Here is a 248,431-nt window from a genome sequence, read left to right on the forward strand (position 1 = left end):
CCACGGGTCACTTCACAGAATCATCTCGGTTGGAAATTACCTTGAAGATCATCTGGTCCAACCGTGAACCTCACACTGACAGTTCCCAACTCCACCAGAGTTGGGATGGGGACTCCCCCACTGCCCTGGGCAGACCATTCCAACACCCAACAACCCCTTCTGGAAAGAAATGCTTCCTAAGAGCCAGTCTGACCCTGCCCTGGCACAGCTTGAGGCCATTCCCTCTTGTCCTGTTGCTTGTTCCTTGGTTCAAGAGACTCATCCCCATCTCTCTGCATCCTCCTTTCAGGCAGCTGTAGAGGGCCATGAGGTCTCCCCTCAGCCTCCTCCTCTCCAGACTAAACACCCCCAGTTCCCTCAGCCACTCCCCATACGACCTGTGCTCCAGACCCTGCACCAGCTTCGTTGCCCTTCTCTGGACACGCTCGAGTCATTCAATGTCCTTTTTGTAGTGAGGGGCCCAACACTGAACACAGGAATCGAGGTGCGGCCTCACCAGTGCCCAGTACAGGGGTAAGATCCCTTCCCTGTCCCTGCTGGCCATGCTATTGCTGACACAAGCCAGGATGCCGTTGGCCTTCTTGGCCACCTGGGCACACTGCTGGCTCCTGTTCAGCCGGCTGTCACTCACCCCCCCAGATCCTTCTCTGACTGGCAGCTCTCCAGCCACTCCTCCCCAAGCCTGTAGCGCTGCTGGGGGTTGTTGTGGCCCAAGGGCAGCCCCCGGCATTTGGCCTTAGTGAAACTCCCCCAGTTGGCCTCAGCCCATGGCTCCAGCCTGTCCAGGTCTCTCTGCAGAGCCTCCTTACCCTCGAGCAGATCAACACTCCCATCCAACTTGGTGTCATCTGCAAACTTGTTGCCCCATCTCAAAATCCACATCCCCTTGGAGACACACTTGGACTCTTTGAAGTTTCCCTGGAGGCTACTTTAAAGACCGCTGACTGCACACGGAATAGGTATCATGGGACTGAAGTCCACTAGAAATATTCTCCAACACTCTCCAAGAAGAAGGAAGAACCACCTGAAATGTCCTTCCAGCAGGACGCCACCTTCCACAAGGCATGTTGAGACACGATGGGATTCATGTGGCTCAGCCTTCAGAGCCATGTCTTCCCACTCCACTCAGCCTCTTACAGAGAAACTTGGTGGCCTATATAGGATATGCTGATGATATGATTCCAGAATGAACAATAGACCTACACAGGCAGGAACTAAAATGCGTGTCAGTTCAGTAAAAATTGTCCAGTGATCAAATGATCTTCCTAAAACATGCAAGAGCACCAGTTCGCAGACCCTCTGCACAGTAGAGATAGTAAGATAATATGAGACAGCTATCTTAATTTCCTTGCCTCTGAATAATAATTTCAGTGTGGCTTTATACCATATGTGTCTTTCTAAAGTATTTTATTCTGTTTTGCTCTTTTTATAATGCTCATTCAGCTGACCAGGAATGGGCAGCATGCCATACGTTATTGTGCCTCATATGTTTAGTATGGAGTTGATGAGTTGCAATGAATATGGATTGTGCTGACACATTGGAGATTCACAGTGACTGGAAGTTATGCATTTTAGACTTAAACACTCTTCACTGAACTTGAACACATCTGTCACTTGATGTGAAATTGGTTTAATATAGTTAGGTTTTGCTTACATGAATTGTGCAGTCGGTACGTTTAATACTTTGCCACTTGGATGATCACAGGATGGTTAAAAATTTTGGGGTTGAATCTTAAAACTTTTTGAACCAACACTAAACTTGATCAGATTTGTAATATTGAAGGTGATATGAAAGATGAAGTTCAGTACTCTGCTAAACAGCCTCTTCCTTCAAGAAAGCTGACCGAAGGCAACTTCAATACCAATTCACGCTCTCTGAGCACATGCTGGTTGTACCAAAGTGTAAGAGAGCAATTGTTTTACTACCCTGAGGTGACCAGGTTCATCCAGAGCATCATTAAAACAGTGTTTCTCAAGTCTATAGATACCTCAGCTGAGAATATAATACTAAATCAACAGCACTTCTAGAGGTCAAATGTGAATCAGACTCTCTTATCAATGCAGTTGGTTGTTAAGCTCTGCTTGAGTTGTGCACTTGCTTGCAGAAAGAGGGATGCTGTGGTTTGCTCGCTGCATATCTCCGAGCTGTGTGAGCAGACAGCGATGAGGAAATACGGTTTGATGTCGTGCATTTTAAAGGCGTTAACTCAGAGAAGACTTTGGCCTCCACTGTAGCGCAGTTTTATCAAGTGTCTTTGAGAAGCCTTTCGTAATGTACAGTTACATGTAATATGCAAGTCAGCTCCAGGAGTCTGGAGAGATAAACTATGGAAAATTCATGAGCCATAAACTGGATTGCTATTCTGTCTCGTCATTTAGCAGATGAAAATACGCCAAATCCCAGAAGCTTTATACCAAGAACAGATGTCAGTGTGCATACTGAATGGGAAACCTCCCTGTCTTGGGGTAAAAACAAAATGAGAACTAAATAGTGTAGCAAGAGGCCTAATTTTTGCAGGACGAGAATGAGAGGCATGACACACACCCATATGGTTAACAGTCAAGCTTTAACATTTATTAGAAAAACAAGTCCTTATATATTCTTGTGACAGCAAATCCGTGTGTTGCTCTGGCGCATGCTCATTTCAAAAACTTGTTCCTCTCAGCACTTTCAACAAGCGCTACTAAGTGTACACAACTGGTAGATAAAATTCTGCTTTGTTATTCTAAAGATTCCTTTCTTATCTGTTTCTTCCCTAATGAGCAAAAATACTTTTGCTTTTAGCTGTCGTTAATCTAGACGCCATTAGTCTTCTAACACAAGTGCGTCATTAATTTAGACATCATTAATCTTCTAACTTGAATGCTGATGACACTTTTACATTGTCAGTGACGCAGATGGTTCGCGACCCGGCATACTCACCCACAGAATAGTTTTTTAATTATAACATTTTATACATCAGTAATACCTGGTCCCCAAGATCCCCAAGCATTTCACAAATGCTAGATAATTAAAGACCATAATTTTCCTTTTAAGATAGGGAGATACTATGCTCTAATGGCAAAGTTTGTACCTTAACTATCTTAAAAAGATACCATGAGAAATGTGAGCAAAGTCAGGAACAGATACAAATTATTTTATTTCTATACTGCTTAATAACAAAATCACCCTTCTCTAGGATAAGAAATCAGCCATGTTAGATTTTATCTGCACTGCAGCTATCAATGATAAAGTAATACTATCAGAACAAAAATACCAGTGGAGGCAAAACAAGTATTTCCTCACTTTTTCTCCTTTGAAATCCTAATCTTTGAGGGTTTTTTTCCTTTATTCTCCCAAAGAGTTCCTTCTCTAAACACCTGCTTTGTGTTGCATCCTAACATATTGCAACATGCCATAGAGAAAGTGAACTCATGTGTGAACAGGACCAGGAGAGGCACCTTCTCCCCAACAAAGGAATGAAGATCTGTCTCTGCTTCCTCTGTGACTTCACCTGTGTCAGCCTGACGTCAGGAGAGAGGTGGTTTCTTACATCACCAGAGTCCACTCTTGGTCTGTATCCATGAGGCAGCCAGTGAATGTACTGGGAGCTCTCGTACCCCAAAAGTGTAGCACACAGTCACTATGCTGCCTTATTTTGTATCAGCCTCCAACTCTGTTTTGGGAGGGAGGGAGGGAGGGAGGGAAAAGGAGGTTGTCTCCTCAGTCGCTTCTTTATTTATCCCTGCGGAGGGAACTGTAATGTAACTCTGATGTGCCACAGACATAGACGTGACAACGAGATCCATTCTCAACGCAAATGGGCATACCGTTGTAATAAACTTCCAGTGGTTGTTAGTCAAACACACAGTCCTTAACGTGACCACAGGGCTGACAAACTACAGATGTGTCATTAGAGGGACTGACAAAATCTTTGCCACGTTGTTGGCTACTTCTCCTGTGTACCAACACTTGACTAATTCTAAATAAGATGTGCCAAGGAACCAGCTGCTTTGACATGCTGCCTAATAGCACTTGACTGCGCCCTTCGCTCTGGAGGGAACTGCAGGGTTCATTGTCTGTGTACTTTCCCACAACTTTCTTGGTTGCCTCAGAAACAGTTTGTTATCAACCAGAAGCTTTTAAGTGAAATGTGTATGAAATTCATCGGAGAGAAAAGTTATTATCCAAAACTACCTTATAAGATTTCTCCAAGGGAAAGCAGCCATTTTAAGACTGCTAACTTCTGTAAGCAGGATAACAAGGTGCTGTTGACAAAGATAGCGGCAAATATAATAAAATCCTTGTGGATAAATAATAATTATCTATTGCTAGAGGAAACTGTTAATCATTATTGTCTGAAAGCCAAAACCAGGTTGCAGAAAGTAGTACGGAGAAGATATGTCAGAAGATAAAAGCAGCTCTTTTCTCAGAACAGGCTGGTGGTTGAAAAATATTCTGAATCCCCTCAATCTAAATAACACAGAAAAATGTTTTTCTTATGAGTTATTTTCAAAAGGTTAGAAAGAGGTCTTCAAATCTAGCTGCAGAAGATACTTTAAGAGAATGACAACTGTTCTGGCTGGAAAACCAAAAGTAATATTTTTGACAAAAGAGCCTTAAAAAAAGTTAGAGCTGGTTGTGCTTTAGTTATTACCCTAATTCTGAGAGACCATCAAGAAGCACTGAAAACCTACAAGCAGGAGAGTGGATTTTAATAGATTCTTAATCACAGAATCATGGAACAGCCCAGGTTTGAAGGGACCTCAAAAGATCATCTGGTCCAATCTTTCATGGGAAAGGGAGTCTAGATGAAATTATCTATCACCCTGTGCAATTGCATCTTTGAGACCCTCCAGCAATGGAGACTCTACCACATCCCTGGGGAGGTTGTTTCAGTGAAGGATTTTTCTTACAATAAAAAATTTCTTTATTTTTACCATAAAAAATATCAAGACAAAGTGAAAAAGCATAATGTGGAGACAGTATATAAAGTGCTACTATCTTCTGGGGAAGAGATAAAAATGGTGTTTATGGTCATTATTCAAAGAAAGAAATAAACCCCTTTGTTTTTGTAACTTCAGAAAGCACAGATGACAGTCTGAACCACTCATGAAGGAGGAAAATCAAGGCAAAAGTATATTTCAATAGCAGATGGTATCTTGGTGGTAAAATTATATAATTTGCATCTTTATCTTTCACTAGCTCTGTCAAAGAACAGGGTTTAAAAGGTGATGCAGGTCAAAACGTAATCAGGCCACTGAGTGCACAACCTAATGCAGGAGGAGGCTTTGCTGGCTGCCTCCCTCAATCCTTATTTTCTTCCCAATTATGTTTTCTTGTCATTCAGCATGTAAACAACATTCATTTGAATACTCATTGAATACTAGTGCTCATAGAATGCCAAATTTTAATGTTCATCACTTTACCTTGCTTGGTTGCAAATCATTCATAAATGTCAATCTCATCCACAGAACTCAATCTGATGCATCTTCTTAGAGACTGGTGAAGCTTTTCAGCAATGAAATGTTTTCATAATACATTAATGGTGACACATCAGAGTTCAGCAGTTCTCCACTCACATTTAGTAAATACATATATACACTGAGCTCATGATAAGGCTCAGCAAGACATTACCATTGCTACAAATCTAGAATTTCCATCCTCCGTATCCAAACAGCACACATCTTATTCTTCAAAAACAAATACTTTTTAGTGGAAAGGTAGAAAATGCAGGGTAAAAACTCTTTTTTCTTAGTTGTCAGAGTGAGGTGGGGTCATGAAAGCTATTCTGTAAATGAGGGGTAGAAGCTTTTCTCTCTTTTGACACTTCAGATTCATGAGTGGGAGGCTTTAAGTAGCTGGGCCTTAGACACACTAAATGTGCAAAACGTAAGATTGCTGCTTACATAGAATTGCTTCTCAAAAATTAGGAGAATAGCACACTGCTAATGGTATACACTTAAGAGAAGGTATGTTCTTTTCCTCCCTACCCATAAGGGCCCTTCAGTGTGTCTTAGGTTCCCAGTTCACGTGGAGTACAAACAAAAACTTGTAAATATGTTCTGAGCAAGTTATACTATTTATAACAAAATACGCAAGCTCTTAGTTCTTTGGGCATATTACCAATTTGCAGGTCAAAGCTGCTTTTCAAAAACAGATTCTGAAATTGATTTATTATAAATAAACAGATTATCTCAAATCCAGCTCTAGACAGTGGCTGTGGAGAAGAAAAAGTACTCTGCACACCACAAGAACTTGAGTAGAAAAGTCCCCTGAAACCAGTAACCTCACAAGGTTACAAGAGACACCAAGGACAAGAGACTTTGCCTTACTTTGAAAGAATTAATCTTCAATCCCCATGGTGAAAAGTTCCTCTGGTCTCTCTCCTTTCCTCTCTGTTTTTAGTTCAGGAGTGTTGTTGGCCCTGTCACCTGCCATGTCAGGAACCTAACAAGAACACTCTTAAGCTTGTTCTTTTGATGTCAGCCTTGTGACTCTTTGAAGCTGGAGTCTGCTTTTGGAAGGTTGGAGGGGCAATGCTAGATCTAGAAGAACAGGAAAGTAAAGAGGTGCAGCAAACCCAATACAAATGGGAACCCGTGAGGAGGAAACTCTGATTGTTAGGACAGGACTCGGGACTAAGGACATTTGGGAAAGGAATGAATAGGGCTATGAAATTCAGAATCTTTAAGATGTGATTCTTGATTTTATTTCCTATAATTAAGGAATCCTAGAGCTGAGAATTGCCTCCAGCTGTTGCATACCCAATTTGCCTGTCCCAGTGGCCAAGTAATTACAGGGTTTGTATATATGTAAATGAAATAAATTATATGTGTTGACCTTTTCTTGTTTTCTAAATACATAAATAATATTTTGTAAATTCAAACAACATTTCCTTCTCTGCTTAGTCACTAGGTTATGAAATCTGTGAAACGACACAGCTAGAGGTGATCATTCCTGCTCAGCTGCCATTAGAGGCTATATTTTAATTAGTTAGAACATTCACGTCAAAGCAGCTAACATACAGGCCTTTGCAGATTAATTGTTGAAGCAAGCTTCCTCATTGTCAAACAAGACGCATTGATTTGTTCCCTCACCTTGAAATAGAGATGGCATATAGAAACCAGTAAATAAAACCACAGTTGACTGCACTTTCCACTGCCTAGTGCTCACAGAGCTACAGAAGAGCAAACAAGAAGGCATGGCTCAATCTGTTGATCTCAGCAGAAAATCCAGGATAAAAATCCATCTGTCAGAGATCCGGTGGACTCTATACTACCTCAAATGGGCAGCCACACCTGCCTGGGAAGATAAAAATAAAAACCTTCGTAAGTGGTGGAAATCAGTTTATAGGGTGGGATTTGAAGGAGGCAGCATTAAAGGCTTTCAGCTCAGGTAACAGAAGAAGGCTCAAGGCACACCACTGTATTTGAACAGACTTTAGTGAGGGAAGACATCAAAAGCTAGAAATGAGACGTCATTTTTTCTCCTTAATTAAGTAACTTGTAGTGTGACTTTACTTAGAGGAGTAAGAAATTCCATTTCCATTTGATTAACAAACATGTGACCAAAACTTTCATCCCAGGTGAGCTGGTGTTCACGTATTATTAACTACCCTTCAAAAGCACAGCAGGCATATGCTGCAGAAGCTGAATGATTCTGCAGACGTGATTAATGAAGGAGAGGACTAAATCCCCACGACATCTGGATTTGCTCCTTTGGGGCACAGATGGTTTTGGTTGCTTTTTATTCCAAGTATATTCATTAAGACTAAGCACAGGGTTTAAACACAGCCTTCCTGTTCCAAGTCTCCATTTTCCATAGAGAAGCTTCTGATCGGGAGCCTATCCAAGAAGGCATATGTAGTGATTGAAATGGGATTTGCTAAACCATCTTGCACACTGAATGGGCTGCAAGAGTTCAAAAGCAGATACACAAAGGAAAGCTGAATAGTTTGGATTTTTTTGTATTTTTTTCCCTTCTCTCTCAGAAGTGATTGCCTCGTCTGCTTCATTTTTTTCCAGATCATTTTAGAAAAACCTTAGCAGTCCTAGGTTTTTAACTTATAGTAAATGAATCCCAAAATGTTTACCAGTTTTCCTGTTCATTAAGTTTAGATTCCCAGAGCATAAATCCGTCCATCCAACCCTATCTTCTGACATGGGAAACCACTGAGTGGTAAACCTTCACACCAAAGGACACAATGTACTAATCATGTCAGCGGGTGAGGAACGCACTGATCCTTGTAATCCTGTTAGCCTCATGCTCCTCCCCAGCTCATCTGCAGTCACACAAGAATTTGCCCAGACCAGAGAAGGACATCACCTACTTGACAGCATCAGCACATCCAGGGGGCCAGTTCCCCCATTCCAGTACATGCTGTGTCGTGATGTGTTTGTTAATGGTGCAGGGTCTGCCACTGTCATGCTGACTTCTGGATAAATTGCAACAAGCATCTTACAGTGAAGCAGGAAGCAAGAATCTTAGAGACTAATCATTACCAATAACTATTTGGGTAGTAATACCTGGACACAGAGTTTTTCATTGTCCTTTAGGAGAGCAAATGTAATTAACTCTGTATTAATTACCTCTGCACTGATTTTCTTATGCTTACTGTGTTGCTCTTATAGGTGTAATGTGGGTAACAAGTAATCTGCTTTTTTAGCTAGTTAACCTGGCTTGGGTTCTCTCTAGTTAGCATCTTTACAGAGGTTGCTGTATCTTGTGAAACATATATATATCCATCTGTAGCAACATGGGTTGCACTAGCTTTGATTTATTATACATTCTTCTACCTTAACTAATGCTAAAAAAAAAAAAAAAAAAATTAGAAAAAGAGAAAAGTAAACTGCATTATTGTTGTGCAACTCATATAGACACGTCAAGTGCCTGGCCAAGATATCAGTGTCAGTAACATCTCTTAAAATGGTTAACACTAATTTGTATAACACCAAACACCCTGGTTTCCTGTAGAAGCAGTACAAAATACAGTGTCAATCTGTAGAAATTACAAAGTATCCAATATCTCCTTTTGCTCTAAATAGAGCATTTTTATATAGTCTACTTAGAATCAATTAACTCTATCAAATCACTAGTAAGTCTGGTTTTTTTTTTTTTCAAAGCAACTTAAATGTCAGTGTTTAATTGGCTTTTATAGGAAAACATAATACTCATTAAAAGAATAATTTGCTTTCATATACACGTCCATCGTTTCAAGCCCAGCTGTTCTGCTGTACTGTATCGAACATACTGGCATATTTACTGCATTAAAGCAGCCCTCTGCAGAAAAAAAAAAAAAAGATAAAAGATCGTTTTATTAGTTTTTTTGATGATGTTTAGCAGAAACCTATATTCTCCTGGTTATCTATGCAGTTCAGCTTTACCAGACTGGTTTTGACCACAGTCAGTTGCAATAAACTTCATAAGTGGAATGCAATTATTCCTTTTCTTTCCTTTTCTATTTCATAATAAAGTTAGTATTTCCGTAGGCACTGGAATCCTCATTTGCCTGACATGAGAGAAAACAACAACATTCTTCTGTTATCCCAACTTTGAAACATGATGATTATAAGTATTATCATAGATCACAGAAAAATCTAGTTTGGAAGAGACTTCTGGAGACCATCTGGTCCAAACTTCTGCTGGAAGCAAGGCCATCGAGTTTGGTTGTCCAAGGCTCTACCAAGCCAAGTCTTGAATATTCCAATGAGGGAAATTCTACCACTTCGCTGGCAACCTATTTCAATGTTTAATTGTTCTCACAGAGATTTTTTCTACTTACACCCAGACAGAATTTCTCCTGAAGCAACTTGTTTGTATTAGCCTTAATGGGTTTTCCCTTGATGTGTTCAGATATGGAAATTAGTGCTTGCCTGTCTAAATAACCAACAGAACGAAGAGCAGTGGCCTTATTTTATTTCTGATGTTATGCTGGGTATTTAGCAATTGAACTACCTGAAGGCTAGTTTTTGTCCCAAGTCTTTCATGCCCCTTTGCACAGTGTGCATTAGTACCGGACAGAACTGGGTGGCCTTTAAGTACTCTGTTAAATACCAGAGAACCGAGGAACACAGAAGTGAGCAGGAGATTGAAATCAAGGGCATTAATGTTCTGCAACAGCCACACACCCCCATTTTAAAATTGTTTTTCAAGGACTTTACCTGTATAGTACCATTGAACTGTAAATGTCCCAGCCACTGCCTGAAGGCCTGTATTTGACCCTTATTTTGTGCATATACATCATAGATAGATACTGAAAGCAGTATGCAAAACTAACCTTGTAGTCTTGCCAACAATTACCTGTTACTTGGAGCACTGCCCAGAATAAGATTTTGCAAAATTTTAGACTCTAGTTTCCATTTCTCTGGCATATTTCTATAACTATTTAAACAACTACCAAAAAAAAAAAAAAAAAAAAAGATAATGATGTTAAAGATATTTGGATTATGGAATAAGCATGCATAATGGTTTGGCTACAGTTCCCTTCTCTTTCCCCAAATACTTAATAACAAGAGGAAATACTAAAAAGAAACAGCAATCTAAAAAAAGGTTGTGAGGTCAAACTCTCACTTGCTCCTCTTCCCTTCTCTTTATCACTGCTAGCCACTTGGCTGCTGGCTCTCAGCTGCAGGGATTAGTTGCATTGTTAGTCCATGGACAAAAACAATAAATGACAAAAAACGATTCTGTGGGTGCTTGGTGATATCTTGATCTGTTTCAGAGTCTTGCCTTGTGCAAAATGAAAATCCTCTGAAAACAAGGAAAAATAAACTGAAGTTCATGTATATGAAGTACATGAATACCAGCCTTAATTCTGGTTACCATCAGTGGTAGTTATCACTAGAATGAATTGCACAAGTGACAGCCATGTCTGCTGTGTTTAGATGTATCTGCAAGGGATGATGACGAAAAGTGCCGTGTCAGCTTGGCAGGACTGTAATTGCAGCTATGAGGGAGGCAGTGGTGGAGGAAAGACACAAAGACAAGAATCAAGATTTTCACTAGTGGGGCACAAAGGTCTTCCTGTCAATAGATTGTCATAGCAGTGAAACAGAAGTTTGATATGTGAATATAAAGATAGCCCAGTCAAAGTTTTGCATTAAGTGGCAATCTGTACAAATAGGTGAAGGACTACAGAAGTCTGCCAGGCATGAAGATGTTTCTAGGAATCACACTACATTTGAGGATAGAACGGGTATAAGTAGCTGCCTCTCAGTGCAGTTCATGTAAATGCTGGATTTATCATTGCAAAAGCAGACAGTAGACCTTTGTCTGACAGTGCTCCAGTGTCCTGTTTCCTGAATGTTTCTGCTCTCTGCAAAGAGCAGGCACCTTGTACAGCCCTGAAAATAAACGGAGCCGAAGTTGTAAGCGAGTTGCATGTTGCCTAATCCAATATTCTGGGAGCACAGACAGCCAATGCTAACTGCATCGATTTAGAGTCTTTGTAAGTGAATTTTCTAGTTTAACAAGGAACTAGTTCACTGCAGAGACTGGTATCCCATGGCTGTAATTGAAGTACTAGTGTGACACAATAAAAATAAAGGAAGCTATACAGTTCCCACAGCGTTTGCTCTCACACATCTAATTATAGAGGAGTGATAAAGTTTACACTTGTAACTGATTAAAGGCTGGAGTTGCAGACATCCTGCAGGAATCTGATTTTCAGTCGATATTCATACATCCTGACTGCTTCAGTGAATGTTGAATGCACTAGCTACCAAACTCATGGATGCTCAGTTGTCCTCTTTAACTCTCTGAGGTTATGCAAAATACAGCCTCAACCAAAACTTTAGCTGTTCTCTTCCTATTTCATTAAGATGTTATCACACCAAAAGTTACTACTCCTTGCTATCTGGCGCCCTCTCCCGCAAGTTTATTTGTGTAGGCTGGCTGGTTACAGACAGCATGTCCTGCAACATCCTCCTCCTCTGGTGAGGCCTTTCAGTACAAAAGTCCCTCCTGACCCAGCAAACCTTACCTCCCTATTTTTCAGCTGCCTAGGTTGTGGCCATTCATTGCACTCTGAAAGGCTCACACACAACCTTAGCTTTGTTAACAGTTATCAGGCAATGTTTTCTTTACAAAGCAAAATTATCCCCAGCACCCTCAACCATGGTCTAGCTCTCTGCTGGTTGTCTCCAGTTTATTGATAGCAATTATGCTTGCCACAAAATACACTGAGCTGTGTCTTCAGCTCCTCAGGGTAATCTCTCATCCTCTTCTACCTTTCCTTTCACAGAGTTCAGCTGAAGTTGAAGCAAATTGATTTGAGTCTCACTGTCTCCTCACCACCATCATACCACCTTCAGCCTTCTTGCTACTCGCTATAGTGAGGTAGCAAGAACTATGTAGCAGTCATTGGCCCCGCACTCAATAGAGGCAAGAAAAAGCGGGCAGATTTTGTGTCTCTGATCCAAATCTAAGTGTTTTGCACATTGTATCTCAACAGAGGAAGTTCAGAGAGGTGTGACTTGACCTCTGCCTCCTGATGGCAGGTTCTCAGGTCATCCCGCTGAGATTACAGCAATCTGAAACAGCAGCCCTGAGATAGAAAGTCTGCTCCACGTATGGGTTCTCTTCCTCTGGTGTGAGACAGAATGAACCCACTTCTTTATCTGGAGATGAAAATCTATGGTCCCAACTCCCACAAAAGGCCAGGAATGGGGCACAAACCCTGAGGATTTTAAGAAGCCATACAAAAGGAAACAATATGGGGCTTAGCACTTAATCACCACATTTCTACATTCTCCTCTCACAGGTGGACTGCCAAACCACTTTCTCTTCTGTTTCCTTCCTCTGTGTTGTCTTTTTTTACACTCTGTCAAGTCATTCACACTGCTTCCTCATCCCTGCTTAGTGTTCCAAGACTTCTCTATCATATTTCCCTAGTTTATTATCAAAAATCTGACAGAAACAAAGAAATTATGCCTTAGAGATCAACACAGAGAATGCTTTGACTTTTGGCTAACGTTCTGCTGCAATGTTTGTGGTATGTGATCTATACGTTATAGAAGGCTTTTTACTTGTAAGTTGGGATGAGAAGTAAATACCTGTTTTCAGTAAAAGTTCATAGATACTGGCCATTCATTTTCTGTAGCTGCCTTTGAAAAATCTTTCTGCAGGGTGGCCTACTTGTTTATTCGCTGGTCAATGGCTATGTAATACTGCTGTAAATTATTTTTGCATTAAAAATGTTTTCAGCTGCTTTGTGGAAACTTAAATCCAGCTGCTTTGTGGAAGCAGGTGTATACTCTATAGCTTCATTGCCCAAGAATTCTGTATCACTGACTTATTTAGACACAGATCTTTTTTTTTTTTTTTTTCTATAGACTTCCTGGACTGATGCTGAGTGACAGGATGAAGCCTCCTAAAAATGCATTTGCAATTTTTGTTTGTCTGACTAGCGTACATGTGATGCTATGTTTTATCTCATAGGTGAATAAGATAGGGTGTCTCCAGCTGTTCCTGCTGGAGGTGTTTAGGACCAGGATATGTGCTAAGCCTGGAAGTTTGTGAAAGCTTTTTCTATACTTGTGTTGTGGATTTAAGTTGTCCCTTCCCCCAAAACCTCCTGGTGCGCACCAACTCACTAGACTTCTTTAAAATTAACCACTGAAAGTACCAGGAAAAGGAACCCACAAAGTTTCATGAATTGAAACTGCCTACTGTATGATTTACGTCAGTATAGCTGTTCCTGAATCACAGTAGGCAATTCTGTAAAGAATGCAAAAGAATATAACAAAGCTATTAAAAATGCCTACTCTTTTATGGTAGCAAAAGTTTTGCTATCTGTTGACAGTTTTCTCCCACTATGATTTAGCTTATTACTAGTAATGTCTGGACCTCCTTTGTTTCCAGGGTTTGAAGTAGGCTTGTTTTAACTTTTATTAACAAAGTGTTCTCTGTTGTTGCTAAATCACTATCAAAAAACCTTATTTTTGTGGCTCATGCCTAAAAAAATGTTAACTTTCTCCCACCTGTTCCATTAAGTTTAAGATGTTTCAAAATCTTTAGCTGTGGACCTTTGAGAAAACGTCATTTTCAAAGCAACTCGTGTTCTTTTTGAAAGTAGGTATGACTTATGCTTCTTAATCATGTAGATAGTATGGAATCACTACCTGAAAAGAACCACTACATTCTATTCCCTTCCTTCCTTCCTTCCTTCCTTCCTTCCTTCCTTCCTTCCTTCCTTCCTTCCTTCCTTCCTTCCTTCCTTCCTTCCTTCCTTCCTTCCTTCCTTCCTTCCTTCCTTCCTTCCTTCCTTCCTTCCTTCCTTCCTTCCTTCCTTCCTTCCTTCCTTCCTTCCTTCCTTCCTTCCTTCCCAGAATCACAGAGTCATTCAGCTTGGAGAAGACCCTTGGGATCATCGAGTCCAACCACCAGCCCTACTCTACAAGTTCTCCCCTACACCATATCCCTCAACATCTCATCTAAACCACCCTTAAACACATCCAGGGCCGGTGACTCCACCCCCTCCCTGGGCAGCCTATTCCACTCTCTGATCACTCTTTCTGTGAAAAATTTTTTCCTCCTGTCCACTCTGAACCTCCCCTGTTGCAGTTTAAGGCCATTCCCTCTTGTTCTGTCACCTGTGAGAAGAGACCAGCACCAATCTCTACAATGTCCTTTCAGGTAGCTGTATAGAGTGATGAGGTCTCCCCTCAGCCTTCTCTTCCTCAAACTAAACCTTCCTTCCTTCTTTCCCCCTCAATTTTTTTATTCCAAAGTTGTAATTGGAACAAACCAAATAATCAGACAAACTCAAAACTAATGAAGATCTGTTTTTAAAAACTTAAAATCAGGTTTTTGTCTTTCTGATTAAATCTGTCAAATCATACCTTCTACAATTTCTTTTCCTTGGCTTTCTAAGCTTAGCTTTAAATTGTATTGTAGCTTACTTTTACAAGTTTGGACCAGGCAGAAATCTAGAACTTCAGCTTCAGCTTATGCTATACATCTAACTTCAGTATGATCCAGAGGACCAAAGCTAGCTTAGTCAATTTAGAGCCATGTAAGCCCAGACAGGACAATTCAGAACATCTAAAGTAGGTGCTTAGAGCATACTGTGTAGAAAAAAGTCCCAGCTTCATGTTATGAGTACAAAAAAAAAGCTTCTTTAATCTATTAGCCACCTTTGAGCACTCTCCTGTTCTGCATTCATTGCAATGCCTCTTTTCCAGCCAGCCACACTGGCTACATAATAGAAGAGTTCTTTACTGCTTCTAATTTTTATTGTCATTGTGTTCCTACTGTTATGTTAATTAGATTAAACCAGACTCCCACGGAGACTGTAACAATGATAAACATTGTAGTAATCTGTCAGCTCTCTCTGAAACCACTTCCAATAGCTTTGTAAATGTGCTTCCCCAACAGGCCACACTGCTGTATAATGTAAATATTCTGTTTTGATCACACTTGTTCACATACGTTGCAATAATCAATACAGAAAAATAGATTCATAATGACTGGGAACCCGAGGCAAGCTATTAATCTTTCCAATCAACTAACCATGAAGAGGGTAATGGAAACAGAATTATTTAAAATATATATTAATACTGCCATTTTTTAACTATACAGTGTAAATGTTGTGGGGAATTATCTCCTGTCATAAGTTTTAAATGACTGTACATTAATACTTATCATTTTCTTTGTCTGGAAAGATTGGCTTGTTCCATTTTTTCCTCTTTGCCTTAAATAGGTTTTAGCCTTTCCACTGCTTGTGCTAAAGATAATAAATTCTGACAACTTCTAACATAGACCCTCAGTTCTATGGGATTTTACTTCCAGGCAGTTAACTTCTAAATCCATATTCTGAGAGATTTCATCGAAGGAAAAATGAACAATGCAAGAGTAAGTGCTGAACTGCCTTTTTTGTCTTCTTACTGTACTGTATAAAGACATTCAGCAACAAGGCACTCCTCATTATCAGACCATATTGAGAAGCAGGGTGGGCTTCAAAAACATAAGTTCTTTACAAGTGATGTGGAAAACATAACATATAGTTACGTGCTTCTCAGTAGCCCTAATTATGCCTCATTTAATGAAATCCAAAAGGTCTGTCTTCTGTATCCAGCATGTGTGCGTGTGTGTGTGTGTATGTATGGACATACACATATCTGCTAGTTCATAAACCTACACATCTCATTTCTCCTCTTGCTGCAACTTTGAACCAGATGTGTGAGGCCGTAGAGAATAGGTGTAAGCTATTTTTCTCTGAAGTGTGTTCTTGCTGGTCATTTGGAAGGCAAAAATTTTTCAAATAGCAGAAGCACAGACTTTAAAAACAAGTAACAACATCCAGCTAAGATCACACTTTTTCATCCCTTAGCCTGAAAATAATGAAAGAAGAGTGGAGGTGGAACACAAAAAGAGAAATTATTTCTTCTTTAGACCTCTACCATAACATAATACCTGCTGCCAGCACCTATCAGAGTCCACCAAAGATCCCTAATTCATGAGGTTGTTTAGAAGATGATCTGACAATTGTCTCTGCCTCCAGGTGTGGGAGCTGATTCACAAAGAATGAAGAAGTGGGCATTGCTTTGGTGAGTGGTATACTGACTTGGAACAAGAACACATCTATTTTCACAAATTCTTGATGTCACTGCTTAAGTTTCATTAATGGAAAAACCAGATGAGTTAAAAGAAAACCTCTCTGAATTACATTTGAAACACATAGCTCAGGGATAGCCTTGCAAAATTTAACCAGCCTCTGAAAAGTATGGCAAATCATCTCCAGTTATGGAAACTAGCCCACACTTGATAATATAGTTGCATGGGGATCATATGCTTTGACAGCTACAAAACAATGTAAGTCTGTGCTATGTGAAATCCTTTAAAATAAGGTATAAAAAGAGGGAAAGAGTAGTCACTCATTTGCTATAACTGATACTTAAGCCAGGGATGACTGATTTTTTTTTTTTTTTTTTCAGGATTTTTTCTCCCTCTCCTCTTCTTTGCCTACCTCTGCCCTTAACCTTGACTGTTTATTTAAAAATACACTTTTGTTCATATTTTTTAAAGGGCTTTGTAGAGATAAACACAACAGGCCAAGATGTCCTCCTACTTATTTATATCTTGCATGCTTTTCAGTGCAAGCATAAACCTTCAACAACTTCAGCAAAAGTGCTCTTGGTTAGGCCATTCACTAGCAGAAAAAACCTCTATATTTGCAGAACTAATAATTGCAGGAAAAAGATCTATATTTGAATGCATCTGTTTCAGTACCTACGGTTACAAATGTGACTAAACTTATTTGTGCCCTCCTTTAGGGAGATCTTTGGAGATGCAATGAAGACAGAGTAAGAGGCTTCTTTCTGCTATTGCCTGATAAGAAAAACTCCGCAAGAGGGCACCAGATAGTTATCTTAAATACCATCCAGCAGCTACTGATAAAAAACTGTTACTTGCACCTGAGAACAATAGCTGTATTAACCAACTACAAGTTACATCTTCAAATACAGACACATTCAGTGGCATGTTCAGTGTTTCCATCTACACTCAGCTTGAAGTTTGCTGCTTCTGTTTGGGATCCCAAGAAGAGCTTTTATGCAGGTATTGCTTCTACCTACAAACATTGTCCCACTTCTAATCTTACTGCCATGCTGTCTTGTGTCACATACCTAGAATAGTTCACATACCTAAAATATTGCCTAGAGCTCCAGGATGAGAACAGCAGTTGTTACATTTGTTTCCCAGGGCACCATGCAATTCTTTCACCACAAATGAAAAGTTCACCAGTGCAAGAGATGGCTTTCCTATGGGTTAGTCTCAGTCTGTAGAGCTATTCCCCCAAATGCTGATACCTTCCATGCTTCAACTGCCTTTGACCTTGTCTTTGCAACGCATATGTATAGTTACTTAAAAAAAACCAAAACCCCAACATATTTCAAAACATTGTATACAGAATTTTCCCTATGGAAAACCACATTTGATAGGTGTTAATCACACTCGTTTTCCTTACTGCAGAGCATAGGATGTTGCAAACATGTTTGCTGAATCCCAAATGAAAAAGCTGTGAAAATGGTTTTATCACATCCATATTTCTGTTCAGATTACCTCTCCATGGCACTGGAGCTGAAGCATTCTGCATTCTTCCTTGCCCCAAGACTACTTAGATCCTTCTGAAAGTATGTGCAAAATCCTCAACCATGTTGAGGAAACAGGAAGGTAAAAAACAAACTAGAAAAAAATTATCTCTTTCCCCTCTATCCACTTATTATAATGCAAAAGGTAAATAAAGAAATAAAAAAGGAGTTATGGGAAAAACAGAGGCAGCGGGACACCTAGCCTAAGTTCTGTCTTGTTTACTGCCCCTTTTGCAGAGAAAGGTGACCACAGGAATAGCTTCTGTTTCGCCAAGGCATTTCAAAAAGTTATCCTTTAGCAAACCTAACAGAGAAACGTTAAATCTTTAAAGCAGTTTTACAATGATTCACGTGTAATTATTTTGAAACAACTGCTTAATTGCAGAAGCCCCTGCATAGCATATGTAACTAGCCTTGGCCCCTAGCCATGCCACCAGTGGGAAATGTGGGATGGCAGAACTTTGACCCTGGAGAAGAAAGGATTAAGAATCTTTACTGCACATGGCTAGGAGAGAACTGAAGAAGGGCAGTGACAGTTTGCCAGTCACACACATACTCTAATCTTCTTCAAAAGGGAACAAAAATGCTCAGTGGGAAAGCAAAGAGTACTCCCAGGCTAGGAGTATTAAGTCTTAGAGTAGTTACGACAGAGAGTGGAGTTCCTTTTCTGGTTTTTGTTTCTAGACATATTCTTAATTAGAAGACTCATTTGACTTCATATTCAAAAGAAGTAACATTTTATTGCTTTCCTAGTTGCTAATGAGTTACCACTCTTTTGTCTTTCTCTCCCAGCCCCGAATTTCTGGGAGTGGAAGGGTATCCATTAGCTGACCTTTTGTAGCCTGAATTTTGAATATCCATTAACTACGTAAAACAGGTCGTAACACACAACATCACACAAGTAGAAGGAAACCATGTGTTTACTGTGTTACACTCATTCCTTGAAATAAACTAGACAAGAATAACATTCTGTTATCACAGATTAAATCACCAGTGAATTCAAGACAAAAAAGTTCAGTGTACTCTGAAAGTATGGCTTAGAGTACAAGGAAGTCGGACAAAACAGCTGGTTTCCTGTGCAGGAATCTACATCAGAATGTAAACTAGCAACAGTAAAGTCACACCTGTGTTAGGGGACCTGAATAGTTGGAAACACTGTCAGAAAGCCGCTACTTTGGGCAGATAAACAGCTGTGATCTATTCAGTTCCGATTTCTTTGGCAGCACATGCAAGAAGAAACAATTATTACCTTTGGTTTTGTTGTGGCTAAACAATACCTTTTAGATAAATGAAATTAATTCTCTTCTCTTACCATATTAAAGGGATAAAGGAAATGCCTAAAATAAAGTTCCCACCAAATTAAAATATTTTTAATAAGCTGTCTAATTACCTCATTAAATAATTATGTTCATCTCCCTGCATTTCTACACCTGTTAATATACTGTCTTAAATATCAAATTCAGAATTAATACCAGCCATTAAGTGCATGCTACCTCACTCCAGAAGTCCAAATTAATCATGTCTTTACAAATGATGTCTCTAAATTATCCAGCTTTGTTATTTCAGTCAAATGTCTTAATATGCCTTGAAGACATTTCACAAACTAAGGAGACATAAAATATCTATTCAAGGTATGAATATTCTGAAAAATTGTGTATTTTCGAGCACAAGCCCTAAGACTACAGATGTTTTTTTTAGTCTAAAGGAGTTTGGGGTTTTGTCTTTTGAAATGTTTAAGAATCAGAATTTCATATACCTTTTCATTTGTATGATCATTTATGTAATTCAGGGGTGTGCTATTTTGAAACTTCATTTTACAAAGTAGATAACATTACCTTGCAGCTACTCCTGAAGTTCTTGGCTAGTTTTGACCTCTGTTTTTACTTTGCCAATATGATTACTTTCAGAATCATGCAGTTTAATGGTGTTATGAAAACAGTGTCTGGAAAATACCAAATATTTCTGAATTACCACCAGTTACTGCTACCACTGTACTAGTCTTGTTCACCAGCCATGGTTGTATGGTTGTTTGGCTTGTACCATGCCCATACCACTACCAAAACTATTAGACTACATTGCCAGTTCAGAGTTGAGATAACTTTTTTTCCTACACTGTCTCTCATCTTTGCCTTCTTAGAAGCAATCTGCAGTACAGAACTTGGTCTGATACTGTTTCCATCAAAGCTGGTGACTTTATGCCCCTGCCTGCTCAAAATCTGTTGCCATTCTGCACACTGCTTAAGAAGCGCATTGCCGTCATGAGTTTATTAAGGCTGTATTTATTAGGCTCAGATACAGCAACATTTTTAGGATACACTGGAGGAGAAAACAAGTCTTTGACCCTTCCTAAGCAAGATCCGCTATGTTACTATCTGCTCCCATCTCTGCTACTCCTAGCTCATTCGGGACTTAAAACCTGCAAATTTTTGGCAGTATCTTTCCCTCTTGGATCAGCATTGATTGTCCAAATGCTGGCTACACACTGCTTTCCAGTGACTTTTTTGAAAGCAATAAGTTAATAAGGGTGGGGCCTAAATACTGAAGATCCTGTAGTGTCTCATGCAAAACTTCTTTTCCAAAGGAATAAAGGTGATAGATTCCCTAATTTGTGCATTTTGCGTAACATGGATTCTGCTCCAATTTTCCCATTTATTCACATTACCTCTGTGAGTAGTTAATATGCTATCTCTTTGTCCTTCCCTCTTATTTTTGTTCACAAGTCTCAAAATAAAGCCATAGTCCTTTCAAAGTATTTTTCAAATATATTACCAGGATATTATCTTACCTACTAGTCCAGGACATTAGTACAGATTATAGCAGAGCTGACTGTTTCTGACACACATTGAATTATTTTCATCACATACACAAACAAGCATCCAGAATGCATGACCCACTACCAAAAGAGATGTTTCCAGATGTGTATTACTGCTGAGCATAACCTCATACACTGTTAGTAAGTATATCCAAAGTAACTCCTTACACTTATCTTCAAGATGCCCATTTGAATGTTGCACAAAGTGACCTAACTTCTGCCTTGGCACAAGAGGTACCTTCCATCACGGGCTGCTTTGGGTCTAGTAAAAGCAGTTACAGCCAGAGAACTCTAACTCAAACACAATGCTTTCATGAAAGTGAACTATCTCTTGATAGAAGGGCTTAACTCCTGCCTTTACCATACCTTTCTGCAGCTCTCATGATCCGGAAAAGGGTTTTTCCTCTGGATTGCCACAGGACATTTCCACCAGATTATTATAGCTCTAGCAAGAGGAAGAGGTACATTGCCGTTAAAGCCACGCTGCGGCAGTGTCACAGCAGTCCGCCTAACTGTGCCAATGGTGCCTCTCAGTTCAAGATACCGTTGTCAAGAAAACGTTTCTGGTCAAGGTACTTTAGTTCAGTTTTGAAGCTGGAATAAACATTAGTATCACATGCAAGTATACAGAGGGTTTTCTTGTATTCTGAACTTCCTCTAGAATGTGACCTGCCACAATACAATCTGTGCTGAGCAATCTTGTTTAATTCTCCTCCTTTCCCATTCATAATATTGAACATTTTCATTAAAGGTCACATGGCTTGCTTGCCTCTGCTTTATTTTTAAAAAATCTAAATCTTAAATGGTCACAAACCCATCCGTTCTGAGCCAGTTTTAGTTCAGAAGAACCACCTCAGTGCCCTTTTTTCCTGCTTTGCTTGTATATGATTTGATCCTAAGGAAGGTTTCTTTGTACACACTTGGAACCTGCACAAGGGATAAATGCCTCAGAAATCTCTCTTGCTCTGTTTAACAGGGGCAGCCAGCATGGGAAAAAGGATTGAGTATTTTACTAATGTTAGGGCAGACAAGTCTACCTGGGACACCACCAATAACCTTACCACATCTTACCAATCCACTGCCCATTTATTTTGCCCTTGCTATCATTTATTTATACACTCACCTTTCTTTACGGTAATGTACCACAGCAGAGTAACACATCAACATGGTAATTTCCTCCCATCTTCTTCCACCTTTTGTGTATTATTTACAGTTCCCTGCCTCCAGTCTTTTCAAATGGGAGCACTTTATTTTCCTTTTTCTTCTCTCTATATACTGGTTTCTAAAGGGCAGTGAATGGGTAACCTTCAATCACTTTAACAGGTAATAAATATTTTACCTGGAAGGAGGACAGGGAAACAGCATGTCTCAGTTGACTGGAGTAATTTTCTTTACTATTATTTCATGCTGCAAGGAGCAGAAGAAATGTTTCCAATACACCAGGAACAGTGGAAACCACAAGCTGATGAAAGCTTTTTCAGCTATCATACTGCATGGGTTTTCTACCTGCCGCAGAGAAAGCTGCAAAGAACAAACATGCTCACAAGCGCAAAGGTTTGAAATACAGTATTATGCATATTCCAGGCTTTCTTGTCTGCACTGTGAGTGCAGAATCACAGAATGATGGGGTAACTGAAGCTGGAGGTGGCCTCAGGAGGTCCCTGTCCAACTTCCTGCTCAAAGCAGGTCAGCTCTGGGGTCAGACCAGGTTGCCCAGGGCATGAACCAGTTGGGGCTTGAAAACCTTCAAGACTGGAGACGGCACAACCTTGCTGGGCGAACTGCGCTGCTGCTTGAGTGTCCTCACGGGGAATAGGTTTTCCCTGCATTCAGCCCAAACCCTTCTTGTTTCAGTTTATTGTCACCTCTCACCTTGTTCCCTTGCAACACTGAGAAAAGCCTGGCTCCGTATTCCCAGTAACCTCATGGGAAGGTGCTGGATGGTGTAGGGTCCCCAAAGTCTTCCCTGCCACAGGCTGACCGAGCCCCACTCCCGTGGCCTCTCCTCTCAGGGTGAGTGCTCCAGCCCCAACTACCCTGGGGGCCTCCCTGACCTTGCTCCAGTTTGTCAGTGCCTTTCCTGTACTAGGAGCCCAAAACTGGACCCAGTATCTGGATGCAACCTAAGGAGTGCTGAGTAGAAGTGACTAACCCCCACCTCAATCTCCTGGCCATGCGGTCTGTGCCGCCCAGGATGCTGGCACCTGGGCCTTCACTGCAGAGGCAGTAGTGTCCTGGCTCCTACACCGAGCAGGGTACCTGCTATGGACCACAACTGTACATCTGCATCCCATTTTCCTCCTGAACAGCAAAACTTCTTCATGTTGATCTCTTGGTAGACTGACAGCCTGCACTTGAAAAGCATTCAGTGGCTTTTTTTTTAATGTCCTTAAAAGTAGCAAAAATACTACATTGCTGAGAAGATCCATGGTGCTAATATTAAACGGTAAATTCAGAAAATACAAAACAAAATCACACAAATATTCTTATAAATATGGCGAGCTGGACGCTATTACACAACTCAACTGTGTTGAATGACTTTTTGCTTTCCTTACAGCAAAATTTCTTAAAAATGTTTATAGCTTGTTAATTTACATGCCCCCATATAGTTTTGCGTTTTACCAGATGCTTCCAACTCACTTTGCACTCCATCTGCCTCTGGAGATCTGCCTACCTTGCATGCTTTCATTTTGCAAATCTTATTTTTGCAACATTCAATGACCTAATATTCATTTTTTCATCTCAAAAATTTTTACCGACAGGGGTACATTAATGTAGGAACTTTTTCACTCACAGCAGTACTGCAGACAATTAACAAGTCAAGCAATTTTCACCAAAGGACACTTTCTGGTACAACAATAGCTTGACAGATGATGTCTTCCCTTCCTCAGCACTGAAAAACAGCTGAAACATCAGGAAAATTTCAGTCATGAATTCTGACTAGTGTCATTCTAAAGAGAGGAACTTATCAGTCTCTTTTTCTGTTCTGTACCATCTTTGAAGTTTAACATTTAAAGAGCTTAACACAACCCACTTAAGAAAAATAATTCTTAAAAAAAACCCCAAAACTAATCAAGAACAAAAAAGGACTGTTAAATCCTGTCCCTAGTTGACTCCCTCCAATATTTAGCTAAGACATTCGATCACACTTAGGAAACAGAAATGTTATTGCTACCTTATCAAGTTCTTGTGAGGGTTTAATTATATAGGCTGCAGTGCAGGTCACAAGGAGCATGGGGGAGTGAAAGCTACTACATAAAAATAGTTACTTAGAATGACCAGGAATAACCTAGGCTGGAATTTCTTAAAAATACATGAAGTTTTGTAAAGAGGGAAAAAGTCCAAACAGGACTATTAATATTCTGTTTATGAGAACATTAACTATAAAACTCTAGGAAAACTTAATCTACTCCGTATTGAATAATCTTAAATAATGTTGCTGCATCATTAAGGACTTAAGTATTAATTCCCATTTACGTCTCACAAGGTGATCTCTGTTCACTTTCTACTCGTACCAGATTTAATTACACTAAGCATACTGCTTTGCTTTTGCTACAAAACAGTTAATGACGGGACCAATAAAGGCACCTCTGAAGACCCAAAGCTCATAAAAACTATCTTAATTTAATGAACTTTAAAGCGCAGACACTGGAAGACAAATGGTTATTTCACGTTAACGACTGCAAAGCGGACTTGAGACGCTTGGAAATATCAAATGTGTATTTTTGTATCTCAGATATAAGCACAGTGAGTCTTGCTTCAGCTTCAGACCCGTTTTTGAGAAGTGCGTGGATGGCAGTGTGGCTTTTTGGCAGGGTTGGTGCCATGCTGCCCCAGACTCACGGCCCAGTCCTGACCGGGGTCCAAGCCTCATCTCTCGGCCTACGGCCGGCTGGCACACTCCTCTCTTGGGAGAGGCGCCTGAGAGTGGTCAAGCTGCGCCAGGGCAGGGTCAGTCTGGCTATTAGCAATTATTTCTCTCCAGAAGGGGCTGTTGGGCTGGAATGGGCTGCCCAGAGCAGGGGGGGAGTCCCCATCCCTGGTTGGGTTGAAGAGTTGGGCTGACCCAGCGCTGAGGGATCTGGTGGAGTTGAGAACGGTCAGTGTGAGGTCAATGGTTGGACTGGAGGATCTTCAAGGTCTTTTCCAACCGAGATGATTTTTTGATTCTGTGAAAAGCTGTGGAGTTTAGAGGGCACATTCAGAGAGAAAAGGCCAGCAAAGGCCAGCCCGAGGCCAGGTGTTTGGCCCAGGAGGCTGCTGGACCCACTCTTGCCAAAAGGCGATTTCCCAAACTCGCTCCACCGGGCGATGAGGCACGGGCGGCTGCCCGGGGTCACCCAGGCTTCAGCCAGGCCTCCGCCATCCCGCCCGCCCCGCTCGACACGGAGCGACGCGCGCCGCTGGCTCCCGGGCGGGCACCGCGGCTGCCCGAGGCTCTACCCCGCGGCCCCCGCCCCTCCTCGGCGGCGCTGAGCGGGAAATACGCGATCGCCCACCGCGGCTTCATCTCAGGGAGAGGTGGCGCACCTCACCCCCTCCGTCAGGCGACACCGCCGGCGGCTGCCTTGAGGGTTCAGCCCCGGACCGGGGCCGCGGGCCGAGGTGAGGGAGGGCGGCGCGGGGAGTCCCGCCGGGCTCGGTGCCGCACCGCCCGGACCGGCGGCGGGGGAAGGCGGGTGCGGGCGCGGCGCTGACGGGGAGCCGGGGGCGGGCGGGCGGCCGCGGCGGGAGTGCGGGGAAGGCGGGGAAAGGCGCGAGCAGCCCCCAGCCCCAGCCGCGCCCCGGCGGGCAGGGTGGGGGAGGAGGGCGCTGGGCGGCCCGGGCTCGACAGCCCCATCCGCGCTCCCCTTGCCCAGCCCCGGCCATGAATATGTAACTCCCCTCTTTCCCGAGCTCCATTGCGGAGGCTGCCGCTCGCCATATTGTGCTGCTGGGGCAGCGGCTGCACCGGCGGCGGCAGCGAGCGGCGCAGGGAGGCGCGGCGGCCCCAGGCGGGAGCCCGGCGGGCGGTGAGCGCAGGGCGGCGGGCGGGGAGCGGGGCTGCCACCGCCACCGCCGGGTCTGTCCCCACAGCGGGGCCGGGGAGGGGGCGGCACCGCCGGCTGCGGCGGGTGCCCCGGCGGGGCTGCTGGTGCCGGGAGCGGTCCCGACACTGGTGCGGGGGAGGCGGAGGAGGGGCCGCGCCTACCCGAGGGGGTCGTTATAGCGTGAGGGGCGGTGTCCCGCAGTGGGCTCCCCTCCGGTCTGGGGAGGGGGTGCCCGGCCTTGGCCGGGCAGTCGCCGCGCAAGTGGGAGCGCTGCTCGCCCTGCCCGCCCCGGTGTCAGGCGGCTCCGCTCGCCCCGAGCCCCCGACAGGCAGGGGCCGGCGCTGCTCGGCCCCGCACGCGGGGGGGGGGGGGGGGCCGGGCCCTGCTGCCCCCTCGCCCTCAGCCTGGCAACTTCGGCGGGGCCGCAGGGAGCTCCGCAAACCCTCAACCACCTCGGGGACCCGGCCTGGAAGCCTAGAGGTGCGGGGAAAAAAAAAAAATAAATAAAAATAATAAAAAAAAAAATATACATATACGTATGTGCACCCACAGACTCTGGAAGCTGCGGGGAGATGGACCATACACACCTCCGTACCACAGCCGCATACAACTGACACCAACCCAGCGAGTGAGGCATTGCCAAATGGGAAGGGAGAGCTGATGAACAGAGCCACGAGCCGTTATTGTTCTTTTTATAAATTGCCCCTGCTTAAAATACAATATTCAATATGATTTATTGCTCTGCATTCCCAGTCTTTTGTTTCTCTTAAAGCCCGTGCACGTCACCATGCTGATCAGGGTTTGCGAGGCGTGATGCTGATAACCTGCTACCGGCAGCGACCTGACTGCTCTTGTGAAATTGTCATCCTTTCCAACAGGGCATCAGGGGTAGAAAGACACTGTGTGGGGAGCTGTAGATGTGTCTCTTCCCTTCACACTCGCTCTCACTGCTTCCAGCACGGATTTAGCACCTGTTTCTTGCCAACTTCTATGCTCAGTGGTAGCTGGCTCTTCAAAATCGTTTCCCTTCATTGGACCCACCCCAAGCCATAGTGTGTATGTGAAATGAACACTGAACAGTATTCGTCTTTTGGGGATTTTTGTTAAGCTGTTTGTTTTTCAGACCCTCTTCTGTGGAAAATAATTGGATCAAGTGCCTAATTCCATAGAAATCCAGAGGACAGCTAGTGGAGAAAGATGATTTCCAGTATGATAAATCATAATCCACTCCTGCTTGGAAGTGGTTACAGCTCTGTGTAATAACTATGCATTGCACGCAGGCTTTTAAGGATTAAAGAGAATTGCTTGCATTTGGAAAAATGTGACTGGTGTGCAGGTGAAATTATTTTTGCTTGGGGAAAATTCTGTAATCAAATATGTCATTCAGTGACAAAGACTCGATTTGTCATAGGAGTTCCCTGCAGAGCTACTCTCATTTGTATTCATCTATGTTTTCATTAAAAACTTTTGTAATGAGATAATTTGACTTTTTTATACATCATGTCAAGCTCAGAGCTGGCATTCAGCTTGTCAGCTGAGACAGAGGCACTCACTTTGAAAGCAGCGGATACTGATAAGCAGTACATTTTGTATTAAGATACACTTGTTTGAAGCTTTGCTGGTTGTTTGGAGATGGGAGGAATTTTTGCTGGACAGGTGTCAGCGTGAGCTGCAGTGTTGGGTAGCAAGCTTTGTGGCTGGATCTGACTCTTGTTATGGTGAGCTTCAGTGATGACACTTCAATAAGTTGAGAAAATCTTTAGACCTTGTTGACCCTGTGAATTGTTACTTACAGTGTTCAATAATTGCCTTACTATTTTCTGCATTCAGCTTTGTAATAATAGCGGGACACAGATTTTGCACTGGAGGAGTTTTTTAACTTCTCTGGTGGCTAAAATTTTGACCTTTGGCTTCAAAGCTTTGAAACACCAGTCCTACTGCAGCTGCCAAGAAAAGCACTGCCTGTCATGTCTTAGAGTTGAAATAATACGCGAGTGTCAGTGAAATAAATTTCATGGAGCCCCTTTTATCAGTGACATTTTGTGTTTTAAGACTGATGCATGCTAATACGTTGAGCATAAAGACTTGGTTGGGCATTGTGGGTGATTAGAGCCGAATTCTGGCATTTTCAGGGATGTGTTACCATGAAAGAGAAATATGGTCGGCACCTATAGGAAAGCCATCAGTCTTATATGTGAAATAGATGTTGGAATATGTGAATTTCTTCGGCTTTCTTTAAAAGTTTCACTTAACAAAAAGGATGAGATTGGGAAAGGAGGGCATGGAGAAGAGGAATCTTGAAAAATGAGACCTAAGTCTGCAACTGCTCACTTGTATTTTTCTGAAAAGGACCTACTGTTACAGAAGCATCAGTTCAGAGAACATGTGTGAAAAAAGTATCAGAGTAGGGGGATTCCTTCCACTATTTTTGTGCTTAAATATGCTTTATCTATTTTTACTGAGTAATCAGCAGTTTAATAATGATGCAGACAAAGAGGAAAAAGATTGGAGAAGGGTTGTTGGTGAGCCTAAACTTGATTCTGCTTGTTGGTAGAAGTAACTGGCCTTTGAAGCTGACCTTAAATTCTTAATTTTCTGAGGAATGAGCAGCATTCGGTATTATAAAGCTGTTTAGACTTGTTGCAGTGGAGAAATATTTTAGGAATTATCCCTGTCTGCCTTCCCCCCACTTCTGGATCATGGAGCTCTCTTGCGAACAGCTGTGAACTAGCAGTAGTATTCTGCTAACTAATTAAAAACCTAATCCATTCTTTACTCTTCACCACTCAGGGGTAAAATTAAACTATTTTGAATGATTGCTGAGCTTAAACTGTGTATGTACTGCTCCTGCAGTACTGTTTACAAAATGTACGGTTTTATTTGAGAGAGAGTCCTCAAAACACAAAGTGTTGTTAGCTGTCACCCAGCTTTAGATGAAAGCTGTCTGGTTGCCAAATGAACAGTTTTGTTTCTGTATATTTATTGTAGCTATTAAGTCAATCATACATAAGATGACTCGGGTCTTTCTTTTTGTCTTTCAAGTGTTGTGGGGGAGTTCATTTTCTGTTTATTAATAACCAAGCTGTGTCTTTTTCTCATTAAGAAAATTACCACTATTGGTCATGGCTGCCTTCACTATGATAACTGGTAAGTGGGTGAGAAATTTTTGTGGCTCTCTAACATAGCTCTGGAAAAACTGAAAATCAAGCATATTTCTTGATCAAATATTTTCAGAATTTCTCCCACAATATAAACTCCTTTCAATAGTACTGCTTACTGCCATTTATATTAATAACTGTTACGGATAGTAGGTATGTTGTATGCTGATGGGAAGGATAACAAAGTGGCTCACTTGATGTGATCCCAGTAGCCCGGGGAGAGCCGCATACATGATTTACAGTATGGCTTGAGCGTCTTACAGTCTTTCTTAAGATTTGCTTAGGAGCATCTTGGATCCTGTAGCACTGTAGCAAAGCAACCAAAGCAGTAGTCCAAGAAGCTGATGAGCACTCTTTCCTGTTTTCTGCTGGTGAAATGAAAAATAACAAACCCATGTTGGTTTGTTGACCACAACTGTCAGGAAAGAACGGGAAAGTTTTGACTACGCATACCCTGGCAGGAGTTTTTTATCAGGGGGAGCACAGTGTTGTGTTAAAACTGCAGTGGTGAAGGTGGAATTGAATCAGTGCATTTCATTTTCACCACCAAAAGTGGGTTGAGCTGTTGGGTGAAAAGCAGCTGCGTTTGTTTGTTGTTTTTTTTTGGTTGTTTTTTTCTTTTTTTTCCCCCTGGTGTAACTGTAGCTGTAGAACTGATTCCTACCAGCACAATCCTCAGTGAAGAACTGCATTTCTCCACGTTCCCAAACTGTAAGTAGAAGGCTAGAAGGCTCAATTGTAAGTAGAAGGCTCAACTGTTAACAGCACTTGTGGAAATGGGAAAGATCTTCTGAATTCTAGTGCAAGTATTTTCATGGGATTTCTATTAAAATGTACAGCAAACTAAAAGGCTAACAACAGGAGGAGCGCAATGATCAAACTTAACCTTTATTGATTGAAGCAGTCAGTTGTTGCTTTCAGCAGCTGTTATTTCAGAGAGACAGTAAGAAATTGGTTAGCCTCAAAAATGTGCCAGCAGTGCTGTGAGGGCGAGGAAGTACTGTAAAAACAAAAGCACTGGTTCTGAAGCATAATTCTGCGGCAAGAGGGTACACTCCACAATAGCAGGGTATGTGGTGTTTTGTTACAGTCAAATCCATATAAATGTGGTCTTCTACTGTAGACTGAGGTCCAGTGCACTATAAACATGCTACTAGACAATGAATTAAAAAAAAAAAAAAACAACACAATGCAAAACCAGAAAAGCAATGAAAAAGTCTGATTAAAAACATCCTAAGGCAACATGTATCCTTCCTGGTCTGTTTGTGTGTATTTAGTTGCTGTGAAAGAATCAACTCTGGAGTTTGAAGGTTTTTGTTTGCTCCCAGGTTTTCAGTCCTTTGTCCCTCCTACTCTGATCTAGTACAGTACTGAAATGAATTTTAGGTAGGATTTTAGAATGGCATTTTTGCGTTTCTCCTTCACAGTTGGTCATTAATTCTGAAGTCTAAGATTGATTTAACTCTAAGAGCTTAAGAACTTCATTAACAACTACAGTAGCATGCTTCATATGAGAAACTGCATAAAATTTAACAAATAACAGAGAATATGGCAATTCTACTCACTCCCCCACTGAGTTCTGCTTAATATTGTTACTTCACAGGGCTAAATTATGGTGTGGTAATGACTGTTTTCCTCTTTATATGAATTGTAGGGGAAGGTCTTTAGCATGATTTAGGTCAAGTGCTTGTCCAGTTTATTAGCCTACATGAGGAGTGAAAAGGTGCTGTTTTCTGTAACAGTTTTGTTTTCGCTCCTGGCGGAAGGTGTTGCTGTATAATATCCTAGTACTGGCTTTGGACAAGGTATAGATCATGTGAAAGGGTTTGTAGCTTTAATGATTAAAATAATCTTACTACCTCTTGCATTAGAATGGTGGGCAATGTTTTCTTTCTTTTGTACCAAAACCTGAAGTTTTCAACTTAATCTCTCTGACAAAAAAATCTAAGATTTTTAGTACAGGAATAGCTTAGTTGTGGAATGTGAGTTTGAGCATTTATAGATAGGACAGCTAGAGGAAGATGGGTGAATTCTGGACTACGTACAGGCAACTATCATGACAGAGAGCGAGGTCTCTAATATTATGGTAATTTTGTGTATTCCAGTTTTTGTAGCTCAGGAGATGTCCAGGAGGGTATGATACAGAACTGTAAAGTCAGTTGAGCGGTAAGGACTGAGGTTATCAGGAGTAATGGAGTGATCCAGGCAGTGCGAGAAGGCCACCGGTGCCCCTAGAAGAGAATGTAGAACTCATTAGAATAACTCGGATTTGAGCGTCAGCTACATAAGAGCAGTGTACATGTACACAGAGTGCTTATATGCTATTATACTTCACTGCTATAAGAATACAGAGAAGCACCAACTAAAATCACATACTTCTGCATGTCCAAAAGTATGTGACTGTTATTAATGCTATGATAAAACAGCTGTCCTGGTTCAGCTAGGATAGGGTTAGGTTTCCCCAGCAGAGAGAGAGGGGGAAGAGATCTCCAGCCGGGTTATTCATACCATGCTGACGTCAGGTCCAGGGGCGGAACCTTTTTACTTTGCTCTTTGGCAGGCTCAGTGGCGGGAACCGGTTTCCGTGACCATTTAGTGCTATTTCTCTGTATATCGTTTGTCTTGTTCACTATTATTGTTGTTTATTGTTGTTATCATTGCTACTGTTGTTGTTCAGATTGTTTTATCACTCTGTTGTATTAAATTTCTTCTTATTTTAGCCCGGGTTTGTGCCTAACTTCCAGCCCGACCGGCTGCGGGTGGGGGAGGGCCAACGGCAACATGCTCTCCGGTCCCGGCAGAGCTTAAACCACAACAGCCTTAATTGGCGCACCAACATGGGGCACGAAATAAGAATAAAAAGGGACAGACCCTGACCAGAGTGTGATAGAGCAATCTGTTGGATGTAATTTTTCTGTTTGTATTTGTTTGATAAGAAAATGTTTGCAATGCTGGCCCACTTGTTTACGTGGTGGGGCTGGATTAATCCTTATATCCAGTGTATGATCCCTGTGATGGCGTTTGTTATCGGTGGAAAATGTATAAAGGGTCTTATGTTGTTATACGGGCTATTGAAAGCTTATGCTGCCTTTGTATCGTTGTGGGGGGGGGTGGGCCGGTACCAGTTTGCCGTTTGGGCTTTTGTTAGGGGTCTCACCCCCTCTATGGGTGAGCCAGGGGAAGAGATCCTCTCAGCTTTGGGGAGTTTCAGTTATCGTTGGAACCTGCAGGCCAGTGTGATTGTGGCACAATGCCTTCTGAATGCCTGCCTGATTTCGGTTTTGGTCATGCGGCATTTCTCTAACAGTAGCAGTGCCTGGAAACCTGCCCCGAGGTCAGATAATAGTGAGTGGCAAGGGGTGTGGGAAAAGATGGGCAAAGGCCTGAGTCGGTGGGCACCCCCAATGCTTTGGAATTTCACTCCTGAGCAAATGCAGAGCCCTGAAAAGCTGATGGAGTGCTTAGAAAGGGTGTGTTAGCAAGCGGGCAAAACCCAGGAGACAGAAATTGTCCGATCTCTGTCCCCGACTGAGCTGCGAGATATGTGGAGAGATTTTGGCCGCCTGGGAGGCGAGCAGATTTGCACCTGGCTGCTCCGATGCTGGGACAATGGAGCCAGTGGTTTTGAGATGGAGGGGAGAGAGGCCAAGCAGCTGGGATCTTTGGCCAAGGATGCTGGCATTGACAGGGCAATAGGGAAACAGACTCAAACCCTCAGCCTTTGGAGGCGACTCCTGCTCAGTGTAAGGGAGAGGCACCCCTACAAGGATGATATCCTATGTCAGCTAGGCAAATGGACCAGCATTGAGAAAGGCATCCAGAACCTCAGGGAACGGGCTGTGTTTGAGATGATCTGTGGTGATCTGAATAATGAGCAGTCACCCATGGACCCAGATCAGGCCCCTTGCACACACCTGATGTGGCGAAAGTTCCTGAAGAGTGCACCAGAAGCACACTCGAAAGCATTGGCAATAGTGTCCTGGTGGACAGACACCCACACTCTAACAGTGGATGGAGTGGTTGGCAAGCTCCGGCAATATGAGGGAAATCTTCCATCATCTCAGCATTCCTGGGTCTCAGGTGTGGAGGAACTGTCTCAGAGGATCCAAAAAATGGAAGAAGACATGTCCTGCGTTCCACCTGCACGGGCTGATGTCTCAGCCATTAGAAGTAAACGTTTCCCCACCCAAGAGAAGGGCAGCAGAAGGTACACACCACGAGGCAACCTGTGGTTTTTCCTCCGCGACCATGGAGAAGACATGAGGAGGTGGGATGGACAGCCCACTGCTACCCTAGCTGCACGAGTAGAGCAGCTGAAAGGGAAGACCATCACAAAAGGGGAGTCCTCCAAGAAAAGCGCAGCTCCAGCGTCCAGTTGGAAATCCCCCAGACAGAATAGAATGGCGAACGTTATGTCTGACCCTCTTGAGGGGACCAGTGAATCATTCTTGCAATAAGTGAGTGATGATGAGCAGGATTAGAGGGGCCCTGCCTCCAGCCAGGTGGAGGAAAGGGATAATCTGATTTACTGGACAGTATGGATCCGATGGCCTGGCACGTCAGACCCACAAGAGTATAAGGCTTTGGTGGACACTGGCGCACAGTGCACCCTGATGCCGTCGAGCTACAGTGGGGCTGAATCCATCTGCATCTCTGGAGTGACAGGGGGATCCTGACAGCTGACCCTACTGGAAGCTGAAGTGAGCCTGACTGGGAAGGACTGGCATAAGCACCCCATTGTGACTGGCCCAGATGCCCCGTGCATCCTGGGCATAGACTACCTCAGGAGAGGGTACTTCAAAGACCCAAAAGGGTACCGGAGGGCTTTTGGTTTAGCTGCCCTGGAGGAGGTTGGACAGTTGTCCACCTTACCCGGCCTCTCAGAGGATCCCTCAGTGGTGGGGCGGCTTAAGGTTGAGGAGCAGTGAGTGCCGATTGCTACCAGGACGGTGCAGTGGCAGCAGTACCGCACCAACTGAGATTCCCTGGTCCCCATCCATCAGCTGATCCATCAACTAGAAAGCCAGAAGGTGATCAGCAAAACTCACTCACCCTTCAACAGTCCTATAAGGCCAGTGAGAAAGTCTAATGGCAAATGGAGGCTAACTGTGGACTACCGTGGCCTGAGTGAAATTATGCCAGCAATGAGTGCTGCAGTGCCAGACGTGCTAGAGCTCCAGTATAAGGTGGAGTCGAAGGCAGCCAAGTGGTACGCCACGATTGACATTGCTAACGCGTTCTTCTCCATTCCGATAGCGCCAGAGTGCAGGCCACAGTTTGCGTTCACTTGGAGAGGCATCCAGTACACCTGGAATCGATTGCCCCAGGGGTGGAACCAGAGCTCCACCATTTGCCATGGACTGGTCCATACTGCACTGGAGAAAGGTGGGGCTCCAGTACACCTGCAGTACATTGATGACATCACTGTATGGGGGGACACAGCTGAGGAGGTCTTTGAGAAAGGGAAGAAGATAATTGAAATCCTCCTGAAGGCCGGCTTTGCCATTAAGCAAAAGGATGTTAAGGGGCCTGCAAGGGAAATTCAATTCCTAGGGATAAGATGGCAAGATGGGCGTCGCCACATCCCAATGGAGGTGATAAACAAGATAACAGCCATGGCCCCACCAACCTCTAAAAAGGAGATTCAGTCTTTCCTGGGTGCTGTGGGGTTCTGGAGGATGCACATCTCGAACGACAGCCTGACTGTAAGTCCTCTCTACCATGTAACCCATAAGAAGAACGATTTTGAATGGGGCCCTGAGCAACAACAATCCTTTGAGCAGATTAAGTGGGAGATTGCCCAAGCAGTAGCCCTCGGGCCAGTCCAGGAATGGCTGGAGGTTAAGAACATGCTCTACACAGCAGCTGGGGAGAATGGCCCTACCTGGAGTCTCTGGCAGAGAGCACCTGGGGAAAGCCAGGGCCGACCTCTAGGCTTTTGGAGCTGGGGATACAAAGGCTCTGAAGCTAATTATACACCAACTGAGAAGGAGATACTGGCAGCGTATGAAGGAGTTTGGGCTGCCTCAGAAGTGGTCGGCACTGAAACACAGCTCCTCCTGGCACCCCGACTGCCGGTGCTGGAGTGCATGTTCAAAGGAAAGGCCTCCTCCACGCATCATGCAGCCGATGCCACGTGGAGGGAATGGGTTGCGTTGATAACACAACGGGTTCAAATAGGGAACCCCAGCCGCCAGGGATACTAGAGGTGATCACAAACTGGCCAGAGAGCAAAGATTCCGGGATGTCACCAGAACAGGAGGTGACACGTGCTAAGGAGGCCCCACCATATAACGAGCTGCTGGTGAGGAGAAGCGATATGCCCTGTTCACTGATGGGTCTTGTCGCATTGTGGGAAAACATCGGCGATGGAAGTCTGCTGTGTGGAGTCCCACATGACGGGTCACTGAAGCTGCTGAGGGACAGGGTGAATCGAGCCAGTTCGCAGAGGTGAAAGCCGTTCAGCTTGCTTTGAATATTGCTGAGTGGGAAAAGTGGCCGAGGCTCTACCTCTACACCGACTCGTGGGCAGTGGTGAATACCCTGTGGAAATGGCTGCAGCAATGGCAGCAGAACAACTGGCAACGTAAGGGTAAAACCGTCTGGGCTGCTGAAGTGTGGCAGGACATTGCAGCCCGTGTGGAAAACCTCGTTGTGAAGGTGCGCCATGTGGATGCCCATGTACCCAAGAGTCGGGCCACTGATGAACATGGACACAACCAGCAGGCAGACCAAGCTGCTAAGATTAGAGTGGCTCTGGTGGACTTGGACTGGCAGCGCAAAGGTGAACTATTCATAGCCCGGTGGGCCCACGAGACCTTGGGCCACCAAGGTAGAGATGCAACATACAGGTGGGCTCGAGATCGAGGGGTGGACCTTACTATTGACATCATTGCAGAGATCATCCACGGATGTGAGACACGTGCTACAATCAAACATGCCAAGCGGGTGAAGCCCCAGCGAAATGGAGAGCGATGGCTGAAATATAGATATGGAGAGGCCTGGCAGATCGACTACATCACATTGCCACAGACCCGCCACAGGAAGCGCCACGTGCTCACAATGGTGGAAGTAACTACTGAATGGTAGAAATAACTACTGAAGCTTACCCAGCACCCCACGCCACTGCCCGAAACACCATCCTGGGCCTTGAAACCCAAGTCCTGTGGCGACACGGCACCCCAGAGAGAATTGAGTCAGACAACAGGACCCACTTCCAGAACAACCTCATAAATGCCTGGGCAGAAGAAGACAGCATCAAGTGGGTCTACCATATCCCCTACCACGCACCAGCCTCTGGGAAGATCGAGCGCTACAATGGACTGTTAAAAACCACATTGAAAGCACCAGGAGGTGGGACCTTCAGAGACTGGGACATGCATCTAGCAAAGGCCACCTGGTTAGTCAACACAGGAGGATCTGCCAGTCGAGCTGGCCCAGCTCAGTCGAAACCTCCACGTGCTGTAGATGGAGATAAAGTCCCTGTGGTGCGCATGAGGAATATATTGGGAAAAATGGTCTGGTTTAGTCCTGCGCCAGGCAAAGGTAAAGGCAAACCCATCCACGGGACTGCTTTTGCCCAAGGACCTGTGTCCAGATTGTTTTATCACTCTGTTGTATTAAATTTCTTCTTATTTTAGCCCAGGTTTGTGTCTAACTTCCAGCCTGACCGGCTGCGGGTGGGGGAGGACCAATGGCAGCGTGCTCTCCGGTCCCGGCAGAGCTTAAACCATTACAACAGCCTTGAGTATGATCAAAAGTTTAATTTGGTACTTCTTTTTTCTTAATGCTCTCAACATCTGAAATGGGAGGATTATCTCTGTTTGGTCACTTCTGTTAGCATTAGCTTCACTGAATTCTTCCGTAGGTGTACATATGTATAGCATCGTTTGTATGAAGTCATACCACAAATTTTTCTAAAGGCCAGGATGAGCAACTTGACGGCCAGATGGAAATGCTGCCATACTCCATGTATCAATTCATTTCAGGTCTAGTAAGTTGTGAATGGCAATTAACTGGAAGATTCCACATCTTAAGGCACCAAGCAAAATGCTTTCTTATTTAGGAGAATAAATACAGTGAAGCAAATGTAAAATACCATGTGCTAGCAAGCTAGTGTGTTTCAGAAATAACAGTGTTATTTTTTTCCCCCTCTGTCAGATGTCATCTGTCTGTTGGACGTCTCATAATCCCAGCATTGCGTGTTGTTACTTGATTTTCAAGGAAGGATTTTTTTTAAGTTGAAGAGACTTGCCTGTTAATTGTACAGGGCAGGTTGTGGGAAAATGGGTGTTTGGTAGTAGTTGTCAGGAAAACTGAAAATTCAGAACTAGTGTGATTGAAAGGGACAGTCATGTTGGGAAGGTATCTGTACTGATACTGACTGTCGAGGCTGTTAAACTGCACCAGTGCCTCGGATTTCTCTGCATTCCTGTTTTATTGGCTGCTTTGGGACATTTTTGAGTCTGTGTTCTTGAATTAATTATACAGGTTTTTTCTTTTTTCTTTTTTTTCCTCCTGGCTGGTAGGCTCTAGGGCATAAATGAGGTTGTGTCTCTTTGCTAACTGCTCTTTATAGACCAACAGACTTCAGGTTTCTCAGTTTGACCATCTGAAAATGCAGAGCTTTATAATACTTGGTTTGGGTACTTCCAGTACTTGGTACTTCCAGTGTTGAGTGCCATAAAGTAACTTTATTGGTATAATACTTGGTACTTCCAGTGTTGAGTGCCATAAAGTAACTTCTCATGTAGTCCGGTTTCTTCTAGATGAAAAGCTTTGTTATTGAAAGTAATGGGATAAAAGGAAAAAGTATTTGTCTTTCTAGGGTGACCTTTACAATGGATTTCATTGAGCTTCATGTTTTGAGAAATCTAGACTCAATTTTAAGTGGCAAGTGAGAGAATCTGACAAACTGTCTTAAAGATTATGTGCTTTCAAGCAGCCTGTAGAAATGCATGCTTAGAACTTCTAATATGCATTCTGGTGACATAATACTATTTTAAAAAAAGGAGGATATGCATTTTTTTCGTAGAGAACAGGCTGGATTTGTATTTTAGATGTGGAACTTGGCACAACCTTGAGTGTAGGGAACATCTGGCACTCACATATGTACAAATAATTTTATTGTATTAGTAACATGTTCCTTGTGCCTGTTGATCAGTTATCTGACGTTCAGTGGGAGTTAGATGTACCCATTTGAAAGTAAAATTTGCGTTTCATTTTAATATTAGTTTTCTGGGTTTATTATAGTTAAATTGTTTTCTCAACCATAGTGGAGCTACATTGATATAGTTGATCAAAACGTTTGAATGTTAATCTCTTCATTTACTTCTGTAAATAAAGTAGAATAGGATGGCAAGGAACCAGATGCAAACATTGTTGAAATGGGTTTGTCAGGATCGTTATCACATTGTGTCTGTTTCTTGCTGTGCATCACAATATCCTTCAAGCGTAACTGAAATTGCAATGACTTGAAGTAGTGACAGGGTAGACCTGCTTTAAGTTGTTTCATCCCATTCATCATGGACCATAACATTCACAGCAGTCAGATTGCTTGCCTTAATATACATTATTATTTCTGGTAATGTGGGGCCTCAGGATAGTCCCAGCCATTCTTTATTTTCATACATTTTTATTCAGACTTACTTTGTTTAGCTCAAAAACAGGTTTCCAGGTTTGCTTTTTAAGAATGAAATACAGAAGAACCCCTTAAAAATGGACCTGGGAAAAGAAGAGAGAGGATACTGAACTATGCAAGTGCCTTGTGGCTAATAGCTTTCCTGAGGTCCGGGTTATAATGTCAGCCTTGGAGCAATCATAAATGTGTTTTTTTACCATTATTCAGTTGTCTTGGGAAGAGTGTAAGGGCAGCAGTGGGATCTGCAGTGGAGGTCGCCGGGGGTTTCTCTCTGGACTGACACAATCTTTGCTCTAGCAGTAGGTTGGAGAGAGGTGGAAGAGCAGAGGCTTCCTGCAGTGCTGCGGAGGCTTGCAGAGGGGCATAGGGGTAACAGCGCCTTGTCTTGGGGTGTTTGGGAAGGAATGGGGAGGACTGGGGTGACGTATGGAGTTTTTGGGGGAGTGAAGTGGTGGTTTGTGTTTTAATGATGCAGATGGCTTTAAACATGCACTATTGAAGCCCAGTTCAGGACCCAAGGATGATGCCCTGACAAGAATCTGATTATTTTCTTATTTCCCAGCAACACTGTTGCCCCTGGAGTTGCTGATGTGCTGGTTTCGTCTCTTTCATGGATCATGATCTTCTCCTTTTTTTTTTTTTTTCCTAATTCAGTGTTTCTATCCTACGGAGGTGTTTGTTTGTAAGCTGTTAAATTGTCAGGGTGGAAAGCACAGTGTAAACACTCATTACTTCTTATCAGATTTGACTTCTGGAGCATGTAATTGCTACTTGAAGTTTCAGTTTCATTGTTTGTATTAATTTGGCATTTTTAATAGTCTTTTAATTGGCTTTGTTGTGCTTTGCAGATGTAGACTTCTAGTTAATGTGTACAAAAGTATCTTAAACACTGGCTTTGTGTAAGCATTGCTAACTACTTGTTTTAAATGTAGGCATTTACAAAGGAGCTTACTTACATTACTATAGAATATTAACTGATAAAGTGGTAATAATTTTGAAATTAGCTCATGAATGTACTTTTAGGCTTCCTGTGATAGTAGCTGAAACTATTCACTTGATTACATTCCTTTTGTAATCTATATGTGATCCTCATGAATTTTCATTTAAGGAAAGTGTTCTTTTTCTTAAATATGTGGTTACAGCATGTGTTTATGGAGGAGACTTCCATCTTAAGCAGACTTGCTGGGTCTTTTTTTATAACACTAGGTATCTGAAAGCCCAGTTCCCATGTTGCTGTTTTCACACAGTTCAGACAAATGGATTCTAGTTTGTATAAAGCTAGTGGTCACTCTAGTCCCAGAAAAGCCTTCTGATGTTTCTTCGGTGGTTAAGGAGAATGTTCATATAATCATATTCAGACCTGTAGATTGTAAAAGGTGTGTGGAGTAGGAGAAGATCCTGTTTGGGTTTCTTCAGCCTTTTATTATGGCAGTGCTTTTTTGGCTGATGAGTGTTAGTTGCCATTGGCTTTTCTTGGTTGTGTCACTTTCTGTACAGCAAAACAAAGTATAAATGTCTCCAACAGTGAGTTAACCCCATAATTAGAATAACTTGGGTTGGAAGAGACCTCTAGAGATTGTCTAATACAACCTCCTGGTAAAAGCAGGGCTGATCAGATCAGGTTGTTCATGACCACATCTAGTTTCAGATCAGGCTGTTCATGACCAATCGAGTGTGATTGTCTCCAGGATTGGACATCCCACAACCTCTCAGAAGTGGCCTTTTATTAGTGATCCTTTTGGTGCAATTTATGCTTTCTGTATAGAATTTGTTTCCCCTGTGAATTTTACTGCTCAGCACTTAGCAGTTTATTCTGTCTGTCCGTATGCCTTTTGTTGTGGCAAATACTTTCTCATTTTTTGTTTTTTTTTGGTAGTTTATGTAATTGTTGCTTTATGTCTGACTCATGGTATGAGTCCACAGCACAAGCTCCTAAAGATTTAAAATGTGGTTTACTGCCTATAAGATTAGGGTGGATATCAAACTGTATCTTAGATGTCTGCAAGACTGACAACTTGCACCTCGTGTGTTGGAGGTGAACTGCACTGCGGAGGCGCTCTGTTTTGATTGCAACTCTGAACATGAATCTATGAGCTTGAATTTGGTTTTAGCATAGATCATGACTGATTGTGTCAAAAGAACTGTGCACATGGCTAATAAAATACTGAATTTTCAAATACAAATCTTCCCAGTAAGGGACGTTGTGACATTGAACTTGATATTGGGAGGACAAGGATGGATAGCTGAATGGACTAAAACCACTTTGGTGTCTTTCAAGTTTATCCCCTTTTGAGATTGGTATATAATTACAGTGAGTGCAATATAAACTTACCGAGAGATAATTTGAAGAGTGGTGACAATATGAGTAAACAGGAGAGAAATGGGAGGCACAGACAAATGCATGGACATACTTGTTCAGGATCAGTGAGCAGTTAATTTCAGATCTGGGAACAAAATGATCTCCAGGCCAGAACCTGATTGAGCTATCTCCCAGGGATTTTGAGATCCAGAGATGAAAAAAACTTCAGAAAAGAGTGAATACTAAAAGTAGTAGATTGTAATCTAGTACTAGTTGTCCTAGATTACAACTGGATGTAGAGCAATCTGAGCTGTCAGTGAACTGCAGTGAAGATTAATTCCTTCAAAAAGTGGCTATTCAGAAATTATTTTTTTTCAAATTAAGCCTTAGACAGAAAGTAAAAGCATAAATACTTAAATTTTAGAATGCTTTAATTGAATAAATTGAAACAAATGGTTGAATTGAATGCTTTGTCAAAACCTGCATACTAAGTTACAGTATCAGAGAGAGTAAAACCTAAAACTCTAATCCTATTAAGTTTCCAAGTAACTTCACTATGATACCTGTTTTTAAAAGAACTAATCCTTTGCAAAAAAAAAGTCAGAGTGGTTGAAAGTACCGTTGAACTTGACATACCAGATAGCAGTCTAACTCTCTTACTGTTTTAAGTCTAAATATTTACCTTTTAAAACTTGGAACAAAAATCAGTTGATTTCTAAGGGTTTAATACTGCATAAAAATGTGTGTATTTTTTTTAAAGAGCCTGATGCAATTTTTTTCCCTCAAAAGTGTTTTTTCTTGAGAGTATCAGAGATCAGTACATGTTTTTTGAGTTAAATAGCAGCTGGTATGGTTATGGCCACACCTGAGCTGGGTTTGTGGGTTATCTCTTCCAGCTGCTTAGTACCATTCCACCCTTACTCTGGTCTCGAAGTGTGCTAACACAACCACTCCTGCAGTTGCTTTTTAGCCTTTGCCTGGGCTAAAATAGGCACTGTAAAGCATTTCTGAGAAAATTCATCTTGCGTGGGATCTCTGATGGCATCCAGTAGAAAGCCCCTCCTCCCTGGTTAAAGTAGGACCACCATCAGGGTTAGTTGCAAGCTAGAGCTAAGGAAACTTTAAATTTTCACAAATGACAAATTTTGAGAAATAAGACTAAGGAGCAATTATACATTGGTGAATCTATTGGTAGTAGAACTTTGAAAAGGTAAAGTAGGGAAGAGCAGGAGCAGTGATGTGGTTGCTGCTGAGCTCTTGCATTAGCTGCCTTGTAGCCAGGAGCATCTGCCTGCAGCTCTGAGCCCTCTGAAGTGTACTTGTTGTGAGTTGGATTTTTATTTTTACTGGACAGTTTCAGGAATAGGATACCCAAATGCCCAACCTACTGTGACTCATGACTACATTTGAGCAAATAATTAAATGTATTTCAGTATAAGCTTGTAAAGTGGCTGTGGTGTGTGACAAGTGCGGATGTTGCTCTGCTGGAGGTTTTTTCTAAGCTTTTTGGAAGGACTCTCCAGCATGAATTCCCCAGTCAGTAATCAGGCAGGAGATCAGAGAGGCTTTCCTGATGGGGTCTTTCATGCTGTTATTTTTCCTGTAACTGTCTGCCCATTTTCCAGCATTTGAGGAACAAGACTTATTTTGTTGTTACATTTTTAAACCTCAGCCATTTGTCTTCAAATTTGTTTTGGAAAATAGTCTACAGATGGGTGAGCACGAAGAGCGAGATTGCATAAGCCCTGTTTTTCAAGGAAATCAGGCTTAAATAGCAAGTCTTTCAAATGAGATGGTGCATTGCTTTTTACTGAAGCCGGTAGGCTCATCTCCCAGCTATAGTTAGGGAGCTATTCAGCTTGTGGATAAATTTGGTTATATAAAGTTGATCAAATGTTTTCAAAGCTCCTTAGGAACAGCACAGTTGGGTTTTGTTTGCTTTTGTTTCTAATGCTCTGGCAATGCGGAGAACTGAGGAACATCCTGGATACAAAGAAATAAAAATGTATACATTCTGATAATCTTTAGTTACCTCCCTGCTTCATCTTCCAGTCTTGTACAAGACACAAAGCAACTACGCAAGTTTTATGACTATAAGTGTGGGCTTGTATCCCTTTTTTCAGGTGCTGTTTGGAAATTTGGAGTGACAGGGAATCAAACCTGAAGAGATTTATAACATTTCTGGTTCTCAGATACTGAATATCTTCTTTTGGTTATATCAGTCAGCACTCGCTTTGATAGTGGCAGATGTTTGTACTCTGTAATTAGGAAGTTTGTGCTTAAGAGTTTTACTGTGCTTGAAGACTGAGTCAGTCTGAAGGATTGCAGGTGTCCGTATATTGGTTAGGGTTTGTTGTTTTTTCTGTAACTGACAAGAGTGGCCCTCTGGCTATAGCATAAATCACAGCAACTAGCACTTCTCAGTGGCTCCAAGAGAAAGATGTTTGATTTGCCTTCAGGAAAGTGGCTTCTCCCCTTCACACTGTCCTGGTGTCATGTGACTGCTTGCTTTCTTCTTCTATCCGGAGGGTATAGACAAGTCATAAAGGTAAGAAATGGTTAAAAAGTATGAAGTTGTGGTGTGTTAGAAGTTTTTTCAAAAACTTAATGATAAAAAAAGGCTTAGAGGGAGTATCTGACTTCACATTGTTCCTAATGCTAGCACATGTGCCCTGTGAAGAAGAGATCCCATCATCATTTATAAAGTGGAAAAGATCTGAAATGTTGAATAGTTGAAAACTTAAGTAGATATTGTTGTGATGAAATCTACTTCATATTTAGAGTCAGAAAAATGATCACGAGAACATTGTTATGTAAGGCTTTTTTTTTTTTTTTTAAATGCTGAAAGGGATGCAGAGGAGTAGTGAACTATGTCAGTGAAGATCCAACTGATCTTAAGAATGTGAGATTTCAGTGGAATAAATTTTCAGACTAAAGAATAAATGTGATGTTTTATTCTGTATCTTCTCTCCCCTTGCCAGTAGTAGTTAAAAAGTCTGTTGTACCTTCTGTCTAGAAACTTTATATTTTTCACTCTGAACAAAGTGTCAACAACAGAAGAAATTCTTTCTTTGGCTCATGAAAGACTTTTCCTAATTTTGTAGCTTTAGAAAGGATCAGCTAGTCTGGCCTGCATCATCCTTGATTTCTTTTAGCAGATGTCTGCTTCAGATCGTAGCAGTGGACTGTCATAAAGGAAAACTGAACTAAGGAGTATTCTTGTATTATTGTTGCAGGCTGTGAATGTCTTAGCACTGTCAGAACAGCTAGAAAAAGCCCTTCTGTCGGATTCACTTTCATGTCGGAGAAGGAGACCTGGAGATGGCCTGTCCACTGCAATTCGGCTCCATAGGCAGCACAAGAACAGAGAGAATGGTGGGGTCCAGTCCTGGCTTGCTCATTAGGGTTTTTTCTACTGGAGATAAACAGCTTAAACGACACCTGAAAATGAACTAAGCAGTGCTGTTTGGGATATGCTTTGAAAATGACTGCCCATAAAGAGTGCTTGCTACTTAAAACAGATTTTGGTGTAACTGTCCAACTATTTGCTGTTAAACCTGAGAGCAAGGGGCCAGTGCAATCTCCTCCTGGGTGGCTGTAGTGCTTGACTTGAGATTCAGCTAACTGTAGATGTTTTTCCTACCTCCGTTCGCCAGGTGAATGGTGAAGATCAGTCATTAATGAGAACATCTAAAGACTTGGTTTACTGGTTATGATTTTGAGACTGCTAGTTGACACTTGGTGGCTATGTCGTGGTCAGTGCAATTTTAGATCAGAATGCCTCTTTTGGTTATGGAGTTTGATCTTTGATACTGGTGCCAGCTGTTGATGTTGCTATGTTAGATTTCAGCAGTATGAAGAAAGGTAATCCAATCTGATGTCCAACAGTGTCATAAGGAAGAGAAGTCAGGCCTCATTCAGGTGCATTTTTCAGGCCCAGTATAGGTCTGGAAATTGTAGGGGAACAGGGAAGAAGCTAAGGAGGCTTATTTATTGATCATCAAACAGATTAAAAACTCTATACAGTGTAATGTGATTTTTGTTGTTGTTGTTGTTGTTGATTTTTGAGGCAGGGGCCTTTTTGGCATGTTCGAATTGACCATATTTCCACCGACCAGAGGCAGAGGAGGTGTTTGCTAGCGATGGACTATATGGATCCCTCCAGCTTTCAGCTAGCTTTAAGGCCAGTGATTTTCCTCTTAAAATTTGAAAGAGCTGTCACTGCAGACCTTAGGGTGAGAATGAAGCACTCAGCATCTCAGATTAGAAGCCTTTAGAATAAAGCAGGTCAATTATTTATCATGACACTTGTACTGTGTCTTCTGCAGTGTAGCCTTGGGCTTGTAGAGCTCTGGAGAGCTGCTGTTCTGTGTTAGCAAGTGTAAGCATGCAAGTTTCAGCAAGGTATTAACTTTTGCCTGGGATGATCTCTTTACTATGGGGCTGCTTAGATGAGCTCTTTACTGTGATGGAGCTGCCTACTGTTGGGAGCAGGCTTCTGTTAAGAGAGGCTGGATTTACTGGGATTTAGTTGTCTTAATCTGCTGCAGTCTGACTGTATGCTTCAGCAGATTTTGGGAAGGGTGTGAATGATTAGCAGCTTCACGAATTTCTCTCAGTAGTTGAAATGGTGGTTAATTAAATGTGTCAGCTTTAAAAGAACTCGGGAATAGTATCCAGTGCAAATGCAGAATAGTAATGCTGGGCCTCTGTTAGAGCAACTGACTACAACATGCAACAAAAATCCTTACATGGAAGGACTTGACTTCTTGTATGCCTGGAATTACCTTAAATGATAGTAGAAATTAGAAATTATAATGTACTTGGTAGGTACCAGTAGAATCTGCATTTGGCTGCTGATTTGAAGGATCTGGAAATACAAACCTAGATTTTAAAAAAAGCAATAGAAGAAAGGGCAAAAGCACTTCTGCTTTTTCCCTAGTAGAAATGCAATCTTGTCTCTTACATGGTTACATTTAGTTTTTTAAACATACCAACAGAGTCTGGGATAAGTTTTCCTTCAAGGCAGGCAGTTTGGGAGAGATGAGGATTGCCCCCTTATCCCCACTGTAAAAATATTTTCTGTTTAGAAACATCTTTTTCTTCTGTAGTTTTGACCTGACTTTCTTTTACACGTCTGCAGTGACCACGAGTGGTAATTTTGCCTCATCTCATACAATAATCCCAAAATTTTAATGGGAAAGCATTACAGTTTCTCTGTGTGATCTTTTTGAGTGTTTTATTTACATTTTGTTTGGTTTTTTTTTTTTTTTTTTAAATGAAAAGGTGATGCGTGCTTTTTGCCTGTAAGCAAACCCTGCAGCAGTGATTGTGGCATGTGTCTGTGAGTGCAGTTATTTCTAGCCCTGACCATTTCCAGGAGTGCCTGTCTACCAATACTGATAACAACAAATGAGCAAAACCCTGATACTGTGTGTATGATTTGGGTTTCTGAAACTTCTGACTTCCTCCCCCAAGTCATTGGAGGTGTGCCTTCACTGACCAAGATTGCACAGAAAAACTGGATTGAAATTACCCGATGACTAGGTTTTACTTGACCTTTCAGTATTCTCTAAACTTCTGATTGGAAACCCCTAGTGATGTATTTTCAGGAGGAGAAAGAAAGGCATTATAGTGTGCTTCCAGTGAACACGTTTAGCTAGTTTTCTGTGTGCATGCATAATTTTGACCTTCCACTTGGTTAGGAAGTAGACCTTTATTGACCCGAATGCATGTTTGTAAGTGGATGTTTTATGAATGTTTTCTGCATCAGGTGGCATTTGCAGCCTTCACACCACGCACCTGAAGTTTTATGGCCTTCAGGTCTATGTCGCTTTTGTTTGACAGCCTTAATTGATTTTTGCAAAGTGTTCATGGCTGACTGACTCCCTCATTTATTTTCTGGAGTGGCACAGAGCATGGGATTATCTGTGTGTAGCACAGTGGAGCCTGGTACGTGGCTGAGCGAGCGTGGCTCCTGGGCTGCTACGCTGGTAGCCCAGAGCCCACTGTGTCTGTGTGGCCGCGGGCATGGCGCGCTCGCCGCGGCAGAGGCAGCGGGTGCCTGCAGCCAGAGGTACACCAGTGTGCAACTTGCATCTCTTTGTCTTCCCAGCCATGTCTCAAGCTGTCCAGACGAACGGGACACAACCTTTAAGCAAAACATGGGAGCTTAGCTTGTATGAATTGCAAAGAACACCTCAGGTAATTAATACGTGCTAAAGAGCTGGTCTTCATGGCAGGGATTTTATTTAATACTTTTTAGAACCTGAAGCTTGATGTTTAAGATTTTCTTTTTCCTTTAGGAGTGTTAACTGTCTAAAGGACAGAATCTTTAAAAAAAAAATCCTCCAAAAACAAAGCCTCTCTCATATTTAGAAAAAATAAAAATTTTTATCTGTATTTCTTTTTTCCTTTCCTTAGCAGCATGGGTGTGTATGCTTGATGTGGTTCTATATGTGTCTTGTTTTATCTTTTTATTGTGTTTCTCTTGAAAAGAATAGTAAAACACGCAGTCTCCGTGAGCAAGTTACTAAATTCCATTAGAGAATTTTTACTTTATTTTATGCTAGGAAGCAATCACCGATGGCTTGGAAATAGTGGTGTCACCCAGGAGCCTGCACAGTGAGCTAATGTGTCCCATCTGTTTGGATATGTTAAAAAACACCATGACGACAAAAGAATGTTTGCATCGCTTCTGTGCTGACTGTATCATTACAGCCCTCAGGAGTGGGTATGTAAATATTAGTACAGGGAAAAGGGATTTCACTTAAGATGAAAATGTGATCAAGGAAATCCTTTAAGTCCCGGGTGTCGATGTGGAACAGTTATACACCTGTGCACTGCAAGTTTCTGAATGTGTAGCACACCTTTCACGTTTCAGTTTTTTTCATCATATGAAAAATCATCCCATAAATTGGTTTCTTGCAGGGAGTTGAAAACCTTCCCCTCCCCTCTCTTTTCTTTCCCCCTCTTTCCCCTCTCTTCTGTCTTTTCATCTTGCCTTTTCATCTTCCCTTCCCTTGCCTGGCCTGGCCTTACATTCCCTCCTGTTCCTCCTCCTCTTCTCTGCCTCTTCTTTCTTTTTTTTTTTAAATACAAAAATATACTACATTAATTACAAAAATGAGTCTCATAGCCCTTACTCTTCCTAATAATAGACTGCAAATTATGTGGCCTTTCAGCAGTAGTCCTGCTTCCAACCTTCACTACTGAAACAACCTATGCAAGTATTTTTTCTTGTATGCTTCAGTTACGAGTTCATATTTTCCTAAAAGCAATAGAATTCCAAGGTAACCAACAGCAACTAAGTCAGTGATGTATCTATTTCCAATAATGGCAATTACCTGGGTTCAGTGGTCACACTTAATTTGCTCTGCCTGTGTAAAGTCTGATGAGTAATTAGCAAAAATACATTAGAGGAAAACCATCAGGAGTAAAGACACCAGTATTCAGCTATGGAGGCCTCTTCCTCTTACAGGAAAAAAATTTTGTGAACCTGACATTTCAGTTAAATGAGGACAAAATGGTAGGTGGGACAAGACTTTTACTTTTCCCAGTAATTAGTGCTTGAACTATAGAGTAGTTTCCTTAACCTTTGTTTTGTCCCATGAGTTCTAGAAAGACTGTGACTTAATATAATTTCCATCAGACATGCATTTTTTTCTAGGTGAAAATCCAGCCAGGGAGAAGAACCGTTTTGCAGAGTGGAACTTTTGAACTTTTCAGTCTAAATAGTTTGCTTAAACATACTTTAAAAAAAAATAAAAGCAGGGAGATGTATGTTTGGGGTTTTTCTTTAAATATCTGGAACTACCTGATCTGTCAAAAGATAGAAGCCCCATGCCAGATTTACTAGAAATACTAAGACTTAGTGAGCACTTTGGCTAAGAATTGAGGCATTAGGGCAGAGTGGTTTTACTGCCAGAGAGTTAGTACTGTTTTCTCCCTTCTTGTTCATGTTCAGCAACAAAGAATGTCCCACATGTCGTAAAAAGCTAGTTTCAAAAAGATCACTGAGACCAGATCCCAATTTTGATGCTCTCATCAGTAAAATTTATCCAAGCCGAGATGAATATGAAGCTCATCAGGAGAGAGTTCTAGCAAGAATCAGCAAGCACAATAACCAGCAAGCTCTGAGTCACAGCATTGAGGAGGGATTAAAGATTCAGGCTATGAACAGGTATGTAATCCACGTAATTTGTCCGCATGTAACCTTGTTTGCCCTAACACTAAAAATACAATGTCTGTCCTCACTCCCTTCATAGCTTGAGATTCCTCTTCTCTCTTCTGACGTCTGCCAAAATAATTTATAATCTTTGGCAAAACAATTTTTAACCATTTGTCCACTAATAGAAACCTTTGTATTGCTCCTTGCAACTTCTGTGGCAGCCTGGTGTAGACAACAGATTTCAGCCTAGCTTTACCAAATTATGGCTGTCATGTCTTAGATAACAAACTGTAATGAATTCTGTACCACTGTATTGCCATTACATGCAAAGAAATGCACATAATGCTAGAACTTAGGTTTTCACTGTGACTTAATTCACAAGGCTGGAATAGATGGTGTTTACACAGTGGCGAAATGCTGGGTGTGCATTTAAATGTAAGAGAGCCATCTGGAAAAGAGGCCCCAAACTTTGTTGTGGTGGTTTGTATTCCTAATCACACATGGATTTATATTTAGATGAAAATAATGATCTGAAATTGCCTGAAAAATAAAAATAACTATATGACTTAAAAAATGATCTTAAACTATGTCTAAAAGGTGTTTGGGGGATAGGAAAAAATCCAGTCTTGTCTTTGAGTATCTCCTTTATAAGAAAGAATTAATTTTATTTTTTTAAAAAAACCCTCTTTAAATATCTCTGAAATGTTTAGTGCTTGTGTGTGCATACGTCTAACATCCAGCACAACAGACACCAGGAGAGGGAGGAGTTGTTGCACTGTGGACCTGTATGTTGGGTGAATTCTGAACATGGATTAGCATGTATTTCTACTTATTTCTGATCAGGCTACAGAGGGGCAAGAAACAACAGATTGAGAATGGCAGTGGAGCAGAAGATAATGGTGACAGTTCACACTGTAGCAATGCCTCAACACACAGCAATCAGGAAGCAGGGCCTAGTAATAAGAGGACCAAAACATCGGATGATTCTGGGCTAGAACTGGACAATAACAACACAACTGTGGCAATAGACCCTGTAATGGATGGTGCTAGTGAAATTGAATTAGTCTTCAGGCCTCATCCAACCCTCATGGAGAACGATGACAGTGCACAGACGAGGTAAATGTCTTCTCTTCCTTTCCATGAATTCTGCTGTTGTTTTCTGGTGGTTTTTTTCTCTATCATTCCTTGGAGCTTTATAGAATCAATTTAAATACTTTGGTCATACCACATCCTGTTTAATCATATGCACTCTTTCCCTCTTTCCATTGCAAGTCAGGTAGATGTGTTAAGCCTTTGATCACAAATAAAGATGTTTTCAAGGCTTTCTAGCATTGCAGTTCACAGTAGGTACTAGGATGATGGTATAGTATCAGCCCCTTTCTACTTATTATGAGGTTCTTTGGGAATAAAAAAACCTTGTGTAAGTGTCGGCAGTTTTCAGAGCGGCTTTGTGTCAGCGAGATTTGTAGGCTGGAAGCTTTTCTTGGCATTTTTTTTTTATGATCCAGTCCAAGAACAGACTGTAAATTTTGGATCACAGCAATGAGCAGTCTCATGGAGTTTCCTCAGATCTCTTCCTGGCTTTCTCTCCTGGTGAGACATCTCTCTGTAGTGCCTATAAATATATCATAAGCTTCCGCCAGCTTTTCTTTTTGGTTTGGAATTGCAAGTGACTTCTGGACGTTGTTCTGAACAGTGAAGAGAAAGCTAAGCTTCCGGGAGAGGCTTCTGCAGCATTTGTGTCAGCCTTTAATTCTTGCATGAAGAACTGAAGTGAGAATAGATAGTGAGACAATAGGGTAGAGTAACTTTAATGAGGTGCAGTGTGTTGCGTGTGTAGCTCTTGCACCTTATGGCTTTCTGTCCAGGCCCTCCAGGCTGTATATACGCTCCAAAGATTTTAGCAGTCATGAGCAGTTCTCAGAACTTTTTGACAACCTGTTACTAGGTTTTTCATTTTGAGCAGATGAGAGGGAAGTGCTGTCTTCTCTACAAAGAACAGGAGGGCCTGTGGGAGAAGTGTCAAAAAGGTATAAGGGTGCTTTGGAACAGTGTAATTTGGTGAGCTGCTTGCCTGTCTTGGGTGAAAGCAATTAATATTCTTGTTTGGGAACTGTCTTTAAAGGCCTTCCAGACTTGAAGCTTAATATTTGGGATGTTCCAATGCCTTTTCCCATACCTGCAACTCAGATGTCTTTGATTATTTTTGTGGTTGTTGTCACAGATACATCAAGACCTCGGGCAACGCCACCGTTGATCACTTGTCCAAGTACCTGGCTGTGAGATTGGCTTTGGAGGAGCTTCGTAGCAAAGGAGAATCAAACCAGATGAACCTCGACACAGCCAGTGAGAAGCAGTATACCATTTACATTGCTACTGCCAATGGGCAGTTCACTGTAAGTAGAACTTCTGTCCAAGAGTAAAACTGAGCATTAATACATCTTTGGTACAGATCTGATTAAAATCCACTCAGCTGAACTTTCCTGAGTTGACTTTAGGATAAAATGCATAGCACCAGGTCGTTTATTTAGAAGCAGATTAATTGCTTTATAGGAAAACATATACACCAAAAGCTTCATTAGTAGAAAAGGAGGCACATAAATTACTTGGGAAAATCCCGTGATGCCAGCAACTACGAGCTGACTTACAGTTAAAATGGAAGAGGAACAACATTACTTCGTCTGAGAATCTTATTTCAAGAGCAGATAGCTCTAGCACCAGGAAGTGTCTGCTGTAAGGTGGCATTTGTCCACTCCCGTGTAGGCTTCTCATCCTCTGCTAGGGAAGAATTCCCCCACTCGGCTACTGGCTTCAGAATATATGGATACAACAACAAGGCAATACTGTAGTTAGATTGAACTCTGAGCCTGCTCTTACACGTGGGTACTTATCTGACTAAAATAAGTTAAGTCTTCTGGTTAAGAGACAGGCAGATGCTTAGCAAGAGACAGCTTTCACCCATGACTGAAGATGGTCCCTTAGACAAAAGCAGAGATGCTTCTGGTGTAAATACACATCTGCTGCTCCCTCTGTTTGCAGATTAAAACTCAAGTTCACTTAATTTATTACTATATTCACTTTGCCAAAGTGGTTTTTGGTGCCATTTTTGTGACATGAGTTCAGCCTAGCTTGCATTGTTGCTTTTTGAGGCTGAGTGGTTAGTCAGTATCTTCTTCCACATCATCATTGACTTCTTTTAAGTCGGCTCCTCTGATTTCAGTAGTTGTCTGTTGCTACAGTACTACCTGTGCAAGCCATCAGGTTTCTTTAATTTCTGTTTTGGTGTTCCCTTCTAGGTACTGAATGGGTCCTTTTCCTTGGAACTGGTCAGTGAGAAGTACTGGAAAGTGAACAAACCCATGGAACTGTACTATGCACCAACAAAGGAACATAAATAAGCTGTTCTGGAAAACTGAGATGGGACTAACTCTTTTTATAGCTATGACTTCTTTAATATTACAAGAAGGCACCACCATTATCTTCATGAACAATACATGTAATGCCTTCAGGCTCTCTCAGTATACTTATTAATATGATTAGACAGTATTCTGGATTGTATTTAATTTAGTCTTTGTTTTGGGTTTTTGGTTTTTCCCTAGGAGACTAAATGACCTTCTCCAGTGCATTCCAGTGTTTGACATGCTTTTTTGTTCCTAATGCATGATAACTGAACAAGTGTTCCAGTTTGGAATGTCTTAATTTTGTCCAGGTAAATCTGGATTTCTAATACATTTGACACAGTTATAGTAGCCTCTGTGAAGTATTGAGCATTGGATGGCTAAGTAAGTCTATTCAATAGTAACATATGCCAAGGAATGTGTTAAATGTTGTACTTTGCTAATAGTTATCCATATAAAAGATTGGTAGAGAATTGATTTCTGATAGTCTTGCAGCTAGAGGTAATCTGATTCCCTAGAAAATATTTATTAGTCTCTTGTGAACAAATAGAGCTGTAGTGAGAAAACTGACACTTTAAAACCTTGCTGTTTTAAACAGCGTTTTAACTTGGTGCAAGGTGATTTATGAGATTTGGTTTGCTTTTTAACAAATATTTTGGACAAAAAAAACCCCAAACAACCCAAACCTGTAACTGTCCCTCATGTAGAAGATGCCAATCCCGATGCACACTGCAGCTTCCCGTCTAGCCCTGCTACAGTGTTACCCTGCCCTCATGAGCTCCACTGGAGAAAATCTTCCCCAAGTTTTACAGCCCTGCTCTGTTCCCTCCAATAACAGATTCTTACAGTGAATGTATTGGAATCTTCTGTAAAGAATATTTTAAAGCAAATCCCCCAAATTCCACCGCACAGACATAATGCAACATGGAAATGCTTTGCTTTATGGAATTGTTGCTACCCCAGCTGTGAGCTTTATCTAGGCTTCAGTTTGAGTAGGGAGGACTTCAACCATAAGCTGCTTGAAGATTATATTATTAAATTTTTTTTCATCTTTTTTTTTTTTTCCCCCATAGCTTTAACAAATGTGGCTTAGCACTTTGGAAGACAATTTTAGTACTTGACAAAGTTTACCATTTAGTGTCTTAAATATAGGTTCAAGTTTTAAAACTTGGCAGTAGGCTGTCGTGTGAAGTCCAGTAGCTGCTGTTCATTTGCATGTTAAACTCCTCTTCCCTCGCTCTGGACCTTGCTGTCACTTAATGGGGGTTGCTCTACCTCTTGGCATTGTGTCTGAAGGGAAACGATGTGACCACCAGATTCCCTTTGCTCTAAGACTTGCTGATGAAGCCTTTACCCTGTTGCACCTGGAGCTAGAAGCAGAAAAATGTGGCAGATAGGTGAGAAGTGACATCCTCTAAACCGCATGGTTTGCTGTCTTGCCTGTAGTCAGACTGGTTTGGGCACGTGGTATGCAGGTATTCAGGTGCTCGGAGATTTTCTTGGGAAGGAAGGAGCCCTCCCTCGCTTCTGTCTTTCAAGCCTAGCACTTATAAATACGTGTCCATTCCAAATCAGCTTTATCCTGATGTGAAAACTCCACAGGCTTCTTTGGGTAACTTAATTATTTTCTCTTACTGGAAAGACTTGAGTTTTTTGTGACATGAAATGGAAGCTTTCAGGCCCCAGAACACAGAGGGGGCATTTTTTAAAGAAATAACATTATTCATGTTATTTGACTTTGACTTTGTGGTGAAACATTGCATTGTATAGACTAGTAGTGCATGTTCACTAAATATAATCTGGGGGGTGGAGGAGCTGTGATTATAAATGCTTTAAAATTTAAGGAGAAACTTCTAGATTAGTTGCAGCATACCTTCCCATTGTGATAGCTAAGGTAATGTCCAGTCCCTTAAGCAAGAGAGGTGTTTGTGAAGCTGAGCAGTCTGTCTAGGAGCTGTCTGTCACTTTGTCCCCAGTTCTTTAAAAAGCGTGGGAGAATGTGAAGCTTTTATTTTCATGTTGTAGTGAATTTACTGAATATTTATGTTCTTTAAATATTATATATATAATGTAGTTGTTTGATTAAACCATTGATTGCACTGTGACTCTTTAGTACTATAAACTATTTTATTTTCAAAATTACTTTACTCTTCCACCTTTTAAAGCCATGCTATTTTTAAAGTACGTAACGTGTTAGGTACAGGTAAGTCTAATAGCTCTGGTATCCAACTAAAGTCACACTGAAATTCTCAAATTGACAATAAAAGCAAAAATGTTAACAACCTCTTGGAAATTCCAGTGCTGTTTCCTCTTACGATTCATCAGAGAAACCTTTCAGCCAGTTTTGTTTGTTAGGCTGCTGTTTGCAGCAGCCTGGCGGGAAGGGCCAGAAGCTGCAGCTGACCACCCCAGGGGAGAGTCTGGCCCCAAGCACATTCCAGGCCCTCTGAAACCAGCTCAGGGGCAGGCAGAAGATACAGAGCAGCTCTGGCAGAGCCCTACTTGAGTGCTGCTGTGCTAACTGGGTCCTGGTGCTCCAGAAACAGGGTGAAGGTTTTCACAACACTCATGTTAAACCCAGAAACGGTGGTTGTATTTAACGGTGTATTAAGCAGCTCCAACAGAAAACAGTGTAGGGCAAGTAACGAAGCTCCTGAGGTATATTATTTAAAAAAAAAGTTACATTCCTTTCCTGCTTTTATCTCAACAATTACTACAACTTTTAACCATCAAGATGCACTTGGAATTAAGAGGGAATGCTTGTGTAGGCTAAGAGCAGGGTTTCTGGAGATGTGGTGACTGTACTCTGACTGGGGAAGGTCCCTTCGTGCCTATGCTGCTGCTTGCTGGACTGCCCCTGGTTCTCGGAGCCTTCTTTGAACAGCTTTAACTCCCTTAAAGGAGCTTTAAGCTCCTTGAATCACAGCTGAACAGGAGATCTTAACACGCAGCAGCAACCTTGCCAGCCACACCGGCATTAACTCAACTCATTTACCACTCCGTTTCCTACTGCCATAACTGGCCACAGCAATATGGATTACCCGTAACTTGGGGTGCTGCTGCTGTACACTGAGCATACCCACAGGGCTGGAGGCACAGCCAAACCCTGCTTCCCTGCACCATGAGGACAGTGGACTCCTCCTGCCTTCCCAGAGAGTCAAGGAATAAGAAGCAGCCCCCCAACAACAGCCCTGAACCAGCACCAGTTTTCTGTTAACTAATTAGTGTGGGACTGACCCTACCTGATGAACAGCTGAGACAACTCTTAAAGAGAATTCTTGTAGGCCTGAGTCACAAACGGCCCTTCTGCTGGTCCCTTACAACAGGCAAAACACTTTGGCCCAGATTATAGTCACTTCTGCCCATCAGACACAGGAAAAAAGCCTCAACTGTAGGGACAGGCCTGAACTCCACTTGCTCTGCCCCTCCTTGTGCACAGCTGCAAACACCGAAGAAGAGTTACTTTGACTTGGAAAAGCTAAACAATACTTTGTTAGTGAGGAGCTGTAAAAGTAATCAAAAATATTTCCCACAACAGGCTTCAGTTAAGCTTTCTTTTTAGCCTACTTTATTGTAATTGGAACGCTCTCATTTGCTCCAGTTAACCGACTTCGACTGATTCTATCCCACTTATATTAACACTGAAGTGAGCAGTGCCTTACCTGCAAGCAAAGCCTTCCACCAGTCTCTCCACTTAAAAAAAATACATACTTAGTTCAGAACAACTAGGGAATGCTAATTTTTCTTTCTCTTTGCATCCATCTTTCCAGTTTGATCCCAAGTTATCTTCGGAAAAGAAATATGGGCACTAAATTTTTGAAGGAAACGTTCGTTGCTTTATCACTGCTGCAGTGCAATCTGTTATCCCTTTAGTGGTGCCCTCTTTTGTTTAATTAGTACAGGTTGAAAATAACTCATCACCAAAACAGCCTTAAATTTAAGATGGTATAAGAGGCAGTAACTTAATTCTGGCCTGCTAGGAGCTGAGGAAGTTTTGCATGATCAGGAGTGTGTCAGTCACATTACTCTGGGTTGGCGTTCAGTGAGAAAGAACGAGTACTCATGTGCAATTTAAGAGATGGATAAGTAAGAATACTACTGTATTCTGCTCTTAGATAATCCCGGCTGGCCAGGCTGAACACCAAACCTGTGAAAAACTGGAACTAGTTCAGTTGTGAGAGCTGTTCCCAATTCATGTGCCCTATATGGAGGGAGGTATCTGAACAATGTTTGGGGGAAAGAAAGGACAAAGTCAAGCTTCTTTGGCTGGAATGCTGCCATGTATTTAAGGAAACCAGAACCGAGTACCAACACGCAGCATTTCTGCTTGTTCACAGAAGAGATCTTTCTAACAGCTAAGGTTGTATTATTGACAAATTCATAGCAAAACTTCACCTTGAACTTTAGCTTGTGGTAAGCTGCCTTGTCCCTGTACCTTTCTGCAGTACACAGCCAACTGTAATCTCTGAACAAACGACTACCTGGGGTGACTAACACAATTCACTAAAGGCTGGTTATAAACTGGAGTTCCAGTAATAGTCTTTCTTTCCTTTTTCTTTCCATTTCTCACTGCTGTTAGGTCCTTGCTTGTAGGCAGAACTATGAAAACAGAACCAAATGCCAAATGACACGTGCAGTCTGGAGTTAGAAGTGCACAGAGCCAGGCTTGCTTAAACTCAGATCATCATCTTAACGTGACTTCCCTCTGGCTTGTAACTAGTCAGGTTTTAGGAATGGGTCATTTCAGGAATATTCTGTTTCGTATTAACCTCCTGTTCAGAACTGCTTAAGACTTTTGGCCCCATTCACCCTTCTGGATTCTGCGAGTCGGGAGCAGCCGCAGTACCTCTGTGGGAAGGGGGGTGTGAGCATAAAAGCAAGTCTGAGACCATCTCGCAGTAACAGTACCTTGACCACACATGCTGTGATCAGGGGTAAGTTCTGCTACGTAATTCTAAAACATCTTTCCAAATTAAAGTAGCAGGCAACCCAAATTTTCAAAATCCAGTTTGGAAAGAAGTACTGGCTTACTTGAACAGGGTGTGCTTGCAAGTCTGTAATATCCTGATCTATAAGCCAAGGGCCGCTAGTTAGTTGGCTGCACAGTAAGTTGGGCAGGCTTTTGCCAATGTGGTGGCAGCGACTTCGGATTTATCGTACTCCACAGACTCAGCATCATCTTCCACCTTGCTGTCTGCAGCAGCTTCAACCTGTTCTCCTGCCTGGACGCCTTCAGCCAGGTGGAGAGGGCCTTCTGCCTGCCCCCCCGTATAGGTGGGAGCGCTGTACTTCATCAGGATAGTCTTAAATTGTGCCAAGGGTGCGTTCGTGCGAACTCCCATAGGGTCAAAGTGGGTTCTGCTTACTCTGTATCCAGCTTCGCAGAGATAGCTTAAGAACTTATTCAACCTGAAAAAAAACCCACCAAAACATTCAAGAAAGAGTTGATACTAATAAGGCTGATTCAACACAAGTTATGTATCAGTTGTCGTAACAATGCAAGACTGAAACTTAAAACAAAAACCTTACTTTGGCATGTTCATTCCTTTAATGCTGTGTCTGTGGATATTGTAGTAAAATGCAGGGTGCTCAGCACTGTTCTCAGATTTCTGTCGTTTGCCTGCATTCTGAACAACTTCTTCACTTTTTCTTTTTCCTGGACCACAAAAAAATGCCAGAACAACCAGTGAATATTCAGCAGAACTACAAAAAACCCAGTGAAGCCAAAGAGTGCTTATGAAGAAAAGCCACACAGCAACTACACCTTTGTGTCTGCTTTTGTAAGCCAGTATTTTGCAGAGTTAAACCCAAGCCTGAATTTAATTAAAATGCCATTTTCAGAAATAAAAAAGTTAACTCAGAAGACTTCGTGGAGTATTTAGCATTCCACTTTTACCAGTGACTATGACTCTGAATGAAGGTAAAGTAAAATCAGTGTTCAGTGGGAAAATAAATCCTGACTGTCAGTATTATTAAATGTAAAAAAAGATGTGAACACGAGGTTGGCTTAACCATCACTTAACTATAGTTTAATTTGAAACTTCTAAAGCTACACCAAAATTATCTACTTACCGTGTATCAAGAGAGATTCTGCAGAAGTATTTGGTGTTTTAATATACACGCCACACTCTTCTACAATACAATTGAAAGTCAAAATTAATTCTACCATAAGACAGTAAAATAGCAAAATGGCTTGGTTAAACACAAAGAAATAATACCACATTCTGGCCTAAAGAAGGAAGTGTAGTAAGAAGCATACATACGGGTAACTTTTACTTACTAACTCAGTAACTTGAATTTAGAGGGGGTACTCAAATACAATTTAATTTAATAGAACATCATTCCCATACAGAAAGCTGTTTCTTTTGGCAGAGTGATTTGCAATCCCTGTGGAGTATGCAGAGCATGACAGCTAGAGCGCTCTTCCGGACAGCACACGCACTCGGGTTGGGATCGGGATACACCACAGAACTAGCAGACATGTCATTATTCCATCTCCTTTGGGGAACGTTCTGGATTTCATGGCAGTCAACCTGCCTGTGTTAGGTTACTTGGTTTAGGACCTGGCACACTGCTGAAAGCTCTCCAAGTCTCCATTCTGCCTCTGACAGACCTCACTCTCTCTGCAGCACCCAAGACCATCTGACAAAAGCTGACAAGTCCCACATTGCAATCATAGCTACATTTTCTTGACATATACACTGCTGTTAGTTATCAAAGAGCAGAACCTCTCTCAATCACCACAAAGCTAGCCCTTCTTGTGAACAGTCATTCTTCTTACCTTGTTTGTTCTCATCATAAGAACTATAGATAGAGTAAGGTTTTAAAGTTGTGCACTCAGCTTCACAAACTAATGTCTTCAAAAGTGACTGAGCTTCATCCAAACCATAATGGGCAGCCTCAAAAAACATTCTCCTGAGGAATCCAGTGTTGAAGAGGGCTCCTGACCTATGAAATACAAGGCAAGTGAAAATTTAAGACTTCGTAATGAAAGCAAAATGTTGCTCTAGAAACCTCTCACCCAAATTAATCAGCAATTACATTACATCGAAGTGCTGAATCAGGCTGGCTGTGTTCTTAGCTCAGCGATACTGAATTGCTTTGTTTCCAGTGACAGTAACATTGCTCTCATCTAAATATCAAGATCTCAATAATGGTAATTTTATTTCCACCGCTGACTCGCCCTACTACATTGGGAAACTAATTTAACCCCCACAAGAAAGGCCCTGTCAGTTGTCAACTGTTTTTAATACTGAATAGTTAGAAGACTTAACAAAAGGCTTCATTCTTCTTTCTCACAAGAGAAAATTCTAAGTATTATCAAGCCATGTATTATTTACTACCAAGAGCACATGTAAGGATTTACTAAATCAATTCTCCACAAGTATCAAGTAATGGTCTGTCACTTAATATTTGGCAACTAGAGAAACACAGAGCCAGGTTCTTCAGTGCTGGATGTATTACACGTTGCGCTCAATGTGAAATTTAAAGCAAATTACTTATTATTTATGAACTGGTTTGAACTCTATAAACCAAAGCAAAAAGTGAATACCCTACTAAATTCAAATCAATTAAATGTTTCCTGGATTGCTCTGATTGCTATACCACCTTTTGTATCCAGCAGACTTGCATTTTTATTGTAATGCTGAACAGCTGACCTCTAGAGATCCTTCCAACCTAAACTATTTTCCAGTTCTGTATTGTGTTCTGTACGTACCAGAGAGGACCAAGAACTACTGCTGTCTTCCCAGGCATACTGCCATGACAGTCGCAGGGCAGCTGCTGATAAGGGTTTTCTACAACAGAAAAACAGAATTTCAGTTGTTTTGACATAGTCAGCAAAGCCTGCTTTACTGGGGAGAGGTGACACAGATAGGAACTACTAGTTGACTTCAGGGGAAGTATTTGAAAGGGCAAGAAACAGCAGAAGTGTGACACCGTTCTCACTGCTGCTGACCAGCGGTCGTGAGGATTTAGTGATTGATGACTTGATCCTTAATCATTATTCAAACTTTGAAGGAAAAAAAAGCACACCTAAAAAGCCAAATAATTCCTATGTTTCTTGGCAAATTTCAAGGAACAAGGAAATTGTTAGTCTTCCTACACCTATATAAGTAGCTGTCCAGGTTAACAGTAAATAACAAGAAAAATTTCATACATCAGCCAATTACACCTACAAAATACAGCCCACCTACAAGTTTTCTAAGCCTTAAGTCAGCTCACTTGCAAGTAAGGCATTAAGTAATCAATCCATTTACTAATTAGATCTCTACCATAACACTGTACTTAGCAGTTACTCATTTCTGTTCTTAAAACTTTAAGTTATTTAAAATCTTTTTAAACAAGCTCATTGCATGCTCCTGCACCTGACTTTGAGCAGGGCAAAGACACCTCCAGTTAGAAGTTAGATAGCCAAGAACCTGTAACTTTGAAACAAGGTTTTTTTCCCTTTATATTCATTCAAATTACCATCTGGCTAGTAGCCATCTCCTAGCTTAATTCTTGACTCCTACCTCTGCTAACTCATGTATAGAGACAGTCCACAGTCAGTCAACTTCTATCCAGGAGGCTGCCTTCATTTACCACCAAGGGTTAGCTGAACTACAAGAACGCTTTGGGCCTTTCCTACCACACCTGCTAAGATACCTCCCTCAGGCACATGCGGATTGTGCCCAAGGCTAGGCAGAACACACCCTCATCTGAGGCGGAAGAGATACTCTTTAGCCCACAACATCTTTAGGTAATGCAGTGAACAGCAGAAAAGCAATCTGTCACTGCCATCTATCAAGCTGCTGCGGTATGGAGGAACCGAGCAGTAGCAAGGACTGTCCCACTCTTCCTGCTCTTCACTGAAAGGACAGATCCAGGGGCACATCAGCAGCCTGGCAGCTTCTGCAGCTACACCTTGTTGGAACTGTCCTGTCAAGAAACATCCAGTACATTTATAGCAAAACCCATGCAGACTACAAATCAAACCCACTATCATAAAGCACAGTACATTCTCCACCTCATACAATACACTTATTGTTACATTAAAGGAATTATTACTTTACTGAAGGGATGCAAAAATAAACAAGGCCCAAAACAGAGACACAGGAATTGGACCTTCTAGAAAGTACAAAGAAAAATCAATTTACCTTCTACCATATGACCCTCTTTCTGAAAAATTCTTTCTTCACACCACTGGCAGTGGATGAGGTATCTTATTTTCTTTGCTGAATCATCCGCAGGGCTTGGTCCCCTTAAAACTCTGACCACTACTAGAACAAAATGTTCTAGAGCTACCGAGAGCAAAACGTCAATGCCTTTGTTACAGCGAGCTGCAGCTCTGTGAAAGAAAACAAACACAAAGCCTCACTGTACTGAAATCAGCAGTTTAAGATTGCCAGACGCCTGCTGGAAGATTGCTGAGCTCATCTACTTTCTAGAAAGAGATACTAAAGGTCTGAGGAAGTGATCAGGAGAAAGGGGTGTTTCCTAAGTGCCTAGCTTCCTGTAAGGCTAAGCAAACCTTGTTTTACTTCTTTTTATCATATTTAGAAATACTGGTCTGCCATCTGCATCACCTTTCTATCCAAATACCTACCTACCTATTGCCAGGATATTGTAACAAAAACTATAAAGAAACTAAATGAAAATCTGAGAAAGAAGAAATGTAGAGGGACACATATGCTGGTAAATCATTGAATGTTAACTGAATAAGGACCATGTGAAGGCAAGTCAGCAGTTCCTGAACAGGTAAGCATTGAGAAGGAAGAAGAAATCTTTAGGGAGCTGAAGCATGTAACCCAGAACACAATTAAAAATTTGTTTGAGCAGCAGGTCTGTATCCAAGAATATTCTGCAGGGAGCACCTTCACATGTGCAGGGAGAAAGGGAAGAAAAATCTAAACATATTCAGGTCAGCATTTGCGCTCCGGCATTCTGAAGACCTCCATGCACTTAACCTCCTCCCCACCGTTCCTGAGCATCCTCTTACCTCTGTCTTTTTTTTCCCCAATTAGGGACCAGGGTTTATGTATTTGCTTATTTAACAGACTGAATTTACGGACAACATCTATGTGCAAATGACTGATTTCACAAGTTAGTAATTACATATATCTTTTTAACCTCAAGCATGAGGATCTGAGGTGAACATTGGTTTCCACGGAAGCAAGTCTAACTAATGCTTAGCTAGAAGCCATTCAAGCAGCTTAATTAATATTTACAAAGTTTACTTATTTAGTGCTGTGCAGCACTAAAATGACAAAATAGAGGCATTACAGGCTGGGTATTACTTTCTGTTACCATCCTTCCCCACCACTTGAAACCCCCCACACTATTTATGCTTTTTCACCTTGCCCAGTCTTCTAGTTTAAAATTTACATTATCCCATACCAGCACACATAAAATATGAAACATTAATTTTGTATCAAGAAGTCTGGCTTTTAGAATTCGGGAGTATGGAAACTGAAAATGTACAACCTACAGCAGCAGTCCTTCGTTTTATCACTTGTGATTTTTTAGTAATTTTTTTACTATAATTTGAGCTGATTTAACAGTACCTTGTTACAGCAGCTATTACTATTCTGGCTGCCAGTTCCTTGTAGTACTCTGTTCTGACAATATTACACCCATAATGACGCAGGGCAACGTGTTGAGCCTTTGCATACAGAGAACTGATGTCTGTGGATGTCAATGACACAATTCCAAAATTTCTCACATTGCAAAAGGCAGAATCCAGATAATTCACAGAAGTTCCGAAGGGGTCCAAATGGCTGAAAAGAAAGGAAGTACCACTGAGTATCTATAAAGGCTCAAGAGTTTGACTTTAAACTGAGGAAAACACTATTTTACAATCTTCACCTATGGTCATATTTAAAACAAAAGGAGGAAATGGGACTAAAATTTACAGCACACCTCTCATGAATCCCTCTGGAATACTTAAGTGTTAAATTACAAGAGCCAGGGAAGTGTGAAAATACACATCACCACAAAGCCAGCCAAGTCCTTTTTTTTGGATCCTGACCCACTGGTTAATTCAAGTTACAACAATATTGGCCTGATGCTTATCTTCATCCTTAAAACAAAGGGAAACTTCTAAACCCAAATATACCTTCAAATGTATGCATTCTGGTTTGTGTCCTAAATAATTAGCATATTTTTCAGCCTGAATACCTGCTGCTTAAATCTGGGTATTAATCAACAAATTCAAATCATTTTGATGTCTGTATAGGTTTTGAATGTATGCGTCTATAAACCCAACTTGGAAGAATTAGCTTCATGTAATTGAAAATAAATGTGCTGCAGAATGGATTAGAAAAAGAGATGCAATAAAGTCCTACACAACAACATGCCAAGGTAGGATTTTTAAACAAATTAAATGAATTGCCCAGAAAGCCAACTGTGTCCTGGGCTGCATCCAGAGCAGTGTGGGCAGCAGGTCGAGGGAGGAGGGGATTCTGTCCCTCTGCTCCACTCTTGTGAGACTCCCCCTGCAGTGCTGGGTCCAGCTCTGGGGGCACCAACATCGGAAGGACACAGACATGCTCAAGCAGGGCCAGAGGAGGCCACGAGGATGCTCGGGAGACTGGAGCAGCTCCCCTGTGAGGACAGGCCGAGAGAGTTGGGGGTGTTCAGCTGGAGAAGAGAAGGCTCCGGGGAGACCTTAGAGCAGCCTCCCAGGGCTTAAAGGGGCTACAGGAAAGGTGAGGAGGGACTCTATCGGGGACCATAGTGACAGGATGAGGGGTAACAGTTCTAAACTGGAAGAGAGTAGATTTAGATTAGATATAAGGAAGAAATTCTTCCCTGTGAGGGTGGTGAGGCCCTGACACAGGATGCCCAGAGAAGCTGTGGCTGCCCCCTCCCTGGCAGTGTTCAAGGCCAGGCTGGACGGGGCTTTGGGCATCCTGGGCTAGTGGAAGGTGTCCCTGCCCATGGCAGGGGGTTGGAACTAGATGATCTTTAAGGTCCCTTCCAACCCAAAGGAGTCTGTGATTCTATGAAGTTTTAAGAAAAAAAAAAAAAAAAAAAAAGACTAAGTTGACATTTCTCTTTATCAAACAGATAATGAAGCTATAAAAAAAATAGCTTGGCTTAAACTTTTCATGTACATTTCAAGTCTGTTCTGGATGTCAGATTTTAGCAATTTCTAAAATTTTTAAGATTAAAGTTCTGTTCCCACCCATTTCTGGGACAACGGAATTAAATTAAAAATACCAAAATACCAAGTGACTGTTGGTCGATTCTTTTGTTCCAACCTCCCTAAATAATCACACACTGGGAGATGGGGTGGGGTGTGTCATTATCAAAGCAGAAAATTATTGACTAAAACATTTGACACTTACATAAAATCAAATGATCTCAAATGCATTATAACATTGGCATCCATTTTTGTCACCTCAATGGTGTCAGTATTTTCTTCTCCATCTCCCATAGCTTCATAGTTATCTTCTTCCCTAGCATTCAGTTTCACCTTCATTTTGTTTAAATGGCAGTTTTCCTGAATCATTGTCACAGAATTTTCATTACAATCATTAATTGTAACTTTCACAGAACTTCTGAGGTGCTTTGCCCATTGTAATCCCATTATACCTAAGGAAAGACAGAATTGTAACTCCGTGAGAGAAAAAGGAATTGTTTTCTGGTTTGCTGAACTCCCCGAGAAAAAAATTCACCCTTTCAAATACTTGTAATACAGAAGTGTGTGTGAAGCAAATTTTGTCATGTTCCTGCAAAACTGTGTTGGTGACCTTCTGCCTCAGCAGAGTGACAATGGGGTATGTAAAGGGACAGTCTATTTGTCTGATACATATATGTCTGATACCTTCTGATATGATAATTGGGGCTACAGACCAAAAGCCCCCTGATTTTTGCAGCGAAATGGGCCCACAATCTGCAGGAAAGCCCCTCGGCTTGTTTAACACTCCAGTGTAGCAGACAGACCACCGTAAAACACCAACATGAAAACAGGCCCCATGCAGATTTTCAGGCTGCCTCCAAGTATTTATTGCTGACTTCCATAGTAAAGTCTATGATTATGTTGTAGAAATGCAGGACAGGATGCATTTGGGAAGTCTGGCCTAGTTCAGAATGGCAATACATTCATTAGCAAGAATTTCTATGCAAAATGCTAAGCAATTACTGCTGTTCTCAACTATGACCTTAAGTTTACAGTAGCTAGCTGATTATGAGGCAGCAATCTTACAGTGGCTGGCTGATTATGAGGCAGCAATCCACATCTCTCCAGATTTTTGTTCCAGTTGGTTAACAGACACTAATATAACTACTTCATATTTAGTTCATGTTCAGAATTTTTGGAATCAGTGAAGACATTCTGATAACAAAGCTTGGATTCATCACTATTTTTAAACCACAGGTTGATTTTACAGCCAAATTCCACAGCCTCGGAGTCCCAAGAGATCTGTGACCTTGGGTCGAAGTTTAGGAAGATGACAATTTATGGACATTAAGGCATTTGATTTTAAGGAGACCCCTAAACTTTAATATTCTTCATAGTCTTTTTAAAGGCCTAATACTAGGCTCTTGATGGCTAGGGCTTTTTTTTAAATGGAAGCTAAGAAAATTATTAGGCTGTTCGGAAATTAATTTCCATTTTGTAATGTGATTTTCACCGTATGTTTCAGGAATAGTACCTTCTTGACTGGCGTACTGTTATATATTTTTGAAAAACTCATGTTATGAACTTTCACACTGTATAATTAAATTATAATATAAACTGCGTTTTTGACAAATTTTGGAGGTTTTAAGTTCTGATGTCAAAACAGCAATTTCGACAGATCTACGAGTTCAAACTTGGATGCAATGTCGCGCAAGCTGCTCAAAACATCAATGAGGTATATGGCCAGGGAAATGTTAACGAACGGACAGTGCGACTTTGGTTCCAAAAATTTCGACGTGGCGATTTCGACCTTGAAGATCAAGAAGGTCGCAGTCATCCTTCTGCTATTGACGATGATGAATTGAAGGCATGAAGCAGATACATGCACAACTGTTCGAGAACTTGCAAGAGAACTTGGGGTAAGCATATCAACTGTTTCTGAGCATCTGAAGAAGATTGGGAAGTCTAAGAAGCTCAACAAATGGGTGCCGCACGAATTGAATGAGAATCACAGAAATCGCTGTTTTGAAGTGTCGTTGGCGCTCCTTTTTTGCAACCAGAATGACCCGTTTCTCGACCATATTGTGACGTGCAACAAGAAATGAATGCTCTACAATAAACGGTGACGATTGGCTCAGTGGTTGGACTGCAACGAAGCTCCGCAGCACTTCCCAAAGCTGAATCTGCACCAAAAGAAGGTCATGCTGACTGTCTGGTGGTCTGCTGCTGGTTTAATCCATCACAGCTTCCTAAATCCGGGTGAAACGATCACGGCCGAGAAGTATGTCCAGCAAATCAATGAAATGCATCAGAAACTTCAACGGCTGCACCCAGCACTGGTCAACAGAAAGGGTCCAATCCTTCTTCACAATAATGCGCGGCCACACGTTGCACTTTCAACGCTGCAACGGTTGAACGAGCTGGGCTACGAAACTCTGCCTCATCCACCGTACTCACCAACACTCTCGCCCACCGGCTATCACTTCTTCAAGCATCTCAACAGCTTCCTGTGCGGGAGACGCTTCAGAAACCAAGGGGAGGCCGAAACTAACTTCGATGACTTCATCGCCTCCAGAAGTCCAGAATTTTAGGCAACCAGAATAAATATGCTTGTTTCACGTTGGCAAAAATGTGTTGATTCTAATGGTTTTTATTTCAATTAATAAATTTTATTCTGAGCTGAGATATGCCACTTCAAACATACAGGTTGAAATCGGCAATTAATTTCCGAACAGCCCAATATTGTGTACCTCACATTATTTTTGAATACATAATGTTGGTTACTACTGATTTCTACAGCTTCATACTACTGGATATTAGCCAAGAGATTAAAGAAATTGACTTTACCGGTGGCACCAAAAGCATCCAAACATTCTATCGGCTTACGTTCCTCAGCTAGAACAGCTAGCGCGCAGAATATCAATTGCCTTGAAAATAAAAAAGAAAGAATGGTCATCCTACGTAAGCTGAGAAAATACTTTTCCTTCGTCCTCCTTATTTATTTCCTTGAACATAATACTGGCATATTTAAGCTAAACTCTACATTTTACAAGTTTAATTCTACAGCAAGATATTCATAAGGTAAGATCCTGAATCAACTTACTAGTTACTCTAACACTGGTAACAGTGTCTAACATTCAAACTAGTGTTTTTCTTACTTTCCTAGCACAATCTGACACCACCCTACTAACGCCTCTGTGTTTAAAAAGATGTCAGAAATTATTGTAGAGCAAAAGAATTCCACTGTCTTGAGGAACAGGCCTTGTTCTTTTAGATGTGGCTGTAACCTTAGTTGCAGTGGCCTTCTTCAGAGCATGCCTTTGCTTTCACAGCTTTCAGGTATTAACAGCACTGAGAAATGGGGGCTCAGCACAGGCTGAAGTGCAGTCCCATGCATTCATGTCAATGCTCGCACCTTTCAGTTGTGGTGCAGACACCATTTATGACTTTTCTTAGAAAAAAAGGCAATGTTTCTTCCTTCATCTTTTAAAATGCAAATAATGAAAAGATACTTGAGAGAATGAGTCCCAGAGAAAAAAGCCTAAAATATGAAAACTAAATTCTAGGTATGCTGCTGTTCAGTTAGAGAGAACAGGGATATCCATAGTATCTCTTGGAGATTCACAGAGGAACATCTTAAGTGTATACAATGAAGTTAGTTTTCTAGTATGCTCTGTTCAAATCCTGTTCTTTTCCATAAACTACTCATTATAGAAAAATACTTTATTACTTCAGAAATTACAATATTTCCCATAGTGTTCTTGGGTTTAAATATTACTTGTCAAGAGTTTTCTGGTGGAAAACTGTTTCTCCTGCCCTCTGAACAGAAGTTTTGCAGGATTTGCTTTTCAAAGCATGTGAGTATTTTTCACTACAAACTCACCACTCCTCTGGTGCATCCCCCACCCCCTGTTCTATTACCTGTTGAGTTTCATTTTAGGATTAAAGTAGGAATCTGATTTTTGAGGTGTAGAGTAGTTGGGAAGAACCCGCACTTCTGTGGCAGACTCTTTCAGCACTTCATGAGAAGACATGGGAGCAGGAACTGTAAGAAAGAGTTAGCAAGAACTGACATGAGCACATTTGATAAATTAAATTGAAAATTTGCTGCCATATAGCAAGAAGTCTGGGTTACGCTGTAATCCAACTAGCACACAGATCAGTTAACAAGAATGCCGGGGGAAAAAGACACAGGCAACAATTTCTCTTCCAGTCCTAAGAGCGATAGGTAAAGATCAAGCTCTAGTTTTCTTCCTATAAAACATCAGATTTGTTTCTCAGTTGGGCTCCTATGTATCCACTCAAATTTAAGAAAGCAAGCCCCTGACCCTGAGGCTTAGCACATTTGTTTTCATGTTCAAACATAATACATTGCTAATTAATTAACACCCTATTAGCATAGTCCTGCATGTGTATCAATGAATGGCAAAAATCCATCAAAATCCTTGATCTGGAAGTCATCAATCAGCTAGCTTCATGAAATACATATAGACAGCACAAGCACAGAAACAGTTTCAGCACTTAAGCTTTCTATGAAATAGTCTGTGGCAAAACAAGCTTTCTGATTTGACAGCTGTAAACACGTGCTGTCACTCCTCTGAGCAATTTATCCCCAGTCTAACAGTAGCAAAATTTACCCAGGAATGACCAGGAAGAGTTTGTTAGTTATCAGCTAGGTACCTTTCAGTGCTCAGCTTGCCTAGCTCTCAGTGCTTTCAAATACACAGACTGCTCATCAGTGAACTGCTCTACTGTGTGCTCCACTTTCATAGCCCCTAAGTGCTACTTTAGTGCCTACAAAGGGAGAAATATCTGGCCTCTGAATTTCTCCTCTCCCTGTGAGGAAAAACAGGCACATGCACGTTGTTAAAAAATTACAAATGGACCATTCTTTACTTACAGCTCTGAAGGGAACCACACAGAGATTAACATATTTCACAAGACAAACTCTATTTAAGTTAAAGGCATGGAATGTGGTATGGATGATACTACCATCACTGCTTCTCAGACATGCAAACTGATGCCCGGACACTGAACTACTAATCTTAAATTACATATTGTTAACAGTAAGAAGTGTGAACCTCATAGCTCCTAGGATCACCTTTACTATAGTATATCTAGATAAAATCTATACGCGTACACAGGAGACAAAGAAATCAGACTAATTTTCAACAGTGACAGTCCAGGCTGCAGCAAAAAAACTTCATTTTTACACATCTGCTAATCAATTATGTGTTTTTTACTTGACAGCTGTAGAGAATAGAGAGCTTGCAAAAATAAAGGAAATAAAATGAATTTTCAAGATTTGGCATGCTGATTTTTAAAAATGTTTTCAGCCTAGTTTATCCAAGTTTGGAAACAAAAGTCTAATTCTGGAGAAAGTCAGGTAGGATCGTAATGTACCAAAGAAGCACTGACACCTCTATCATGACTCTCCATGACTGAAAAAACATCATCTTGGTTTTTGTGAACCCATTTGGATAAAGTGCAGTCTGGATAGGATTTTTATACTGCAGAAAGATATTATATTGCAGAAAGAAAACAAAGGATTTTTATATTGCAGAAATATTTTATATTGCAGAAATATAAAGACAAAAGATGGAGAAATAGAGAAGCATTAAATTCTCTGTACAGATTTTGTTTTATGGATGCCACGTCCCCCATTCTTTTGGAGACGCTGAAGTCTGTATTTATAACATTCAACTAATTGTGAAGGGAGTTATTATTTATCAACAAGAACAGAGTAACTGGTCAGTGCTGACACTAAATCACAACACTGCTGTACCTCTGAGGAAAAAAAAAAAGTTATGAAACATTAAGGACAGATTTCTTGTTAGTAAAGCTAAATCTGTTTCAGAATTTTTCTCACGTCTCTGTTGCGTTAAGAGTCTGCACGTGACTGAGGGAAGCCCTCCTGCCGAGTCACGAGGTTCAGAAAGGACCCCCTTGCTTTCTAGACTCCTTCTCAGAGAGGAGTCTAGGTGCAGCCTAGGTCCAGTCTTAGTCCCAGACTTGGTCAGTGGTTTATGTCTAAAGGAATATGTGTGTAACCACTTATCAGAGTCAGTGTTTGCCAGTCAGAGTCCTCTCAAGGACTTTCACTGAGACAGTTTTGCAAAGTTGAAAAGATAGGTGATTTATTATGGCGACAGATAAAACAAATTCGGAACTGCCACTGGTAAATACACTTACTACAAGAAGCAAACTCAAGTTAATGTAATAGTTCAGCAGTTTAGTTAAGAGTATTTCCCCAGGTAACATTCAACATAGCTGGAGGCGTGAATCTTATCAAAGAGGTGTCCCTGCTTGGGAAGGAGAGAGGTCCAGCACCATCCGATAGTTAGAACACCTGTCCTCAAAATGGAGGTTTCTGAATACCAGATTTATACTCTTGGCGCGGTGGGGCTAAGTCACTTATGGCGTGCTGATCGGCTCTTAACAAGGCTTGTTGCGTGGTGATCAAAAGAGAGGGAGGGAAGGCAGTGGGTGCAGAGGTGTGACTGTTCTTCTGGCGTTACTGAAGCAACATTGGGCTGTGAAGCCTCTGCTTCACCCCACACATCACCCAGTTGCTAATTACTGGGCCTTAGAGTGATAAGACTGCGAACCCTCACACCTGCCCTGTTCTTTGCCAGATAAGCAAGTTCCTCAACTCCTGTCCTTGATCAGGCCTGGTGCTTATGCATGCAAGGGAAGCACGCTGCATTCCGACACCAAGCCTGGTAATTCTCCATAGTCTGATCCACATATCATAGTTACTGCATGTGCTACATAGTATAAAAAGACTGAAGGTGTTACATAAGTAAGAACCTACCTATAATAAACCTTGATTCAGTTTCTCCTTTATTCACATGACGGTTAATATGACTTATCATGTCAGTTCTTCGTGTGATAGTTGCTGAACAGACGATACAATGGTAATGGGCTCCCATCTTTGAAAATGTCTGTAAAACGTATGTGTAGTTTCAGAATACATAAACATAATTAAAATAGAACTATACCTGAACATAGGCATATGAAGATGTTGTCTGTCTGCCACCTCTAGAACATATGAAACATTTTGCATTGATAGCCACAGAGAGGGTGAATAATCACACTCACAGAGCCAGCGCAGCACCACTATCCAGCCCCAGCAGCACAGCCAGCTAACTGCCAGGGGTCCGTGCCCTGGCCTAATGAACCCAAAGCTGCTACTTACTCCAAACTGTGACAGTGATTTACATGATCTAGGCAGCTACCCCCCAAAATAAGAGAGAGATACAACTACACTCAGTCACCCACGGGTTACATCAAATACTTATATTCTGGACCAATAAGCTTTTGGTATCCCGCGCCAGACAGCAAGATGTATTTTGCAACTAAGATCACAAAAGTTGCCCTAAATCACCCACTTCCCCCACTTAGTAGGGTAACAAATACTTCCATGATTCAGCATTTTTACCTGGTCTCCAATGAAGTTTGGTTTTACTGGACGACAAGGTAAGTGACAGATGCACATCCTGTACCCTGGAAAACAAGTTTTTGTCACATCACAGTACAGTAACTAAACAGAATGTACATGTCCTATACCACTCAGTCTCATTTAAGATTCCCAAATACTACCACAAGACAGTAATAAGAGAACATCACTAATTGTTTGGCACATTCACCCTCTGCACAGAGAAATTTATCCACTAATTATACACTTTAAATCTCAAAATGCATAAAAATTACATACAAAAATGCATAAAAATTACATACAGGAAATTAATTTTAGTAAGTCTGTTAGCATCCTACAAAGCTACGTTGAATCTTCAGGCTATACTGTATATAACTTTTTTGAAAGTACTTCTGAGTATTATACATAAGTATTGTTACCTGGCTAGAAGACTTGTGTGAAGACTATAAAATTACGTTCTACAGTTTAAAGGAAAACAAAAAAACAAGATACCTGCTAATGCATGCAAAACCAAAACTCCACTCAGATCGTTTTTTAGTTTAATCTTGTCCATCTTCCAATTAGTCATTTTATTTCCTGCAAACTATACACCTAGTTCTTTAAAAAACAGATACTGCTCATCGCCTTTTCCTTCTTAAACTTCTTTTAGTGATTTTAATGCATCTTAGAAGCAGATCACAAGAGTTTGTTAAAAAACAGACAAGGCTACTAAATAAATAACTATTTATCTGAAACCACGGAATCTTTATGATGAGCCAAAAATAACTGTACGCACGTATGTGTGTCTGATTATTAACAATATAATCAAAACTTTTATTAGAGTAGTTTTCATTATATATACATTTAAAATTTGACAGTAATTTTCATGACATGCCAAGTAATTTTTTTTTTTTTTTTTTTTAAATGAGAAAATGCACAACTATAACTATTTTGGTGTGTAGAATAATACAGAGCTATTTAACATCCCGGGTCAAAACTCATTATGTCAAAATATGGTTCCAATTCAGAGCTGGTAACAAGATACTTAAGTCAAGAGAAATTTTAAAAGATGAAACACAGAACAATGTCCTACATGTCCACAATTTCCTCTAGTATTTACTATTCAAATAAGATTGTCATTACCTTCAAATTCAACAGAAACTTTCCAGTGCAAATTCTGAAGGTGACGATGTAGTTTATGACTATAGCAAGCTTTGTATTTCTCCTCAGGACACAATGGACAAGGCTTCTTTTCATCTAAAAATATAAATAAACAAAAAGTGTGAGAAACATATGACATGCAGTTACCACTCATATTAATAGAGATGCATGCTAAGAGAAAAAAGAATGAAGGTACTACAGATTTGTTCCCCAGGGTATTTTCGATTTCAGGCATACACAAACTTCAAATTTATGGATTGCCTCTTTCTACTCCATAAAATAGAGACAAGAACCACTATTAATTTAAAGATCAACAACTTCTATATCCTTTAGTATTTTTTTACTTCAGCAGAATGAGGCTAATGCAACTTCTGAAGGGTATTGCAGAGAAGCATAATTTTACAGGTGAAGTCTAGAGACTTGGCAGTGTTTAAAAAAAAACCCAACCCAACTGAAGAGGCTAAAACAAGAATCTGTCTTTCCTCCTCCCAAATCCTTTAGATAAAACAAACACCTGGTATCTTTTTAAGCTGCAAAAAAAAGCTAATGTACTCCATGTTAAAATATTTTTTCTTCTTGGAAATCCTGCATAAAGGACAAAAAAATCAAAGACAAGATTATCTGACCCCAAAGGTGCTGAAGCACTACTAACCTAAATAAAAACTGTGAGACATATGCTGTAGTACATAGGCATTATATATCAGAGCACGCACACATCTGCTGGGTCTTAAGAATGCTGACGGGCAAACAACCTCTCATGCAGTATTTAGATAAAAGCTTCTATGTTTTAAAACAGTACAGGATGAATACTGAAACATACCATGCAACATGAGCATCTGGAATAATAATTACTTATCTTAGGCTTGCACAACAGTAAAATTTCTTTATTACTTTTTTATGAGTGATTACTATGTCCATGCAGAGTTCCACGCCACTGAAACCAACAGCAGCAACTTACAGCTCATCAAATAAATCACCAGTGTTCTCTACTATTTATCAGTCTCTTTTACTGACTTACGATTTATTGAGTATCAAATACAGGAGGTGATGATAATAAATACAAGTCAGCCCATTAATACACATGGTGAAGAATGCTCCATCCACAGCAGCAGAAAAAAAAATACCATAGAGAATAGGCAAGGGACTAATGAGTTTCTTATCACTACCACAGCTACAAGTACCAAATGTATCAGATACTTACGATCTATCTCCTCAAGAAAAATGGAACAAACTCTGTAGAAGTTTTTGGCCTATTTGTTAGTAAAATTAAACAGACATAGAGGAAGGCTATTATTTCAATCAGTGGCCATTCTGAAAGATCTAAAAGGTGCAAGAGCCAAATGATGCAGAGCCTGTGTAGACCCTGATATTTTTCTGGATCTGTAAATAAAACCTAGTTTCCATTGCAAGTGCTGCCACTACCAGCACTAAATACATGTATGTATAGAGGAAAAATGTAAGGTTGTAATAAACCCACTTTGCAGTCTTAAAGCAATCCTCCAATATACATCTGGATCAGAAATACAGTGGGGAAAAAAACCCAAAACAGAATACATTTTTACTCAAACTGATGTTTAAACACTGCAAAGCCAACAATTAGCTTCCCTCTTATCAAGGCACTCGAAGTAAAACAAAAACGAGTCTAAGCTGCTGATGTGTAGCTAGAATTAACATTTTGCTGATCCACACACACTGCTAACATTAGAAATGCTACAATGAAAAGGAAAAAGATGGAAAGGAATCATTAAGGCCTTAAATTTACTAAAGGAAATAGGACATTCAGCAAGCAAGGGAACAAATCATAAAGCTCATTTTTATGCAACCCCTAGTCTTCAAGCATTACAAATATATGTAGTGTGTTAAAAATAAAAACCAAGAAAAAATGTAAATACCTGTAACATGAAGATCTGTGTTCTGGGATACAGCCATGGTTAACTCACCTTCTTTCAGGTCAGCTAGTTTCTCAAGATCAGCAAGATGTCTTTGAATTGAAATATGTTTCTCTAGAAAGCAGAGATATTTACAAGTTAAACATTCTTAGTTAAAAAAACCTTTTAGTTTACGGCTATTTTTCTACACATCATTTCAAATCTAACATTTAGAGAATGACTATAGTACTAACTGGAACGCTTGTTTGTATCCTTTAACTTCCATGGTAGAAGAAATGACTGCAAAAATAATCCCCAGAATAGTTCCATATATTTCTAATAGTTTTTCAACGCTGACACACACCAAATTTCTCAAATTGTAAAGACCTTCATTTGAAAAAACAAGCAGAAAAGATCAAGTCACCTTCCATTTACTCCCTACTTTACTGCTTGGCATCGTTAGTGAATGCGAACTATGCACAAAGCACTATAAAAACATCCTATGAACTCTCTGGCAAAACTAAAATATCAGCTAGAAGTGGACCAATTGCAAGTAACAATTATTCACTTTATAGCCAGGATACATGAAATTCTACCACTTCCTCCCTTCCTCCGACTATCCTTCACATTGATGTCCCAATTTTTCAATTTATCAGTCAAAGGGAACAGTGGAGAATTTGCTGAAAACAAGAGAATTAGCTTATCCAATAAATTAGCTTTATTGGTTTCAGCACACAACATCCCAGTTCACAGCAATACTGATTCTGTAGTGATTTTAAATCTTTAGGATGTTTTTACAAGATTAGTGAGTTTTAAACTGGTTTTAAAGCTGGGGTTCAAAGCAATTCCTAGCTTTTAATTTCTGCACTTAGATACAAGAGACTGTCTCTGCTCTCTGTGGTGCTTTAAGCATCAGAGCCCGAGGTAGATCACACCTCATCTAACCTTGACTTCTGTCACTGTGTATGTGCAAATTTCCGCAGTGATTTCTAGAAATGTTAAGTAAGGGGAAAATGGCATCTCATTTGAAAGGTATTTCCAAGGCTTTAGGAAAATATTTTATTCAGATGCACGGGAATAAGTGTCGAGACCTATTAGATGTAGGGAAAATGTGATTTCACATATTCCCTTTACCTTTCTTTCCCACTTTTCCCTGCCTTTTCTCCTTCTTCCTTCAAGCATACAACACAAATATTCTTAAGAGTTTATTAGCAAACCTCTTGGATAATCAGATGATACATCCAAAATGCTGCTATCAGATTCCCTTGTGGATTCTTCCTCTGTTCCTTTTTCTTCGGTTTCCAATTGTGATTCAGTAACTTTCACATCCAGGTCGTTGCTTTTCACTTCTTCAGAGACAACCACACCATCTTAACAAAATCAATCAAAAAAAACAGTAAAAGTGTTGTTGATATAACTGACGTATACAAATACGTCACAAATTACACAAATACGTTCATTTGTTTCCAAGGACTTGGTGCCTCTAACAGGCACAAATGACTACAAGTGTGAAGGACAAGTAAAAATATATAAACGGCATGTTGAAAAATAATGAGATTAATTTTCACTCATCCTTGGAAACCACTGTGGAATAATGCCACCCTGGACAGATTAAACTGTTCCCCCATCTGTACCATCAGATGCTTAAAGAAAATAATATTTACATACTCATAACAATATACTAGCGGCTAAAAAAATTCTAAAACAAGTTTAGAACTGTTTGACTAGTTGAACAAGCTGAAAAAAAGGAGGGGAGTGAGAAAAGAATTTGCTATCGTCAGGAGTGGGTGATGAGGTTTAAGTGCTGGTGCCATCAGCATTTACAAATGAATGAGTTCTCTGAGGTGGCGCAGATGGGCAGACTGAAGAATGTCAGAAGGACTTAAAGAGGCTGAGTGACTGGGCCATAAAATGACAAAAAAAAGTGTCAAGCGGTGGACCCCTGGAAAAAAAGCCTTAATTTTGATTTACATATGAATGTATGGACTCTGAGCTGAGCACCACCATTCAGGACTACCACCTTGGGATTTTAAAATTCAGTTTTGACAGAAAGAGATATATATCCTCAGAAGCTGTGGGTTCCTCTCCCTAAATGACATCAAGAAGTACCAGGAAAGGCTACTGCAAGCCACGAGCAGTCTGCATACATAACTAGCAATTCAGAGCAGAAGAACTTTCTCCACACAAATGACTGCTAACGCTGCGGACCCCCCTACCATAGGCTGCTGCGGATGCTGCAAGTCTACGAGTGCCAAAGCAAGAATTTTATGGAAAAGAAATGCACTATCGGATTTTAAATATGAAAACAGGGCCTCTGGCTCAAGGAACAGGGAGTAATGAACTGTTTTGCGTTTGAAGATATTTCTGGAGGATGCAATAATGTCTGGTTCTCTGTTCTGCAAGCCTTCCCTAGCCATCTACTCCTGGCCACTACTCAAGACAGAATAAGGGCTGGAAGGATCTTAGAGCAGTTCTTACGATTCCCCCGGGGTTCTTCATTTGTTTGCTTTTAAAGATTGCAATTGGATACAAATCTTTGATATTATTAAAAAAAACCCAAACTCAAACAACAGAGGAAATGGAAGGAATACCTCAAGACAGGGGTTCGAAAAGTTGTTTAGACATAAGCACAGAGTAAAATTATTCTACCTACATTAAAATATATCAAGAGCACCACTGCTGCGCGGTGAGCATTACTGTATTTCTCACAGATCTATAAGCTGATAACTCACCTGAGTCAGACTTGTATTTCCTGCCTACTTCTCAATTAAAAAGTTGCAAGATGCCTGGTGATAGTTTCTACACATTAATAAAAGACAGAAAGAAAATGAAGACGTGAAAGGATTTTTGGTTAGAAAACCGTAATTAGAGCAATGATTATGACTACGTGTGCTGTGAGAAAAACTGGTAAAAAATGTTACCAAAAAAAGTTACAAAAAAATGCATAGCAAGAGCCCAGCAGTGACCAAAGTCCATCAGAGTTGGTCAGCACCTTCAGAGCAAGTGTATAGGTTAAAATAGTTGAAAAAGACAGTATACGTACATGCACATATAGTCTGTAGGTACATCTACATGAGGAAAGGTAAACTTTCACACTAAATTATTACAGGAAGAGTGGAAAATAGGAAAGGCAGCTACTACCGAAGCAAGATTGCAGGACTTTTAAAATGCTGGTCAGGAATCACGGATTACGCACATAAATAATAATGCTTCAAAGAGCTGAAATTATATGTATTTTTCTTCATCAGAAGGACCATTTCAACTGGAAGACTACGGTAGCAAATGACTGGCATCAATGGCACATTTGGCGCGGCCGGAAAACCGGCGCAACCAGTTTGAACGCATTTGGAGAAAAAACGGGAGGAGAAAGCACGTGGGTCGGAGCCGGCAAGGCACACACCGCATCCCCGCCCCCTCCGGCGGCCTGTAACGGGACCTCGTGGACCACGGTTCGAAAGAGTAAAAAGATCATAATCAGCAACAAAAATCTCCCCAAAGGGAGGACAGGGCGATGGTCTCGCTGTTTCAAAGCTCCTCCAGCACGGCGGGAGGCGCCGGGCCGCCGCGGGCAGCACGCGTGGCCCCGCCGCCTGCTCAATTCACAAAGTCGGTAGAACTGCGGGAAACCGCGCTGCGTTCACCTCGCAGAGGCTTCAAGGCGGCGGGAGAAAGGGCCGGCACGAAGGTGGCTGCAGGCGCCCGGCTGTAAATTCAACCCCCGCGGGGCTCGCTCGGGGCGCTTCTCCCTCGCGCGCCGCCGCATGGCCCCCACCCGCCCTCGGCCCGTCCCGGGCACACCGGGGAAGAGCAGCAGAGCTCACCTCAGCGAGGGGCCCGGCTCCCGCCACACCACATCACAGCCCACCGCGCCGCACCGCACCGCCCGCCCGCTCACGGCCCCCTCGGCCCAGCTCTCACTGAGCGCTGCGCTCTCCTCGCCGCCGCCTTCGGGGTTCTCCTCGCCGCCGCCTTCGGGGTTCTCCTCGCCGCCGCCTTCGGGGTTCTCCTCGCCGCCCTCCCGCTCCGGCTGCCTCCCCTCCGAGGGGGACAGCCGCGCCAGCGAGGCCTCCGCAGCCTCCTCCGCTGCCATCTTCTCCAGAGACAGCCCAGCGGCGGGCGAAGGGAGCCGAGGCAAGGCTGGGGGATGCGCCGCCGCAGCCGCACGCCTCTGGTCGGGGCGCGGGGGAAGCTCTAAGGGAGGCGGGCGGGGAGGCCTGGCAGCGGCGGGCGGCTCGGCACGTAGGGCGGCGGCGGAGGCGGGCCCGCACCGCCTACATCTCCCAGAGCACCTCGAGGCCCCGCGGCCGCGTCTAGCCCAGCGCGCCCCGCGGCGGGGAGGGGCCGGCGCCGCGGCCGCCCCCGGAGGCGAGTGGGGCGGTGCGCTGTGCCGGGCTCCGATGGGCTGTGCCTGACGGGGAGGTCCTGGGGCTGTTTTTCGGGGTAGCCTTAGGCCCCCTCCGCCAGAACCATCCTCTTTTGGCCGCCCGGTGCGACGGGGTGGGGGGGGCGCGGAGCCGCTACCCGTCTCTGCTTTGACTTCTCGGACGGGAGGGTACGTTGGGGCTGGGTGGCGGTGAGGCGGGGCCGCCCCCGAGCCCCGCTGCCGGGGAGGGGAGGGCTGGGCGCTGCCGGGTGCGGTGGCTGGGGGAGGCCGGCCGGCCGGCTTGTGCTCTGAAGGGCTCCGGGGCGCGCCCTGTGTTTGCTGTTTCTTCACGCGTGGGCTTGGGGGCAGGAGGCTGCCGCCTCTTCGGCCGTGGCGGAGCAACAGCAGTTCCGTCAGCCGCTTCCACCCGCCCCGTTGAGGCTCTCTTAGAGTCCTGGCGTTTACTTTGGCTTCCCTGCTTTATGGCCGGGCTACTTCTGTGGCTTATCTGTTGAGGCAGCTGACCTGTACTTTGGAAATTCAACTCTAGAGCTTCGGGGGCTTCTGGTGAAGGTTTCTTAAAGGTTGAAGAGAAAGAAGCTTGCTTTCTTAAACGTCTTGTTTGTGGCACACTCGCAGGACTAGGTTGTGTAGATGGTGGTGTAGCTCTTGCAGGATGCCACGATATTAACTCCACCCCAGGGGAAGGCGTTAGGGGCGGGCAGGGCTAAGGCCATAGTTATATAGTTGGAGCTGCTTTAAAATTTGACGGATCTCTTTACATCCAAGTTAAGGGCTTCCCATTGTGTGGCATTGCCCATACGGCACAGGAGTCGACATAGATAACCTTTGCTGTGTTTTGTCCTTCTAGAACAACTGCCCTTAATTCTACTACTCGTGCACTACCTTCACCTTCTTCTGTTACTTATTTGGCAGTGTTAATTTTTAGAAATTAACAGCAGTAGCCTTATACTGTCATTTACCATTTATTCCTTTATGCTGAGGTGCTGGGAAACCAAACGTCCTCAGTTGGTGTCAGTGAGGGGAGGTGCATCTAGAACTGGTGAAGACTTAAATGACTGTTTTAATGCTAGTGAGTCAGGCATTTGTAATTTGGAAATTGTTGTCCTTCAGTCATTTGCATTGCACCTGCTAGTCCCACCAGGTAGGCATACAATTTCCTTTTTGTGCAGTTATTTCTGGTCGAGCAGTTCATTTTGGGACTATTTCTGGCCCTCTAATCTGAACGGGTTTTTCGTGGTGTATTTTCTCAACTTGTTTAACTGCTCAGACTAAAGACAGAAGTCAAGTAGTGGTAACAACTTGCAAGTAGATACCTGAGAACATCAAATCATGACATACCAGAATAAATATTTAAACCATAGAATGGTTTGGTTTGGAAGGGACCTTGAAGTTCTTCTAGTTCCAACCCCTCCACCCCATTCTGGCAGATCTATTTCCATGCTTTTAAGTTCGTCACAAGTCTGTACTACAGACTGTGCCATCCTCTTCTGAACATGAGCAACATCCTTCTCATCAGCGTCTATCAGCAGATGATCCTGGAAATATTTGCGGAATCTACTCTTTGAAATCCTTGTGAAATCTTCCCTAAGAGGCATCCCAACTCAGAGGGAGATACTGAGAGCTCAAAGGGTCTCACTTAGGATTGCTATTTAGAGGACCTTCTGATGATTGACTTTAGTATTTTTTATTTTGGCCACAATTCTTGTCAGGTAATTCTGGCATCTTCCAAAGTGGGCTACAATCCAGGCAGCAGGAGTTTTAGATATGGTTCCCAGGCAACAGGAGTTTCAGGTATGGTTAGGTAGTACCTGATATCTCAGCTCACTGCTCTTGTATAAAGGACAAGAAAGTGCCAGATCACCCCAACTCGCTGCACTTGTATCCAAGACAAGAGAGCAGTGTGTTGGCTGGCCCTGGCATTGCAATGTGGCTTGGGGCTGGAGGGAGGTCTGTACCACCACAATGACTAAATGTTAGGAGATGTTTGTCTGTATTAGTCTGGTATGTTTGTTTGCTGGTACAAAATATGTGTCTCTGGAGCAGATGGTAAAGTAATTGCCATCTTTTTTTTCTGTGAAGTTCTCTTCATAGTGAGATGTGAATAATTAACTGTGTTGAAATCTGCTGTGGATCTGTAATGGGAAAACAAAAGACGAGTATTATTTTTTTCTTAGGATTTGAAGATGTCTAAAAAGAAACTGAAGAAATTAACTGGAAAGGAAGACTGTCTGGATGGCCATGATGACAAAGTAGGAACAGCTGTACTATTACCATTATATTAGTTCGCACCTTCAGATTCAAGAGAAGAGCATGAATTGTTTAGCAGTCTTGTGGTAGGAGGATGAATCAGGTTTAAAGGTGGGGTCATTAAGAACAGCAGGAGGCTTAAATTGTTCAGATAACTGCCAAGTTTAGCTAGATAACTCTAGTTTATGGGGTTTTTTTCCAGAGGCTATGGGTAGTGTGGGTATCAGAAAATAAGAGATTTTTTTTTTTTATGTTAGTCTGTCTTCCTGATTGAGGAAAGTTGAGCTTACAACTGTTACCAAGCCCACTACTGTTTTCCTGCATTGTGCTTCATCTTGGATTGTATATCTTAATTTTCTGATTAACCACAAATTTGCAGCATTTTAGCAAGCAACTCTCAAATACTTCCTTTTAACCATTGAGACATAAATAAATGGCCACAATTCTTGGTATACTCTGGAACATCTTTGTATCCAGTGAGTAAGCTTTCACTGAATTGCTTCTAAAATGCAGATGCTACAGGGGTGATAATCTTTCTGGTCCCACTTTTGTGTAGTTTCCCATTCTTTTTTTGTTGTTTGTATCCCCTCCTGGGAAGTTATTTCTTGCCAGTACTGTAATATATATCCAGTAAATCAGTAGTTTAATAAATCCATACTTCAGTTTGCTAGATTTTTTTTTTCCCTTGGATTTTGTAAGGTATGTATGAAATAAGAGAACTTTTATAAAATGTCTCAACAAATGTTTAGAAGTGTTTATTAATGTGATACAATGGCCTTATAAACTGATTTACACGTTAGAAGCCTTTTGCTCATGTAGAAAATGTTGTTTTTTCTCCTGAATTTCTTCTTATTATTCTTTTAACATTATTATTAGTCTTTTAACATAAATTTATCCCAAGGTGGCTTTTTTTTTAACTTCTGTAATACAAAGGCAAAAACTTGGCTTAAAACCTTGTACTATAGCTGTATTGCCATTGCTAATGCCTATACCAGTTTGAAAAATAGTTTTAACTGTTGCATGACTTCAGTCTGAGACAGTGTTAAATATGCAGACATTGAGCAGTGTGAGAAACAGTGGGAACATAAACTAATAACAGTAAATAGATAGGAAGCCTCTGAATAGTAGCAAGTATTTCTTCAATGTGATCGCAGTAGGGATAAGAAGTATCTTCAGCTCTTACAGGTGAGAGTAAGTTGTTTAAGTAGAGTCATATTTAGGCATGATTATGTAAGGGCTTTGGGTTTTTTCTTGTGTGGTGTAAGCATGACCAAATATTACAGAAGACTTTATGCCTGTTGGCTTTTAGCAGTTTGCTATATCAGTTCGTGAGTATGAGTGAAAGGACATTTGTCACAGCATAAATTAGAACAGCTTTACACAGAGATGTCTGGAGGAGTCAGCACAGCTACCTCTTGGTGACATGGCCTGGATAACACCAGGTGATACGATAGCCATGGGTTTGTAAACAGAACACCTAAAACCAGTGTTAGGTGTTGGAAGTGTGAGTAAGAAATCTGCAAAAACATACATGACACAGAGTGCCCAGAATAAACGGAGGATGGGATGAAGGTCCAGTGATCTGTGTCTCATTGGGCGCCAAGGAGGAATACGAAGCGGGGTGCAGGTTGTGTGGTCCCATTCTTTCACTTCAAGGACAGATTTATCTCCTTTTCTACTCGTTTCTCTTGAAAGATGATTTTTTGTAGCAACCTGCCAACTCTGTGCCTCATCCTCCTTTCTTCCCCACACAAGCCAGCTGCACCCCTTGCACCAAGTCGACCTTGCTTCTTGTCCTCCCTCTTTTTTTCCCCACGATACCCAGCCGTACCCCTTGGCGCCACAAAATTAATTATGTCATTACTCAAAAACTAATGACTTGACTATGGTCCCACCCACTCACCCATACCTACTAAGATAAATAGCACCCCAAGTTTGTCCCTAACTGGGAGGGATGTTAATCCAACACCAAAGCGGGGACAGATTGATGGGTCTGTGCTCTTCCCCCCCCCCCCCCCCCCCGCCCAAGAAGGGACACCTTTTGGTAAGATTTCCTCGGCTACGCTGAGTGTATCCCCAGGAACTGTGTGGGTGTGACTGCAATCCTTTTTCTTTTGTGTAGTGCTACAGGGCCAACCTGCAGTTTGTGCATTTATCGTAGGCAATCTTAAGGAATCTGTAGATGTTGCATGAAAATAAACTGTACTATTCGTGAATCTGACTGCTGTTCTTGAATGCAACCAGACTTACAGTGTATGGGCTGCTTGGGCTGGGTCAGACCTATAGTGATGGCCCCAACTGACATACCTATTAAGGGCTAAGTCCAGTTGCCCCTGGCCCCTCTAATCTCTGAGGACTGGCTAGAATGCAATGGGATTTATCTCTTACCAAATTTATTCTCACCCTAAATGCAACAACCAGTCTTCTCCAGAAGTTCATTTGCCCCAAACTGATAATGCTAAGAGGAAACTAACAGTAAGAAAGTTTGCTTAAAATAGCCAAATTAAGTGAGAATCAGGGAATTATCAAGAAACTTGATAAAAGAAGGTGTTAGATTGAAAAGAAATGCTATAAACATCCTGAGAACTTCTGGTTCTAGGAGTGTAGGCCTTGAAGAGAGAAAGCAGTAAGTGAGCAGCAGTCAAGCTAGTCTTGATACTGCCAGAATTGTCCCACAGCCTCCCCCTGCCCTGATGGAGAAGCTCCACGGCTGGAGCACGTGCATTAGCGGATTGTAGGAAGTGGCATGGGTGCACACACAGCTGGAGCACCCATGTCCTCAGCTGCATGGGTGTGGGTGCCAAAGCCTGTCATGGAGGGCTACGAGATTAAAACTTTCTGGTACCATCATTTTGTAATTGTATGTTATTATAGTTTTTTCCGTTGTACTGCTAGTCTTGATCCAGAGTGTGTAGTTCACTGATTGCCAGTTAACTGAGTTGATAATAAACCAATAAAACACTTTAGTTCCTATCTGATTATAATCGTATGAGTTGAATGGGTCTTCCTGCAGCAGGTTGCATCGATACAATTCTCAGTGGCAGCAGCCTTTAACAGTCTTCTGAGTTACGATTTCATTGGTTTTACTGCAGTTACAACTCCACAACCAACCATGGGCAGAAGTTCTCAATTTTCTTTTAATTCTTTAGGACTCCACTGGTTTCTGCAACCCTTTTATTTTTTAAGGAAGTGCTTTCTAATGTGGAAGTAAACTAGCTTAAGGCCTCATTAAGCCCTTGCAGGCCTCTCTAGTTAGGAAAATCTAACTAGGTCACAGCAGTGACCTAATGGCCTCACAGAGTCAGCAAGACCCAATTACTGAAGGAGTAAATTATTTGTAAAAGGATGTACTGTCTGGAGCTTCCTTATTTGTTATAATTTCCTATGTCCTCCTACAGTTTTGAGAAAATTGAAGCATATAACCCAAAAGTATATAAAAATTAAGTGCTTTGTGGGACAGAGTTCATATCACCAGAGTCTGTCGCTTTGCTGCTCTCAGTTCTTTCCCATAGCTGCATTAATAAACTGCTTTCAGTTCTGACCTGATCAAAGTCACCTTCCAGTTATTCCGCAGCGTAAATACGATGCAATTTGCAATATAGGTATGCCAAGCAGTGATATAACTTGCTTTATAAACAAGGACTGTTCAGACTCTTTGTTTGGGGACTACCTTTGCTCTTAAGGAGGCCTACATAACTGCAGTTTAACACCGTTCCACCTAATTATTAAATCTGATGAGAATAACACATCTTTTCCGCACAAAAACCTCCTACAGATGTATCCTCTCTTGGGCCTTGCCTAAGGGGTAGCTGGAAGTAATCTTCAGGTAACTTCCTTTTCCTTAAGAATTTTTATAAATATACAAAAATGTGTATTTTACATACTAATATACTTGTAGAGTATTTTAAACACATGAATCGCAAATGTGTTTAATTAGTTGAGCTTTCTCTCTTTATAACCCAGAACTGTGTGTCACATTTTAATTTTTCCCCTTGTGATGTTATTAAATACAACAAAATCTAAATGCTAAATTATAGCAAGATATCTGGCTGCCTTTTCAAAATTAACTTATTCAACATCATAGTGAATCCAGTATGAAATAATAGATTGTTCTATCTTATGAAGGGTTTTTTTGTCTGCAGTTTCCTTTATAATAAGCCCTTAGATTTTTTCCTCTTTCAGGACTCTGAAGACACAAGATCTTATACCCATACTATGAAAGGAGAGACAGAATTTCAGAGGTAAATTCTTGTTCTGTCATTAAATGGAACTACTTAAAAATAAAACAATCACAGGCTTTTTTTAATACTGAATTTAAGACTTCTGTTTGACCTCTTCACGAAATAAAATAATGGTATTTTAACTGATGGCATTTCATTAATGAGGGGGAAGTTTGAGATAGTTGAGAACACAGGATTCAGAATTATTGTTTTTAACTCTAATGTATGCTACTACAGTTCAGGTAAGGTAGGAATTATATCCTTACAACACTGCTGTTATAAAAAGATCAATTTTTTTTTTTTTTCTTGAGCACTGCGTTGTTGGACTGTATTTCACTTTACATGGTTTTTTTTTAGCAAGAAAAGGCTCCAGTGAAGTCTGTAGTATAGTTCTTCATTGAACTTTGTACCTTTAATAGTTTCCTGTAGTCCTGAAATTATTGACTGTGCTTGAAGTAATTGTTTCCAAGGCAAAGAAAGCAAAAGCAATCTTTCACCTCGAGTGTAGCAAATGTAAACAATATTTGGAAACTAATTCATGTAAAGTGAGAATGTTCGCATGAATCCTGAGATGGAAAAGCTTTTGATTGTTTCTTAACCATGACAAAATCTTGTTACTATTGCTGGAGTTGTAAATTGTAGGATGTTTAGCTGCATGTATACATGCTGTTAAACACTGTTTGTTAGTACAGTATGATACAACCATAACACTATGCTTATGCCAAAACTGTCCAGTTTTTTACCTCCCTCCTGACAGTGGCCAGTAGGGCTTGCATAGGAAGGAATATGTGAAACAAGACAAGTACAAAATGATTTTGCCTGTTGTTTACACCCTTCCAGCTTCTAAGAACCAGTTAGGGGTCTCCTAAGTCAGAAGTTGGAGGCCAGTCAGAGCATTTTAATTACCTGTCCTGGTTGAGTTTGTCAGATAGCCTTTACCTCCCTATCATTACTGACAACACTGTTATAGAGTAGGATAGAAGCTTTCTTTGGATATTTTAAACCTACTGTATGATAAAATTATCGAGTACTTTCTCTGCTCTTATAAGAAAGTTTCCTATTCAGTTTTCATATCGTTCATGATTTCTGTAGGATATTACTATATTCCCATCAATCATTCCTTTTCCAAACTTTCCAGTCTGTTTATCCTGCACTGTTTGAATGCTGTGCGGTGTTTGGCACTGTGTGACCAAGCTGAGCTGCTGCACATTTGAATTTTAGGGTAATGCACCTCATGTGCCATTAAACTGCTCTTAAGACTTATCTGTGTGATAAAACGAAACAAAACTTTGTAGGGCATCTCTCAAACCAATAGCTAGTGAATGCAGAAAAAGCTTTTTCTTTATTTTGTAAGCTAAAAAGCTGTGCAGCTAGGCAAAATGTAAGTAGAAAAAATGCTGTATCAAACAATTTTAAAGGACAGATGTTGCTGCAAGTTCCTATTTAAGAACATACCAAACTAGTACACATGCTTAGCTGTAAGTGCTTAAATCAAGGGCAGATTGGGGTTTTTTTTGGTGTTTATTTTTTTGTTCTTTTACATTACCTGAGCTAGATGACAATACTTCTTTTGTTATGTTTCTATAGATTCAAAATAGAGAAAGATGGGCAAGAGAAGAAGCAAGACCAAAGTTCTACCATTTCTCATGGCACTGATGGAAGATCCCAAGGAAAATCTCCAAATAGAAGCAAATCCACAGACAATTCTTTAATCCAAGCTGAAAAGCAAAAGAGAATAGTTATCCAATTTAAAGCCAAAGAAATTAAACACAGGAAAAGTACACGCACTCCTGATGTAGTGACTACTAGCAAAGAAAGTTATAATAAAATTTTTGATGGTACAGAAGGAAAAAGACTCTGGCATAGCTTTGCAGTTCAGAGGCACAAGGCGCTGAAGAAAAAGACAGAGGAAGTTGAACTCTGCAAACTAAAGTTAAAAGCGGAACAAACTACGCTGGAAAAATTTAAGTCATATGTGTATGATTCACGTGTACCACATAAAAAGGCAGATGGATCAAAAAAACGGAGTGAAGATTTCAGAATTCCAAAAAAGTCATCTAACACCTCTACAAAGCCTTTCACCAAGAAGCCAAATACATTATCTAGGACTTGGGAAGAAGAATATGAAGAAGAATATAAGGAGTTTCGTAAGAAAGAACGGCATGGGAATAAACATACACCATCACACTATTCAACACTGCGACGATGGGACTCTTGTAAATGGAAAAAACAGGATTCTGATACCAATGAAGCTACTGGTAATTCAGGGACTGAAGAAAGGGACTTTGAAGCCACAGCATTATGTTTTAAGCAGGTAATGAGAAAACAGTTCTTTTTATTATGCAGGTAGGTGTTTCAGGCTAGTTTCTGAATGGCAGTTTCTATATACATACTGTTTTACAGATTTCAAACAGGATTGTGTTGCCAACTAGCTGGATTTTTCTGATTGCAATGTAAACCACGTTAAAATGTTTTTCTGCTCTGCTAAATGGTTAAACAAACTAGAAGAATAAAAGTCTCGCGTATTAGGGCTGTGTCTGCACGTATGCTTCCATAGCTTTGCTTGGCTGCTGGGCATGTGGAATGCTTCAATTTAGATATAAATCAACAGAAATTTTTTTGAGCTGACATGGTTGTATCATTTCTTGAATGAATAAACTGAACCAATGAAAATTTGACTGCCAAACAGGTTCTCCTTGCTGGCAAAGTGATGCCAGGAGAACGGGTAGATCTGGGACTAAATTTGTACATTTCCTGCAGAACTTCATATTTGGTTGTAATTGTTTTGTTTCTGAGTTCTAGCCTGAACTGCACCTCAACTTTATCTTGAGTGTGGTTACTTTGTTGTTGTTCTCATTTAACATGCCTAGCATTTTTGGAGATTTCAGTTCACGTTACGATAGCATGATCGTTTTGTGCATATGTGAAGATAGTAATTACATGTGGAATCGTTGAGGTTGGAAGGCACCTCTGGAAATTGTCTAGTCCAGCCCTCTTGCTCAAGTAGAGTCAGCTAGAGCAGGTTGCCCAGGTCTGTGGTCCAATCAGGTTTTTGAATATCTCATAAGGATGGAGACTCCACAACCTCTCTGGGCAGCCTGTTTGAGCACCTTCACAAGTGGGGGTTTTAATGTTCAGATGGAATTTGCTGTGCTTCAGTTTGCGCCCATTGCCTCTTGTCCTGGCTCTGGGCACTGCTAAGAGTCTGGTTCCATCTTCTTTACACCCTCCTATCAGGTGTTTATAAACCTGGATAAGACTCCCCCTTCTCTTCTCTAGGCCAAGCAATCCCAGCTGTTTCAGCCTCTTGTATGACATGCCCCAGTCCTTTAATGGTCTTAGCAACCCTTTGTACAATTCACTCCATTAAATTCATGCCTATCTTGTACTGGGAAGCCCAGAGCGAGAATAACATAGTCACAAACCTACAAGACACTGGAAAAACAGACTTACTGTGTAAACCACTATATTTATTTAAAAAGAAGTCTGTCCTTCTAAACCCTGTAGATGCTGCTTCATGGATCTCAAAAATACATTTTCTGTTACCTATTCAGTTTGCTTGGGAATACTCAGTGTTCTCTAAAAAGCACTCTAGAAGACTGATACATGTTCTATTTCTGTTCCTACTTGTTTCTAGAATGTTGAGGTACCATGCATGTCTGCCTCCTACCAAGAAGGTGAGACCATAAAGTCTGTCCAAAAGGTTAGTGATGTACTTGTTTAACACTAAAGAGCTATATTCCAAAACTCTTGACATGAGGATCACTTGTTCCTCAGTCTTCCTTGTTATTCTGTGATGTTGGTATGGGGGTTTTTTAATTCTTTCTACAGAGCCTTGAAGTCTTCCCACCCCTTCAAAACAGTCAGATCCCAGAAACAGACCAAGAGGTTAGTAATGCTTTAATTTAACCCTTCTAAGTTGTATTAAAAACTCAGGGCACTGAGGTTGTGTAGGTGGACAATTTCATGACCTTTCCTAGTATTTTACATTGTTGCCTTATGTCAACATGCTCCACATGTCAAAAAATGTGGAGCATTTTTTTCAAATACTAAACAAACTTGCTAAAGTACGGCTGATTGGGAACTTCCTGAGATGGAAGAATTGCATTTCTGTTATTCTCTGCAATGTAGGGGGCCTTCGTATTTGCTTATATACTCTAGCTATCTTGTTTTCTATCCTCTAACGTTCAAATTGGAAAAGAGATGGGTTTTTAGTAAGAAGCACCTGTCAGGAAATTTGTAGTCAGTGTAGCAAAAAACGGAACAAAGTTTTTGTGTACCAGATAGAAAGCTCATAAACAAATCTTCATTGTAGGCCATATTTTAGACATCTTTTGTGGACTACTTATAGTGGAGGATATGCAGAAGGTCCTCCTTTACATTTGCTGTACCAACTTAAAATTTCTCATGCTGGTTTTTAGTCGGTTTTAACACAACAGCATTAATGTGATGGTATCTTTTTTGGGAACAATTCAGAAGTGATTACTTGCAATTGATTTCATATATGCAAATTTTTATTCATTGTAGATGCAGATAGTTGAAGATTTGCATGTTGCTCGTGTTCAGAAGAGCATGACGCTGTCTGTAGCACAGACTTGTGGAGAACTTACAAGTATGGAAATAGATCTACCAGAACAGGATTTAAATATTTCTGCTGGTATGTCATGATATTCTTTGGTATCTACTTGCAAATAGTTATTGCAGTTGGTTAATGGTCTGAGTAGAGAGTACGCAACTGATTTTTTTTCACAACTGGCTTGGGTTTTTTCTCTTTTTTAAAATTTTTTTTTTTCCCCTCCCAGAGGCCTTCACTTCTGGTCTGAACATATTGGTCGTGATTGACACAAATATAATGATTAGTCACCTTGAGTTTGTCAGATCCCTGAAATCTGAGGATATACCAGGTATGTGAATACATGGTGATAAATAAGACATTTTAAGAAAAAACAGATGTTGTAAGAACTTAAGGCTATGTGAAGAAAAATAAACTCTGGGCTTCTTCAAAAGGCAGCAGGTTTCATATAGAGGCAGAAGGCTCACACTTAAGAGGCTGACTCTTAGGGGAAGTTCAGCTATGCATGTAGAACCCACTATGCTTATACCTACAGAGAATCAATGTTCCCAGGAATGTGCATGAGTTCTTAGAGATAAATAAGTCTTACCTATTGTAAAAACAAACTTTTAAGCATTTAATCCATTACTAACGGTAATGATAGTTTCTAATCTCTTTAGGATTTTCTTTGTAGTCTAAAAAGTCTAAAAACTTTTAAAATCTGATAAGCAGTCATTATTTCTGTCTTGGTAAAGGTCACAGAATTCATGAGATGTGTGAGCAATTTCTCAGGAATTCAGAGTGCAGACTCTGGCTTTAATGTTTGGCTTTAATATATTGTGAAGCTTTTAGTGATTTAATGTTAGCAGGATTGGGATCATGTGTGTCCGTTGTTGGTAGACATATTTGGTATCTATCAGAATACTTAGTGTGCTTTGATGCTTTCAGCTAATGAATACACTTATTCTGGCCACCTGGACGATAACTTTAATAAGGGCATGAGTAATTTTCAGGAATGTGTCAGACTATTTCTCTCTCCCATACTAGGAGTAGTGTTGCATTGGGGTGCCTTTTTTAGAATATTGCATTGGTGTTGCATTGGTATGGGATGCCTTTTTTTTTTTTTTTTTAAGAATATTGCAGGTCCCAGTTTCTTGTCCTGCACCAGACCCATTATGTACAGAAGACTGCTGATTCCTTACCTATTTATTACAAAGCAGATGGATATCAATGCATTTTTTTCAAAATTGTATTCTTATAATGTACATGAGAAAGAAAATGGTTGAAGTATTTGTCATGGGTGGATGTCACAGATGAGTGATTTAGATCACTTAACGAATCACTGTCAGAGGTATTAGTAAAAGGGATTTTAACATGAATTTGTAAAAGTACGACTTAACAAAGTTTGGTAGTAAATGTGACAGTGGTTTAACAAGATTCAAAGACAAGGTTCACTTGATATTTACTGCATAGAGGACAGAGTCAGACAAAACTGTCAGGGAGACCCTCCTGTTGAGTCATGAGGTTCAGACTTGCTTTTAAACCCTTGCTTTTAAACCCTTGCTTCCTAAACTCCTTCTTAGAGGAGTGTACGTGCAGCTGATTCCATTCCTAGTCCCAGATTTGCACAATGGTTTGCATCTAATAGAAAATTACAAATGGTAAGGAAAACCATCTGTTGAGTTACTACATCGATTAATGTTGTGGAGGCTTGCAAAATTAACTTAGGTAGGTTTTATAAGCTCTAAGGAATTGTGTTCTAATCAAAAATCATTTAATACTTCGACAATATCAGCAAACCACAGGCTCAGGATGTAAGATAGGTTAATTACTGCCTGACCAATTTAAGAATTCTCAAGTTTTAGAAACAGTGACCCAAAATGTGCAAATCACTCACCTGATTTGCTGATGAGGGCTTTCAATCTTGAGGAGTTACCTCAGGCAACATCCCAACCCAAGGAGAGAGTCCCCGACTGCAGATGTGTGCTCCAAGGAGGACTGGTGCCATTTCTCCTCCGGAGGGACTCCATTTGTATCCTAGTTGATTCTGATCTGTGATCAAAATATGGTCACATTTGTCCACGTTGGCTGAGGGTCTGAGCCTTCGACCAAAGTGTGTGTCTAACAATAGCCAGCTGTGCAACCCTGTTGTGACCAAAATCAGCAGATGTTGTGGTTATCTGAGTCTGTCCAAAGTCAGCAGATATTTGTTAGAACTAGCAGATATTTTTATATTTCGCTGGAGACCAAATTCAGCAGATGTTTTTATATTTCACCGGAGTTAGCAAATCTGGTGGCTCAACAGTCTTTCATCAGGGGTGGGTGCACCTGCCACAGTGGACCAAGAGGACAGTCATTACATTTCTGATTTACCATGTATTTCATATATAATAGTTTTAAAATTCAGACCCTACTTACATACGAATAAATCCATGGGGCAATATCCATACTTCCTGTTCCTGGCGTGGAATGCTGGTTGTCAGTTAGCGCAAACCGTTGCTCTGTTTATTTGATGACTATCATGGCATAGTGACTGTTGTGGTCATTCAGGTATTTTCAGACTGTTATTTCAGCTGCTGTTACCTTGCTTCAACATCTTACAGTGAGTGTGTGACAAGATGATAATTGCTGTAAATTTATAATATTGCTATACACTGTTGTCAAAGTATTCTGTTGATTAAAATTGTCTTCCTTTCATTCGCCTAATGTTGTCATTTTTACACAGTACCAACGTAATGCCAGTTTGAGGTTAGGTTAGAGGGAACTTGGCCTTTTCAGTTTATTTTTTAATGCTAGATACTCTTGAGCATGGAATGTGAAAACTGCTGGCAGGATAGATATGTGAACTTAACTTTTAATTCAAATATCATATTTATCTATCTGTAGTAGTTTTCATGGCTCTTCACAATGTCTTTCTTTTGTGGTTGTGTTCTTTTTTTTCTTTTCATTCCAGGTGTTGGCAAACTTGCATTAATAATTCCCTGGGTCGTTCTACAAGAGTTGGACAACTTGAAGAAGGGGAAGATGTTGCAGCATGTTCGGGACAAAGCTATCCCTGCAGTCCAGTTCATCTACATGTGTCTCAAAAAACAAGATTCAAAATTGTGGGGGCAATCCATGCAGCTTGCTTCTCAAAAAATATGTAATATGTTTGCGATTAGTTTGTTTTGGGTACTTAATCCTTGCAGTTCACCTAGTGTGAACCTTAGCACTAGATTTTTTGTTTACTACAGTCTTCACTCTAATTAAAATTAGCTAATAGTTTACAGCAGCCTTCGGAGCCTATCCAAGGATGCAAATACCTTATTCAGATTAGTGCTTTGTTCACTATTGTTTTGTCAATTGTTTCTCACTTTTAGCTACATCTGTTGCTAAGTGGGGGATTACTTAATGAAAATTCATCTAGTTACTTCTACCTATGAGCTAAGGATATGTTGTGTGCTTTTATTTTTCACTCAGTCATCACAAAATCTAATATAGTCAAATTTCTGTGTGTCTCACTTGACATTTTCTGGCAAACCATAGTGGTTTGAGTGGAGTAGTACCTAAGAATTCAAAGCTCAAATTTGTGTTTGGATTACACTTCTGTGTCATTGTTTGGGGAGTATTAAATTTAAAAACAGTTCCATGACAACACTGAGGTATTTCTTAAGTTGAGTTACTTCTGAACATGTCAGCACTGTCTTAACTAAATTTGCAGATGGCCTGAGTGACGAGAACAATGATGATCGTGTTTTACAATGTTGTCTTCAGTATCAGAACCTCTTTCCTCAAGCTGTTGTCATACTCTGCACGTGAGTTCCTGTGTGGTTTTAGGTCTCTGAATAGGTCTAAGTTAGACTCATGCTAAATACGCTATTTTCCAATCATACTGTAAAATGAGGAGCTGTGTCTGAAGTAAGCTTTTTGAAGAGCAATTACCCTCTTAAAAGCTAGAGTAGAAGGATATAATAAAACAAAGATTGTAGACTTAATCATCTTTATGTGCTTGAGGCCTGAAGTAGAATTAATGTTAATCAATATTCAATTTTAAGACTTTTTGAAGCATAGCTTTCTGAGATTTTACTTCGCTTTCTCATAAAAAGTGTTACCGGACTTAAAAATAGGAAAAAAAAAAATCATTAATGATTGAGATCCAGTTACTTTGTTTCTGCTCACCTGTTTTGTAACAGTGATAAATATTGTCAGGGGTTAATCTTAGAGGGAAGGCAGAGATAGATTTGCCTCTCTGGTTTGGGGAGGATGAGAGGCATTGAAGGTTGATCTTGGAGGGTGGAGATAGGTTTGCCTTTGTTTTGTGAGGATAACAGCTGACTTCTGAGTATTGATTCTCAATTTTATACAAGACACATGAAACTAGTTTTTTAAAGGGCTAATATTCCTTGATGAGTACTGTAAACAGCTTGCTTTGGTCTTTGCTAGAACCATTTCCTACACAGTTTCCGTAAGTGGAGTTAAGACAGCAGGCATCAGTTGGTTTGTTTAAGTTGACGTGTGGAGTGGGTTGCTGCTGAAAATACTCTTTCAATCACAATATTGGTAGGGCTGTTGATAATAATTTTGGGTTTCTCTGAGTAAAGAACAAGAGGTGACTTCAGAAGTGCTTTTCATCTGAAAATCTATTTATCTTTTATCGATATAAGCAATGGGAATTTTTGAGAAAATACTAGGAGCCAACTTTGTACTGCATCTTTATAGTAGTTCTGCTGAAGCTGTGTGTACGTCAGGGTGGCATCTGAGGCAATGATTTGGCTAGCAGAACAATAAAAAGGTGTAGAAAATGAGAATTTATTATAACAAATAAGAAACTATTGTCTTGGAATTATTTCCTTGTTTGCATTCTGAGATCATAGCAACTAGGCGTCATTGCTGTAGTATTTATAGCTGTTTTTTTCTTAAAGCAAACCTAGAACCTGAAACATTTTTCAGTATGTTTCTTTTTTTTTTTCAGAATAGATGCTTTACTTAATTTTCTGGTTTGATTTTTTGAACTGCTTCTAAATGCTTGAGAAAAAAAACTTCATATATAATGCTCAGGAAATAGGCTTACCAAAGACAGTTTTTCAGTGTGTTGCTTTTATTATGTACTATGTAGTAATACCAGTTTTATGTCAATAATTAATTCTCTTTTCCTAGGGATGATAAAAATTTATGTAATAAAGCCATTGTGAGTGAGGTCAAGGCATTCTGCAAAGCTGATCTGGTTACTGCTCTACAGAATCTGAACGTAAACAGACACCAGAACTGTGGTGAGCTACAACAGTCAAAATGCGATAAATTTGTTTAATGTGCATGTATACATCTGCTGTTTTTTGAGACCTATAGCAATCAGTGTAGGAGCGGGAGAATAGTTTCTACTATAACTTAAGCTTTCATATACTTTAAATTCTTAGGAATGCTTTTTGTTTGGATCAGATTTATTTTTTTCAAAGGTTTTCTGAAAGTTTGAGACCTTTATTAAAGCATCTGTCTCTTAGAGTTCTAGGAGATTCAAATAGGACACATTTTTGTTTTCTAGAAAGAAAAACAGAATGCATTTCCTGTGTTTATCGTAATTTAAAAGGTATCCTGAATGTTTTAGGACTGAGAAGGGGCTTTTCCAGTTGAGCCAGTTTGGGTCCTATTCTTAGTAATCGTAAAATTCAATATGCTGAGATCACTCCTTAGGTTTTATGCTAATACTTCTACTTTCATCCCAGACAGTAGAACTTGATTCTTGGCTTCCCTGTTCATATTTCCAAAGATACAAATACCGCTTACAGTATTAAGAAGTGATCTTCTTATACTTGCTAACAACCCCCCAGGCTGGTATAATCTAAGTTATTTAAGGAAAAAAGAAATGTGGAGTAAGATCACAAATTAATAATGCTCTGGAGAAATTAATCTTCTTGGTTAGTAGCTCATAATTAAAAACATCCACAGTACAAGTGGGTATAACTAGAAATACTTGACACCTAATCAGATGTAGTCCATCTGCTTTATAACATAAAGTGCAGTCTGTCTTTATTTATGGGGCAGGTTATTTGTGTACTAATACAAGTTAGGTATAGAAATAGTTACAATAAGTAACTGTTATTGTCGTTGGTTTGACAGATACAGAATTCAAGAAAACAGAAGGAGGTGATGTTGGTCCTACTGCACGATTCCCAAATATACTTCCAGACCTTGAAAAGAACTTAGGAGAAGCTTTATCTTGTATTTTGGAGACTGAAATGAAAATTGCATTTGGAAACCTATGGATGGAGGTGGTTTCTTATGTTATCTTCATATTTCAAGTATTAAGAGGTTTAAATGTCCTTGGTATTTTAATCATATTAGTACCTGTGCTGAGATAGATAGCCAAGTCATGTGGTTCATTAACAGTAAACAGTTCAGTGTTCAGTTTAACTATTTCATATTATAACCAGGTTATACTATTTGGCAGTATATAGTCTTTTAATAATTATGGTAACAGAGATGCTGGCTGCTCAGTGTGAATTTTCAGAAGTTTCTGTGTTGCCTTAAATTTCTATTTTGTCTTTTCTAGTATGGTTAAATCACTGCATTGTGAAGACATCCCTCAAGAAATTTATTCCATCGTGGTTTAGATAATGTTGAGGCACTGTTCTTGCAGGCGCTTCTTTCCCATCAGAACAGAGCCTTTTAGACACTATGTGGATAAAATCGCTCTTGGCTACACTGGTTACAATGTAGATACAGAATTACAATGATGTTATTGAGAACCTCAAACACTCAGTTTTTCAAAAGTATTGTTAGCAGAAAATAATTACTCATGTACAAGGCACTTTCAAATCATCCATTCTTTATTTTTTAGATCCTATTTTATAGCTGGTAAGGGTTAGTTTGAAGTTTAAATTTATTGCAGATAAACCTATGTGGTTTTCAAAAATTAAAAACCAGTATCATTTGTGTGGGATGACTGTAGTCCCACAAGATAGAGCTTTGATTAGCTGTTAAGGTTTAGGCACTTCTAATTAACTTAGTTGATTCCTGTTAACATCTTTCCAAACTCTGGTTTCGCATGGTAGTAATAAATTTCAATTTTATTGCAAAATGCACGTATTACTTCATTTATATATAGTCGCATCTGGGAAAACTGTTTATTTTTGCTTTTTTAACAATACTGGAAAATCAAAGGCATACTTACTGTTGTTCTGGCTTTTGTACACAAGTAATACATTAAATCATTTCAAGGGATAATTAAAGACTATTTGGAATGTTTGACGAAAGGGGAACCAAAAATCATGAAAAAGTTGAAAGATTATTATTGTACACTGAACGCTTCTACATGAGCATCTGTTTAACCCAAATGAAATATTTTTTAATAAACTTGTTAAATCTGAGTATGGCCTTATTTCTGAGGAATCATTGGAATTCTACTCCAACAAGCACAAACCATAACATTATTGAAGAATAGAGCAGTTGTGAAATGTATCGGAATATGTCTGTATGAAAGTCAGTCTTTGAATTTATAACATATTATCTTTCAGATACTGTATCTGAAGCCACCATGGACATTAGCAAACTTGCTGAAGTGTTATAAAAAACATTGGATGGCTGTTTTTGGTTATGTTGTGCCAAGGAGTTTACTTTCAGCCATTGAATGTCTCGATAAACACCTTTGTACAGGTGAGAATCTCTGAGAGTGATTAATTAACTTGTAAAAAGCCTCACTGTTCTGGTTTTACTAGTTACAGAAGTAGATAACTTTGAAAAGGCATGTACCCTGTATGTTTAAATAGTAACGTGTTCTATGCTCTTCTGATCTCTTATTTCAGTTTAAGATTATCCAAATGGAGCCATACCTTGGACAGTCTTATCTATTTTTGTATTGATCCACAATTTATTCCTCAGATGAGTGGCAGAATTCCAGCACTGTTTTTGTAGCCTTAAAGCCAAAATTGAGTTGAAATTGATGAGCTATGGATTACATTTTAAAAGGAGAAAAAGGAAGCTTGTGTCGAGATCAAGTCTGTCCAGTCTGTGGTCCCAGATAGCCTAAATATCACCTGTAAAAATAATGAAAATTATTTTGGAAATGTTTCTTTCTTTTTTTTTTTTTTTTTTTAAATTCAGGATTCTAATGTTTTTTTTCTATTTTTTTTATACAAAGACAATAAAAGCAAATGTATGGACACTGTCAGGTGTGTAGGAATCTTTCACACATCTCTATATACCTGCACAAATTGGGGAAAAACATTTTAATGAATATATATATGTTAATGGTCACCAGAGTCTCTGAACTATTTTTAAAAAGCAAGTAATCTTTCTCCCTCCTATGCCACCATGTTATGTGTAGCCAAATTATCTGCATTTGCCAAATAAATTATGGAGAAGACTGCTTAATGTGGTAGATGAGGGTAGGGAGTTTTGTTTTCAAAAAAAGCCCACAAAAAGCCCCCAAGCCCATTTAATTTATTTAAAAACGTCTTTAAGAGTATGATTTTAACACATATACCTCTTTTGGGATATTGCTGTTCTGCAGAATAATTTTAGGTATGCCAGTTGATCTTCTAGATCCTGGAATAATTGGAAGACTTGATTAAGAAATGAGAAATTTTGACCTGACATGTTTCTCCTGAGACTGTTTTATCTAATGTTTCTGAACCATTTTCAAGGCTTTGCTTCATTTAATTCAGATATTTGAATATCATATTTGCCTCCTAAGATTGATAACTCCTAGCATCTAATACTTTTTTTTTCCATATTAATGTCTAAATATCAGGTAAACCAATTGACACCTCAATGGTGTGTATTTTGCTCCAGGAATCAAAAAAAATACTCCATGCTTTCAGCTCAAGGTCAGACTATAATGGTGTACTTCCTCAGGCTTATGCTGAAGTGAATAAGCTATACCAAACATTTACAGAGGTAAGAGGAGCTCTAGTATTTGTTCACCTAACATCATCTTGAAGTTGCTCCGTGTTCATATTAAAAATTTGGCTTAGATTTATAAATTGTTCTCAATAATTTCAACAAATTATTGCTGTAAATCTTGTTGCTAGAGTGTTTTCAAAATTAATAGACCTCAAATTTAACTTTTATTTTCATGTAGCAAATTTCTGCCCTTATATATGTGCTTGGTAGACTTTTTTTTAATTCCCCTAATATGAAGGTGTTAGTATCGGGATAGTAATTGAAAAACATCATTTAGCTGCTTTCAGGAAAAATATCCTAGTTTTCTATTGCATTTGTAGCGGATTGAAAAGGGCCTTAAAGATTAAAATTGTTGTTTCTACTTCTGATATTGATCCAATACTGCTATTCCTAGGTGTGCTGTTTCAGCTTTCATTGTCTTAGTAGCTCTGGTGCTATATGTGAAGAAAGGACTCACTTGTATCATGCTTTGTGATAATTAATGGGGGGTGTCTTGACACCTTTTGTGTCTTGAGAAATATGTCTTTACTTGCAGCTTATCTCTTGAGTTGCTGTGGAAGAAATTTCAGTGTCTTGCTTTGTGGTTACTGTATGTAATGGCATAAAATGGAATAATGAGCATGGATAACTTGAAGCATTTCTATATATGGGAAAGAATACAGGTCAGAATATCTGTAAAAAGTTCTTTTCAGTTTTGGAGAAAGCTGAAGGGGGAAGGAAGAAGGTGGTCAAGGAGAAAAAAGATGATCTGGGGGGTCTTCATTGTCTACTGTGCTGTCGCTTCTGTGTGTTGTTGTCAGCCACTTGGCCCACAGTTCTGTGAACGGTGCTGCCATAAGAAGCAGACTTTCTGTCTGAAAAATTGTTTTCTCCTGCCCTTGTCCTGACAGGTGTTTGACTTCCCAGAGAACTGCCCTTATACAGCCCAGGTTGTGCCAGATCAGTTTCAGTTTAACCTGGACACGTTTTCTGAACCATTTCACTAAATGAGTAGATGAATACTTTGTGCTGTTGCAGAGGACAGTGTGCCATCCAGCCGTGGGATAGGGAGTAAGAGTAAGAAGCAGTTCTCGTTTATATCAGCTTACCATGCCTGCAAAGCTTTGGTATAGGGTTTCCCTTTGCTTCAGTTTCCCCTCTGTAAAAATACCAATATATATAGAAGAAAGACTGAGAGATGCTTTAGAGACAGAGACTAGAATAAAGGTGGCTATGACTAGAAGAGTTTGGCCTTGCTTTTTTGAGCATTGCTTTAAAAAAAATGTAGAAGTGTTCAACTTTTCTTAAGTTAGGAACCAAATACATTCATTATTTGTTTGCTAAACTGTTTTATAAGGTGAGGTCAGACAGTGAGCAGGATTTATCAGAAGACATCATGGTTCTTTCAGAAAATGCTGTGTGTGAAAAAATGGAAGCAATGACACCAAATCTGCAAAGCTCTGAAGAAAAAAAGCCACATCCAAGCTTTCATGTAGCTCAAGAAAACAGGCATCAGGAAATCTGGTCAGTCCTTGAAGGTGTATGGAATACAATAAACTTGTACAGGTACGGTGTGCTAAAGAAGTTCACACTACATAACTTTACATAATTTTCAAACAAATGCACTTTAAAAATTGCTTTTTTTCCCTATTTTAGAGAAGAAGCTATTAGTAATTAATGAAAATTGACAATAAAAAAATCATACAACTTGTCAGTCAAAGAAGTTAGGAGCATGCAAATTGTTCTGTGTATGCAGTTAGTGATCTGTCTAGTCTACTGCTCTTTTTCTGGACAGTGGCTGAAATATGTTGCTTTAGAGAATAGTGTTGAAAATGCTGTACAAGCCACAAATGTTGGACATCCATGGAAATCTCATCTTTATCCATAAAAAAGAGGCATTCAAGTTCTAAGTTTTGATATGGTTATTTTCTTTTCAAATCATGTGAAGGTATACTAGCTTATGCAATATTATTTACTTTTTTAACCTTTAATCAATCTGAAATACAATATATTTTCATGTTAAGCAAAATCATTCACTCTAAAATGCAAATGCAGAATCTAGTGATGAATTCCCTTTCTCATATAAACTCATAATTGCGGGAAATTACGCCCCCTCTCCACCTAGATGTTTTACCAGTGTTATTATTTCAGTTATTTTTGAAAAATCTGCTTGAAAGTCACTGAGACACCATTCTTTTGGATGTTATCACAAAATCTAAATAGAAGCTGTGTTTTCTTTTTGTAGTCTTAATCTAAAATCTCTTCAAAGGAGAGACTCAGTTATGTCAAGCACAAAGGAACTTCACTTTTGGTGGTCTGTTAAGGACTTGCCTAATAAACAGTTATGATGATAATGCACCAACATACTCCTTGTGTCTTATACCAGTGCAGATCAGTCTGAATTGAAGCTGGTTAGGAGTTGGCTTGGTGTGGTGTTGAGATCAGCTGAGGATATGCACCAGAGAACAGTCTCAGTGTTGGGATAGGAATCATGAACTTGAAGTTTTCGTGTAGGCCTCGAGGAAAGACTCCTTCAGGTGTACCACTTTATAATGAAAATGCAACAGAACTGTTGGCTCTTGTCACCTATAAAGGACCATGCTGTGAAAAGAGGATGAAGTTTAAGAATCAAAGGTCACTTTGAACTCTTCTTGCTCATGTCAAGAAAATACTACTTACCTTGTAGCTGTGGGGGTAATTCTTCATGAGTGCACTGCAGCTCATTGTCCCAACACAGCCATTGCAGGGGAGATGTCAAGCACAGTCCATTAAATCTGGAAAGTGAAACTGCTTGTAAAATTGATGGAAAGTATACTTTACTTTGCTTCTTTGACCTAACAATTAGCTTCTGAGAGGCTTACTCAGGGCGTGCATGAAGAGACTGTTGTGTTCACAAGTGAAGTTTAATGATAAATCTACTTATTTAAAAGGCAAAATACTTTTATAGAATATAGATGCCAAGGAAAATTTTAAATGGCAAAGTACAATTGTATGGCATGGTCTTTCTACCATTTATTCTAAGGCTATTTTACCTAACACGGTTTTTAGTATGGATTTACACTTGACCTTGTGGGGGTTTTTTAATAGTCAAGATACAGTGCATACAATAGATGCCTGGGTTTCTCTGAATTTTGAGGATTTTTATTAACTGCTCTTCAACTACTCTTCTTTGTTTCTTTTTAATATTAGTATTGAAATTTTCCAAAAGTTGGACCCCAACACAGTAACTATGACTGCAAAGTCTTCATTTGAAGAAGCTTTTTTAGGTCTGCAGAAACTGTTGGCAGCTGTGAATGATATCCATGAAGGAATTAGTAGGTAAGTGTTTAAGCTAGTCATAAAAGCTAGTGATAGTAAATCACCTAAAGGCATAAAAGTCACTGACATCTTTTGATGCCAGTCACTGACATCTTTTGATGCCAAACTACAGTTTATTATTTGTGCTTAGTTACATGATTTTCATTAAAAATCTTGGTATGAAGGCTACCTAGAACTATTTCTTCATAACAAAAGAATAAGGAACTGTTGCAGTGATTCAGATCTCTTGAGTGAATTTTCTTTTTTACGACTTGGAATTTGTTTTCTGGTGTTAGAAGATGAGCCACTCGCCTCTGCTCAAAGTGTAACCAGAGCTGTGACATGATTAACTAATACATTACCTCTGACGGCAAGAACTCTGAATAATTCAGAACATTTGTTTTTCAAATGTGAGGCCCTCTGGAATTGGGGGCAAATCCCTGATATAGTGAAGGATGCAGAGTTTTGGTACCTCAGTGTTGCCAATTCTAGAGTATTCTTTGAGTCAAAACCTGTATTGTAGCAGTAACAATGACAATCAGTCAGCTGGACTCTCAGTTTAGGAAGGGTAATATTCCCTCTGTCTTAGCTTAGTCTTTTTTTTCTAGCAATGAAGTTTATTCACCAGCAGGAACAGCCACAGAAAAATGCTTTAAATTGTCACTTTGACAGTTGGGAGTTCCTCAGTTTCCTTCTGACTTTAAAGAGTGTTTGAAGGAACTGGTTTGTGACTGTGGTTAAAGTTCTTGGTAACTGCCGTGAGCATCCTAAAGTGTTAGGGGTGTGAATCTGAATGGCTGAAGCTATTTGATTTGGGAAAACACTACCACTTTGCACACTTTTTTTGCATAGTATCGATGCAAATAGGTTAGAAGACTGTGAAATAGATGCATCCAACGATTGGGCTTGTCCTGTACAGTAACAATCTGTCTTTTAAGTGTTGAGGTCTATTACATTTCTACTGTATACTGTTACAGCTTTGTTAGATTACCTAATAGACATATAATTTTTTTCAAGAAGTACTTTTTCTATCATTATACCATAGCAGTGAGCTTTTAAACTTGCATTATCAGTACTTAGCCAGGTTCATTTCCGTCTTTTCTGAAGGCTCACAGTCCTTATGCTATAGTTACCACAACAGTCTTGCCAAATGTGGGCATATGGTTGTCCCAGTTGTAAAGCGTGAGGTCTGACCTGTCAAGGCACTTCAAAAGTTTGGAGCTCTGTCACTTGGAACTTAAGTTAGTTTTCATCTGTAACTGCTAGGGTATTTTTTTTTTTTTTAATAAAAATTATGATAGAATCATGCAAACATTTGTTTCACTTGTCACCACTTCCAAATAAGTTTTTGTTGCTTTTTTTCATTACAGTCAAAAGAATGTTTCTTTAAAGTGTTTCACTAAAATATATATTCTGTGGTCCTAAACAAGCTTCAAAGGTACATTAATATGAAAAAGTGTGTTCATGTGAGCATAAAAGGTCATCCCTGCATCAGCACTATTATAGCCTAAGTTTTAGGTCTGATTTTTTTTTTTTTTTTTTCCCTGTATAGCACACTGATAGTGGGATAAATCCTTTCAGAAAATTGTTGTCTTTTAAAGATAAATGGTCTAAGTATTATGGAAGTAGAAACAGAAAAATATGGGTAGAAATGTGAGCTAGAGCAGCTTGATGGTAATTGATTTGATTTCATTGCTGATCTTTTTTTTCCTCTAAAGAAGTTGTTTTAATAAAGCAGGTTACTGCTAAACTTGGTTCTTTTTATTCCAGTCCTAAAGTTTTTGAAAGAAATCCTGTGGTATCAGTTTATATATGTGGTGGATGACATATAATGGGAACATGGTGCTTCAGGATTGTTCTGTGTTAAAGAGGTGTTTCATTAAAACTTTGTGTGGCAATAACAAAAGACATTTAGTATTTCTTTTAGTGAAAGCTACTTATGTCCTGTATTTCCATTTATGGGAGAACTCTGTAAAAATACACAGGTCTAACAAGATGTCAGAGAAATCTGTTTTACAAAATATCTACTTTCTTGATTAGAGCCATTAGAATATCTGGAGCAAAGATAAACAGAATTCCGTCATTTGACTTTATTTGAAACGGAGAGGCTATTTTCCGTTCCACGTGATTACCATGGCACTCAATACCATTGATGAAATGGCTTTAAAAATTCTTTTCATATTTTTAATCTTTTTTTTTCCAACCACTAAACTGAAAGACACTATTTATGCATCCAGGATGACTCTCAGAGTGGAGTAATTTTCCTGCACGGTTGTGTTTGGGAAATGCCTGCTCCGAGTTTGTTCTGCAGATTTGCAGTAGGGGGCATCGTGGAGCAAGAAATTCAGAGGGACTGTAACGTGTCATCTTCTCTTTTAGTCTCGAGTCTAGGTATTTAAGTTAGTTTGAGACTTCTGAATAGGTTTTCCAAAGAGTCAGAAGCCATATTTATGAATCCTTGTAGGTTTTTGTGTTTTACAGAGTATTGAAACAAGCAGTCTGAAGTTTTCAAAAGTGAGAGGGAGGCTCATTTTGCTTAGGTCACTCAGCCTTTCTAAAACTGAACTTGGAGTATATTTATTTTTCTTCATTTAAAAAAAAAATCCTTTCAGTGACGTACAGTTAATATAATGGTGTGATTGCAGAAAAGAAGGCATGTGGAGAAAAAGTAGTGAAAAAGTTCTAGCTTGAATATATGGAGGTAATACAGCTTTTAGTGATAAAATACAAGTTTTTTCTGTGTTACCTTCTATTCCTTTCAGAACAAAGAGGAAACTGTCTTGTGCAAGTCTGGAAATTTTACAAATAAGTTATATTGAAAGTTCAACTGCATTAAAAGTTCAGTTTTTCAGATTGTTAAAAACGATTAGAAAAGCAGAATCACAGTTCTTGAGATCAATGTATGGAATGGTACCCTTCTTCATTAAAAACCAACTACACCTGTGGCATTATTACAGCTATTCAGACTTAATGACCAGAAATCTGTTTGACATACAGATATCAAAAAAAAAAAAAACCCCTGACCTGTTTCATGGAAGAGGTCTTATTAACAGCTTTCACCCTATTTTTGTAACTTTTGTCACACCGTACAGATTTTTAATTTTATCTTTGCTTCTTCCTCAAACAACATTAGTAGCACAATGGTATTTATACTGCAGAATACTGCATGCCATAAATGTTTTACAGTACTTAAGCTCTAAAATGAAGACAGTAACTAGTATGGTTAGCAACTGGGGATAACCAATGTGCTTATTTTGGCAGTAGGAATGTATTTAGACAAGTTATGTGTTAGTTTTCTCATCAAATATAGCTGATCCTTGCAGCCACTGTTTTATCAATGTGTTCCTGAGATTTACTCATTTGAAAAGTGAGTATGAAACTCATTACCTATTTTCTACTTTTCACAGCAGAGGGTATTACTTATGTTGATGTATACTGCATTGACTAGCAATGATAAAAGATTATTAAACACCTGAAACTGATGCTTTAAGTCAAACTGTAAACCCATGTGTTTTTAAATAATTTTGAATTGAATAATATTTCTGAATGTTTTCAGTGATGGTTTACTCTTTTGTTTGTGTTGGGTATTATTTGGAACCAGTTAACTAGGGGACCTAATTTTAAGTCTCTTAAATCTTTAAAATAAAATAATTATCTTCAAAAATCTTTAAAATAATTTCTTGGTTTTCAAGTAGCTCTTGAAAGTTTGATTTTTGTTTTGTTTTGTTTTTTGATTTATTTAGGTGAAACCTGAAATGTTCTTGGCCAACTGAAGGAGAACAGTTAAATTACTTCTAATGTAAATTTCAGCTTCAGAGTGCTGGGCTTTGTGTGGTTTTCCAAAGTAAACAGAATTTACTATGCATGAGGCATGGGTGTTGGAAGTACTGCACTTAAACATCATACAACACAGGGCATGGGTCCTGCTTCCTTTTCTTAGTGGCAGCTGTGGCTAATGGTGCTGCCCACCAGCTGTCTTCTGACCTCTGGAGAAGAGATGTACCCATTTGTGTAACTCACAAATTGTGAGCAAGAGGAGGATTTACCACCTCCTCCATGGAGCGCTTTGACCGCATGTAGTCAGACTGGCACAGCTGAGAGCAGGATTATGGTTGGATGAGCCACAGGGCATCTTGTGGAGAGATGGTGTAGGTAGAAATGTCCCTCCCCAGGGGTCAGCACTAGTGTGGAAACATCCCCTTGGTTACTAAGAAAATGACCACTTTATATCAGTAATAGCATTTTCAAAGCTTATCTTTCTGCAGTATTGTATCCTTTAATTATCATGTCTGATATAGTTGACAATGTGCAGTATCTGACAAAAGGTTTTCTCCTAGTTCTAGTGTTTGCTTTCCTACATTGATTCTTTGCCATCTCCTATTACATTCAAATTTACCTACAGCCTTCTCTGCTGCCAGGGTCCAAATTTGTCCTTCACCTTTCTGCCCATTTTTAATGAGAGCTGTAAGAAATTAAAAAGTTTCAAGACCTCGGCCTCTGTCAAATACAGCTGAAGTTGCCCAGTGCTTAACAAGGTGCAGGGCAGAGGTGATGCTGTGGCAGCTGCTTAAGTCTTGTTGCCTTTAAAGCAGCCTAAAAAGCAGAAAATTTTGAATAAATGAGTTAGTGTTGTAAAAGCCATGGCCCCTTCTGACCTTCTAAAGTGAGAGAATAGGCGTCTAGGCAAAGTGGCACGAGGATCTGACATCTGAAGTACTTCCGCAATAAAAGAAGGCATGAGCTTGATTTTCTTCTGGGAAAAATCCCCTTAATTTCCCAATAGGTTGATGCTGAACAAAACTCTGGCCTGTGTTGGTCATTGTAACACCAGTTTGAGGCCCTTACTGCAGTGCAGTATGATGAGGAATTGTTAATAAGCCACAGAGAAGTTTTGTTTTCCCATTTCTCATCTTTTTTGATTCCCTGAAATTCTGACAGTGAGGATAAATAGGGATTTTAATGGGTTATGTTGACTCTTACACAATTAAGTCATACACCTTTTTGATTAACTGCACAGGTTTATTGAATTGGTTAGTGCTTTATGACAGTCTTACCGCCACAGGTGATTACATAGAACTGTTAAAGAGGAATGGCTCAGTGTGACAAACACGGAGGTACAGAGGATTGGCCAGGTTGAGAGCAATTACCATGTAGTCTCATAGGACTTTTATCCATGTGATTTAGGAGTCATTGCTCAGAATTTTAGTGTTTGAGAGCAGCTAACAGGCTGACCTGCTTTCACTGCCAGATTGTCTTGTGGGTTGGTTGGGTTTTTTTCCTTCTATTTGGTAAGTTAATTTTCAGATTCTTTCTAAATAGGCTTTGTTTGTTTCCCAGGTCTCTGTGCGCAAGGGAGGAACCCCATTGTGAGCTATCTCCTATCTGTTCCCATTTTTGATTACTGTATCTCACACTCTGTGCATGCATGTGGCATCAGATGAGTGACAGGACAGTAGGTAAAGAAACATTCTAAGTGGTTTGGGAGGCCCTATTGCTTATGAGATAGAAATCACTAAAGTCTGACTCTCTCCTTTTTCCATTCTGCCCCTAGAACAATATGTAACCTTCGTTTTATAGCTGGTACCCTTAGTCCCTTTTATTGTCGTTCTATGACACACTTCTCTCTACTTTATATACCAGATTTTTTTCAGAAAACTGCGTAGAACCATACTGTAGTTGTTAGCTTGATCAACAAATTGCATTTTAGTGGCAATCCAGCACCCTTGCTGACACCTGCTCAGAGCATGTTTGAATTAATTAACAGCTGAAGTACATACATAGCGTGGAATTGTTTGTAGTTTAGTTTTGTATGGCTGTGCTGATAGGAAGGACAAAGTGATTCAGTGGATTTCCACCCTCTGCTTTTGAAGTATGTATGATGTCACATTGAGAGAGAAGAAAAAGCAGTGGTTAAGATCGCAGTGCTCACAGTACTGAGATTCAGATTGCTCGTTAGAAGAGTTTTACATAAGAGCCCATTTGCTTCATGTATTATTAATTTAGAGGGAGTTCTCTGGACATAGTTCTATAGCTGAGGCAGATTTTTTTCATTGAGAAAATTTGATGAAAATGAGATCAACTTGATTTAATAGAGTAATAGATGCAGAATTGATGTGCATACAAACATGTCCAGATTTCCCAATGTACAACTTCTCTTAGAAATTTCTGTTTTCTGTAACACAGAATGGTGGCTACAGGAGATGAACATAAGAATAAAACCAGTAGACAGCACCAGTTGTATGGAATCACTGCCCTGCAGACAGGAACATGTTAGTTTTCTACAGAAAAATATATTCCAAGACTGAAGCTTGTATCCCAGTTCCTATTTAGTTGAAAACAGCAATAAGCATGTTTTATGAATGCTGACCTGTTAAGAATTTGTGGAGGAAGTTACGGTGCAAGCTCTTCTCTCACCAACTTCTTTTCAGTACAGTACTCTGTGTGTAGCAGTGCTTCTTCCTTGAAAACAACAAATGTCTTTTATTTGGAGATACTAGAAAGCTTTGAGCCAAATGTCAGACTTCTCATTTTATGTCTCAAACCCAGAAGCAACTGTTGTCATAATCCGAGCAAATACTATAAAATAAGTTACAGGATTTAATGCGAAGTTACTTGTATGCTTAATTACACATTTTACTCTGTTTTTTTTGAAAAAACTCTTTGTACATCCACCTGGGGTCTGATAACTTATGGTGTGCGAAACTGATAAAGTTAACAGTTTGCTAGGATGCTTTGGTCAGCAGTACAAAAATAAGTATGTTTTTCAATTTTATGTCCTCATAAGAAATGAATACAGTGCAGTGAGGGGTGAGGGTTACCTTGTTGAGGGCATAGACTGCATAGTCTCGGAAACAGCAGTGGAATAATTTTGAAGTCTGCAGCATCCTAACTGATGTTGAGATTCAGAAAGTTTAATAAATAAATTGTTTACTTTCTTCAGTAATCATTGAAAAGTGCTCCATTAAGTGAGAAAAGGCCAAATTTAGTGTATATGATGCTGCTGCTGCTTTCATGGAGTTACATTTGTGAGAGGAAAGGACATGAGAGGCATGTTGGCTGCTTTCATAGGAATAGTAGAATTAAAGGTCTGGGCAAAACCAGAGGGCTAAAAATGACCTTGAAATTCTGGACTAATATTGCATGGAAAATTACTTTCAAACTGGTTTTCTTCAGATGTAGCCTCTCTAAGAACAACGAAGTGAAATTTGAAGTTTCTAGCCACTTCTGTGCCCTGGGAAGTTGGGTCAGGTAGACAGAAATAGCCACATAGAGATGCCGCACAGTCAGAGGGAAAGGCAGTACCATTTAAGCCTGCCTTCCACACTGCTCTGTCTCTTCCTTCACCTCTTTGTAGCTTGGACATACATTTTTCTTACACATAATCGAGAAGCCTGTAATTAATACAGGTTTTTCTCTCACCAGCCACCCTTTTTCCCACCCTCCGTCCTTCCTGTAGAAAGCTTGCCTGGATGAGTTTCCCTCTGGCAGCCCAGCTGTAGCATCACAGAATCATCTAGGTTGGAAAAGACCTTGAAGATCATATAGTCCAATGATTGACCTCACACTGACGGTTCCCAGCTACACCACATCCCTAAACGCTATGTCGACCTGACTCTTAAGCACCTCCAGGGATGGGGACTCTCCCCCTGCCCTGGGCAGCCCATTCCGACACCCGACAACCCCTTCTGGAAAGAAATGCTTCCTAAGAGCCAGTCTAACCCTGTCCTGGCACAGCTTGAGGCCATTCCCTCTTGTCTTTTGTTACTTGGTTCAAGAGACTCATCCCCTCATCTCTGCACCCTCCTCTTCTCCAGACTAAACCCCCCCAGTCCCCTCAGCTGCTCCTCGTAAGCCTTACCCAGCACCTTTGTATCTGTGTCCTTGGCACAGCAGGAAAAAGACAGCAATGAACCTATTTTGCCCCCCAATATACTGTGTAGCATCATGGGATGGCCTTCAGGTGAAGTTATTAATAATATCTTACCTTTTGTGTTTTGTATGGTTCTGCACTCAGTTTTAGGAAAACAGACATGCAAGCTTTCCTCCTTTTTGCATGAACTAGAAGGCAGAGTGGTACAAAAATCATCAGCAATAGAAATCGTGCTTTCCCAGGCTCGGGTGTATTCATTTATTGATATTGCAGATGACTGATACGATAGCTAAAGCTGATGTATTGTCCCACGCAGACAGGGTGGCTGGCTAATGGCTACATGGAGCTGGTCGGTGGGAATCTTAGCTGCAATGCAGTCTGAGTTGCCAAGATTTCCCAGCGTTTCCAAGGATGTTTGCCAAATAGTCTCTGCCGGGGTTTTACGCTGTCAAAGCTGATAGCTTTCTCACTGAGGAAGCAGTTGAAGGCTTCGAGGTATTTTTAGGACAACAAGACAATTGGTTCTTTTGCTGACTTTTAGTTGGCAGGTTAAGGTTTTAGTTTAAGAAAAAAATTCTGGGTACATGCCCTTATGAAGGGGGAAGGAACATGTGACTAATTTTTGTAACAGTGATAATTCCTATGTAAAATCATGATGAAAATAAGCAGCGGACTTCCTAGTTACCATAAATCCTGCGGTGTGTCACGGTCTTCCAGCCTGTTTAAAATACAGTATCATCTTTAACTGGGATTTTTCACTTATTCTGTTAGTTTTCTGGGTTTTTTTTCAGTTCCTAATTAATTCATTTATAAAGGCTTACAGCTTGCAAGGGGAAGGAGGGAAGAATTTGGGCGCTTTCCCATGGGAAAGTAAATAAAGCTTCCCCAAAAGATTTTTTTTTTTCTTTTTAATTTTTTTTTTTCCAATCCAGTCACTTTTGTAATTCATTATTTACATACTTGAAACTCGACATAAGGCAGAAGTGTTACATGGTTTTTGATGTAGTTTTTAATGTACATTTTGTAATGGTTCTGTTTTTTCTTCCTAGTGAACGCAAATGAAATTACACTGAGTTATAACTGCATTATATCTGCTTAAACAGATTAGGAGAATTAATTTTTGAGATAAGTACTTCCTCATTTGATCATTTTCGGAGCCTTGCAGAGAAGGGAGTACATCTCTCAGAACTTCACAAGACCTTACAGTGTGACCAAAGCTGATGCTTTCTTCTGCGGATCATAAATCCATTTCTAACGTGGCAAATAAGGACGAGATTTTAGGAAAGCCTGAAATGTCACTGGCTGCTGTGTGCATTTGTGGCTAAAATACGAGTATTTCACATGATACTAGGTTCTTCATAAAGACACCTCTTTTCAGCTGTCAAATCTGATTTTCACTTCTCAGTGGGAGAATTGGTTATTATTAGAAGTAGCAAATATGGTGTGTATATTATAGCATTTGAGCTGTACATCAGAATACTGGAGGGAATGAGTTAAAGCTTTAGCTCGTGTGGGAAAGTTTTGTATTACGTCTCACTTTTCTGTTGCTCCACATTAGTACAGCAGGCTTTGCTTATGTGAAACAAAAGGCTTTTAATTATGGCTGGTTTTCTTCCCATCTGTATAGAGAAATTGCTCATAAAAACATCAGTTGAATTTTGAATTAGGAAAAACCTTCACAGAAAGTCCTGACAGAAATAATAAGCTCACTTAATTTTAGAGGCGTGGAAAGGGATGGAAGGGAAAATTCTGCAAAGATTAGCATTTCCTTTTTGTTTAAAGAAGGTAATTAGATTTTTTTTTCATGAAACATTTATTACTATTTTCTTAACTCTTCCAAAGTATCCTTTTATACTTGCTTTAAAAAAAATCCCTAAACTTTTATTTTTCAGAATTTTGACCCCAACCAGTAGTTTCCAGGATATTTGGACACTCTATAACTTCCTCACAAGCAATGAGGTATGAAGTTTTCTTTAATGTTTTATCAGATTCCCCTGTTATGGTTTCTTATTTAAAATAGTTAGGAGGTTAGCTGTCTCATCACTGTGTTTCCATTAAGTTAGAATGTTGAATATTTGCTTATGTTAGGCATTAGACATAAAAATACATTTTTGGTTGGCACCTACCAAAAGTTATTCAAATCTCTACTGGTATCTGAGTGGCTTTCTTGACCTTCTGAGCACTCATTTGTTGTGAATGACTCACTGTTGAGAGTAAAAAGCCTTGAAGCTGAAGTCACCAAAGCATCCATCCCTAACCTAGTAATTTTAAGAAGAGAGAGTACATTGCATTAGGTAGATTTACAAAGAATATTGGCTGCAGTTCAGAGAAGATAAATTGAAATTACCAGTTATTCATGAAGTTTTAACTAATTTGTGCTGAAAGATTTTTAAGAAGAGAAACTGAGATGAATGTTTGCAGAAGAATAGAGGTATTTTCCATTTGGTATATGACATATTTCAGATTTGCACTCCTATACAGGAAAATATCTTTGGCTTTTGGGCCTGTACATATGACTGACTTGCACTTATAGAATTCATGCAAGTCAGAACTTCATTTGCTGTAGGGTAAATTAAGAGAGGAGGAAAAATTATTTAAGCTCTTTTAAAATTTGTTCAGAACTTGTTAGAAAATGGAGCTGAAATGATATCTATCACTCCCATTATATGCAATCAAGATTGTTAATTTGTAATATTTGATTTTATACTACCATAGCATGACTGTTCTGTGTATTGCCTCAACTTGAGGGCCTGTTAGGTAGTACATTAATGATATCTGTTATACCAGCTGTATAATTTTAACCGATATGTGATACTTTTGTAAATGACTATGTTAATTCTTTGTTCTTTGTTTTAGATAAATAACAGCGTAAAATTCACTGCTGAGGACCTTTATGACTGTGTTTCACAGGAGATATATCGGTAAGCCAATTGCTGACCACATCAGATGGGTTTTGAGACAGCATTTTAGCTATATATAATTATAATTTATATAATATTACTGTATTAACTATACCCTAAGAGAAATCCTTTGGATAAATAAGGGAGGGGCATAGGGAAGGTGAGTGGGGGTGTTTTCTTTTTTAATGACCTACTATTACAACAGAATAGGAGAGGACAAAAATAAAATTAGATCTACACAGTGATTTTCAGCTGTTTGACTTTGGGGTGAGATGTTGGTCCCTCTTTCCTCTGCCACTTTTGAATTCATGGCTTAGTGGCTGACAGGGCCAGTGTAGGTCAGCATTCATTGTAAGGCAGGCTAGAGTGTGAGGCTGCGTTTAAATGAATTTGATTCTAACTGAAATTCTGTTTTGGTGAGGTATTTCTTGTAACAGAACTCATTATTATAAGAACTTTGCTTAAATCAGCAGAGGAAAAAACCCTGTGATTCTCAAGGCTATTGAAATGATTGAACTGTACCATGAAAAGTGGGTATATCTGCAGCTGCTGTGCTACATTGTGGCCATCGTTATTAAAGTCATAAATTAAGCCATTGTTTGTTACTAAACCATCTGTAAGTGCAGTTGGAAAAAAAGAAACACATGTAAGATTCCAAGTACTTGTTTCCATTTTAGGAGGCTTTTTTACAGTTCAGTCACAGGAAAATAAATGTTCTGTTGTACAGCTGAGTTAAAGGCCTTGAAAACATTCATCTAAAAATGAGTGTCAAGCAAGTTCTTTACGGTAAAGTTTCTGGCTCATAAAAGGTTTCTTTCTGTAATTGAGGGCTTGTGAATCCAGGTTCTGTGAGGTTTTTTAAAATGCTGTAATGTTTTGTTTAATAATCTTAAGTGGACAGTAAAACACAGGTAAATATTTTCTTTGATGCTGCTGTTGTATGTATATGAATTAGCTGTAATTTGCCAGGGTAGGAAGCATGGTTCCATCAGCTGTCTAAAAGGCTTGCAGATTGTTTTAATCTGAGTAGGTGAATTACTCTAAAAAGCTTTCCTTTGCCTGTATTGATACTGATTTTTCTAAATCATCTGTGAATTTGAAAGTGCAAACTGCTGGATCGGGGGAGAAAAGTTATCCTGGGAGGGAGAGATTCAATCTATCTATCAGTAGCGCAAAGTAGTTTAGAAGCTTAACTAACTGTCTTACGTTGGTGGCCAGCACTTCTGTAGTTCTGACATTTTCAGATGTCTGTGGACATCTCCATCATTGTCTGTATAAAATCTACAGCGTACATACAGCCTTGGGCATGGCGCTATGGGTAACAAGGGAATGGCAGTTTCTTGGTATTTGAAAGATGTCCCTAGGTCCAAATTTTATCAGGAAGTCTGAAAACTCGGACCATTGTTGTGAATTCTGTGTGCCATAGTAGATTTCATGGCCAAAACAAACTTTCTCACGAGACCTTTGATTTTTCTGGATGAGCAGTACCGAGTGAGAGCAACATTTTTGTTACACATAAGTTACAGCCGTTGAAAACTTATCAGTCTAACAAAGCAAAGATTAAGATCTGTTGCTAGAAATTCAATCCATGCATTTTCACAGTGCTACTTGTGTCTAATTGTTGTTCTCATTTATTACAGCAATGAAACTATTTGGTAGTACAGAAGTGAAATAAAATATGATTCCACGCAATAAAGCAAAGGTGCTAAATGAGGCTTTAGAAGTGCTCAATTAAAAAGAGGTGTTCCGAGAGCAAAGGCACAGGAAAGAAGACTGCTTTAAGGCAGGCTGAATTACTTGTGCTTTGGCAGAAACATGCTGAACAAAGTGTTTCCCCTTGTTTCGATTGCCAGTGAATGTTTTTATTTCAACCTGGCCTCTGAATTCTTTGGGAGATAAATTCCAGTCTAGAATACTTGTACTCTGACTGTTCCTTTTTCAGGATATACCAAAGACACTTTCATCTTGAAATGCTGATCCAAAGGGTTTTTCCTTATTGGGAGAAGGAACGAAGGACTACTTAGAGCTAAATAGCCAAAGCTACATACACAGTTCTACTGCTTTTGATTCCCTAAGTGCCACTGTAGGCTTTGGTATTGCAGCAGCATTTAGAAGATGCCAGCCAAGGACTGGGGCCCAGATCTTTAGCATATAAATGGAAGACTGACCTTGCCCCAGAAATCCATTGTAACAGTTTTTTGCATCTTCCACAAACTCACAAAATAACAGTTTCTGATGGAAAAACTTACGTGACTTTTTAAATTTTTTCTGAACTTGGTTGCTGGTGACCTGGTAGATTTCAGCCTTCCTGTCATAGACATCTCCCTTTTTTTTTTTTTTTTTTTTTTTTTTTTTTGGTGGGTCACCCTGCCCCACCATTGCTTCCGCATGTCCCCCATCCTTATATTGGCAGAGACCAAGATGTGGTGAGATCAAAGCCCTGCAACAATACAAGAAAGGTCTGTCGGACCAAGTCAGCTGTGTCACAGTTACCGGCACTGCTAGGGGCAAGGCAGTGGCCTGCGAGGGGGTGGATGGGGTGGCAAACAGCAGGCCTGGCCCTGCATTTCTGCCTCTTCAGGCCTGATAAACTGGGTTTAGGAACATCCTAGCCTGGTGAATCTTTAATTGGAATTAAGTTTTTTGCTTTATGAATAGTGGGAACATACCACGATGCTGAGATGCTTCAGCAGCAGAATTAGGTAGAATGAGGGAGGTTTAGTTAAAGCCCTTGTTTCTTCCTCCCTCCCTTCCCATTCAAGCAGGTGCTATGGGCAGTGGGGTTGCTGGGTTGCAGGAAGAGTTTCAGAGAGGTCACTCTGTTTTTTATGGCAAACAGTTAATGTGAAGACTTAGAGTTACCTGTTTAGTACTTTCTAAGACTTTTGAATTTTCAGTGTTGTACAGTGAACAGTTTATGTGATTTTAATAATTGACAATTTGATGTAAAGGGTAAGTGGTAGAAAGAATTATTCAGGCTTTATTTTCCAAGCGTATGATCTTGACTGAACTAAGAAAATACACTGTTTGGAGGCCTGGGTGTCTTAAGTAGATCTCTCGAAAGCTGCATGTGACTTTCACACTGCTCCTTTTGTTCTTCCACCTGGTGCATGCCCCTCACAGCGAAATGCCAGAGGAGGTGGAGGTGTCTGTGTTAGGCAGGGCTTGGTGGGTATTTGGGGAGTGCTAACTGCATCCTTTGCAAACCTTATCCTTTCCCCTGTTTCTTGACAGTCCTTTTCGGTGCCTTGTACCCCCCTTTGCCAGCCTGGGTGTCCCACACCAGCCTCACATGTTTCAGTGGAAGTTATTTGCAATCCAGCATGTTTTGGAGGGTGCAGAAACAATCTCTTTTGAGCTATTTAACATTATTTCTACTTACTGTAGTAACTACATTTGAATTAACCTGTTACACTGTTCTTGGGTGTAAAAGAGTGTGTAGCATCATACTATTTACCATTTTTACCATTACTCAGTGGCCACCAGAATGATGTAGGGAAAATGTTAGTTGAGATAAGGGTAATGAAATATTCATGTCTCAGACAAGTTATTTTTCTGCACTAGTTTTTAAGAGCTCTGCTTGAAAACTGTCATGGCACTCACTGTTGTGGAGGGGTTGTAACGTGCGCTGCTGAGGTGTCAAGATACTCACTCTTGGCTCCCTATGCAGACTTGACTGATAGGCTGAGTAAGTACTCAGTGTGCTTACTACTGGCTGCCTGGTAGTGCCTAACTCACCAGTGTTGAAAATGAGTCACGGTGCAGTTTGTAGCTGATGGATGGAGCTCGTTCATCAGGAAGACGGATGTTCTTCTGTCAGCATAGCTGTGCCAGTGCTACAGGTTATTGCTGAAGAAATGCTGTATGTTTAGACTGCTTTTTGTGATAGAATTTATCTCCTGCTCTGCTGGGCTGATCTGCCAACCTTCTGCTGCCTGTGAGAGCAAAAAATACTGGCAGGATATGGTGTGTAACCTTTTAAAAGCATCCCTTAGTTTGAACTGCATTAAAAATACGTATGAAAAGAAGTTGATCAAGTGGAGAAAAAAACAAAGGAAACTAACAAATCTAACTGCTGGATATAAATCTGCATCGATACAGGCATAAAGAAAATAATTGGTGTGAATTTGTGCTCAGCATAGTGAAAAAAAATTGCTTCAGAGGCTGGTCTGGTAGCCCTCAGGCTGCACTTGCATAACTTACCTTGGCTTTTTTTCTTTTTTTTTTTTTTTGAGGACCTTTTAACTGGTCTTTTGAGAAAGTATCTTTTAGGAAAACTAAGTTACAAAATGTTTTCTGCGTAATCAGGTTTAGGTTCTTCTTTTCAAACAATAAATCACTGTAGGCAAGAGATTTATTTTGTGTGTAAATACATCATATATAAATATATGAAGGATCGTTTGAATTGAACCTTCCAAAATCCCCATTCTGTCAAGAAAGCTGATGTAAGTGACCCTTAAATGCTGATTATTTTTTAAAACTACCTTTACATAATGCAGTGAAAAGCAAAGAGTAAAAAGGAGCTCTGCCTTTTCCCTGAGCTGTGGTTTGGCTGTTTTAAGGTGGTTGTATAAAATCTGTGGTTTTAGCAGCTTTAGAGCAAAAGCCACTGCTACTTCTTGGGTCTTGTGTATATCAAAAAGGCAATTTCCATATCACAACTGCATAGTTTGTCTTCTGCCATATCCCTTATTAGTTCAAAATTGTGTTAAATTGTATTTTGAGTCAGGACAACTGGTTTCAAGCTCTGTAGCCACTTTCCTAGTAGGAAAGCAACAAATCACTCCCAGTAGCTGCTGCTCCTCAGAGGTTATGGTTGGCTGGAAATACCAGAGCCTGCAGAAATGAGCCAGGGGATAACGTGTACGGTGGTTGCTAGTCCCTCTGTACCTTGTGTGCCAAGGTGCTGTTGGGAGGGTGTGAGTAGGCAGGAGGGATGCACAATGCTCAGGGCAGAGTGTGGGCTCCTTTTCCCCAGGGGGATGAAGGGGAATTTTTGCATCTCTCTCACACATCATGCTTATACAAGCAAGAACATGAAAATCTGTGCTAGTTGTTTAAAATAACTTTTTTTTTTAATGTATGTGTGAGGTCATTTTTTTAAACTCTTAGAATTCAGCTACCTTATTTGTGGTTGATTTTTTTTTTTTTCCCCCTCCGTAAGTGCAATAGCTGATGTGTTTGCAAAATACTCAAGCTTAAGTCATTAAGAAATGAGGATTTTGGGTTTTTTCGTGCTGTTTACCATTTAACCAATTTTACCATCTAATTCCAAGTTCAAATAGAAAAACCACAGCAGGCATTTTGGCAGGTTTGCAGCTGGGAAAAAAGCAAACTGCATAGGAAAGACTGGTCAAACTGTGTGAGCAAATAAAAATGCAGCAGCCCTGCAATGGTTCAGTGCCTACACATGATTTTTATGCAACTAGACGTGGGGAAATGACATCCTGGATCTGGTCATTTTGCAAACCTTTATTAAAGCACTCTGAGGGACAGAAGCTTTGTTTCACTTTCTTTCAGAAGAACATTGAAATTGGGAAGGTTCTGCATTTGTTGAACCAGAATGGCTGCTATTTAAACATGCAACGCTGTTTGTCAGCCTGCCATATGTTCCAAAACAGGAATCGCTGTGGTTACTAGAAATGCATGCTTAGGGGGTTGTTTCCAAAAAAATGTTTCTCATAGTATTTTTTCCTGAGTGCAGGTGTCCCATATTGAGTATGTGATCTGAAGTCCATTTAGGAGTAGCTAATTTAAATAATATTTAACTTGTGTGAGCATAAGCTTGTAAATTGTCATCACTGGTCAGTGATACTCTGCAGATTATCAGAAAAATTACAAATGTTGGGCAAGTGCGAGAAGAACAAGTGTTGCAGCCACTTGACAAAAGATTGAAGTCAGATTGTCCCAGAAGCCTAAAATCAGTCTCTGACTGGGTTGTAACTGTGGGTAGAATTTGTTTCTATTATCTGCCACACATAGACCTGTAGGGAATGTATAGTTGATTTGCAGCTTAAACACATTCAGTAAAGACCAGCAATATTTTATATTTGGAGGTTTGAGTTTTGGGTTGAGAAGACTGAACTAAAGTCTGTCTGCTCAGTGGCACTTAGGCTGTTCCTAGTTAAAGATTTCATTGCAGGATACACCTGGGAACATGTAGTGATTAGCCAGCTCTGTAATACATGTGATCTTTTGCGATAAAGGTAAAAATATGTTTGGATTTCCAGAGGTACTGAGTATTCTCTGCCTTTGTCAGAGTTAAAGCATGGTATTAGTATCCTTTTGAATTTTGTTCTAAAGGAATATGGGGAAATGGTCCTGTCTGTAAAATGGCTCACTGGTGCCCTGATAACCTGTGTATGTTCTCCTCCCTAGGGCGAGGTTGGAAGTTGGCTGTTGCCAGCTGGCGCAGCTGGAGCAGACAATCGAGCAGTGCCAGGCATCTGTTCATGCAGTGGCCAGAAGCAGGGGCTGGCTCTGACACCTGGGCCAGGCTTCAGGGCGGCTACCTTCCCCCTGCCCTTTGCCTTCTCCAAGCGAATCCCAATTCCTCTGGAGTGCCTGAGGGAGATACTTGAGGAGCCGACATCATCTGCCACCTTTTTCCTTAATGGTGCCATTTTAGAGTTGAAGGAAAAAATCCCAACTACTTATATATGTTGGTTAAATGTCAGAATTTCTGCTGAGAATAGGAAGCCAATAGAATTTTGCCTCAGGTGAGGAGCGGTGGAGTGGGGTACAGCAGCTGGGCGGGGCTGGTGTTCTCCATTCCAGGTATTTGCCATAGGAGCTATGTCTGTTCATGGCTGTACAGGAAAATCTGTGTAAGGCTGCTGTTTTAATGATATTTTAGAAGTGACAAGGGGGGGAGAAAAGACTATATTGTGACAGCTGGAGGCTGAGAGGGCAGCAGCCCTATCAGGTGCTTGCTGCCCCAAGGCCAGAACACATGTGCAGTGTATGTATCCTGTCATGAGGATATAGAAAGGGGTAAGAAGTGGATTTTTTTTTTAAAGACCAAAACAAAAAAGCCCCCCTCATGCAGGTGTGTTTGTCCTGAACCTTTTTTCAGAGGAAAGAGGTGTTTTTTTCTTTCATTAAAATAGTTATTTAGTCCCTGCAGAGCAGAACCTGCTTGCAGTGCTCTTTTGGAAAACACCCCCTCCTCTGCCAAGGCTGGGTGTTCCCTCCCAGGCTCTCTCCTCTCGGCTCCCTCTCTCTGAATGTACTGCTGGTTGCTTTCTAAGCGTGCTTTAAGCCCACAACACTTTCTGAAAGCCACTCTCTGTGCTGCTGTGGCCTCTGAAGCTACCTCTGCCTTGTATGTATTTGTACAGAAAGGAGATGACTGGCAAAGTTCTAGAAGGGTTTATTTTGGTATTAACTTTTGGATGTATTTGTAAAGTCTTTATTGTAAAAATATGATTTATTGTTACAGTAAATGGCAGTTAATTCTATATGGCTGTTGCTTGGAGTGGCTTTACTTCACCTTGTTACTGTGGATGCAAGTTTAATGCAGGTCTTTCTCCCAGATGTGAGGAAGTCAGAGAAGGGGCCTGAAGTTACTGTCTGAGCAAAATTAATTTTAAGGGCTATTTCCCTTCCAGGTATGGGATGAGTTTGTTATACTCAAACAACTTCTGTTGGCAGTTTGTATCCTAAAGGGGGGGAAACTGGGTCAACTGAAGCAGATGTCTGTCTGTCCTTGCTCACATCTGCTTTTGTGAGGCTTTAGGGAAGAGCTACTGCAGAGTAACACAATTACCTCCTTACTCTCATCATGACTTTCCCTGCTCAGATGCTACCAGCTTGGAATAATCAACAACTGTCTTTGGGCTGGCATTTCCCTGCCCCTGTGCAGAGAGGGAGGGCTCTGCCTCAGCTGAAATAATCCCTGGCTGAGGTCTGGTACCTGTGGAGCAAACAGTAACTGAAATGAGTTAACAGTGCTGGTGTGGCTTCAGTTCCTGAACAGCTACTCCTTACTGAATGAGCACATCAAGTTCCTCACTGCAGTTGTGGGTGTTTCTTTTGACCACTTTCCTTTAAGTTGACATGGCCCCTCTCTCATCTCACCTCTTGCCACTTCAATTTGCATGGAGCTTTTAGTAAGCTGATCCTGAGAGCAGCCTGCCAGGAGGTACATCCCCCAGTGAACAGGGTGCCCCAGGAACTGTTCCAACCTTTACTCTCCTGAAAGACACAACTCCCTGGGGGCAGACAGAAAGGGGGAGAGGGCCCTGCCCCCCTCTCCATTTCTACCCAAAGAGGGGTTCAGTTCAGCATTTTACCTCCTTAGATCTCTCAGAGGATGGAGACAATTTTAAGAGCACAGACAGTCCTGGGTGTAAGCTGTCTTCACAGAATCATCTTGGTTGGAAAAGACCTTGAAGATCCTCCAGTTCAACCCTTAACTTCACACTCTACCAGATCCCTCAGCACTGGGACCCAACTCTTCAACCCCTCCAGGGCTGGGGCCTCCCCCCCTGCCCTGGGCAGCCCATTCCAATGCCCAACAACCCCTTCTGCAAAGAAATGCTTCTTAAGAGCCAGTCTGACCCTGCCCTGGCACAGCTTGAGGCCATTCCCTCTTGTCCTGTTGCTTGTTCCTTGGTTCAAGAGACTCATTCCCCCTCTTTGTACCCTCCTCTCACATAGCTGTAGAGGGCCATGTGGTCTCCCCTCAGCCTCCTCTTCTCCAGACTGAACCCCCCCACTTCCCTCAGCTGCTCCCCATCAGACCTGTGCTCCAGACCCTGCACCAGCTTTGTTAAAGTTGTTCTTGTTAAAGAAAAGGACACAAAGACATGTCACTGCCATCCTGTGGTGTGAGGATTTCCCAAAAGGTACCTTTAATGTGTTTGCAGCAGTAGCAAGCAGTCAGTGCTAGTTTTGGCACCCAGGGTTACATGTGCAGCACTACACATTAGACACCAAGTCATCCTAACAAATGTTTTATCCATAGGAATAGAGAAAGGGAACAAAAACATAGTACTATGAGCACATACGAAATAAAGTTATTTGTGTCCTATTACATTTTCAGCTTGTAACATTAGAAAAATAAACTTAAGACAGTTACTAATCAGATGAATACATTGTCACTGCCAACAGGCAAAAGTTTAAAACCCATGAGAAACATTCCCCCCCCCCCCCCCCCCCCAAGTTTTTGTTTTACAAAGGTCAGCCCACTCTTAGTAACAAAACTGCCTGTCCAGCAAGTGCCCCTCCACATTTCTGTCAAAATAGCTAGAGCCCAAATCCTTTCCCCGTCCTCAGAGTCACAGCTCCATGCTGTTGAGGAACTGGGCCCAGCTCTTAACACAGGTGGTGCACACTAAGGGACAATCATGCAGCAGATGCTCACCTACAGCAGCAAGGCAGGCATCCCCTCGGGCTCTAGGCTCTTCAAGGTTGTCTCTTTGCTTCAATTACCATTTATCTGCCAGTTTCGTTTCAACAGATAAAATACTCTGCTGAGTATATAAAAACTGTTATAAAAAGGCAATCATAAAAGATAAGGTATTGGCAGGCATGTCAGCGCTTTTTAATAAAAAAAATAGCCATTATATCTATTTAAATAAGGCTTCTTGTTACAGATTGTTCCAGTTACTGAAGGAAAACAAGGCCTGATGAAAAAAACAATCCCCCATACATCCCCCTTCCACTTCCTGCCCCAAGAACACAGCCTACAGGAAAAGTCATTTAATGTGCAAAGTGACAAAACAAACACTGGGGGAAGCTCCTGAAATGATATGCCCAGTCTCATTTCTTTTGCATTATCTTCAAAATCTTAAAAAAACCCTCCAAACAAAGTTCTAAAATACACAAAAACCCCTTCATCTCAATATTCTTTCCAAAACAAATATGTACAGCACATTAATATGCAATATGCAAAAGCTCTGTGTTGCTGTTGGCAACATCTATGCCCTCCCCAACCCTATTCACATGTGTACCTCTACTAAAACACAATTACATCACTAAGCCTGTTAGTTTGAAAAGGGAATTTAATTCACTTGTAAATTTTTACGTAGGGGCTCCATTCATTTGACTCTGGATGGTAGACTTCAACTGTGTTCAAGAATTCATTGCCATCAAATCCCCCAACTGCGTAAATAGTGTTGGCCACCGTGGTGATCCCAGCATTGCTCCTCGGAGTAGTCATGCTGCCCATCATCCTCCACTCGTTCCTGGCAGGGTCGTACACCTCCACACAGCTCACTGCATGAGAGCCGTCAAAGCCACCACCGACAAAGAGTTTTCCTACCAAAAGGAAGCAAAAAGTGAGTGCTCGGCAGCTCAGCAACAGCTGCCTCCTTTCTGGGGAGGCCAAAGCTATGGCACGTCGGGCTTCCTGTCAGAAAGCTCTGCTTCAGTCAAGGTCTGAAGTGACAGCGTTGACCTGCTTTGGCTCTCCTGATCATTAATGCTGACTGGAAATTATTTCAGAGTAAGTGCGAAGCTCAAACGCAAACTGATACGGCTGCTGGACCTGAAAGGGAAGAGGTGAGGGCTAATGCCCCAAAACAAAAATTAGTTTTTTTGGTTTCCTGATATTAAAGTTGGAAGCACAGCCAGGTTCTTACTGTATTGTTGCTGCCCTAAGAAGGAACACAGCTTTGTGTTCTACTTGTATCGCAGCTTAACGTGAAGAACTCCCCAAGCGCCAGAGGCTGCTGGGGGGGGGGGGGGCGGGGGCGGAAGCCTACCATCACGAACTGCCACTCCGGCCCCTCGCCGAGCCACGTTCATGGGCGCAATCAGGGTCCAGGTGTTGTTCTCTGGGTTGTAGCGCTCCACGCTGTTCAGGCAGTTCCACGACTCCGCTCCTCCAATGATGTACAAATATCCCCCCAGTTCACACACCGCAGACTGATGCCTCCCTGCAATCAGAACCCAGGAGTTACAGCCCAGCACGCCACTTGTGCACTAACAGCGTGCCACACAGCAGCGGAAATTTAACAGGTTTGTGGCTTGGTTTGAAACCTGCAGTTTTACAAACGCCTTTTCCCTGCTCTCATCCAAACCTCACAGCAAACTTACGGATGTTAAGGGGAGCACAGCTTGTCCAAGATTTTGTCACAGGATCAAACACATCACAGTTCTTCAGTCCCTTTTGGCCATAAGGATCCGAACCACCAACAATGTACAGTTTCCCATTCAGGGCACATACTCCTAGACATGCAGTAAAGAATAATAAGCAAGCTAATAAATGAATACATTTTAAAAAACCCCAAACAGTCAATCAACGGCAGAAGGGATACCTGCATTGCAGCGATTGGTTCTCAGTTCCGGAACAGGTGTCCAGTCATCTATTTCTGGCTCATACATTTCTCCACAGCTCAAGTCATCAGAGTGACCGTTTGACCCCCCCACAACATAGAGCTGCCCCTAAATGGGAAAAAAAGACACCAGCTTCACACCCAAATATGCCACAATTCAAATCATTTGTGTTTTAGCAACCATGTTACTGCAGTTAAGCAACTCCTGCTACCGCTTTGTGCGGTTTGCCCTGTTTGTCCCACCTCCGCTGACACGAGGTCAGGTTTTATCCGCTCTGCCCCCCACACACCATGAGCACTGCCATCTGGAACCGAGCTCGCGGCGTCCTCATCGGCGCAATGAAAGTCCAGGTGTCCTTCTGCGGGTCATAGCATTCCACCGTGCGCAAACACTCCTCTCTGTTATACCCACCTAAAAACAAAAGGCCGGATGACATCATGTTTCTAAAGTCTGACTGCTCAGGCGCTGATGAGCGCCGACTCCGACACGGCGTAGAGACTCGGGAAGCCATTGCCCCCCATACCCAGGCAGGCCCCCATCAGAAAGCTGACGCCGTTTCCCTTACCTGCGGCGATGAGCTTGCCGTTGAGCTCGGCGGTGCCCAGCCCCGAGCGAGCGTACTGCATCGGCGACATGGGCTTCTCCATGATGTCGCTGGGTTGAAGCTCGAAGCTCAGACTCTTCAGCAGGCGTGGCGTACTCGTGGGAGAGCTCTGCGGGCTGTTACGGCCATGCAGGAATATCACGCATAGCACCCCATCCAGAACAGCCAGACACAGGTAGGTGTTGCCTGTCGTCGGGAGAAAAGGAAGCCACCAATATTAATGAATTTTTAGGTGAACTTAAGTGAATGCTAGCTAGGGTCTTCTGATTACACTTCTCTCCTTGTAAGCGTGAAAATTGTTTTTTCTAGTTACTGATTCCAAGCATTAGCCTACTTACTGAAAAATACAAGTTTTAGATTATTAATAGAGTGTTCAAAGGACACAAGACAGCAATCTAAAGATGTGCTAGGAGAAAGCCTCCTCGCACACACAGAGCAAATAGCTCTGTTAAGCAAAGGCTGCCTATCTCCTGAGGACTCCCTGGGTAGGTTATACACCCCATGGGACTTGGGATGGCCCTCTCGAGGAGGCATCAAGAGGATGTCAGTGATCCCGGTTTGGCCCCAGTTGTGTTGGAAACATCCCACAAATTACTGGGCCAATTACTGGACTTGCATCATCGGTAAGAAAAAGCACTTCTGCATCCCCGATGGATGTTGAAGGAAATCCCCAGGGAGGGGGAGGTGGTAGGCACAGAACACCAGACACATCTTTTAGACAAACCCCGCCCTGGTTACTCACTTGAAGTTTTCTCTGAAGCAATGATTTTCCACTCGTGTTTAGGACTCTGAACAGTAGCATTTGGAGAAAGACTTCCAGAGGAGCTGCTACTAATCTGCTTGTGATCATTCTCACGTGGTGGCTTCTTCTGCAAAATCAAAATGCAGCTACAGAAACCTAGCCAGAGACTACACCTCCTTCTACCTTTGCTTCTCTGAGCTAACATGTAACTACTCAAGAGAACACTTCATCAACCATCTCCGCAGAGCATCATTTATAGCACACCTACATTTTCAACAGAACATCTTGCCTGCTCAGCAACAGTGGCCAAAAACCACCCTACATCTTCTTTTGGTACTCCTTTCATCCTGTGACTGCTGCTTTTTACTGCTGGTGTCTGACTAGAAATCATTTCAAATTCCTAGAAGAGAGTACGGGTTAGTAGCAGGGTTTTCAAATGTAAGGAAAAACCACTTGGAGAAAACTCATCTACAGACTAGAAGCCTCACTTGCAAGCTCTGCTTCTGGAACCTGAGTTAATTATATAATGCTATTTGTAGGTAAATTAACCATTCTCTTCATTCCCTGAAGACAAAATAATTTCACCTCAGTTCCTCTCTGTGCTCAGATTAGCCATTTCTTGGATTTTACTCCCTTGATGCTTCCCACTAACGGGACATTTCTGCTTGCTTTTCTTCTTCAATTAAATTTATACTGTAGCTTACATTAAAAAATCAACAATTTCACATTTCAGATTAGATTGCACAGTTGGCTGTTCAGGCTTTTCCTGAACCGTACAAACCAAACACAGAAAGTTACCTTTCTGTGTGTTCTGTTTAGCAGCAAGGATTACGACCACAGTATCAAGCCTGCAATGCCTGCACAGTTCCCTGGAGTCTGATCTCTGTGGAAACTGTCCTAAGACTTCTGGAATACATCACCCAACTCAGGTAACTTTACACAGAGAATTTGATTGCTATACTCAGCACGCCATGAAAATCAATTCATTTGTGGATAGTGTTTCTGTTATTGCTGGACCTTCATCCAATTAACAGCTTATTCTCTTAGCCTTCAATCACCTCGACAGTTACAGAAATTACAAACTTTTGTAAGTCAAAAATTTACAAGCTACAATTTTTCCAGGACTGTCATCTATGGGTTTTCTGGCATTATTTCTTGCAACCATTCAGAATGTCTGAAGTTGGCAATTCTTATTGTCAGGGAAGATTTTTTAAGAAGTTGAGAATTTTTGGCCTTATTTTTGAAAATGAACTTTTTGAACATTTGCCTCTCAGCTTCTGAGTACTACAGGGTGTAGTATCCAAAGGTGGTGAAGTCTGTGAAGGCTTACTAAAAACAATTCAGCAACTGGAAAATTAGCTGTCTTTTCACTTTCTCTTCACTTCTGAAATCCATCTTCTGGGATGGAGAATATTTTAGAGAAGCATTACCTAAAAATTTCAAGAAGTATACTTTTGTATCACATTCCACCGCTGCAAGTTTAAATTCACTGAGTTAGAAGCAAATATATTGTGATATTTAAGAACCTTAATTTGTATAAAGCCACTGATAAATTAGCCCTTTTTTAATCTTTATTTCTTGAACAGCCTCCACTGTGCTAAGCCCTGTGTTTTTCAGGAATTGCAAATAATTATATTTGCCTAGAACTAAAAAATAAAAATCTCAAAGCTCAGGACTGATTTGTATGTAGTCAAAGCACTGGCTATCTCTAGATGAGAAGTTATCTACTCCTGGTTTATTGAAATCTCTCTTGCTCATTATCAGTGCAGCTGAACAAAAGAAACAGACGCTGGCAGCTGACAGCTCAGAACTTATGTCTGGAATCTTTTTATGTGCCAAAATTTAACAGATGCATTCTCTGCTGCCAGCCAAGCACTCTGTGATTCTTTACAGTCTCTTGAATATCTCTACAAAGCCACAGCTGCCTGGCTACAGCTGACTGCTTTTCTACCTTTTCTTTCTTCTAACAGCCCAAGATTTATTTTGAAGTCAAACCTAAAGCACTCCATTTTGCAAAGGCTGAGTCAGTCTGCTGAAAAACGAGCAGCAGAGTCTAATCATCGTCTCCAGCAGTTATGATACTTTCTCGTCATGTGTTTCTCTTACAGGTGCTGCTGCTTTCTCTGTCACAGTACACAAGACCGGGTGTGCTGTAAACTGCTCCAGTCTATCTGGGGTTACCTGAGACTGTCTGCAATTTGTACCTGCACAAACTGAATGTGGTCATCATCACTGCCATACACCTCAGCCTGTCCATCTAGCAGATTTCCATCAAGCAGCTTGTGATCAGCTGAGTAGTACAGCGTTTGAACCTGCAAAAACAACAACAGAATACACATGTGGCTACTGTCTCCACTGCTACTTAGCTACAGGCAGATTACAAAAGGCAGTCGCCAGCATACTTCTCGTCATCTCATCTCAATCTAGCAGAATGACAAAACTAAAAGGAAGCAGATGTCATGGTGGCAATCTTCAAACATGGGATGAAGGTTCCTTACTTTCTGAGCTTGAGAGAAATCTTCATTTTCCAGGGACTTCTACTGTTTTTCCAGCAGAGAAACATTAGACAATCAAAAGGCACATTAATTTGCAGAATTACACAGATTCACAATCTCATGCAAGCATTTTTGCTATCCCCGCAAACAAGTTTTCTGCTCTGAAAAGTACACATCTTTATCTCGATCAAAAAAAGAGAAGCCAACAGTGGAGTCTAAAAGAAAGGTATGGGAATGAGGGAAGACAACACAAATTTAAGTTCTGGAGGAAACTCTTGACCCAACTAAACATCAGATGCAACTGTTTCAATGTCATGCATCTGAATTTCAACATGATCAAAGCTTTTAAAATGAGTTTTTCCAACAGGAAATACAGACTTGAGAATATATGACAGTATCAACATGTACTTTTGCCTATACAAGTGTTTCCGAAGATCTATCGTGCTTGTAATAACAAACTTGGAAATTTTTGATGCTTTGTGGGTTTTTGTAAAGTCCATTTTCTCTAGCCAATTAAAAATTTAGACTCCCCACTAATTCAAACACTGCCCAGGCTACATCTAGTATTAGTATTCATGAGTAAAGCCATTTAATAATACACAACTTTCAAAATAACGCATCCTGTAAAGGAGTAAGTAAACACCATTAAATCATCATCATCGTTCTCTGCCCACAGCGGATTTTCTTAGGAGAACTGGGGCAGGACTGCTGCTTCTGTACGTGTCAATACACTTGAGGTTTCTTCTTGGTTCTTCAGCCTTGGTATCCTAGTTTTGTTAATAAACCTATGGGGAGATAAATCAACGGGGAGGAACAACCATTAGAAGCTTTTACCTACTTCGCATTTACAAGCAAAACCTGCAAAGGAAAACATCAAGAATCTACGGCAAGTTTCAGTACCACCTCCCCAATTCTAAAGCAAGATACACATCACTTTGAGGTTACTATACAGCACATAGTGAGCAAAAAAGGAAAGCGGAAGACCAGACTGAACAGTTCATTCAGCTCACCTGAACACCCCCCCAGTTTCTCAGCTTAGGGGTACCTACAGTAAAATTTAAATTCTTTAGGGTCACAGTTAAAAAAAGTGAAAAAATAAAAAAATTAAAAGAAAAAGGGATCATCCTTCGTATTGACTTTTTTTTTTTTTTAAAATGATGTTTCATCCCATTTTCTTATAGACTAACCTCCTCCATTAGATCTTCCAGGCTGTCTCCATTCTCCCAGATGCTGCGCTGTACCCAGTTGATTACCTTTGTGTACAATTTGCCATTGCTGGGTAGGCCAGTATTGTCTTCCAGCATTACTTCAAGCTTGAATTAGAAGAAAAAAGGATGATTTACTCTATAGGTATTACCTTTGTATCTGTAGCAATACCGTACTTTATGTAGCGAGCATTACTCTGGCTTTACCACAGAGCTAGAAAACACCACCTATGAGGAGCTTTCAAGCCTATGCCACTGAAACTAGGAACCACACACAAGTACAGCTGCGTTACTTTTGTGCTTGGAGAGGGTGACAGTACACATTCTCTAGAGTTAAGGTTCACAGTAGCAGTAATACCGTACAGATCCAGAATTTTTACACTGTTGGTAAAAAAAGCCAGCACGCCAAGCTTTCCTACTCCCAAAAAGGACACCATAGTAGTTGTTCCTTGGGTTGTTTTTTAGAAATCACGTACCAGAAGGAAGTCTAGAAGCTTAAGCTAACCTTTAACCGTGGAAGTTTGAGAAATTCTTCCTGTTCTGAAATCTGTAAAAGATGTTCCTGAATGTACCCATCAATCCTGTTCAACAAACGCGAGTCTCCCATACAACTGGCAAAGTTTCGGTAAGAGATGCAGCTCTGAACATCCATCTTGGAGAGCAAATAGTCACCACAAACCTTTTAAGAAAAAAAGGTTGCATCTTAGTTTACAAGTAGACAAGACTTTTGTACATTTAAATTATCCATCCCAAGATACAGCAACAGCTGTTTTCTAACTGCAGAACAGTGACTGACTGTTGTCATCCCCGCCCTGTGCTAGAGCTGTAAATGAAGTGCTGCCTTCCACTGGAATATGCATGTATTAAAAGAAAAAAGTCATACATGGCTGCAAGCTGCTCACATTGACTCCATGCTTTTCTACCAAACACCTATTCAAAACAGCTCTTCTGCAGTCAAGTGAAGATGAGAATCCCAGTTCCCTTGGCAGAGGTAGTACCCCTATCTGTGGCAAGAGGAAGCATTTCTAAACTCAAGCGCTACCAAACTTATGTTCAGAATTGTATGGATTATTCTTTTTTCCATATACGACTGCCACAAATTAACAGGTTTAATTATGTCCCCCAATGCAACCAAGCACACCGCCACTTCCACGAACCTGAAGATAAGTAACCATCTGTGATTCAGAAGCCATTTTGCTTACACATGTGCACAAATACAAATCTTAGTTTCAGAGAACCCGTCAGCACAAAGGTAACACTGGTGGTGGAAGCAATACATACTGATGTCACTCAAATCAATACAATGTTAACAAACATCTAAAGAAACTTATACACTGAGCACTTTTCCCAGAGAATCATGAGATTTTGTCACAGTAACACCAAAAAGCATAATACTATCAGCCTGAGAAAGCAGAATGGACTTCTGGAAGAACTGAGAACTGTACCTGCTTAACTCTCTCCATCTTCAACTTCTTTGCTGCAGAATATACATCTTTCACCAGTTCTTTATCAGCTTTTAACCTATTAAAGAAATTTATCTTTATTATTTTTATTTTTTAAATTAAAGACTACTCTCCAGTTTCTGTGTAAACTACTTACTGAGCAGTATAGGCATAATTCAACAGAACTTCAACAGCTTCTGGATTGAGATCATCGAATTTAACATGGGAAACTCCATGAGAATCACTGTCACTATTGAAGATTTCAAACAGGTAGGGACTGCAGCAAGCTAGCACGGCTCGGTGCGCCAACATCTCATGTCCACATACCTTTATTTAAAACAAAAATAAGGAACCCACATGCTACTAAGAATTTTGGTTAAGTACGTTTGTATTATAACAATATAGATGTCTACCAAACTGAATGTCACAATTCAAATCAATTTTTCAAATCAATACAATCTCCAGTGTACATCAGCTGAAAAAATGTTAGTGTCGCTTCTCTCAAAGTAATCTGAATTTTTTAGGTCTGCATTTTCAGAAAAATCAGATTCTAAAATCTCAGGTCTCATGCTCAGTGAGGCACATCATGTTACATAGCGTTAACAAAAAACCCACCGCGTTCAACCATCATACTCAGACAGAAAAAGAGTACCTGGAGACGGACATCGCAGAACTGACCACTTTTACGTAAGGCATTTAGTTTGGCAACAGATGACTCGATGAAGTTTTCATCTTCAAACATCAAATATCCATTAGGAATCATCTTGGTGTTGGTCTGGCTGAAAACAGAACATGTAAAGTTTACAGATACAACAGTTTACTTCAGTATACAAGCAAACAAACATTCACAGGGAATTAAAAAAAAAAATCCATCTCAAAAAAAAAAAAGCCTAGAAGTGTACTACTGCTGAGTATGTGTTGACAATAAGCCTTCGGGTTGACTGGGTTAATGATTGAGGCCACAACTTTTAACTTATCCACATCACTTCAGTAAGCACCAACCCCACAACTACATGCTGAACCTGTGCTAGCTCTGGATTACACAAGAGGATTCATTCCCCTCAATAAAGATCAGATTTAGGAGATTCATCACTATTTTCTGCTCACTGTATGAAATCTGTCATACCGGTCAGCTTCATTTTTTACACAGATTCAAAAACCAGCTACACTGAAAAGTAGAACCTGAAAATTTAACCTAACAAGTAGAAGAACAGTTATAGAAATAATTTTTTATTTAATTTTATGAGTAATGGCTTAAACATTTTAGAGTAGCTGGAAGTCATGAAAGAACAGCAGCACCCACAAAACAGAATTAAACACATTCTGAACAGCGACCATGTATTTTAAGTCATCTCAAAGATCTTACCCATATACAAATGTACCACCTCAGGTAAACTGGACCAAGACTGGAAAATTAACTTCAGGAAACTAACTTCTGAATTTGGAATCTATTTTATAGCTCATTTAATTGATTCTTTTTTTTTACTTTTAGGGAAAGTCCACTTTCCAAATAGGAAGCTAATTAAGAATACTGTAATATGACCTGACCTAATGTATTTGAAATAATAATTTTTTAAAAATAATCAAATTTGTAGGTTTGAGCTGCTAACATACACAAAAGTATACTTTCCTCAAGAATTTTAGAGGAAAGAATACATGGGATGCTACCCATATTAGCAGAACAATGTTTTATTTCCATCTGAAGTTTAAGAAAATACTGAAGATCAGACTAAACAAGAAAACCCCCAAAATAGAAAAAGTGGATAGCAAAACCCGGTAATAAAAATAGCAAGCTCTACACAAAATAATTCTAGTGTTAATCCGTTTATTTTAAATTCACTTACTACTGAAAACATTTGACCCTAAACTGGCAACAATAATCTTACTTACAAAGATCACCTGGTATACACTTTCATTTGTTGTGTTTTATTAAAAAAAGGGCAGCAAGGTTTTCAAGTGGCAGAATTTCAGCAAAGTATTAATTATTGTATATGCAGCTAACAGTATCAACTTACCTAGCAAATATATTACTGTAAATTTTTAAATGACAGATCTTAAAATAATCCAATGGTATCACTGTGTTAAAACAGAGCACTTCAGTTTTGGTATCTTCTGACAGGGAAGATGTTTGTTGAAATGCAAAAAACAGACGTGTCTTTGCAGCTGCAATATGGATTCCAAAACTATCAGGCCTGAAGATGATGTAGTCAAGTCCTTAAGAGCTATAGACATGAATTTCTTCTGTGATAATCATGAATCATAATCTGCAATAAAGGAAAAGTTATCAAGTAAGGACAACAAGTAGTACTACCATAGACTTCAGCAAACCCAAACAAGTTTTTCTTCACAAAAAGAAAACAGCCTGACAAATTCCATGTTGACACCAATACATTCTTGTGCCTAATAATGGGTCAACCACATCAATTTTTATACCCACACAGACAAGACAGTGGCTAAATTAGTGTTTAGAGAAAAATTTGGAAAAGCGAAATCCCATTTTTTATACAATTCCTTACCAACTCTAACCTTCAGCACCTCCTGCATCCAGATCATTACTGCTTGTTTACACAAGTAAATAATGCTTAAGTAACACAACAAAAATGACTAAGGTTTTAAAAAGAAACTAATCCACATGCCTCCTACCTTTTGCTTTTCCTGTACTCATCTACTTATATCCTTCTTCTACTGAATGCCTAAAATGGACTGAAGATGGATTAAGGACATGTCTGAAATGACTGGGCATGTCTCCAGTCTTCGGTACTTCCAAAAAAATTATAAAGTCAAAAATCGCTATTTCAATGATAACTTTCTTTGATAGTCTCTTCACTACCCCTTGAACAGAACCTGTCAAGTTCTGCACTGGCAGCGCAGACTGGGGCAGCTTTGTTGGGACTCTGCTTGTGGGTGGGCTGTTTATGCTGGACTTTTTGGGGGGAGGGGAGGAGCAGCAGCAGGGAGGTAACAGGCATCACACACCCACTCTGGAATTTTCCATGACCCTGATGCCACCTCAGGAAAACATCGATCACTTCATCCACTTGAGCTCCCTGCTGCAGTTCCAAAGCCATATTTCTATCTACAGATTAAATGCCACGCTGGGAATCAGGTTTCCTAAAAATAGGTGCAGCTCATTTCTCCTCGTCAAAAATTTAAGAAGTAACCTTTGCTGTAGGCAGGAGAGCCTGGTGACCCCAGTGCCCAGCCAGCGCTTACAGACGGGATCATTTGGGCAGGACCTGTACCTCCCTTAGGCTCTAAGTAGACAAGCAGCTCAAGCACGACGCTGATTCTCGGGAGGGGCAGGGCGCACTATCCCACCACACATTAGCTCCCGGGAAAACTGCTCACATCCTCAACAGCTTCTTGCAACCCTGGAGACTGAATATTTCAGCCAGCAGTTAACCACAGAGAAAGAATTAATGAACATTAACTTTGGCTACTAGAACAAATCAACCCACAGATATAAAGGAGGAAACGAATGCTCCAGGGCAGCAGTGGTGTCTGTAACACCGCACCCCCACCGCAGGGAGGACTATGGGAACAGTAGCCCAGGGACTACAGCTTTCTACCATGTACTCTAATGTTACCATACTTTGAAAGGAAAAAAAAAAAATCTCAAAGATGAAATGTATGTTCCTTTTATAATCCTACAAGCAAGTTAAGAAACTGAAAGAAAGACCTATTTACCAAATATTATTTAACTACACATTTGGAAGTCAACATCTCTCTTGTCAGTATAACTGATATAACCATTTCAAGTTTCTAAAGCAATCTAAACATCTCACTTCTCAAAAACAGAAGCAGTCTGATGTCCACACTTCCCCCACAGATTCACTTCACCTGAAACATTCTGTTGTTCAAAGATGCAGAGGTATTATTTCAACACATTTGTTTCAATGAATTAGCTTGTCAAGAAAGTAATGAAGTTATGCTTCACCAAGACTATCCATGAATGTGCAAGAGAAGTATCACCAAGAGACCTCTGGCTTTACCATTTCAGATTTTAAACCTGCCATTTCTGTTGTAGGACTTCGAGACATGATGGCCAGACCTGCTCAGCCAAATGCAAACTACAGCAGGCATCTAAGAAATTAAGTCAATGGGGTCAGGCTCCAAGTCCCAGGCAGGAGCTGCACTGGGTGGTCGGTACAGCGTCACACTATTTTGGACCAACCCAGTCACCACTGGCTTGATTCTGAGCAGCAAGCAACACTTTGCATGTAAGATTATCTACCTTGCTCACACTGGTTTTAAACCAGCTTCTTCATGACTGTCAGATCTCTCAAAGAAGTTCTCTTGTTAACGGAGTAGAGCTTCGTAATTACCAAAGCAAATAAAATGTATATTGCTACCACAGTTCAGACAAACAGGCTGCTGGTCTGCTCTTGCACCACATTATGCATTCCCCCATTCAATATTCATTGGGGTTGCTGTTAATTACTGGCACTGAGGCTCTGGGGAGATGCCAAGTTACACGACAACTATTCAAACAATTTCAAATTCCAGAATCATCCTTGCTTGGTTTACTTCTCTGGGCACATTCTGCTGTAACAGAAGAACTTTCTTTCAAGTGCAGTGTTTTAAATTTGCTCAAGGTACTTGCTTATGACCTTCAAGACCTAAAAAGGACATCCAAAATAATTCTGGACTGAAATGGAAGATTTGTCTTTTAAAGTCCTCCTTTGTGCATGAGGTCAAAACCACACATTTTGCATTTATGCACCTAATAGTATTGTCCAATCTGAATATCCAGGAACACAAACATCTTAATTCTTGCCACAAAGTTTCAATACTGTTGTGTGTGAACGATGGGTAGTATTTCCACTCAAAATGGCATTAACTAGCACAAGCATATTCATTACTTTCTGCCTTCTTTTTGGTTTGGTATACTACTATTAGAACAAAAGCCAAATAATCAGCTAAAATTTAATGAAAAGCCAAAAATTATGTGTTTTCTGCATTAAAGGTTATAAAAAGGGACTGCAAACAAATGCCTTTCTTATTTTTTAAAAAATCCAAATCACTTGTCATTATCTTTTTTCCCCCTTACTTATACTCCCTTCTAGCTTACCACATCAGGAACTGTCAGAGGCTTTTTTTTATAATTTTCCAGGCTTTTGAATTATTTTCAACTAACTGTGACATTCACAGATCACTGTCAGTCAGGTAAAGCATGAAGTCTGATGCCTCTGAAATGATTACTTTTCAAGTGCCATCAAAACGCCCTTATTTGAACATGTTAAAGCTACAGAATTAGCATTCCAGAATAGGAACAACGCATTCCATTTGAGAAAATTCTTACTTGAGAGCAGGCCTATTTCCTGAACTTATTTTTAAAACAAAGCCAAAAACAAGAGCGACAGATAAACTCTGGATCTCCATTATAATTTAATATTAAAGACAGAGACAGCACCACCCCTGATCAAGAGTCAATGATGTTTGGTGTGATTCTGCAGAGGACTGAGCCAGGCCCAAAGCCACAAAGCCACGTGGTGCGTTTCGATGATAGGGCTGTACCCAAGCAGGGGAACACCAGCACTCAAATGTCTGCCCAGTTGCTCAATTTAAACATAACTGTGTTTAATAATTGTGTTTCCTAAACACTTACTGTTATGCACAGACTGAGATTTTCATTTGCTACATATACGTACCACTGGACCATGAAAGAATCACAGCTCATAATAAATTCAGAGATAAACTTGCTGCATGTAACTGACTTCCACAAGAGAAATTTCCCCCCTTTAAACTCATCTTTCCACTTCACTGTCTCTATGTTTAAAGGTGCATTTAAGAACTCACCTAAATAACAATACTAAGTCTTCTCATCCTCCACTATGCTATCCTCTTAGATGTATCTTGCGAATGCAAATACTACTGAAATATGATTAGCTCAGTTACAAGAGCAAATAGATGTCATAATTAATACACTTTAAATTGTTACCTGTGTTTAGAATTTAGGATCTGTTCATGCCAATTTTTTTTTAAACAGCTGTTCACTGCAGAAAACATTCCAACATTTAAAAACCTGCTGCCTGATGATTACTGTTGAATTCCTCTGAGATCTCAAAACCACTACTGTGTCCTAGGACTCTCCACTGCAGAGCCACTGCCAGGGGACATCCGAGTTGTGGTCTCAGGTGAGGCACCAAGGCAACAGGTCCCAGACCCACCCACTGAGGCAAAAGCCACCTTGCCCATGACCTAACACTATAGGTAGTATATACTTTAACTCTCATCCAAGAACTGTCACCTTTAGTATAGTCCATTGGTACTTGCCATGTGCAGTGCTGCATTTAAAAAGCCAACAAAGCCCCTGCTTTGTGCCAATTTTGCTCTTTTTTTTTTTTTTTGTCAGATTAAGGGACTACTTCTTCAACTCACAAGTAAAACATTAATTTGGGGGAGATAATTTCTAATCTTTTGACTAAAAGTCGATCCTTCTTGATCTAATGACAGACACTTCATTGACACTTGTTGGTATAGTGAAGCAAAAATAGGATTTAACACCACAGTTGGTGCATTTTAGTTGCTGTGGGCTTCCTGGCTTTTCACAGCCCAGGTCAGAAGAAATGCAGATCACACCTACAACTACTCATAGTCCATTACCTGTATCAGAAGATAAACCCAGACATCCTCAAAAACTTCTGTCCTTACATGAGCATTTACACGACCTTTTCATGTCTGAATTCGCATTTGGGCAAAATATCATGGGCCAAGACCTGTATCAACATACTTTACACCACTAAACAGGCTCAACTTCTTCACACCAGTGATATAAAATAAGACTCATAGAATTTGTATTAATTTTGGTTTGCATATTCACTTTTCAGTTTTTTCCATGAAAGATTTACTTCCATTGGTAACTATGATTTGTAAACAAAATTGTTGTATTTCACTGCAAATCAACCTCAGCTGTGCTCCCACCCCACCAGTGAAGAGAGAGGGAGAGAATATTTGTTATCACCAGCTAAAAATTAAACAGGAAGGAAAAAGTACTGTGGACGTTTTCCAAAATCTTTTACAAGTAGTTCAAAATACTTGGACTGTCCTCTACAGAGAGCAAGCCTAGAGAGCTCTTTCAAACACACATTTACGTACACAGACTTCAAAAATTTATCAGAGGCTTGTTTTATGCTTGAATGTTACTGCGCTTTCAACTACAACTCTCAGCTGTAAGACACCAAGACACCAGCTGCCCATTCAGTACTCACTGCCAATGCTATCCCCCCCCAAGCTTTCGATATACTCTTTCCCTGAGTCTTAGTACTGGTCATTACATGCCCCTTCTGTACTGGTTCTGTGTATCCTCTTCCATGTTATACTCTTTTTGTTGTTGTCGTCATAGTCTTTATCTACACCTCTTTTTCTACCTTCTGCCTCACATGCACTCTCTTAAAATCTGAGCTCTTTCCTTCTCCCCCCCATGTGTTCCTTTTTTCTACTAACACACATTTCCCACAGTTCTTTAAACATATCACATTACCAGCAAACTGGTGTGGTTTTTTTTTTTTTTTTTCACATGTCATTGTTGTCTCCCACCCCCCATTCTAGGCAGTTTTTGCCTTTCTTACTATCTCCTGCTCCTTAAGAACTCAAGCCGAGGAAAACAACATTAGAACTATTTACAGTAGCTAAAGTACGATTTCCTAACTGGAAAGTACTCCCTGACTGTTGCATCCTGTGCTCCAGGAGTTAGGCTTGTGGCTGCAAAATCCGCTTTCTAAAATTAAACCAATCTCACCATCAAAGCACCACATTCTGCTTGCTTTCTTATTTTGTAGATCCCTGACAGAAAAGAATACATGTGGTGTCTACACACCCACCACTGGAAACAAAAAAATCCTCCCCTTCAGAAACCACGACAAATAAGGGGAGTGACATGATTCTAAATTTCCACACTAGTCTACCAACCGCTCAGTCTCACTATCCTTAGTGAATAACTCGGACGCCCTGCCTCTCACTTCATTCTTCCACCCTGCATGAAATCATAACCAATTTAGTTTTTATGTCTATGGGAATCCTGTGTGAAGGACAAGGGACACTGTCAATGTGAAGATATTTTCTACCTTGGAGCACCTCTGAAAAAATCTAAAAAGCTACTAGAAATTTGTGCAGGCAGACAGAAAATACCGCACTTTTCTCCCCCCTCGCCGTCCCCCCCCAAAACCCCTTCTGGTCATTCATACCCATCACCTTTCTGCAGAAGCACTAACGTGGACTGACAGGCACTGTTTTGGCTGTATTATCTCCTATTTCCTAGAACTGGTATAGATGACAGAGGGAGGGTCATGACATTGGCAACCAGCTGTCAGGACACGTTCTTCAGCTCGAAAAGGCTATTTTCTTCACTCCAAGTCGAGGATTTCTGCCAGTCTCTTCCCCCCCACCCCCATTTACTAGAAAGGTGCCACTACGCGGTTGCAGCGTGGCGCTTGGGAAGGCGCGCAGGCATCGCCTGACCTTGGAACAATACCCACCCGTGCGGGAACAGATGATTTTCCGGGCCGGGGGGGCTATTTTCCGGGTATTTCCCTCAGCCGCCGGTGCCCGGCAGGGCCACCGACCCCCCCTGAAACCCCCCACGGGCCGAGGGCCAGCAGCCGTGAGGGAATCATTCTCCGGCCATTTACACAACTTCGCCTCGACGAGCACGGCAACTTCCGAGATCTGGCCAGCCTTTGAGAAACTGCCGCCAACTAAGCAGCGAAAGGCCACGGAGCCGGGCCGGTTCCTGCTGCTCCAGCCGAGGGCGCGGGGAAGACGCGGGCCAACGGGCCGGGCCGCCCCCGCCAGCAGCCCCGGGCCGCCGCCGCCGCCCCCCCGCGCCGAGCGGGGAACAAAGAGCGCCGGGGCGGCGCAGTGCCCGGCCGCCCCCAGCCTCACGGCCGCTGCCTGGCCCCCACCACCGCCCTCCCAGCCAGCGCGGGCCGCACCAGGGCCGGCCGCCCGGGCACGTCCCGGCGGGGCCCACCGCCGCCTCTCCGCCGTACCTGGTGCCTCTCAGCGCGGACGATGCCGTTCATATTGGTAGCCTCCACGCTGAGGCGGAAGCCGACGCGGAGACACAGCCCCAGCCCGCCGGGAGGAGGGAGCGGAGGACGCAGGGAGAGCGAGGTGAGGCGGGGAGGGCGGCGGGAGCAGCGCGAAAGCACGGCACCAGGGAACCGACAGAGCTGCGGCGGCGGCAGAATCCCCACGCCGCCTGCAGAATCCCCACGCCGCCTGCGCGGGCGCGGCACTGCGCCCCAGAACCCTCCGCCCCCGGCGGGGCGGGGGGCGGCGCTGCGCCCTGAAACGAGTCCGGCCGCGCCCCTCCCCCCGCCCGCGGGGCCTCGGCCTGAGGGGGCGGCGCGGGGCGGGACGCGGGTCCCCAGCGGCCGCGGGCGGAGCAGGGACTGAGCTACGCCTCTGCGAGTACGTTACCCCGCATTCCTTACTCGTAGCTCTCGGTCACAAGCCCACCTGGTTCAGTAGTTTTATTTTTCCAACCTGGCGCTGCCTTTTCTACTCAGCGATGACTTCCTCTCGTCGCTGGCATCTGTAGTGCAAGGCGTCGTGTCTGCTTAACCAAACAACTCGGGTACTTAACGCTAGAAGCTGGCCTTGGCATCCTGCCCTGCGGGTGCGGGGGCCAGCCTGCCCTCCGTCCCGCGCTCCGGCATCCTTCTGGGAAAGGCATTTGCCCGTCTGGATGAGAAATATCCCCCCACGCTTTTCACCATAAATCCTATCTTGCTAGGCAAAGTAGTTTTAAAACATCACTGCTGATAAATAGGGGGTGTTTGAAGTCTTGTCTGTTTGTTATGTGTTTGCATGCTAGATAGCGTAATGAGTTTCTGATTCATGGCTGGGGCCCTGAGTGCTGCTGCAATATCATCATAAATAAAACATGGAGCTGGATGAAGTCTGAGTTCCCTTGCTTGCTTCCTGATTTAAAACGCCAAGGTCACCTGGGAGGCAGCAATAGCTTCCCCACGCTCTTTCACTGCGCACTTTCTACTGCTGTGGGGGCCGCCCTGGTCATAAGCTAGGAAACCTATTTGAGCTTACGTTGGATGCGGCTCTAGTGTCTCTGCTGCCAAGCGCATGAGACGTGTATGATAACATTTACCCCATCTCTAATGTTCTTCAAGAATCTCAGTGGAGAAGCATACTTCAAAACACTGAAGTTGGATGATTCTGAGGTTTCAAGAAGTGCTACTGAAAAGAATGGTCTTGCCTCCCCAGAAGCAAGCAGAGGCATTAAGCTGTAGGTATATTCCTCACCCACGGAAATGCCTCCGTCTCTGGAGACGTACACGATAGAACAGTGCCTACATTGCACCTGGGCCCTCGCTTCAGCTGCTCATTTTGCCAGCAGCAAACAGGACTTCTCACCTCTCTCTGATACATTTCCACTCCCTTCAATTTTTAAATCACTAGCCACACCTCAGTGCCTACCTTCCTGCTCCCTGCTTTCTTTTTAATGAAGCGTCTTATTAGGGCTGTGCTAATCAAAGGCACTTGTGGTAAAGCTGGGAGGGAGAGGGAGGTGGAGACGAGAGACAGCACCTATGATCAAATACAACAGTGCTGGGGATGTTCCTTAATTAAGTAAATTTCAGGATTACGCAAGCTGCTGTTTCTGTATTCTTAGGAAAGGAGATATCTTTATGAATCACCATCATTTTTCATTATCAGTCACTGCAAGTGACGTCAAAGAGCAAGTGTAGCATCTTTCTGATAGCACAGAGTTAACAGACAGGTGTTTCTAGTTCTGTCCCTGTAGATCCCAGTGACGGGGGAACACATTTGGGATTTTGCAAACTGTGGCTAGGCTGGGAGCTCAGGCAGCATCTCCTTTGGTCCAGTTGCATTCTGATCACCCAAATTCACCTCTTGCTGAAAAAAACAGGGTTTTTTTTCTGCTTCTTGATTTGTAATCAACATGAAATTAGTTTACATAATTAAAACACCATTGTTCCAGCTGAGGATGTGACCATATTTCCTCTGATGATGGAAAAGACTTCCATAACATGCAAATACCTTAATTTCCATTTGCTAGATACTTTGCAATCCTTCCCAGTGAAACTTGCACTAAATCTTAATTGATTTCTGAAGAAGAACGCTTTATTGAAATGGACCAGTGGGACTGAGTGGATACCAAACAACCGAGTTACTGGGAGCTGAACTGGAAGAACTAGTTAGCACATGTGCAACCATGAGAGCAATGATGTTCATTAGGGTCTTATAACTCCTGTTTGACAACTGTCTTTCCTTGTAACAGTGTTTATAAGATGTCAAGAACACTTCTTTAGCAAAACCACTTCTCTAGCAACACCATATTTAAAAAAAAGAAGAATCAAGTTATGCTGATGGACGTTCTGGATGTTCTGCATACCTGTTGTCTCCCACCACAAAAGATACAGTCTTCCTAATTAATGGATGAAAAGCCCTCTCCTGGAAAACCCTCTTGCTTTTCTTACAAATGGTGTGTTACTCCTAAATCAGGTGGTTTGTAGGTGTCCCTGACTGCTACGGCTTGTCTGCTGGTCCCTGACTCATTATAAGGACCTCCACATGTCTCATCTTAAGATTTAATGTCTAAAGGAAAGGCTGAATTTGTTAATTCTGGATATTGCAAGGGCTTAATGTCATAACATTAAACTCTGCTTCTGCCAAAGCTTAGTCATGAAGACCACCTGAGAGGGGAAAATACTACATTTGATGAGGGCAAAATATGCAGCTTGGATTGCTGCACTAAAATTGGAGAAAATGTAGGAAAAATATGCTAGTCCCTGAAGTAAGAAAATGACCTTTTTTCATGTAAGTCACTCTACAACATGTCTAAATCTAGTGTCGCGTCACATTTATCTTTGGTCATGGTTTAATATAGCTCAGTGAAGCTCACCACCTGAGCAAGATACGCTACCAGTCAAGGATCTGGCCCATGATTTTCTGTTAAAAAGAAGATTCTTTTTAATGAACAAACAAAATGTTTTGTAAAACAGAATACAATTTAGTGAAATGTCATTTATTATGTATATATTTAAAATATATATATGCAATTGAAGGGCACTTGTGTTCTCCATAAGTATCACATATACCAATCTACTTGTTCCATAACTTTTCTTTGCTACATTTTGGAAGGATTTTCGCTAATTCGTTACGGTTGCAGAAATCCTCATGTAGAACATGTTTTGTGTGTGCCTTGGCTCTGAGAGTCCTTAGCAGCAACATTTTAATGGTGTTTGGGGTATAGAGGCTGTGTTGGAATTAATGGTCCATGTTGGACTCTTTCCTGTAAATTCTGGCATGTTGTTTGCCATTTGGCTGTCTGATAACAGCTACTCTGAGGAGGGCAGTTTGTCTCCTTTCCTTTTCCTATTCTTAGGCAAAGCAGTGATCATCTTGGATGAATTCTTTACTTGGGAGCAAAGAGTGTAGAAAATTTAGATGCGGTATCAAAGAGTATTAAAAGGCTCAGTTTTAATAGCTGTGGCCTTAAATTTTAAAGGCAGGTTATTTATCAAATCTCTGTTCATCTTTCTTAAACAATGTAAACAACTTTTCTTCTTCATTTCAGGAGACACCATTCTCCCACCACAGTGACCTTCCTTGATTTCAAATAGTTTTGTGTGGAATGGAAAACCAGAGACTCTCTTCCACACCAAGGTTGTAAATTATGTCTTGTCTCATTTCCATTAAGCAAACAGAAGTCTTTTCAATTAATTCCATTAGGTTAAGTCCATAGGAAACACACAGAGGATTTTGACAGAGCCTCTAGGTAATATCTTAAAAAACCCCCACTTCTTCTGACTACCTGTCCTTGAAGGATAAATCCTGCAATCTCAGAACCTCATGACTTAGGATGAAGTGTCATGGGATCTCCCAGCTGCAAATATATCTTGCATAGAGAACATATCTACAATTTTTGAAAAATTATAGCTTTTACAGCTCTTTCAAGACAATTCTAACCAGGCAACTGTCAGCAGATCCATTTTGTGCATGGAGATACTACCTTTATTTATGTTACAAGTTATTTTTGCTTGACCTGGGACAGTCATCACAGTATTTAACTCTGATGTAACAGCATTTTGAAAGTATGGATGTGCTTATGTCAACTACATAATAGTGTTCACAAAGCAATATCTGTCCTGTCATCATTCTCTGATCAAGGAAATCAAAATTTGATATTCCAATCTGATTCCCCAGCCAACGTGGTGGGACATATTAAGGACATATTTGTTTAAAGTCTGGTCCTTTGGACTGTGCATGTTCAAGAGCGTCTGAAGGGCTGGATCAGGAATCAGCTTTTAAAAAATCTCTAGTTTATGGCTTTCCTGTAGAACCTGGAATTCTGTTACTGATTCTTTAGGACCGGAAGTCTAGTTAAAATTAAATGATCTTTCCCATGCTTTCCAGCTGTATTAATTTATGGTAGCTGTGTGGTGATATTTGCAAATACATTCTTCTTGTTCATGATAAAAATGCTGACTTGTTCCATACATCTATGTGTCTTTCTTGCTTTCTTAAGGACATCAGTTCCTTTGGCTGAAACATCCTGTTCAGAGTGTTACAATAGAAGGCTGTAAAACAGTTTGCTTTTAAATTGTTTGCCTTCATGACCCTTAAGCTCTTTGCCAGCTTCTGACTGTGCATGTAAGTAAGCTTTGTACTATTTGTCCTTGGTGTTGCATTCACCAAATATGTTTGTTGGTTCTACTGCAGTCTGGTAGCTCCCAATTTGCTTTTCCTTCTTTTTTTGTCCCCCCTTGAAACTACATCATTACTTTCACTCATGGTCCTAATGAAAAACTAGAATGTAAAGAAAAATAATATAAAAATTTTCAATTGTAAGTAAGCTTCTTCAAATATTAAGAATGGTAGCACTGGGAAATCTCTGGAAAACCCACCAACCAACCAACCAACCAACCAACCAACAATCCAACCAGCCAACCAACACCTAATTGCCTGTACCCTAAAGAAGAGCTATGTCTGTGTGGGGCCATGCAAGCAAAAGAAAGGGAGATGTGTAGGTCCCAGCAGCTGCCTCTTGTGCCAAAGAATTGGTGACTTCTGTTATGCCACTGCAACTGAAAAGGGCTGCTTTTTGCCAGTGGTGTGTCACTTATGGTTCTGCAGACTTTTACATCCCTGATTTGGTCATTAAGTGATGACTGTAATAAGAAGCACTAGAATACAACATTGGTAGCAGGCACAGTGCCATCCTAACAGATTGGGAGATTGTGTCTGTGCTCCAGGACAGACCGTTTTCATTCCTGTGGCTGTGAGGAGTATGTTATCTGTCTGGCATCTCCATCTCCGAAACAGGTTAGCTTTTAAAATAACATAAGGGCTGTAAGGGCAGGAATAACCAGGTAGTGATTTATCTGCTTTTCTGGGAAGGTAAAAGAGAATTAAACATCCTGTTCTATCATAAGCTCAGAAAATGTTCCAGGCAATGACCAAAGATTTATACTAGTAGGTCCAAAGCTCCTGTTCCAGTGGTTTTTTTCTGAAGCAAAGCTCTTTTTACAGCTTTTGCAGAAGAACCCAGTGCCCTTCAATTTTTTTTTTTGATCAATTCTAACATCTAAAGCTAGTGAGAACAAAATTGATTTAAGAGGTGATCTGTGCATTTGTAATCTCTGCACTAGCAGAAGAGTAGCATTATTTCTAAAGTCACTTTAACTCTGCTTATATGTTTTAGCCACAATGCTATGACTAAGAAGAAAAATGTAGAAAAACCTTCATGTCGTGTGAAAGGTAAGCTATTCCTACTGTGTATCCATGCTAGCAGGAAGGCAGAATGTTAATGAGAAAGCCTCCTTTAGGGTTGTTTTTCAGATGTGCACAGAACGAGCCGAAGATAAGCTATATTGTTTCTTGATCAAGAGCAATGAATTAATCTTAAAAAACTCATAATTTATTCCAAGGAACACAGAAATTTATTATAACAGTGTCCTCATTCTGTATTATGCTGCAGCTTGACAATAACCCTCTTATATGTAGATCCTCTTTGATTTCATTGATGTCATGAGTCAACAGTGGGGGGAGTTGATTAACATTTGGGACAGGTCTCTTTTATGGGTATGATTTGTTTCCAAAAACACTGGTAAGTGCTCCAAGTGGCCTGCTGTAGATTGTAGGTTTTGATAGGGCTGAGGAATACTTCCACAGAAATGAGATCTGTTTAAACTGAAGCTAGAGTTTAGCCATCAGAGTTTGTATTGAAATGATTTCTTTCACATGACTCATGATACTTCTCAGTTCTGTAATGCTTTCTGTTTGAACACCTCAGAACTGTACGTAAATTAATTCAACATCATAGAAATGCATAGGAGGAGATAAGTATTTTATATTTATGCTTTGCTTTTCATTGTTGTTTGTTTTCACAGACAAGTGGACTGCATGAAGAGAACAGTTTGATTTGCCTGAGATCCCAAAAGTGCAAAAACTGGCATCAGTGACAGAAACTAAGTTTCCCAACTCTTGAATCTAGAGAGAATACAATAAAATGAAAGCTGGGGCAGTCTGTGCTCATCAGAATTTTTGTGAGACTTCTGCAGGTGTGGCGTATGGTGTGTCCCCAATGCATGGCATGCTATTCTAGGGGTGACCTGAAATACCTGGGAGGGTCTAGAGAGAGGGAGCTGCAGCAGAAAGCCCACAGTGGGAACGATGTTAACGAGCAGGTTAGAGAACTGCCTGTGATTTTAACATCTGGTTGTGCTGAGCTGTGCCCAACTGCTTCCAGCACAGCCCTGACTGTGGCATTGGTAATTCCAGTGTCCCAACCAAGTGCTCCCTCCTGGGATCTGCGTGGGGGTTGGATCTTCTCTGTTCTGCAGAGGCTGTAGCTAGCTGTGCCTTCAGTGGCTCTCTCCTCTCCTCTCCTCTCCTCTCTCTGGAGCCTCGAGGAGGCTAGGGCTCGATGGAGGGGATATGGGGGATAGGGGCTGTATCGGGAAGACTACAATAGCTTGGGGCTGGAAGGACTTTATTAGACTACTTATTACAGTGGGATTCACTTTAATGGCTGGGCTAAGAAGATAACTTGGAGCAGCAGAGGCCCCATTGGTTGCATGCTTCCTTTCAGAACTGAGCAGGTCACTGTTTCCAGCTTTTATTTTTTCGTATTTGGCTGGTAGCTTCTGATTGCAATGCTAATACAAGCAAATCTCTCCGACAATTTAAATAGGAGATGTTCATATTTAATATCTGTAGTGTGACCTGTTTATACTTAAGGAAATTGCTACCATTAAAATAAAAGGACACAAGTAACTGCAGGTTTCTTCTTAATGAGAATATTCAATTTAAATACAAGTAAACAGGAACAAAGCCGTCTTATTTTAGAGCTAGTCAGCCCACATATTAATCAGGAATCAGTTCATGCACAGAAGCAACCTTAGGTTGCCAATACCTTGTAATGTAGTCACAGAAAATCTACATAATCAAAATACCACGCACTTTGAAGACACAAGTGTAAACAGAATGAGCACTGAAAGGTTTATGGAAGATAGAGCAGAACAGGGGAAATCATAAAGGAGCATATCTGGAGCAAGAAACACTTTCCCTGTAGCATCAGTGTCCCTTCAAGAATCTGCATTACCGCACAGCCATGAGAGGAGGCAAAAAGGCTGCAAAGATTTAAAATTCCAGCATGACAGCTGCCAATGGAAATGAACAAAATGCAACAAGAGTATGTAACATACACTAGTGTCACGTGTATCTGCTCTCCCGAGGACTGCAAATTCCATTATAAGGTCACACATCTCACTTTTTGGCTCCATCCTTTTAGCACGGAGAATGGTAACTGCTGCAAGGTTGCCTCGTGTTACACTAGAGTATTAATAGTGTCGTTATCTGGCCAAACACTGCAGTGAAATGACCAGCTTATTTCTTTAAAAAAAAAAATATATATATATATGTATATGAGCATTACATAGTGCATTTCATATGTGTCATATATTAACATAGCAGGATATTGAGGAGAGGAATTTAAACAATAAACTCAGGTTTTATTAAGATGAAATACTGTATTTTTGCCCTTAAGTTAAGCACTCAGTTATTTTATTATCATATGTCAGATTAAGAGTTTGTAGCATGCTGATATATAAATGTTTAGGGTGCCAAGATAATTACTGGTGTGTGATAGCCGTGTGTATTTTGTTCCAGCTTCAAAACTCTGCAGTCATCCCCACCAGTCAACACCAAGTTCCTACTCCTATTATAGTTAAAAGTATGTTTACCTTTGAACTCTGTGGGAACAAGAACTGGGCCCTTGGGTAATTGTCTGAAACTACAGACTTTAGTAACATTTACTTGACTCATGCAATCAGTCCTGCGAGTTGATTTGAACCAAATTACTCAGGTAATTGCAGCATGGTTTACTTACAGTTTTACATTTTTAATTATCATGCAAGTCTCTGACATTAGAAATGATATGTATTTAGGAAAAAGAGAAAAAGGTATTAATGATTTTCTACAAGCAGTGTTCAGATAATACACACAGACCAAAAAAACCATACAGCCACTCCAAAATATATATAGTTGTATCCAGCTTTTGTGAATTCCAGTAGTTACTAGACCAAACAAAGCAGATGCTCATTTTATATCAGTCCAAAGAAATGTTTTCACTTTCTATCGCTGAGTTCTGAAAAGAAATTGAGAATGTTGTCTTGCTTTTCCCCAAAAGAAGTTAACTGATAATCTATCTTCAACTCTTAATTTTTGCCTCTTGTTCTTTTCTCTTGTTTTCTCTTGTTCATTTATTGTCTGTCTTCTGAATGTCCTTTCTTCAGTAATTTTCATTGTCTGTTTTATATTACTTGACAAAACCCAAGGTGATAAATTACAGACTCTTCATCGGAGGAACAATCACCAGTGGCTTCACTCTTGTGGTACTTTTATGGGATGTCTTTTCACTTATAAGTGAATGAGATCTGAAATGTGTTTGATGGGAAAGGGGAAGTGGCATAACCATTTATAAAGTCACAGCCACAATGTTGAGAAGGAAAACAAGTTTAATATCTGTAAGTGAAAGCTGGATCCCTTTTGGTTTTGTAGTCATTCCCTTTTTATGAGTGAATCAAGATTATGCCTTGTTGTTATTTCAAATTCTACTTTAGTTACTTTTCTTGAAGTTTTCCTCACTGTAGTATCTGATTGCATCACCAAGATTAATGATTGTAGTCTCACAACAACTCACAGAGATTTATAGACTGATTTTACAGCTTAAGAAACTGAGGCTCATAAAGGCTAAATCATTGGTTCAGATTACAAAGGAATAATGTAGCAAAATTGTGAGTTAAATTTGGATCATCCAAGTCCTCTGTCAACACTTCCACTCTAAAGCTATTGTTCTGTTGGGATGCAAAGAATTATATGTGAGTCATGCATGTATGCTTCTTAATTATATAACCATTTTGAAGAGGACCACCTTATGAATATGGATAACCCAGCATGATTTTAAGGAGGAAATATCGAGAAAGGTGTATTAGCATTTGAGCAAGATTAAATATTTGAGATTTGTTAAGTCATCAATGATGGCTGATGGCCAAAATAACTGGCTAGCTGCAGGTATTACTGTAGTCTCTTCCTATGCTTCCTAGCTACCTCTTTGAAAAATTAAATGTTAATTAATAAACTGGGAAACTGTGTATTTGGTGAAAGAATGGGTGATGGCATGATCATAGTGAAAAGTCTGGTGGAGGAAATAAAAGAAGGAAACACTTGCTAGCTTTCCAGGATTTCTGAATTTCAGAATTGAAAAACAAGCCAACCAGGCAGCGTGAAGGAGATATATTTAACACTTTTTGACATCTTTCGGCTGTAGCCCTCCCATGATTTTCCTTTACCCTTCTCTACCTACAAACTCAATTAATCTTCATCCACCAACTAACTCTTGACAAAGTCGACTTTGCTGGTCCTGACTCTTCCTTATTTTAGGACTTGCTTAGCTCATTATAATCCACAGCCATTTTTCCAGTCTCTGTTCACATTCCCAGGCACACCTCTAGTCCTCTCCCTGTAAAGCCTTCCTTTATTACCAAACCTCTCAACACCATTCACTTCTGAACTCTCTCTGCATGATCCTGAGCTCCTTGCTGCCTCCCTCCTTTACTCACAGTTTAGGACAGAGAAGCAGCTGATGAAGTCAGATGTTACTGCTTCACAAACCCATTGACAGATGCAGAAACACTTGCTCTCCTATCTCAGACCACCTGCATGCAGATGCTGCCGTATCTAGAGGAACAAGGAGATCACGTGGCAAGAAAACTGTTCCTAGATAGGGAAAACACATGTTCTGAGTGTGGCTGAAGGAAGTCAGCTCTGTGGAAAAATCCCGAATCCCTCACCTTCTGCCTTCTCCTCCTGCTGTGGGACTGGGGGTAGTGGATGTGAATCAGATGCACTGCAGGTTTCAGGGACTTGGATGGGTGCTGTGCTGCACTGGCAGAGATGTATCCTCTAAGATCCCTAGCACAGCTGTGGGTGTTGGGCAGCAGGAGGGACCATGGAAAGTGGTCAGGCTCATGGGCTCTCCCAAAAGAGCATTTCTGTTTGTCACTGCCAGAGGCAGAAACCTGGGCGAGAGGGACTATTGGCCTAAGGGCCTTTCTTATAGCCACTATATAAATAGGCCTGGGGTTGCTAAATATATATCTCAGATATTTGGATTTGCTTGAGTTTTGAGTAGTAGTGTATGTGAACAGAATACTGTAACAATAAACGTAAGATAAAACATTTTTAGGGGTCTTGGGAAACAAACTACAGCCAGGCACAGAAATAACCATTTCAAATACGTACTGAAGAAGAGGTTACTCTTTCATGGTCCAACATTATTGGTATTAAATAGAGTTTGTGCCTAAGAGAGACAACCAGCATTTCTGCTCTTGTTTCCTTGGTACTTTGGAGGTGTGGAAATGAACGGATTTGAGAATACTTCTAGAGATCTCTGGAGGCTGATGGCCAGAGGAAGGTAGCTGCTGTACAGATGCAGGTGTACCATATAGCCCTTCTTATCTCTCATGAAGGTGTCTGCAGTTAGGCTGGATGTAACTTGGAGATGTGGTATTTTTTTTATTGACCAACATATTCTTTATGTTATTAAACACTCACGATACAGCAGTGATTAACTCTGAACCTCTTCTGATCTATGCTGTTCCCAAGTGGCTCAATCTACTGCAAACACATTGCTTACCCTTTTCTCTGGACGTGACACAAAGTAAGGTATTTAGAGGGACAAAGAACACCCATTTAAAGATATAAGATGAGACAGCTTGTATTATTTTTAAAATTTGGGGTCAAATGCCTTTCTGGCTCAGTACATTTGCTGCATATTGATTTTCCTGAAGTTATGTAAGACATAAACCCATCCCTTTGTCACCAAAAGCAGTACAGCTGTTTCCAGGACTGTGAGTCATGTGTATGACTTCTCTTTTTAACTTCCCACTGGCTGTTTAAAAATATACTTTCAGTCAGTTTTGCTTTTCAAAACCAAAGAGAAACAGCAATAAATTCTCTCAAGAACTGGAGATTTGGGCAAAACATTAAGTTTTCACATGCTGAGAAGGTTGTGGTGCAAAGTTGGTTTAAACTCTGGTCTTTACACGATGTTACAGAATACTGGAGAAGTAATACATAGGATTGCATACATCTAGAATTCATGTTGGAGGTACAAAATTTGCCTTATTTAAGCAATAGTGAAACACAGCTACTGGAGGGCTGCTGGAGCTATTTTAGATAACCAGGCAGTCTAGACCTTCTCTGACCAAGTCAAGCATCAGAGTGGTTAAAATGTTTTTTGATAGAACACCTGGTAGAAACAAATTAATGTTAGCAGCAGTGGGAAAAATTGAGAAGTTTAGGCTACACTCCCACTTTTGTGGCAATGTGTTCATATATAGTTAATTAAGTATTGAAGCCTATGAAAGTGGGTAGGCTGAAAAAACAATAAACAGAGGTACAGGGTGAGACTGAAATTCTCATTGAAGTATTTTGTGTAATCCCATCTGGATTAGCAAAACAACCACTCATGATTAAGACCAGCTTTTCCTTGTCCTCTTTCTGTAGTACTTCAGACAGAGGTATAGCAGCCTGGTCTTTGTGCCACACCAACGTGAGAGCATTTGCTTTTGAACCTTGTTTGGTTTTGCTCCAACTTTTGTGCAAGGGGTCTAACCTGACCTGGATGTACCTCCAAAGGGAACTCTTTGTGCCCTTTGGAAGCAGTGTCATCCCATTTGTCTTCTGGGTTCCTGAAACTGCACACAGGGGCTTATTTGGACAAGACTGTGGCCCCAGCCTTTGTTTGATGCCCCAAACTTCTCCAGTGGTACAAAGAAGCTGCAGTCCTCTCAGCTGCTCACTTAAGTCTCTTTTTTATAAATACAGCAGGGAAAGACAGCACGGCAGAAGCTTGTTTTAAAAATTACCTTGTTCCTTGTCAGAGACTGTGGCTACATTTGAAAATGTTCAGCTCCCTGTCATTTAATTCTAGTGACTGTGATTTGCCACAAAGATGCAGACAGTGGTGGAGAGAAGAGAGAACACAGTGACCTGAAGACAGAGTTATCCAAGTGTGTATCTGTGGGTAGTCCTGCTGTGATCCCAAGACTGATTGGCCTGGCATGGGTGTGTCACCCTGTTTGTTATCACAGTGTCTCCCAGGTGCCTACAAAGCCGAGCCAGAGCACTGCATTAAACACACGAAGAAAACAAGATGTGGGTAACTATGTGATTCCTCCCAAGTCACCTGGCAATCTGCGCTGCATCCGAGGGACTTCATACATTAGTTCTATGGGTTGCAGTTCAGCCTATTTACCACAAGGCTCATGAAGTGAGGAATTTATGACACCTCTCCTCAATCTAACTCCCTCTTACAGGTTTAAAAAGCCACAGCAGTGCTTTGACTGGCTTCCCAGGTGCTGGCTTCCCAGCACCCAGATACATGACTTGTCTCTCAAGAGTAATACTGAGGATTAGGTAAAGTGTATAAGCACTCTGAAGATTAAAAGCACAGCAGTCCTAGGGACTACATGGAAATGGTGGCTTCCCAGCAGTTTAGAATGAATTTGCTGAAGTCACATCACCTGCACATCTAAAATCATATGATATCCATATTATATACATATGATAAATATATGAAATCTGTATATTTGCACTCATCTCCTCTAAGGCTTTTGGTCTGTTTTATGAGCTGAGAAGGCAGCAATGCATCCTCCTGATTGCTGTGTTCAAATGTAAAAATTCAGCAACAGATTAATGAGCAAAACCCCCAAATGTTTTTACAGTTTCATGCATCTTGCACACTTGCATACATTTCAACAAATGAATAATTTTTAATAAAAATAATGGCAAAGGCATGACAATGCAAGAAAGGCTGATATGTTATGTGATAGTTTTTGTATATACTACAAACTTCTCTGATTTGCTTCAGAGCTTTTCACTTTTATGTTTGAAGTCTGTTGAGAAACAAACCAAACCTGATGAAAGGTTTTTATGAAGTATTTTTCTAAGGCAAAAAAATCAGTAGACCAGCTTCATACCACCACTACAGTTTAGGTAATTATTAATTAATTTAAGAGGACAGATACTAGGTTTTAAGTCAATTTGTACCAATACTCACAAAAATGTATACAAGGACACAAACATAATTTCTTTTTATCTCAGCATGTACATATATGTATCTCCACACATGTACATACCTATGTGAGTTATACAGAGATGTATATTAGTGCATAGGTGGGAGGTATAAATTACCTTTCTTGGGCACAACCCTGTGAATAACCATATGTCCAAGTCAGTGCAGGATCAGGCCCTGGCTCTGCCTTTTAAAAAGCAATGCTGCTGCTTAGCAACCATTTTCTGCCTGGATGAAAGCAGAAACCTTGCAAATCATAAACAAATACATAGGTCCATTCAGACGCCAAGTTAAATAAACTGGTATCCTTTACCCTAACTCTGTCTGCTCCTCTTTTTTCATGGTTAAAGATTCCCATGAAAAAGAAGAGGGAGACAGAGCTTTAAAGGAAGGATTTAAAAAATAAACAAATAGGAAATAAATAGCATGTACAAGAACTTTTCAGCCACTATGGAAAATAAAAAAGACCTAAATTCAGTCTTTTAAAGGCAAAATTTAAAGTGGATTTAAAATTTTCCTTTCTTTCCTCCACAAGTAATAATTACAAATATATGTTATTTCTAACATAAAAATTAATGTGGAATGGAGAGGACAACGAGTTACTTTTGATATCTTTATTTACAGTTATTTTTAATCATGTCAGCCAGATGTACTCACGCACTGGAATTTCATTAACACCCAAGGCTGATTGGGTGAGCTTCAAAAAGGAGGCAGACTACAGAGCTAGTGTTCTTGAGCTTGCTTACTGACACACCACATGCTTTCTTGCAAACTGCTAAGAGTCCAGTGTTCAGAGATTTTTGCATCCGTAGAAATGCAGCTGGCCCAGACATCACATTTTCAGAAGAATATGTAATGAAAAGAAAATTAGGTGCCTAAATCTTATGGCAACTAGATGCTTAAACTATTAAGGTACTTCTGAAAGTCCCATTGAGTATCTAAATATCTTTGGAAAAATCTGGTCCTCCGAGGTTGAGCAAAATCCCCTTGAAATCTGTGGGACTCACTCCACTAACTTCAGGAGGTTTTGAGTTAGGCTGTTCTGTTGTACCCGTTGCATTGTTGTATCTGTGTATCTGTTTTGCATCTCTAAACAGCAAACAGTAACCCTATAGCTGCTGCACGGAGAAGGATGTCCACCCTCAAGTATCACCTCAACTGGAGAGCACAGCGGGGTACCTAATCAAGTAATTTCTTGATCTACGTTAGTTTACATGATATAAACGATATATACGATATTATAGAAATAATAGTCCTTGAGCACAAGTGGGTACAAGTGGCTGAGCTCTTGGTTTGTGATCTGGAGACAGTGGTATGGAGAGCCTTAAGGAAGCAGATCCTTTCTGACAGCGATGCCCGCTCTGGCACAGACCATCTCCTAATTGCACTAACAGCTGTTTTAGCACTTCCATTCATCTCCCCACTCCTGTGTCATCCCTAGATGTGCAGCATCCCTGGTTCAGATCTGCTCCGCCCTGTGAATACATACTGCCCAAGACATGGTTGGTGCTTCATTTTCTGTGTCTGCTTTGTAATGTGAAAGTTTTACCATCTGCAGAAAAAAAGTGCTTCTCTGTACAAATGCTCCCCTCACGTCTCACTTACCAGTCTGGCTGTAGAGTAAATCCCGATAGACTGATCTCTGTGTGCATCACTGTATACATCTCTGTTTTTTAACTGCAATACACCTAATCATGGCCCAATAGTTGTCTAAAGAAGCATAAATTCTCCCCAAATGATGAACAAGACAGGCAAGCCCTACTGTTTTCTTTATCTCCTGATCTAGAAACTTTGGAGCAACAAGATTGACCCCATGCATTTTCCAACAAAAATGGCTGGTTAATGTGAAAAATACAGAGACCTGCTTATATTTTCAAAAGCACCTGAAGCTTTTCCTTTCCTTTAAGGCTTAAATACTTCCAAACACCTGCTATTAAGGATTTATTATTAAAGAAAAACCTATTTGAATGTTAAAATTGTGGCTTTACTTTGAAAATCCAATCAACAGGGAATAGATTAGTTTGCTATACAATTCCAGTAACAAAAAAAAAGGGAAACTGTAATTTTTTTTCCCTTCAAAAATGCCTCAGAGCCTATTTCCCTTACAGTTTGATCACAGGTAACCTACAAAGGATGAGCTCAGTGTTGCAAGGTGCTCAGACATCTTAAGACCTGTAGCAGGAGGAACTCAGCAGAGTTGGCCTTGCAGCAACCAGTGAGCTGAAAGATGAGATCAGAGAGAATCAAATGCTCCAATTTTCTTGATGCTCGTTGACTCTGTCTGTTCCCTGGCAGGTTCATTTGTCTGATTATCTCTGCATGGTCTTGCTCATGCAAACTAAAGACAACCAGGTGGGCTCTTGCAGCTACAGCAGAAAACAGGAATATTGCCTGGTGAATGGAAGGGAAGAAGATTGGAAATTTTTGCAGAGAAGCTTTTGAAAATTGCTGAAACCTGTGAATCTTTAGTAGCACTGTGACAAGTTTCCTGTAAAACAGAAGGGAATTTAAAAGATTTTCAATTCTTAATATAATGATGATGCTTTTTAACTTACACTAAGTATAAAGTGACACACTCATATGTTTAAGACCTTTTACGGTAGAATTTCCAGCCTTACAAGTGTCAGTTTTGGCCCTGGAGGCTGCTTTTGTATAAAGCCACGTTGACATACCAATCTTTGGAGGGCTTTGAGCAAGAAAATAATATGTAAGCTGGAGGCATGTCTGCAGAAAGCATTCTGTGTACATAATGCAATCATGAACAAAGTTAAGCTTTACAAAAGTAAATTTCTATTTTCTGGTTATCTTCTTGTTTTGAAGTCTCTATCAAACGTTGTAAAAACCTTCAGGAATGTAGCAATTAGTGCTGTTATTTTTAAGCAAGTAAAGCTGGTATCATCACTAAATATTGGGTGGACTTTGATTAGAGACAGATCAGTGCTATCAATTCTGTTTAGGAGAGATGAAGTACTGCCAAACCTCATGATGGTGCTTCTGATACCATGGCTCTTAGACATCAACTAAAGCTCTAAAAAGTACCTTTCAAAATAGTACTCCTAACTGTCTCTGCTTAAAACAGAGTCAGAAATATCTGTTTTATGAAAAGCATCTTTTCAGGAGGAAGTTACACAGTTGTGTGAAAGGAAAGGTGGAAATCTTGACTGCTAACAGTGACCACAGCTTTCAATTTTATAAGCTTTTACACCACAAGATTAATCCTTGAGTATGAAAATGGCTGGCAAATGACTTCTGGACAACTGGAGGAGATTGTCACAGAAATGCCTGTGGAAAGATGTTGTGATTAACAAGGAGCCTTCCCTCTTGGGCAGAATAAGTCCTTCCCTAAGACAACTGATCCTTGGCATGTGCAAACAGAGTAAAACCAAGAGCAACTACACCGAGAATGAAAAAGGGAAATTGTGTCAATTAATTTTGGTTGCATTCTCATCAGTGTTTATCAAGGGAAATTACTTCAGGGTGAAAGAGAACATCAAGTACAGGGTGCTCAGCCAGTCACCATCAAAGTTGAACATTTATGAATATTTAATAGGACTTGTGGATTATAACTGGTGTCTTTCAAGGCTGACTACCAAGGAACACACAGAGAAGTCATGTGATGGGAAATAAAGTTTACAACCCCAGTCCATGTGAGTTGATTAAGGCCAGATAACACAATTTAATCTGTCAACTTTCTTGTGTATTATACTATAATCACAATTAATAGCTCTGTGTACATGAAGTCTCTTAGCAATTAGCTTGTTCTGCTTAAGCTTGGAGTCAGGAATATAACTCAGATATAACTGTTAATCTGGAAATTTCTAGAAGTCCAAAAGCAATCTGAGAATAAATAAACACATCTCCTTCACTGGAAACAACATGCTTGTAAAGTCTTGTGCAAATACTTTCTGAGAACGAATATAAACATAAAAAAAATCTGTTAAGCCCTAAAAATGTCACAGGTAGCAGGACTTTCACCTTCAGGGTGGTGACAGACCGAGAAAAGTCACCAGTAACAGCAAAACTCAGAAAGAGCTGCTCTGCCTCACATGTGAATTGTATTATTTAGTGCAAAAGCTTAACTTTGTGGGAGCTACTTAATCAATTTATCCTTCACAGTAGAGATTTTGATGTATAAATGCTCAGCTACATGCTGCTTATTTTACTTTAATGTCTGAGTGAATCAGTGGATCAATAGGCTAAAGCTCAACTACCCCAGCTTCAGACTGTGAAACACAAATCCTATGCTGGTCAGGAGGAAGAACAAAATCTTCCTTCACATCACAGGATCAATATCCTTCATTTAAACATTATAAAAAGCTAATAAAACTTGTCCCATCTTTGCATAAAGGAGGCAGGTATTATCAATCTCATCTTAGGGGTGCTGACATCTCAGAGAGATGTAAAGTAACTTGACCAGCTGAGCTGGATCCTTGTTTTAATCAGTAGGTAACATCCTCAACATAAGACATTAGTTTTAAATATTAACACTTCAAGATATGAAACCTGTCTCCAGCTAAAAAATAGGTTGTTTAATGAGGGAATAAATAGAATGGTTCCTTTTGAAATGCAAAACTGGCTTTGGTTGTTAGCAGAGTAAATATTAAAAGTACTTCTTATTAATAAACCTCAGACATTCATTGCCCAAAACTGGATTCACAGTTGATGGGCTCAACACAACACAGACAAAATATAATATATAATAATAATACATGCAGATGTCCCCAGAAAGGTACTATAGACTCTACTGCAAATCTGTTTAACCTCTGTACAAATGTCTTCTTATTTCTTTGTAGTCCATCGATAATAGAAGACAAGCTGGTTTTTGGTGGTGAGTTAACTTTGTTTGACATTGACGTCTTTCCCCAAGGTAGTGAGGAACAACTCTGTTCTGTAACAACTGAAATCTGAAATTTGTATTTTGATGTGGCAATAGTATTTAACATACAATGTGGCGTTAAAATAAGGACTGAAAATGTCAGTTATTATGAGTAGTGTTTTGTGGAAAGGCATTATGCTCGTTTGCTTCATTCCAATATTTACAGTTTTAAATGCCACCACTGTGGGGTTCAACCACCTCTCTCATAATTTAGATAATTTTACTTTTTTCAGGATGTGCTTTTATTTCACAGTGATAATGAATACTGCCACTTTTATAAACAACTATTATGTCTTTCCCTTCACAAACCATTTTCATTGAGCAAAATATATGGAGAATTTTCAAATAGGAGAATATGTTTTCAAATGTTGCATGTTAACTCATAACGTCCATCTTTATGCTTTAACAGTTCATTTGGGGGTTGAGTTTCAGTCAGCTGGCAGCACGCCTTTGCTGAGGAGGGATGGCAGATGCTTGGAGCTGCACTGTGTCTGGCTAGCCACCCTTCTCCCCTCTGTTTTGCTGATTAAGGATGTCAACTAAACTCAGACAGCAGAGTGAAAACAGTAGGTTTATCTTACTGTTAATAATTAAAGGATACAAGCAAGTACTACAGAAAATAAGCAATAAGAAAAATACAGAATGGTACACTTAATTATTACTATATACAGTTTATTATAGAAAATAAGAATGAGCATGGCAATGCACCTAATCATTACTACACGAGGGGGACAATAGTGATTAAGAAGGATCCCTCACCACTTGCATACGTTACCATCATCCAGACCTGCAGTCGCTGGGAGCCCCAGTTACAGCGAGGATTTGGAGAGCCTGTCCCAGCAAGTGGGAAGTCCTGTGCGGTGCCTCCACCTGTAGGTGAGGCTTCCAAAGTCACTGCAAGAGGGTCCAGATTTATATACCAAAATCATCAGGCCACAATAACTGTCACCTTTGTCTTGGGTGGAAAACACCCGGTTTCATCCTCCTGTTGGATTCCACCCAAAGCCTGGCCAGGGCTCGGGGGGCAGAACCAAGGGAGTTTCTAACAAGGCCGAACACTTGGGTTCTCAGCCTTAAACAAGGCTAAACAAGGAAAGTTGGATACATTCTCTCAGCATTTCATTCTCACTACTGATTATATTCTAAGCTGCACCTTTCACTAGCGAGCATACATATTTCGTTAAAGATCAGATAGTAATTAATAAACACTAATGGTAATACAGGTTTTACTAATTAGCAGATACTAATGATGGATAACGTTTGGTTGTGAGGTTCATCCAGAGGTCAGCGTTGTTTCAGGGCCTGTTTTCAGGCCGTAGCACTACACCCTTGAAGGGGGAAATGACACAGCATGGCTGGGAAGCACTGGTGGGGTCCCTGGCTCCACCACGCACAACATCCATGGGCATAAAATTCGTTACTGGCCTTATGCAAGTGGGGTAATTCAGAGGAATTGGCCTTTGCTTCAGGTTTTGCTGAGATTGGGCTGCTGAGGTCTGGGCAGCAGAAGATCTTCCCTGGTCACTGCTGCTCTCCACAAGCTCCCAGCAATACAGAACCATAAAACCTGGTAGACAGCTTGAGTCATGATTTTGGTACTCACTTTCTCACCTACAGAAAAGTGGTAAATACGCTGTTTCAGTGGATGGCAGACAGACCTGAGAGCAATTACGCTCCCCAGTACAAAATGTCTCACATTAATAAGGTTCAGTTTAGTGCTGGGGATCCAGTCGGACACTGCATCTGACTCCAATCTGCTGTAGACCCTAAACACAAACCATTCCATTACCTTAATCTGGCTTTTTAAAATAGACTGCTGATATCAAGAATTGTATAAAAAATACATAATTTTAGTGTTCAACATAGTGGATATCTGCCCTGTGGTAAACATGTATGTCTGTATTAGAGAAGTAGAATGAAATTAAGGTTACTTAATGCTGGGAAACTTAACGTTACTTGGGTTATATTGTTATTCCTAATATATGAATCAAATCTATCTCAGCTGTTTCCTTATTCACTGTCTTTACTAGTAGTGCCTCATTTGCCTCTCTTCTAAAATTAATATTTACATTCCATGTTTAATGTATAGCCTTTTTAATGAAGCACCTCAATGCTGAAATGAACATGTGATTTTTTTCTGTCTTTGTAGTTCCCAGTTATGTGAACTGTCCCACCAAAGAACAGCTGAGCTGAATATCTGATACACTTTTTCACTTGTAAAACCAGATCAATTGACTAGAAAAAATGTATAATCTGACTGTAGGCTCAGCAACTTTATTTTCTAGTGGTGGCTACTAGTCAAAAGTTTCTATCTTTAAGCAGGATTTTCCAAAAATTCAGATTCTGGCAAAGTGTCCCGCTCTGTCTTTTGCAAGTATAAAAGTATTTGAAGCTTTGATACATTCTGCTTCCACATTTCATTGGTGATGATTATTCACATGCTAAGGACAAGCTTTGTTACAGGGTGGATCTTGATACACAGTTAATATCGTATTTGAGATTAATGTTGCAGAGAGTTTTAGTTGAGGGGGAAACAAATGGGTGCCACTTCATTTCATACTTACCAAGTGGTAACGGCTTCAGTCTGGTCCATGCAATGCGGAAGCTTTCAGAAAGGGTTTCATAGCTAATTACAGGTGGATCCGAATGCCCAGTCACACACAGTCCTAACAGCACAGAATTATTCAATTTTTTCAGCTGTTATACTTCCCTCTGGAAGAACCAAGGGAGCGAGAACAGCATTCCAGAAACTTCAGGAAGGCTTTTGTCCAACACACTGTGTACAGAGCATGAGAAGGCCTCTGGACCTCTAGTGAGGTGGCCAAGGTTGATTTTAGGGAACTCTTTATCCCTACATGAAGTACTGTTTGAAAAGTATGAAAGCTGTAGTGTATCAGTTAAACAAAAAGCCAGTTTATAGCACTGGTGCAGTGTTCCATCAGGATTGAAACGTACACTGTCCAAGCAGAATCCGTAATAGCTCACAAAGTCCCTAAGAACAGAGTACAGCAGGTTTACGACTGCTAAGAAAACAAGGGTAGGAAACCTAGATGAGATCATAAATGCAAATATAAAATTAAAAAGATGAAAATGCTGAGCTAAATATATGTTCTTATGTTCATAAATGCAGTCGAGTCTCTATCATGCAAAACATTTTTATTTTGTGTCTTGATTTTAACCCGAGGCTGTAACAACTACTATGGTTTTGCATCATTTGTCAGAATAGTGTGATTCATCTGAAAGCCTTTATATCAGTTTATCTCTGCTGACTTCACTGGTATAATGTCTTTATCTCTCTCCTCTCTAATAAAAGATTCCTGAATTTTCATTGTCACTTTAAGTACTGAAAGAAATACCATACTTCTTTCTGTTCATATAACGGAGTCCTGCCCTTTTAGAGTTGAATACATTTTTTATTAAGCCAACACAATGTGGTTTTTGTTTTTTTTTTTTCTATGGGAACTGGATCATACTTTCATAGCATAAATTAAATTAGGTATCACCTCATAGTATATATACATTGTAAATTATCAGGAGACTTCATGCATTCAGTTTGAAAGGTGAAGCTAACACAAACCACATTCAGTAGATGGAGTAAGATCTTCTTACTCAAAATCCATTAAAATAATTTCATGTGAAAACAGCCTGGCTCCAAATTATATCCAGGACATTTCAAAAAGTTGGTGATACACAGTCGGATCTCATATGACACCATGGGAGAAGGTGGGAAAAAAGGAAAGATAAAGAAAAATTGTAAATATTTCTAAGACTGTAATTGTTCAAGATACAAGAAATATTAGCTGTTAACATAGTCAGTGGGAAGCATTATCTGTAGTGAGCAAATGTTATTTTCTAGATGCGCTTTTCTAAAAAGAGTTCTGACTCTATGTCTCTTCAGGAAATACTGGATAGCTTATGAATCTACTAAGCAACAGTAATTAATTTGAGACAGTTAAAACCAAGAAATCCCTGGTGTGAGATAAGTTTATTCAATTAAAAAAAAAAACAAACCACAACTTGGTAGGCTTTACATCCCTCTTGGGTGATGACAGTTATTCATGACACTACATTTAGAAAACTAAGAGCTTATATGAATATGTAAAATACCACTAATCTCCTGAGACCAAACTTGTAAGTATAAATTGAAAAATAAACTATTATAGTGTCTAAAGAATGAGTGATAAAGCATTACTAAATATGCAGAAATATTTTCTCATCATTGACTACCATAAAAATAATTACTCGAGTCACTATAGTTCCACTGAACCCACTGAAATACAGATATTTAAGGGTTCTGGTGATTTGTGGAAAAAAAAAGACTCTACAACTCTAATAGATTTATAAAGCAGGTATGTTTACTCTGGTGCTGGGGTGCAGGGGGATTTCTCCACAAAGCTTGCACACCCACTGCACATTTTACCAAAAACTCATAGAGTGTGGATATCCATATTCATTGGATTACATAACACAAACATACATATGCATGAGTAAGGCTGGGTTAGTTAGAAAGAATGGTGTCAGCAGTTTATGTTCTCTTTGCACCTGCGCATTGCCTCCTGGTGGTCGTCTTCGGGGGTCTTTGGGAGGAAGGCTTGTAGTCTTTCTCACCCTGTTTTTTCCACGGAGCATGCGCAGATTCTCTTGGCCAATTTCTTGAATAACAAGAGTGTTTTTCAGCTGGTTTATTTTTCTATCTTATCTAAGAGAACCAATAGAACTTCTACCATTCGTCTATGACTATCTCTACTCATTAGCAAAATTCCAACTAGTTAGTGTCAGCCACCTGTTTCTCAAGGACAGAGCATAATATTTTGCTGAACATTGTAGCCCCTGGTAGATTTTCACAGTGAACTGTTTTGTTTTGATGAATACTGTAGTCCTGTGTAGAATTTCACAGAACAGTCTGAGCAAGCAGGATTCTCAACAATATTAAAAAACACTATAAATAAGTAAATAAGTTGCTAAACAGTTTTGTATAAGTAAATATGTAAATAAATCTTAAAACAAGTAATCATTTCTCTGTACCAATTCCCCCCCTTTTCCTCTCCCTAAGGAAATTCTTTTGCAGTCAAAAGGGATTTATTATATTTCATTACTGTCTGTAAGGTCCACGCTTTATAACTCCGTTCAAGTTGTAGAGTCTTTTTTTTTCCGCAAATGACTGGTTATGTCTTGGGGCATCATTTCTGGAAGGTCTTTTTATTTTTACATGACCCATTTTCAGCTACATATCCATTTTTATAATGACAGTGATGAAAAGCTAACTAACACAGAGTTGAAGAGCTTAGATTTTTGAAGCAAGCCGGATGATTTGTGATTCATATAATTTAGTTCTCATGGTCAGCAAACAGAGGTATCTAACTATTGATAGAATTATACATTTAAAAAACAGATCTGTGATAGGCTGAAGGGTCCAGATTCCAGGACAATCAAAAAAACATGAACATAGCTCGGGTTACAAAATTTTTATTTTAGTAGAAGCTGTCTCATACTGATGAATCAATATAAGCTTGCTGGGTCTTTATATCAGAAAAAAAATCTGCCTTATTACCACAACCTTTTCATTCCTCAAATGCAGAGGGCTTTGACAAACTTACATTACAAAACAGTCTCTGCATGCGGCAAACTCAGAGTAAACTTGAGTCTTCCCTGTTTTATACACAAGAGCATAAAGTGGCTTCCTACAAAGGAGGTAAGTGGCTTCACCTGAAGATGAACAGCAGGGAAATAAAAATACTTTATCTCAATGTCTGCTTCCTGCATAGATCTCTGCACTGACCTCTGGCAGAGCATATATTCTTTAGGCAAGCTATATGGGGTACTTGAATTAAGATAGTCTATGATTAGCTTTGTCTCTTTATGGTTATAAGATTGTAAGCTTGTAAGTACAATATTTTTCTTGTTTCTTACAACAGGCACATTAGCTGGGATGGGAGACCTTGTGACTGTTATGACAGCAGAGTTTAGGTGAGGTATTTTTTATTTGGAAAGGCATGATAAATCCCTATCCTGTGAACTTCCTCTACAGAATGTTTAAGAATAATGAAGCAGAACAAAACCAATTCCAAAAGATGTTTAATAGAAAAATACTGTCCAGTAGGATGTGATGAAATATAACTGAATACAAGAGTTTAAAATTAAACATTTAGTTTAAGATACTTACCTGTGACAGAGTTTTCAGAATGTTTTCACTCCAAGGACAATTAATCTGTAATGTAAATACTATCCATGTATTTGGGAAATAGCAGATCTAATTGAAAAGTGTGTATCCAATAGTAAGCATAGTGTATTAATCTTGACTCTAGTTACTCTACTTTATTTCAGCAGTAGCTGTCAAGTAAGTAATTTTTTTTTTCTCTGAAGTTACATAATATTTTTTTTTATCTACAAGGTACATAGTTTTTAGTTGGTTTGGAAATTCTTGCACCATATCATGGAAGATTTCTGTCATTTTGTCTTGTAAAACAGTAGTCACAGATCAGCATGAAGTACAACCTGAAATGGCTATGGGCAGACATGTGCAAAACACATTCTATTGACTAGTTGAAAATGTAATGTTCGATGGTAAAGAATAATTGGTTTGAAGGATAAGATTTTATTACTTTCATCTATAAAGTTTTCAGTTCACACTCAGGTTGGCATCGGCTAAAAAAGATGAGATTTGTGCTGGCCAGGTAGAAATGTGATTACTGTCTATTCCAGAAGGACAAGTATTTCTACTACCCAGAGTTTCAGTAATAAGGACAAGGATTGAAGGGGTTTGAAGACTGAACTCTTCCTTTCTCTCCATGGCCCCTCAATCAGCTATCTACATCAAGGTTGTGGTTGTAAGTAGCAAGTAAGTACTTCTCTGTTCTACCCCGGGTGGCCTCTCTTTTGAGGTTAGAGAAATGCCAACGTGAATGGTACTGCAACGGATGCCTGTGAAAAAAATAAAAGGGCAATGAAGACTGTGTTTTGAAGAAGGAGTCTGTAGTAGGAGGTTATTTAAGAAAACAAAGCATAAATTGTAACACCTACTTGCATGTTAAGGGAGAAATGTACTCAGTCATGCTATCATGGATAAACAAAGCAAGGAGGTGAAAATAGTAGGAGTGTCTGAATAATGCGAGGTTTGGATATACGGACAAACTAGACTATTCAGGAGCAATGAAAAGAGATTTCAGAGCAGACTTATTTCTCTTGCCACCTCCAGCATGCAGACAGTGCAAATAATAATGGCAAATGCAAACTGTACTGCCAGATCTGTTCTTCATTTTTATTCTGCTTGATGTTTTTAGGGAAGGGAACATCTTGCACTTTCCTGAATGGCTCAGTTTCAGTTTCTGTGACAGTTTTTAAACTGCCCTTCTTAAAAAACAATATCATCTCGGTAAATGGAGGTGAGCAAGATACAGGATCATTAAAAGCAAAATATCAGAGCTGAACAGCAGTATAATTATCTGAATTAAAAGTGATTTCTAGGTAGTCAGTGCATGAGTAACCAAGGAAAATGCAAGTGTCAGTATGCCAGATCTGACATGCAAACATCCACCCCACCTCCTCCTTAAATTACAATCTGCTTCACATGTCTGGCTAGCCAAGGTTTTTCTGTGCAAACTTACATCTGGTGTAAGCATGTAAAGGTGATGGCCAGCACAACTGCCTGTGAATGTGTTCTCATTGTACAATCTTCTGTATTTAGGGAGAATTAAGTAATTAAAAAAAACACCCACAAGCCCTAAAACCCACATGCAAGTTGCAAAAGAAAGAAGCACCATAAACAAGTTGTTGAGCTAGAAAACAAGACACAGTACCCCTCCCCTCTGGCTTTATCTAAGGCTTCTTTTGCCTGCGTTCTGCTCTAGTTCTGGCATATCTAGGCCAGCATTTACTAATTACCAGGAAGTGGAAAACGGTTGCTGAATAGTGTTAAAGGAAGATTCTCACATTTAAAGCCTATGTTGATCTAATGGACTTCAAAAAAAAAGCTTTAAGAAAACAAAAATTATTACATTAGTAGACAATTGAAGCTCAAGCTGAGTACATTATTATGTAATAGCATTTACCATTCCAGCTGCATTTTACCTATTTACCCATCCCTCCAAGCACAAGACACAGTAATTGTTACCACACCTTAGAAACTTTCCACTGGAAGGTGTGGTCTATTGTTGTCAGAATTACATCAGATCTCGAAATTGCATCCACAGTGAGGAAGTAGTTAGAACCTGCCAGTCACTAGAGCAGAAAGAAGAAATGTGGAGGAAGAAAGTAGAAGAAAGACTGCTGAAAGCTTACCATAAATAAACCTTTTTTTTTTTTTTTTTTTGGTGATAGAATAATTTAGATTGGAAAAGACCCTTAAGATAATTTTCAGGTTACTAAAAAAGTTTTGCATAAAGGATTGTTTGCAGAACTGGAAATAGGTGAGGAGAAGGGTGCTAGCATACCATCAGCTATTCACAGTATGCAGAATATATGTCCAAAGGGAGGATTTATTAATGCTTCAGGCAAAACCATAAAGGACAGGAAGGTGTTTGGGAGCTGGCATAGCTCATGTGACTGGCAGTGGTATGCAGTCTTCTGAAAGCTGCTCACCAGGTTAAATCCTGGCCAGGTAGGGTTAGACATTACCACAGCTAGCAAAGCTGGCAACTGATTTGGGTATGATATTATTAGGTGGACATTTGATAAACTGAGACATATGTATAACTTTAATTTCACTTCTCTAGCTGACACATTCAGCCCAAATATGTGAATTAGCATGGTTAGGTTCATGTCAGTTTTTTGAGATGCTTGTCAAATTACGAAATGTCAGAGTACAGTAAAAAAAAGTTGTCTTTGTAAAGCAACTTTTGAAAATATTTAAAATCAGAAGTTCTAGTAGTATATTCAAATTTTCTAAAGGAAAAGAAACCACCAAGTAGACTGCAGAAGTTATGGTAGTGCTAGTAGATTTGCAGAAAATCCATGGGCTTATATATAGAAACAGAACTGTGTTAGCATTCTGTGAGAAAAAGGCTATTTTAGTCTGTTCATCCACTAAGGAGATAAAGCAGAATGTTATGTCAGCCTTGTCAGCAACTCTGAGTTTTCCTGGATATGCCTAAGAAAAGGGTTTTATAACTCACCATATGGAGGCGTAACATGTGATGCAGGCAAAAGCCATTTCCTTTGAAAGCAGAGCTCTAGATTCCTGTAATAAAGCCGTTGATGTAAAAGCCTGTTGTTAACTTGACAAAACAAGGTATCTGACATGATTCAAATTTGCAATTTGAAATTACCTATTAGTACTTGCAGTGAGGTATAGAATAACAATACCATTTTATTTATCTGTTATATTTTTGGCTACAGACCTAAAAAGGGCTTTAGGTAGCTCTGGTCCTGTGGGTAGCTGGTTAGTCCAGAGCCATGTGGGATTTACCAGTCCAAACAGACACTGAGGTTGTAAGACTGTTTCAAGCCTTAGCGGGTGAGACGGGACAGAGGTCTGGGAAAGTGTTTAAATCAAACAATATTTGTGAGTCCACTGGATTTTTTTGAACAGAGGAGTATGATGTGCTGTGCTGCCCTGGAGCTCTGCCAGCTACTCCAGGCACAGTGATTTTTCAGACAGAGGGGTTATGATAGAGAATGCAGAATTTCTGTTTATGCTAGTGTCCATTAAATCACTATGTAAAGATCAGGTTGGTGGTTTAAATGGAGAAGACACCTGCTGTTTCTTACCTTCTCCAAAACTTTCCCATATGAGGGATAGTTGGGAGGAACAGGCTTCAACTCTAATCAGTGCAGAAATAGCTCCACTGCTTCTTTTTGTTTTACCTTTGACCCTCCTGCAGGGAAGCAAACTGCTCTGTGAAGTCTTCTGCTTTCTGTCAGAGGGGAGGCTGCAGCATGAGGGCATATCTTTTTCCATTTGTGTGTGTTTTTTTCTTTTCTGTACAATGCTGCACATGTGTTTCTTTGTCCCCTTTCTTACCTCTTGCAGTAGAAGATGAGGTACTGTGTAGAGCAACATGCACCCACTAGTATGGGTGAACTCTATTTTAAATAGTGAGCAGTAGAGAAAATATTCATGAAAGCAAACATTGAAACAGACTGTTGGAAAGTTACAGGTTACAACAAGACCAAGAATCTTAGTTACTACATGTTCTAGCCAGATCTCCCTGTTTGGTTAAAATAATACATATTTATACTTACTCTGAATAAAAGACCATAACTGTAGTGGTGTTTAACATGAGCAGGTGTACATGTCAGGGCTTAAATTCAGGGAAGAATGTGAGTAAAATAATTGTTGGCTCTCTTTTTTGACCAGGAGTTAATATCTTATTAATGGTGGGACTCAGGTTTACACAAGATGTCATCCTGAGTAATAGCAGAGGTAATCATTGACATCATGCAAAATAATGCTGCAATGTTAATGAGTAGATTTTTTTAATTAACAGTCTTCAGGGGATAAGAATCATGGCCATAACTCTGAAAGCATTTGCAAATAAATGTACTGTACATAACCAAAGTAAATCTGTTCAACTTCTGAAGCACAGCAGAGAGAAACAAGTGTTAGGAGCTCAGTCTAAGGAGATGGGGCATCACCAGAAAAACGTAATCCTCCTAGAAGGGAATTCTATTACCATTGCTGCCTCAGAGAAATCATGAATGTTAGATTGCTATACATCAATCAGTGGGTCACCATTTTACCAGACAAAGCTATCGCCATTAAGAGTTGAGCTGTTTGGCCCGGGCTTTCTGCAGTGCTGGATGAAATAACTGATGGAGTGCCAATTCTTGTGTTTATTTGCAATGTGAATATTTGCTACTGTTAGGCTTATAGTACTTAATGGACATGGGGAATTCAGTGGCAGGAGGTACAGTGAATATCTGCATAAGCATATTCACACGACAGTGATTGACGTTATGGATGTTTAAACTAGAGATAGTAGGTTACTAATCATACCTGTTGAATAACTGTTTAAGAACTGGAAATGCTTTTACTTATAGGTTAAGTAGAACTGTCCCTACAGTTGACATTGAGTGAGTCCTGTCATCTACTCTATCATTCATTGGAGTAACGGGGAAATGCACTCGTTTTAGGAGAGGTTGGTACTGACACCCAGCAGCCAGCAGCAGGCCCACTGCCTGCATATAGAGACATGCACATGGTGGGGGGTTGGGAGCATGGCACAGAGATGGAGGGGAGCAGAGTAGCCTTTGCCATCCGCTGCTCCGCTAGGTCTGTCTGGAGGCTGAGCAGGGACTTTCCTCCCAGGAGCTGCCACAGCAGCACTCGGTCAGCACATCGCTCACATGGAAATGGGGAAGGGACACATCACTGATTCAAACTTTATACCAACGTGTTTTCACCTGCTTGATCTTTGGACAGATGTCCTGCATGACCTGTTGTTGCTTGAAGACTAATGTTAGAAAATCTGAGCAAAAATTTCTTTGCTGATTCTTGAAAGCATTGCAGGAAAGTAGAATAAATATACATGTCTCCTATTGTAAAAACACTTTGGTTATGCTCCTTAAAATGCTAATGCAAAAAGTAAAAAAACAACTGACAGAAAAGATAAAATTGGAAATGTGAATGACTCTTTCAGGATCCCAGCCATAACCAGAGAAGGCTTATATTTTCTTTTGAAATTGCTCATTCAGTACCTAGAAATGTTTATTTAAAAACTTCATCCTGCAAACATCTAAAAGTATTAATTTAATACTTGTGAATGGTTATTAAATTCAGTGGGTGTGAGATCACAATCTGAATTCTGCTCAATTACTTCATGTTTAGTTTACTAAAGCTGGCATGTCTAGGGTTGTCTGGTTGCTGTTCAGACAGTTTACCTAGTGAAGGCTATAAACCTATCAACGAAAGCATTTGCAAAAAATTTAAATACCACCGCTTTCAAATCTGGGGGTGGCAGATTGCCCATTTTTGCTGAAAAGATTTTGTCACAATTCAAGAGATCTGATGCTGTGTGCTTTAAAATCACTCCTCCAGAAAACAGTTTCCAATATAAACATAGTAGTCCAAATAATTTCTCTGTTATGCGTAGCTTTTCTTCAAGGATAACAGGAGCATTGCCCCTCAGTAATCATCCTGCTTATATATAGATGCTTCCAAGATTGTTGGCTGTAGCTCCGCTGTGCTCTGCGGAAGGAGCTAAAATGTTCTCTGGAGGCAAGGTTTGCCATAGAGGGGGTCCATCAGTAGAAAAGAGGCTTCTTCAAATCTAATTTGTCTTTTTTCCTGTATAACAGCGTCTCTTGATAAGCAAGTGACAAATGTTACGATCTCTTACAGAATGTTAAATGCTCACCAGGAGATACCTGAAGTTCCTGGAAACACCCACTAATCCTGCCTTCCCCGAGGGACAGTGGGAAGGGAAAAGAGCCTGTCAGTTGTTTAGTTGGATTCTATTGCTAAGGCACGTGGTGAAAAGGTCAGTGTAAACTGGACATGCGCTTTATAATTAGTTTCCAGAGATTAGTGATATGCTAATGACACAAATTCCAAGGGTTGTTCTTAATGCACACAGAGGGCATGCAGGTGTATCAGATGCATAATCTCAGCAGTACAATAGGAAATAGGGACTCTAGAAGGAAAGAAAGCAGAGTTAAAGCTATTTTAAAATATATTCTAGTTTTGGAAGTTGAAAAGGAAATATATTAAAAGAGGAAAATAAAAATATTGGACAGTGTGAAAGAAACAAAATAGCCTGAGTAAACTAAAAAGTGACAAACCAAATTTTACATGTGTATTGGCTTCTGATTCACGTATCCTCACTTAACTTATTGAGCTTTCCTATGATAAGAAAAGCCCTTTCCCAGTCATTTGTATCTAGCATATGAATGTACCTGGGCACATTATCCAGGCAGTGCCTGGTGGATACCCGTCCCCTTGTTGCTGAAATGGAGCACAGGGTTGTGTTGTTCTCTGTCAGCTCAACGCCACAAGCGTTCCCCTCCCTCCCTTTCCAAAAGGCATGGCAGGGGCAGAGAGGAAAGAAATCCTAAAGGATTAGATCAGTGTCAGAGCATTAACACTTAGTTGATGACAACTGTAAGGATTAATTCAAGCTGGTTAAATCCTTCTTAGCTAGAATAGGAACCAGCAAACCATCTGGTGGAAAGAGCAGTATGACAGGGCTAAAAGGAAATACTGTCTGAGTAGTCAAAGGAAAAACAAACCTTTCTGCAGACTTTTGAGAACTGCTGTTTTTTAAGTGTCTGGCCACAACAAGTGACATTTTTGATTACAGTAGTTTAAATAGTGTGGCAAAATATTGTGTTTGCAGCTGAGAAAAAAAATCTGATTTTAAGCTTTTATATTTGCTATAGTAACGCACAACACTTGAATAAAAAAACTACATAAAAAATCATTCATTCTGTGAAAAAACATTATACTGTACAATCTATTTTCCTGCTAGCATGTATTTTGTTGCCATACTGCATTATTCTATTGCTTTATTAGTTAATGATCTTTACAGGTAAATCTCTCTTTTCCCCTCCCACTGTTTCCAGCAGCCCCTTCCTACTTCTCTCCTTTGAGAGAGGTGCTGTTGGTCTCCCTATACACTTTGCTTTTCTGTGAAGAGGAATAAATGAACTAATAAACAAAGATAAAATACAAGTGACACAAATTTACAGACAAGGTTAGTATCACAACTCTTGGGGCTAGTAAAGATGGGCTGGCCTACAATGACAAGGTGATCAGCCTTGTAAACTGCTTTGAGATTACCTCTCCAGGAATTAATAGTGTTTGTCTCTGGAGAAGATCAGACAATGTGAGCTGAATTTGCAGTGAAGTCTCTCCTCTGCGATGTCACTCACTGGTGTTTATACCAGAAATAAGGTCTTGCTTCTGATGGGTTTAAGCTTGGCTCACTTGTTTTAGTCTCCTTATAAATAAAGGAATTTGAAGGAACCTTGTAAGAATTTAAATTATAGCCTCTATGAGGTGCATGCTGCTACCATTTACTTGTATATAAGGGCAGTTGGCTCACTGTGAATGATTGGTGGTCACTCTGCATGCAGTCTCACCAGAAGTTTCCAAAGGACATTCAGTAAATACGTTTTTCATTCACCTTGTCAGTTATTCCTTTTTTAAATCTAGAAATTATCTTGTTTGTTTATGACAGTCTTGAAATGCAAAAGTGTTTATGCAGCTTATGTTGTTCCATGGCAAGGTTTTACTAACTTCCTGATTATAGAGAACTTGTCTATGGAAAGTTTTCATCCTGCTGCTCCTCAAATATTGCCATGCAAAGAAATTTATAAATGCAGCAGACTGACATGTAGTCTAATGTAGCAAATGGCAAGAACTGAGCAAAAATGTTTGATTTCCTGATAGAAAATCAATCAAGCATTGGTTCACACTCCTCTTCTGAATGTGGAAATTCTTGATGTGAAAAGGGCAGAGTAAATCTGAACAGGAGAGTCCTAAGATCTGTAAGGCTTGTCTGGTACTTGCAATGAACCTGTTTATTGCTAGAGTCAGTAAGTCAACATGCTTTGAGCCTATATTGCAAAAAGGGGGGGGGTACATTTTCCTTTAAAATGCTGGCACGGACAGCAGTCCTGTTCTTGAGCTCAACCTTGCCCTCTGAATGCTGCTGGGTTTGAAAAAAGTTTTCAGAATGTATAATTTAATCACTGCTCAGAAGTCTCATGGATCTTAAAAGATTGTTTTCTGTCAGCAGAGCCTAAATTAAAGATAAATTGGGAATTTTTGGATCCAGATTTGAAATAAGAGGATCAAAGGAATCAAAATATCATCAAAGATAAAAGAGTTTGTTTGACAATGTCAGGTCTTACTGCTAATACTGAGGGCTCTTTCGATCCTTGGCAATATCAAGCAGGAAGCATCTGTGTGTGCTTATCAGCTTTTTTACAACACAAAATCACACATTTCTGGCCTTTGCCTTATCAACGATAGGGAGTAAGATGTCACTTAACAAAGTCTGTCTGTCAGAATGTTGGACATACCCCAAAATCTGGAGTGACTTGGTTTGTGTCTTTTAGATTAGTTTATGGGCAGTGTGTCTAATAACATTAAAACTGTGTGAAAGGTTGAAGCTGTCCATCCCCTTCTGCTTTGATCTTGATGATAATCCATCAGTCTGGTTAACTGTTGGCACACAACAGCTGTGCCCTTAGCATGAAGGATAAATAAGAAGAATGAGTTGTCACAGCGAAGTTACAGGAGTCCTGAAGGAAAAAATTCTCCTGGAAAACTGAGTCATGAGAATGCATCTTCTCAAAACATCTTGATAAATCATAAACTGTACAGCAAGATTCCCAATGTTATCGATAATTGTTTACCAATTGCTAATTATTGGTTACTAGCTAGCACTAAGCATGGTGCTCCAAGCATATCAGCTCAAGACAGAACAGTAAATGCTATATAGTTTTTTTGGGTAAAAGTACGTTAAATTATTATTTTTTGAAATTTCACTCTGATTTTATGCATCATGAGAACAGACATGCTGATTCAGACCAAGGTATTGCATGGCACAATACTTTGACTCCAATATTGGACAAAAGTGGATGGATGACAAGAAAAAAAAAAAAAAAGGTAAGTGTATATATCAGTTTTTCCTCTCCCTCTTCCTCCTGCCTATCCCCATGTACTCTCCTCCCCCCAGCCTTTTTCAGGCAAGGCTGATAAGAATTTTCAGTTTTGTTATCCTGATTGGAGCTCTTTCCTAAGCTTTTGTCCAGTTGCCTTGCAATCTCATGTAAACTTTTTGCCTATTAAAACAGGAAAAGGCAACAAATGCAAAGGGCAACAAAGGTACAGAAGAATGTCCATGTGAGGTTTGATTGATCAGAACTCCACAGCCAAAACACAAAAGGAGACAGTTCGTTACACAATTTGTGGTAGACCTGTACAACACTTCACCAAAGGATGCTGTGTGTGCACAACATTTGCATTAGTTTGGAAGACGCTTGAACAAGTGCTCTGGAAAGAGCCTACAACCATGGTTTGTTCTAAGCTTGACTTGCATGAGCTTCACTTTTTCTTCCAGCACAAGAACCAGTGCATGAGATGAATAGTTGATTCTTATCCACCTCCTCCAGGCTGTTCAAGAGTACATAAACATCTAAAATATCCCCTTTAAGTCAAATCTTTTCTGTGCTGTAGAGTTTCCACTCACTCATTCCTCATATGGAAGTTGTTTCATACATGTGACCATCCTCATTGCTCTCTTATGAAGCTTTTCCACTTTTAATGTTTTATGTTTGTCACGGATGCGAGTATTGACACGGTAATGATTTAATAAAAATAATCTAGATTTATTAATAACTAACAACAATTTGTCAATACAAAATAACTCAGAAAGAAAAGCGACTTATTCAGATTCTAAAATGCCAAGATTCACTCTAACTTACTTAATGGTACCTTAATTTATACATATATATACATGCGCATACACAAACCAGACATATACATACAGAAACAGAGGTATTTGGATTCAGTACATAAAAGGGACAAACACACACAGGAACAAGGGCAAGTGTACCCACACACACCAATAAACAGGTGAAATAGAAGCTAGCTCAAAGAAAATTTCCCTCTCGAGTTTAGAGCAAATACTCACAATGCCTTGGCATTCCTCAACGGGCGATAATTGAGACTCGAGCGGGGGGACTTCGCCCTGGCCTTCCGTCTGGAGCAGACGACACCTTAAGGGTTTTGGTACCTGAGAGGCTCCCAGCTCAGGGGAGATGCTGGTCACAGGCAGCTGCGATCCAGGAGAGCTCAAAGGGCCTCTCTGGTGGTTGCAGTTTATAGGGTCCAAGATAATTGACTTTTGTCAAATACTATCTGGTGCCTTCTGGCAGTTGCACAAGAATTTGATGAACATGCAACCCTGTTACTGTTCCATCTGATCACATCCCAGGCACAGGTATGCCAGGCCATCAGGAGATGATGGGCCACTATAACCCTTTCTGAGCAATCAGAGGGGTGCAGGAGCCAGGCTCGTTAATGTTTCAGTCCTTATCTCCACAGACTGGTGTATGGCTTGGGGGAATGTGGATGGAATCACCCCTAGCACCAAGCAGCCCAACAAGGATGGCAGGGAGGGATAAGAATTGCACCACCACAATGTTTCACCAGAGCCTCACAGAGTACTTGGTGTGAAAGAACCATATATGTATGTAATGGCATAATGTTATTTTCTGTTTCATGCTCTATTGTTATTGTAATAACCCCTGAGACTCAGCTGTCCTTTTTGACAGCTGCCAACCACTGAGTTGATGATTTTTATGAAAGTCTTAATCTAAACCTTACTTCTTCGTGTGTCCATTTTCCTGTAGTTGTTCAAAATGTTGATTTAATAATTCCAAAACTAATGAATAATATTTTTCATTACAGCTATTTACAAGATCATACTTGTATATGCATGCTGAATTTAATTAGCTTTGAGTGATTTCAATCTGCATCTTTAAGCATCTTAATATCTTTTTTACTTTTGGCCTGAAATGAGTGTTAAATATCTTGTAGCAGTTTGAGGTCACCATAATCATCGTTGTGTAACATAGAATATACGAAACAGAGCTGTGCCATCTGCAATTACATATGCTTTGTAATGGATAATTAATAAGATACCTCAAAGTTATTGAAAATATGTTCATACACTTCTAATTAATCATAGAAATCTGAAACTGAAAAGCAGTATTAGTGTTTTTCTTTGTCATTCTGTCACTACAGGATTGATCTAACTTCCTTTTCCTTCAGTCTAACTCCCAAGGTCTGTGTCTCTTTTTCCCATAGCAAAAACTTGCTTAGGGGTCTCAGGAAAGTATCTTTTGACTTTGGCAAGACCTTAAGTCAGGAGAGATGTTCAGTTTTCCATGTCTGAAGTATACATTTCAGGAATCAGGTGGACCAGTGCAAACAGTCCAGAGGTGAGTGATGAAAGTTATCAGGGATATGGAAAATAAGGTGTATGAGGCAATCTGAAAGCCTGAAGATTGTGTTGCTTAAGGAAAAGGAGACCAAAGAAGAATGTAAGTTTCCAAGGACTAAGACGCTGCTGTAAAGACAAAGGCGCTACTCTGTTTTCCATGTCCATGAAAACTATAATACATAACATCAAGAAAAAAAATATTTTGCAGCTGATTTTCTGGGAAACTGCTATGTCTCCACCACAGAGGTCTTGAAACAAAGGTCTGTTATTCCTGTTATGAGGCCAGTCAGCAGCTGAAGAGCCAGGAATGTAGTTACAACCTCAGCAGCACCTGGGAGTCAAGTGTACGTGCCTCCTCCCAGAAATAAGACCAAGTAAGACCCTGTTGATCCTTACACTCAGCAGAAACACGTGCAGTCCTGCAGTCCTGACCACTTAAGGGAAGAGAAGTCCCTTGCCGCTACTGATCCACTGTGTCTTCCTTATGTGAAAGGCAGGAGATGAGCTAATGGAGAGGAGGTTCTTGCAGCTTGGAGAACTGGGTGTATATACGTAGCTCCTGAAGGAACTCAGTGGAAATCATGGCTCCAGGACTGCTGCTGCTCCAGGTGAAGCTCTCACTGTAAAAGAGCTCTGGTTTGCTCTTAGTGAGAAAGGGACAATATTTAAATGTATTTGATATTACAGCATGCTTCTGCAGACTTTCAGTATCAAATGCTAGATGAAGCTGATCTGATATCAAGTATGAGAGTGTACCTTCTTAGATTCTTTCCAGCCCTACCTAGAGCTGGCAAAAGTAGTTGAATAATAGTTTACATTTTCTAGAGAAAAACCACAATGACATATCTGGACTGTCTGGTAAGAACATCACTATTTTTGATGTTTTTTTTTCACTTTATTCTTTGCATTATAATTCCCTTATTTCAAATGGATCTAATGCCCTGAACTTTTATTCTGTATGTGATTTACGGATTGTTCTGCAGATCTTCTGGTACTTTGTTCTTTAACAGCTTGATACTGTTAAGCTCAGTAACCAAATCTCTTGAGAAGATGGAAAAAAATTTAGGGCAAGACAGCTCAAATTAATTTCACTGTCTGGAGCACAGTGTTCTTAAGGATGTAAATAATCTAATGCTTAGAATATCTTTGAAATCTTCACAGTTTGTCAGCCTCTATTAAAATGCTCTCATGAGCAAGTTCTCAAGAATTTATTAAGGATGAAACAATTGCTACTTCTGTGATAATCAAAGCACTTAGAGTTTAATGGAAAGTGATGTGCTTTTAAATGGACTCTTTAATGAATCTGTTTTATTCTGTAGCAGATGCATACACCAGAAAACGTATGGCAGCAAGTATCACTTTCTGTTAGGCTGCAATAATACAAAGACTTATGCACATGTTAATTTTGTTTCTTGCTGCAATGAATGTAAAAATATATGCATAAATCTTAAGAAAATCTTCTCTGAAAGGCATACTAAAAAAAGGAAAATATTCTAAGAATCTGTGTAAGTTCCACGAAGTTCTTCCATGAGTTGTTCAGATGAGATCTTTCTGAAAGTTGTGCAGGTGGGGTAGCCAGGAAGACTTTTCAAAAAATGTAAGTGGATGCACAATGACAATATACAGCCTAATGACAAACAACAGTACCTTTGAGAAACTGATTTTTTTTATATACTTAATTTTAGGACCATGTTAGTTTGAATTTTTAGCATATTCATTTTTACATCTTTGCTCAAGACCAGAAAAGTAACGAAGTTTTGGACTTGTGGAGTTGGGTTCTAATTACTTCCATCATTTGTAGCCACAGGCACCCCATAAAATTCGTTGGGACTGCAGAAGAAAATTAAAGGAAAATTATACAACAGCTTCTGTTTTTATATTGTCTGTTGGCCAGTGTACCTGCCTGAGTTATACTCTGAATGCTGGCATAGGATTGCCACAGGGCATAGGATTTAAGGTCCTTTCTTGAGTAGACTTTTTCATTCCAGAAACCGAATTAAAGAAAATACAAAAAAAATCTAAAATTTGAAGGACAAGAATTTTGATGCATCTGAGGAATTAGTAGGATGAATTATTACAAAAGGAGAATGCCACAGCTTGACAGAAGATTATAATGCTGATCTTGTGACTCACAGCAAACACAAGCAGGGGCTTTTGGTCAATTTGTAAGACATCAAAGCAGCAGTAGATACTCATGTCTGCTACAGATAAGGAAGCCTTCAAAAAATTTGGAGAAAGTCCCTATAGAAGGGGTCAGTGCAGAGTTATTTGAAGTGTATGGAGGAGATACAACTGCAGGAACATACTGGGCCAGTGAGAAGGTGCCATAAAATAAATCTAATCTGAGGGAAAGGCTCACAGTGGCAAAAGCTGTGAGCAGTGATGGCAGCTGGTGCAGGGAGTGTTGCAAGTTGGAGGAATGATGCTTCTCAGGCATTTCAGCAAAGGTGGAAGTTGTGGGGGAATTTGTCTCGAGTTCTGAAAGGTGCAGCAACACAGAAACAGAAGCTATGCTGGTGGGCCAGGCATGATCCTAAGATATGAATTCTGATGGCCTTTATACCTTACAGCTGCTTGCTGCAAGAAAAACAAGAGGGTATAGCAAGCAAAGAACCTCATGCTTCTTATTATGTTGGCTACTTGAGCTTGCATTCAAAGAGCTTGCTCCTGTTAGCAGAGGTGAGGAATTAGTTGGTTTTGGTCTGTTGAAAAGTTGTATAGCAAGCTTGTTAGGCAAGAAGCTTTCTAATTTCACCATTCTGTTTCTGAATCTTTAGTTTCTTTAATTACCCTTATGTGGAAGAGCTGTGTCTTCCAATATTAAATGATCACAAATATCAAATTCCCTTTTCTCTTGCCATTTTTGCTTTTTGAGGTCTTACCTTTCTGTACAAGAATCAGCACCAGAGATTCAGTGGCAGTAATTATATCGTTTAGTGACCTGAGAATAGGACCAAAACCAGGAAATCTGGTGAGTTTTCATCCCACTGCTGGCCTAAACTTGTATGAAATTGTCAGCTGAGGGCATAGTCAAAATGGTTTGTCGAGGATGGGACTGAACAATGGCTTGTCTGTGGTGCTTCAGTGTGGGTAAACTTTAGTTCTTACTGCTGCTTTGTTTTCCACATTTGTAATATATGATAAATAATGCTCCTTACCCCTCACAGGATTATTGCGTGTGTTATCTAACATGTATGTCGAGCACTTTGAAGAGGTGAAACATTGCCTACCTGATAGATACAAGTGATATTCTAACAGCTGGTCATGACTTTGATTTAAATTTCTGATTTTGATCTTGTGCTTCGTGTGAGTCATTTACATTTCTCCAGCAGTCAGTAGCATTAAAGAGCTATTACCAGGGTAATTTTTATTAGTACAATATCAGAGTTGGGCTCAAGGATTGCTTTCTAGATAGTGTGATTGTACATTTGATTTCCAAATAATTGTTACTCTAATTTCTTGAGAATGCTAATATTGTCAAGAAATTGGTGCTTTATGCTTGAAGTATCTCAGTAAGATGATTAAGGAAACAGAACTTGTCAGCTTTTGTTTGAGGCAAAGTTCTGACAGTGGCTGCAGATGCGATAGCTCCGAAGAAAGCCAAGTTAGCATGTTTAACACACCTCAGGACAGTAGAAGAGATAAACAGAAAAACAGCTGGAGTAAAAAGATGAATTGCAGCATGAAGACAACTTCATTTCTTAGCAGTAAAATACTGTGTTGTTTTTTTAACCATCTTGCATCAGAGAAAATATTTTATAGCTTTCTTTTCCTTTCTTTCCAAGATTACTGCAGTGTGGTTAAATACTATCTTTATTTTCTGTAGCCATGTGGCTAAAATCTGTCTCTGAAAGTTTCCTTTAAAACTCATCTTCAGATAATGGTAGTGGTCCTTGCAAGGCTGGAAAGTAGGTGCCCTTTAATATATGCATTAGAAATGCTTCATTTCATGCTGTTTCTTTGTGATGAAAGGCTGTAGGACACTTGATGTATCATACCTTAAGCTCTGTGTGTGATGTGAAACATGGCCAGTGCTGTAGGACTCATGGGTGGATGAGTCAGTGTGGGAGTCAGTTGAAATGCACCTCCCACCTGCAGGGCAAAACCACTGGGAAATATGAAGGAAAGTCATGAAAATAATGGTTTGTTTTTGTTTTTGTTTTTGTTTTTTTAAAAAAGGCAATATTCAGCTTCCCCAAAGAATTCCTGGACAAGGTGAAAAGCACAGCTCTCTCCAGACATAGGACAGAAAATCACTTCTCTTGTCCAAGACCTTTTGTGTCTCTAGCAAATGAAGACAGCATATACCCAAGTCCACAGAAACCAGGAGTAATTTATGCGTCAGGTTCAGCAAGTCCACTGCAGTTCAAATTTCTGCTTAGACTAAAAACTGTGTGGCTCTCTGGAAGAGCAAACCCGAGCCTTTGTGCTCCCCGCTCCCTTGCTTCTGCTGCCTGGTGAGCATCTCTTCCATGTTTACATTTGGTGTAAACTAGTTTGCCTGCATGGTTGATCAAATAAATTGTATGGCAACTGCTGTGTTCCTGCTAATTTCCTTACCAGCAGGGGATAATGCACAGCACCGGTACATGTAACTCTTTCAGTGCCTGTTTCCAAACATCTCACTTTCAGTCCCATGCTGGCTACAGCTAGCCAGCACTTGTTCCCCATACTCTGTAAGGCAGTGGCAGCATCACTTCCAAAGTCCACTTGATGACCTGCATGTTAAGATTTTTTAAAAAATATCTATTACAGACACTATCTAGAACAGTAAATATCACCACTTCTGCTCTTGACTTTTCAGTGATACCTCCCATATGAGTGCCTTAATGACAGTTTTGCATGATTTTTGACCAATGAGCATTTTCTCCATAAACAAAATAGATTGATAGTGTCTCTGCACTGGTTATAAAACTTGTTCCTCTGATAATGATGAGTCCAGCATCTTAATCTGTGTCTGCATCTCCTGTTGTGCCATTTTTAATTAGGAATTTTAACATCTTCTTATCCAAACACCCATTCGTAAACTCAGTACTTCTTTCAAGCTTTTTTTGCTAGTCTCCCCTTGAAGGAAATACCTCTTATACCACACAGAACTGCCTAGAAATGCCATTTTTATTGAAACGAAATTGGTGATGGACTCTATCTTTGGTAAATGTAATAAGGGAACACATGGCAAAAATAGTTTGCATTTGAAAATGTCGTGGAAGCTGATGAAAGCTCTTCTCCTGAGGTTAATTTCTGAGAATGTATTTGTTATTTTTTCCTCAGAAGTTGCTCAACCCTGTGCCCAGACTATTATTCAGCTACTCGCTAGGCTTGTTCTATGTTCTAAGCGTGCTTAGGTTGGCTCTGTGCTGTGCTGCACATTTAGCTAGGATGTAATATTCATGGTACCTCTGCTCCCTTGGACATTTTGAAAAACCAGCAGAGGAAAAATGCATCTAGAGCTCTACTCTAATGTTACTATCTGATCTGTTTATGCAACAGGGTCAATAAAAGCTAATTGAGATTGGCTTTTTGTTGCTCCACTTCTCTTATTTTTCCAGCGTGTGCCTTGCCAGATGTAGATGACATTCACCTCCAGCTGTCAGTGCTGGTTTGCCACTGTTGTCTTTAAAAAATCAATAAAAATGCACTGGTATGTTCTGTGTCTGTATTCCTGGGACGTTGTAGGGCTCTGAGATATCATCTTGTCAGTACCTATATTGGGAGATGGTCGAAGAGTGAGGCATGTACACTGATGTGCTGTGTTCAGTGTATGAACATCATCCTGTATTAAGACTGTTTCACAAAGCACCTAATACCATTCATAAAAAAACATGTTTGGATGATTGAAGTCCTATTTGCCTGAAATGCAGCACTTTTACCCTGTGTCCCATTACAGTTAAACACCAGTTACAGTTAAATGGATATCACACTAATATAGGGATTTTATATATGTTTTAAAAATCACAGAATCATTTGATTCCATTTAATAACCTCGTGTTAGTTTTCAATTATTTATTTATTTTTAAATCTAGAGTACAATATTTCTTAGTGACAAGTTGAGCAACTTCCCTGTTGCCTTGCTTCACTTGGAGTCTCTGCTTAAATGCTCTTATAAGACTGAAGTGTAAGAAGAGAACACCTAGGTATCTACATTACTGTTATTTCCCACTGAATTATCATTTCTTACATTGGAAGTGGGCAACAAGGATAAGCTCTTACTTGAAATAATGTTTCTTACTACTTAATGTTAAATGGTTCAAAATAATTAACTGACTTTGAACTTTTTTGAGCTCTGCTGCTGTGCTTAAAGCCTGCATTTCACAAGGCTATAGGACTAGATTTGCATCAGTGCTTGTGTTTGCTGTGCTTCTTGTAGTTCTTCCAGGTGTCCCTCATCAGACACAGGTTACATACACTTTATCTATACACTACTTTCCCTAAATCAATAGCAAAGCGTTTGTTTCTGATTCCCTATAGCAGCTAAATCTCAGTGATTTTACTTTTGCCTCTTTTTCCTTTTTAGTCCTCAGTTTTTAAATTCGACATATAATAAATGGATTTGGTGATTCATCACCTGAATAGCAGCCATGAAACTAAAGATGTGATCTTTGGGACAAATTCAGCTTCAGTGCAAATTTTTGGTTAACTCTGACTTAAGTGGTGGCATTGGGCATGCTAGGGCTGATGAGGTACAAATTCAGATCTTGTTTGTGCTGGTTTTTGGGGATCTGATGTCACCATTCATTCACAGAGTTTTTCCTCTGTAGCCTTCTGCACCTGCAAATCATTTTTAGGCAAATTAACAATAAATTTCATGGTTTCTGAAATGCGGCATTTGGGAAGGAGTCTTAAGCTGTTGCTCAGTCGTGGTTACTAAACTAGTAATACAGAAAAAGCTTTTGTTTGCAGCTACTTGAAAAACTAGAAATATTGGCATTTTCCAGGTCTTTCACTCTTTCTGCTCAAACAGAAATACAATCAACATCATCTACAATTGCTTTCATGTGCCGGGTCAGATTCAGTGTCCAGTTCAGAGTCAACCCAATGTGAAAATCTGTGGAGTTTAAGATGAAATGTTGGGGTTTCCGATTATCCATGTTCATAAGGTTACTAATGGGAAGGAAAGCTCAGTGCAAAAGGCAAGTAAAAGAGCAAATGAAAAAAGTGCTTGCTGGATCAAACATTTGAAAATTGCCAACTGCATTCTTTCCACAAAATTTCTGAAGATTTGGATGTGTATCTTGATCTTTTTTCTGTGCCAGTATTTCAAGCATGGATGAAGCATAGGAATGGAAGAATCGTATCAGTAGCACCTACTGATATCAACTGCTTTGATGACATTAAAGTGAGCTTTCAGTTTCATTGGAGCGTAACTCTTGCAGCTGTAATATAGTATAAAAGGGAGAGGAAATCAACGGCCTGGTTAAGAAAATTAATCTTTGCCTGTGTTTCCAAGGCAACAGAGATAAGGAAAGTAGCAACTACTGTGCTTAGAGAATGGGTTCATCACATTCAAGGGGAAAACTGCTCTAACAAAATAAAAAAAATTCTCTAGCAAAGAAAGATATCTCTAGCAAAAGAGATACCAATTGCCTTTTTAAGCTCCACTGAAACTACCCACACAAAGAGTAAACATAGTGAAACCTAGGACTTGCCCAGGTGGGAAAGTTACTCTAAAGTAAGTCAAATAATTTACCATGTGGACACTCTTAATCATGTGTGGAGCATTTCTAGCACAGAGGAAGGTGTCTTGTATTTACCATGAACACACACTGTATCCTCATAGGAATTTACATGCGCTTACCAGAATATCAGTTTTTTTTGTTTGAGTATATTCTTAACTACTAAAATGTCTACTAAAAATACTTGTCTTTTGAGAGTTTCACAGTATTGTAGGACCTAACTGAAATAATGCAAAAAAGCTGGTGAAGAAGTTCTTTCTGTTGTAGCTTAATCCTCAGTAATAAGGGTCCTGCTAATAATACTTATTTAGGTTTTATATCTACATTTGGAAGCTTTCAAGAAAAAAGTTTGAACTTTTCTTGTGTCTGATAGAGTAAGATGAGAGGATATAACAGGGTTTATTATATGTACTCTCTTCTTGGGCATTGCATTTTGTGGCTAAGCGTCCCTGGAAAATCAATTTTATTCTGCAGAAGTGAGAATCAAGAATTCTTGGTGGAAACTTTTACTCTCCTGTGTGAATTTTTATGATAAAACAGCTGTTTAAAAGTGAATTGGGTGTTCTTACATTCATAAATTCAATTTTTAAAAATTATTTTTGTTGCATTATTGCATTCTTCCTTTCCTTCCCTCTATTTTTTTTTTTTTTTGGATGATGATGATTTTTTTGGATGACTTGCAAGATGATGTTTAGATCTCTTACATGTTTTCCTTTGCATGTTTTCCTTTTGACATCATTACTTTAACAGATTTGAAATGACAGCTGGAAAAGGTTTTTTTGGGAGGAGAGAGAGCTGAAGAAGTGTCAAACTGACATTTTCATTATATTTGAGGGCAAGAAAAGATTTAAATAGAAAACTGAAGATCTTTCAATTTCTGCTAAAATCTTATTTGATTCAGAACTTGGTGTATCTTGAAATATCTGGAAACCTGCCTTTCTGTTGGAAAGCTTTCAGCTGAAGAACCTTCAGAAGTTCTTTCTGTGGTTTACATTGTGTATTTTTTTCTCCACTTTGGCAACTGAATAGAGTTCAAATTCATGTGGATGCTTTAGCATGATTTTCCATCTCCTAAGTCATTAGTGACTTAGCGAGACTTAGAGATGTCAGTCCAGTGGAGCTCAACGGTGGATTACTAGAAGGCTGACCTTAATCCAGTCTTCTCTCTTCTGCACTACTAGCACTCCCTTTAGTGATCTCACTGACAAATTACTAGTCACCTCAAGCTGACAGCAGTTGAATTGCTCTTTCACCTGTAAAAGGTGAGACCATAACAACAGGGCAATGTGGAAATGCTTATGTTTATATACAACCCCCCTTCTATAGATAAGTATAAGATTGGAGTCTTGGGTGGTCACATTTGCAAAGTGTCTTTAATAATATATATAGATTTTAAGCAGGAATAGTGGTAGGTGACAGCGTGGCTTGGGGGGTAGGGGTGGGTGTGTTCTTCTATTTTGTGTGTTTGATTATTTCTAATTGAATAGAAATCCCATCTGTAATGGGATTATAGTATTTGTCAGGAATGCCTGTGGGCTTTTAAAGCATTGACTTTCTGACATCACTGAAAATGGGAAATGAGATGCTTGCTTGCTGTGGCTCATGGAACATGCCTGAATAATTGAGTCTTTAATGTACTGGGCTTATTATTATCAGCTATAGCTGGTAAGATATGTGGTGGGTATGGGGAGGATCTGTGCATGTATAGGAAGGGAGAGAGAGAGAGGAAGGAAGAGAAAAAGGAGAAGAGAGACTGAAAGAGAAGACTAGAGAGAAAAAAAAAAAAAAAGGGAATGGCAGTCCAGGAAAGGAAGACAAAGGGGGGAAAAACATCTTGTGTATTCCCTTGCATGCTTAAGGCCTGGGCAAAGGGAGGAAATCTCTCAGCCAGTGCAGTGTAATGCCTAACAAGGAGCCTCCCAAACAATGCTCTTTGAAACAACAGCAAGGTAATAGATCTAAAGATTCAGATTACCTTACTTGACCCGGGTGATATAGCTGTTTTGCCAAAGCTGGGAGTTTAGGGATCAAAGGAGACACTTGCTGTACAAAGGTCTTCCTGAAAGACCTCAGGGGAGAGGTTGTTGACAGCAGTCAGATGACATGTACTGATTGAATCAAGTTCCCTGGTAAGCATGGTGTCAGTTTGATTCAAAAAAGATCAGGATTAGTCAGGTTTATGCAGGTGCTTGAAGGAAATGTCACACACGAGGAAGGTGCTAGGAGTGTGTATCTTGTGGATTTGCACTGTCTTTATTTTAGCAAAGAGCCTCCATGTTGCAGTGATGAATCCACCTGTGTAAAACACCAAACTCCTCCTGCCTACTGGTACCCAAAAAGCAACAGTATTTGCCAGTCCTGTAACTAACTATACCACCAACCAGGCTTATAACTACCTGTGTCATTTGGCCTTCTCCTGGAAGAATGGAGATGTGTACATCTGACTTCAGAGCCCTCAACTTTTAGTGTGATTACAAGAGATTGTTTAGTTTGACCACATGCACTGAGGAAACTTCTGCAGAGAAGGAATTGAGGCTGGTAGAGGGAACTGCAAACCGAGTGCTCATCAACAATGCTCTACTGTGGGTGTGGAGGTAGACATTATAGGAGAGTGTGAAATAAAGAGCATTACCTGAAAAAGTGTAGTAATGTATCTGCTTGACTTGGCATTAGTAAGACCTTGACTGGAGAGCTGATTCTGGCGTTGGATGCTACATTTCAGGAGAGACATAAGTTTATTGCAGAGCGTTGGAGGGATGCAGTGAGAGTAGTCAGAGATCTGAGAAATACACTTCTTAGGGAAAGATTAGAACAATCCCAATTCTTTCAGTTTAAAAACAACTGAAGGAAGGAGACTGTTACATAAATATGTAAGACTTAAAAAAGCTCCTGCAAAAAGAAAAGAAAACAGTATGTCCTCTATGTCCACAGTGGACAAGACAAAAAATGACCCTAATTACATTGAGGGAGATTTGGGTTGTTTTTGGAAAAGCTCTTCTATCAGTAAACGTGATTAAGCCTTGGGGAGAAAAAAACCCAAACATATAGAGAGCATGTGGAATCATTTTGCCACTAGAGGATTTTAAGAGTAAGTAATAAAAAACTGGAAGCAATTGTATTGACAGAACTGATCCTGTGGGTCAGAGGGTAGGTAAGATAGTCTCTTTTAGGTCCTGTTTCTTTGCTTTTTGACTTACTTTTCAATTTGTCAAGACAAGTTTGAGTTCTGATCCTGTCCTCCAAAGCATCTGCAATTGCTTTGCAAATTTTGTACTCAAACTTTCTCTATTCTCATCCCAGTCATTGCATTAAGATATGACTTCTAGATACCCTGGACAATATGATCCCACTTGCAATGCCCTTCAGGTTTGATAATAAATCTTCTGCTGATGGCTATGTTTGGAGAGGAATTTTTTTCAGTGAGCTGCACATCCATGATTTGGTAGCTACACTCTGGGCAATAGTTCCTTATGAGAATGTCCTGTGGGAATGTGCCTTGCCAAGTGAGGGGAAAAATCCTCTGTGGCTTCCCCTTCTGCCACTGGTCCACTTGCCCCATCCAGGAAAATAAGTGCATTACTTTGACATATCTTGCTGCTTTTTTAAAATTAATCTGTCTTGTTTCATATTTGTTTGTGCATGAGTTTTCATGGGATTAAAGTTTGGCTGACTGATTACCTCAGATTTCCTTTTACCCTTTTTTTAAAGACAGTGGTATATTTGCTCAACACACTGCAGATCAAATCCTGTTTTAGCAGGCTTAGGTAAACAGTCCATATCTCTGCGAGGACACAACATGTATTGTACTTTATTGGAGAGGCCTCATCTAGTGATCTGTGTAAAATAAGGGAATGGTTTAGCCCAGCTCTGTAGAAAGCACTGCACAGAGCTATGTCCTGGATAAGAGGGAGGCAAGTCCAAGACTGCATGAATGTTGTAACTGCATGGTGGTTGTACACACTTTTGGGGCAAAGTAACCAAAACTTGTGCTGTTTTCTGTTCCACTGTAAATATTTAAAAGGAAATATGAGTGTTTACAAGTTCTGGGAGGGATCTGGCCCTTTCAAGAGTGCAATCTTGATTCAAACCGAAAACAAAACACGAAACGGAGGGGCAGTTTTTAGCTGTCCTTCTGACTTTGGAAAAAATGACCTTTCTGGACAACAGGTCTCTGCATGCCTTGCTTGTTTCCCCAGGCAGGTAGCCCACTTGATAGCAGACTTTCAAATGCCTATGGCAGAAGGGGTTGTCTGCTCAGCTTTCTGTAAGCAAGATGCAACCATTGCTCCCTGGATGCCTGCCAGCATGGCCTTAAACCAGGCAAAACACGAATTCCTGTCTTTGAACTTGTACCTTCTATTTCCCAGCATTTTTTTTAATGAACTTGCTTATTTTGTGGCCAGGTTGACATCAGGATATGGGTCATTAAAACAAATATATTTCAGGTAATTAAAAACATCAACACAATGTTAGCACAAGGAGTAGGTTAAGTGTGAAGCTGAGGGAACACTCTGTGCAGCCTTGAGAAGGGCAACAGAAACAGACTATTCCCATAGTAGTAACTCCACAAAACCATTTGTACTATTTTGCTGTTGTATACAGAACAAGTAGTGGTAGGTAGCACAGTTCAATTAGCATTGAAGTAGATGAAATTTTATTTAGTATTCTGGATTTTTGCCATTCATCAGATATTCAGGATACTTTGAAAGGAGCTAACTGCAAGTTGGCTAAAGACATGGAAATGCAAGGTTTCCATCCACCTGTCTATCTAACTGTACAGAGTAGCCTTGTATAAATTTCTGTGAAATAAAATAAACCTACTAGTGGTTTGAGGAAATTCTTCCAGTAAAGAGAAAAAAACATATTTCTGCTTAGTCTGCATTCAAGACAGAAATATTACAACAGTGTCCAGAAACAGCTATGGGATCATCTATGATAGCTGCAGAAAGAACAAACTTCTGATTTATTTTGAGAAGTCTGTGCTCATATTTTCCCTTGCCTTTGTGTGGATCTATTTATGCTTGTGTCACTTGTTTTAATAACACTTCTTGCTACAATATATGGGTGTGTTTGTGGGGCTTACGATACATTTTTTATATGCCTGGCTGCTTCTCCATTTGTCCCCAGAGTACATCCACCTAAGGACAAACAAGGCAGCCGTTCTGCCTGGCATGTCCTCTGCCTTGCTTCCTTTCCTTTAGTGCTACAGGCTCACTGCCTTTCCGTAGGATTTCCTCCATCTCAGGGTGTTAGGAAGCAAGGCTGACTCTCCACCAACAGTTTTACATGTATCACGTGTACAAAAGTTGATTGTCTACTATGATAGACAAAGTGGTTACCACTGTATCAAAGACACCATCTGCTGCCAGGTGCCTGAAGAAGTAGCCTTTTTGTGTGTGTAACTCTATACTGTAAGTGTTTGAGTACCTGTTTTTGGGGAACTGAAGTTGACTATAGGTACTTAGGTCTATAGAAAGCTCCTGGACAAGAGATCTGTGTTCAGGCATGCCTGAAAGACCTCTGAGGAGAAACAGTGACTGGATTCAGTCTCAATCCAGAGAAAATCACGTGAGGCACAGCTAGATCTACCTGCAACAGAGCAATGACTGTCTGGAGGGGTCCAGACCAGGCTCAGCTAGGAAGAGTAGTTACCATGCATGCTCAGGATGTTTTTCAATATGATAAAATGTTGGCAGCATATGTTATTGGCTCTGTTTCATATGGAAACACTTCCATGGCTCACTGATCTTGTTTTGGAGTGACCTATCAATATGTAAACCAAGCCTGGATTGTACTTTGAACGCTCCAAAGGAGGTCACTAAGACTGCAGTTGATTAAAAATTTACTTTTATAAAAGGCATGACACATTATATAGGCCACGTGTACAAGTCAGATAAGGCAGAAAGACAAAATACATGAGGCTTTCAGTTTTAGGAAATACATAAATATTTCTTGTGTTAAAGAAAAATAACTCAGCAAACTTTTTTTCATGAGGGGAAGTGAACTGATGAAAAATGTAAATTTAATTAGTTATATAAAGATATTCCTTTTACCACATAAGTATGTATCTGAAACAAACTGAGGACTACAGAGGAAATACTTTAATTTGCAGATGGAGCCTCTAACATGCTGCTTCTTTTAACTGTTATGCAAATACATCCCATAGTAAATCGTCACCTCTTCAGAGGTATTCTTCACTGTTTCCACTTTTCAAAGTTTGGCATAAGAGTTCGAAACCATGGCAGTGGGGACTTTCTGATAGCCAATGGCTCTACAAAAGAAAAAGTAATCTTGGTGTCCGTTTCTTCAGTGTTTGTAAGGTAGGATGTACTGAATGGCTTGTGTCTGGTTGTCAAAACTCCTGTTCATTCTCTGTACCTACTATTTCCTATTTGCTGGCTCTAAGCCTATAGAGATGGTGATAATGAATATTAGCTTGGTGGCTGGAGTGTGGATCAGGCACAGACAGCTCATGGGAGCTCAGTTTCTGTCAAGTCACTGATAATCCCAAACTGGCTTCTCTTTCAGACTGAGTACTCGGGGTGGAAGTGGCCATGCTGGTAGTGTATTTCTCACAAAACACAAATGAAGTGTTATGGAGACCACTCTGACTTGCATTCCTTGAGCCTGAAAATTAAGTCTAAGCCTGAAGTGGTCCTACTTTGCGCATTTGTTCATCTCCTTTGAGCAGAGACAGTTGAAAATCTCATTTAAAAGTCTGTGCTTATGTTAAAAGGGAGAGAGAGACTTGAATGCATATCTGAACTCAGTATCAAAACTATCGCTGATTTAAATCCTGTTTGGAGTCTTATCTTAACTTTTTAGCATTTTTGTCTGTCCCTAAAGAGCTTGGTAAAGTGAGGAGGGCCATCACTGAAAGCCCTGCAAAAGGATTCCTGGTGAGACCCTTTTCTATTTTTAAAAGATAAGTAGAAAAAAAACAGAGGCATGTTGGGAGTTTTAGGTCTTACCTCAGAGAAAGAACAAGTAGTTAGAGATCAGACAAATTAAATGTTTGCAGATTTATTTTAGTGGCCCAAATGAAACTACAATTCCAAACAACTGGCCCTAATTTATTGTGTTCATAACACAGTGAAGTTTTTTTTCTCACAGCAAATGTTTTCTGTGTTATATTGATATAAACGACTGTGTTGGTCCCAGAACGAAAATATTTCAGATTCCAATGCTTTCTTTTAGAATGCACTGAAATCTCACATGGGGTTACTCTGCTGATAAGCCATGCTGTCTTTGGGAAGAAATTACTAGTTCAGATGAAGCACAAGTCCAGAAAAACACTCTATAAACAGTTTATTTGAACTAATAGTAGCTGAATTTAAAATTTATTATTGATGGAGGAAGGGAAAGAACATTGTAATCAGTTTTCCATCAATTACATCCAGTGAAAGGATACAAACATCACGGACTTGGGGAGATTTGTTGTCCTGCTTTTCTCCCCTCTTCCTGCAGTAGGGCTGTTTGCAATTTTCAGAGAAACTCAAGCTTGCGAAGATGTGAGCTAGAGGGTGGACTACTGATGATCTTTCTGGGAAAGGTTTTTATTTGAGATCACATTTTCCTAACTAGAAATACAAGCAACTCAAATTAGAAAGAAATAACTCAGTGTTTAATGCTTGGGTTTTTATTAAATGGTTGTTTTTGTCCTGGTAAGACCTTTCTGTTTTGCTGTTGATGATTTATGTTGTTATGGATCGCAATGTTAATAATTTGTGAGATTACCTGGCGAATGGAATAGATGTTTCAATTTAACATTTTGGGAAGAAAACAAATCAAATCAACATTAGAGACTTTGATACACAGGGTCATTGATTCATCTGCTAAAGCTGACAATAAACAAATGACTCATGCAAAAATGCAATAGCTTACTTGAAACATTTGGCCAACTGCTTAAGCAGTACTACTGAGTGTATGTGAGTATCCCTAAGCCTATGGTGGACCTGCTGCATGGCTTCCTGAGTCAACGGTATTGTTTTAAACCATAACAACTCAGTATTGCTCATAACCTGGATTTTGGTGAGAAAGATGGCACGTTGCCACTAGTGCTATGAAATACTTTTCCACGTTTAGCTTTTGTGGGTTTTTTTTCCCTCTCTCATTTACATGTAGGGTATTACCATTTGGGGCAGAATTACAGCTTTAACACTTAAAAAAAAACCCCAAACCATAAACCCAGCATAAAAAATGAAATCAAATGCCACATAGATTGGAAGTGAAACTCCTGAATTTTATTCTTTTGCAGGCTTATTTTGTGACACTGATCAAATTGCCTAAAGGACTGTGTTCATTTTAGGGTTCACAGTCGTTTGTGTAAGTATTAGCTATGACTTATGGTCTCATCACTAAAATCCACCTTTGGAGAAGATGGGAGTAACAGGAAGCCAAGAGAAAATAGCATTTCCTGGCAAGTAGGCACATCTGGGATGCTCTGCTAGAAGGACTCCAGCTCTTACTTTTAACCTGTTTCTGTAGTGAAAAGCATCAGGAGAAGATGGCAATACTAGTGTTTTACCATTCTCAGGAGAAATACATCATAAAGCATGCAGTGACTCTGAGGCACAGCAGAGGTGCTTGCTTTGCAGGAGTTCTGCATCTATTGCCCATTATCTGTTCATGAGGTGTTTTATGATTCTTGAAGATGAAAGTTCTTTTCCCCCCTCCAAACCCACTGAAGAGTTCTGCATTTTCAAGTATGTCTTCCTTACACTGACACATATATGCCAACTACTAACCCCAATGTTTCACTGTCCACCAGTCTTAAATGGGTAGGTTGTGGGTACATGAAATTCTGATCTAGAGCCTAATCTGTGTTTAGCAAGTGACTCTTTTTAAAAAAAAATCGAAATCAGGATCTGAGCATCACTGAACACAATGGCAACTATCTTTTGCATCTAGCTATGGATTGATTTTACAGTTAGACCCTCTTTCTTGAGCTGTTATAATGGAAAACCCCTGTATCTGGTTAAGGTTAGAGAGCCTTATTATCACATGAAGTATGTTAAGTGTTACCTGGCACAGAAGACTGTGTGCTGAATACTTCACTCTGCACATCTATGTTTTTAACAGAGAAATCGGTGTGTTTGGTTGCAGGTGCGAGGATGAAGTTGCTACATTTTACTCCTATGACATTAGCCAACATTTCCATTGTTTACCCTTACATGCCAATGGTATACCAGAAGTCACTCCTGCAGGTCAAAAGATTATATGCTTCTGGTTTAAGGACAAGTAAACCCGGAACTGCACAGGGAATCCAGCTGATATGAAAATGGACTCTTAATTGAAAATAGTTTTCCTCCTGCTTGTGCTGAGGCTAGGATCCATTGTTACAATCATGAAAACTTAAAATTTAGAAGGTCATTTTAGTAGCGGTGAGGATTTTGTACCAGCTTCTAGATATAAATTCCTCCAAAAATGATGTTAAATGCCTTGTTACTCATCCCTTCTTGGCCTTGGTTAGGACTGTGTAGCATCTACTGCTTTTTCAATTGCTGTGGAAATGATTGATGGGTCATTAACCAAAACTGCAGAATAAACTCTATCCTTTCAAAATAGACACTACAAAAATCTGGAGTCTCAGTCTTCTTCAGTGTAATATTCCCACAACAGTAGAATTTTCCTGAAGCTAAGTGTGTGCATACATGTTAAATCTAGAAATCGTGTTAGGTATGGCAAAATAACTGAGATTATTTCTAATTGAAAATCTGGGGTTCAAATCTATTCTATAGTTTGATCTGAGTGTCTCTGTTGCAAGCCTAAATTTTGTCAGTCCTGTAGTCAGTGCTATTCTGGAAAGCAATGAGAGTTGTGTCTATCCTGAACTTGACTAACCGTTTTTTCTGTGGTCATGGGGGACAATGGACATCAGATGATGACTTAATTGGTAAGAGATGCCAGTGTAGGCTTTTCTTTTGTATCGAGATTAAAACGAAATTGCCTTTATGAGTTGATCTGTTGCTGCCTTCTCTGTTTTGAGGCCATGTAAGGTGTATTCTGCAAGATCCATCAGATCAGAAATTCTTGTTTCCATGTTTTAAAACTGGCTCTGGGAACACTACTACTCTCACAGTAGCATGAGCTCTTGTTTTCTCTCCATCATCTTAAACCTGGCAGTGGGGAAATGAGTGCTGGGAGTACAATAGGAGACAGAAGAACTAAAAAAAGCCTTGTTTCTGGGAAAACTTGTGCACTTGAGCATGCAGAACAGAGACACATAAACAACATAAACATGTGCACATCCACGGGTCCCATGTCCAGGTCCAGATGGGAACACAAGGACATGCCCAGCTCCCTTTTATTGCTTAAGAGGGAGGGTTCCAGGTGCCACAGTGTAAACAATATAATTCACTCTGTTATACTATTCTGGTAGATGAATAATTTAATACACTCAGTTTTAAGGGCCAACACTATTTCAACAAGTGTCAAAGAAGGTAGATTCTAAACTAAAAACCCTGTTGTCTCTTTTCCATTATGCATAATAAAAATCATATACACTATTGAGCTAAGATTGTGGTAGTGATCTTCTAAACATACTGCTATATAATTCATAATAAAATAGTGTAAGGTTGGAGCAAGGCTAAAAAAAGAGTAGAAAAAGGATGAATATGATATGTGACTATTATGATACATTACTTATATGTATTAAGTGCAGTTACAATACAGACCATCTTTTTTACTATAGAGGCTTACTACAACTGAAATTATATGAGAAAAGGAGGATTTATTTTTTGTCATTTATATACGAAAAGATTTAAAGCTTTCTGTAAACTGGATTTCTGCGTTTATGATGTAATTGACACTGGAATCTCATATCAAGCAGTTCAAGGGAAATAGTGATATACTGGCACTGATCTATCTCAGTGAGAAACAGTATGTAAAGTCTGATCCTTCATAAAGATGAACTAAAACCAGATTTATATCAGGAGTTTAGTGTAAGATGTTCTTGCAACAGTGTTACCTTATGCTGCCCAAATAAACCTTAGGTCACTGTTCCATTCACTATCATTGCAAGAAAATAACTATAAAACAATAGAAAGGTAATAGAAATTATCAGAGGGAATTTCAGATGAACAAGTACTTTTCAAAGGGCAAAATAATTAAGATAATCTTGGAGACCTATGAGGACTCTTTCTGGAATAATGTTTGGACCTAATCCTGCAAGCCCTTGGTCATATAAATAATCCTGCCTCACACAAGGAGCATCACCTGACGTCAATAAAATGATTTGCAGGGGAAAGGATTACTCACATGACTAAGGGTTTGTATGTTTACTTTAATTGCTTGCTCTCCCTTTTTTTTTTTTTTTTTTAAAGTCAGGAGTAACTTCCCCAGTATTTTTCTTTCCACACCTATTTTGTTCAAAATAGCATATGAAATATATACAGTCATATACAAATTTATAGTGCATTTTAATTCTGTGTAATTATAACAGCTATTAAAACCATTTACACACAGTCACAGGGATGACTATAAAAGGACCCAGGTGCTCTCATCATCCTGGATGTAGCAAGACCGATCTTTTGTTGAACAAGTTTATACTTTTCTTATAATTTGTGAGGGACAGACTCCAACCAGAATAAATTGAATATGAAATATATTGGTTCTTTAAGTGTATTTAATTGCTCTATATGTAAAACAACATGAAAAACTAGTTCTAAATAATGTTTTGAGACTGAATGAATGTGTCAATACTGAACAAATCAAACCCACAAACATACATATTCAAAAGTAACTGGAGAAACACGAATCTTCTGAATGCCTCTGGTATGTGGTCACCTTGAAGCTACCAAAATCAAACATTAAAACCAGTGCCTGCAACACTGTCAGGATAAGTCAAAAGAGAACAAGAAATTATTCTTTATTTCAGAGACCAGTAAGCTAGTCATAGTAATTTATGCCTTTGTCACTTCAAGACTGTACTACTGTTAGACTGTTGCAGGTAGGGGTTAGCTTTGAAAAATACACAAAATCTGTCTGTTCTAACCCATAGTCATCACATTTGAGGAGAAGCACGCAAGAGCAGTATGACCACAGGATCCTTGTACACAAGTTTTATCAGACTTCAGATCCGCTAGAAGATCTTAGTCTTGAAATCAAAAGTTTTTGAAAGCCTGATTCAGATGTCAGATATCCTACTCTGTAGTTTTCCAGACCTCTATCAATACCCATGTTAAAAGTTGGTGTGTTACTTGCCAAGTTTCAGTTTCAAGGGAGATGTTAGGTGTCATAGTTAGTACTCCATGAATCACAATCCTTCAGAATCAGGATCAGCTCATGTTTATTTTTCTCTTTGTTCAATAACCTCTTCTTTGCCTTTTACAAATTGTTCCTCAAAAAAATTGTTTTGGCCTGCCTTAATGTTTGGGGTTTTTTTGTGTACGTTTTACGTTTAACCTGCCAGAGTTTGCAGTGCTTCCTGTTGTCCTAATTTGTACTTAACTTCAGCTCTTTGAAGGATGCCTGCTTAATAACTTCCCTTATTCTGTTTGGCCATGCCTTTTTCTCTTATCTCTTTCTCAAACCTTTTTGATAAACATTTGCTTTGTACATCCAGTACAGTACTCAAGTTGTCACAAAACCTGTGAGTATTTCTCCGTTAGCTGCCCTTTCTTTCTATTTTTAACAAGTTTACCCACTTACATGTAGCCTCCTCACTTAAAGCTGTGATGGTTACCTTGGCTTTCACTCCTGGAAGAATGCTGATTCTGTACAGGCTACTGCCATTGCAGCAGAGAGGCTCTTAGCTGACATACACTCAACTGGGTTTATACATTACTGGGGGAAAAAGAAATTATATCTCCTTCTTATTAACTTCCTATGCTGCTGTTACATAGATGTGTTAGTATTGCTAAACTGGTAGTTCGAGTAGATTTCCAGTGAGAGAAGACTTTCTGTGAAGTCAAAGATCTACTGCAGAATTGGAATAATTAGATTTCTTGGAGAACTGAGATGCTAGTTGTTGCATTTTATTGCTCTGGTGCCTAAGCTTTGCAGATAAGGCACAGATTTGCTTCAATGAGTGTTTTGTGTTATTCTAGCAAATTAACAAATTGTCTATTAAAAAAAATTAAAAAGTCCCTCCAGAAAAATATAAATCCAAAGAACAGCGGTGTGTGTGGGATTAATTTTTGTTGTTATTGTTGGTTTGGGGATATTTTGTGAACTCCTTGCTGGCAGCTGGTAAGGCTTAAGGGCTCCTAAAATAACCTAAACCAAACCAAACCAAAAAAACCCAAGACCCCCAAACCCTCTCCAAGAACACTGGCACATCTGTTGTTTGTGGTCTTTCCAAAAATGTGAGATGGGAATTGTGCAAAAAACTGTACGATGGGAATTTATGTTGATTTTCTTTCTTCCTTATCTCAGTTTAACCTTTCTATGTACTCTTTGTTTGGAGACTATAAAGGGAAAGAAAGGTACATTGAAGTCTTCATAGTTCTTCTTTCAAACAACCTGTAAGACCTCCAATATACTATTAATCTCTCTGGAAGTGTTAAGTTTACTTAACAATTTTGAAAACAAAAGGTAAAATACAGACTGTCAGTGTTAGTATCTTCTTGCTGGTTAAAATCAAGGGCCCAGGACTTATGAATACTTAATTATTTTTGATGGCTCCTCAGCCAGCATCATGTATTCATATTTAAAAAATAAATAAAATCCTGCTCTAGCAGGAAATGAATTTTCTTATCAATCAGACAGGTAAATAGATTGTCCTGCTTTTAACATGAGTATGCAAATCCCTGCAAACACTCAAGGAGTAGAGAAACTGAAGGAGGTCAAAACTACAAGGTATTCCAAAGAACTATTTTATAAGTATTTGTGGAAGATATTGTCATAACATATGAATCAAGAAACGCTTTGGGCTCACTAGAAGGAGAAAGGTCTCTAAATTAGATGTTTTGAGTAGCTCAGAAGACTGTAATGACCATACAGAGAGCTTCAGCTTCTAAATTAAGCTAAGAATAGCTGGTTTGTGCAACAAGGTGATCAGTAGCTTTTTGTTCTTCCAGTACTTCAGTCCAGAAATTTGGTCAACAAGTAGGGATTGGTTTTCTCCTCGTGGGAAACTCCTGTAGAAAAGCTTGCACTGGATTCCACCATGGTGTAGATTTTATGTTTGTTTTTGTCCCAGATGTACCTTAGCTCAAACACTAAGTAAAATAAAAAGAACAACTGTTTCAGCTGAAGCTTAGCTTGACCACTAAGTAAAATATAAAGAACTGTTTCTTTTTGGAAACAGGTTCAGCTTCTAGAAAATTAGCAAATCAGTCTTTGGAGCAGGTAGTAAAAGGAACATCATACACTCATCTTTTGAAGAAATCAGTCTGGTTGAGGGTAATTCATTGATCTATACAAGGATTCCAGCACTCTGTGACATGGGATTCCAGTGTTGTCATCATTTTCCACTTTCTATGATTGTTCTTATTAATACTCATTATTCAATTAGTGCCACTTACTGCCATCCCTTCTTTTGTTTGAATAACTGATACATACAAACAGAGGAGGACTATTTTTTTTCAGCCTTGTTAGCAGCAAGCCTTTGAACTTCCACCCTCTCATAGCAACCACAGCAAAGGGTTGAGTCAGCTGACAAAACTGATGTGCTGAGTGCTATTGTAGATGACTACTCTATGTTCGAATCCAAGTAATTAAGTGATTTGTTGGTCCTTTGGAATCCACTAAACAAAAACTAGTATCTTTGCCAATCATTGTGGTGCAAGTGGCTGTGTGCGCCCAGTCATCCTTATGCTGGAAAAACCTCAGGAGTTTCATGGAACCAAGTCAGAATGACTTTGTCTATATCAGCAAGCAAAATCTACTGCTGTGTCTCCCCTAAAAGCACCTTGGAAGGTCTCTTCTTTCAATGCTGGTGACTTAGCCTGTTAAAAGTGAAAAGAAACGTGCGCAGTGGCATGTATCTGCTGCTCTCCAGATGTCCATAGGTACTCTGCTCATTCTTGCACTGAACAGAGGAGCCTGGGCTGTTAAACCTCTGTTGCCTGGTGCCTTGTCCCTTATTGTTTAGGGCTCACCCTTGTGCATACCTGGCAGGATCATAGCCCTGCGCAGCCTCTGAGAGCCAGAAGACCTTCAGATTCCTGGCTGGCAGGGAGCCCTCTGACAGGATCCAGGAGTCGCAGAGCAGGCCTGCTGATGTGTACAGTGAGCAAATGGCCCAGTGCACTGGGGCTAAGTGAAAGGAGAAGCTATTCCTGCCTCTTCCCCCAGTCTCCTAAAGAAATAAATTCCTTCTGCAATGAGAACCATCATAAGAGATGCCTCTGCTTTGCTGCTACCTGGCACATCAGTCTGTGCCTTCCTTGGGCTCCTTCTGCTCCTCATGGAGTCAGACATCTGGAGAATCTGGTCTGGACCTGGACCTTAAACTTTTCAGTGCTTGATAACAGAGATGAAACAATGTGAATAAATTGCAAGTTAATACTGATTACTTCCTCAGTTATTTATCTTGCTGATGATAAGCAGGAGTTGTTACCTTAGCTTGCTATTTTGGTTCTTCTGTAGAAAGAGGGTGCAAGTTGAGCAAGGTAAAGCAGTATATTGTACTGATAATTTAAATTACAGCAGTGACTTTCTTTTTAACCCACTTGTATAGGATTGCTTAATAATCTAGCACAGGCAGAAAGTCTCTTTCAATTCTCTTCTTTTCCAAATCTTACCCACTGTGCTGCAATGGAAGTTATTTCTTCTCAAAACATGTATTTATCACATAAATAACAACATGTATTTATCAGTTGTAGCTACAATGACCTTGAACCTCTTTTTTAATGAATAATAAAAGTCAACACAATAATAGCTCTTGATAATCAGTAAAAGACATCAAAAAAAAAAAAAAAGAGAGAAAGGTTAGGTAAGTAAGGCATATAAACCCAGATAATAATCATTTAAAGAATCCTGTTATTACTATTTATACTATTACTGGGAGCTAAACAAAGTTAATATAACATTTCAATCCTTCTTTCAAAATTAAATCTTGTGGGTTTTTTTTCTTAACTAGAGAGAAGGACGAAGATAAGGAAACTGGAAAAAAGTCAAACCAAGGTCAGAGATTTAGTCCAATAGAAAAAGAACATGATTCAGTAGGATATTGAACAATGTATGTTGTGGGGGTGGGGTGATTAGAGGACATGTCTCAGTGTAGAAATTAAGAAAAACACGAAACGACTATCAGAATTGTTTTCTTTATAAACTTGCTGTAATATGCCTGACCATTTCTTTCTTCCTTTTAATAATCTAACTCTAACTCGTTAATTGCTGTACATGATGGTTGCCTGTGGCTTTGTTCTTGTGGTCGACTGCATTTTTAATTGTCAAGGGCACCTACAACACTGTCTAGGTACCGTTTTGGTCTGTAGTTACAAAACCAGATAAATATAAATAGAAGTTCTACTTGGAAAAACTCCGCTGTTCACAGGAGGGGAATTTATAAACTTCACTCCTGCATAAGTCTGAGCAATTAACTCTGAATTTGCATTCTGCAATATTTCTTCCAAGTTACTTATCAAATCAGGGAGCAAGAACAATTTTAAGGGACTTGGAGTTAAACTTACTTAAATTGTAACTTCAGAAAATAGTTTTGACTACCAAGCTAATATGTAAAGCAAGCTTATCAAAAAGCAAAAATAAGCATTTTTAAAATTTAAAAACATCGAAGAAAAATCTCAAACAGACACACAGCAAAGAGGAGTGATATATTGCTGAATGAACTGTGCAGCAGGTATTTCACTGAGCTGTGTGCAGCACTGAGCATGTGGCAGAGTCTAAAATCAGTCTGGACATAGCGCAGTAAAATACAGCTTTACACGTATGTATGCTATGCACTCCCTCTTCTGGATAATCTTGTAGTGGCTGGCTGGTGGAATTTCCTGCCTACTCACCTGAGCCTAAAATCTCATCGGGGATGAAATTATTACTACATACGTGCTGTTACTGGACTGTGCTTACTCAAAATAGGAGCAAGCACAGGAGGAGCAAGCAAGCACAGCAAGCAATCAAAGGCCTGTGACCTAGGAAGTCTTATGACCAGATCACAAGCGTTGGGTTGTTATCATATGTTTGGAGGACTTGTATCTCTCGAAGGTAAATGTGGCACAAAGGGGACCTGACCAACTTTGGGCAGGTGCTGTCAGAACCAGCACCTATTTTAGTACCAACCACTTCAAAACTGAGAATCTGGATCCGAGTGTGGTGGCTGACCTCTTCCTTTGTAATGAATCATGCTGAAATAATGTTTTGAATGCCCTAGATGCCAGGCTTCCAAAGCTTTGATCACAATTTGGGCACTGCAGCTCAGGCTAATCCCTATGAAAATACGATTTTCATTTAGGAAAGCAGCTGTGATCTTGCAGTTATGTCATCTAAAAAAGATAGGGCTCTGACCCTTTCCCACCTCTGCCACAGACTGCCCAGATGACTTTGGGCATGTCATCTGGTCTCTTTTTGCCATAATTCCATGTCTGTAAAGCAAGGCGGACAATATTTCTGATTTCTGGTGAAGAAAATGAAGCCACATATTGATGTAATTTGATATATGGCATTATTAGCTGTGAACAGTCTTGTCAGGCAGCAAAACAAAAATGTTTATATGAAATATTTTTATCCATTCATTCCTTTTTTAGCCTGACTGTTCACTTCAGTTAGGAAGGGACTTTACAGTATCTCTTCTTGTAATCTTTGTGTTGCTTCCTCCACCTCCCTCCAAGTTCCACAACAAAGCAAAAAGCCCCGATTCACCATCACTTTCACCACTTCTCCACCTGAAGCACACTGATAAGGATTGCCTAATTAATTCCATAGGGCTGGAGAACATACCAACAAGTTCTCCTGCATCCAGATATCTTGTACGTCCCCCACCCCCCCAACACCTTTAGCTTACTCCACTCTCAGACATCCAGAAATTTTTTGTCTTAAACGGAAAAAAACAGAGTTTTGGGGTAATCTGTTGTTTGATCTTTCCTTCCCACACCCCTTATGGGGTTACAGATGTATTAAAGCTCTTGTATGTCACATGCCCCCTCCCCCTCCCCACAACAAAATCACTAATGACAATCTGTTTTTAAAGTATAATTAAGGCCTCAAAGTCCTATTTGGGCCATGGAATTTCATTGCTAAGCATTATGCTGCTGACAGAAGGGAATTCTTCAATTTGAAGCCCCTGAGATTTACAGGAATAAAGTAAAGCTTTGCTTTAGGTTTTCAAAAGCCCAAACTATGCCTGTGCATCTATTATACATGACAAAATGATTATAATACCAAAAAAAATTACATATCCAATCTTTTGTATTTTGGCTGCAGGCAGTTGAGCTCTGTATGGTTGAGTGCATGTTGTGTGTTCTTTCTTTTGATACACAAACCACTCTAGGTTAGCAGTGAAAGGGGCAGGGGTCTGAAATCACATTAGACTCTTTCCTCACTGTGTTTAGACAATGTAAGAACATGCACTGCATAAAGAGGAATCTCTGTGGATCATCAGTTGCTGTAGGCAAACTCAGTCTCCTGTTGTTCTGATGCAAAATTAGAAGTATTAGTTCATAATATGTTGAAAGATTTCTTTGCATCTTGAAAAAACGACCAAGTCATCTAACACATGGACTTGCTTTTTATTGAGGCATATATCCATCTTCTGCAGTTGTGTATCAGACCCAGCTAAACTCATACATTTTCTAAGATAAAGAGCTCAATAATTCAGTGAGGGTTATATTTATTAAATCAAATTGTTACTTAGCTTCCTACTGCATTTATTTACCTGGAATAATTGTTTATATAGAAGGAGGTGAATTTCTCAATATTTTTAGCATGATACAACCTTCCACAAGCAATTAAAACACAACAGTCTGAAGAACCAGGCACCTCTTTCTACCCATTTCAGTGAAACTATGCTGGTGTTTGAAATGCTTCATGTCCTACAGATATAACCGATACAGATGAGTACTTGTTAAACCTTTGGTGTGAGTAGACAGAGTTTGGGGTCTTGTAGAGTATCTAATGTGAAAGGAGAAATTTGTGATCAAGTCAGGTGCATCCTTATGAACTAGCAAGGCTGCATCTAGATATATCTAAGTCCCATTTTTCAGAGTGCTGGTATTTTTCTTGCTTTTTCTTTCAGCTGGTCTCACTGTTGAGCTACTCATTCAAGGTCACACTGAAGGCGATTCTGTTGCTGTGTAAGGCTTCAGCTCCTCATTCTTCTCAAACTTTTTCCTCATTCAGCCCCTTACCTCTGCCACACATGTACCACCAGTCTTTCACACAAATGTGTATAAGGTGACATGCTCTATACACACACTTCTGAGTCCCCAACAAATCCCCTCACCTGCAAGCTTCAGATTCCCAAATGGACTCACATGGCCTGTAGGATTTTTTTTTTTGTTGTTTATTTCAAGCAGCTGCTTCCATAAAAGCATTTACTGAGCACCTATAGCAAATGAGGAACAAGTGCTAAACATGCTAGCCTTGATAGGGCTTGAAATCTTTTCCAGCAGAGAATTAGTTTTGTTCCAGATTTACTAACATCTCTTGCTTATGTTGTTGCCCGTTATCAAAGTGTTTTGAAATACTCTAGCAATCTTGTTATTTTATTTTTTTTCTCCTGAGCTGGATTTACTGTATGCAGAGCTAACAAAATAAAGGAGTAACTACAACTCCTGTTAGTCAAATGTGGGACATATGCTACAAGTCACACATGATGTGGTCACTGCTGCACAGATCACAGAATCACAGAATCATTCAGGTTGGAAATCATCAAGTCCAACCATCAGCCCTGCTCTACAAGTTCTCCCAGATGATGCACTGGACTCCTTTCTCTTTGCCTATTTTGTTACCTGAAATACTGTTTTTCCTTTCTTCTTCCCCTTTCTGCTCTTCCCCCCATACCCCAAAGGATTTCTGTTTTCTTCTCTCTCCTCTGCCCATGGGGTCTGCCCCATTTTCTGCTGAGGAACGGGATGCGTTGGCTGAGCTGAACCATTCTTCATGGGAGGAGAAGCTGGTGTCAATATGAAACTGTATTTGGAATCCAGCCTTTCTCCAGTGAAATCATTTGTCTACGGACACCGATAGGACCATATCCAGACCTCTTCAGGCTCTCAGAATCTGACTTTTTGCAGTTCATGAAACTCAACTTGGAAAAAAAAGGGTGTTTACTGCTTCTTAATGCAGAGCTGTGCAACGAGTTACTTCACCTTCAGCTGTCTGAGAACTTAGGTGATTAATAGCTGACTTTCTGACCTCTCACAACATCTAAACAGTTGTGAGGGGAAAAAACAAAGCCCCATGCTAAGGAAGGAGAAGGAAGTTCAGACTGTTTATGTGTGGTTATGGTTTCCTTTGTTTCTTCCTATTTTGTGCTATGCCTGATTCTTTTTTTTTTTAAAAAAGTTGCAGAAAGCAGACTTCACAGTGTTGGCAATAATATTATTTTCTAGGGATACAGGGCTGTGCTTGCATTTTTCTGAAATAGGGGTTTCTATGAGAAGTCCTAAGACATGCTATAGAGTACAAATAGAATAAAATTGTACAGAATCGAAAATATGTTTTGGTTGCTTGAGTGAGTGGATGATTTCAGTCCATGACATGTAAAGGCCAGCTTCAAACTGAATTAGCTGTTCTCAAGCAGCGCATAAATCAATTGGGCTGTATGGGAGGGGTGGTACACCATTACACGGACAGTACTTTTCTAGCCACTGTGTTCTATATTTGCTGCATGCAGTTTCAGATGTTTTTCTCTCCTGGCATTTGTGTTTATAGCTCTTTTGTGCCTATGGTTGAAGGCCTCTCCTCCCACTTCACTGTCTAGTTCATGTCACATTTAGTTTCTCATGTCCGCATACTCCCTGGCTCTCTATCTCCAAACGACATGTAGAATATCTCTAACATTAGTGCTGGTCTTCAGTAATAAATGAACTTTTTTTCTGGATTCTTCTTTAGGGGAGGGAGACTAAGGGTTTCTTTCTGGACTCTTCAAGCAAAGCTTGAGAAAAATGAGTCACCTTCTGGGATGCACTAAACACGCATTGTTACAATTGTCTTAATATAGCTGAAATTTGCTCTCTGTAAAACTGCTAGTCATGCCTCTCCTTAAGTCAGCAACACTAACTGCTATGTGACTTCATTGCCAGCCAGATGAGAGAGTTGATCTGACTAGAAAGCAATTTATATAATTTTTTCTCTGTTAATTAGCAGATGGATCTACTGACTTGGGCCAGCTCTGAGGGCAGGAATTGGGAATGGTGGGTACATGCCTTTTGTGCAGCACAGAATTTAAACTGGCTTAAGCCATTTATAAATAACACACCTATTCACAACCATAACTTTCCCCTTTTTTAAAAAAACAGTGACTGTAGGAAAATGTCTTCTTGCAGGTGTAATCACAATGCTAACTCAGAAATTAGCTTGTGTTTATTCCCTGCATGGAGGAGAAGGACTTCTGCAGCCTGTTGCTGATGGTAAACAAGTTATGACTGCTAAGTCAACAATCATGTAAGTTCTCTATCTTTTTATGTTGTTATTGTGAAGCTCATGTCTTCAACATTGAGGCCACAATAATTTATTTTCAATGAAAATTGAGATTCCGTGTTCAAGCAGCTGGGAGCAGGTGAAAAGCAAGAAAGGCTTCAGAAGCTAGAAGGTATTTTAACACTAGGATGTTGTAACACTAGGGTGTCGTAATGCTGTTTGTAGCGTGTGAGGAGGAGGGTGTTGACACACAAGTGGAAGAGACAGACTTGATCTTGCTGAAAGTGAGAGAGACAGGCCTGGTGTGTAGTAGAGCCAGTGCTTCAGAGCAACCCTTGTCAAGGTGACAAAAGGCTGCCTCTCAAACTCTTGTAACTGGACGTTCTTTGTATTCCTCTGTAGTCTGGTTGTAGAAAGGAGTCATAAAAGCTTGGGAGATGCACTTGGATCCTTCTACCTCCCTCAGTATTGTCTTGACAAATTCACTCTGTTCTGTCACTGTTTTCTGAGGTTTTGTGAGACGAGGACTGAGTATTGATGACTTAAGGCATGACTTGGAGCCCTTGCATGTTGGCATGATGTCAGTGGGGAGGAGTGAAGGATGTAGGTTTGCAATGGTCTCAAAAGAACTACTTCTCCTTGCAGTGCTTTTGGCTTTCTGATGACCTAAAGACATTCTCCACCCACCTATGAAGTAATCTGCCTCTGAGTCGTTTGCTTGGATGTCAGTTACAGTAAGTAATATCCTGGTGGTCTAATTCTCTCCTATTAGTGACCTAATAACAAATTAGAGATTTGTTCAGATAACTCAAAAGGATTTTATTAGCATAGTGCTTATAATAAAGCATTTTAACAGGAATGGAAGGAGGTAGCCTAAGTAAGCTGTACCAGGATCACCTACCTAGCTCAGTTTCTCTTGAGGTTACCACGTACAGTGTTAATGAACATGTATGCTTTCTGCCTAGGGGAAATTAGTCCCATTTTTTATGTTTTAGGATATGATTTTCTTGAGGTATAGAGACATACCTGGATATGTATTTTTGGTGGATCTAGGCTATTTAGTGCATCTTCTAATAATAATACATATCACTTTGTTTTAGGAGAAACCTTAAAGTGTCGTTCACCGCCTTTTTTCTTTGTGTTTGAGTAACTTCCTAGGGAGTGTTGGTTAGGTAGTTGCCACAGATTGTGCAATTAAAACGCAGTACATTTTTGTATATAACATCAAGGACCTAGAGCACTACTGAGGATTACTCTGCTCTTTAAAATGAACCTACAGGCTCTGAAGATTGTTTTTATAGCACTAAATGTCCTCCTTGCAGTAAATGTACATGCTCTAAAACAGCGTCTGCCTTTGGTCTTGGAGCTACAAAGCAATCTCTGATCATTTTGAGGTGGTGAACTGCACCTTGAGGGTTGCGGAATTGTGCTGCCATTAGTGTAAGTCATGGATGAAAGTGCTGGCAGAAGTAAGGCTGTAACTCTTAAAACTGTGGAATGGCCAGACTGTTATTTTTCCCTGAGGATAATTTGAAAGAAAAATGTTTATGCTGGCTTTGAAATGTTTCAGTCCGGTCCCAGACTACTGACCTCCTGAAAGCAAAATGGAAATATGCCAACACCTCACTGAAAAAAGGCCATTCCCCAAGTGTGTGCTAATAAGTCATTTTGCCTGAATATTCACAAATAATACATAAAAAGAGACACACGTCTGCTTGAATCACAGAGCAATTAGGAACCTTGAATGAAGATTTGCAGATACTGGTCTTGCAATTTATGGTTTGCACATTCCTGTTCCTATACTCTTTAAAGACTAAATGAGAGTATTAGATAAATGAAAGCTGTCAGTGTATCCTAGCTGCCCTAAGATCCTTACTTTTATATCTTAATATTTCTATTTTGAGTGTTTAAATAGAGAAAGAGATTAATTTCATGCCTTCTTGCTGAATCAGCAAAGCCTTGAAATCTCCCGTTGCTTTTCTTTTCAGTTATTTATAGCTAGGGTTGTCTTCTCCCCAATGCTTTGCTCTTGGATTCTGTAAATCCAGCCAAGAGTCATGTAAGACAAGAGTAGTCATGATGATATGAATTACAAAAGACCCTGAAATTCTAGTTTTAGACTTCTATTGCCTTTATTACTTTGTTACCTTTTCCTCTTGCTTCTGTTGCTTCAGTTCTCTCTCTGACCTGACCTAAAATGTGCCCATGAACATTTTGCACATGCAAATCCAGCCCAGCTGAAGAGGTGACTTTTAATCTCCAGTAGCAGAACTCTTGTGCAATGCACATGTCTACATCCCTCTGTTCTGAAGGTCGCCAGAGAGCAGATATGCTCCTGCTGATCAGTCCTGTTTTCAAATGCTGCAGCTCATGGCAACTTTTCTTCTAAGTCTACTTGCTGTAAGTAACAAAGAGCCATGAATCTCTGTTCTGCCCTAACAGACTGGGGTAAACAGTGGGCAGAGGAAATGTTAAATGGAGTATTGACACCTTTAGCTTATTAGAAGGGAATAAAGTGCAAATGGAGAAGTGTTCTCTGAACTGTGCTTTCTCTTAACACTGGTTCAAGGGAACTGAGGATGTCTGTTGTCTACAGCATGTAATGTCTGCCAGTCTGTTGAGGAAGGACCTTGCATAAAGGACTTTGAATTGAGCTTTCAATGGGATGCCTTCCTGCTGTAGACCGAAGGAGATGTCAAACCAAAGAACAAGAAATATAACACAATCCTGAGAAATACATGGATTTGTCTCCCTACAGAAAGCTGTATTACTGGAAAAGTGTTTTATCATTTAGGGCAGCAGTTAGCATGCTTCCATAAATAAGAAGCATGATTGCTGTGGCCTTGCTGGTTTACTTTCCAGGATGTTTACTGAACAGTAAGGAAGGGAGTAGGGTGTGTAGGGCAGGATCTGCCTCCACTTTTATATCTATTCCTGGCAGCAGGATCAGCATTACAACTCTAAGTCTTTCCTAAGACTTTCCATACCACTTCCTTCTCCCCATCTTATGATGGAAACAGAACCATTCCTCAGACTTTGAGTACCAAAATCCAATTTGTCCTATGATTCTGGGGTGGCAATAATGCTTCCAGCAAAGAGCCCAAAGGCCAAAGAACCACTGTCAGGAACTGAGGCAAATCTGGACATGTGACTCCAAGACCCAGTGGGATGTAGACATGTGCATTGCACAAGAGTTGTGCTACTAGAGATCAAAAGTCAGCTCTTCAACTGGGCTGGATTTGCATGTGCAAAATGTTCACGAGCACTTTTTTTGCATACTCTCATGTCTACTCCTAACAAAACAGATAAGTTCACTTGTGGGTGTATCCCTGAATCTCTCTGTACCTTTGAATCAAGGTTTAGTTTCAGATTTAGTGTTTGATTAGTTACTCACAGGGTTGTTCCCCAACCCAGTGTTTAACATATTTTCAGGGTGATCCAGTAACAGGCAAATATTTTCCCTTAATCCACTAAACTACTAATTTAAAAGTAGAAAAGCACCAGCCTTTGGGGTTTAGTCACTACAGTTTTCCATCCATTGTCAATTGTAATTGCAGGGCACATAAGGCATGATTGTCAGGGGCAAAAAAGTTGTTCATTCAATTTCTTGTGTACCAGAAATTAAAAGCCAACTTGCGTTTGTGTATCAAGTTTGTGGTCACACAACTATGGGGCAGTGTCAAGCTCTGAGTCCCTCTGGATGGGGGGGGGACACTGGGGGCTCTATATAATGTAGCTGCCTCTGTACTAGACACAATCTTCCTCTTGCAATAGTTATGCACATAACCAGGTGTGTCCCCTAGCTATACAGGAAGCTGATAAAATACTCTTAACAGATTTTTTTTTTTTCCTCTGGCAATGAGAGTGTATTTGTAACTGTACTTATCATTAAGGGGTTGTGTACAGATCCTGGTAAAAATATTACTTGAAACCAGGTAGATGAAAGGAGAAACACTTATCAAGTATGGGCACACTGTCTGGCATATGAAAAATCCTCCACTGAGGTAAAACTCATCTGACATTGAAAATCCTTCCAAAATAGATGTCAGCACATAAAATTATTTTTAAACTTGTCTGCTGTATTTGCAATTGCAGCAAAATGAGATAAGACTTAATGAGTTGTTTTGAAATGCAAATACATCTACATTTAAACAAAACAGAGCCAAAGTATCACCCTAGCAAAGTCCAGGTAACCTCATTTACTCGTTAAGAAGGCTTCAGATTTAAGTACGAGATGACTTGTACCTAACTTTAGATGTCTAAAAATTGTTTAAGGAAAGTAAGTAGCTTTTCAAATAGTGCGCCATGAATGTGCACAACACCCCATTCTGCTCCTTTGGAAGTGAGGTGCTTCCGTGCAATGTGGTGTCTGTATTTGTTACAGTATTATAGCAGATGTACTGGAGAAAGTCCTGTTGTGTTTGTCTAATAAAATGTATTAGTAAGTAAGCAAGGGAAAGGGGCATTTTCCTTTCCACACTACATCACCACAGTCTGCTACCTGACTGGATAAGACAAACAGTCTGGTTTTACAAGTTTGATATTGTGATGAAAATAAACAGCCTTGGGGGAAATGGCTGATGGAACATTTTCTACTCTTTTCCTTCACAATTTAGCATATCTGAGAGACTGGTTATAAACCAAATTATGTAGATATATGGCAGTCCTGACACAGACTTTCCCACAACCTTTCCCATTAGGTTTCCCCCAATGCTAGCACTGCTTGCTTTATTTACAGCTGTTCCTAAAAAAACCCCAAATCAATCAAACAAGAAAACCACCAAAACCTAGTTATGAATTATTTTATCAAGCAAATGATTTTTTTGTCATAGTGTCTTGAACATTTCCACATCATCACAGTGATAAAATCAGCTGCATTGATTGTATTAAATTCTCTGTTGAAATCAGTACCGAGATTTTTGACTTCACTGAATGGGCATACTGAGGACATTTGCACACCTGAATGATTCCAATGTCCTTTGACCAGCATCTTCCAGAATACACTGAGAAATGAAATGAAAACCTTTTTATGTTACGTGAAAGAGTAAATTATTCATTGAAACACAGAGTAGCAGTTACAGTCCATCTGGTTGTCCAGCCATCTGAAAAACTAGTTAGGCGATCAAGCACACAGGGACATGGTTAATAAATGATTGTCTATCTGGAGGCTGATAAAAAATGGAGTAGCACAGATACCTGTCCTCTTTGAGATCTTTATCAGTGTCCTGGAGGAAGCTATGGAGAGCAGTCTCATCAAGTTTGCAAATGGCATCAAACTGGGGGTACCAGGTGACAGCCTGAGAGCAGTGTTGCCATTCAGAGTGAGCTGGACAGCCTGAAGGGGTGGGCTGAGATGAAGCTCAGGAAATTCAGTTCAGTGCAAAGTGCTGCCCTGGGGAAGCAGTCTTTTTCAGTGGTCCAGCCTGAGCCTGCCTGGCTGGGGGCAGCTCTGCAGGAAAGATACTGGGGCCTGTGGGCACAAAGAGGGGGGCCCCTAGCATCACTGAGGGCAGTGGCATCCTCAGGAGCATGGAGAAGCATGACCAGCAGATCAAGGTGGGGGTTATCCCCCCACTGCTCAGCACTCAGTGGATCACATCCAGATCCTGTGTCCAGTTTTGGGTTCCTAGTACAGGAAAGACTGTAAACTGAAGTTGGTTCAGTGGAAGACCACCAAGATGCTCAGGGCTAGAGCACTTGCTATGTGAGGAGAAGCTGAGGAAATGGAGGTTGTGCAGTCTGGACAAGAGACAGCTTGTGGCGGGATGCCACAGCAGCCTCCAGTACTATGAGGGGGTTATTGAGAAGTTGGAGTTCTTCACTGCAGTGCAGGGTGGGAGGAGCATAACTTAAACGTGAGAGGTTCAGACTGGATATAAGGAGGAACTTTTCCGCCATGAGGATAACCAAACTTTGGAGGTTGTGCAGTCTCCATCCTTTGACTTTTCAAAGACCCTACTGGATGAAGCCCTGAGCAGGCTGGTCTGACCTCAAAGCTGACCCTGCTTTGAATAGGACCTTGGACCAGAGACTTTCTAAGGTCCCTTCCAACCTGAATGGTCCTATGAAAATTAGAGACTGAAAAGATCCCTGGAGGTCATCTGGTCAAAGGAAGGTGAGCTTAGATAAGGCTCAGTTGAGTTCTTAATATCTCCAAGCATGAAGACTCCACAACCTCTCCAGGTGACTTGTGCCACTGTTTGACTACTCTCAAGCATGACAAGACTCTTGAAGTAGTTGGGATTTGATACATACTACATGTCTTTATATAAAAGTCTTGGTAACATAGGTTAAGGTGGGGTCAATGTGGGTAGGTAGAGTAGGTAGTATCAATATAGATAATGTGGCAAAAAACTTCAAGATACTCTTATAAACTGAAATGAGATAGGAAATTTGCATATTGTTGACATCATAATTGCTGATCTGATAAGTTACATTGTCTTTCTTTCCTGTGTTTAGATGCATTATCATAATACTCTTATCTTGTTTTCTCTCTGTTCATTTCCTACTATCTCCATGGTTCTATAAAGCCACTAACGTAGTGATTCATGGTGGATATGCATCTCAGAGAGGGGCCAGAAGTGAGTAAAGTCTGCAAGCAAATGTTTTCCTCAACTAGTGCAGATGCAGTGCTATCAGTTGTGCTTTATGGTGGAGTTGATATATATTGGGTATGGGGAAAGGCTGGGGGAGCCTATAGTGCCTCAGTTGGTGCCTCACCGGTCCAGGACAGTGGATCTGAGTGCCAAGGGTGTTTAACTGGTGCTTCAAAAGAGTTTTTACATTGAAAGCAGTAAATACATCTGGAAGATTGTATTTCCTACTCTGCACAGCCCTGAAGATTTCTATCATACAGCTAACATGTAGTTTAACAAATCATTATGTGGTGTCTGGGGGAAAAACAGATCAGTGGAAATGCAGAGATTGAGGATAATTTCCATAATCTTCATTAATGCTTTCCTTTGAAGTAAAAATATTCCAAATGGCAATAAATGTCCTTACAGCATTTTGGCACTAGCAGCCAGCCTCTGGTGTCCTGAAATTCATTGCTGCATATGAATAGATATAAGTCGATAATCTAGAGCAGGGGGTTATAGTTCCACAGGGGCAACACATGAGAAAGCAAAACAATGACTTTGCGTGAGAGCCTGTTAAAACCCTGTAAGAGTTTTTCTATAAATAGTGTGTTGTTTCTCTCAATCATCTTTGAGAAAATATTAAATCCAGCAGGGCTGGCATATAAAATCCTGATTTAAGAGAACTATAAATGCTGTTTCTTTCTAAAGAGATGCTAGAAAGGTGCATAATCAGTAATTAGGGTTATTTAAGGGTGGTGACTGATCTGAGAGATATGAGAGGTAACATGCTGTGATGGACAGTTTGCATGTTTTGGATGACATTAGGAGAGCCCAGCATGGGTAAGAAATCACAGCAGGAGGAAAGAAGAGTACCAGCCTTTCTGCAACACTGACTGCGTTCATGATTTAGTAGCAGTGCTGTCACACCTGCAAGGAAAAGCAAGCAAGGTGTGAAGGTAGAGTCAATATCACCTAGGAGACCAGTTACTGTAATTGGGGAAAAACAGACAAAGGTTTGGTCAGACATGCAGTTCCTGAGGTTTGATGCGGCAGCGCTGCTGATTGCTTTTACTTCATTAAAAGCATTAGCTGCAAGAGGTGCTCCAGAGTCAAGCAATTTTGATTCAGGTTTGACAGTTTGGGCCTGTAAACAGTACCTAGCAAATGCAAAAGGCCTTGCTTGCATTAGCAAATGCAAAAGGCCAATGAAATAAGTGGGAATAAAATAAGTGGGAATAAATACATCAGTTGGAGTAGCTATGGTTCGGTGGTGGTACATGAGGTCTATGAGTGCTGCTGCTGGTAAGCTAGAAGAGAAGAGAACAGCAGGCTCTCAGAGAAAATGTGGGAATCCCTTGCTAACAGAGTTATCCTGAGGAAGACTTGAGTTTGTATGTGTCTAGACTTTTGCCCTCTAAAGATAAAAAACTAAATCTGTGTAAATTGATTGATAAGACAGATTGGAAATTCAGGCTTGCTTTTTTTTTTTTTTTTTTTTTTTTTCATTAAGAAGCTGCGCAAGGAGCTGGAGATTGAATTTTCTTTCATCCTCTTACTACAGATCATAATTAGTCCATTTGTATGTACCCCCAACTCACCAACCTCCCTTGAATCCGCAGGCTGTCTGCAGAGATCCTTCAACCAGATGTGTTTACCAACCAGATCTGAAAATACCTTCCCTTTTTATTATTTTGAGTAATTTTACCAAACACAACAGTTTTTTGACCATTGCAGTCTGAAGGGCTTCTCTGATGCTTTAATGTACTATGCTGGACAGATTTCAAAGTTAAGATGTTTTGAAACAGATGGAAGAAGACCACTTCAATGCAAGGCCCCCTTTCTTTTGGCCAATTAATATTGGTGAGATTTAGTACTCGCCTTTGCAGGAACACTGAAGGAATAATCTAAATTATCTAGAAATGTGATTTTAACATGCTTTAGTCAAACTGCATTAAGTCTCTGGGTGGTTAATCACAGTCAGAATTAAACTGGCCTTAATTTGATAAAGCTGGCTTCACTTACAATGTCAAATTAAAGTTATTTGACTTCTGAATAGAGATTTTGTTAATCTTCTTTAAAAGTTAATTTCTTCTTTACACAAGCTCTTGATAAATTCAGCAGCTTTAAAAAGAGTTGCTCTTGTCCTAGATTGGTTGAATCACTAGCAGTGGTTATTCCCACGTTCAGGGGTGTGCTTGTTTGTTCTCCTGCTGTGGCCACCTCCTTTGGGGGGGGAGGCGAGTGGATTTCTACAGGTAAATTTTCCCCTTTTCCTAAGAAATTTTTACAAGCAGGTGCTCAAAATGTTTTCTTTCTTGTCTTAAAGATCCCGTATTTTCTAGACAGTGAATAATTACCGGTATTCTTACTCTGAAGATATTTATAAATTCTGATATATTTCTCCTGAGCCACTTGGCAATCTCTACAGCATCACTTGTATCATAGCTTCCTACCAACGTGATGTAATTAATGCTTTTGCATTTGGCTTCTGAAAAGTGCAGCCTTATCACTACTGTCTTCAAGGTGCAAGCTGCTTCCAGGATGTACTCAAGGTAGTGCTGATGAGTGAACCTCAAACCTTCCAGATTCTCAAAGAGTTTGGATAATCATCAGAAAGTCTGAATGTTTATCTGAACCATATTTAAGCCATCCCAGCCCCTTGAGTCTGCAAATTTAGGTTAGAAATCTTTTACGTAAGACTCCTGGTATTTCCTGTTTCTGACAAGGCCAGATATGCTCAAGTGTTTCTTTGAGGTGCTATTTGTCTCCTGTTTTTACTACCATTACAAGGTTATCAGGTCACCAGTTCTTGGATTCTGGTTCAGGAAAAGCCTTAAATATGTTCTTGGTCTTAAGTGTAAAGCAAAACAACAAAGACTAGAAAATGTGCTTTAAAGGAATGAGATAGACAATAGGAAAATATATCAGAGACAGAAAGAAGTTATGACAGCTGGACTGCACGTGACTGATTTGAGACAGCAGACATCTGTAGATGATAAAACTTTGATTAGTTAGTGGGAGAAGAGGAAAGTTGCTTATAAAAGACAGATAAGTTAAATGCAAAGACGAATTAAGAATGTAAATGAACATGAGAAAGTGCTTTTATATTCAATTTATGGTTTACATTAAGCTTTACCAAGAAAGAAGGAATACAAATATTGTATACAAAAGTATGAAAACTGATTAAAAAAAACCCATTCACCTTTGTTGAAGATCAGAAAGGTATAAATCTAAATTTACAATACAAAAATGCGTGAGCTCTAAGGGCTACATTTTACACCCTTTTTCCTCTTGAATGAGATTGTCATCTTAATCAGGCCTCAGATTTCAGGATTGTGGGTTCTGGATATATGTGTTTTCTGGGATTTCGAAAATTACAAGCCTACAGTTTAGGACATGATTTATGTAGGACTCAATTTAGGATTGAACTGCTTAAGAGCCAGAATAGCAAGCATGTCTAATCATTCCCCAAGATACTCAGATTTTAGCAAGTGCCTTGAGCATGGACACTGCACTTGAACTCTTAATGCAACCACCCTGGTTGAGACATTGTGGAAGAAAGATGCGGTTGTAGAGAAAAATATTAATCTCAGCCAAACTGGGAACAACAAGAAAAAAAGTTTTCTTTGTAAATCTAATAAAATGTTAAAACAAGCTAACTATTGAAGAAGTATCTGAAATTTGCCTTTGAACAAGAACAACTTTCATGTAAACTCAACTGAAGTCTTCTGTGTGATAAAGTAAATAACTTTTTACCAAATACGTATTATTTTAATCTTTGTCCTTGAAGTTAACAAATTAACTTTCTCTGTGATTTCCCCATTTGTGACAGCCTCTGGCTGTGTTTTTACTGTCGTAACAGCTTCTGGCAGACTGTGTGTCTCTCACATTCACTACAAAGTAAACAGGATTTTTTTCCAAGGGTAACTGGACGTGGTCCAGTGGAAGAATGCAAGTTATTCATAAGTTCTGGTAGGCTCATTTCTGCTTAATATGGTCTGGTTTTATTGTGGATTTTATGAAGAAAAAAAGTTGTGAAATTTTTTCAATCCCCTGGGATTATTTTCATATGGGAAATTACCTCTCCCTCTCACCCCCCCAACACATAGTACATTGCTATTTGTCCTGACTATGTTAATCTTTTTTCCACTTTAGTTACAAGATGCTGCCAGAAAGTTACCAAGATGCGGCTAGGACAGGTCATACTATTTTGAGGACATAATTGATGTTGCAGACAGCAATCCATTACAGTTGTGGTGAAGGTCTGCTGGAGTGCCAACAGTACTGTCTGCCCTGCAGATTCCACTTCCCAAGCACAGGCAGCAGAGCAGCAGCAGCAGGAAGGGGGTTCTTTATGCCTGTATAACCCTGGCAGAAAAGACAGAAAAGTACTTTAGGGTTTCAAGCAGATTCAATATTAATGAGACAGACCAGGGCCAGGTGAATCTTGCTCAGTGCCTGTGTCTTTCATGGCCTGTGGCACCAGCAGGTCCCAGATACCCATGCAGCAAAACTCAGTTACTGTGCTTTTCCTGCCATTGTTGGTTTTGGTCTCTGCAGCTGCTCAGTTTACTTTGTGGTTCTTTCTGTCTGAACAAGCTGAGCAGGCCTTTGGTGCTTTCCCAGGGACTTGTGGGAGTATGTGGGATCATTCCTGCCTACAGATAGAGCTGGGGAGGATACGTACCAGTGGGGGGAAAGCTATAAAGCTGAAGGCAGATGTCAACATAAGTTCAAAAGGATATGAAATGTCCAAGCATAAGCTGGAAATTGGATGGAGGCTTCTCAGAAGTTTTCTTAGTAGGACAAGTGAGGGAACTTGATTCATTAAGACAGGGATTATATAATAATAATACAGAAATACTGTTTGTGACAAAGAGAGACTGAATTTGATGAACAGGGAGGTGAGCTTCAAACCTAATTTCATCTTTTTTTCCTGGGTATACAATAATGACTGTAGAACTAGACTATAATTGAGGACTATCCACACTTTATTGACTTTCCAAAATGGTTGGATTGTTAAGCCAAGTGAAAGTCTTATCATGACTCTAACCTACATAATGGATAAATCAGCTGCTTGTAATTGGAAACAACACTACACTCAAGTCAAAGGGGTTTGCATGTTAATGGGTGTGGAATTCAGGACAACATTTCATGAAAAGCAATAAGTGAGTATTTCATTTTAATATTGGTAATGTTTCTATAATACCTTTTAGTTTGAAATTTCAGGCTGCTTTTATCTGGTTTTGTGTATGGGGAATGCAGAAAAAAGGTGATTTTTCTGAGGTCACTCCAGGAGAGCTATATAAGGGCAAGACACGGAACCTTTTAACACTGGATTTTCAGGTGGAAGACATCCTACAGAAACTGCATGCAATGGAAGATGAGCATCAAATTTAGCATGTGATTGGTCAGGGCCTGCTGGTAAACCTCACGGGATATTTTGTGGCTGACACGATAGCAGCTGAGCAGAAAATGTTTTTCTTCATTTGCCTTTTGGTTAGAGTTGAGCAGACAGGTTAACTTGGTCCAATTTGTTCCAATCACCTCTCTTCCCATTTTCTGTTTTTCCTTTGACTGTTCGAGTGCCTGTCTTTTGTTTCCACTAATGCTCAAAGAGGAGATTTTAATTTCACATGAAGGAACATATTGATGTGGGATGCCAGGGATTTACACCAGCATTGCTGGCATACTCAACTCTGTATTTTGGCTGCCCGTATGTATTTGGAAATTAGGGTATTACAAAGAAAGGGGAGACTATTCATCATAATGCTTAGCATTGTGTGGCTCTTCTAAATGTTCAAAGCACTGTCCAGACATCATCTAAATACTCTCATGATCTTTCCAGGGAATGAGAATGTAAACAGAGTTTATCTTTTTCTCTGACACTGAAGTAAACTGCTCAAGGCCAGCAGTGGGAGGGGCTCCCTTTCTCTTATCACTGCCTTACTCCTAAAATCATTGGTACAAATACCTCTCCTCAGGTTTGGTATGGACAGCAGGATGAACGACGAAGGGAATCTGGGAGAGAAGGCAAGGCACAATCAATGCAGAGATGAGTTCCTTGTGGGTGCATGGGTGATAGATTAAACATTTTAATACATATAAACCACTGCTAATTCATGCTAAGCAAGCCTTCTTTTTGATGCCTTTCTTAATTAGGAGCCGAGCTGAAAGGAAATAAGTAGACCTGTATCTTCCTTTCACTGAATGAAGTATGACCAATCATGTAAAATGTTTATGACACACAGTTGGAGAAAACAAGAAGAGGAGACCAAAAGAGGAGATGTACTCAACCCATTGTCCTAAATGGAGGGCAATATTTCATTGCTTTTCAAAAAGAAAAACAGAGAAGCCAACTTTATAGCACTGATGCATTATTATTAGATATGCAACTGCTGCATCCCACAAAACTGATAGGATTCCTTCTGACAGCAAACTTTGAGAAGTATGTCTTTTTTTAAATTTATTTGCTTTTTAAGATTGAAGAACATGTATGCCACTCAGTTTAAAATTACCGCATGAAAATTGCGAAAAGAATGTACCTTGACTGCAGAATTTGTTCCTGAATAGGGTCCTGAGTCTGCCTTGGAAGTAATGTTATATTGTTTCTGCTCTTAAAGCACTAACTCATCAGCTCCTGCACCAGAGAACAGTGAAGACCATGCCTTTAGGCACTGTGATTTTTGTGCCAGAAAGCTTTATCCAAAGGTGGTCACAGGTCAGGCAGGTTTTTTATTCCTCTTCTTCACTTTTCAAAGAACAGCAAATAGGGGGATCTATCCCTACATGGAAGATGTTCTTATTGTAAAATTTTTGGGAACAAAGGTATTTTTAAGGCAGACTATACCAAAGGTGTATTTAATTAAGAATGAAACTAATCTTATTTTCTTCTTGTTAAAATGGAGATTTATGACATTGTATCTGGATGAAGAACATTTCTAATAGTTTCAGTAAAAAATGGGGACACAAGGTGGTAAGTGTGTACCATCTGATGAGATTACAGCTTGAAGTATCTTGGCTAGTAGAAATGTATTATTTTTTCAACCTGCATTTGAGATAGAACCAACCTGCTGAATTCTGAAGTTCACTTAGGCTTGAGTTTTCAGATGAATTTGGATTGAAGGTCTAGTTGGCTGGGAAACTTGCCAAGACTTCCAGATCAACTCCACTTTGTCATCGGGCTATTTTTGACTTGTCTCACTTCTGTGTACCTCAAACAGTGCTGTTTGCTGATCCTGTTTTGTGTATAAGTCTTGGGAGATGATGGTGTTGGTTCAGTGCTGTGACTCGTCTATGGTGTTCTCTGAAAGGCTTGTGTGGGTTTTTCTTCATTTTCTCTTGAATTATTTGTCTTTTCCTCTCGCATCGAGGTTCACTTTTTTCTGTCCTACTAGAGATGAGCTAGTAGTCAAATATAGGGCAGATTTAAGCCTTCCTGCTGCTTGGATAGAGCCCAACTCATTTTTCTTTGAGAAACATTAAAAATTAATTTTAATTCTCACAGAAGGAATAAAAATGACACTGGATTGCCTCTCTTTAAAACTGCCTCACTCTCCCTCTCTCTGCTTCTCTTCCTCCCCACATTACTTTCATTTCAAAGCATAATAAATTCCTTTCCTCGTTCTGTGTGTTTTCATCCACTTGTAAAATTCACTAATGAATCCTTTGTATAAGTATTAGCCTGATCTTTCAAGCAATAAAGGGAAATAGAAAAAATGCCAAAGCCAGAGTTCAGGTTTCTGTATTTCATAAAAAACAGTTAATAACATAATATTTAAAGCACAGCATTTTCCTGCATCTGCTTTGTTTTCTACTTTAGGTGTTGCCTATCAACTTTTTGAAACCACAGCTTTGTATTAAGCTGTTGGCAGACATGGGTCTCTCCAGCAGGAGGTTCAGACAGGAGGGAGGTGTAATTTAACAAAAGATGAAGCAATGGCTCATTTTTAACCATCTCAAAACCTTAGTGTATGTTGATGGTCTGTCCATTTGGGCGAGGAATTTTCTGCTGTCTTGTGTCTTTCCCTTCAAGTCACATGGGATAATCACATTTCCCACTCGCATGGATGTTAAACTGTAAGATTTGATGAAGTAATAATCCTTTACTTACCAGATGGATACTATAACAGGATCCTGTTATACAGATGGTACAGTGCTGTCATAGTTAAAAAATTTCTAGTCACAGCAAGAATTAAAGAAAAATTTTTAAAAGGTTGTTTCTTCCAGAAACCTCAGAAAGGGTCTTACATTCAGCGAGTTGGCCATTCCCTCAAAATCAGTGCCTCAGCACTTAATCATTTTGATTGTCCTCTTAGAAATAAAACAATGACCACAAACCCCACTTCCCCTTTAGGAAGTTTTTTTATAAATTACTTCTTTTAATCCCTAGAAGGCACATTTTTCCTGTCTGAGGTATGGGAAATAGAGTCCCTTCTAAATAATAACATCATCTGTGTGCTTAATGTTCTGGTGTAAAGGCAAGAATTGTATGTTTGAGAAAGGACTGAATGCCCAAAACAGACCTGGACATTCAGGGCTAATACATGTGCTCCTGTGGTTTCTCGGATGTTAGTACAAATGGCTGCCTAAATACAGATCAGATAGTCTATGCATGCAACAGTTGCACAACTATTTGTAGCACACATACAGGCCAGAGGTGGGAAACAGAAGTAAAAGATGTAACAGCAAAGGGGAGGAGGTTGGCAAAATTGGTCTATGTAGTGTGTAAAATCCAGTCACTTTGGAGCTTCAACAATTATCCAATGCAAATTATAAAAAAATTCATGTGGCCTTAAGATGGCCATCACACAGCAAAACAAATACAGTCTCATTGCACAACAGAAGAAATAATTTTCCCCTGTATATATTGCCTGTTGATAATAAAGTTGCTTCTTCTTAAGAAAATAAAGAGAAGACTACGTTTCTTCTGCAATACAAAAGACTTATAGAGTTACTTTGTAAAATGTTTCATAAATATTTGCTGAAAGAGCCTAAATTGTACCAGTGAATTTCCTTGGTACTGAAAGGCAAATTTCCTTTACAAGTTCCTTAAGAAGAATATCTTTTGGATTGTTCTTGTTATTTAAATCAAGTTAGAGTTCAAAGCAAAACAAGAAACCCAAAACAACAACAAGAAACCCCACTTGAGAGCAGCATAAACACACTTGCTTAGTTTCTAAGAGTTATTTTATACAAAAGATAGGCACAATAGAAAACAGTGGTGTTTGATTTTCAGCAGTATTTGCACAGTCACTGAATGTTTCATTCCCTGCTTCCCTGGGTATGCCATGAAGGATCAGTTCCCAGAGATAGTTCAGTTCCTGTTTGGCCCCTATTTCATTAATATTTATGTACACAAACATACTGACATGTAAAACAATCGATTTTCGTAAAGTGCATTAACACACATAGGCATATGTGCCACTGGCATATTGTTTTCTATGTGGCAGGAAACAATTCCTAAGTTTACTTTGCAGTTAGCTGGGAAGAAATGAAGAGTTATGTTTTCTTCTGCTTCAAACCTCATCCGTAGATGGAGTCCAGAAGATATTTCTTACTTGTTTAATTGAACAAGTTCATCACTGGGCATGGGGATTGTGGGGGGAACGGTGGGACTTTGCTACTTCTAGGACTGGCTACTAAAAGAAATAGACTTTCTAATAGGATTGAGGGCTGACCTATTTCCATGTTTTGACAGCCTACATTTCCTCCTGTTAACAACTTCTCACTTGGAGAACTGGAGTTGCAGCAGCCAGATTCCCCTCTGGTTTTGTCCCAGTGGTATAAGTGTAGTTTTTCATAAGACAGTATTCTCTTTTTTAATAGAAAAGTTAAATTCAGAATTGTGACAACTGTCATTCTGTCTTTGAGCCATTAAAGGTTGAAGTTTCACAAATGAAGTGATCAGGTCAACTTCTGTTAGGACTCATGTAGCTGCCTTCCCTCTGTAAACAGCACAAGCTTATTCAGAAACTTTGGAACATAGATAAGTTTTTGTGGAGTCATGGTGTCTCTGTTGACTTTCCACTAATCTGCCTGTGCAATGGGAACATACTGGCTTCTTTGAGAGCTTCCATACCACATACCTTCTGCTTAGAGGACAGATCCCCACTGCTAGATGAGAAAAATAATAAAGTAAGATAAAAGATTGGATAATCCCCTACAGTTTCTGGCAGGTCTTGGAAAAGTTTCTTGAAGGTCTTATAAGTGGTGAAGAGTGAAATCTTTTTATCATCATCCAGGTGTCTTCCTACAAGTGGAAAAGCTCTTATAGCCCCACAACACATGTAGCTTTTCCTGAGTTCCTAGGAGCTGGATCTCGGGTTCAACTCAGTGCTGATGTTACCTTCCAACAAGCAGGTGAAAGGCTTCATTTTTCTGTCCTTCATAACAGAGTTTAGGCCTCATTCCTTTCTATCTCTATTTGTTCACTGTTCAAGATTTTAAAATCCTCATGGAACTTTCCTGTAAGTGTGGGCAGGGGAGGAAAGAAAGGAATTTGTTGACCCCCCATGTCTCTGCTAACAAGACAGTGGTCAGTCAGGTTTGAAAGCAAGCTGGTGCTTGGCTTATAAGAGCAGTTCTGCTGTCTGTTGTATGTGGCTACTGCACTGTGGGAGATTGTGTTTGAGAAATGCAACAGAAAAAGAAATTTTGAGGGCTTTGAAAGAACAACAAGGTTAGTTAAGTCCATGAATGGAGTGGGAAGAGGCCCCTCCCAAGATGTAGGTGGGAGGTTATTAGAAAGCGACTCTCCATCATTACATTAGACTGTCAGCAGTGCCTAAGGACCAGCAACCCTGTGGAGAGGTTTCTCATGGTGACTCTGCCTCACCAGTTACCAACATTTGGAATCTTTGTCAGTATTCACAGCACATGGGGTATGTGGTGAGCCATTTCAACTTGAATCCTTCCACTTTGGTGAAAGAGTGTCTAGAGCAAGATACAGACCCATTTTAAATGGGGAGAGTTAGGGGTCATGTGTGTCGTGTGATGGAGAAGTTCACACTATGCTTTGGTATGGCTCAAGTTTTCCTCTCTTGAAGCTTCCTGATTAGAAGTGTGGGTGTCTCCTGCATATGCTGGAGATACTGCATTTGCTCAGGAGAACCACTGTGCTGTGCACCATGACCATTCGTTTGGGACTTCCAGAAAAAAATGCTGGATAGAGAAAGATGGCAGAGACCTCTTGGTGCTGAGAAGGCCAGTTGTACTAGAAGGCCTCTTTTTTACCTCCCCTCTCCCTCTATTTCTCATTCTTGTTCATTAAACCCATGCCTGGTTGGTTCATTCATCTCAGAGTGGATGTGCAGTAGCATTAGTGTGGAGAAAGTCTGCGTTTCAGTTTGACCTGCTGTGTCAATGGGACAACTTTATCATGGGACTATCAAGCTAGTACCTTTTAACAGGAGCTCTGAAGTAATTTAAGGGGGAAAAAAAGAAACAAAACTATGTCACTGAATTGTGAGCCCATCTTCCTATAAAACTAAGCTAAATCATTCAAGTATCATCTAATCTCGGACAAAATAACTCTAACAGCAGAGTGATCTTGAAAGAATGGAGAAGCACAAACAGAAACTGGAGAGAGGGAATGTCTCTGTTAAGCCCCCACATGTTTGCCCTCAATGTTTCTTGTCTCACATTTTAATGAATTGGCATAAATGGGAAGAAAAACTTTGCTAGGCATGCTGTTGATCATGGAAAGCAGAGTTGTGTCCTTTCTGTATACAGAGCTCATGATGTAGATATGCATGCAAAATGTATCTAATTTTCAGTGAAAAGGATTTAGTGAACTTTTGGGAACATTCCTGGTTCTTTCTCTTCCTTAATACTCATATTGCTGCTTTGAATATAGAAGTGTAATGCTGCTGAATATAGAAGTGCAGATAATCTGTCTTTATTAGCTGCTGGTGATGGGCTCTTTCTTTCATTTGAATTTCACTGAGTTTCTCTTCCATTTATTTAAGCAAGAAGTATTTGATACTTTACAATATTTCTAGATGTGCAGCGTGTTTCAGTGTACAGCACACTTTGCTGTTGTGAAGAGATACAAACCAAATTTTGACCTTAGCAGTTAGACTGGTGTAGTCAGGCTGTGAAAGGATATGTCCCCTGGGATAGTTTTGGAAAACATTCTGCCTACAGATGAGAAGGGATGGCAAGAACACTTCTAGAGGAGAACAGTAGGAGGAAAGCTGCTCCGCTGATGGGATAACATTTTCTGAGACTGCAGTATGGAAAGCTGCATGACCCCTTGGTGACTGAGAAGATTTGCTTGTACTCCACTTGGGTTCCACACCAACAGCCATCCAAAAGTTTTCCCCTACTGTTGAGGCAGGTACTTGTATAAGAGGAAGAGTGGGCTGATTAGCAGTGAATTGAATGTACTGAGTTCTGTTTTAACAACGAACTGCAAATTATGACTCTGGGAAGTTCTTTGACTGCTACCTTGTTCAGTATCTTCATGAATAAAATGTGCTTTGAGATCTCTAAATGAAACAAGTTACATAATAGGCAAAAGTTCTAGAAAGAGAGACACAATGGAGACTATTTTAATGTAAATCTATCATCTGAAAGCAGTGAAACTGTTAGGAAAGGAAAGGAACAGTGCACCTTAATCCAAACAAATGAATAAGCCTGTCTTCTGTTTAATGAGGTGGGTCTTTTGATTTAATTATTATAATAGTTATTGTTTAACCAGGTTTGAAAGCTATTTAAACGACCTCTACTAGTAAATAAAACCCAAAACACATACAGTAAAAATAGGTGAGTTGGGAGTTCTTGCCAGAAACTATCATAATTCCAATGTAAAAACACAAAATGGCCTAGCTCACAAAATTTAGTACTGAATTTGGAGATCATCAGATTGAGTATCCTTAGGCCTATGGCTTTCATTTGGGCTGTTTGCAGAAAGTCTGGATTCCCACTTAACTTTGTGTTCAGAGTACTACCTGATGACATGAATTGGGAAAACAAACTATGGCATTCAACAGGTAATGAATTAATCACTGTTAGAGTAGAAAAGTTGAAGTTACCTTGGAGGTGTTCCAGGAGAACTTTGACACTTGGCAAAAATATAGGAAAAAGGCCTGGGGACAGGCAAGAGGCGGTATGTTGGCACAAACTACCTTTTCCTGATCTTTTGGTTCCTGGAATATTCATCTAAGAATAAAGAAATAATTGTCATTGAATCACAGAATAATTTAGACTGGAAGGGACCTCTAGAAGCCATCTAAATCTAACCTCCTGCTCAAAGAAGATCCAATTAGATCTGCTTACTCATCCAGTTTAGGTCTGATTATCTCCAGTAACAGGGATTTCACATACTCTGGACATTTTTGACAACCTTCATTGTGAAAAAGACTTTGTTTGCACGTAACTGCAATTCCTCATGTTCCAACTTGTGTCCATTGCCATATTGTTGTGCACTTCCAAGAAAGTCTGGCTTTATCACCTCTACACTTTCCCATGAGGTGTTTGTAGACATCTTCCCTTACTCTTCTCCTTGCAAGGCTGAACAAACCCAACAGATTCAACCTCTCCTCATGTGTTAGCAGTTCTATTCATGGGAATGTGGTATTTGGAAACTCATTGCTGAATTACTTCATTGGCATTTGCTTGGAGATGTAAGACAGTAGTCTTTGTTTTTGAGGTACCTTAAAAATGCTAATTAAAATTTCAAGCTGTTTTCACCATCTTCAGCAGAGCAACCTAGGTCACAAAGGAGTTAAGTATCTTTCCCAAGGACCAAGGCTGAGACCAGTATGCAGAAATCTTGAATTTCAGCTGTTGTCCTGTCCTAGGAAATACTTCACAAACTAAGATTTTAATAGAGGTGGCCACTTGTTTTTACAGTGCTGGATCAGTTTTTAGGTCTGTCCTTACCAAAAGATGGCCATGTGGATTGATAAGATTAACATGCTAATGCTTTGCAAAGAGAGTCTTCCTTAAACAATCAAAGTTGCAAAAGTGAATGATACACAGAGGCTAGCCATAGTGTAACACCTATGTACCAGCTGTGGCCAGTGAACACATACCTTGTTAACTTGAACATATCTTTTGGTTAGAGCAGCTTGATGCTCCTGCTTTGACAAAGCAGCAATGTTCTTGATGAGTGTGTACCATGAAAAGAACTGCTATGTTGTGTAATAAGCTTTTGTAACAAGATGAGCCATGCAAAAATCAGAAGCTTTATAGATTTAACAGCCTCTATGGGTATTAAAGTGGGCTGACTGACAAAGCAGAGGAACAAAAGATAGCTCTGAATGGAATTATTAAAATTTGAACAATGGGGTTACATACCATTGGGTTTAGTGCACAGTAGATGGCTATGAGTCACTGTTTTCAGATTTATTTAGATTTGTGTTGCATAAGGGAGATATCTGGTTAATGAAGAGGAAAGTTGTATGGTTGTAATTATTCATACTTAATATCTAACCCTGGTGATGCTTAAGTTATATGGCAGGTCATTGCTCTTGCCAGGTTATTTTACTCTTACAGTGGAATTTTTTAAGGTAGTTCCTGAAGAAAAAAAAAGTATATGGAAATGTCTTTGAGAATAAAAGATAGTCTTTCTGAAAATGCCTGAAATGTTCTAACTGGCAGAACCTAGAAATGGAGAACTGAGAACAAAAAATTCAAATATTTTTTGGTGAATTTTTTTTGTTGTTGTTTGTTCTGTTACAGTGTCTAGGCAAAGAAAACTCACCTGAATGTTGTCTCCTGACACTGATTCTGAGTGAGTGGGGGATATCTCCTCCTGGTCTCTCATGTGTACTGGGTAAAACCTATGCTATAGAAATTATCTTTTTGCTGAAATGGTTGAAGTCTACAGGTTTCAGTTGTGTGTTCATGACTTCCAGTCCAGATTTCCACAATACGTGACACTTGTCAGGCTATATAGATTTGTTTTGAAAGTAACTTCAAGAGGGATGAATCTGAAGCTTGGATATTGTGCTAATATTCATAACCAGTGAGTCAGAAAGAAATCAAATGTCCCTTTTTGTTTTAGGCACAAACATATCCATATCCATATTCATGCCAAGGCTCTTTTCTAAATGCATCTTTTTTTGACTCCATTACCTGTCAATATTTTTAATACCCTAAAGAAGGATTTTTCTCCTTCAGTCCAGTAGTTCTACATCTGGCAATACACAAGAGCAATCTGTGGATTTTTTGCTGTTCAGATTTATTTGTTTCTTAAAGGTTTGGGCATAAACATTAAAAAAAAAAAATTCCAGGAATTACCTGCAGAGCTAAAAAGTCCATCTGTCTACTGAATGACCAGCTCAGAGTCGAGTTAATACCCGTTCATACTTAACTGGGATTGGCTTCCTGCATATTTTGTTTGGTTTTGTGGTGTTTTGTTTTGTTTTGTTTTTTTTTAAATACTATTCTTTCCAATGTAAATAAACTGACTCCTTTTGTGATCTTTCTTGAATACTTCCCCTGTACTTGCTTTCACTTGGAATATTTTTTGTAAGTTAATATGATCAAAATTATATACAAATGAAGTCTCACAATGTCAGCAAAATGGTACTAGTTCTTCCATGGTTTTAATGGAAAGCTGCTTCTAAGATGCCAGTGTTTGGATTTGTTTTTCTTCTTTTCTTTCTTTGCACCACATTAGGAATTTATAGACTTTTTTTTTTCAGATTAATACATCCAAATAATTTTTTCTTTCTTTCTTTTTTATTTCCAGCTGTAAATTTAAAACCGGAAGTTTTGTAACTGCTCCTCAAGTGTGTGTGCATGACTTTGTATTGTGAAATGTCATTTCATTTCTACCATAATATCCTGAGCCATCCAGTTCTTTTTGAGGATACAGTGATCCTCCCCAATCCTAGAAATTACTGCACCTTTTCTTCATCTACATCATCACTCTCTTTATTGTTAATGGAGGCAAAATGTTCAGTTACTTCAGGGGGCTATATCTATATCACATTTAACCTCAATTCCATCCTTGCTGCACAGTAGAAAGAGATTCTCAATCTTTTAAAAGGAGCTACTTATTATTTATTTTTTTTTAAATGTGATATGAATACAGTAAATACTGTATTTTTGCATTTACAACCAGTTAAAATTAGGCTGAATGGTTCCATTTGTTCTTCTGTTTTACTTGTTTGTTTGCTTACAAGTGTGGGAAAGTATATGTGAGTTTGTTTTCCTGTGTAGTGGTTTTGAGACTACTTGCTAATATCCTGGGGACCACTAATGGACCACAGGTTGAGCAACAGTGAAAGAACAGGTCTGTATTTCCTTTAACCAGTATTTTCATGTTTATTTTTATGGATTTTTATTTTAAAACTTTTATTTTAAATATTTCACTTTCATTTAATTTGCAAGGTCTAACTCAACCTCACATAAACAATTTGTAATTTATCATACATCTGGCCTCCAAGACACATTTATAATCCCTGCTCATTTATTTTATGTTTCCATTTAAAACTATGCAGTCTTTTGCTCCTTTGATTACAATAAACCATAAGCCTTGTCATTAAAGATCCTGACCTTATCAGTTTCTGATTTCAATGTGTGGTGTGTATATGAAACCAGTTATTGAGAAAGATCCACTGTGTGTTTAGAACACAAAAGTGTGTTGTACATAAAACTAATTGTACAGGGAGGTTAATTAGTTGTGTGGAAACATATCCTTTGATGCTATGGCAAGACAGGCTCTTGTGGAGTAAGGTTTGCCTTTGGTTTATTAACTGTATACACCTGGCTTTCAAGAAAATAATACTTTATCTAGTGCAGAAGACCACCTGCTTAATGACACAAGGAGCTTTGTATATGTCCACCCATTATCTCCTTATTAACCATTTTCCTATCCATTTTTGTTAATATTTATGTAATAAACGCAGATATTGTACATGGTGAAAGCTCAAGAATCCAAAAACTATACAGCATCCAACACATGTCATCTTATTTTGTAAAATGTCGAAAGGTAGTACTAGAAACTGAAAGCCTTTCTCTGTGGGATGTTTGGTCTAGGCAACATCTACACAAGCAGACAACAAGCACGTTGGGTCACTCTATCTTAGATAGCTTTAGTGTCTTTCAAACTGATCCTGGTAGAGACAGAGTTGAGATATTCCAGATCAACAAGTCATTGAATACTTTATGAAGGCTGTTTGGTTTTTGATGTAAAACATGTGCCTCTGGAGCTAGGCTGAATTCATGGACTCCTCTGCTGCTAGTGGGAAACAGTCAGGAAATAGTCCTTGCTTTCCCTAGCAAGTAGGTGAGGACTTGTGCATTCACAAATATAGATTAATGTAACTTCTGTTAAGAGTCTGATATTTTGCATTTATTATAGTGATCATATAGCAATATAGATTGCAACGGCTGGTCAAACAGCTAAGAATTACCATGTCTCATTCTGTTTTATAACTAGTCCCAGATCTCAGATTTAGCTGATCACATAAGAATCAAAACATTCATAAATAAAAAAGGAACCAATACTATAAAGACCACCCACCCTGGGAGCATCTATATGGTTCAAAAAAAGCCGGTCCTGCAGAAATGCGCTCCCCAGCCAGCTAAGGAAAAAGTGAAAAAAAGCAATCACAAATTTTAAAACAATTTAAATATTTGTGTCCCTTACTTGTTTCTTGTGTACTTAAAATTGGTAAGTCATGGGACACAAATGCAACTACTCCCTCTCCAAGGCACAGTCTTTCCAGGTCATTCTGAAGGCACCTGCAGCAGAAAGCAATAGAGAATGTTCCATTTCAATTCATTGTCATAGCTGATAAATCAAAGGCTGTAATGTCTATTTTTTAACCAAGCCTAATGTGCTCATAAACAGTAGTGTTGAGATTATATTTTAAAGTTTAAAATCTTACCCTACAACTATAGTAATTACACACTCAATTGATGGAAAAATCTTATGTCATTTAACGGCACAAACCTTTCTCTAATGCTGAGTATTATGATAAGAACTGTAAGAAACAGCTACTCAACTCCTTACAGAAACTATTTTGGATTTATGTCTTGGGTTTACTTAAGTGTTTTTCAACACAAAATATTCATTCTTATAAATCATTCACTAACCTCCAATAAAGCGCATCTACGGACCTAGACAGGGATATAAAAGTAATATTTTCACTTTAAAGACCATGTAAAAATATGTCCATAGGAAAAGCATATCATAGCCTGGTACTTCCTATATATAGACTATTTATAATCCCAGTTAGTGAAATTACAGTCGCTTGAATGTCAAAGCAAAAAGTCAAACACAAGTGTATTAAATCTAATTTTCTGCTCTTCATGTAAAGCTCTTCTGCTAAGACAAAAATACAGTGTAATTCAAAATACAAGCAAAAATGTAGGGGAAGTTGAAACAATTCAGTCTAGCTCAGCTGTTTTTAATTTAACCAATTAAAATTCTTCAGAACTGTTAGTGTTAACTTTTAACAAAGCCTGAAGAAAAATACTAATAGTTTGAAGGTTTGCTATATACTTTCAATATTTAAAAAGGCTAAAAAGGTGACCTAGAAAGTAATGGGACTGTTTGCTTGGTGTCAGTTCTGGTAGAAGTCATGGAACAGTTAATTCAAGACTGGATGAGCAAAGAATTAGAGGCTAAAAATGCAGTTACTGCCAATCAGTGGGTTTTGTGGAAGGTGAATTTTGTTGAAGAAGGGTAATGCCTTTGTTTGGTAGAACAATGGGACCAGTTGACTTAATGTCATATGGCATTGTGAGTGAGAAAACCTGCACTGGGCAGAATAAAGAGTATTAGATGAACTAAAAGCCGCCTTAGTGCGAGTGTTTGATTATTATCAAGGGGGCGGGCAAGGCAGAATCCCTTGGGACCACATTTCTTCCCTGCATTCTGCACTCTCCTGCTGACATCATCAAAATCAAAAAGCATCTCTACAGTCCCTACCCTGAGCAAAGAACTGGGTAGGGTTTCCTCAAATTCTGGTGATGCCCTCAGTGATGACAACCACTCAAAACCAGAAGCCTGATGCCTAGCTGGTCATTTAGCTCTTCCTCCAAACCCAAGCAGTCGGGCATCGCTGACTGGAACTGCTGGTACTTGTTCAGACCTGAAGGGTCTCTGTTAATGCCAGCTGTAGGATGAACAGGGGCATGCCAGCTTGGCATCTTCCATGAGCATTAAATTTATATTTTTCCATACAATATTGCTAATATTGTTTTCACATTTGGTTATGTCAGTGTACCTTTTATGTTTATCTATACAAGATAATTAAGAATTTGACTAACCTTGTTGTTATATTGAGTATTTTTGCCAATCTTGGGTTAGGAACAATATCAACCTCATACCTTCCACAAAACTTGTTCCTTGGCTTATTTCTGCCTATCTACCTTAGAGAGTTCAAGGGGGGCAGAAGAAAGAAGTTTGGACAGAGTTGACATATTGTAGTTTGTCCTATTGTTCCTATTTAAGAGTAGGTGAAGTAAATAGCAATATTAATCATTATAATTTCTAAGCCTTAAAGAAAAAATGAAACACCTTCAAAATAATCTGTAAAGTAGCAAAGTGTAATATCATATGTATTTTAATGTTGGAGAAACACAGGTTTAAGTATTTTTTTCAAAGCCACAAAATGAACCTATTTTAGAAGCAGGAGTTTCTAGCTAATGATTCTGTTTTCTATTCATTTGTTCCCTCCCTCACCCTTTTTTATTAATTAAGAGAAAAGAATAGGAATAGGAACATATAAAATAGCATAAATGGATATTTTCAAAAGCAAATCTTTCACCCCCAAGACGCCAATCTCTAAGAATCTCTGTCAAAAAATATAAATGGATTCCAGAAACATATGAGTTTCTGAACACAAATTAAAGTCTCCTCTATCAGTCAGGTTAGTCTTTGTGGCACTGAATGTCCCTTTCAAGCCAGCAATTACTTGGCAGGAAAGTACTGTTCTCATACGCTTCATGTACTGTGTGTGACCCTTGATTGGAGAGAGCAGCACCTGATAGAGCATTTACCGCTAACACCAGTATTACAGGAGAAATAGTTTGTAGGTACAGGTGGTAGCAACCCCAGCCTCTGATCTGCAGGTTGACATGTTCACAGGAGCCATTACTTTTGGACTAATACGTTGTAAAGATCTCCACCTTGTGGCTGTTACTGTAAAATGTGTAGCCTTTTGAACTGTAACCACCATTAAAATCCTTTAAAAACTTAAAGTCAAGCTGTATGCTTTGAATTGGATTCTTACTTGGCTAAATAGCCTTTTGTGGAATCCTTAAACACACACAGTAATGTGAACGATAACTTTAAAGTGGTGGTCTCCTGGGCTCTCTATGACTCAGTCCTAAAATTTATCTGAGTAACAAAATTATGATGTCCAGATGGGACATGCTAGAGACGTGTATCAAAAACAAATTTTCAGACTGTGCTCCATTTGCAAGGCAAATTAGTTTCACTGAACTTTAGTTTCACTGCTGATTACCCTAAACCAGTAGAGACTACTTGAGATGTAATGAGACCTCCAAGCCCTTAATTCTGGGATGATTTGCAAAAAGTAAAGAACCTGTGTTTAAGTTTTAGACTGACAAGTAAAAAACTTGTCTGTGAACATATTTGGGATCCAGTTAGGGACAATACCCAAGCTGTGTATAATGCTATTGATACAGTTACTTTTCTGATTGGATCCTGAGTGACAAATTATGCACAAAAGGAGCACCCACCTGCACAGAAATTGTCACTGAAATAGTTAATTTTATTTCACATTAATACTTTGTTGGTATAGAGCAAGCCTGTATTTGGTTGCTATTGGTGGGTACTGCGATGCAGACTCATACCAAGAGGATGCTGAAACAGAATTATTTCCAGGATGGTGTGTGTAGAGCTGCACTTAGAGGACACTTTAATCCAGACAGCCTGGTGCTGGTGATCAAATCTGCTGTCATGTGCTTGTTCTTCACAGGTTAGGACAGGAGTGAGTTCAGTTAAGAGAAATACTAACATACTTGATGGCAAGCCAGGTCACTGCACAAACCATGCAGACAGGTCATGCACCCTCATTAGTAAGAAATTAAAATATCCACCATCTAACATGAGGCAATCTCCTTTTGACTTTCTAATTGGCTGCATGTCACTCACCATCAGTAGGTTTTAGAAGCCATTATTATAATGCTTCCTTTTTATTTTGCCAATAAATGCTGATGGTGGATGCTGTAAAAGACTACAGTTTCAGACAGACCTAAGCTTTTGTCTCCCATTATTGTGTGTCATATGGAATGCTTTACTCATGGTGATAGGTTTTTGTTAGAGATAACCTCGTAAAAATTTTTGCCAGCCTTGATAAAGGGAAAAAAGTCAGTGGCTTTAAGAGAGAGCAACTGTATTCAAAGGTAGCACATCATTTCATACCAGCCTTTTCAGTGGTATTCCTACTGAGAGCTAAAAGATGTACCACAATGTTGATTGCTCACTTGAGAGCAGAAAGAAGCTATTGTGTTGCTGTTCAATGGAAAACGCAATGCTGTTTATAAGCAGAGGATGGTCAAAGCACTTGTTCTGCAATGAAATGCCGCAGACTGGAAGCTCCACTGAACATTTTGCTGAAAAATAATGTCACTGTGATATTTTGACATATGGAGTCTCCAGACACAACGTGCACATCTGCCATTGACTCAGTTCTCTGTCATGTTTCTAAAGGAGATTGAAAAGAGGAGAATGCTGTTTTCATTCCTTTCATTGTTGTGCACGCTTTGCTTAACCTTTAGCAGAGCTATGGAGACGTCTGGACTGGCCATGCTGATGTGCTGTGTGATCCTGTATTTACACCCAATTAGGCATCCTATAAGTGCAGATCAGGACTGCAAATCACCAGCTGCGGAAAAGAAGAATTCATGGTGGGGCAAAAAAGAAAAGCAGCTGAGGAGTACTACAGAAAAATACCTCAGATGGCAGAAGAGAGCTAAGATACAGGACAGATTTTCTATATGGATCTTGGCTAAAAGATGACACTGGAAACTGTTTGTAGAAACCTTTTGACTAGATATAGTTGATCAAGTTTAGAAGAATAGAATAGAATAGAACAGAACAAAACAAATTTCAGTTGAAAGGGACCTACAACGATCATCTAGTTCGACTGCCTGACCACTTCAGGGATGACCAAAAGTTACGGCACATTGTTAAGGGCATTGTCCAAATGCCTCTCAAACACTGACAGCCTTGGGGCATTGACCACCTCTCTGGGGAGCCTGATCCAGGGTCTGACCACTCAGTAAAGAAATGCTTCCTAATGCCCAGCCTGAACCTCCCCTGGCACAGCCCTGAACCATTCCCATGCGTCCTGTCCCTGGATCCCAGGGAGAAGAGCTCAGCACCTCCCTCTCCACGTCCCCTCCTCAGGAAGCTGCAGAGAGCCATGAGGTCGCCCCTCAGCCTCCTTTTCTCCAAACCAGACAAGCCCAAGGTCCTCAGCCGCTCCTCACAGGACATGCCTCCAGCCCTGACACCACCTTGGTTTCCCTCCTCTGGATGCATTCAAGGACCTTCCCATCCTTCTCAAATGGTTGTTCCCAGAACTGCACACAGGGCTCCAGGTGAGGCTGCACCAACGCTGATCACAGCGGGACAATCCCCTCTCTTGACCAGGTGGCCACGCTGGGTTTGATGCTCCCCAGGATGTGGTTTGCCATCTTGGCTGCCAGGGCACGGTGCTGGCTCCTGTTGAGGTGATGCTGACCAGCACCCCAGATCCCTTTCTGCAGGGCTGCTCTCCAGCCATTCCTCTCACAGTTTATACTTGTGCCTGGTTATAATACCTGATGGAAGGACAGTAGAAACTCCGGTAGCATTAGAGAATTATTTTCAAGTTGTCATATAATATAATTATTGGTGTAATATATAAGATGAAGAAAAGTTATAAATGTAACTAAAGTTCTAGGTGCCTTCATAATATATATACTATTTTTTGACTTTGGAGCAGTCTTCTCTCCAGTATTTTTGGCAGGATTATGGCCATCTCATGTGACAAAGAGAGCAGCCTGAGCCAGAGGATGATTGAATCTCTGTTTTCTCTCCCAACCCTGACTCGCCTGACCTTCTGAAGCAGCTATGTTGTGTCCCAAACATGCTGTTTCCAAGAGAGAGACAAACAAAACTGCAGTGCATTAGGCCAACCCTTTTAAGCAGAACCTGTTCTTTCATTCTCACCTCCTCCATCTCTGGCCCCTGTCCTCAAGGAAATACGAAGTGATTCTCAGTATAGGACTGTACAAGGCTGTGTTTTAAACAGTTGTGTTTGATCACATAAATTGGTATTCTGCTGCTGTGTTTGATCATGAGAGCTGGTATTCTGCTGAGATTTGCACTAATTCTAGCTCCCCACTTAATAAGGTCTTTGAATATATTCTGAAAATAGAGCTTTGTTTAAACAAATTGAATAAAATTGATTTTTGGAAGTCCCAAGGTACTCTAATCACATGAATATTCTCAACTTGTAGGCATTTTCTTGCTCTCTAAAAGAAAAAAAACCAAACTTCATCAACGACTCTAACTAGATTTAGCTACATCAAAACCAAATAGATCCTCCTTCTTTGCCAAGTCAATTTTAAAAGAATGTGACAAATCTAAATTCTATAATTATTGATATCAATTAAAAATAAACAGTGGGTAACTTTTTGTTTTCATCTATCTAAACTTTTTTTTTTTTTCAATATTATCTTTCTGCAGAAATCCATTGAGAATGTAACAACTCTAAGTTTCATTTTTGTAGAGATAACCCCCTTTTTCTTCCCAGACCTGAATTCTCTGGCAAAATTGCCCTGGATTGAAGATGGTCACACCACATTCTTTACGTACTGTTTCCATTTCAATGCTCAGAGGATGTCCCAGTATCTTGATAATTGAGTTGTTATTGTCCATTCAATATATAGAGAAACCAGCCCTAATCACTAAAACAAAAGTTTTTAGTGGTACTAGTGCACAGTTTATATCTGATGGCTTGCCCTGAAAGCAAGATCTTGTTTTCTGAATATTTCTGGATATTTCTGAAAGCGGTTTTGTTAGTTAAATAGTTAAAAATGCTGCAGAACAAACTCAGAATCAGTGATATGAAATGCCTGTGTTTAAAACCAGTTGCTGAAACCTTTGAATATTTTATTTTGCAAGAAATGGTAAACTTGTTTCCAGATGGACTTTTAAATTGAAGACATGTAAGAATAGTCTATTGGTGAGGTCATCTACAGTAGAGCTTATTCTAAAATATGTTTTAGATATTACATACTAGTATTTATTAATCCAGAAAGAAGATCCCTTCCCAGGTCCTGGAGTTACTGAGCCTGTGCTGGAGAAGTTACATTATGCACACTGTAGTGTGGCAAATAACAGAAAAAGTTATCTGCATGCTGAATGTTGCAGTTTAGTTCTATGATCTCTGTTATACTTGAAAATAAGCTGTCATCAAGGTAGACTGCCTTCCCAAAGACAGGTGTGTGTCCCTGCTCAGGTGTCCTGCTGACATCTGAATGTGTGGACAGCAGGGACTTGGCCTTGGACCTCAGCCTAAAAGAGTCCACACGCCCTGGCCTCTGTCACTGCCTAGGTGCTTCATGAGATGGCTCCACTCTCCCCATCCCACCCTCATGGCCGCTCTGCGGGAGGGAAACTAAAGTTTGATTCCCCCTTAGATCTCTGGGGGCAAAGACAACACTTTTTTATACAGGGGTGTAGGGAAAAATTGAAGTTCTTAATCAAGTACTATGCCTGTGGTCTACACATTTCTTGGGACTGTGGTCTCTGCTTGTGCCAAGGAGGTTACAGTTATGTGAGAAAGATTTCACGACTTTATTACTGTTGTCACTACTGGATGGGTGTAGGACATGGAAAACAGCAGTGTGGCCTTTTGCCTGTGTTTGTAAGCATGTATGACCTTCTTCACCATCCTGTGTACGTTTGTCCTGGACATAACACATATTTTCATCTTCTCCCATTTATACGGATCCTTAAAAAAAATATCTAGTGGTTTAAACAGCACATGAAAAGGGAAAGTGTCTTTCAAGAAATAACAGCTGAAAATCAAATATTATTAGTGTAGTTACAGTGAAAGAAACATTAAGAAACACAAGATAACAGGGTATATTTTTGCCCCTCTTTTGTGTCAAGATCCTTCTCTGAATGGAGAGATCCTCCATTAGATGGAGATCTTTCTTGAAGGGTACACATGCAATCAGAAGACAACTCCTGAAGGTAGTATTTCTCTGCAGTCATGCATTTACTGTGTTTTTGACAGGTGGATTTAGAAACACTTTAGCAAGAACAAAAGATGCAGCAGTAAAAACTTAGTAACTGCAAGAAACAGTAACTTCAATGACTGAAATAAGCACCCCAAAAAGCCTGCAGAGATACTCTGAGCACAAGGAAATTCACAACCCCTGCATTATTACTATTAAGTAGCAATAAATCTACTGCATTAAATTCCCATGAATAATTTTACTGTACACACATAAGTTTATATTTGAAGTTATTAAATTGTAAAGATCTTAAAAATCTTTACAACAGCTGAGGAAGGCTGGGCAAATAGGATATGTGTTTTACAGACACTTGAAATATACTGGAGGCAGCAATTAAACCATGTTCCCTAGATTAAAAAAAATATAATTAGCAGCAATAGTGACATTTTTAAAAGTAAAAACCTTTTTGAAACTGTTAAAATTCACTTTCATTTAGACAAAAGGTAGCTGACAGACATGTGAAGGACATTTTCCTTCAGCTTCTGCTAGTCTTCAGGACTTGCAAGGGAGAGGTTTCTCTATATTTTACTGACGGATTCTAGAAGTCATTAAAATTATCATGCTTGTTAGTGGGCACAGAGAGAGGTTGAAAGAAGTAATGCAGAACTTTGCCAGTGTACCTACAGACATAAGCAGCTGCCCTGCTAGTCTAGTCCCTACATTTTTTGAATGACATGCCATGACAATATACATGTCATCCTAATCAATGAATTCAGAAACCCTCATAATGGAAATTAAGTGCACAAATAGGAGAAATGTGGAAGTTGAATCAGACTACTTCTAGGCTGCAGTGTAGCCTCTCATGCTGTCTCTTGTACCAAAGTAGCAGCTTATTCTGGATACGATCACATTGCCTGTATAAAAAGCAATGGTCTGATCCAAAGATGGCTGAAAATGAAGTGAAGAAGCTCATTAATCTCAGTGAGCTTCAGTTCTGGCCAGTAATGAGATATTGTATATATTTAACAGCAATCAACATTATTTCTGACACCTTTCTACACAACAGACAACCTTTTGCTTTTAGACTCTTAGACCCAGGAACTTGAAGACAGGAGGTAAAGCTAACACAGCAAGAATGGAGCACTTAAATAGGAATTTGTGTTTTTAAGCATTGTCATGATCGTTTTCTTACAGAAACTCAGAAACTTGTTTTGTGTATAAGCCAGCAACTGTAGTTGCAGGAACAATTAGTTTTCCCAGCTCAGCTAATATTAGTTATTCAGGATGTAAACTTACAAAGATCTGCTGGGGTTCTTCAGAAAGGGCTTGTCATCAAGTTATACAAAGTAAGGAAAATATGCAGCTAAGTCTTTTGGACCAGAGACAAACCACAGGCAATGACCAAAGCGTCACTTGATGCTCTACTGAGTTACAGTAGAATGGGCTTGTTTGTCTCACAGGCCACTGTGGTTTGGCTCCAAACCAAGTTTCTCTCTTGCAAGTTAGACTTTATAAGAGAATTTTAGCCTGTGACATGGCACTGGCAAATCTCATTTAAACTGAGGTCTTGAACTAGTGACAGCAACCACTGCTGTGCTGTGACAGAAGCCAAGGGATTCAGTGGCCACGGAAAAATTGCTGCTGCTGCTTATAACTGGGTTTAACCACTACACTGCTAGCACATGGGGACTTTTGCCTGCTGCATCAACCTCGTGAGGTCCATATGGGACCTCAATTTACACCCACTATAGCTGCAGACAGGCTTGTTGGCTTCAGTATGTAGTTTGTAAAGTAAAGCTTAAAGGCCTGCAAGGGCTGTGAAGATCAGCTGCAGCTGTGGGTATTTATGCAAACAATTAGATTTTCTCAAGTCTCAGAAAATGAGCTTGAAATCTTGCCAACATAAATTGATTTATAACTTCTCAGATAACTCCTGCTTTTAGTTAGTGTGGAAAGATTATATGAACAGAGCTTTTTAAAGGTACCAGGGTTAGAGTTCAGTTCTGCTCAGTTGCAGGAGCTGGCAAAGCATGCAGAGAGCAGGAGAAATGGAGGGAAGAGCTGCCTGACAGCTCTGAGCTGCTCGGAGTAGTCTGATTTCTGCATGTCACAGCATGCTAGTGAGTGGGTATGGGTTCAAACCAAATGTAGAGTTTGACATTCAATTAATTTTCATTCATCCAGAGTTTTATGTGGCAAACCAGGTCCATTGTTTTAGTTTTTACTTGGGAAATATCATATCCTTTCCCCTGAGTCCTTTCTATAGTCTCTCTGAGGGACTGACAGACTCACAGTCTGAGCATCCTTATCTCTGGAGTGGTAAAAAGAAAACAAACTATAAACCCCCTTTCTCATACCAACAGCTTTTGCAATTACATATTTAGTCACTAAACACAATACATGATACCATTCCTTCTTTTCTATCCTTGCCTGTTTAAACAGCTGTGTATCATGAAAAGAAAACTGTATTCTTCTACAGGAGGAATATGGGGGAAAAAGTTTCTCTACAGAGTGGTAGACTACTGGGTGACTACAAAATAATATAATCTGATCCTTAATGCATCAGAGTATGTGCTTTAAAGGACACTTGCACACTGAAATAGCACAGATCTGATAAGGTTAGTTGTGTATATGCATTGTAGCACCCCAATAAAGATGCTGAGTGGTATTTGTCACACATGAATAATCAAGAGTATGAAATGATTTGTGACAGAAAGTCTGTCGTATGCAGGGAGACCTGTGGCTCATGGTCGCCAGCTTTTATAGCTGGAGGGCTGTATGTCACTGGCTTTTTTTGGTCAATCAGACATTTCTCCTGCTTCTCACAGTGCCTCAATAAGAGAAAATCTGAGTCATAGTTCTGAGAGGCAAGACATATTTGTAGTGGGACAGACTGGACTGCCTGACTGGTGGCAAATCCAGAACCTTATAGGACATACTAAATTTAAAGATTTTAGTCTGACTAAAGCAATTTAGTTTTCAACAAAATAAAATAATGCAGCTCCTAATAACAGGGACCTGATTGCTAAGACTGCTCAGCCGACTGAAAGAGGTCAGGATGAAGGGCTGTGTGCTTGGACATACCGCTGCAGCCTGCATGATGCTGTCAGCACCAGGCTAAGCACCTCACCCAACTCCCATCTCCAATCCCGCTCTGCAGAGCATGGGTTGGGTTCTTCACTGGGTCTATCCCGTGGCCAAACAGCAGCCATCATCAGAGTGGTATCGGTCCACCTGTGCTGACTCCCTGCAGAGATTTTAATCTTTCCTTCTTGGATGCAGAGCTCCTGATACTGGTGCTTCCAACTTGGGGCACCATTTCGCTCCCTGTGTTGTGCTCTGCACTTTTAAACATCCACTCTTTTAAAATCCATTCAGGAAAGGATAAACATGGTCTTATCTGGGGCAATGACTGCTCTTGGAAACACCTGACTTCTTTTGGTCAACAACAAATTTACCTCAAAGCAGACATTTTATCTGGAAAATTTCAGACCAGACCATGAGTCTAACAAAACAGAGGCCTGAAAACAGGGTTGTAATGGAAAGTGCCAGGTAACTTGATGAAAAATGATGAATGAGCCTAGCCATTTGTGTATGTAATGTATGCATGCATATAACAACTATATGTTGAAGCCTTTTTTATCACTGTTCCTTACAAAAGGCTTTTTATTCTTATTATGAATAAAAGCTCAAGTTCATTCTTATTTAACTCATCCCTTTCTAATCCTAGAAAATTCTATGCCTGACAGAAGTCTCCCATTTCCCAGTAGAAGGAGTATCAGAGTATCAGACTATAATGAAAAAAATAATGTGAAAAACATTTCAAGTTTTAAGAACATCTCCATTATGCCAGGAAGAGTTGATTGTGGAGAATATAGCCCATTCTGGTAGTAAAACTAGCTCTCCACTACTTAGAGGTCTTGGAAAGATATACTTGGTAACTACTGGTGAGGTGCTAACTTACAGTCTGGCAGGATTTTAAAGGATGCTTTTGTCTTTATTGGCTTACATGTAAAAACTGAAACTGCACACAAAAAAATCACTCAAAAATTATTAACTTATAAATCGGGTGACCTTGGTTTCTTCAAATGCCAGGAAAACACACTTTATATGCCTGAAGATATCTGGTACAGTCTTGCTGAAGAAATTTAAAGCAAGATATTTAATAACGTGAGAAATATTTAAATCAGCCAAGTCTACACGAAATAAAAAAAAAATTGGATCAGAACTGTGAGCTAATTCTTGTAACATTTTCATGGGGATGAGGATAGGCAGTGGGATAAGTGCCATGTAGTTTTCATCATAGTCTTAGCCTGTATAGACAGATGCCTGGAATTTGGACTTAAGGTTTTTTTTAAACAAAATAAATTTCTGACAGACTTAAAAGGAACGAAGCATATAACTCTGGAGAATTAAACATTTATTTTCTTATTTTCTTCTCTGTTATGCGAAAGGCACAAACACCCAAACTCATCTGTTGTTTAAGGCAGTAGTTTTACTTCATGGTTTATGATTGAGGAAGTCTAGATCTCTTTTACTACAGCTTCGTTAGAATCCACCTGTAGGGCAGCTCTGTTAATGGGAAGGCCTTTCTGTCATGAAGTGTTAATATGCTGTACCCTAACTAGCTCCTCCTGAGAAATTAAAAATAGAAGAGTTCATTCCAAGGCATGAGGTGCAGTAATTAAGCTCGTGGGCTTTAATCTGCCAACTGCATTCCAGCGGATAGCTCCTGGTATGAGAGGAATGGGATGCTTTTTGATGTTATCTATTATTTGAGTATCTATCATTGATTCCAAAACAAGCTTGAGTCTGTGAACCAAAGTGGCAATGGGGCTGCCCTTTGTAACAGAGGATTATGATACCTGAAGTAATGTCCTCTTCTTTCAGGAACTTATTCTGGTTGTCAGCCAGGAAATATTGCTGCTTGCCTGCAAGATAAGAGATTGAAGAGCTATATTGCTAGACTCATTCTGTTAGAACTACATCAAATATTTAATTTAAGATTCTTCTTCAATGTATAGGACTTGCTTAAAATATTAAGATGATCAAGAATAGTTCTTCATACTGAAAGTTGCTGTTCGCATGTTGTAGACTATAAAGTGAGGGAGTTTGGTAGATTTTCAGCCATTGTAAATAATTCAAAAGCATTAATGAGACAACATAAAACTACTCACAAATGCTAGATTTTTCCTGGTAAAATTAATTAAACACACATATCATTGGGCCAGTTTTGAAAAAAATATGCTTTAAATAAATTTTCTCTTTTTTCTAAAATGTAAAAAATAGACTTGCCTTTTGAATTCTCATATCACTAGAATCTCTCTGTGCAATTAAGCTTACTTTCCAGAAAAACTTTCCTGTAGAAAAGACTTGTGTAGATGTTGTGTACAAAACATTTGGATACAGGGATGGTGTCTGTGTGTTTCTGTGAAATTCTGCTGACATTTTAAGGTTGTTTTCAACCTTAACTGTGAAAACATAATGTCATATTATATTCTCTAACTTTATTAAAAATAAGAGTAAAAATCGGTACTTTTTATAATCCATTTTCAAAACATTTCATTCAGATTTACCAGTAGAGGGAGATAGTGTTCTTGAAGCTCAACCTTAATCTTGCTAGCTATTTTCATAATAACAGTGTGGTTGCCTAATTGTTTGTAAAATCTAGTAAACATCCTGACTGGGCCAAGAGAATATCTTGAAATTCTTGAGAATACAATCATTGTCAATGACAAAATTTTAAGAATGCCTTTATAATAGTGCTGCAGGAGTTTTGCAAAAATTCCTGTATACAACAGGTAATTACTCAAGCAGCGAAAGCAGTAACTCTGTTGTAGCATTATCTTATCTCTTGTTACATCTCTACATCTAAATGTAATTTGACGAAAAGTTCATGAGTACAATTCAATGTACATACATGGGCATTTCTTGGAGAAATCAAATGGGTGACTTGTTGATTCTCCTTGTTGATGCAGGAGATCTCTTCTGCATTCTGTTACATACCTCTGTTCTGTCAGTCTCTGCTTTCTCTTACAGTTGCAGTGAAACAGTCTAGTACTGCTTTATGGAAACATAACTTCGAAGAGTCTTGGAAAAGTTATTTTAAAAAAGACTTCCAGGCAACAATACTGAAATTCTGTATAAAATCCTGCCTTGAAAGTTTAGATTAAACCTCAGAAGTGAAGAGATCTGAGGTAAAACAGTAGGGACACACACACAGTTGCATAGAACTGTTACTGTATAGGTGGCATTCATCCATCACCTGTAGGCTGGATGTAGGTATCTGCTGTGTAATGTCTCTATCTGAACTGGTCACCTCTGGCTCTATTAAGAATTAATTAAGGCCTATCTGCCATTCACTGTATTGATCTGATCTCCACAAGAAAAGGAACTTAAGATGTTTAGGCTGGATGTGGACATCTCTGGACAGTGGAAATACTTCCATTTTAGTGTGACAAAGCCCACACTGCCTCATGCACCTTATTTAATATACATCCACAAGTAAGGTTTGCATGATGACATGACTGTGGGTAAAACCAGTTTGGAATTGTGGATAATTGTCATGTGCTTCCCATGTGCAGTAATTTAAAAATTGAAGTATAGGATTTATTGATCTTCATGGAGCTGATCTTGAAAAAGAACCTTTATGGCATGGTGGTTCTTTTGCTTTCAGTGTATAATCCCATTGTTTTTATAAAGGAATGCATTAGCCTTCTCATTAGATATTTAATACCCTGAAATAGCACTCTAGTATAGATTAAAAAGAAGTATATTAGTAGCTGTTCGGACATGGCATAGATATTTCTAAAACTGGCAACATTTGGACTGCAATTAAAAACCAGAAGTGATTGTGAGTACAGGTTCTTTTTAGTCAAGAGAATGCCAACAAATAATACAGAAAAATGTAGCTGGTGGTAGAAACCAAGCTATAAAACCTGTTGAAAGAGACTAGCAAAACTTATGAAACTTTGCAGTGGAAAAAAATTACTGAACTACAAAATATTTTCACTTTCAAGGCTATCTCTACAGCAGATAACAGGTGGTTTGTATTTTGCTGGTGTTTCCCTCCCTACAACATTAAAGGGAGAAAGAGATGCATAATCCCTTTTAGTGCCAAAGAATCCTGAGGTACAGAGAAAGGAGGATAATGATCTTAAGTGAGGTGAGATTTAGGTCTGTGTTCCTCATTATTTCTGCTACAGATTTCCTGTGTGACTTTCAGCAAGTCATTTAGTCCCTTCTCTGCTTTCATTCCTCATTTGTATGATGGGAACTATAGAGCTCAAAGTTATGGAGTCTACAGATTTTGTAAGGACATGTTGATTAGAAATGTTTTGTGCGAGTAAGTGCTTACGCTATAATGCAGAGAATAAAGATCAATAAAGAGATCAAGACTGCTTTGTCCAGTAGGTACAGGCCCCATGACTTTTGATTATTTTGCTTCTCCATTCATAATTTTATCTAATTTTTTTTTCTTTTTTTTTTTTTTTTTTCTTTCACGTAAGCAAGGATGTAGCAGAGCAAGTCCTAACTTGGTCCCGGTCTTGATACATAATTGTATTTATAAAGGCAGCAAGTCTGTTTCTAAGCCAGAAACAAAACTTTTGGCCCCTGACTTTTACTTCTATGTCCTGATCACAGGGTGACCTGTTTTATAAAGCAAATGTTTTATAACCAAAATGAAGTGATTTCATCTTGCAGATGAGAGATGATTCAGTGCTATAGCAGGGTGAAATGGTCTCTTGGCTCAGGCACATGGTTTATTAAACAAACTGCTCTAGTTGCTACAGCTATTTACTGCTTGTGTCTAGCTCTTTTTCACTATTATGTGGTATTTTGAAATGTGTTGATCTGTGAATCAAACTGACATTTATATTTAGGCAAACCTCTGTGAAGCAGAGAAGGAAGATTGAAAATGGCAAAAGATTATCTCCGTGGGACTTTGAGATCCTTTACAATGTAAAACACACAGCATCTTAAAAATGTCTCATTTTTACAACTTTTACATTAAAAGCTGTCTGTCATCTAGAAATGTTTGCAGAATACACAGAATTGCTAGCATTCACCTGTCTGCTCTTATTTTGCTGTAAAGAATTAATTGTCAATGCCAAGAAAAATTCCAGCACTGCTGGGCTCATGATGCAGAGTGAGTTTAAAAAGAAAGCAGTAACCATAAAATGCAGGATGGTCAGCATTTAGCCAGACATTAGACGTGTGAACAGTTCAAAATACAATTCTGTCTCCAGTTTATCTCTTTACACTGATACCTGAAGGGTAGGAGTAGGGAATATAGTCTGTAGTTTGATTTCAGATTCAAACAAACCCTTTGGAAAAGTGGAGATCAGAAACTTGCAGTTCTTCAGAATCTGTATTATCTAATAAAAGCATCCATTCTACAGAGAGGTGATCATGCTAGAATCCCAGGGTTTGCTTTCCTAACAAAAGCAGGTGGTTTCTAGTCATTTGGATTTGGGAGAAAAATTACAATATATTGAAGATTCGGGAGCCAGAAGTCAAACAAAAGTTACATACATGCCATTTTTATATTAAATCATAGTTTTTGTATTGCTGGCAAAGATAATGTATCTCACAGAAAGATGTGAATCTACTGTGGCTAAAACACTAAGGCACTGAAATTATTGGGTATAAAGGCTATTGTTCTCTGCAGAAGAGCTTTTAACTGTATTGGGCAGAACGCTTTGGTCACAGAGAGGAAAGACAAGTACTACAAGCATACTGTCAAAATGTGAGACCAGCTGCACAGGTAAAAACTGGAAGTCACTGGCTAGAAAAAGGTCAGCGTTTACTTGATGACTTTGGTGTTTGAACTCTCATCTAATGACATTCATGTGACAAAAATCTCCCCCCAAAAGTACTGCTGGCCTTTTCATGGTCTTTGTAGATGAATGTGAAGATTTTGCCACATATAACCAAAGATTAATCAATCAATCAGTTCTTTCTCTTTTCTGCTCCTTGTTTATCTTTCCTTGCAGATCTGTTAGTAGCAGCTCTAAGAGCTGCCTTACCTGGTTTCAGGCTCCTCAGCATACCTGCTAATTCCTGTTGTAGCATTCCTCTCCTAGGATGGCGTTTTAACCCTATCCTTCCCAAAACCAGCATAAGTTCTGCCTGCACTCTACTTCAAAGCACAGAATTTGAGACCCAAAACATTATTTTCACTTTTAGAGTAGTGAATGGCTTTGATAAATACAAAGTTGTACCTCTCATGTGCAGGACTACGGTGTCTATATACATAAAGTACAAAGATGGGACTAAAGACTCGCTAAGAAAACTGTCTGTGAAGTGGAGGGATCTTATTATACAATACATACTCTTCTCTCAGAGAGAGCTAAAGCCAGATACCCAAAACAAACAGTAATGATTCCCTCTGTTTCCACAACAGTTAATCAAGTTCAAACAAAGTAAAGAAAAAAAGGATGAGACTTTGAGGAGTGGGAATAAAAGCTTTAAATGTGTATGGAGTTCCAGAAGAAAAAAATACTGTCAAATGTCTGTGACAAAGCAGTTCAGAGTATCTGGTATACGTGCAGAACTCGCTGACCAGAAAAGAGGTGTCGTGAGAAAGAGCTCTGGTAGATGCAGCCTGCTGAGAGTGGTCCATGAGATCCCAGGAGGAGAATCTGTTTTGGTATCAGCAGTTTGCTCTGTAATTAGAGAGTAGCATCAGTTTTAAAAACAATCATTTTGATATTCTCCTTCAGATGGAAACTTCAGTTTTTGAAGTGGATGCTTGTTTACTATGAACAAGAATGAAACCATCATTCTTCATTAGCAGCCATTGGATAGTAACAATTTTTAGCTGCAAATTACAAAATGAAGCAGATTCAGACACAAACCCAAAGGGCAAAAAGTACTGTAGCTCTTTCTCAATCTTCTAAACTAGTGTATTTTCCGCACAGCATACAAATTTTATGCTTTTTATATTTGACACAGGCTAGGAAGAGAGGTGAAGTTAAATGACTTAACTCTTTACCTCATCTAATAATTTACAGCTATCCAGGATAAATATATAGTCATAGAATCATAGAAACATTTGGATTGGAAGGGACCTTTGAAGGTCATCTAGTCTGGATGGGTAACACTTTGCTCACACTGAAAGCAGCAGTATGAGGCTGGTGGGAAGGAATTAGATAAGTCCACATCTGTTGAATTCTTCTATGCTACCGAACCGCATAAACAAAATGTCAAATTCCAGCCCCAAAACAGGCATGAAAAGAATATCAAGATTAAGTTAGAAACACTCAAAATTAGGAAGTAAGACTCAAGAACAACTATAATATCTGTGCATACAAAAGAACTGCTGAAACTCTATTGGAAATTGTGAAGGTGGTAGCCTGCTGCAGCAAGGCTAGGCCTTCGGGGAGGTGGGGGACCTCTCCCCCTGGGTGTACCCCGACCTGGCTCCCCTCCCTCTCCCTGCCCCCTGTCCTGATAATCTCCAGGTGTTTCTGCTGCAGCATGCTTTGACAGTGGCATGGGCCTGACCTCTGAGTGTTTGTGCTTAGTTATTATTCTGGCACGCTGTCAAAACTTTACTGTAGAGCATGTCAGAAGGAACACAGCAATTTTTTGGTTTTTTTTTTTTTTTTTTCAATAGATGATTCTTCGGCAAACTATGAAAATAATTTCATTGGAGAAGAAGAAAAATCATTCCTCTTGCTACAGGGCTTTCCTCCTGCAAATTTCAAAGGCCTGCTGTGAATAATAGTGTTAGAGCTTCCAAGCTTCAAGGATATTTTACAGTGGAAAGTATTAGGCAACCAAAATAAATATCAATTTCCACTGTTATGAAAAAAAGATTTGTCTTTATGTTGTACTTTAAAACTCATGCTAAATGACACTTTTTTAGAGATGAAGCAGTATCTGTCCAAAGGGGTT

General features: G+C 39.9%; 4 protein-coding genes and 1 long non-coding RNA gene across 18 annotated transcripts; 3 read left to right on the forward strand and 2 right to left on the reverse strand.

The window, feature by feature from the left end:
- The first annotated feature begins 25,275 nt into the window (after positions 1-25,275).
- Positions 25,276-54,684, forward strand: RNF2 (ring finger protein 2). 8 transcript variants are annotated; one of them, XM_074907064.1, is made up of 8 exons: positions 25,276-25,489; positions 26,467-26,970; positions 47,127-47,215; positions 47,584-47,744; positions 48,978-49,193; positions 50,025-50,297; positions 51,406-51,577; positions 52,478-54,684. In XM_074907064.1, the coding sequence occupies exons 3-8, from the start codon at positions 47,129-47,131 to the stop codon at positions 52,577-52,579; spliced, it is 1,011 nt and encodes a 336-aa protein (XP_074763165.1). In that variant the 5' UTR covers positions 25,276-25,489; positions 26,467-26,970; positions 47,127-47,128; the 3' UTR covers positions 52,580-54,684. The 8 variants fall into 8 exon arrangements, with proteins under 8 accessions (XP_074763165.1, XP_074763164.1, XP_074763162.1 ...); XM_074907061.1 differs by lacking the exon at positions 25,276-25,489 and adding an exon at positions 25,640-25,896; XM_074907063.1 differs by lacking the exon at positions 26,467-26,970.
- A 128-nt stretch (positions 54,685-54,812) lies between these two features.
- Positions 54,813-79,383, reverse strand: TRMT1L (tRNA methyltransferase 1L). Of its 4 annotated transcripts, XM_074907056.1 has the most exons (17): positions 79,143-79,383; positions 79,047-79,097; positions 76,346-76,498; positions 75,153-75,263; positions 73,243-73,356; positions 72,124-72,188; positions 71,497-71,626; positions 68,604-68,727; positions 67,530-67,609; positions 64,909-65,155; positions 63,124-63,336; positions 61,717-61,907; positions 60,297-60,375; positions 59,361-59,527; positions 58,652-58,711; positions 58,109-58,235; positions 54,813-57,988 (listed from the first exon to the last, which is right to left on the reverse strand). In XM_074907056.1, the coding sequence occupies exons 1-17, from the start codon at positions 79,216-79,218 to the stop codon at positions 57,670-57,672; spliced, it is 2,307 nt and encodes a 768-aa protein (XP_074763157.1). In that variant the 5' UTR covers positions 79,219-79,383; the 3' UTR covers positions 54,813-57,669. The 4 variants fall into 4 exon arrangements, with proteins under 4 accessions (XP_074763157.1, XP_074763156.1, XP_074763155.1 ...); XM_074907055.1 differs by having other exon boundaries at positions 75,201-75,263; positions 79,047-79,379; XM_074907054.1 differs by having other exon boundaries at positions 79,047-79,379.
- A 160-nt stretch (positions 79,384-79,543) lies between these two features.
- SWT1 (SWT1 RNA endoribonuclease homolog) lies at positions 79,544-120,911 on the forward strand. Its single transcript, XM_074907053.1, has 19 exons — positions 79,544-79,680; positions 81,690-81,764; positions 85,945-86,003; positions 87,570-88,296; positions 89,620-89,685; positions 89,814-89,870; positions 90,510-90,639; positions 90,785-90,886; positions 93,488-93,676; positions 94,235-94,328; positions 95,671-95,783; positions 96,628-96,779; positions 98,025-98,163; positions 99,260-99,405; positions 100,748-100,956; positions 102,580-102,708; positions 112,450-112,516; positions 113,414-113,478; positions 119,836-120,911. Exons 2-19 carry the CDS (start codon positions 81,699-81,701, stop codon positions 119,939-119,941), a joined length of 2,616 nt encoding a protein of 871 aa, XP_074763154.1. The 5' UTR covers positions 79,544-79,680; positions 81,690-81,698; the 3' UTR covers positions 119,942-120,911.
- A 1,371-nt stretch (positions 120,912-122,282) lies between these two features.
- IVNS1ABP (influenza virus NS1A binding protein) lies at positions 122,283-140,446 on the reverse strand. 3 transcript variants are annotated; one of them, XM_074907067.1, is made up of 15 exons: positions 140,219-140,444; positions 133,244-133,492; positions 131,881-132,007; positions 131,386-131,555; positions 131,232-131,307; positions 130,292-130,465; positions 129,769-129,894; positions 128,291-128,398; positions 126,087-126,213; positions 125,306-125,530; positions 125,030-125,151; positions 124,722-124,848; positions 124,501-124,632; positions 124,167-124,340; positions 122,283-123,720 (listed from the first exon to the last, which is right to left on the reverse strand). In XM_074907067.1, the coding sequence occupies exons 3-15, from the start codon at positions 131,989-131,991 to the stop codon at positions 123,470-123,472; spliced, it is 1,923 nt and encodes a 640-aa protein (XP_074763168.1). In that variant the 5' UTR covers positions 131,992-132,007; positions 133,244-133,492; positions 140,219-140,444; the 3' UTR covers positions 122,283-123,469. The 3 variants fall into 3 exon arrangements, with proteins under 3 accessions (XP_074763168.1, XP_074763169.1, XP_074763171.1); XM_074907068.1 differs by lacking the exon at positions 140,219-140,444 and adding an exon at positions 133,872-134,095; XM_074907070.1 differs by lacking the exon at positions 122,283-123,720 and adding an exon at positions 123,727-123,970 and having other exon boundaries at positions 140,219-140,446.
- On the forward strand, positions 140,214-147,502 carry LOC141960867 (uncharacterized). 2 transcript variants are annotated; one of them, XR_012633705.1, is made up of 3 exons: positions 140,214-140,342; positions 145,921-145,976; positions 146,609-147,502. It is a non-coding gene; the product is annotated as an uncharacterized LOC141960867 (long non-coding RNA). The 2 variants fall into 2 exon arrangements; XR_012633706.1 differs by lacking the exon at positions 140,214-140,342 and adding an exon at positions 145,431-145,541.
- The last annotated feature ends 100,929 nt before the right edge of the window (positions 147,503-248,431 follow it).

The sequence above is a fragment of the Athene noctua genome, chromosome 5 (assembly GCF_965140245.1).
Source record: "Athene noctua chromosome 5, bAthNoc1.hap1.1, whole genome shotgun sequence".
Taxonomy (NCBI): domain Eukaryota; kingdom Metazoa; phylum Chordata; class Aves; order Strigiformes; family Strigidae; genus Athene; species Athene noctua.

Coding starts and splice junctions, on each gene's coding strand:
- RNF2 (XM_074907058.1), top strand. CDS start 47,042: ATGGCGCGCTCGCCGCGGCAGAGGCAGCGGGTGCCTGCAGCCAGAGGT. Junction 47,745..48,977: donor ATTACAGCCCTCAGGAGTGG/GTATGTAAATAT, acceptor GTTCATGTTCAG/CAACAAAGAATGTCCCACAT. Junction 51,578..52,477: donor CTGCCAATGGGCAGTTCACT/GTAAGTAGAACT, acceptor GTTCCCTTCTAG/GTACTGAATGGGTCCTTTTC.
- TRMT1L (XM_074907054.1), bottom strand. CDS start 79,218: ATGGCAGCGGAGGAGGCTGCGGAGGCCTCGCTGGCGCGGCTGTCCCCC. Junction 75,264..76,345: donor ATCATCTGATTATCCAAGAG/GTTTGCTAATAA, acceptor TCTGCTTTCTAG/AGAAACATATTTCAATTCAA. Junction 60,376..61,716: donor AGAGGGTCATATGGTAGAAG/GTAAATTGATTT, acceptor TTTCTGTTGTAG/AAAACCCTTATCAGCAGCTG.
- SWT1 (XM_074907053.1), top strand. CDS start 81,699: ATGTCTAAAAAGAAACTGAAGAAATTAACTGGAAAGGAAGACTGTCTG. Junction 89,686..89,813: donor CCATAAAGTCTGTCCAAAAG/GTTAGTGATGTA, acceptor TTCTTTCTACAG/AGCCTTGAAGTCTTCCCACC. Junction 89,871..90,509: donor TCCCAGAAACAGACCAAGAG/GTTAGTAATGCT, acceptor TATTCATTGTAG/ATGCAGATAGTTGAAGATTT.
- IVNS1ABP (XM_074907067.1), bottom strand. CDS start 131,991: ATGATTCCTAATGGATATTTGATGTTTGAAGATGAAAACTTCATCGAG. Junction 129,895..130,291: donor TCAAACTTCCACGGTTAAAG/GTTAGCTTAAGC, acceptor TTCTAATTCAAG/CTTGAAGTAATGCTGGAAGA. Junction 125,152..125,305: donor CGGCAAGCTCATCGCCGCAG/GTAAGGGAAACG, acceptor TTTTGTTTTTAG/GTGGGTATAACAGAGAGGAG.